Source organism: Seriola aureovittata, chromosome 9, assembly GCF_021018895.1.
Source record: "Seriola aureovittata isolate HTS-2021-v1 ecotype China chromosome 9, ASM2101889v1, whole genome shotgun sequence".
In the NCBI taxonomy this organism is placed as follows: Eukaryota; Metazoa; Chordata; class Actinopteri; order Carangiformes; family Carangidae; genus Seriola; species Seriola aureovittata.
Window position 1 is genome coordinate 6,483,079 of NC_079372.1, and position 288,358 is coordinate 6,771,436.

General features: G+C 39.3%; 13 protein-coding genes, 1 long non-coding RNA gene and 3 other non-coding genes across 36 annotated transcripts in view; 7 read left to right on the forward strand and 10 right to left on the reverse strand.

Moving 5' to 3' along the window:
* Positions 1-2,076: 2,076 nt before the first annotated feature.
* Positions 2,077-82,803, reverse strand: LOC130174195 (chemokine-like protein TAFA-2). Its single transcript, XM_056383802.1, has 5 exons — positions 82,261-82,803; positions 43,886-43,986; positions 13,412-13,561; positions 8,651-8,775; positions 2,077-3,030 (listed from the first exon to the last, which is right to left on the reverse strand). The coding sequence occupies exons 2-5, from the start codon at positions 43,983-43,985 to the stop codon at positions 3,019-3,021; spliced, it is 387 nt and encodes a 128-aa protein (XP_056239777.1). The 5' UTR covers position 43,986; positions 82,261-82,803; the 3' UTR covers positions 2,077-3,018.
* A 15,098-nt stretch (positions 82,804-97,901) lies between these two features.
* On the forward strand, positions 97,902-118,581 carry LOC130174456 (rho-related GTP-binding protein RhoA-D-like). Its single transcript, XM_056384281.1, has 5 exons — positions 97,902-98,032; positions 112,860-113,015; positions 114,782-114,902; positions 116,387-116,517; positions 116,637-118,581. The coding sequence occupies exons 2-5, from the start codon at positions 112,860-112,862 to the stop codon at positions 116,808-116,810; spliced, it is 582 nt and encodes a 193-aa protein (XP_056240256.1). The 5' UTR covers positions 97,902-98,032; the 3' UTR covers positions 116,811-118,581.
* Positions 118,582-119,684: 1,103 nt separating this feature from the next.
* LOC130174421 (putative helicase mov-10-B.2) lies at positions 119,685-134,438 on the reverse strand. Its single transcript, XM_056384228.1, has 23 exons — positions 134,177-134,438; positions 133,972-134,074; positions 129,898-130,079; positions 128,859-128,955; positions 128,616-128,757; positions 128,218-128,470; positions 127,980-128,093; positions 126,827-127,004; positions 125,939-126,081; positions 125,649-125,822; positions 124,818-124,930; positions 124,525-124,721; positions 124,149-124,246; positions 123,890-123,987; positions 123,215-123,313; positions 122,993-123,095; positions 122,774-122,891; positions 121,710-121,901; positions 121,512-121,583; positions 121,306-121,431; positions 121,136-121,224; positions 120,904-121,016; positions 119,685-120,799 (listed from the first exon to the last, which is right to left on the reverse strand). The coding sequence occupies exons 1-23, from the start codon at positions 134,308-134,310 to the stop codon at positions 120,738-120,740; spliced, it is 3,000 nt and encodes a 999-aa protein (XP_056240203.1). The 5' UTR covers positions 134,311-134,438; the 3' UTR covers positions 119,685-120,737.
* A 917-nt stretch (positions 134,439-135,355) lies between these two features.
* Positions 135,356-147,176, reverse strand: LOC130174425 (putative helicase mov-10-B.2). 3 transcript variants are annotated; one of them, XM_056384230.1, is made up of 22 exons: positions 147,071-147,174; positions 145,660-145,868; positions 144,592-144,685; positions 143,957-144,104; positions 143,052-143,274; positions 142,711-142,797; positions 142,058-142,232; positions 141,814-141,965; positions 139,977-140,144; positions 139,639-139,745; positions 139,350-139,549; positions 138,846-138,949; positions 138,019-138,116; positions 137,797-137,895; positions 137,456-137,561; positions 137,250-137,367; positions 136,968-137,159; positions 136,410-136,478; positions 136,191-136,316; positions 135,926-136,014; positions 135,710-135,814; positions 135,357-135,575 (listed from the first exon to the last, which is right to left on the reverse strand). In XM_056384230.1, exons 2-22 carry the CDS (start codon positions 145,851-145,853, stop codon positions 135,566-135,568), a joined length of 2,664 nt encoding a protein of 887 aa, XP_056240205.1. In that variant the 5' UTR covers positions 145,854-145,868; positions 147,071-147,174; the 3' UTR covers positions 135,357-135,565. The 3 variants fall into 3 exon arrangements, with proteins under 3 accessions (XP_056240207.1, XP_056240205.1, XP_056240206.1); XM_056384231.1 differs by lacking the exon at positions 147,071-147,174 and adding an exon at positions 146,419-146,506; XM_056384232.1 differs by lacking the exon at positions 136,191-136,316 and having other exon boundaries at positions 135,356-135,575; positions 147,071-147,176.
* A 757-nt stretch (positions 147,177-147,933) lies between these two features.
* On the forward strand, positions 147,934-207,680 carry LOC130174462 (uncharacterized). 2 transcript variants are annotated; one of them, XR_008828596.1, is made up of 4 exons: positions 147,934-148,004; positions 152,811-153,038; positions 153,268-153,350; positions 207,592-207,680. It is a non-coding gene; the product is annotated as an uncharacterized LOC130174462 (long non-coding RNA). The 2 variants fall into 2 exon arrangements; XR_008828597.1 differs by lacking the exon at positions 207,592-207,680 and adding an exon at positions 154,952-155,570.
* On the reverse strand, positions 161,068-176,207 carry LOC130174438 (protein Wnt-2b-A). 2 transcript variants are annotated; one of them, XM_056384258.1, is made up of 6 exons: positions 176,086-176,207; positions 174,246-174,931; positions 171,017-171,237; positions 167,449-167,726; positions 164,928-165,192; positions 161,068-162,966 (listed from the first exon to the last, which is right to left on the reverse strand). In XM_056384258.1, exons 2-6 carry the CDS (start codon positions 174,425-174,427, stop codon positions 162,737-162,739), a joined length of 1,176 nt encoding a protein of 391 aa, XP_056240233.1. In that variant the 5' UTR covers positions 174,428-174,931; positions 176,086-176,207; the 3' UTR covers positions 161,068-162,736. The 2 variants fall into 2 exon arrangements, with proteins under 2 accessions (XP_056240233.1, XP_056240234.1); XM_056384259.1 differs by lacking the exon at positions 176,086-176,207 and having other exon boundaries at positions 174,246-175,324.
* Positions 200,531-204,325, forward strand: fkbpl (FKBP prolyl isomerase like). The gene is made up of 4 exons (XM_056384264.1): positions 200,531-200,772; positions 201,840-202,007; positions 202,128-202,426; positions 203,453-204,325. Exons 2-4 carry the CDS (start codon positions 201,842-201,844, stop codon positions 204,107-204,109), a joined length of 1,122 nt encoding a protein of 373 aa, XP_056240239.1. The 5' UTR covers positions 200,531-200,772; positions 201,840-201,841; the 3' UTR covers positions 204,110-204,325.
* Positions 205,182-205,254, reverse strand: trnaf-gaa (transfer RNA phenylalanine (anticodon GAA)). Its single transcript has one exon. It is a non-coding gene; the product is annotated as a tRNA-Phe (tRNA).
* On the reverse strand, positions 206,441-208,249 carry ebp (EBP cholestenol delta-isomerase). Its single transcript, XM_056384274.1, has 5 exons — positions 208,090-208,249; positions 207,590-207,902; positions 207,426-207,462; positions 207,197-207,327; positions 206,441-206,995 (listed from the first exon to the last, which is right to left on the reverse strand). The coding sequence occupies exons 2-5, from the start codon at positions 207,897-207,899 to the stop codon at positions 206,775-206,777; spliced, it is 699 nt and encodes a 232-aa protein (XP_056240249.1). The 5' UTR covers positions 207,900-207,902; positions 208,090-208,249; the 3' UTR covers positions 206,441-206,774.
* Positions 208,250-209,020: 771 nt separating this feature from the next.
* On the reverse strand, positions 209,021-209,092 carry trnah-gug (transfer RNA histidin (anticodon GUG)). The gene has a single exon. It is a non-coding gene; the product is annotated as a tRNA-His (tRNA).
* A 699-nt stretch (positions 209,093-209,791) lies between these two features.
* Positions 209,792-209,863, forward strand: trnae-uuc (transfer RNA glutamic acid (anticodon UUC)). Its single transcript has one exon. It is a non-coding gene; the product is annotated as a tRNA-Glu (tRNA).
* A 319-nt stretch (positions 209,864-210,182) lies between these two features.
* On the forward strand, positions 210,183-215,214 carry ccdc115 (coiled-coil domain containing 115). Its single transcript, XM_056384275.1, has 5 exons — positions 210,183-210,426; positions 212,019-212,122; positions 212,224-212,330; positions 212,434-212,625; positions 214,200-215,214. Exons 1-5 carry the CDS (start codon positions 210,307-210,309, stop codon positions 214,337-214,339), a joined length of 663 nt encoding a protein of 220 aa, XP_056240250.1. The 5' UTR covers positions 210,183-210,306; the 3' UTR covers positions 214,340-215,214.
* Positions 215,215-215,341: 127 nt separating this feature from the next.
* On the forward strand, positions 215,342-221,169 carry si:dkey-109j17.5 (zinc finger BED domain-containing protein 4). Its single transcript, XM_056384238.1, has 5 exons — positions 215,342-216,037; positions 216,365-216,628; positions 216,781-217,040; positions 217,127-217,727; positions 218,553-221,169. The coding sequence occupies exons 1-5, from the start codon at positions 215,888-215,890 to the stop codon at positions 219,393-219,395; spliced, it is 2,118 nt and encodes a 705-aa protein (XP_056240213.1). The 5' UTR covers positions 215,342-215,887; the 3' UTR covers positions 219,396-221,169.
* A 1,096-nt stretch (positions 221,170-222,265) lies between these two features.
* apobec2b (apolipoprotein B mRNA editing enzyme, catalytic polypeptide-like 2b) lies at positions 222,266-224,564 on the forward strand. 2 transcript variants are annotated; one of them, XM_056384273.1, is made up of 4 exons: positions 222,266-222,590; positions 223,541-223,721; positions 223,863-224,214; positions 224,321-224,564. In XM_056384273.1, exons 1-3 carry the CDS (start codon positions 222,307-222,309, stop codon positions 224,202-224,204), a joined length of 807 nt encoding a protein of 268 aa, XP_056240248.1. In that variant the 5' UTR covers positions 222,266-222,306; the 3' UTR covers positions 224,205-224,214; positions 224,321-224,564. The 2 variants fall into 2 exon arrangements, with proteins under 2 accessions (XP_056240248.1, XP_056240247.1); XM_056384272.1 differs by having other exon boundaries at positions 222,269-222,590; positions 223,863-224,206.
* LOC130174419 (carcinoembryonic antigen-related cell adhesion molecule 5) lies at positions 224,421-235,193 on the reverse strand. 2 transcript variants are annotated; one of them, XM_056384224.1, is made up of 19 exons: positions 235,085-235,193; positions 234,919-234,957; positions 233,979-234,050; positions 232,992-233,279; positions 232,618-232,887; positions 232,094-232,387; positions 230,772-231,041; positions 229,420-229,710; positions 228,943-229,215; positions 228,568-228,834; positions 228,122-228,412; positions 227,205-227,477; positions 227,002-227,116; positions 226,713-226,873; positions 226,511-226,612; positions 226,126-226,194; positions 225,878-225,937; positions 225,502-225,570; positions 224,421-225,398 (listed from the first exon to the last, which is right to left on the reverse strand). In XM_056384224.1, exons 1-19 carry the CDS (start codon positions 235,161-235,163, stop codon positions 225,340-225,342), a joined length of 3,342 nt encoding a protein of 1,113 aa, XP_056240199.1. In that variant the 5' UTR covers positions 235,164-235,193; the 3' UTR covers positions 224,421-225,339. The 2 variants fall into 2 exon arrangements, with proteins under 2 accessions (XP_056240199.1, XP_056240200.1); XM_056384225.1 differs by lacking the exons at positions 224,421-225,398; positions 225,502-225,570; positions 225,878-225,937; positions 226,126-226,194; positions 226,511-226,612 and having other exon boundaries at positions 226,731-226,900.
* A 29,096-nt stretch (positions 235,194-264,289) lies between these two features.
* mybpha (myosin binding protein Ha) lies at positions 264,290-285,547 on the reverse strand. Of its 5 annotated transcripts, XM_056384240.1 has the most exons (15): positions 285,260-285,547; positions 284,347-284,361; positions 283,397-283,441; positions 282,465-282,530; positions 281,479-281,613; positions 280,869-281,036; positions 276,675-276,763; positions 276,388-276,583; positions 275,822-275,961; positions 274,697-274,856; positions 272,877-273,013; positions 268,212-268,398; positions 267,561-267,623; positions 264,749-264,791; positions 264,290-264,645 (listed from the first exon to the last, which is right to left on the reverse strand). In XM_056384240.1, exons 1-13 carry the CDS (start codon positions 285,513-285,515, stop codon positions 267,583-267,585), a joined length of 1,635 nt encoding a protein of 544 aa, XP_056240215.1. In that variant the 5' UTR covers positions 285,516-285,547; the 3' UTR covers positions 264,290-264,645; positions 264,749-264,791; positions 267,561-267,582. The 5 variants fall into 5 exon arrangements, with proteins under 5 accessions (XP_056240215.1, XP_056240217.1, XP_056240218.1 ...); XM_056384242.1 differs by lacking the exon at positions 284,347-284,361; XM_056384243.1 differs by lacking the exon at positions 282,465-282,530.
* A 355-nt stretch (positions 285,548-285,902) lies between these two features.
* LOC130174418 (neuron navigator 1-like) overlaps positions 285,903-288,358 on the reverse strand; it is a 98,395-nt gene continuing 95,939 nt past the window's right edge. For all 10 annotated transcript variants that reach the window (XM_056384214.1, XM_056384218.1, XM_056384221.1 and 7 more), the window contains one exon: positions 285,903-288,358. This exon is cut by the window's right edge and continues 255 nt beyond it. The gene's annotated coding sequence lies outside the window, so the exon portion shown is untranslated.

A 288,358-nucleotide genomic window follows, 5' to 3' on the forward strand; every position in this document is an offset into this window, starting at 1 on the left:
ATAACCATGTCAGGGCACAACAGAATAACAATTATAGGTGACATGAGGTTGCTGTGGAAACGAGGGAACCGTGACATACGCAATCCCACAGTCGTAAACTGTGAATGTGTGGCAGATGAGCTTTGAACAATCCAAACTGTGAATACAGCAGAACAGTCTTGCCGTGTCAAACTATCTAAACGTAAAGTTTGTTTGTGCTGACAGAGTATCAGTACACCCGAGATATTAGACCGGCTTTTGTGTCAAATTTTCAACAAAACAACGCCATGAATGGTACAACAAGGTCTGTATTTCACTGTGTGTGTTTGAGGCAGAGGGAGGAAGCGGGATTTGTTAACTTAGAGATGCCAAGGGCTTTAACATAAGCACGACAGCTGTATAGAGATAGACTTCAATTGCATTTTTTCTAAGATGAATCCACCTCAGTTTAATCCAATATTTTTATCAAATCCGAATCCTTTCTAATCCCATATTGAATCTTTATAACTATTAGTCAGTGAAGTGCTGTTGGTATTTCACTCAGGGCAGTAACAAACAAATTTCAGCTTCTAAGATATAACTTGATATTTGAGAATCTAGCTTCTTTTTAATTGCGATTTGGGGACCAATTACCAGACAAGCATGACACTGACAATAATAGCAACTGCAGTAATTATCTATCAAAACTAAACCATGGACTTTGCGCTGTGTTGAATCATTGCTTGGCTTTCACCTCATATTTAGTCATTGCTCTGTGATAATCATTAACCCTGTCTTCACTCATTTTGCTCCTCAGTGGGAGTTGTGCTGCAGCTGCACAAACCATAGAAACTAAAGCAAAAATTAATTCTACTTTATCATTCAGTGAGTATAAGTTGAATAAATCGCTGAAGTTTTGTATGCACGATGTGCTTAATGTTACCAGAAGGCAAACGTCTTGCACTAATACAAGTCACAGATTATGGTGTAACACTGGCGGTGGCTGAGGTCAAGCACTCGTCTTTCAAAAGTTCTTACTTTAACATTTAAACAACAGATATTTGAACAAAGGAATTGCCACCCCCCACTCTGTCATGAGTACCCTCTTGCATTGTGCAGGAAAGTTTAAGGAGGTCAGCCGTGTTTGTTATGAGTTATCACGCATTTGTATACATCATCAGTCGTTTTTTTCAGATGCCTATAGTGTCAGAGAAAGACACAAAAGAGTCTAAAAAGATAACGTGATCTTTTGCCCATGTGCCTTAACAAATCCAGGTATTTTACCAACTTGAAACCACATCCAAGATGGAACAGGCTATTAGAACCCATCTCCCCAATTGTATCGGCTTTGCCGATTCACAATCATTGTGGAAACACTCACCTGTTGATCGAGCCCAACAAAATGCCAGACATAGAGCCACAGCATCCTGCAATCAATCTTGTTTACCAGCCCAGTTTGTTTTGTGAGTCCTGGCTGAAATGTGTGGCATACAAATATCCCTCTTCTTCCTCATATGCTTGGAATTTCTGATGAAAATCCAGCCACATGTGCAGGTTTCTCCTGTAATACTGCTCGCATTGTTCAGCACTACACAGAGGTCAGTAAATGTTGTTCTCTGAGCTCTAACCAGCTGATTAATGACACCTCACCCATCACGGAAGAGCAGTATTTCATCTTTGAAGAATGTTGTAATCAATGACAAAACAGTGGGTAATGCTGAGAGCTGCTGTCTAAAGCAGGAAACATAGATGATAAAATTAGAGTCAAGATTTCATAAATAACAGGAAAGAAATGAACAGTTATTGATGACATTTCTTGCAGCCAACAAAATTAACACCAGTAGTTACAAATTCATTATTTTGAGTTTCCTGTCGCTTCGAGGTTTCTTGGGAAATTGATTCATACCGTTATCAACAATGCCTACAGCCCCATACACTCTTTGTGAAACAGTACAGTCCTTTAGTTTTATTAATTACAATTTTATGCACAGCATGTGTGTGGTATACTGTGAGTCCTGACGTGGAGCATTTGAAAAACTCCCCTGAAAGACCTTTAATTTAATTTGAATCTTCACAAAGATCACTTTGTAGGGCTGCAACAAAATGCGGAGATGTGCCTTTTCTTTTGAAAGGTTTTATTCATTTCATATAATACTGACACATGTACTCAATAGCGGTTAACAGGCGTTTAAAAACACAGATATTAAAACCATTAGAGCATCAATTTATTTTTAGCCCCGTTGATTCCATGGACCATTTTTTACACGTATACATGTTTCAATATACCATAACATCTACTTGGTATTAGTCTAACCTCACCCTGAAAGGATTTTTTCCTTTGTCAAAAAACAAAAGAAACAAGAAGACTGACAAACTGTCTCCCCATTTTAAAAAATGGCATGTGGTAAGCCACAAACTATTCAAGGTAAAGTATTATTATGGAGGTGAAATCTGAAAAAAGAAAAAGAAAAAAAAAAAGAAAGAATAAGGTTCAGTTTCAAATCTGAGAAATGTTTTGACACCATCAAGTGTGTCATATGTGGCACGGTTAAATTTAAATGTGTCATCCAGAGGCAGCCATTCTGGAGCCACTCCCTTTTTTTATAGTGATGTTTGTAATACAGGATAGCTGTCTAAAATCCAGATCCCCCTTTTTTCCCCAATATGCATATGGAACACAACTAAGCCATAGAAGAGAGATGAAGAATACAGATTGTTGTAAAGAAAGTTGTTTTTTTTTTTTTTTGTCAACTAATCCAGTGCTGTTTAGGTCATAGTTCATTTTGTTGAAGTTTATAGTAGCAGTAAAGGATTGTGGGTGATGCAGTCCTCTGCATTAAAGGACCAAGGTCACTCAGTTGTCTTTAAAGGTGATGGCAGGCAGTGTTAGAGTCCTGTCTCTTCGGCCGCCATTTCTTGGATATCGTCACAAAAATGAAACAATTACTGGTTCCTCATCGAAGTCCATCTGAGTGCATTTCTTCACCGCTGATAAGGTCCATTGTGCTGTGTAAGTACCTCCACCACCATCTTCTCGTTCTCTTTTTGAGACGGACTGGACTATCGGGTCACCTGAAACAGGGAGAAAAGAAGTAGGTCACTGAAAATAGTTCCCCTGAAAAAGTGAGGATGTAGCCTTAAACCGTAAAGGTCACAGAGCAGAGTACAAAGCCACTGCTGGTAGTACATGTCAAGTGAAGGTTTAAATAATGCAGGGTGCTGCACCATAGCCCACTGTTTGGAAATAATCGGAAGTGATTCTTGTTGGTGGAGCACCAACAACATGGCTAGCGCGGTCTCTGTCTCCTCTGGCTAGACACTAAACAAGACACAGCTTGAATCGAGGCAGTCAGCCCACAATGCCTCACTCTCAGCGTCTGGCCCACTGCCATGTCATTTTGTCTGTTTGTCAAGACGGCTGCTCTAATCACATGGTCTCTTTATCTCCTCTGTCCATCTTTCCATTTTCTTTGCTCATGCACTCACTTTTGGTTTATATCAAGCTATTAGGAGACTTTGTCTACCAGCCAACAACCAAACAGACACAAATTGCTGTATAACTGCCAGTGCTTGGGCATGTAATAGGCCAGACTCTCCAAGACAGTTTTTCTGTTTTCCTGCATGCCTTTTCTCTCTCATTGTGTTTCCCAGTGGCTTCCCCTCTCAGCCCCCAAAACATGCTGTCCTGCCTGTATTTCCTCTTGAGGGAGTCGGTCTTTTGTCCGACCCAGGTGCCAGCTAACAAAGTGTGAAGGCCAGCCATCACTGAAAGAGCTCAGAGGAGCCTTTCCTCCAAGCTGGCAGCTGAGACTGTTCTACTGTATCTGCTCTCGATGGCTCCAGGCCACCTTTCCTGGGCCTGCTCCCGTTGCCTTCAGGCATCTACTCCTGAGCTTGATCAAAGAGTCTGCAGGCGTTTGTTGTCATGCCAGTTCACTATGCACGCACACCGCTTCACACCACATCTCTTCACTTTAAGGTGCAAACTCGATGTCCCTTTAGGTGTTCATCTCCTAGCCAGTTTAAATATGCCTGTAGGTGACAGTTTCCGTGCCGAATTAGAAAGCGGATTTAGGTAGTTAGATATCAATTTACAAAGCACACAGGCAGTGTTTGAGTGTCATCTCTACGGACCCATGGGTGCCACCTTTTCTATTGCTTATTCCACAAGTTTTGACTACCTACACTAGTGGCTACACATACGGCCACAAGGCAGATGTCCCCTTCACTCCTACATTACACACACTCTTTATGACTCACTTAGTCACACAAGAGTAAATTATGGAAAGTCATTACTTAAATTGTTTGATCTTGATTCTTTTTTTCTCATTCTATCCATCTAGAAACAAAATGTTTGTATTGTTTTTATCAAGCAGAGAGGTGCTTGAAGAATATCTTGCCTAAAGAGGTTTATGGCACTTCCAGACTGCCACATCTGTTTAATGTGGATGTAAGCTGGCTATATAGGGATGGAATATACATGCGCTGATGAGACCTTCTTGTCATTTGTTTCTTAATATTTGTGTATGACTGCAAGCGTGTCAACGCAAATGCACACACTTGCTTTGCAGTGTATGACAGCTCAGTGGCTTGGGAGCCCAGCCGTGTCTGTCTGTTCATCCATATGATATTATTTGGCATTGATCGAGCTGTCTTCTATCTCCTCCCTCTCTCCTCCTTTTGCCCTCCTCCTTTCCTTTGCTCCCAGCCAGGGATAGAAGAAGGGAGGGAGAGTGCCAAGCCCTCTTTTGTGTTTTGCCTGCTCTGTGTAACATAAGCCTCTTGTCAGCTGACCACTTCCAATATTCCTGTTTTCAAGTGTTTTCCTTATTCTTTTATCACCTCTGACTTCAGCCTTTCCTCTCCACTTTCTTCTTGTTACTTGTTTCCTTTCTCGTCCATCTCCACCTGCCTCTCTCTTGCTTTTTGCTGCTCCTCGTGTGTGTGTGTGTGTGTGTGTGTGTGTGTGTGTGCGTGTCTCTCTCATCCTCCCATCCTCTCTCACTCCGTCGTCAATTTCAATTTACGAGCTGGTCTTAATGGGACTATAAGAGGACGTTCGATGCTATTGATCTGGATGCCTGCGCATCTTGACCTCAGCGTACCACATCAGACGAGGAAAAAAACATCACTCTTTTCATCATCAGGCAAACACGTCTGCTAACACGCTCAAATAGTGTACGCACACAACAGACACGCACAAGCACACACAGATCATTGATCAAAGACCTGAATGCAAGAGACTGCAAATATTTGTGCTCTTTTAAACTACGACAGAGTCAATGATAAAGCGATGCCTGGCTGAAACTGGTTTACTTTGATGTTGTTGAGGAAAATATAGATGCACACTTTGGGGTTGATTGAGCTAAATGCATGAGATCAGATATATGAAGCACCTTCCTAACAGCATTCACATATTCAGAAATTACATCATCCTCATATTTGATCACCTCTCATGTGTCTCCCTCTCCAGTTATGCCCATTACATACTCTTAGACCACTCTGTCATTTTCTGCTTGTATCTCCTTCTAGCTTTATCTCTCTGTGATAAAATAAATTGGGAAAAGTTCAGTTACACCTATGAGCAGCCTAACACGATTTGAGCTGGGCCCAGCGCAGCAGAAAACTGTTTTGGGGTGAGAAGAAGGGAGGGGCTGTTGAGGAGGAAAGAGTGTAATTTGAGGGGGGTGAGATCCACTTTGCTAGGTGAGAGGTGAGCAGACGAAAAAGTAGGGGAGGAATTTTTAATCAGCCTGGCACATCGGCGACTGTGTCTGAGTGTTTTAGAGAAAGAGAGAGTGGGAAAGAGAAAAGACGTGTGTCTTAAGCTTTTCTTATCCCTCTCTTTTACCCAAGGAGAGATGCACTCTCCCTCCTCCGACCACGCCTTCAATCAATTATTTAGGCAGAAAACAAAGGTCTGCACCCAGCCATGAATAATGGAAGGTGAGAAGGCAGAGAGAAGGATGGAGGTTAGAAACAGAAGCGTACAGTGACAAGAGGTGAGTCTCTCACAAATCCTCCAATGACAGACAGCTAAGAGTCTGCTCAGGTCAATACGATGCAGGGAAGCCAACAGGTGCCGATGGAGGCTGAGCATAAAGATATATAATGTACATCCCCACACACACACACACACACACACACACACACACACACACACACGCATAAAGTCAAAGACTAATGGAGAGTGCAGAAAAATTGAGGAAAATATAGGGGAAAAAAAGGACCCATGCAGAAACTGCACATACTGTGTTACGGGCGAATAGGAGCATAAAAACTATCTAAGGACAATTACCACTCTAGTGTATCTGATGTGGCGAGTTGTTTTTGCATCGAGTCAGATGGCATGCCAGTCAGACGCAGGGAAGCAGGGCAAGTGGGAGTGAAGGGAATTGTGGTGTTCTCTCTCTCTCTCTCTCTCTCTCTCTCTCTCTCTCTCTCTCTCTCTCTCTCTCTCTCTCTCTCTTTCTCTCTCTCTCTCTCTCTCTCTCTGTGTGTGTGAGTGTGTGTGTGTTATTTGCCTTGTTCCTGTTGGCCTTGTTTTTCTTCAGAGACTGTTTGATGTTAGATCCAAGATGGGGCGGGAGGAGAAAGTAAGGAGAGAAATTGGGTGAGAAAAAGAATGATATGGGGTGAAAAGGAGAAAGAAACGGGGATAGGAACTAATAAAACAGAGAGGAGAAGGAGAGAAGACAGATCTAACACGATGGAGGTAGAAGTGGGTCACTCGGTGGTGTCTGACCGTGTATGTGCATGCATGTGTGTATAAGAGGGATGGGAAGATTGTGTGTGTGTGTGTGTGCGTGTCTCTCTCATCCTCCCATCCTCTCTCACTCCGTCGTCAATTTCAATTTACGAGCTGGTCTTAATGGGACTATAAGAGGACGTTCGATGCTATTGATCTGGATGCCTGCGCATCTTGACCTCAGCGTACCACATCAGACGAGGAAAAAAACATCACTCTTTTCATCATCAGGCAAACACGTCTGCTAACACGCTCAAATAGTGTACGCACACAACAGACACGCACAAGCACACACAGATCATTGATCAAAGACCTGAATGCAAGAGACTGCAAATATTTGTGCTCTTTTAAACTACGACAGAGTCAATGATAAAGCGATGCCTGGCTGAAACTGGTTTACTTTGATGTTGTTGAGGAAAATATAGATGCACACTTTGGGGTTGATTGAGCTAAATGCATGAGATCAGATATATGAAGCACCTTCCTAACAGCATTCACATATTCAGAAATTACATCATCCTCATATTTGATCACCTCTCATGTGTCTCCCTCTCCAGTTATGCCCATTACATACTCTTAGACCACTCTGTCATTTTCTGCTTGTATCTCCTTCTAGCTTTATCTCTCTGTGATAAAATAAATTGGGAAAAGTTCAGTTACACCTATGAGCAGCCTAACACGATTTGAGCTGGGCCCAGCGCAGCAGAAAACTGTTTTGGGGTGAGAAGAAGGGGAGGGGCTGTTGAGGAGGAAAGAGTGTAATTTGAGGGGGGTGAGATCCACTTTGCTAGGTGAGAGGTGAGCAGACGAAAAAGTAGGGGAGGAATTTTTAATCAGCCTGGCACATCGGCGACTGTGTCTGAGTGTTTTAGAGAAAGAGAGAGTGGGAAAGAGAAAAGACGTGTGTCTTAAGCTTTTCTTATCCCTCTCTTTTACCCAAGGAGAGATGCACTCTCCCTCCTCCGACCACGCCTTCAATCAATTATTTAGGCAGAAAACAAAGGTCTGCACCCAGCCATGAATAATGGAAGGTGAGAAGGCAGAGAGAAGGATGGAGGTTAGAAACAGAAGCGTACAGTGACAAGAGGTGAGTCTCTCACAAATCCTCCAATGACAGACAGCTAAGAGTCTGCTCAGGTCAATACGATGCAGGGAAGCCAACAGGTGCCGATGGAGGCTGAGCATAAAGATATATAATGTACATCCCCACACACACACACACACACACACACACACACACACACACACACGCATAAAGTCAAAGACTAATGGAGAGTGCAGAAAAATTGAGGAAATATAGGGGAAAAAAAGGACCCATGCAGAAACTGCACATACTGTGTTACGGGCGAATAGGAGCATAAAAACTATCTAAGGACAATTACCACTCTAGTGTATCTGATGTGGCGAGTTGTTTTTGCATCGAGTCAGATGGCATGCCAGTCAGACGCAGGGAAGCAGGGCAAGTGGGAGTGAAGGGAATTGTGGTGTTCTCTCTCTCTCTCTCTCTCTCTCTCTCTCTCTCTCTCTCTCTCTCTCTCTCTCTCTCTCTCTCTCTCTCTCTCTCTTTCTCTCTCTCTCTCTCTCTCTCTGTGTGTGTGAGTGTGTGTGTGTTATTTGCCTTGTTCCTGTTGGCCTTGTTTTTCTTCAGAGACTGTTTGATGTTAGATCCAAGATGGGGCGGGAGGAGAAAGTAAGGAGAGAAATTGGGTGAGAAAAAGAATGATATGGGGTGAAAAGGAGAAAGAAACGGGGATAGGAACTAATAAAACAGAGAGGAGAAGGAGAGAAGACAGATCTAACACGATGGAGGTAGAAGTGGGTCACTCGGTGGTGTCTGACCGTGTATGTGCATGCATGTGTGTATAAGAGGGATGGGAAGATTGTGTGTGTGTGTGAGAGGGAAACAGAAATATAAAAGAGAGAGAGATTTATGTGCACCCCAACCTTTGTGGTCTTGACTTTGTTGCCTGTGCTGCAGCTCCATCCTGTGAGGTCTGGGAGAACCTTACACTCCTCACCTTCCATACATGGCTGCATCTGACACCACCACTTCTGGGCTACAATGGATGCTGGAGGAAGAGAGAGAGAGAGAGGGAGAGGGCAGCAGATATTTAGTATGGTAAAGACATGCCCCAGTGTTTATAGGCATGTTTTCATTCAGTGCCTTCATGGGTTTGCACACTGTATATCTGTGAATTTCAACATCAAGCTTTCCCTGGCCAAATTTCCATCCAAATGTAGTGCAAGTTTTAAATTAATTTCCAGAAATTCAGAAAGAGAAAATGTGGTTTACTGTGTGTTTCTATCTACCAACATTATGCTAATATTAGCAGTTGGACGCATTGAGATAAACAGTTGGTGGCCTTAATTTTCCAGTTGAGCGCCCATTAAATCACAGCAGAAGAAGAGGATGCAAAGAGATAATGTAATTTAAAAAAGCACCAGTCAAATCTCAAATGAACAAAAATGATGTGGTAAACTATGACATTTCAGTTTGTGTCATGTATTAATCTGAGGAACGTTACAGTCTCCTCATCAGTTCACACAGCTCTGACATTCAAGTCCCATGCTTCATCTGTGTCATTATTAATTCTGTTTCCGTTGCACTTTGCTGCACTTTGTTTGCTTTTATCAGTACACCAACTTTTCCACAGCAATGAAACGTAAAAACCTTTTTTTTTTTTTTTCATCAACACAAACAGCATGATTATGATGACCTTAAAAGATCCTCGGAGAAACCAAAAATGATTTCTAACTTTGAGAACACGCACACAGGGAGGTGCAAACGACTGTGAGCTTCAATTCGAGTCCATCAAAAGTAAAACACGTCGGAAAACTCTTCCCAAATACGCCATGCTGTGTTCACCACACAGCTTAGCTGCCTTTCTTTGAATCCAGTTTCCTTGGATTCAGTCCATTGATCAGTCATGTGACTGAAAGATCACCAAAGATACTAAACAGACAAACTAAGACCACCAACATGTATCTAAACATACAATATTACAACCTTCTTTTCAAAATATTTTTAAGTGTATATGATCTGTTGGACTAAAAATGCTCAAATCAGAAATCCAGGATGCCTCCATGTGGGACAAACATGAGGTTTATTATATAAAATTATACCATATGATTTTGAATTCTTTGAACATTGTTACACATCAATATCAAGATAATTATCGAGATATTGTCCACATGTCCCACCCCCATTAACCATCAGGGGAAAATGAAACTGAATTTTTCCCCTAAAGAAAATATTTTGAAAACATTTCAACAATAAAGAAAAAATTGTTATGTTCTGTATGTAGAGCATTTACTAACTGTAGATTATTACTGTATGTGTGGGTTTCATGGGCACTAGAGTCATGTGAATTTAATTAGTGCATTTACATTTTCAATTCACGTAGACAGAAAACAAAAAAAAAAGATCAACCTGGAGGTAGAATATACATGAGACAGCTGGGAAATGTTGTGATCTTTTAGGGTTTCGAGTTGATTTGTTCGCAAACACATCAAATCAGATAAAAATGAATTGATGAAGTGCGTTTGGCAGACATCACAGAGAAAAAGGCTTATAAAGACCAGATATATCAAAATCAAGAAGATGATTAAGTATCGCCACAAAGACAAAAGAAAATAAAAGAACACTCAACGTAAAAGCTGAGTGTGTGAATATATGAAAAATATCCTTTCTTCATCAGTCACTCTAAAGACTGGGTATTTGCCACAGTGAGTTACCAGGTAATTAAATGTTTAGCATGTAAGTATTGAAGTAATTGTCTCTCCAACTTAGTAACCAAATACTAAATCAATAGAGTCTGTATTCATTGACGCAATTCCCAGGAGATTAGCGACTCTTTCTGGGAGCGACGGTTTGTGTGAACAGACAAACTTTGCACTAATGTCTGAGAACTTTTCAAAGGATTTCTTAATAATCGGACGTTGCGTACATGTTAGCCGTTTTGAACAGAGAAATCCCAGTGTACAAAGCTTACATAGACTTTCATCAAGTCATCATCATGTGGTCTGTCAGAATTTGTGTCAGTTCAGTGTTGACGTAATGCCAGCAAACAATTCACGAGTTTCATTGTTAAGAAACCCTTTCATAGGGCCATGAACATTTAGAGACTATTGCCGCTTACCGCTACTACTGTAATACATGCTAAATAAACCCCTTTATAAACAACAAACTTTTAGACGATTGACACATACTGTTACTGTGTTCATTGAACTTTTACATCTGTGGCAGTTCAGTAATTCAACCGTGATTTCTAATTACCTACTTCGATAAAGTTGTACTTCTTGATTCTTTCCTTTCTTTGGGGTCATGTGAAGTCTCATTAAGTTTTAATGAAGACCAATCTGAGCCTGATTTCACTCAAAAGCAAGAAACAGCAGGGCTGCAGATGCTGCAGGCTGTGATTTCATCAAGTGCCGCTCGTCATAGCTGCAAGTGGTGTGCACGTTACTGATTGTGTGGACACAGGAACAGTAGCCAGGGAGATTTTCCAGGTAAATCTAGGGTAAATTTTGTAGCTTCAAATTGTCAGCGCTACTGTGAAACAAAGCTCATCTATGTGTAAAAGCCTATATAAACGTTTGGGTGTACAGAATCAACCTTTCATTCGTTATCAACGAAACAGCTCCAGACAGATAACACTTTCTGCAGATTATAATATTTGTTATTAGGATTCATGTTGGCAGAGCTTTATCTTCACATAACATTGACTGAAGTGCTAAATATAATAGCAGGAACACCTATTATTTCCCTATTCTGCCTCTCAGTTAAGAAACCATTATATTATATTAGAATTTGTTATATTCAATTTTTACGTGTATAATTGGAATTATTTGCTTGGCTGTGAAACAAAGATTACTTTTACTGTCTGGGATTCTGTTTCTTATACCTTTACATTTTTATTTGGTTAATAGCCAGAGTAGGCATTTCATTATTTTTAAATTGCTTGTGGGTGCAATGTAACCCTATTCATCGTCTTTGTAATTCCTCTGAATTCATCACAAAAGTATAATGGACAGAGGCTGTGTTTATAATTTATCAGGCTCCTGAAGTCACCGGCAGGAAATAGCGTCGGACAGACGGAGTACAGCCTCAGTTCGTCTGCTTCTGTTTCATGCATTTCTGTTCAGTGGCTACGAGAACACCCACAGTATGTTGGCCTCCACTGCACAGAAATACTGCCAGGAGAGTATCGACGTCCATGCACTGTCAAATCAAAGCTGACTTTAGTCATATATCAATTTTTATATCAATTTTCAATAGAGAGCAGCACGCACCAGAACACATGTTTAAAATGGAAAGATGTTTGCAGTAAAGTTCAATGATATATTTCACGTAGGGACTCTGGGTCAGATAACACTGAGCTATGATTTCTAAATTCCACATTTGTAAGGACTACTGCGTCAGGACTGACGAGAGAGAATCACTTATATTTCAGTCAGAGATACTTAGGTGAGTGAATTGACCATTTAGAGCAAATGGCTCTGCTCTTTGAGGGAACTCTCAAAGAATTTGAGCAGCAGTGAGGCCTGTGCTGGGAGAACTAATCCCCCGCCCCCTTAAAAATACATACAGTTAAATCAGGAATCACAAAAATTGTAGCATGCAAGAGGGAGGCTGGGGTGGTGGAGGGAGCATGTCAGCAGAGTAAGAGTGAAAAGAATTATAGCTGCGTTGTGCCTCAGCTGGAATATGATTGGCTGTAACTAGTCACCTGGTAGCCAAACAGATTGACTGATACAGTGATTAAAGCATGATTAAGGCAGTGGACAGGGGGTGTCTATCTCTCTTCCAGAGTCCATGAGCCGATGGAAAAATTATGAGATGACAAATTTAAGAATTAACAATACGATACACAATGCTGTGTGATCACAGCCACAACCAGTTTAAAACAGTTTGATTTTGTCAACGAGGAAGGGATAATTTTACTTTTTGTAATAAGTGATAAAACAAATTATTTCCTCAATTTTTGTATTCCAAATACTGATCAGAGACCCCCCACATAATTAGGATACCTCTACTACCACACCAACACTGTGGGCTCCCATGTCCCTATAAATACAACAGCTCATCACGGCTTTGGTGACTGGGAGGACTTGGGGCCGAGTTGGAAGCAGCGTTGGGTGCTAACTCGAGCATTTCTCATCTAGTCCTAGTGTTGCCTGCTGTCAGTAACTTTATTCAGCACATGTGGTCTACATAAACTAGTATTGAGGCGTGTGGTACCATTATATTTTATGAGACCTCTGATGATTTATGATGCCGCTGTGCATTTTGAAGACAGCAGTGTAACTGTCGGGCAGCGTTGTACGTGGTAGTCTAACAGTGTGTGAATGTTGTGGATAGCTGGAAGCAGGCAGCTGTATGATTGGGGAATTTGGCAAGCTGAATTTGCATACACAATTTGGTTTGCATATCGTTTTCATATCAGCAAAGCTGAATCTCTTTTTTTATATTGTAAAGGTATATCTAAAGGTTAATCTTTACACCCCTAGTAGACACTACTGGGCTAATGCATGTGAGACTTCAGTGCTCTCCCTGAACTCACACTACAGTATTCACAGAAAATGACTGATCAGCAAGGAAACATTTAAAACCATGAGAGGTACACTTCTAAAAACAATGTGTGGTTCTGAGGGTAGGAGTGTGCAGATGCATACTAAATGCACACATTTAGAATAAATGCATACCATCAACACAGGAGGGCATGGCCCGAGTGGTGCCAGCAACCTGTCCAGGGAAGCAGGAACATTTGACAGTCTGAGATCTCTCCTCAATCTTGTTCTTGTTGCAGCAGCGATGGGCAGCGATCACCTCACACGTCCCTGCCTTCACATGCACTGTTGAAAGAGAGAGACACACGCACGGTTCAATATACCAGGCTAGCAACGGTGCTGCTCTTTTAACACTTTGCATTCGTTTTCAATCCAACATGTGATCTAATTTTGAATAGAAAGGAGTACGCCAGCAGACGGACAGACATGTCAGATAAGCTTTGTCGTGAACCTCTAAATCACTGCCCTCAGATCTTTTTTGAGCGATTCAGAGAGGCTTGATGTTGCGCTAATTGACAGCAGTTCACACAATTTAAAAAAGAATAAGCGAAACAATCAGAACTTTGTTGGTAGGATTGAGAAAAAAGAAATACACTTTGATGGAACAGATGTGCCAGGCACCGTTGTAGTCTAGTGCAAAATAACACAACCTTCTCCGAACACAGAAACATGAACATGATCGCTGAATAATGAAGCGACCTCAGGCTATGATCAGATAGACATGAGCCATAAAAAGACATATTTTAAAATCAGAAATATCATAATTTTAAGCATTGGATGTATTCTCTTGCTTTATTTATGCTGTGATGTGTGCACAAACACGAACAAACTATGTGCTAATGAAAAAATACATATTCAGACACTCACACACAGACCCATTTTTTATTACATGGCTGCTGCTACTCCTTCACTAAGATGTTAAATTTATAGAAAAATCATGTTTCTTGCTGCCCTTCTGCAAAACACGGAATAAAATAGTAACTTGGTAATTGAAAGACAGAAAAACAACCAGTGTTTAAATTAAGATATACTGATCTGTTTGTACTGTATAGAATTATAAGTGGTAATTAGCTGCAATACTGGTGAAAAATATAGATGTGGGAAGCTCCCTTCACGTCTTCTATAGCTACCACTCTGTATGCACTTCTATATACACAGACTTCAATCAGACAGCCATGTGGTTAATTAACAACAAGTCCACCCCGAGCACAGAAGTCCCTTGAGTCAGCTAAGAGCGAAGGAACAAAGAAATCACTCTACTTTTGAAGATTTGTGATGTCAACACATGGCCCTTTCATACCAGCCTTTCTTCAAATACATGAAAATGTCAAGGACAAACAATAAGCCTTGTCACGAGCACTGCGTGCAAGAATATAGTGTGTGTGTGTGTGTGTGTGTGTGTGTGTGTGTGTGTGTTTGTGTGTGTGTGTGTGCGCCAATGTACATGTATTATCTAGACTGCGTGTTTGTTCAGATATGCCTGACTTTGCCTTTAGTGCATGTTTGTGAGTGTACGTACAGTACTATGTTTAGTCTTAGGTTTGTGAAAGTCAAAGTCTGATTTGTGTCTTTTCGCTTTTCACACAGTTGTTGGAAGTTACTGCTATTTCCATTACAAAAGAGTCCACCCACAATACAACAAAGGGTGCACACTGCATGGCAATGAAAACTAAAGCAGCAAACAATGACTCTGCTCTGTCTTAAGAGTATTTAAAAGTGAGGCAAGCCAAACTGAAAGAGCCAGTATGAATATGTTAAACAGACTAACAGAGATTTGAAAAGTTCTTAAGTTGCTCCATTAATGAGAAAAAGACAAAGCAACAATCCAGCAAAGCCCAGTCCAATTAATATCTCAGTGAAAGGCACATTGTAATATCTCACCCACTGTGTGTCTGTTTCTCATCGTTCTTTCATGTCTTTTGATTTCCCTTTTGGCTGCGTTAGCAGTGGGGCCAGAGGACAGTGATGTTGGCTGACTGATCCGTCCACACGCCAATCCATCAATCCAACAAAAGATATCTCAACAACTACCGGACAGATTGCCATGACATTTGGTAAAAATCACCTAATCTTTTGTTCAGCGTCACAATCAGCACATAGTCCCATTTGTATACTAGAAAAAAATCCACAAGTATTGAACAGATTGTTGTGAAATGTATCGTGTAAATGTATTGTTACCACGAGATAAGAACTCCACATTTTGGACTCTCCAGGAGCTGTCCTTTGGGACCAGCCCCAGGTCTACTTGTGACCCACTCATAGTACTGTATTTACTGGCTAGAATGCTGTGAAATTAGTTGTGGACATTAATAGTCTCGGGAGGATGAGCCTTACTGACCGCAGTGACCTTTTCTCTATTGACACACTCAGGATGCATTTATATGATCCCCAAAGGGTCTGTGTCCATTTTGATTGTTACATGACCTTTACTCAAGCGCCAACTTCAGACCAAATGATCAAGTTTGTACACAAGACAATTATGGGTCAGTTAGCCATGAAATTTTCTCTATTTTTTCATCAACCCCGGAGGATGAAACTTCATTGATTTTGCTGACCCTGTAGCCAAAGCTGGACCGTCAACCAGGCAAAGGAACTGCTCGGGGGCCCCAGACCCTAAGGGGCCCCAAAATTTACTCCATTTCATTTGGGTCTACATAATTTTTTGGTTTAATTTTTAATTTTAGGACCTTTATTGTTTTCATCATTTGTAGTAATTTTTTTACATTTCTACATTTAACAATTACTTTCATTATCCATACGTCTGAGAATTATTATGTTTAATATTTTGCTAGATTTTTTGTGTGTAAAATATTAGAAATGCCATTATGATGCCCTGAACATACTCAAATGTCTTTTGTTCTCTGACCGCCACACCTCTCCGCCCTTTTTTCAATATAAACTGTCTTTGATCACCTAGCAGACTAATTGTTTCACCTGTACACCAAACCATTTATAAATGCATAATGATTTGTAAACAGTGACAAAATGTGAATAAATGGTCAAAGGACCATCATCAGCAAAACTCTTACTCCGGCTCAAAGTACACATTCCAGCCTAAAGCAGCTGCTAATGGCCTTCAGAGCTTTACCTTTGTTTGATAATAATAGGCTACCTCTCGTTTTGCCTCTTGGCCTCACGCTGTCTTTGCACCACCCTAATTGACTTGCTTTTTTTCATATTGGCTTGACAACCCTGTTGGCAGATACACAGCTCAGGAAAATCCACAAACAGAGTAAATACCTTAACCCAAACCCCCACTGACATTACACACACCCCCTGGCCCGTTCTTAGGCTCAGCACCTGCAGTCGTAATTGACTCAGCATTAGTAACAGCGGCAGTGCACTGAGCTGAGCAGGAGCCGAGGGCTAATGAGGAGGTGGGGGTGAGATTTTTACTGGGGGAATGTAAAATTTCATTGAAGCTTGATTACACATATTAATGTTAACAGGTGGCAGTAGTTCTTCAGTATGGAGCACATGGTAAAATAAATATGAGCCGGAGCCATATGACAGGATGGTTGAGTGATTATTTTGGCACTGCTTGATATGTAGATATCTATAACAGACTGTCTTGCTTTATTTTACCCCGACTCTAATTTGCAGCCGAATTGTTGCCTGTTTAAGCTGTTTCCCTGAGAAGTTCATTTGACATCTTTAAAGCCAGTCCTGCTGCCAGGCCGTAGTTATGGTTTGAAAATCACTCTCTGTGTACTGTAGTTGCTCAGACAGCAGAAATGAAGACATGGGAAACTGAGAGCTGAAGCCCCACTAACCAAAGTGTTCTAATTATCATAATTATTTTGATTGCTGCTATTCATGTTTTTTTTTTTTTTTACAAAACTCAAAGCTTTATTATTCATCCTGCCCGAGGTCTGGCTGTGGTTTTAATCAACCAAATGGACCTTTAAGTGTTAAACAAATTAAAATTGTAAAAACACATTGGACACTTTTTAAAAAGAGACTCTGTTCAAAGTGGCTTTGTTAACAATACTGATTTCACATTTCATAAAATGGGAACTGGCAGTATTTACTCTCCTCAGGCTCATACTGTGAAGTCCTCTCATATGTTGACTCTCCCTCAACATCAACCTCAATACGTTCCATTTTTCAACACCCAAAACGATACAGTTTGAGGTGGGTTTGTGTTGAATGTATTGGATATATTTAAGAAGCATTTGGAGTATTTCTGGGATATTTTTTGCGGCAGACCTCTGTGGTTGTCAGTGACAAAATGGAAAGCATTATGGAAGGCTCCTGGAGAAAGCACATAATTTCAAACTGTAATTTTTTTTCTATGGTTTGACATGTTCCCACAAGAGGATGTTGGAGTGCGACTTCACATCAGGAGTGGTTTGATTTCAAATTTAAATACAAAGCAGGGAAAAAACAGAAAACATGCACCCAGATGTTTGCTTTTGACTCTTGTAGACGATCGCCTCCTCCATCATTCTCATGTGGAGAGGAAGTGGAAAAAGAGTAAGGACTTGTTTTTACTGGCGTCATGCGATAGTCAGGATGTGTTGCTGCCGATGTTGGAATCGTTGTTGTAAACGGACCCTAAAATACACATCAGGGGCGTCTAACATAGAGCAAGATTAGTGTGTTATCCAGCTTCCATCTTTGGTCTTAACTCAGGTTTTCCTGTATCGCGAAGCTGGCTCACTGTTACCTGGAGTAGATCACCATGGTAACAGGTATAGATCACCATGGGGACCCATGCTGCACGGCTGACATGCGTCATAACAGATCACTCGAAAAAGCTCGAAAAAATCCTGACATGGGCAAAGAAGTTTACAATAAAGTGACATAATAAAAAAAGATGGTTTTATAAATACGCTGAATCATTTCCACTCTAGTTTAGAAACAGAGCTTCTAACAAACAAATGGAGAGTTTACAACTCTTAATAACTAGGTTAAATAAATGCTGTTTCCCAGCAGGAGTCCTGACGGTGTGACGCTTTTACACCATTACTCCATCACTGCAGCTCAGAATAACGAGGAGACTTTGTTATGATAACTGGAAACAAAACCTACACTCTCTGTCTTTTATTAGAAAAAATAATCCACACCCTCTTAGATATTTACCATGATTATAAACGCACCATTTCAGTCGAATAGATCTCATCAGACATTAACAGCATTTCTCCTGATCTCTTCTCTTCTCCCCCCTCCTCTCCACTTTGGCAGGAGAAACAGTCTGACATTACTTTAAACTTTTTTCTATGTGCATCACATTCTTATAATAGTTTGTTCATCATCAGGGAGAGAAGCAAAAGAAGCCATAGCTTTTAATATTTTGGAATTATTTCTATTGTTTCTACAGCTTTTTTTCTGTTCTACTTAAGTGACTGTACTAAAGTCCTACTTTCGACAGATTGCGTCTCCTATAATAATATTATATTGTCATATTTTACACTGTTACGCTGATGTTACTCAGCTGGATGTGCCTATAATGGGAAATTTTCGAAGTAATTACGAAGTTGGAGGTCTGTTTGTCTGCTGTGAAAAGCGGGATGTCTTGAAATTTTTGAGAGTTAAAAAGTCGTCTGCTGGCTGCAGAGCCTTTTCCTATTTCCATTCTCTGGAACAACCTCCCTGCTGACATCAGACTGTCTGACTCTGTCGAGGCCTTCAAATCCAAACTTAAAACTCACCTTCACACCTTAACTTTCAGTTAGCTCCTTATTCTTTCACCATGTCAGGGATTGTACCTGTTGCCATTGTACCACCAGCGGGTTGGCCTCGGTCTCAATAAATCACTTAAACCCAGTATATACAGTAGAGTCCAGGTTGTCCTGCCGACGAGATTACTGTTAACTTTCTGAAAACCATTGCATCATTCTGTTTGTTTATTCCCTCAAGCACCTGAGCATCCAGGCTGTGTGCCTCTCTCTGTTTCTTCTCCCTGTCTTTTCTCTCCTTGTCCTTCCTGTCCCCTCCCTCCCTCTGTCCCTTTCTCTCTCTCTCTCTCTCTCTCTTTCTCTCTCTCACAATTTTGTGCTTTCTCCCCTTTCTTCTCCTGTTGCTTTCTGAAGGTCTTTCTGCCTCTACAGCTGCAGTCTGAATCTGCGACTGAAAAACACCTGCTACAACTACTATTATGATTATTATTATTACTATCATTCTTCTTCTTATTATTATTATTATTATAATTCTCATCTTCTCATCTCTTTCTCTCTCAACCCTGCCGGCTGAGGCAGATGGCAGCCAACCCTGAGGCTGGTTCTGCTCGTGATTTCTGCCTCTTAAAAGGAAGTTTTTCCATGCCACCGTCGTGAAGTGCTTGCTCATGGTGAGGATTGTTGGGTCTGTTATCAATATTATAAAGAGTACGGTCTGAAAAGTGCCTTGAGATAACTTCTGTTGTTATTTAGCGCTATATAAAATAATTTAATTATACTCATTGCATTTCACCTTGTTGAATGTCACTTCACGCTGTCAGTATAATGAAATTTACCTGCAGATATCACCGCTTTATCTCATATTATCTCATAATATCATGTCACTTGTCTTTCTCATGAGCTGGTTTCACATGAGCTGGATAGAAAAACCCAGTTAACTGAGCCAGTTGACAGCCAGTAGACATCTAGGATCACTTTTTACTAGATCTGTAATACAGCCACAGATATAAGAATATAATAATACAACGGTGTCAACAGATTGAGGCTGTGTGAGATGTTAATAATTATCTGCCAAATAGTGAGTCAAGCAAGGGGCTACAGACTCCAATAAACTCTGATAAACACTGTGCTAAATTGAGCATTACTCGCACAGAAGGACACACACACACAAATATAAACATATAGAAAATGTACACAAAGAATTTATTTTATCTGTCTGTGTGCATTTGTGTAAATATAAAACCTCACAATGGACCACCTCACAGTGTGTGTGAAGACTAATAATGCTGAGCCACACTTAAAAAAGAGTGTCCTGTTCAGTTTTACTTGGTGAGACTGCAGCTCTTGCTGTTTCATCTCTGCTTTACTTTTTTCCACTCATCCATTCATTTCTGCTCTCCTCCCTTCTCCTCGTCTCTCTCCTCCTCCTCATCTTCTTCATCTATCTCACCTCGTCCTACCGCTGTTTCAGAAATGACCCCTCCTTTTCTCAATCCCTCTTAGCCACTCCAGCCCATCATTTTTCTTCTGCTCTCTCTTGCTCTTAGCACTGCACAGCAAACTCAGCAGGGTAGCAGACCATTATCCTCAATCACAGGCCCTAAATCAGAGAATTTTTACACTTTCTATAATGTGTTCTCCCTCTCTCACCCTGTCTCTCCTTGTCAATGTGTCTCTCCCTCTCGGAAACCCCTCCCATGTCTCTTGATGGCATGAGGACTTGTTACCCCTGCCTCTCTTAACACAGCAGTTACTGTTAACCCCATTTACTAAGGATGACGTGCCACTAACAGACTAACACATGGACAGATTGCCCCGACGCTGAACAACCAGGAGCTGTGTGTGTGTGTGTGTGTGTGTGTGTGTGTGTGTGTGTGTGTGTGTGTGTGTGTGTGTGTGTGTGTGTGTGTGTGTGTGTGTGTGTGTGTGTGTGTGTGTGTGTGTGTGTGTGTGTGTGTGGACTCGCTGATGCACACGGAACACTGAGATAGCTCTCTTGGTCCCAGCGGGGTACTTCTTTCAAATGTCATTCCTACCACTGGGGACCTCTTTCTCTCTCTCTCTCTCTCTCTCTCTCTCACTCTCACACACACACACACACACACACACACACACACACACACAAATATAAATAAAGTATATATAGTATTGGGAACCTGCAGAAATGCAAAAGTAATGCAACAAAAACAAATGTATTTTCCGTCACCACTGTAAATATGTGAATGGTTCAGTCCATGGTGTTTCAGTCAAATGTTAGCATGGTCCATATAAAACAGTAGCAAGAGAAAGCTGATTCCCTATTCCTAAGCCATTGCATCAACATTTATAGTAGCAAAATTTCATATCAAAACCTGTGAATATAATGGAACAAACATGCCGCAATAACTGTCTGAGCCATAACAAGTCCTTGCAGTGCTTTTGCATAGAGATAACTTTGACTGTTGACCACCTCTTTGCAATGCTGACCTTTGAGGAAGTGGAGAGAAGCGGAGAATGTAAAGTAGAGCAAGCATATAGTTATGTTGCACCATCCACTTTTACAGTATATAACTGTTCTTTGGCCAGCGGGAAGCATCACTAGACACACAAACAAAAGTGGCCACTGGACAGCCTGCGACTAGGTGCTATGTCACCAAGCTTCATGCCTTTCTCCCACCAGTTAGATGAGACATCCAAAAACAGTATGTTTATAAGCTTTGTCTTCATGACAAAAGAGTTTTTGCCACGCACATTCATTAAATAGGAAACAGCTGTAAAACGAAGAATTTACACAATTACCAATTATTTTTTGAAGAATCTCAATCTGTCGATCCACTACATCCAGTATACCTTAAAAACTACAAAGACTCATACTGACACATCGCCTCTGTGTGATTCATGTCACCGGGCAGTAAGCCAGGTGGAGCCATCGCCAAATGCCACTGTGAACGTGTGTGGGCACACATTCACATTAGGAGGGTGGATAATCGTTTTCGTCATATATGTTATGTGAGCCTCTTTCATTAAAATAAATGAGCCGCCATGTGTGGATTCTTCATCATTTTGACGCATCCCTGAGTTATGCTGAGCCAATCAAGCTGCCAGTACCTAAGATTACTGCTATGGAAGCAGAAGCAGCTATTGTAGCAGTGACAGTGTCATGGATTGTAGACAATGAAATTAATTCTGTACTCATTTTACAAAAGTACTCAATATGTTGACAGTTTTCAAGCAGTGCAGTTCAAGTTTCTTTTTTTTATATAAAAAGACAATCACTGTAGCTGCGTTGCCAATGCCAGAGGAATATTTTGGCAAAGCAGCTACAGGAGCTGACAATCCCTCGTCAGGTCGGATTAATGTACTGCCATGATATATGAATGCTGAGATGTACCAGTGAGATAAACACGCCCTCTGGCTTTTGTTCATTTTTGCAGGTGCTGGTTACACACAATGTTCTGATTTCAAGAAAAAGCTCCATTCATACATAAACTTGAGAAATACATGGAATGTTTTCGATTACATTTCAAATTAATGTAGTAAATTATTTGTTTAAGTTATTGTTTGTTTTCATGCATTTTTAATTTAAATTAAAAAAAAACAGTTTTGCCTGTTGGGCAGGTGGAAAGACACAATATAGAAATACAAACAGCGACCTGACCTTCTGGCCCAGCTCTAGATAACAGACACACTGTAAATTAAGCTTCAGATTACTGAGTGTATCCATGGCGCATATAGATGCACTATATAAATCACATATTTAGTTTGTATAAATATTTAGGTATTGTCCCAAGGCCTTTAGGCCTTTAGGAAAATGAGTTCAGAATGCTTGCCAAGTTAATTAGATTACAATATATGTTTCTCAGTGCATATGTGTGCCCATCAGTGCATGTACGTCCGTGCATTTGTGTTAATAATTAGATTACATTGGCCTCTGAGATGGCACTATTCGTTATGAATCGTAAACACAGAGCAAATTAAAATTCTGTTTAAGAGGCTGCCAAGAAAATTAGCATGGAGAGAAAGGGAGGCACACACACTCGACCACTTCTGTCTTCTCTTTCCTCAACCCTGTTTTCTATTCTCTACCATGTCTGAATGCTTTCTGCTTGTCTACAACTCCTTCGCACTCTCTTCTCATCTACTGCCACACACCATTTTTTTTTTAATGGTTATTACTAGATGGTTAACAGGGTTTTCCCTGGCTCCAAATGAGGCCGAGGTAGTGCCATCCTGATCATGTGCACACACGTGTGTATGTGTACCGCACCTGAAACTTGCTCAAGCAAACTATTTTTTACAAGCAACATATTAGGAGTTCTAGTGAATCCTGAGGAATTTCCTAAAGGAAAATATTAAAGTAGTTTATAACAATTTAAGAGATGTCAGCTTGTGCATTTTTCACAATTTCATGACACTTTAAAGACTAAATTAAATGATTAATTGAAAAAAAAATCAATCAACCAACAACTAACACATCAATCAAGAATGAAAATTGATAGACCTGAAAAATTTACTGCATCTCGTCAGGAACATGAATTATTACTTTTAAACTGCCTGTAATAATCATGTGATGTCTGCACTGTTTCAGCTGACCTTGTGATTCTCCGCCTCGCAAACTCACCTTAAAGTAATTGCTGATTAGGGTGTAATGTGAATTTAGGTGACCTTTTTAAAAAATTGGACATGCTTCGATGCAGAAGAGACAGTTTTCACCCGTTTGAACAGCCACTAAATATCAGACCACCGCCTGAAGCAGTCCTGATGTAGGGAATAAACACAACCTATCTGGAGGAAATTCCTTGAGGAAAATTGCTCTTTTCTTCCTCGGCAGCGCATATTCCAGTGCACTGTGCTGATAACCATACAGCTCCACCTAATCAGCGCAATTACAGTTACAAATGACAGAAATCCACCAAGTGCATCGCTTGTTAGAAAATAACCCGTTTGAGTTTAGAGCCAAATTTGACGGAGGGGACTGCCTCGTACTTCTCTAATGCAGGAAAACCAGGGTTAAAAGTGGTACATGACAACTAGAGGAGGCAAATATAGTACTTTTAGTAAAATAGGTATGGACTTAGTTCAGTGCTGCCCTCCCTGTGCCGTGGCTCTGTTTGTGTTGATGAACCCACTGAGGAGCCTGAATCCTGTCACACACTAATGTCCCTCTCTGTTTTTATAACCCTTGAGACCAGCAGATGAAAAACATGAGAGGAAGAAGGAAGAGAAGAGAAACAAGCATGACCAGCTTGTGTGCAGTAGGGCTGAGCATTATGTCTGAAAAATAGTACCTTTTTAAGCTCTCAGAAGATGTACATCTGTACTATGCTTTTTCTGTGAAACTGTATTACAAAAGTATCTTCTAATCTTCCTCTAACCGGCCTCTCAGTAAATATTTTTTAGGTAAAATGCTTTCTTCTTGGGCGAGAAGTCTTGACATCAAGTAAATTAATGACCCTAAAACATAATAAAGAAATAATTGCATTATTGATCAAACTGATTCCTGATTAGTATCTCCAGCTAGACAATCACAAATAAAGGAAGTGGTCTTGCATTAAACCGAGAGCTGGACTGACTAAATGCTGTGATATTCAATGAAAACATCAGCCAACAAAATGTGCCACTTCTCACAAAATAGCAGGTTAAGTGCAGACTGCAGACTCAACCCTCTCTACACAGCATTCACGCACACTCTGTCCTATCACACACTGTCCCTCAGCTCAGTGTCCCTGAGTGACTGAATGAGTGAGTGACCACAATTGGAAAGTGTTTTCGCAGTGGCAGTTCCTGTTCACGATGTGACAAGAATAAAGAGTGAAAGAGAGAGGAAGAAACACTGGGAACTGGCTCATGAGAATTGAGATTTGAAAGGAAAAACAAAATACCGTGGGTGTGCACACAGAGGGGATCATCCTTGTCAGAAAATATGCCTTGCCAAAAATCACCCAACCCATTTAGATACACTTAGTCAGCCTGCGCCAAAAACAAAAACAGCCTCAACCTCATTAAACACTCATAACGACTCTTCCTGATTGCATTCACTTCTCCCTTCAGTTCTGTCATGCAACTGGCTCCCTTTGGCCTTAACAAAGTGACAATTTTGTCGGTGAGGCTGTGATGAGCCGCCATCCGTAACACCCTCCCTCCACCACCACCTAACCACCCATCCACCCAGCCCTGTACTAATCTTCCTTAAAGTAGCTTGTGCTAGATCGTCTCCCAGTCCCGCAAACCATGCCTCTGGTTCTCCATCACGGGTCTTCATTGCAGTTCTAATGCAGCACGGACAAGGGAATTATCTCGCCACACCACCATCATACAAGATATTGGCTCATGCGACAGGGTGGGCCTGGTGACACATGGTGTGTCCTGACATATTAGTAACCCCGCCACTACCATTGCTCCCACCCCACAGAGGACAATTTGTACTAATTTGTGCTGCAGGCGTGATATTAGGGCAGTGAATTGGGTATAAATTGTTAATATGCTCAGATGTATTAACACAGCATTACCACTCAACCATTAACCCGTGGCAGCATGCATGTGTGAGTGCAAGAGGCCCTCTTGTTTTAAACCTGCGTTAACCGCTGACTGGAGGTGACTTTTCGCGAGCCCTCGGGAGATGTCTGTGTCTCCTTTCCTCATCTGTGTTTCTGCCTCCCCCCTTTCGCCCCCTCCTTCCCCTCCCACTCTCTCTTTCTGAAGTCAGACGCCTGCCCAGAGCTCAGGAGCATTTGCATCTTCTTTCCCCTCCTACAGGGGTTTCTAATGTGCATTGTTGTTGGGGGCAGCTCAGAGCCACGCCGGCCTCTTTTTCATTTCTGTTGTCAGTCTCTGTCTTTCTTTGCCTCTCTCCGTGTCTCTTTCTCATTCTCTGTCATTCTGGCAAACCAGTACAGAGACAGAAACACAATGATTGTGTTCAGTCCAAACACCCCCACCACGAGTCTTCGCTTTGTCAGTCAGTGAACTGAGAGGAGAGATCTATAGCACAGCAGCCACGTTGATGAGGATTTCATTCTGTCTGAATTCTCTCGCTGTCAAAGGAATAAGGACGGACACTCGTAAACGTCAAGCTCTGCGTATTTCACTTTAACAGCTTGCTGTGTGTTTCTGTGCCCACATACGTGAGTGCATGTCTGTGTGTGTGTGTGAGAGTTATGGTTGTTGTTTATGTCACAGTGTTGTAGAGGTGTCGTTTCACAGATCTAGATAAATGGCCTGCCATCACCCTGTTTACTCTCTGTGAAAGACTGGACAGTCCCATATGTTACACCATACACTACCAGTCAACTCACAGCTGCTGTCATCTGCAAACCTTGTAAGTCTCAACGTAGCGATGCTCAAGGCTTTTTTTCTTTGGAGCTGGTTTACTCTGAGATGGGTGAAACATTTACTGACAGCATTTTCATTTGGAAAAGTTTTAATTGAACAAATTTTAGGCACGCTGTTTTAAACTGTAGTTAATGAGCTAAACAATGCATAATGTGTGGCGCTGAAACAACAGATTTAATTTCTTTGTCTATAAGCATCGACGGAAAGGACGATGATACTCTGGTGAGGATTTGAAACGGCTGAAGACTTTTTAGGGTAATCCACCAACACGCAGACACAACTGGACACATGCTTGTCGGCCTACAGATAAAAAAAGATAAATGATGAATAATAAATAATAAAATGGGCTGCCTCAGTCTCCTGACGACAGATTTAAGTCTTACTGATCATGACTCAGTCCTACACACTATGTCTGATTACTGAGAGGGCTCCCTGTCAAAGCTGTGACATTTTGGAGCAAAATAACTCATTTCAGTTGTATCGCTGTGATCAATGGGTTTACGAGTTGAGCAGAAATAAATTTGCATGCTGCTTTCGTATTCAACTGTGGTGAACTCGCAAACTGGAACCATTCACCGACTATAAACCTTTAGCTAACAGTTTTAGCTAACAAAGAATCAGGAGCTTCAATGAAGACGTTAGATGAAGATCTACAAATCCTTGGGAGCTGTGTTTGATGACGGATGGAGATTCAGTGAAATACTCTGTTGAATGAAAACATCAGTGTAATTTTACCATGAACAAAACTGGTCATAATCACAAATAGTCACTTTGTCACCAAGCTCCCAGCGCACTGTAACGTGTTTCATCGTGATACAGGAAAGATTTTTGCAGTGCGACTCCCTGGTGAGATGGGACACTTGATACATACGGATAAAGATCTGGCAGATCAGTTTTGCTGGGGGATGATATTGAAAAATGGGAATAGGAAAAGAATCAGGAGCTTCAATGAAGACGTTAGATGAAGATCTACAAATCCTTGGGAGCTGTGTTTCATGGCAGATGGAGATTTAGTGAAATACAGATGTGATTGGGAAAAAAGGCTTAGCAGTGTCCGCAGTGCCTACATCAACTGAACTCTTTTAATGTAGATCAGAGAATATTGACAGTGTTTTATTACTTTTACTGAAATAATTTTAAGATTTTCAGTTATTTGCTGGTTTACTTCCCTTTGACAAAAGGACAAGAATTGATTTCAACGTGTTGTTGACCTCAGCTATAAAATTGTTGGCAAAACACAGAGATCCCTCACACATATTAATATTGAACAAGTTGTCAAAGAGACATAAGATAATTAACAACTCTGCACATGTCCTCTGTGAATACTTTAAGCTAATGTTTTAGATAGCCTGCATGTAAAACAAATAACAGGAAGTTTGGTTTTATTCCAGTAGCCATTAGAGTTAGTCAGTTCACCTTGTGGATACACTGACCACTGTTCATTGTAATCCTTCAACTCTTTTTAATATTTGTATTTTGGTTTTGAAGATGATGATGGTGTAAATGAATTGTCACTGTCTACTTTTAGTTTGCAAACTCACTTTCACACCAACAACACACAACACAGTACTGTTGCAGCAACTTTGCCTGTCATCAAGTACTATCCCTTTGTTTGATCTTATTCTTAACGGAACTCACAACTTACAGTGTATTTTGAACATGTCCTCTTCTGATGTTTGGAAGTTGCCTACAACCTTTTACCATACTTTCACTTACTGTACTTCTCTCCTACATTAAAAATATATAGTTGCAAACAAACTTAATATGTACTACAAAATAATTGCAGTGCAAATTAGATCAGCACCTTAAGAACCGATAAACTGTATTTTATCAGGCAGTTCCTGCCAATTTCTGTCCTTAATATTTACACAGTCTTGTTTAGATTGAGCACATTTAATGAGAATAAGTTTAATTTTCTTTTCTTCATACCTAACCTGACAGGGTTAGGGTTAACTGCAAGCAACGAACTGTTGATCCTAAATGATGGAACATAATTACTCAATGTATTTATTTGATAAAGATGCTCAATTCATATTTCAAACGCATTTATTGGCCATTGAACATTGACAAGTGATCTGATGAGCTCTATGATTGGTGCATTAAGCTCATCTCTTCTTTAAGCCTCTCTTCCATTGTGTCAGCACTTTCTCTCCAACTGCATTCATCAGGACAGATCATTACACCCCTCCACTCCTCTCCTCTCTTGCCTCTCTCTGTCTCTCATCCCATTCCTCACTACCAAATGAAAGGGAAACCCTGGTGTGTCTGAGGCTGGCTGGCAGCAGAGCCAGAGGTGAAAAGATGAGAAGAGAGAGGGAGGGGAGATGAAGGCAAAGAGAGGGAAAGAGAAAAGAGGGGGAGAGGAGAAAAGGCGCAGCCTGTTCTGACTGTAAATGGTGTGAGAGAAGAGGAGAGTTTGTGCTGGAGGGATGATTAGTCTCTGTTAGGACTCTGTGGGATGGAAAATGAAGAACCACCATAGTTGGGCTATTACTACACAGCAGGATAAAACTTAAGCTCCGAGTCTTTCTGCTGCAACTTTTAAAAACACAATGAAAACAATGAGTCTAAAGAACCGCCTGCTGTATGCTGTGTGCCAATGCTCTCGCCAGCTTATTTGGGCATCATCAAATTGTTTGATTTAAAAAAATCTTTGCTCTGCTGAAAGTCATTTGTGACATTTAACAATATATGATTACTATGACATAGGATGTTTTTTTTATTTATTTTCCTATTAGGGTGTCATTGTCTCCAAAGTAAAAACATTTAGTCCTCATAATTTCACCGTTCTCTTATTTTGAATGTTGAAAAACTTTTTAGTAATCACTGTCCGAAAGCATGTGCCCTGAATTACACCCGCACACATGTTTCTATTTTAATTTGCCTGATTAGACCTCCTCTTAAGATCTGGTCACACCAGATTTCACTCCCCATTCATTTCTATGAACAACAGGACAAGATGCATTCGCTTCAGGTCGCATGTTGACCCCTGACTCATTCACTTCACTTCAATCTGATTGAACTTTGACATGTGCAGATCAGCCAATTTGGGAGAGGCCTTTGTATGTTCCTTGCAGTTGTATATCATACAACTTCAATGCAAAATAACACAGGCACCAGAGACAGAGGGATGCTGGCTGGCTGCAGTGAATGCAAGGACAAAGATAGAGGTTAATGGCAGTAAAATGTCTGATAGGAAGCTGCTTTCGTTAACCTGCTAGCCATGCTAGGTCTTGGTGTGTATCATTACAATCCTTCCCTTGCTATTTCCTGTCCCACTTGCTTTTCACCACACATTGCAAGTTCATTTCACCAGCTGAAATCTGGTTTGACCACAATTTTTTATTGGTTTTAGTCCATCAGTTATTATGTTGTAAACACCATCAAAAAGTATGTGCCTTGTATTTGAGAGACTGGTTTTCTGTCAATTACAGAGCACATCTTCTACTGCCCTTAAAGCCCCTTACAGTCCACATACACTGGTGTTTTCACTTATTCACTTATGCTGCCTGATCAGACTTCTTCTTTGTAATGTCTGTTCAAATCGCTCTGTACTTACATCTCCTTTACTCTCAGCTTGTTGCACCTGACGGTGCAAATTACACCTTTATCATTCTTTTTAGTACATAGAGTCTGTAGGGCTAATTAGGCCCAGGCCCCACCGTTAACCTCATCTGTGCGTGACAGTGGTGGCAACCATTTAAACAATTTAGAGCAGCCATGGAGCCTTGCGCGTGTCTGAGGCGCCGCTTGAGCCTCGCTGCCGCAGCACATCATCTTTACAGTTTCAGCATGGAGTCAGTTCTCAACTCAAATAAACTGGGAAAAGATCTGCTCACAGTCATATTGACAACATACTAGCAACTCACTGGACAAAGACAGGGCTTCACTGGCAGTAGCAGCCCCGCAGCAGCAATGCCGGCGGTGTGGACACACGCTTGTGTGAAAACCGCAGCAGTTCAGCGAGGTAGCTGTCATGCACAGGTGAGGTAAGCGGCATAGCCCGGGTCTTATAACCAGGGTACTTAAAAACAACCTTGTTGGTGTAAAGGGGCCTTTAAAGGCCACTGCACACAGTGGGACGATTCCGTATTTCTAACACAGCATTGCCCGGCACCAATATGACCAGAAGTCGTATCAGCAGAAAACACCTGAAAACACCTGTGTGGGTGAGCACAGCCTTTTGAAAGGCAGGGCAGTGACCAAATGGCTTTCCTTTTTTGCATATCCCTTTGGCTCTCAAAGCCCCACGTTTCGGAAACATTTTGTTTTGTTAAAGGAAATCTCAACAAAGTTGTAGCAGCACAGCAATATTTGCCTCAAGCGGGCTTGTATAATTCACTTCAGACCCACCACAGGAGATATTTAAGAACGCAGTGGCAGTTTCATTTTGAGAAAAAAACAAAACCAGAACACTTATTTATGTGACGCACATTTCACAGTTTCTTCAGTGTTTTTTAACAACAGAAGTTGTATTATCAGTCAGGTGTAGTCAGGAGCTTCAGGGAAAGCTGTTGGCTACATTACGTACATATTGATCTGCCTGTATGTGAGCAACTGTATATTTATCCTCAATCCTGTTCCCCCAGGTCACGTTATTCACACATACACGTAAGTCAGTGTTGTGGAATCTCAAGATTTCTAGTTATTTGTGAGCAGCACATGAAAGTATCTGTAATTTAAATTCCACAAAAGCAATTAGTTGATTAAAATATTGAAGAGGCAACTTTTTTCTTAATTATCAAGCAGGCATCTCCTGATTAATAAGGTTACCTTGTTACTTCACATGTCCTTGTAATTACATTTTCGAACATAGTTGGCGCTCAACATGAACCTAAATGTGGCTGAGTCGAGGACAAATTCACCCTGCCTTGAAATTTTCAGTACAGTGATGGTGTGTAATTGTGGGGATATGAAGAACAGATGGAGACCAAATGCCATGCTCGCTCTGGTAGAAATGCAAACATGAATCATTATCATCTTCCTGGATGATACATCGTACAATTTAGAGCAGCCAACATATTCTTAAAATAAATGGCATCTACAGTATCATGACCACTGTGCAAAGAAGTAACCGTAGATAGGTAGCTTCAGATCCACTTCTTTGACTGTTTGTCTCTCTCAAGCAAGCGCGTCTTGTATTGATTCTCACACTGAGTACTGTGTGTGCTGGTGCTGGTGCACTTACCTACAAAGATACTTTAAAAATACACACACGCGTACACACACACACACACACATACGCCTCCCGGAAAATATGAAAAGTCCAAGAGGAAGCCCAGTTATTTCCAGGACATCTCTCTTGTAGATGAAAAATAGAAGAATTTCTATTAATCTGACCCAAAATAAGCATAAAACACTCAGTGAGGGATTGAGTGATTTGTGCTTTAATGCAGCCCACAGAGTATTTACAGTGGTGTTCTGCTAGGATTAGTTGTGTGAGAGGATTAGTGAAGCTGCATTACTGCTGTTTTATTTAACTCACAACAGTAAAAGACTAAAAATAAAAGCCTCTTAACCACATTTAGGCAACATGAGAGGCCAGGCTGGACAGTTACACAAACATGATGTTTGTGTCCTCTTCAAGGACCTGTGCCAGAAAGGGATGTGAATGAACACGCACACACATGCACACACACACACACACACACACACACACACACACACACAACTTTCTGTACTTAATCTATAATCTAGTAATCTGCTGAAAGTTGCCCCGTGCAGCATATGCTCCACATGGAAACACTGTGTCATATTAGTTAAGGCAATGATGCTGGTGAGAGTGCAGCATATGCAGATACTGGCAGGATCAAGAGAGTGGGAAACTCACCGTGAGAGGAGAGGATTAATGCAAAAAGACTGGGGGAGAGAGGCAGACGGTGAAAGAGAGAGAATGAGAGAGAGAGATTTGCAGAGGTAGCACATTACCCCTCTCTCTCTCTCTCGCTCTCTCTCTCCCTCTCTCCCTCTCCCATACTCTCTTTCCTTGCATCAGCATTGATCACAGTACATCAGTAAAGTAAAGAGCACCTCATCCATCAGTGCATGTCTCTGGAGCTGCTGTTACGAATACTAAAGCTGCTCTCTCGAGCGTGCGCACACGTGCACGCAAAGGCACAATCATATGCGCGCTGTTTACTGTATCAACATTAGCATTAAACCGACCAAAATACAGGCACTGTAAATTCTAGTACATTAGAGACTGCACGTACATGCTGCACCTATGCCTCACAGCAGTCACAGCTATGGCCAATTTTATGTCTTTTGGTCCAACTTTCGGTTCTACTAATGTTTTCATTTTATTACTTTAATATATTTTCAGCACACATTCAAACAACGACTGGTTTGTCCAGGATGAACCTTTTCTGTTGCACAAATTTCTCCCACATCAGTGGATATTTCCTAACAGTGTTGTTCCATTATCTCTGCATGAACCTAATGGAGGCACCAGTGAAGGTCTGCTTCTAATGGATTATTTTGGGAATTGACAGTGTGAATTTGTATGGCTACATTTTTTTCTGTGCCCACACATGTGATGGTAACAGCACATATGAAGCTCCTATATAAGTATGTTGCATTCATTATTCACGTAGCTTTAAGCGTGCCAGCTCTACTGGGAAAAGCACTGGAAAGAGGCTAATCCACTTTAGATCCAGCTAAGAGAAGACAGGGAACACTTAGGAACCACAGACACGTAACTAAAGAAGCTATAGGAAACGAAGGTTGTTTCTTTTTTTTTTTCTTTTTTACACAATATCAAAGCGTGAATCTGTTCGAGTCACTCACAGTGCACATGGCAGAGGAAACGGAAGCTTTGGATGGATCTCTGCTTCTTCTGAAAGCCTAAATGGTTCAGAAAAGTAACATCTAACCAATTGTTTCCTTTCCAAACATCTGGTCATTTGCAGAATCTCCTGAGACTGTAAATCAGAAGCTGTGTACATGGAGAAGGAAAGGGGAGGGGAAACGGGGGCAAATGGACCCCAAGGAGGCAGAGCAAAACGCTTTGATGTGCTTCGAGCTCGACTGTTTGCAAATTATACAATAACATTCAGGGAGTCGTGTTTGTCAGCGTTAATGCTTAACTATACAAATAAGAATACAGCTCTGCTAATACTCTGTTCAAAGTGTTCTGTGGTGCTACTGTAAGCACTGTAAGCAGGTTTAAGTTAAGACATCAGTATCTGTTTATAACTATTCCATACTTAGTTTTCTTTTTTTCTTCTTCTTCTTTTGCATCAAGACTACAACTGTCCTCGTTGCTGATAATGTCTGCGCATTCAAAGAGAGCTCAGATATTTGAAATAATAGTTATTTCATCATAAGAGGTTATTTATTTTAATAAAAACGTGTTGGGATATTAGAGATAGACCGATAACTTAGCTGATACGATCTTATTGCAGATACTGTATACTGGGTTTTGTCTATATGTTGGCTGATAAGTAACAAGAAATTACTTTACAGACACTCCACAGTAGGTTTGAAGTAATTTAGAAACACTGCCTCCATTCCCATCAGGGACCAGTGCAGTTATTTGTTCATGTTAAAAACAAAAAATGTTACTGGCCTATATTATCAGTCAGTCAGGCTGCAGATGATACAATAGGAAAGCAGGCTGTCTGAGATCATGAATATGAAACAAAAGACCTCTCACTATTTTTATTATACTAGTAATGGCAAAAGAACATCCCACACGCAGGAGAAAAACAGTAGCAACCACAGCGAGCTGACACACTGTGGAGAACGATGACAGGAAATTTGAAAGCAAGCATTGTGTTCTCATTTCACAAAATGATTAACACTCAGAAATGTAGGTAATGAGTAATCCCGATAGTTAGGAGATGATATAGCTCACAGTTTTGGTGAAATATGGGGCAAACTTTATGTTTATATTAATTATATTTATTGATCATATCTTTTATTTTATCATATTTATAATTACTATTAGAATCACTTATTTTTGGGATTTTCATTTCCTCCCGTGAGGCTTTAAACTGCTTGTATTTTACACCCTGCAGCTAAAAATGGACTGTATTTCTTGGAAGAATTAGCAGAACACTGTTGCTGCACTGTATAGTTTTCTGTCTGAGAGCGTGAGATGAACCAACAACCTTCAAGTCCCAAAGTAAGCTCCTCTGGTCATCCTTGACTCTAATAAAAGGAAATGGTATGTATTGGTTATACATATTTCAGCACATCTCTCCCCGCTTGCCGAGAGCTTACTTGAAAGGGCGATTCCCATCTCAGTGTGACTTTCATGTAAAATAAAGCCAAAAGAATTGCAGACGCAGAATTGGAAATTCAAATGCATGTATCCGTAAGACTGTGTTCCTATGAATACCAAAGGCGAGTATTGTACAAACACATAAGAACAAAACCGCTGCGCCACCCACCAGGCAAATACCTCTGGAGGACAAATTGGAAATTGAATCATAAACTATAAAGAGCCAAGGTTGAGTTCAGCTGCGGAAGAAAAGAGAGACGAGATGGAGGTGGAGTGGAGAAAAGAAAGAACGGCTGCATTAAATAAAAGTTCACTCTTTCTCTCCTGCCCCTGCAGAAATTCACGCTGTGCTACCTGATTGAAATTTCCTGGTTTAATAGCTGTGAAATAAAGTAAAAGTTGGGACGAGGAGGAAAGGGAGAATATGAAACAGAGGGCAAAAGAGAGGAATGGAGTGGTAGCGGAACGACAAAAGAGAGAGAGGGAGACTTAGGAACTCAAAGACCAACAGATAGACGGATTTAATGGAAATGGAATTACTTCATGACTTGTAAAAACTGCAATCAACGCTAATTAGTCATTACTGTTTCAATAATATCTCCCTGTAGCTCTCTTGCCAGAATGTTAATCCACACTACTGTTGCTACCATCCTACTTCCAGTATAGTGGCTTAACCAAAGGCAGAGAGTCAATAGAGGCTTTAGTTTTGCTTAAGAAACCATACAGATGTACCAGGCTGGGTCTTTGCGGGGTTGTGCTGGCAAGCTAACAGGTAACGATTAGCACTAATGAATGCAATGAGAGGGCCCCGGTGAGGTAATCTCACTGTGCAGCCAGAGGAAACTCTCCATTTACACCAATTAGTTCAAACACATAATCAGACAGTGACCATGGCACCCCCCAACACATACTGTCAATGTTTTTTTTTTTTGGTTTGTTATACCTCGAGGGTTCAACTGTTTGTGTGGGTGAATGGTGTAATGTTGCACACTGTAGGTTATCATATCTGTACACTTGAGTAAAATTGAAGGATCAAAGTGTTTGTCAATAAAATGCTGCAGAAGCAGGTCTTGAGAGGAATACGTTCTGTTTCTGTGGTTATACTGAAATACATGTGCCTCAAGACTTTAACACAGACACGCAGAAGACTATCTCTAGGTTACCATCTATCTGGAGAAAATATTGTTTATTTATTGTTGCTTTTTTATTTTTTTTAGCCACATTAGTGTTGTGGTATTAGGGATAGCAACATCATTAGGTCCATGACTTGCCTTGAAAATTTGCAATTGCATTGCATTCAGAGTCCTCAGAGGATGAATCCTACAGACTGATCATCTGACTTGTCCTCCGCCTCCACCATGAGATTGATGTTTTTGGTTTTTAGTGAAATGTCTGACAGACTGAATTGTAATAATTTTGATAATTCTTCAACTTTTCCTCAAGCACCAACATCAAGTCAAAATTTTAATCTTTATAATACTTTGTTTTAGGACTAAATAATTAATCGGAATTTAAGCAAAATATGGCCAAGTTCAACATCCAAATCACAGGAGCTGCAATGGTTATGATAAAGGTTTAAATGTGCCACAACATACCGTAAATGATGCATTGTGGTGCTACAGAGATGCCCAGGCAAACTGATATTCTCCAGATGTTTGGTACAGGCCCCCATAAAAATTACATCATCATCATTCTTATATTTTATTTTTATAGTGAAAGTGAAATGCAAAAATGAACATTCCAACTGAAATCATGACTCATCACAATTGCAATATCTGCCAAAGTAATCACAATATGATTAAAAACTAATAGCATTCCCATCAGCCTTAGCTGTAGTTGTAATTAGCAATGTCAACATGCTCACTAAATTAAAAGCAACATTATACTTACTAAACATCTAGTGCTGTAGAGCATCATCTTTAATGGAATCAATGAGAACATCTTTTATATGATAATGTATTCATAAACAATACGATACTTCACATTTTAGAATATTGAAAGACTTTGAGGTGTAGGGGATGTAAATCAACATGAACATGAACCCACCTCTCATCCAGAATCACTGCTTTAAACAGTGAGACACACACTTAATAAGCAGCTGTAGAATACATAGATATATGCACAGCACATGGCCAGTCCTTAATAACCCAATCACACCCGCACAGTCCGCGTTTGTTTATCTGTCGACCTGGTTCTTCAGGCGCAGGCCGTGAATCATGCTGCCTCCTTGCATAGGGCTTCTTGCTGTTTTGCGTCACCTTTCTACTTTCCTTTTCCTAGATATTCATTTTCTTCACTCTGTGGAAAATAACAGCTATAAACACACTTCCCTCTGGTAGAAAAGCCCATTTGGGCTGCTTTGAAACAAGCAGTCGGCCTGACAGATATTAGATAATATCACACACATTTCTTGAATATGCAATGGAATCATGTCGGAGTAGGAATAAACAGAAGATTATCCTGTGATAGACTACAAAAGGCCAGAGTGCCTGTAGCCAGTTATCAAATACACTCCTGGCACCTTAATAACCGAATACATCATGGTTAAAACAACATGTGCGTTACCAAGGACACACTGATTGGTGAAGGTGAGTATATGCAAATTTAGTTCCTTGGAATTTGTCAACAGCACCAATTGAAGGGGAGCAAGGGAGAAAAAAGAGAGAGAGCCACAACATCCATAATGATGAACAAATGGACAGATCATAATTAACAGGTATCTTGGTTGCTGTAAGGCAACGGGGCAAATTCCGTCTCCAGTGGAAACAAGTGTGACAAAATGTGATGAATTTATAATATGACGATGAGCGGAATGGTAATTTACACACCTGCCATGACCTGCTCAGACTAAAAAAAAAACAAAGTTGCAACTACCTTAGTGTGTCACACACACACACACACACACACACACACACACACACACACACACACACACACACACACACACCCATGCCATACCATGACATATCTGTGGCATATCTGCGGTTTTGTTGAGAATTATTGTCAAAATTTACCTTTAAGTGTGCGATACATCAGTGCTACCCAAGCCTCTTTAAACCACGGAGAGGAGATGCTGTGGTTTGCATATTTAAATGGCTTTAAATGGTGCATCATGAACATAATTCCTGGTTTATACGTAACGTATTGCATGAGACTGATTGACAATAAATTGCCATCATAATTATCTGTCCCACTCCTAATAATTTGCTCAATTTGCTTTTGCTAATTATTTCATAAATTTCCTCTCCCTCTCTCCCCCCCCCTCTCTCTCACTCTCTCTCTCCCTCTCTCTCTCCCACTCTCACTCTCTCACTCTCCCTCTCTCTCTCACATACATGAACATAAACACCCTCTCTCCATCTCATAACGGGTGAATTAAAAGTTCGGGGGAATTCTATGATGTCTCTCAGGAAAGCAAAAAAAAAAAAAAAAAAATCAACATTTGTAATTTTCACCTTGAATTTTTCACAAGCCATATGGAGCCCTGTTGTAGACCAAGTATGGAGTGCAGCTTTACTGTGGAGCAGCCTCTAAGGAGGGCAGACAGCCTGTCTCCGCACATCACATTAGAGAGCCTCTTTGTGTGTGCACGCATGTAAGTGTGTGCGCGCGTGTGTTTGTGCGTGTCTTCCCGTGTGCATTTACTGCCGGCATGTCTGCGTGCCTGACTGAATGCACATGTCCCTCTGAGCTTGTGTGAGAGTGGTTAGCACATGCATCCTAGCATCCCTATTCGTCTTTGTCCTTACATCTCTATTTCGCCTTCTTGGCAGACAGGATGCCTTTCAGACTAAGTTAAGTTCTTAGTAGCTTCTAATCAGTGGCGATGTATGGAGATTGCAGCGTATAGACTGAGAATCAATGACTCGACAGTGTGTGCTGAAGTGATCAGCATAATCGCTGTTCCGCTTAACTTCAAAATCCAAGCCAAGCTGTTTCTCCAAGACTATTGGCAAAGCCACTGAGACATTTCACCAAGGCCTAGACTTTGTCTGCAAATCAGATCTCTTCATGGTAGAAGATCTGCAGTCCACTAAGAGTGTTAGAGCTCTGTGGTCCGAGTTCAAAGCCTGTAATTTTCACAGACTTCTGTCGTGAGGTGTATAATAAAGCATGTGAATAAGAGAAAAAGACAGGCAGATGGATGGTTTAACAGACGGAGAGGCACCGACAGCAAAGGAGAGGCAACTTTTTCTCTTCTGGCCTGAGAGATAAAAATCTGGGGAATAAAAGGTGAACAGACGCCAGGAAGGCACGCACACACACATTCACATTCTCACACACACACACTCTCACACATGCTGACACTTCTTTTGCCACCTCTCAGCACCCTCGAATTTCCTCCTTAGGTCTCCACAGTTGTTTTGTCAGCGCATGCCTCCTGAGCTGGTGGCACTGTGGCCAAAAAGTGGGACGTGCCACAATTTTAATCCGTTTTTTTTTTTTTTTCCTCTGCAGGATTCAGGGAAACTAAAACATGTTTCAAGCGTCATATCTTTTAAGGACCTCTTTCCCATACAGCTATGTCAGTACCACATGTTTCAACTTTCTCTTTACTTATCAGTTTCAGCACAGGCAGAGAATACAAGTCTGAACGCTAATTCCTTTGCTCCTACTGTTTGTGTCTCTTGACATGACCCCAGGCTGATATCTGCAGACAGCTGCCTGGCTTGCATTAGCTAAAGTACTGTAGTTCTGTTGTTCACTTGACTACCATGGCTTCACCTCTTAAGAAGAGATAACACCTGGTCAGAAAAAACACAAACTAAGCTCAGATCAGTGTCTTTCTTTTTTTTTTTCCGTCTCTTCCTGTTGGTGATGATGTTGAATTCACGACAAGATAACTACAGACAGCTCGACCTGGACTCAGGACAGTCCCCTAAACCTCAGCAGGTCCACATTTAGTGTAACTATTCATGTCACAGTTTACAGGACTGTGCTCATGCAAGACATTAGTCTTGCTAATAATAAACTTTTTATAACACACAGACTCATTATCTGTGGTATAACAAAGAGTTCAGTTTAACTCTGGTACCTTATTCATGAGAGCTGAACCGAATGACTTCAGTCAGCCCAGTAACATTTAGTTACCTGCAAGTGTGTGCCTCTGTGAATGTATGTGTGCAAGAGAAAGAGGCAGTGTGTGTGTGTGTGTGTGTGTGTGTGTGTGTGTGTGTGTGTGTGTGTGTGTGTGTGTGTGTGTTTAATGTGTGAGAGCGTCAACCTTGAAGTGACCTAAGGGATTGTATTCAGTAATTATCTGATTACTCTTCTGTTTTTCCCCACTCAGACAACCTGCAACTGGATAACGCTGTAACTCCCTGATTACAACTTACTCTACAATCAATGACCCATTAACAGGAGCATGCAGTCACTACACATGTCTTCACACACACGCACACGCACACACACACACAACGGTGTCACCAAAAATATTAACACCACCATTACAGCCACTGCTTCTGTGGCACAATCTACTAGAAATTATGCTCATTTCCCTCTAAACTGTTTTCCCAATTACATTGTGGTGGCAACGTAATCGCTGCCTTGATTATATTCAGAGACAAGTCTTCTTTTTTTTTCGAATGAATGAATGAATGAATCCCTACATTTATTAACAGCAGCAGATTTGCAAGGAGCAGGTCGGGGTGGTTAGCAGGAGTACAAAAAGCACAGCTGCGTCCAGCGTGCTGTCTGAGGTCAGGTTTGGTTGAGGTTAGTGAAAGATCGTGGTTTTAGTGAAGTCACTGTGAATGTTTTCTGTATTGAACCAGACCACGATTTTCATGTAACCTTAACCAAGTGCTGAAACATAACCATTACAAAGTAATAATGCTACAAGTGGATATTGTGCGACATGATCAGATATTTTGGTAGAAAACAGATGCATCGTCTGTGAACTTTTTACTGATAGGTTCAGTATCAACGTATTTTTGCGACTTATCACACGCGTAAATTAACAACATACCCTCATTATGTTGAAAACATAATCCGGTCTCAATACAACTCGAATTTGCTAATTAGTTCTGCATAATCATAATTTCATGGAGAGTTGGCTTGAGAGGATAGTATGATGAAATGAATAATACAGCAGAATCTTCAGTGACACAAAACCGCAACTGCTAAACTTTTCTTATCTTGTGACTTTGCTATTCATCTCTCTCACCCGATGTTTTCAGTGTTTTCAGTGCTTTTTGCAGACATCAGCGCTTCATTGAAAGCCTGGTGATGCACCACAAGAAAAGAGCGTTGCCTTCCTCTTTCCATGTCTTTTCAACATGCTTCCATTTATGGAAATGTTTGCCCTTGCCTTGTCAAGAATCTCTCTGTGAGAGGAGGAGATAATGCCTGGCAGCCAGAGAACAGCAGAGTCAATCTTACACACAAACAGACACAGCACGAACAAAGCCGTGGTTATGGGTACACGCATCCCAACAAGGACACACACATTTACTGTACACACACAAACATTAACTCACACATAAAAACCCTTGTAGTCTCTATGAAGTGACAACATAATGGGAGATTTCCAGGTTTTACTCAGATGGCTGTCTAAGATGCTGCATTGTTTTAAAAAAAAAAAAAAAAAAAAGTCAAGACTCATCAATCAGTTTCCCTTTCAGTCATTTGCTAATGAAACAGCCGTATGAGGCAGATGTTGAGACACACAATACTCTGCAGTATAACTTAAACGTCAGTGACGTGAGACACACGGTAACAACAACGACAAACAAAGACAACCAGTTTCGGATGAAGGGCAGCTGGTGCACACCACTATCACGACATGAACGCCAAAGGCAGAGCTTAACATTTTAAAGCCATCACTGCCTATCATATTTAGTCAAACAAAACACAAAACCCACTATCATCACTTCTTGGTTTTATCCTTAGGTGTTTCTTGTCATTGCCAATTACTTATTTTGGTCAGATACGTTTTTTAAGATGTTAGTCACATCCCTGCTTTGGTCCTGTCTTTGCTCCACTAGTCTGGAGCAGCAGTCTTGAAATAACATTTTCTAGCTAAATGATCTTGTCTGTAACACAGGCCTTGCAACTTAATTGTGAAACCCCTGGAGCACCAAGAGATCTGCAGCTTTGGTGCCAGACTCCGGTCCACACTCAAGGGACGACTGCCTTTTGGGGCCTGTGTAGTCAACACTTGAGTTTCTGTTTTAATTAATCAAAACATGATGATTTGACATGATCTGGATGAACAGTATATCTGAAATATCATCTTTTTTTTTTTAGTCCGCTGGTTCCGTGTCCCACAACATACTCAGATCAAAACTAAAAAGTCCCCTCCTACCTCATCAACTCTCATTCGGGGAACAATCACTGAAACAAAACTGCAACTGCTCCAAAATCGCCCCGTTCAAGACGCCTCTTAAAACTCACTTTTTCTGCCAGCGTGGAGGCATCATGTTTTCGCATGTTTGAACGCGATATCTCAGTAACGCCTTTAGAGAATTTCTTCAAATGGGCACATTCCTTTACTTGGACTCAAGGATGAACTGATTATTATTTGGTGGTCAAAGGTCAAGGTCACGGTGACCTTAGAAAAACAAGTTTAAATCATACACTCGATTGATACACTAATTATGACACAATCTAACACAAATGTCTAATAGGATAAAATGATGAAACAATGATATTATATATCCAAGGGTCAAAGGTCAACTTCACTGTGTTAACATCACAAGGTTCTGCAAAAACACTTTCTGGCCATTATTCAGCGGTGTAACTGAGATTATGACCATATTTGCTGCATCAAGAAAAGAAAATAAAGGTGTCAGAGAGCATCAGAAATGCTTTTATCAGAAAAACATAATGATTTCAAAGGCAACAGGGCAATAGTCAAAGACCTTGAAATCCCTGTTTCAACAGTTTGCTATCTTATCGTGAAGTTTCACAGTCATAAAACTGTTAAAAAGCCTCCAGGATGTGCTGCTAAGAGGAAACTCAAAGAGACAAGTTTGCAAAGGTTGGTGTAGATTGTGTAAAAAAAGAAAAAACACCACACAAGACATCCAAAGAGCTTCAGGCTGACCTGGAGCAATCTGTAATGGTGGTTTCAGCCCGTATCATACACCGCATACTAAACCAAGAAGGGCACCATGGGTAAAGGCCAACGAGGACACCACTACTGGAAGAAAGGCACAAAAAGGCAAAAACTTTCATAGACAAGCCACAACCTTTCTGGGATAGTTTTTTATGGACAGATGAAACCAGAGCAGAGCTCTTTGGGAATGCACTGCATCGGTTTGTTAATAGGAGACTACAAAGTACAGTGAAACATGGTGGAGGTTCTGTTTTACTGTGGGGCAGTGCTGCCTTTGGTACTAGAGACACTGAATTTATTAAGGGAATGATGAAATCAGAAGGCCATCATTGTTGCCAATGGTTCTGCAACCAAATATTGGTTAAAGGTGCCAGTAACTGTGTCCGGGTTACATTTTGTATTTGTATTATTTCACTATTGTGCAGGTTTTGTATTTTTATTTTCTTGTCTTCAATAACATTTTATTAAAATATTCTGATTATGCAAAGTTATATTCTGAATTCTGTACTTAAAATTCAGTGGTGCCAATAATTTCAAACAGGTCTGCATATTCATAAACACATACAGTGATGGAAAATTGTTCAGAACATTTCACATTGTGACGCAATCTAGTACAAAACCGCCTCAACAAAATCTAAACATTTACAGCGTCACATTCACGGTTCCACATCGTGTACGTTCATAACTAGAAAGCATGACCAAAACAGCAATAATTCATATACAATTAGCAGGTACAATGCGCTCTCCATTAAAGCTATTTTTTTTTGCTCCCAGAGGTTGGCAGTTTTCAGTGTCACACACAGGTAATCATTGTTAAAGGGAGAGGCAAAGATACTCAACCCTCACACGAGAAATGAACCGGAAAGTAGAAAGAAGCCTCTGGGCTCAATCATTCTAGTGACTCAGCCACTTGGCCCATATGGGAGGGGTATCATGCAACCAGGGATTTCTAATCCATGAGGCTCACGGCTCGCTGTCTGTGCTGTGAAGTACAGGCATTTTCAAGAGTTGCCCCACCCTGATGGAGCTGCAAAGGCGTAAAAGCCTCTGAACTAAGAAGACCTTTCTTTGTTGGATTACTCTTATTCCTCTTCCTTTTATTAAAGAACTTTTTGTGTGTTCTTCCTGGCAACCTGCCGCTGTGGTCTCGTATTTCACTGTGAATCCGACCTCTGCATTCCCTCGGGCAGTGCACAGCCTATTCACTCCGACTTTACAACATGTGAAAAGAAATTGGCTGCAGAGGCTGCCTGCAGTGGTAATCTATGATAGATCCAATACTGTGAATGCTGTACACAGACACCGGCAGACTCAAAGGAGTACGTGCTGTACACACACACACACACACACACACACACACACCAGAACGGACGTAAACGCATATATCTACCTACCTGTGTGGCTCCTGTGTGCATGTGTCAGGGAGGCCAGACAGAGGGACAGCAGTAGACTCCACACACCTACTCCACAAATGCAAGGACCCCGTTCCCGCATTCTGCCAGGAAGAAACAAAAACACACACATACTCTGTTAGAGAACAAACATGAACAAAATGATTAGAATATACTGTGCACTGTACGACTTTTTTCAACTGTTAGTGCCCCCCCCCCCTTACTGCCTTTATCGTCTTCTAGCAATATGGCTCTTGGGATGACAATGTCAGCCTTTCTGTCTGCTTTGGTCCAGGCTGAAATGTCCTTCTCAATAAATGTATGAGAGAAAGGTCAACAACTACAGGACGGACTGCCATGAAATTTTGTACAGGCATTCATAGTCCCCAGTGGATTCATCTAATCTTTGGCGTTCCTCTCACTTTTCCTCTAGCACCACTCTGGGGTTCATATTTGTGGCTTTTGAGTGAAATATCTCAACAACTATTGGCTGGATTACTATGTAATTTTGTGCAGACATTCATGTTCCCCTCAGGATGAATTATAATAATTTAAACTTAATCTAGCAGCATGATTAGGTCAAAATGTAGAATCCTCCATACTTACTTTTGGTTTACGACCAAATACAAAAGTAATGACTTTTGCACCAGCTTTGTGCTAAGGGCCAATTAGCAAATGTTAGCATGCTAACACACGGAACTGAGCATGGTACAGGAAACATTACGTCTTTCTTCATAAAGCACACAAACACAAACCTTAGACCACTTTCTAAGATAACTGTAAAACATATAGACACAACCTGCATTCACAGACTCCTTTCACTTCCTCTCTGCTTTGCCAAAGTAAAAATATATTTACACAGGCAAAATTATTGTCTGCCGCAAACACATTCAAAACGAAGGAGAGATAGAGAGATACACACACAGAGGGAGAGAAGTAACGGCACGGAGGAAGAAGCAAAGGGATGACAGCATGAAGCACAGAGGAAGAATCAGAAGACGAACGTTGCTTGTAAATGTGGAAACTTGTGTTTAATTCTCTGTCTTGGCAGCCAACAGTAAAACAGCATCAAAAACAGAACTGATCCAAGTTCTGCTAATAGCCTAAATTCTACACCATCGCCAGTCCAGTGATTAACTACTGTGTTTGTATTTTTGATGGCTGCAAATAGATGGCATCTGTTAAGTGAAGAGGATTGTAATCCGAAGCAAAGCAGTGCAAAGCTTTTACAGCCTACCCAGGTCTGACAAATGTCTGCTGAGGACACAAACGTACACAAACTCACAAACAAGGCAATAAGCCCTGTAATAAAAACAATAATGAAAAGTTTCTAATAAAAAACAAATCAAGAGTTATGTTTTATTAATAGTGAGCTGTACGGTTTTAAAAATGGATTCTATTTGATTATTATATTATTAAAGTACTTTATATTCTGACAGGCAAACTATGACTCCACCAGTGAAACTGTGTTTTGTAAGTAAACTAACTTACTCACTGTGTGTGGGTGCGTGCATGCGTGTGTGTGTGTGTGTGTGTGTGTGTGTGTGTGTGTCTGTGTCTGTGTATATATATGTGTACTGTATGTGTAAATGTGTGAATAGATAATCGCAGGAGGCTGGCAAAACAACAAATGTGACACTGAGATAGAACATGAAAAGAAAGTAGCAGTCCATTTTGGTTTCAACACGCCCAGTTTATATATATATATATATATATATATATATATATTAAAAAAAAAGAACAGGGTATATCCTTCTGATTATTTGGGAGGATGCAGATTTGACCCCAAACACTTCACTTTGTAAACCACTGCTACTACTCGTGGTCTCTTTGCAACTCCGACTCTCCTGCGAACACCTGCAAGAGCTGAAGTCTTCATGTGGTTCTGCCATGTGAGGTTTTGTTCAGATTGGAGTGAACATGATGTTGCCTTCCACCTCACAGCGCAGTTTTACAGCGTTACTCAAGCTACTTTGGAAGCTGTCACTGCAGCGAACGCTTTAGAGCGGGACCACAATCACCTGACAGTAAAATAAAGTGACACTAAACTCAAAACATGGATTTAGTGTTAAGTCGCTCTTTAAATAATTATGATAGTGACTGATTTAGTTTTCTAGCAGGCCAGCAAAGGTGAAGAAAGAAAGAAAAAAAGAAAAATATTCTTGTGAAATACTTTTTTGAGCAGATATGTGATGATGTACATAAAACAAACCAAACTTTCCAGGTTTGTGTGAGAGTCTGTGCAGATTAGCTCAGAGCAGACGAGATTATACACAAACCTGCTTTGGTCTGAGTATGTGCTGATTTGTTTACTTGTGCACACGTATTCGGGCATATACAGTATATCTGCGTGCCTGCTTGTGTGTGTGAGCACTTTTGCCATGAGGACGTTTGTGTGTGTTAAGCCCTGGCTTGAGTTCTGAGCTGGGTGTGTGAGTCATTTGGCCATGTAACCTAGCATTTCTAGAGCTTGGAGAAGCTGCAAAGCCAGACAGACTGAGCCAAGGCTTTCTCTGGTTAGAGGGCATCTCACTCACACACACACACACAAACATACACAAGCACACACACGCAGAGAATCATACACATATACGCTTTATTGTCGCTTTTCGTCTTTTCTCCCATTCATCTCTTCTCGTCTCCTTTAGTCTTCCTATATCCTCTCCCCTCTCCCTCCTCCTCTTACCCTCTTCCCTCTGTCCTCACCTATGCTCTGCTTGTAGTAAATAATTAGGAAACAAAGCAGAGATGCTGCCTGCTTCCTCTCCAGCTCATTTAGACACACAGCAGTGTTTGTGATGATGCAGTGCCACTTCATTATGGCTGGTTGTTTGGTCTGTCTGCCGCAGAACGAGTGGGTGTGTGATACAGAAATGGATTCAGAAAGGAGCCGAAAAAGAGAGGGAGAACGAGAGAAAAGAGGGGAGGCAGTGCGTGTGTGTGTGTGTGTGTGTGTGTGTGTGTGTGTGTGTGTGTGTGTGTGTGTGTGTTTGGCTGCTCAGGAACACGGGGTTCTGATCAATAGCATCTAAACAGCTTGGCTCTCCATCAGTATCAAACTCAGCAGCTGATGGTGACTCATGCGTGTGCACACACACACACACACACACACAAATTAGCACAAACGACAGCAGTTTTTATGCATGGATAAACTAAAACGCTCAATGATGTGAGCTAGGAAGTTTGTGAATTTTAAGATCTGATTGTGTGCTAACAGTTTGTAAACACTTGTGTTTACACTTGTTTACATCTGTGAACTGTGAATTGTTCCACGCACGTGTGTGCAGCCGCTTGAGGTACTGTACACATCAGATAGAAATTCCTGAACACCTTTGATCATATCCGCCGGCATGAATAGTGGTAAGACGGCAGCATTGCATCCTCTAACCCTGGATGATGTAGCTTTCATTAACCGAACACAGAGGAGCAAAAGGGAAAGGAAGAGCGAGAGGAGAAAGAGATGGAGTCAGAGAAAGAGTGGTGGTCTCCGATGAGTTCTGCAGTCTGTTCCATCCCTTTAATTAGTCCCATTGGAGTGCCCTCCCCGCTCCACATGGCTGATCAGCTTCCCCTCTATATCTCCAGTCTGTATTTGTGTGTGTGTGTGTGTGTGTGAGCGGATGGGCTTGCATGTGTTTGTATGCATCTTAGCTAAAGCTGGACAGACATCTCACGGGCATATGAGCTCTGGTTGAGCTACCAACGGTCGTGGAGAAAAATGTAGTGGAAATACATTAATATTCAAGGAGTTTCCATTCCCTGAGATATCCGCCATTTAGAAAATGGGATGCCTGTACACTCTACATCAGTCACTGCGGCAATTAACATGAAGTGATTTTGCTGCCAGAAGATATTGCTGTGTATTGTCACCACATTATCCCTTGTCCAGAAAAACTGAAGTGGGTTTTTTAATAGTGACAAATTATTTTATTCTGTGTCTGGGAAATAATTTGGGAGAATAAATAGTTTTGAGGCAGCAGGTCGAGTCGCTAAAGTATAAGCCATCTTTAAGGAGTCTTCACACATAACCTGTTTGCTTCAGGTAACACGAACTCTGGTGTGTTTGCTCATTTAATGTTGTTCATTCAGGATGACCGAACAATCAAATCAGGACCAGCTGAAGATGAGGGTTTGTGAAAGTACACGGATCAACCGCAGTATTTTTTGATAGTAGACTCTTAAATCTATTAAGTCTGTTTAACTTAAAACCCTAAGTTCCCCTGCCGCCTTTCAAATGCACGTTAACTGAACGGAAGTTAGTTAATTAGTTCAAAGTCATCTCATGAGTTGTGAAAATGAAAAACTAGTTAAGTTAAAAGACAAGTTCAGTGAACGTAAGTAGTCACACCGTGGATTTTCTTCCCTTCTTCATTTCACAGCTCAAAGAATCAGTTCCTCATTTGACACAAATCATTTTATACTTTTATACTTGAGTTAATACAAAGACAACATATGAACCTGCTCTCGGTAACCTTGATTATATATTAAAAAGTGCACTGGTGTGGAGACTGGATTCGACACTAACCTTCATCGCGGTTTCCATTGTTTTTATTTTCATGAGAAGAGACAAACATGAGTTAATTCAACGTGTTTGCAATGTGAATATTTATGTGTTGCTGAATCTGTTGAATCCATTTGTTAATTGAAGCAATCTTAAGTAACATGTATGACCACTATACTGTATACTATATATTTATTTAACCGTGGTAACATGTATGTGCATCAGCACATGGGCGCATGGATTTTTCCCAGATCAACACTCGAAACCAGTTAAAGCTGCACTGTGTTGTGCTTTTATCCTACTCTGAGTAATTTGACAGTTCATTAAGTCCATTAAAAAGTATGTGATGTAGCGACCCCACAGCAGCCCCAGTAATTCCTTCCTCTTTTTCATCCTACTTCTGCCTGTTTAGCATTATTCATAACATGCAGTTTAATTGCAGTCTAATAATACTACTAATGCTCATCATCCGTTATTTCTTCTTGAGCTCTTTGTGACACCAAAGAATATAAATATACGCATAAGAAGAATTAAAGTGCTGTGTGAATTGCTGTCCTAATGATGCAGGATGACAGTTGCCAAATTGTCCAATCAGTCCTTCTGTAGGACTCCATGTTTATAGCTCTTGGTTTCTAAAAAGCCAGTTGAACATGAATCATATTTAAAATGCAACAATCAGTAATTTTTTCCTTCAGCCTTGACCAAATGTACTGAACTACATGCGTGAAAGCGCATTAAAATGTCCCCAGTGCAATATTGTGTCATATTAGGCTCGGTGTAATTTTATCATTAAATGTGAGAAAAGGCTTCTGCACCAATTAGTGGTGAAATCGGTGATCCCCGCAAGCTGTTATCTTGTACACTACCCGTCAGAAGTTTTCTAATCTTCATAGAAATTTCAGCAGTTCAAGTCCAGTAAATAATCCTAAGTAGTACAAAGGTAAGCAGTAAACTGCACGAGGTAGAAAAAATGTTGTGGGGAATTTAATAGAAAACAGGCCTTTTTCAGGGATTAAGAAATCAGCTTTCCTGTAGCACTGAAAGTAAATGAAGCCTTGAAAATTAATGCAAACAATTCCTACTTGTGCCCAACTTTTGTGGATGACTTATAAACCCTCTGTCTGCACAATGTTAGTGTTGGAACACACTGCGGTACTACACACTCTGATGCATTATTAGGACAATACTGTACTGCAGGAAGAAGGATTGCATAATGCTACCAGAATGGTGAGAAAAAGGCAAGTAACAGAGGACAGACTGGTTGGTCAGCGGTTCATCCTACAGCAGGATAATGAGTCAAAACATTAGAAGAGAAGAAGATGGTGGCTTCTACCCCATGGAGCTGGTTTGGGATGAACAGAACAGAAGATGATAAGTCGAAGATTCTGATTAAATTTATGACTTGAGATTCCATGGTTCTTTTTGTATCTATTATTTATTTCATCTATGCTTTAAAAGTACACTGTGACAATACACTATATAAATTTCAGTAACAACAGTGAATGTTTGGTGCATGAGGTGTGTGTCCAAAACAAATCGACTGTACAAAAGAAAACTGTACAAATTAGAAACAGTAAAAATGAATTCTTATTCATTGTTAGAATTCAACAGAGCAATGATAGTCTCCTATGGAGTGGTACTGTGCCTAAGGTCATCAGGATACTCACAGGAGCATGCTGTGCTATTCAAAGTCACAGTATCAAAAGAAACTGGAAGATATTGTCTGATATTGTCAAGAGGCAACAAAGAGGAACGGATATGACACAGAGATGATTGAAAGGAAAGATGAAAGGTAAGGAGAGGAGTGCATAGAAGGGAAGTGAAGAACAAAAAGAGAACGGGACAAGGATGAAGAAGGAGAAGGAAACAAAGGGAGAGTATTTGAACAGCATGTCAGTATCATGAGTTTCCGACTTATTTCTCTGGTTATTACATTAAATATTTTGACAGTAAAATACATTTGTCTTCGGTGTAGTACCAGTAAAAATTACTTTTCAAATTGATGGAAAAGTTTGTTACTCTCTTAAGCTTACAATGTGTTAGTTTTTCCTCATCAATCAGATTAAACTGTATTTATTTTAAGACCTGAATGTGCTGGAGCTGGAGAAAACTCTGCCAACTGGGTGGTTTCATCCAAAGAGAAATACTCTGCTGACTTATGCTGATTTGTTTTTAGCCGCACTGTGTCAGCGTGGCTCGAGGGATGGGGATGTCTGTCGGTCCACCACTTTGGCCCAGGCTGAATATTTCAACATATTTGTACAAAAATTCACGGTCATCAGTCAAGATATTCTGTTGACTTTGATGTCATTCATCATGAGGCTCACTTTTACAGTTTTAAGTGAAATGTCCAGACAGCTGTTAGACAGAGCGTCATCGAATTTGGTGCAGTTGTTCATGTCTGATGCTTTGGTCCGTGACCAGATATCTTGACATATAGATTTACCAGAGCAGTACTTTGTGTTTAGTCATTAATACCAAATGTTAGCATGTTAGCACTCTCAACTAAGACGGCGAACATGGTTAAAACCAACTGGTAAGCATCAGCATCTTAGTTTTGTCATTGTGAACTTGTTAGCATGTCAACGTTAGCATTTAGCTCAAAGCACAGCCGCTCCCAAAGCAAGCCTCACAGAGCTACGAGCATGGCTGACGTCTCCTGGGGGCATATGCATAAATGATGCGCGCGCACAAAAACCATGCGTATGCCATTCCCACACATAGATTAGTATTTATAAACACAGAATGTGCCGTGAGATTGCGCGCACCGCACGCATTCTTTTGAACATGCGTACACATGGTTTTCCAAAGCCATCCAAGTTTGTTACAGTGAAGTGTAAATACTAAGTCAAGATACATAATTTAACATGAAATAACAAACTTGACGGAGTTTGCATTCATTATCATCATTATAAGTTTTGCTGTTTACACAGCAATTTCACAATTCATGAAACAGAAATATATGTATTTGTGTGCTCAATGATTCCTTTAGCATCGTTTAATATCATTATTTGTTGTGATTCATTCTGTGAACGGTTTCATACTATTTTAATATTTATTTCAATTTTATATTCCTGTCTGGTAGCCTTACTAAGACATCTCTAGTCCCAAAACAATGAAGTTTAGAGTAAAACAGAACTTTACATTTGTTGTGATTGTACTAAAGTATACCGATGCACGTTTTTGTCTTCCATTTGTAAGCGCCTCAGTTTCTACAATCGGTGAAATTACAATTCTTTATCGTCTTTCTTCTCTAGTTTTATGCATCTGGCCCCTGGTCCTGTTAAAATGCTCTTTCTGATGTATCTTATTTCAAAACGTGAAAGTTTTTAAGTTGAATTTGTCTATCCATACTCTTTTATCCTTTGCAAGGTCACATAGGACCGGATCTTATCCCTGCTCTCATTGGGCAAGATAAACACACACACACACACACACACACACACACATTGCTAGTTGCACAAAAAAGGTTCTTAAGGTCTGATCCTAAGTTCAGTAAGACAGAAAGACACCATGCAATACCTGAAGAAAATAAGCTATGAAAAGTTGCAGGTGTGTGTGTGTTTGTCTGCACACAGCAGAAGATGAATGCAAACGGACAGAACACAACAGTTGATGACTTGTTAGAGGAAATCTGTGTATTCTTTCCACTTAATGGAAGGGTTTGTTTTGTAGCCAGAATCAGGACTGTGGCTCTCCAAAACTAATTGCAACCTCGGGATATTTCAGCTTGATTAGGCCTCCCTGATCCTGCCAGGAGGGTGTGTGTGTATATATATACATGAGTGTGTGTTTCATGTGTGTTTCATTAATGAAATCCACAGTTTGGCCTTTGTGGATAAATTTGCTCCATGTGACCTGTGGACAAAGCCAGTGGCTCCAAATTAAGCCTCCAATTTAACAAGCATTGTGGAAACTCAACACCCTGTGTGTGTGTGTGTGTGTGTGTGTGTGTGTGTGTGTGTGTGTGTGTGTGTGTGTGTGTGTGTGTGTGTGTGTGTGTGTGTGTGTGTGTGTGTGTGTGTGTGTGTGTGTGTGTGTGTGTGTGTGTGTGTGTGTGTGTCAGGAGGGGGAAAAAGGGAGGAAGAGGGAGAAAATGAGGAGTGGGAAGCTTTTGGCCCTTTCCTCCTCCATTCCTCAGCTTCTTATCAGTCCCTCACCATTTAACAGTACGATTTGACTTCAGCGAAGTGCACATCACAGACTTGACATCCCCATCTTTCAAATCAGCTTTTGCCTGCTGCTGCTACATGTGTGTCCCCAACACATCCCTAAAGCTTGATTCGACCCAAGGGTGTCACAATCCATCTATCTCCCTCCTCTCTCTCTCTCTTGCTTTGTCTCTGTCTGCCGCTCGCTGTGTTAACCTGGAGAACCCGTTACACCGCGAGGTACAATCCTGATGTCACTACACATCCATCGTCCACACATGACATAGCCACCCCTAAAACACCCCGAGGTCAAACACACACACACACACAAACACACACACACGTACGGAAGCAACACGCCGCTGCAGAGTGTGTTTGCTGACAGTGCAGATCCAGGTGGTAGACACAGTTATGTTGTCTGAGCCTTTCTATCACCCACAAGTCCAACAGCATCAGACAATAAAAGAAAAAGGGAATAGCTAGCCCTCACCTACAGGCGCAAGCTACACCATAGCTATAAGCTGGCTTAACACTGCAAAAATAACATCAAAGTCCTTCTCTCCATAGAATACACAGCGCACCACTTTCATATTTATCTATCACATTTTGACTACACTTCAATTTTCTGCAAGGTTCTTGGGCAATAACAGAAAAAAAACACTTTGAACTAAATAAACAAATGCAAAGTAGGGATCTCTTGAAGCTTTGGAATTTAGGAAATATATTAAAGCAAAATGCAAATGGTTTCCACTGTGTGGTCCCTGACGCAGAGAGAGAGGATGGCGTCAGGCATGGGAGAGCACAGACGAAAAAATAATCCAGGGGGAAGAAATGGCTTCTTTAATTCAATTTCAGTCCAGGTTTTTTGACTTTTGTAGCCTCTTGGCTGGGATTATTACAGCGCTAGATGAGCAAAGTGGAAATCCATCCAATGCTATAAGCCTTTGTTGACAAATGTCGTGGTTGTTCTGCAGAGTAAGAACAAGAGTTAAAAGTAAAACGCAGTTTTATTCCAGAGAATGGACAATGTTGCTGAACAAGCAATAAGAGTATATAAAACAATAAGGAACCACTTTAGGATAACTACCTCCAGGACTGTGGAGGAACAGGAGGCTGAGAAAGGATGCAGTTATTCCCTTGTTTCTGGACCCACTGCAGGTTCTTACTTCTCCAGCTTTCTTTAATAGGAGTCTGATTTCATCCGTCCATCTCACAGACCGACAGGTGAAAGTGACCGGCAATAAAAGCACTTTCTTGCTCTCCCTTCCACTTCTCCCCCTCTCTCTCTCTCTCTTTCTCTCTCTCTCTCTCTCTCTCTCTATTGCTCTCTCAATCTCTCTCTCTCACTCTTTGCTCTCCTCTCAACTGTGCCTCCCATCTTAATTTTTCATCACACTGTGGTTTTCAGAGGAGCGGAGCTTTTTCTCCTCTTCACCGCCCTCAGCTGGTATATTTAGATTGTGTCTCTTCTCCCCTTCCATTTCTGTGTCTCTCTCTCTCTCTCTCTCTCTCTCTCTCTCTCTCTCTCTCTCTCTCTCTCTCTCGCTCTCTCTCTCTCTCTCTCTCCCCCCTCTGCTTCCATACCACTCATTCATTTCCTAATGGCTGACACGAATGCTTTGCCGGCCACTTCCCCAATATGTTCTGTTTCTGTTTCCTTACTGTATGTGCAACCGTTGGTTACAGTAAGAAGACATGAGAAGACGTTACCTTGGACTACCCATCTACTATACAGCGATGGGTATTTCTATTTTTTCACAATTTTCTGATAATTTTTAGACCAAACAATTACTCGATTAATTGAGTAGTCATTAGTCAATAGTCATAATGAAAACCATTCTACAATTGTTGTAACATCAGATGGCAAAATGCATTTACTACATATTTGGTTAAAACTGAGTTGTATTTGCTGAACTGACATTTTGGGTTTTCAGTTTGTTATTCCACATCTTTAAATAAGGCAGCAGTGAAATCAATTCATGATGGAAGAGAAAAAAAAAACTGCTAAAGATAGCTACAAGATCTGCCATCTCATCTTATGACTCCAGTGAATTTCATGTGATTTGGTGGTTAAGCTATGTTTATATCACATACTTAAATGTATTAAATGGCAAATTTGTTATATTGATTTCAATATAAATATTACTGGGACAGATAGAAACAATTGATTCCTGCAAACTATGGACTGTAAACAATCAAACTAAAGGTAATGTTCTCAAACAACCTTGTTAAAATGTATCCAATTGTATGTGGGCAGTATGTAAGTGCTGTTGTTTATCGTGTGGTTTCTTTTGGGTTTATTTTGTAATCAGCTTAAAACAAAACCTTTCCATCTTTTACAGTTTGCAGTCCAGCCTGAAAAATGTAAACTCTTTCAATCCTTCGAAGGGCAGTGTGTGTTCCCAAATCACAAATCACAAAAAGTAACTTTCATGTTTTAAAATATGGCAGTGCTATGGTTACCATGTGGTTAGCTTTAGGCACTGAAATGATTTGGTGTGTATGAATGAAAGATAATGGTTTTGATTAAGATAAGCACATAATTAAGCTTAGGGAAATATAAGAATGACCTCTTTGTTGTCGTCATGGTTACAATTATAACCATGTGATTAGGATAAGGGAATTATTGGGGTCATTGATAAAAGAAACCGGTGTTGACTGTCAGTAGGAAAAGAGGGAAAGGGAAGCAAACAGTGGTCACTTGCCATCCATCCCCCTCCTCTCTGTGTGGACTTTGTTGCTCGATGACAACATGACATCTTTCTTCCTTTGAAGTATGACAAGAGTCATAGTTCTTATGGCCTTTAAACGGGTTTGTCACTGGTTGTTTTGTGGCATTTTCTGAAAATAAAAGCTGTTGTTTTCCTTGGTACTTTACTCTCTCATATACAGGTAGTCTGTGACATGCAAAAGACACAGTTTTATGCATTTAAACACTCACAAAACACACTGGCTGCTGAACCACTTTTATGGCCAGCTAGAGGAAAGCTCTCATGTTTCTCACTGGAGATTCAGATTTCGTATAGGGACCACACACTAAGAGGTCGTCCCTACAGGACAACACTCAGACACTCTGAAACCAATACCTAGCCACAGAGGAAAACACACGCACACACACACATACACACTAAAACGTGCATAGTACACACAATATTATGTTTAAAACCCATCATGTTGGGTTAAAAGACAAGATGCTGCCAGTTGGGAACCTCTAGAATGTTCAGTCTGAGCGTGAAAAACTTCATCCATTTGTGTGAGTGGAGGACTGCCAGCGCTGGCCGAGAGACAGAGTGAGGGCGATGGAGCAGGATAAAAGTATATTAGGGGAGTCAACAATCCATATTCCCTGTTGTTGTTTTTTCCATTTTAGAGAGAAAATGTGGGCAGGAGGGAGAGAGAAAGAGTCTGATCATCAGTGATGTGTGTAGATGAGACAGGAGGTAATGATTAGTGTCCAAGCTGCCCTTAGAAACTTCTGAAAGGAAAAGAGCCTGAGAGACGGTAAAAGGGTATTGGTGCATCTTCCCTCCCTGCTTTTCTTTTTTCCTGTCTTTGTCTCGCCGTCTCTGACGGATTAACACACGGGGCAGAAGTTTCTAAAGAACAATACAGAGATCACAATGGGGCGTCTCACTGATGGCTTCAATCCTCATTGGTCTCATTCTGTAACTCTCCTAAACTCCCCCGGTTCAGACCTATTTCTCTGCCCTAAATGCATAATTTTGTAAATGAAGCATCTGCTTGGGTGGTCCCAGTAGGGCCATGTGTATCAGGCTGAGGCTGACACACACACACACACAGGAACACACACCATCACTCAAAAATAGTTTTGCTAACAGTCCCCAAAAATATGTATAGCACGTAGGAAGCATCTTTGAGGGAAATGACAGCTACGTTTTTGAAATTGATGTTGAATTGAAGTTGATATTTCAGTGTGTACCAGTGTGGTAAATGTTACTGAAGCAGTGACAAGAAGCAGAGGGATATTTGCAAAGAACGTTAGATGAACTGTGATAACAGATGCTGGAAACTGTGCAGACGATGAATCATGGCGCTGAAGAGGTGGGCCGCTGTGTGTGAACTGAAACAAAGTCTGTTTTTAGGTTTTCCTAAATTAGGGCAGGCCCTCATCAAGAGCATTGTTCTGTACAAGTGTGATACTGGAGCTGTTCAGACAAACATCACGGATAAATAATAACCTGAAAACACGGCAGACAAAAGGAGTAGTTGTCGATAATCATCTGCACAAAATTGCTGTTCACATGAAGTCAGTGTCTCTATAGTAACATAGCTCATGGTGTATTGACATGACAGAAATGTAATGTAATGACAATAGAGAATTACAGTGAAAACGTATCAATACAAATCTGCTCCTGTAGCAGTAAAAACTGAGGCTAAAGCAGGTCCGTTTAATTGCACAACACTGCACACTGACGTGAAGCAGTTCCTTTCATTCGCTGTATTCAAACAGAAAAATATAAATACAGAATTGGTAAAATTATCTCCAAAAATAGTTGTCACTGAGAGATGGTATCAGCAGTTCAGGCTGGTGGCTTCTTGTTCGTGTGTGTGTCTGTGTGCACAGATGTGTGTACTACCTAATCTATTCAGGTCTAGTGGTGGATTATAATTGATTCTTACATGGATTTTCACTACATTTCCTGATGACACAAAGCAACAAAGAAAATAAAAGCGAGTTGTTGCACGTATTACACAAACTTGGACTCGTTTCCTTCCCCAGATCTCTCCTCATATCTTTCATATATTTCACCTCACAGTCTGGTGCACATAACTTATGCATGCTGTTTTCATACAGGTTGCCATGATTCGGTGTGTGCCTTTGTGTGTGTTCATTGTGCGTATGTGTGTACTTGTGTGTGTTGTGTTTGCAACCAGTAGCTGTAGATAGCAGCAGCAGGGCAGTAATAGTGTATAACTCATTCTAATGATGCACCAGTGAAACAGCAGGTAAGGTCAACACAAGAGACTGTGGTGGAAGGTGAACTACCTGGACACATAACATACAAACACACACGCGCGCGCGCGCGCGCACACACACACATGAATGAATCAGTCCCCGCAGACACACCTCCAAGCCCATAAACATGCACCCTGTCAATCTCTATATCACTCCCCATCTACTTTTTCTCCATATTTACCTGCAACCCATTAATTTGTTCGCCTCTATTCATCCCTCCATGCCTGCTCCTCTCCTCCGCCCACCCTTCATCTCCCCTCCTCAACGTCCCTCCCTCCATTTCATGGTGATATTGTTGGAGGTCAGTCGACGCCCTGAGGAAGAGGGCTGATGAATGGATCCACGATCACTGGCTTTAATTACAGTGTCAAATGAACTGTTAGCTGTCCAGTATGTGTAGGTTCAGTGTGTGTGTGTGTGCGCGCACACGTGCGTGGGTGTGTCGGTGTGTGTGTGTGGGTGTGTGTGTGTGTTCTTTCCTTATGTGCTTGTCAGATCCCCACAGATGCAGTTGCCATATCAGCATGCACAACAACAGATGGGCTCTGGTTACACACACACACACACACACACACACACAACCACGCAAAACCACTGTCTCACATACCATTTTTCATGGGCTGAAGAAAAAAAAAAGGTAAAAGTAGCACAGCACATGTTATTACAATATTTATAACTGCAGGTGTGTGTGTGTGTGTGTGTGTGTGTGTGTGTGTGTGTGTGTGTGTTTGTGTGTGAATGGGGAGGGGCATGGTGCTTTCTTTTGTCCTCACCCTAATTATGCCATTTCTGTACAGGTTCATAAGGGAACAGACAGGTTAGTGTCTAAACATTTAACCACAGTACATCCTGTGATAGCAAATGCAAGTCAGCAGGAATCTCTTTACACTGCCAGCAAGTCTGGCGGATGTGGGGTTTTGTCACACACACACAAACATGCACATGCACACCGACACACCAAAACTCTGATCACAAGTTATTGCCAACAGATCAGGGTGAGCTATTGACTTCTACACACATCCCTTCACCAGACATGAGATGGAGAACTGAAGCCACTGGGGCAGGCAGATCAGCAGCTGGGCTGGCAAGAATCAGAGGCAGACAGACGGCCAAACACAGAGTGTAGTTTTTCTGGTGGGTGAAAATTATGTCTCTTCTTGTACTGTCTCACTCATGGAGAGAGGAAGAAGAAAGAAAACAGTCAAAGAAGATGCTCTTGAAACTGGTCCAATCTGCTGTTAAGCATTGTCACTATAATGAAGGCCAAAGCTAAGCTGTCAGACTAATGTTTTATCTACTGAGAGAGGCTTTATATTTTGGTGGTGGGGTGGCCTTGGGGCTAATGGGAACAAGTTGTGAACACAACATTAAAACTATCATCACCTTTTAAGTTGATACAGCGAACTTGTTAACAAACTTTCATTTGCACAGGATATGTAGCCACATTATCATTCATTTCCTGTCCTGTTTGGTGCTGAGCAGGTACAATGGGTTATTACAATGTTTCTTGCTGACAACAGCTGCCTGCTGTGGGCTGAAAACAACACAGTGAAAGCGGTGAAAGCGAACCACAACAGTAAAGCTGTTAACCGGACAGCTAAACAATGAGCTGGAACTCAATATAAAGCTCAATAGGGGGGGGGGGGGGGGGCTGCAGAGTTAGGTGCTAATGCTCTTTGTAGGTTCATCATTACGGGCAACTCCTTTCACACTGTCGCATTGTTTTCACATTGTCATTTGATGCATCGTTTTATACATATATTGATTATAGCTGCTTTAAACTTTGCTCTCTGCCAGTGAGTGTGCGGTGGACGCTGAAAATAAGCCACAGTGGCAAGAGTTCGAGCGATTAGGTTTTCTACATCCTGTTAATCTGGGCGGACATTTTCCTCCACTGTCGCTGTAAGTTGAGTAAATCATTTATACTGCTTAGCCTCATTCACCCTTGTGCTTGCAATGCATATACACACGCACGCACGCACACTCACATCCACATGCATGCCTCTGTTTCCATGGATTTGTTGTGTTCACAACAAGAAAACATTTACATGACCAAGGCAAAGCACCTAATCATATTCAGAGCTACATCTAGAAGAAGTGTGAACATGCATGCACATTCCTGTCACGTGTGTGTACGCGTGCATGTATGTGTGGTGTGCCTTTTGTCTGAGTGTGTATGCATCTCTGTGTGTGTCAGAGAGAAAGACAGCCGGAAGAGCGCGTGCACTTCTAGTTGGTATTCCAGGGTGGCTTGTTGTGAGTGTGGTTTCCCACAATTCTTATCAGAGTTGTGATCACAGAAAACTGGTCTCCGCAAATGGAACACATTCCTCCCTCACACTATCAGGGATGCACACACACACACAGAGTCACTCCTATGGGTCTCTGTGAATCGCTTCCTTGAGTCTAATTCAATCATCAACTTATAACACAACACCGAAAAACATGCACCCAAGAACATGAATGCAATTTGGAAGAAGCTGAGGTGAGCGTGTGTCTGTCTTATGAATGTATGAGAGTTTTGTTTTGGAAGTCCTGCTCAGAACCAGCAGAGGAAATCTGCCTGGGGATGGATGAAACAATTGTTGGCTCAGAAAAATTGAAAACAAAAAAAGGGGAAAAAAAAAGGCAACAAATACAAAATAAAGAGGTCGACATTTTGAGGGTTGGTGGTGGTTGTATAAAGTGGGTTAAAAAAAAGAAAAAAGAAAATGGCTGCCAGGTTGTATTTGAATTAGCCTCTTTCACCCCACAGTTTCATTCCTGAGATGGAAACACTCATGTGTCCTCGCTTTTATCAAGAAATGGCCTAATTGACAAGCCAGTGATGTAGTGTGGTAACTCAAAGTACATAAGCTGTGTACCCACATTAAAGCAACGCAGCACTTCAATAGCAGTGAGGCAGATCTGCATGCTGATATGCTGAGGAATGCATCACACAGAGCAGTTCGTGCAGAGGTAAAAAAAAAAAAAAAAAGTGACGAGAAAAATACTTAGATAAGAAGAATCTTGTTCAAAATCTGGCTTTGCTTCATTCTGGGAAATGTGTCCTAGTTAGCACCCTGCTGCTCAGTGTACACATACACATATGCATGCACACACACACACAGACACACACATGGCATGCACTCTCCCACACACACACACGCACACACACACACACACACACACACACACATTCCTATGCTGCTAATGAACAGGCTTCTTTTTCACTTGGGATTTCTCTCCATATATGTTTCTTTCTCTCTACCTTTACCACATCCCTCCAACCCTCCTCCCCTCCTTCCTTCTGCATTCCCATGACAACTTCTCCTCTCCAGGGTTTAGATATTTGACGTGTGTCACTCAGACACACTCAGACTGGCAACTTGTGAACCCAAGCATACGCACATTTGTATGCAAATAGTACACAAAATGACAAAGCACCCCCCCAAAAGAAAACACAAACATAATGAAATACACTTTGCTCTCTCTCTTTCTCTCACACACACACACACACACACACACACACACACACACACATCCGTGATCTGAGGTGGTCCTCAGTGAGTGAATACATTAGCACGAGTCAGTATGACACCTTATAAGTGACTGTGCTGTATCTGCATCTGCAAATTGGATGAACAAATGAATCTGTAATTCTCAAACATCACAGGCGATTTGAAATGCGTCAATCCCCCGATCTATAATGTATTCATGTTATTCATCTTCACGCTTGCCATACACAGCCCTTCTTATTCAAATACTTGTTTTCACATCCTTTTAATCATATTTGCATGGATTAATTTTCAGAATGTTTAAAGCATTGGGAGTCTCTTGCCTATAGTTAGCTCGATGAGACTGCGAGATACACTTGCATCATAGTTTAACATTTCATCGTGTGATATGTGTGGTAATTGAAGCAACTAGTTATTTCTCATCTTTTGTTGCAGGTCACAGTTATGTTTCATCAAAGACTTACAGCTGTGAGCCTCAGTGTCAAACAGCCTTAATTTTCAGGCAGACTTCAAACAGTTCATTTTCAGTCAGTCATCTGAGCTGGCGGAAGACGAGGGTTTGCTCAAGCCAGGTCGAAAACCTTTGAAAATTATCTAGTGCATGCAGATGTGTGTTGCAGAAATGGAGTAAAGAGAGGAAAGGAAAATGAAAAAGAGAGAATAGCTCATCATCGCTGATGTCAGTTAAGCAAACACAAAGTGAAAACGGTTGCCAACTTGGTGGTTTGAAATCTCATTTTCAGTTCAGTGGATCCCTAAAACGGGGAATCCTGGGATGTGTAACAGAGAGAATGAATTTAAACTTTTACCACCCACTGTTCAGTCTGCAGTATGCTAGCAGTGTGTAGAATTCTGACTGAGTACTAGCACAATAGAAGACTACACACCAGTTACATCAGTACGTTAAACTATGATCTATGATAGAAAGGCCATGTCGTAAAAATAATCCAGATACAGTGCACAGCATATACATCGAAAACCTTAAAAATGTGGTGCCTCTCTGCCTTCAAAGCAGCCTCACAGTCCATTGGTGGAATAAATCCCTGAAAACTTTATGTCCAAATTCACTGCAGGTAGTGTCAGAGTGTTTGCTTCAGTTTATACTGAAGTCTAGACCTTTTCAATTGCATTGATTTTTTCTTGGTTTTTGACCATTAGGCATCGTGCACCTTTAAGACCACAAAAGTGCAAAGCAAGCTCACGGGATGTGCTGCTATCGAGTGAGGTAAATCAGTTTATACTTGAGTCGAAGCTGATCATTTGAGTCTTTTACTTTAATTATGTGACAATTGTCTGGATTGTACTTATGTATTATTAATAAATATTATAAATAAACATAATAAATAAACTAAATCCACCATCACCCATTATTTGAGTGAGTTTGTGATACTGTTCATGGTTATAATGCTTCCATTTCCATTGCTGGCAGTTAGTTTGGCAATGTACAAAAGCCAGGATAAGCAGGAGAAGTTGGGAGCGTTTGTCAACGTCACAGGCTGTGGCTATTTCCTGGACAGTGTTAGCAGCTATTTTCAATAGAAAGTAGCTTGGAAAGTCACTAGATGTGATCTGTGACATCTTAACGTAACTATGTTTACAAAAAATTTAAAAAAAGACAAATTAAACTTAACTGTAACTAGCTATATGTCATTAGCTATAACTATTTATCAAATTGCTATATTATTTCATTAATGTGCACCTAAATCTATCTTTGATTTCAAATTGTTGTGTTCAAAAGCAGTGTCATGAGACAAGAACAAACTCACACTTGTAAACTTGTAAAAATAAATAAATAAATCAAAACTTGAATAGCCAAACTAAATCATTTTGACAAAAACAAAGGAGAATTATCATTAATCAATGGAGATCAATGATTTGCTGTCAGGTACGCACATTCACAAGCTCGTTCCCTCTGATTTCTGGCTGATGATTGGTTGAGTCAATGTGCTGCTGAAAACAGTCAGTTGCTAGAGCCACGGTCACGTCATTCACTGAGAACAAAGTTCATACCAGTGCGTCTCCTTCTGTATCGTGTTCTTAAAAGATTTGCTCAGTCACTGAGCAGAGTGACTCTGTAAGTTTCTGATGATCAAAACATAGTCAATTTGTTTTTCGTTTAGGCAGAGCCTTCCCCCGAAGAGATGCTGGCTGTTAAAGGTGTTTTTTTTCAGCACCATATGTGTTTGTGCTTTTGTGCCAAAGGACCTAAAGAAGACACCAGACACCTAAAGGAATTTCCTGCGGTGTCAATAAAAGACAGTGTTGCATTTCCCCCTCACTGGTTTTACTATCTAGCAGCTGTAGTTAGTTGTAGGGCACTATCTCACAGACAAGGCTACATCAGAAACAACAGCGGGCAAACAATTAACTGATTCTGGAGATTTAAGAATTACAGAAGCAGCAGTCTGTTTTTCAGCCTAAAAAAAAATGTTGCCACTGATTTTTACCAAGCTGTATGGAGAGTTTGTGGTCTTGTATGTTCGTGTGTGTGTGTGTGTGTGTGTGTGTGTGTGTGTGTGTGTGTGTGTGTGTGTGTGTGAGAGAGAGACAGAGAGAGAGAGCGAGAGGATGGAGGGAGGGGGCAGGGCCATAATTAAACCTGATTCCTCTTGAACACACATACACAATGCATCCATGCACACCCATTCACACCACCTGATTATGCCTGATTACAGACTGCTGTCTTCAGGGTGTGACAGCAATTCAGTACGTATAACTCAGAGCACACACCATCCCGCTGCAGCACAACCCCTCCTACACACAAACACACACACACACACACACACACACACACACACACACACACACACACACACACACACACATACAGCCAGTATCCCAATGCCCCTGACAGCATATTGCCAAAATAAACAGCATCAGCCTTGTCAACACAGAGATCGCTCACACACTCAGACACACACCTTGTTGTCACACACACCAAACACACACACAAATCCACACACACTCTCTATAAACACATCTGGCAATCAGAGATGTGCAGATACACACACACACACACAGCGGGGAGATGAGGATCAGCGGGGTATTGATATTACAAACACACATGGATACACCTGCTCTCTCTCTCTCTCTCTCTCTCTCACTGTCTCTCACACACAGACACACACTCACACACGCTCTCCACCCCTGACAGAGATGCAGACTGTTACTGACAGACTGGAGGACAAGTGATTTCCTGGCAGCCATCGTCTCTTGCCTCTTAATCCAAGCAGTGGGAGGCGGGCGGTTCTGGCATCTGAGACCGGTGTACGGGATCCTCTCATATCTGACCTTTAACACAGCCAGACCAAAGCAGGTAAAGGTCTACAGCTCTCCAGTGACTTGCATAGATTTGATCCAGCGCACAAGAGCAATAGCAAGACATGGAGCGAGAGGGAAAGAGATACAGCACTGGGACAAAAGGAGAGTCCTTGAATAAAAACCTATTAGCTACACAGAAAAGTAAGTTTCTCTTCTTTCGTTTCAAGATCACTCATTCAGATTTCTGTTTTTCTCAATAGAGCTTTGTGCCCATGAGATGATATTAGGAAAAGCTTCAAATGGTTTGACACTCTCTGAGTATCAGCATATTCACTGGACTATTCTGTGTGTCCCATGTTTGAGTGAATATACAATACATAAACACAGAATAAGGTTCTTGGTGGGCTGAATAGGTTGCCTTACTCTATGAACCATTTAAAACACATTCACGACACATAATGTGTTGCGTCATTGAGAAAATAAATGTCTCAGTACCCCTATGAAATAGGTTTATTTTGGACGATTCTGCAGTGCTGTGTGCAATTTACATCCATCGTTTGGGTAGCTACATTGAATGTGGCCTGTTACAATGAAACTATTTCACAGTGAAAAACATCAATGTTGTTGAATAATGTACAATAATGAGCAAATACTCTTTCCTGTAATTACAAGCCAATATTAAAGGAATACTCCAACCTAAATACAGGTGTCATAACTCCCTGTAAAAACAACTTGGTTTTCAGTTTTTCTACAAAAACAACAATATGTAGCATGTAAGCAAGTGAGTTTTAAAGGCGCTGGTAGATTTTGTCATGGTAGGACAGTCAAGCTGTTGTTTCCCAAATCTTCCTGCCTTTATGCTCCACTAATCAGCTACTGGCTGTAGCTATATATCCAACATACAGATATGAGAGTGGTATCTTCTAACCTAATGTATCCCTTATAGTGTCACTGCAAGAAATAGGGGTGTAGAAGTCTGGGTGGGGTATGGGCTCGTATCACATCCCACTTTCAGACCAGAGTTTGCATCCTATTGCATCTTATTATTCCAGGAAAGTTGCACTGACGTGACATGGTATTTTGGCAAATGTTAATCATCAGGCAAGAACCTCCCACATCCACAGCGCTCTCCAGCCAGGAAAAAGGAGATAAGGGCAAGCTTTGACCTGCCACCCGTACCCCTGACACCTGCCACATGGGTCAATCAGCCAGGGGTGCCACGTCTGTCAGGGCCAGGTTGAGCCGGGTAGCTGGTCACCAAGCAGTTTAATCTCCAACAGATTCCCACCACCTGGCTCTACTGGCATTGCACCAAGCCCTGCAGCCCTCCATTCTGGCAACTCCCAATGTAGCAGAGGGTTCAACAGGAACTGTACTGGAAATGGTTGGATGGATGGATAGATGGATGGATGGATGGATGGATGGATGGATGGATAGATGGATAGATGGAGCACATAAGTGCATGTGTGCCATGCATTCTTCTGTTGAACCTCCATCTCTTAGAGAAAAACTGTTTGAGCACATTATCTTTTGTATTCACCTGATTAGTCCTGCTGCATGCTGGGTACAGTTGGAGCCACGGGTGGCCCACAGGCTATACTGCTGCATAAGTGTATGTGAATACATGAATGTTTGCCTCAGGGGAGGATTTGCTCTCGGGTCTTTGATTACCAGTTTGCAGTCAGGCTTTTCAAAATGACACAATTCTTCGAGTCCCCTTCAGCAATATAGCATGTACTGTAGCTTGTAGCTAAATCCCCCATCTGTTGGATGAGGACTTAGCGTTTTGGCTTGGCTGTCCACTTCTTTGTTGTGAATGTGTGTGCTGCAGAATTGTTTTATGTCTCTGAATGGATTGTGAGGTTAACCATTTATGGCATAGCTTCAAAGAGAAGCTGATGTAAAGAGCATAAATGTTTCTCTTAGTTTTGTAGAATAGTACAGAAAATCACATTTTGTACTGGCTGTAATTTGCAGAGGTGTAACTGGCTGCACTGGATTGCATAACCAACCGGAATCTCTGATAAAAATTTGGACACAGCAGCTTCATTTCCCTATCCTACAAATCCTCCACTCAGCACATTATCAGCCTTTGTACACACAAAAAAAACAAAGATATGCACACGGACCCACACTCTGTCCCTATTGCACAACACCCCCACACACAGATGTCATTTTGCAAAAGGTTTAACTAAAGGATGCGTTTGTCTTCTGTAAAAACTTGCAGTTCCTGTGTGTATGTACAGACGGTGACAAATTATAGGAAAAAACAACATAAAGTGTTTTAAGTAAGGTGTTGGGCCACCACGTGCCGTCAGAGCATCTTCAGTCTCTGGAGCTCGACTGGAGGGATGAACACCATTCTACCCAAAGATATTCCCTCATTTGGTTTTTGGATGAAGGTGGAGGAGAGAGATGTCTAATACCTTGGTCCAAAATCTCCCATAGCAATAAGCATATGATTCATTTTCATAATCATGAAACCATTCAGTGACCCTTCATGCTCTGTGGATGGGGGCGTTTTAATCCTGTTTCTCCACACATGTTTTCCTTTTAATTCCTCACCTATCTGTATGCAGTATGCGTCTGTATGTAAACCCCTTTACATCTCTTCTAGTCAATAGGAAATAACGCTGCGTGTAGTCGAGCAAACAGATAACATAGGAACAACATCTGTTGGTTTGCTGTAAAAACAAAGAGAAATCAAATCAAATTCAGATCATCCACTGCGAACACACTGACACACACACATGCACAAGGGGGAAGAATCTATTTAACTAAGGCTCCAACTAATGACTCATTTCATGATTTATTAACTATTTGCTTTTTTGATTACTCAAATATTTTTTTCACAGTAAAACATTAAACAACACAACAAATTTCCCACAACAGTAAACAACAATCAGACTTTACCAAACAAAAAAATGAAATGAGAAAACAAACAAATTACTAAGACAAAATACAAAAAAAATTGTTGGGGGGAGGCTCATTAGAAATAAGCATCCACTTTATGCAGTTTTGCATAGATGCATCAACATATGAAAATGAAAAAATAGTTATAATAGTAAAAAGTATAAAAGGAAAAAAAAATACCAATAAAAGTTTAAATAATTGTATTTTTTCATTTGTAGTGTATGATAAAAGTGTTCTTGCATAGTCGCAGTTTAACTGTATGTTCATATTACACATTGTCATGTAGTAACTGGAAAACGCTCAAATGCAAATATTACAAGTTACTGAAGCCCAAACTGATCACTTAAAATCTCGTTGTTCTGATCAATAAACATGATCCAAATAGTATTGAGTTCATGATAAGAAGCAGAGAAAAGCAAGTCTTCACATTTCAGAAGCCAAAACCTGCAAATATTTTGTATTTTTACATGGAAACTGATTCAAAAGATTAATAAATGATCTAACATGGCTATGGTGCAGTGTTCTAAATGTAATATTCACTACATACCCTCTATAGCTGTGATCTTATTTTGAAGCTAACCCTAACACCCTCCATTAACATTCATGCCAATAAATCACACTGCATTGAATTAAACTAAATTAAGTTGTTTAAATTGAGACTCAGTGCACGTGTGGTGCAGAAATAGAAGAGACATACATGCCTTTCAACATCGCAAACCTGAAGGAATAACATAAACCTCGCCATCTGATCCAGTCACATTAAATGTTTTGTGACTATGTTCGGTTTCCCTCATTTGTGGGGCTTATAAAAGTCCACACCGTTCCATGAATCATGGTTATTAAGCGCAGTAAGAGAAAATATCTTCACCTAAGCCTCCTGGTTACTTATTTTTCACAGCCTCATTGAGCAGAGAAAGTAAAGAGGCGCCGGCACTGGGCACTCACTCACGATAACAACAAAACAGCACACAACTTCACGACTTCAACGTTATTACACAGTGGGGCTAATGGAGAGCTCATATTTGCAATGTAGTCATCCACCACTTGAAGGGCATAGTCGGAGAAATGGAGAACCCAGACTGAAATGGATAAGTGTAAGACAAGAAAAGAAGCAGAGAGGCAGAGAGCCACAGAGAGAGGGAGACAGACAGAGAGAGAGGGAGAAATAGAGGAATGGTTAGTAGGTGTGGACCTTGAAGAGCTTTTGTTCTCTGAACACGGAGGGTTAGAGAGGCAGCACTTGGCAGTTGGTTCAAAGCAACAAACTCTAAATCAATCTTTGACAGCTTGTCCAAACAGAGTCATACACACACACACACACACACACACACACACACACATATACACATATACAGACACAAAACGGATGTACACACAACAGAAAGCACAAACAAGCAGATAATACCGGACACTTTGTAGCAGACCTGTGTTGTGAAAAAGAACAAAAGGTTTTCAAGCATACCATGCTATGCTATGCATGGTAAACTTGAAATAGGAGAGAGTGTGGTTTGATACTGAGACTATGTGTGTGTGTGTGTGTGTGTGTGTGTGTGTGTGTGTGTGTGTGTGTGTGTGTGTGTGTGTGTGTGTGTGTGTGTGTGTGTGTGTGTGTATGAAAGTGTGTGGTGCTGTGTGGCCAATGCTGTGTTTCTTTAATGAGCTCGGTTTACACACTTCGTTAATTGGCTGGCACAGCAAAGGACTGTCCAAGATCTACAGACCATTCTACACACACACATACACACACACACACACACACACACACACACACACAACACACACACACACACACACACATACATACACACGAACATCTCCATTTCACTGTGCTTATTTATTCATGTATTAGTTAGTTTGTTCCACTAGGTTCACTTGCAGGCTGCTGTGGTAATTGCCACTATATTCTCTGCATTGATTTCCACTCCTACTGCAACGCTCTGTAGCCTGCATGTGCATACACACACACACAACACACACACACACACACACACATACTCACACATACAGTAGAAGTGCCTTTTCTTTCCAAACCTGCCTTCGCAAGAAACAAAGTGAGTGCAAATTGTGTTCTCAGTCATTTTATCTATCCATTTATCCATTTACCTGTATTTCCCTAACACACATTCATTCATGCAACAAAGAGACAGGTGAGACAGCAAGAAGTGCAAGCATTCTAATTAAAGTATCTGGGAGGGAAGAGAGCTGAACTTTCTTTCAGCACACCGCTCATCACACTTGCTGTAAAAATAGCATCAACCCCACAATCCCGGGCAACGTTCTGTCTGCTTGCAGCTCAGGGCTTGTGAGCAATAGGAGGTACAGTGGAGCGATTTTGCTGTTACTGCACAACCAATACAGAGCAGCCAGACTCAGTCCACATAGGCATTCTGTTCTAGCTGGATGTGATAGTCCATTCAGACTGGACTGTATATGTGTGTGAGAGAGAGCCATGCTAAATATGATTACAGATGGGAATGGTGTACGTGTGTGTGTGGTGTGTGTATGTGTGTGTGTGTGTGTGTTTGTGGATATGTGGGCAGGCAGGACAGGAGGTCTGCAGGGAGAGATAACTGCTCAAATCTGTCCTCTCCTTCTCACTCACACCCTTCTGCTCAGACCTCTAAAAGCTTACCCCTAGGCTTACCCTGCACGCACACACAAGTACACACCCATACACCCACACTCGTACGTACACACAGGATCCTCACATCAACCCTATCCCCAACTCCCATTTCAGTCTCCACAGTTGCGTCTAAAGCAGTTGGGGGGGGAAATGAGAGAGAGACGGAAATGGAGAGACAACAAAAAGAGGGATGGACAACAAGTGCATTAGCACAGCTCTGTCCAGTCAGGATTATAATCTATTAATGAGGTGTAAGTTCACACATGCATGCGCGTATATGCACATATGCATTCACTTGCACTTGCAAATACATACACATTCAGGGAATGAGAGGGCAAGTTGGAGAGGGGTCGTTTAATATTTAAACAGGATGCTTTAAAGTTGATATTGAATTGGGATGACAAAGTAAGACGGTGAGTTCCCCTAAAATGAAAGAAAAAAAAAAAGAGGACGATTCAAATCTCATGCGCTCTGCATGTTGCGTGTTCTCACTTTTAAGAATTCCTTTTTGTTTTATCAAGCAGCTGTTCTTCCTTTGCTGTGACCCGCTGCCCTGACCTCCCCTCTCCCCCCTCTCTCCCCCCATGAACAAACAACTCCTCGTCAGATGGATTTTCTCTACACCATGCCTCATTGCATTATCCCCTCTTTTCCAAACACCTTTGGGGGTGAGGAGGACCATGTTATGTCAAGGAGATTCAACCATCAACCATCTCCCCATGCTGGGAAGTCTCAACTGTGAACAAATCTGTCGGCTGACCCCCCCACACATGCACACACACACACAAACACACCCCACCCATCCTCCAACCTCCACCTCTGCCTCAGACAGGCAAGCAGAGGGCAGCATTCTCATCATCATGTGGGTGCCCAGAAACCATAATTTCTGTGTTCATTGTACAATTGTAGCCTGAATTGTGAAGCACATGGTAAAGTCTGTTTAAATATGAGCTCTATAAGTTAATCATTTAACATCTCTCTGACTTTTAATACTGACGACTAAAAAATGATGGTTTATAGTTACATGTAATTAACTGGTGGTATGGGCGCTATAAATAGCAACAGCAGTGCGTAACAGTTGTGCATAACAGTTGTGCGTAACAGCAGCTCTTCTGTGCTGTTCGAGACCTTTTCAGATGTAACATAGTCGGTGAAATTGCACTTTGCCAGTGTTCCAATTGAAAAGTCCAAGGAGTGGTGTCACAGTAACAAGTATCAATATGAAAACAGATGTTTAAGGCCATTGGTGCATCTATTTATAGGTAACTGTAGGAGTGGAAATGAGGCTTGTACACAGAGTTTCTGTTGTGAATCACAAAGTTTAAACTGGTGTTTGTACCTAGCTGCACATTATCCCTGCAGCACCACGGACAGCGCCGACTGTGACTGCTGAGGCTGGTGTGCTGGTCAGCACCACGGACAGCTCCCCAATTCTCAAAGAGGGGCCTGAGGGCCTTTAGGGGCCTCATTAGTGCAGTCTAGGGTATGCAGATTCTACAAAGTATTCCCACTTCTAAGCAGACTATATAAAGAATACCCTCAGCTCACACTGACACTAATACCTCCAGCGTACTACACAGAAACTGTCACTTCTTTCCTTACCACCTTTCCACTTTCAAAAAATTCAAGAAAGATTGATGACTGTCTCTCTAACACAGTTAAAGTATGTAACAGGTACTGTATAGATGTTACATTGCATGTAACAAATCCCCTGCTGTTTTATGTAAAATGCATGTAGTCATACACATTTGTTGCTCATTAAAAAAAGACGTAAGTAACTAAGTAGATTTATGCAAGAATTTTGTCCACTACACGCCACTATGTTACAGAGGGAACTACTATACTTTTTAGTCCACTACATTTATCTGACAGCTATTGTTACTAGTTACTTTACAGATTAATGTTTTATATTAAAATATGTGCAATAATCTTATAAAACACAACAGATTGTCAATTGAAACAAGTGATTCCCTATCATTTGACTTGTTACCCTTTACTACAGCATAAAGCAATGTATAATTACAACCCTTTGCCATATTTCACGTCTATGAGTTGTTAGTTTAATCAGAAACATTTTCCCTCTCAACTTCGCAGATGGTTTCATTTAAATAACAGTTTGACGCCCAAAGAACTAAAAGTATCCAGTATTTTCACAAAAAAAAGAAAAGATTATAGAAGAGTCCAAAAATGAGGCAGGCTGGTGTAGTTTAACTGTGATTTTTCTTATCTCCTCTGCAATTCATCATCTCACAAAGCTTCAGATTTATCCTGTGATGCTTTGGAGGGACCTGACCATTAGGGAACCATTTGGCAAAACTCAATCAGTATAATGTTGTTAAAACTAGCTCCAAATCAACCAAATACAGCAGTAAAATGCTGCTTACACATTGTTGCATCAGTATTAACAATCTATTAAAGTCATGTATAATAATATATCAGTCACAGAACAAGTTCTTTTACTTTTGATTATTTAAGTGTTGACTGAGTTTTTCTTCCGCCACTTCCTTTCATAGAAAATGAACACTTGAAATAAAATCTGAATTTTGCTGCTTGTTTACGACGGACATGTTACGTCTAAAGCATTTCTATGCGAGATAAGAGAAGAAAATGTGTAAAAGACATATTGACAAAAATAATTGACAATGTAATTCCCTGTGACCGAAAGCCCTAAAGCCATCAGCATCACAAATTAAGCTCCTCTTTGTGCTCTTCTCTGCCACAGCTGCAGCCTGGGAGAGGACACAAGGCCGGCTCAGCCTCATCACATAAAGGCAGGCGGAATGCTAATAAAGTTGGATTCAATCAAATTGAAAGCAGTCTTTTGGTAATTCATGGCTTTAAAATTAGAATTCTTGTTCTGCATTCAGAGCCTCTCTCTGTCTCCTCCACACAGCCTGAGTTTTATCCTTACTGGTGCTGAAAGAATGATGTGTTATCTACAAACATGTAAGGTTTTTTTTGTTTTTTTTACTTTAATTCTCCAAGAACATAAATACTTAAAAATACTACAATTTTAATTAATCTCAAAGTGGTTATTTTTTAATGTGACATCATCATAACATGTAATGTAACATCATCCTCACCATTTGTTGATTAGGTCTTGTTTTGTGGGCACTGACACATATCTTTGTTTCCTCTGCCTCAGGGGCTAACACTAAGTCTGAGCTGAGCAACAAGTTCCTGTAATGAACAACTGCGGTTGCTGGTGGAAATATAAAGGGCATTGTTATCTATCCACCAAATGGGTTTCTCCAGAAATCACCAATCCAGCGCTGGGTGTTTAGGATGACTAATAGCAAATGTAAAAGCTAGATCACTGTGTGTTAGATCAGTCAGAAACAGAGCACTCAAATGTGTTAATTTATGTGGAAATGTTGCAGATTAATACTTAAAACCCACCCAAACGGCACATGTGCATGGCTATAGTTTTCTCCCTGTGTGTGCCCTCACAGTGCTGTGGCTAATGGCAGTGTCATAATATTAGTCATATTAGGAAGGGATTAGTAAGAGAAACCGTCTTAAGGATGTGATCCCTGGGAGGGGGTGCCAGATGCTGCTTGTATTACTGTCAGCCCTGTCTCGCACACACACTGGGAGCCTAGCAGCCTCGCCTGCTTTCTTCAATAGGATCTGTTGAGAAACATGACACACTGAAGCGCACCACCTACTGTAGCTCATTCCCCTCTTCCACTGTGGTTTTTTTATCTCATCTATTGAAGTGCTGGTGTGAAGCATTTCTCGTAAAAAAAAAAACAAAATTGCTCCGGCTGTGTTGGAGGGTGAAGCGTACGGATTAGGAGAAACAGTCCTTCACTCTCAAGCTTCTTAATAAGGTGTACCCTCTTAACCGGGCAGACTGTGTCATTTATCGTTGAAGCCAAAGTGACAAACTTCTCAGAGAGTAGTTTCTGAAAATGCAGCGTTGGCCAGTGGCGGGCACATGTGTGGCACCTCACCAGCTGCAAAGCATAATAGCCAGAATGCTTAATAAATTATTTGCCTTAAATCATTGAACTTAGATTTATTTTTTTACATACATTTAGCCTTTATGTTGAATTGAGATGTTTAAATTTAAATGTTTTTTCCAAGGTGTGTTTTCTATATGATCCTTCTGTGTGGTGAGAAATGAGACAGTTAGATGAAGTAGCTAAGAGTGCATTTAGTATTTTTGATTCAGTAGCTGAGTAAATGTAACAGTGTATTCTACAGTTGGAATCAAAGGTTGGTGACCAGGCAACAGAATCTGTATTACTTCCACACGCGGCTTCTCGGATGTTCTGGTGTCATGACTGTCCAGTTAGCAAAGCTTTGCTTGTGTCCATTTTCACTGCTTCGTTCACTGGTCGGTCAGTAGGTCAAATTGACTGTGAATTTTAAAAGCAGAAGCTGCTGGACCACAAGGCAAACTTCCTCAAATGGTCTGATGTGGTTATTACGGTTTGAATATTTCTTCTTTCCCCACGTGCAGACAAATTTGAATGAAAATCCCAACAGCATTTTTAGTGTGAAGCCTCATCCACTCGCTATTGGTGGACATGTTGACATTGAGTATTAAAATGTGTGTGTGTTCGTGCATGTGTATTTCTCCATCATCTTCGTTATCACTGCCATTAGTGAGCTTCGCCACAACCACCCACAAAACGACACTAATTACTGCTGTGTATGTGCTCCAGCTCAAACGTACCAATCTACAGTATATAAAGCTTCATACTGAATATATAATTGCATAATTAGATATAATTGCATGTGCTGTGGGCTTGCCTGACAACCTAATGAGGCAGCCATAAAATAGCTAGTGGTTCCACTTATGAGAACGTAATAAAAGACTACAAGATAAAAGGACGTACAAAGACAAACACAGGCAGCCGGTAGGACAGGCCCAGAGCTACACACAGGTGAAAAAAGGAGTAGAAATTATTAAAGGAAAGAAAAGACAGAGTGAGTGAATGAGTTTACTATCATTATACTCTGTCAACAGTGGCTCAGTTCATCTGTGTCTCTGCGTTTCCCATGTCACAGCCTTTGGGAGATTTTTGCTCCCCACCTTTCCTTACTCGTCACCTTTGCCGAAGGAATGACGAAGGCAAGATTCGCACAAACATGCCTCAGGAGAGCAGCAAGAGGACAAACGCACAAGGCCAGGCCTAATTATGCTGGCCTAATGACCACAGTGATGCCTGTCTGGTTGTTGTTGATGAAGAAAGCTGGAGCCGCAGGGTTGTGTGTGTGCGGTGTAGCTCTGACTTGTGGCTAACAGCTCCTCTTTGCCGTCAGCCATAATGAGTGCGCTCTGATGCCACCAAAGCTACAGCGTGAGTGTTTATAATGTTTATAACTGCTGCTGAAAGCGATACCACTCATTAGCAGAAGCTATAGCCGCGCCGCGCCAAAAGCTGTTGCAACATGTCAACAATAGTTCACCTACTACAGCATCCACCACGATCTGATGTTTCTGAATTTGGCTCCTGTGGGTGTTAGAGTTCTGCATCACAAAACTAATAGCAACCAAATAACTGCTCACAGAACAAATGATCAAATCAAAGTAAAACATGGCTGCACTTTGTAACTCTATGTGAGTTATTGATATATAGGGCGGTTTTCAAATGTTCGGAGCTTCATAATGGTAGAAAAGCACAAGTCTCTGGGCAGCTCTTAGCCCATGGAGACGTTTTCTAACATCTTGCTTGTTTTGATCGACGGTCTAAAACCCGAAGATATTCAATGTTCTACAAAGTTAAGAAGAGGAAAAGAAAAAAATCCAAATCAGTTGTTGCAGCTCCAACTGCCAGTCTCTGTCAAGTCAAATAAACCTTATTGGCATGAAAGTTAAAGTTACATTATTGCCAAAGCTATATTATATATTATTATTATATAATAGTTTCTGTTTGGAGTATGTCTAGAAATAAGATGCCGGCTTTGCAAAGGTATTCTTCTTTAGTTTCATAATAAAAGTTGAGTGTATAGGCGCGCTTTAGGGCCAATTAACTTTAGAGCTTGTGTTGTGACATCTTCTTGTCTTAGCTGTATGTGTATAAAAGAACAGTACAGTGTACTTTATGGTTTTCACTACTACCATTACTTTAAATTAATTAATTGTACACTCCATTCTTTTACTTATCTTTCAGTTTTTAATGACCTGGTTTCATTTATTAGTTTCTCTTTTATTAAAGCACACTCTGTAGCAATGTGCAAATGATACTTAATATTGTACTTAACATTGTAAACCTTTCACAGCCTGCTTTGACAATAGTGTTCTTGATTACCATCATGGCAATAAAGCAAATTTGACATCAGTACTTATCTAATCGCCAAACACTGAATCTTCTAACTGAACTGACTGAATCACAGTTGCCACTGAATGACTCAGCAGCCTTCAGCAGTAGAGCTCACCGGCAGTGTTTGGGAAGTTACTCGAGGACTGTAATCAATTACTAATTATACATTACTCTTTGGAAAAGTAATGCCTTACTAATTACTCAGCAGTATAAGTAATGCATTACTTGGCCTTTAATCAACTGGAAATCCTCCACACCTACAAGTTGCATCATTTGCATTTAACACATGTTGATACAGAAAACAAGTTGTTTAAACTGTGTTTAACAAGCATGCAGCTCTACAATGTACTAGTACTGAAGACAGAGACACTAACTGATATCAATCCTCCACGTAACAAAGCATTATTGTAGTTAGTAACTGTGATGTGATTACTGAATTTCAAATTGTAATCCCTGACACTACTTGTTCCTGAAAAAGAAATCACATTACTGTAACGCATTGCAGTTAAAAGCTTATTAAAAGATATCAAAAACCACAGCAACACTCATTATGTGATCACTCAAATAGATGGCTGTGAAGAGAGTTTGTATAGAGCTACTTTTGTACTAAACTGAATATAACAGCTTGAACTAGCAGCAGAATGAACGAACTCCTACACTGAAGACTGTGCGGCAGTGCTCTCCTTGGACTAATGAGGGGATGTGATAGGGCAACGGTGAATGATGCTGTGTTTGTGTGTGTGTGTGTGTGTGTGTGTGTTTTCCAAGTCTATGTAGGAGATTGCAGTGCCCGCAGTACTATTCTGAAAAACGGTGCAAAACAGCACAAGTGGATGTGCAGAAGGTTAATAAGGGAGAGAATGAGTAAGAGTATGAGTGAATGTGTGATTCTGTGTGTGTATGAAAATGCATCATAAGAGAGAGAGAGAGTGTGTGTGTGTGTGTGTGTGTGTGTGTGTGTGTGTGTTTATGTCTAAGGTGAGTGATGAACTGCCATGTATTTGAGTTAAAAGCCATCCATCACCCTCATCAGTGACTCTGGGGTCTTGCCGTTACATGTTTCCCTTCATTTACACTGTTAATGGCCATCTCTCTCTGCCAAACTCTGTTGTGCTGTCTCACTGTTGTGGCTCTCTCTCTCTCTCTCTCTCTCTCTCTCTTCTCTCTCTCTCTCTCTTTCTCTGTCTCTCTCTGAATTTCAAATTTACTTTTTCCCTAAGCTAAGCAATCACATCGTTATTTGTCATTACTCTTGACATTTGTGTACTACATAATTAATCGATTTACTGAAAATAATAAGCGATAGGTAATAGATAATGATAATCGCTGAGTGCAGACAGAGAAGACACTGTTCACACAATGTGACGTCCAAAAAGAAATCATAGACACAGTATGGCTTTAACTGGCAGAAGTTTTTCTATGACATAAATAATTAATTTAGGGTTTCAACACAGAATTTTTTTTTTATCATTGATTAATCTCTTGATTATTTTTATTCTATTTTGACTTGGTAAATCGTTTAAAATGTCTTACAACTCCTTGTTTTGTCCAGCAAATGGTCAGAAACCCAAAGACACTTGGTTTACAGTGATATAAAACAATAAAATTAAATAAAATGAATCCCCACATTTAATAAGCAGGAACCAGAAAATATTCAGCTTTTAAGTTTGAAATGTGACCTAACCAATTACTGTGAGGTCGTGAAATGTTTTATTTTGTCTGACCAACAGTCCAAAAAAAATACAGATAAATTCAAATTGATATAATATGCCAGGAACTGGTTATTTCTGATTATTTACTCATTTTTTATCATTTTTTTAGATTAAAATTTGACCAAAATGACTGAGTTATCAAAATTGACATTCATCGTTTGACAATCTCTGACTAATTGATCGATAGTTAATTTTCTCTCATTTGACTAATGAATGAATTGTTTCCACACTGAGACAAAGATAGGTATTGACAGATACTGTAGACTTCGCGTTTTGCCCGTGCAACTCTCTCTTCTCTCCTCTCCGTCTGGTCTTCACCCCTTTCTTGCTCTGTAGTCAAGGGAAACAGTGTGTGGGGCACAGAGGTGCTGGGTAAACAGCGGTTCTGCAAAGTGCTTTTTCCCGGGCTGTGTATACCTGGGTAATAGAGGCAGTAATGGAGTTTGTTCAGGCTAAGGTAATCCTGGAGCTGTGAGCGCAGCATCTGCTGCTGTTTCCCTCTGCCGTTGTTCTGTTCCACAGCAGCTACCAATGTTTTTGTAGCTGTCACCGTTACTGTCCCGCATAAGTCATTTGGGAGCAAAGCCATGTTTGTATGTGTTTGTGTGAATGTGTCTTTTCTGCCAAAAAAAACTGTGTGTCAAAAAAAAAAAAAACTGTGTGTATGTGCCTGTGTATCGTGGGCAAATAAAGTAAGGTTTTGAGAGATGTGTGTCTGTATGTGTGCATGTTTGGTGGAAATGTCTGGGTCTGTGTGGGTGTGTGGGTGTGTGGGTGTGTGTGTGTGTGTGTGTGTGTGTGTGTGTGTGTGTGTGTGTGTGTAAAAAGAGAGAGAATCTAAAAAATATATGTGTTTGGATGTTATAGCTCACCTTTGGGAGGTGGGATAAGAACAGGGCTGGCGGCTAGGAATGAATTTACGGGGCCCGATCTCCCAGAAACAATTTCTTTATGTGGGTTACACACATTTAGAGTGGCTACTCGTCCCCCCTGGGCCTCAGCACACCACACACAGCTACTGGAGATGGCCAATGAAATACAGAACACCTTTTATAGGACACATGCTTTTTATTTATTTTTATTTATTCCCTGTAGCCTCCTGTCCCCCCCCCCCCCCCGTCCAGATCTCTGTCTCTCATTCTTGTTCTTTCTTTTTTCATTCTCTCCTGTTCTCCTCTCATCACGCAAAGCTACAGGAGGTGACAAATGAAAAAGAGATCACCTTTTATAGGACACATACTGTACTTTTTATTTGTGCTGGTTCTCTTTGTCTCTCTTTCTCTCCCTCGCTCTCTCTCTCTCTCTCTCTCTGGACAGGAGCTTTGACATTATTCCTAGGGCCCAGGAGGCTTATTGGTAGACGAGAAGGATAAAGGAAGTGAGTGAGAGAAACGCAGGAAAGGGGAGAAAGACGAGAGTGTGTGTTAAAGGTGCTAAGGGAGACATAAAGAAGTTGTGGGATATGGAAACATGAAAGCTTTCTGCATTTTTAAGTATGAATATGTTATGTGTGTGTGTGTGTGTGTGTGTGTGTGGTGTGTGTGTGTGTGTGTGTGTGTGTGTTTAATCAAATTAAGTAATTCTTCAAGCAGAAATGCCAAACAGTTGCTATTTCAGGTTCTGCAATCTGAGCTTTTGTTGCTTTTTTAGACTTTACATTATAATATAGTCAATATTATTGTTTTTTGGTCTGTTGTTTGGACGAAACAAAACATTTGATGAAGTTGCCTTCGGCTCTAGGATATTGTAATGGGCAATTTTCACACTTCTCAACAATTAATTGATCAGTTTGAGAAAATAATTGGCAGATTAAGAGATAAGAAAAATAATTGTTAACTGCAGTTGGAAAAAGGTAACTTGAATGCACTGCTGGTGCACAAAGCAGTGAATTGTCCTCTACATTGCTCTACATGTGCGACCATGTTACATCAATGTGGTATAGGCATCATGACAATGACCATGATCTTTGTGGCTTCTCTCTCCCCCTTGTTTCCTGTCGTCTTCTCACCGCTACAATGAAGGAATAAAACATCAGAGAAAATAACTGTAAAAAAAAAAAAGCAAACACACATTTATCTCCACACACATGATACAAGACCACCCTCCTGTAAAAACACCACCCAATAAATCACCTGCACAAGCAGCTTATTACGACTCTTACTTACGTTTTCTTGTTGGACAACTAGTGGCCGCAATAATTGTAACAGGAGACTCCTTTTCATTTCCTTTGTGAAACCAATATTCAGCATTATTTCTTTTAATTGTGACCGTTCCACATATGTTTATTATTGTAACCAGTGAGAACGAAGGTCTGATGTGCCTGCCGCTGGTATGCTCCCATGGTTGGTATCAGAGGGTCTAGGGATAAATGACTTGCTTGGTCGTTTAGGTGAATGGTTATCCTTGTTGGGACCACACACAATCCCTTGTACTTTTATACCCATGAAGACACTCATTTACAAAATGTAACTTATAGCCATAAACCCTTAAACTCAACTTAATCTCAAGTCCTCAAGTCTAAAACCTCACAGACAGAAACACACACAAATCCTTCTTCTTCACCAGGTCATCCTCTCTATCTCTCATGTTATTGCACTTAAACTGTTTGCCTTGTTTTTTTTTTTTATAATTGGATTCAGCCAACATCACAATTCATATTTAAGAAATATCACATGAGGACAAGAACTGTGCTGTGGTCTTTTATTCACTGGAGCACTTGTGCAGCCTGTCGCAGGAGGGAGGCTGCAAATGTTTCCTAAATGACATGGCACTCGATTTGTAATGATATACTTCCATAAATGAATAAGCTTCATTAAAAAATAAAAACCTAAACATTAATACTTCCTGCTGCACATGAACTCCCCACCTCTGTCCTCCACTTTTCTATCTTCCCTCTCGTTCTCTCCATTTCTATACCGTCCATCTCCTCTCTCTGTCACATCTGTGTATCTGCGATTAGTGATGTGAGCAGAGAACTGAAAGCATTTATTGCATTAACTGGTGATGTAACATTTCATGATGGTATTCATCAGCCTGCGGCCACATTAAAAATGCATTTAAGAACCATTCTAGGAGCAACTAATCACTGACCACACATTTGTTTCTTTTAATGTGTTCCTGTATCTCCCCATAAACCCTGATATCCAATCATCCTCGCTGCCCTTCTTGCCACCTCCCTGCTTCTTTCTCTCCTGTCAATCATGCCTCACTGTCAGTCCTCTTTCTCCTTATTTTGTAACTTCCTCCCTCCACTTCTCTGCCAGGCCTCCTCCATGTTCTTCAGGCTGGTGACAGCAGAGGGAGAGTAAGAGACAAATGACAGATGGAGCGGGAGCATGTCATGAACATATTCACAGTTGAGATGGCCATCTTTGTTTAAATCAAACCAACTTGTGTTTATAAACAGCTCCCGGTAATGAAAAGACCCCAAACAGCCATGAAGTAATGTTACCTTGTTACTTCTAATACTAAATGTTAACATATACAGAGCTAAAAGGAAGTCACTATGACACCCTCAACACCCCCACAGCCTCCTCTCTGATGCACAATTTTCCCACAGTCACCAATAAAGGATCATTTAAATGAATCACCGTCTACAGAAGATCAGGTGATCCATGGCGCTGCGCAGAGGACGCCCAGCAAATGCTTTCAGGGTGATGAGTTTCCCTACATGCTCCACACACATCTTCTCATTTTCACTGCGCGGAAACAGTGCTCATCATGTTCCTGTCATGTAAAGGCAATGCAAACCTCTGTCGAGCGCAACTGTTTTTAAATGGGCTGACAAGTACGCGTAATAGTGCGTCACGTCAAAGGGAAGCACAAAGGTTCCTCATCTAATTCTTTCAACGTGGAACAAGGCGGCAACCCAACTTGTCATTTAGCACCAAATACCACAGCTCATAGAATCAATTAACACGAAGTAAGACAGCTGTTTTCCACCGCTAAACACCAGCTCTGCTTAAAATAGCGCACTGAACCAGGCGCCATATGCCCGTATAAGCACAGCTAAGACCTGTGTGCCCCGGTGTGTGTGTGTGTGTGTGTGTCCGTGTATCAGACAGATAGAAAGAGAGAGAGAGAGAGAGGCAACCATATATAGGCTGTGCAACACCTGAAACAACCGCAATCATTTGTCTTTGCTATAAAATCACAACCGTGATAATAAAACTCATACCACGCCAGAGCAGGCTGATTTTTTTTTTTTTTTTTGCATGACTCTAATGCCATCATAAAAAAAAATCCTTGTCTCTTTTCCTCAAATGAAACACATGAAGTGTATTAATTTATTCCGTGCGTAAATGGTTTTCAGCAGACTGTTATTAACATTCATGCGTGACAGGTGTGCCGCTAATTTACTTTTTATCACGCACACTTTTCATTCAGTTCACAAAAAAAAGCGCGTTAAGACCACGGGATGCACCAGAGTGTTTTGCCCAGGTAAAATGGCTATCCAGTGATCCATACCTGTTGGTGCGGTGTGGTCTTGTTCTGTTAGCCCAGCAGGTAGACCTCTCTCCTCATAGCCGCTCCGCTATCCGAGACGGAGGAGAGGCTCGCATCCCCTCTCCAGTACCATAAAACGGCTCCTCTCTCACACCGGCCGCTCAGGTTCGACTGGAGCGGGAAAAGTTACACCATACCATCCACCTCCGCAGCCGGGCTAGAGAGAGAGAGGGAGCCGGTGGCAGATATGATCTCCTGGGGTAAAACCAGCCGCACTGCCCCCGCTGCTACTCCGGTGCAAGAAAAGGTCCTCTGAAAGTTCCGCTCCTCTCCTCCTCCTCTGCACAGCGGATGAGACAGGAAACTTACTTACTGAGCTTACTTACATACCGTCACAGAGGAAACATCCAATTTGAAACCCCTCAACCAGGCTTTTTGTTTTGCACCGATAATCTCCTCTTTATCCTCTTCAAGGGAAATGATGAGAAAGTAGCCCAGTGTGGCGGGACAGAGGTGCGATGCGGTCGGGGAGTCGGGCAGACTGTTGTTGCGCTCCTGTCTGTCCGTCTGGAAGCTAGAGAGCGCCACTGGCCTGTGAGCTCTGAAGTGGAGCAGCGCTCCCTAGCGGCTTGATGAGGAAACAACTGCCCAGAAAGGCGCATGCAATAAACGTAAATGATACTGTACACTAATGTGAAGAGGACCATATGGGCTGCGCCAAGACCTGCTGGATACATGATATTAGTCGTCTCTAAGTCAGCGTAGGTTGGCAAACAAACAGAAAGAGGCATGGTCTAATACCTGTACCAGTACAAAATACACAAACACACAAGCGAACACACATACACATACACACACACAGTCACACAGCTCCGGATGCGTCATCAGCGCCTCTCAGGGGCCAGATGCTGGACATGCGGAAAGTCTGAAATGTTTGTGTCACTTCATGAAGGACAAAACAATATTGCCCCCCCCCCCCCCCCCGTCTCCTTCCATCTCTCTCTCTCTCTCTCTCTCTCTCTCTCCGGACTGTGTGTGAAGTTCAAATTAAATTGAACTCACTTTAGCTGAGCTATGGGCATTTCCCAGTAGACTACACCAACAGGAGCAGAGGGGTGATCGACACCATGCCCAACCAAACTGACCTATGTGTGTGTGTGTGTGTGTGTGTGTGTGTGTGTGTGTGTGTGTGTGTGTGTGTGTGTGTGTATGTGTGTGTGTGTGTGTGTGTGTGCGTGTATGTGTTTGTGTGTGTGTGTGTGTGTATGTGTTTGTGTGTGCGTGTATGTGTGTGTGTGTGTGTGTGCGTGCGTGCGTGCGTGTTGTACGTGTATGTGTGTGCGTGTTTGTGTGTGTGTGTGTTTGTGTGTGTATGTGTATGTGTGTGTGTGTGTGTGTGTGTGTGTGTGTGTGTGTGTGTGTGTGTGGTGTCTCGGTTTCTTCCGCTGCCTGAAATGACCTAAACTGCCCAAAGAAGTTTACTCACAAATAACTTTGTCCACTTTGTCCAGACTCAGTCACTCTGGCCACTGCGGTTCATTTGAGGAAGCAGCCCCACTGGCTCTGGGGTGCAACTGTGTGTGTGACTGTGCATTTATGTGTGTGTGTGGTGTGCAGTTTTTCCTCTGGCTGCAAGGGAAACATATGGACAGTAATAGGAATTAAGACAGTAGAGGAACTTGGTCGTAAAACACTCGACGCACACGCACGGTCAATGAAACAAAGTACAGCTGAAGTTCCAGTTGTGTGTGTATTGTATATATAGGAGTCAGCATACAAGTGGCACTGTGTGTGTGAGTGTGAGATGTAATCGAGTGGATGATGTATGGTTGCACACATGGATGACAGGGTAATTGATCCATAGTGGGGGTGTGATTGTGCGCGTGTGCATGTGCATGTGAGGAGGCTTGGTGCCAGTCATATATCATTTTACCCAGTGAGCTAATCTGTTACTCTGACAAAGAGTTCAGATTTCTGATCTCTCCTCTCCTTCTCGAGCCTTCAACTACCCTCTCTCCTCTCCTCTCTGTGCCTTTTTTTTTTACCTTATGCTAACCTCTGTGTTTTTATTTCTAATTCTCTGATCCCTCCATATTATCTTCTTAATGTACCAAAGCGTTCCCCTTCTCTCTCCCTGTCTCCTCATCCCTCTCTCTCTCTCTCTCTCTCTCTCTCTCAGGTAACACGGGTGAATCATGGATAACCCAGCCATGGGATTTGTCTTCTGCGCCATTCACTGGCAGCACAGTTAAACTCAGCATGTGGACCGTAAGATAACAAACAGAGACACACATGCATGCAAGATCCCAGGGCTGCTTGGAAGCCATCAAAAATCAACCTAATTCCTTTGGGATCTGTGGCATTTACACACATACATCCTCACCCACACATCTACACATTTGCACACACACACACAAACACACACACACACACACACACACATCTACACATCTACACATTTGCACACACACACACACACACACACACACACTCCGGTTGGTGGCTTCCCAGTGACACAGAGAGGGATTTAACATGTGCCTATCAGAGACCTTGGTGAATTTCTGTCACAGAATAGATAGTCAATTCCCAGAGAGAGATGCTTTACAGACCACATGACAGCCTTATGGAGAAGCACATGCTAGCACGCACATATGCCTGTGCACACACACGCATACAAAGCCACGTGGGCATATTAATAGAGCGGCTCAAAATAGTCTAATCACATTTATTGTCATACACTTCCTTCAATCACTGAAGTGAATGGTAAATCAGCTCAGTAAGAAACAGCTGGAATGGAGACAAATGCTGCTGGACCATGAGATAATCCTCACAGACATGAGGAGTGAGCCACATGGCTCTGTATAATCAGAGAAATTAATGACTGTAGACAGTGTACCATGCGGCAGCTGTGACATACAAACCTCATAGTGGATTTGTGTTTTGTTTTTTTTTGTTTGTTTTATTATGTCCAACCCCCTTTCCAAGCAGTTACTTACTGATTTGGGAACAGTTGTACCCTCACTCAGCCTTAACAAATCACACTGGTCGAAAGTACAAACCCCTGTGACTGTGATCTGTGTTTAAGGTCCCAAAAACCTATTGTAACAGGAGTGCAGGAGAGCATGCAGCACACAACAGTAAGAAAATATACAAAACAGCAACAAAACAGTGACATTTTTCCTCCTTTTTTTATTCAAATGATTTCTAGAAGCTAGAAAAGGTCAAATTAACCAGTTATTTACAAGCCAAAAAGCAAAAAAAAAAAAAAGCTAAATCTTATGTATAGTAAATGTTATTTTTCTGCTTTCCTATCCTGTTGATCATCTTGCAACCCCTCAGGTTTTTCCCCTTTGAAAAGAGATCAGGATCAGGACTGGGATCAAAAGAACTGAAAAGCAGGAACTGTTTTATTTTGGGTTTGTCTTTTGGGCTTGTGCACAAAAAACGGGGAGCTTGTTGATGGGTTAAAGGATAAGGCTGTTAATATTCCGTATATTTGTTACTATCAACAAATCCTATGGAAAGATCAAAACCAACCGTGTTAGTCTATCTTTCAATACTTTAGAGCTCCCTCAGCCTGTCTGTGGCTCTCAGGCTGAGCCCACTGGTTCTTACTGGAACTGTAAATCTTAAAAAGAAAAACAAGTCACAGACACAGTATATACTTTCATTTCTTTTTAAATGATAGTTGAGTTAATAACACTGCTGGGCACTGTAGTTTTTAGCAAACATCACTCATACAGGAGTGAGTAATGTGTTTGTTGAGGACTATTTTCTGCTGTGGATTTGGTACACTGCTGAGTATTTATGGTAACAGGACAGTGTATGTGGGATTGACTCAAAATAAACTGCATTGCCCATCTTCAGTGTTATGAAGGTACATGTCGTCCAGTGCAACTCTATGGCTCATGCAGTTTTTTTTAAACAGTTAATGGACAACAGTAGAGGTATAAATACAAAGGAATAAGCTATAGTATATCAGGCTTTAGCTCCATAGGCTATTCTCATTATTAGGATCAGTTAATCGTTGCCTTTGGTCTTTTTATGGAATTTTTTTTTTTTGCCAGAAAGAAAAATAAATAAAATCATCAGATTCCTCCATTCAGAAAAAGCTTAATTTCCCTTGGCCACCACCTGTTACAATATATTCTAACTGGCACCACAAAACTTGCTGTGTTACATTTAATTTCATGTAAAAACATCAAAGTGAAGATGAAAGCTTTTTACACTATATTAAGTGTGCACATGTGCATGTGTTTCAAAGCCCTGCCAGATGATTCTTATTACCAATACCATGTGGCACAGAGTGCTGAGCGCATCACTTCATTTGGAATAAACACAAAAAAAACACGCAAACACACACGGACACGCATATTGTCTTCTGTGTTGCATTGGCAGGCAGTAATACCGACATTAGCATATGAAAGACAGCAGCTGGAAGGTGTAGCTGTCACTGTTGTTGTTCCTTCTTGTGTTATTCATTTGGATGGCACTTCCTCTGTTCTTGCTATCCTTCGCTTTACTAATGTTCACTGTCACACTCCTTCCTGTCTTTCTGTGTGTCTCCATCTCTCTGTCAGTCATGCTGTTTTTCTTCCACACTGTCATCACATTGCTCAAGCAATGTAAGGGACATGCAGTACATGTGTGAAGAGTGGACACAGACGGCTCTGACAAATATGGCGTATTCATGCATTTTATTTTATGATTTTTCTTTGTGAAAATAACAAACATATGCTGCCTTTCAGGAACTCTTAAAAGTTATGTCCTGAAAGTTCCCCTAATCTAGAAATCTCTGCTTTCATTTATAAAATTTGAAAGTGTTGAAGAAGCCAGTTTTTCTTTTTTCTTTTTTCTTTTTTCTTTACTGGAGTCATGCTTCTTAGAACTCAGAATAATGTGAGTTATGGTGTAAAAGTTACAGTAGATCACTTATCACAGGCTGTAAGTTGAGTTGAAAGACTGAGCTGCCCTCGGCAAAGAACACTTTATCTCAGATAGCAGCAGGGTGCAACCTACCAACTCAACTCTCTCTCCTCTCGTCCGTGTCTGTCTCTCTCTCTTTCACTCAAAGATGTAAACGTTCAAACGGACTAATTCCTTCAAAGCTACGATGAGCATGAAAGACCAGACTCCGCCCTCATTGTTAATTGATGTTCTTGTATTGCAGCATGAAAGCTGGATTAGCCTCGCTTGAGACTCTCATTATCGGTAACTACACTTACAGTTAGCTCCATTAAAGTTACACTACAGATATCCTGGACACACCTTGTACTAATCTCCTTTAGTGTAATTACTTCACTTCATATGTCATTTACAGCACATGGAGTGAGCTGAAGGGTAATATTATATCTTTTTTATATGGACAGACTCATTTTATATTTACACAATACAGGACACGCTCTTATAAAAAGAAAAACATACTTTTCCGTATTTTGTCTTTATAGATGGAAATTAGATTTTATCAGAGAAATCAGATCTGATCATGGGGAGGGAAATTGAAATTTAAAAAATGCTCATCAGTGTGAAATAAGCCTGAGATATTCAAACTTCATTATCACCTCTGGCTCTTTTCCACACCAGCCTTTTGTCCACTAGGCATCTGCAATAAGCTGCAGGTGGCCAGTAGATGCTGGCATGTGACCGTAGACAGTTGCTGAAATTCAGGCTCAAGAGCAACATGACAGAGTGACTGACAACATTTCCCAGCTGGCATGGCAGCACCTGGAGATTCTCCAGGGATAGCTGCAGGATGTTGCTTTACAAAAGGACATCTGTGATGCTCTGCTTGTCCTGTTGCTACTGCTCCCGTAACCTGGAGGATCTGCTGTAAAATGGGGGATGAAAAAAAAGCTGAAGGTAAAGCTGCATTTTAGTTGCATATTAGTTTTAGTGAAGTGACTTTCATTTAAAGGGCCAATGTGGGGGGGGGGGGGGGGGGGGGGGGGGGGTTTAGGGGGAGCTAGTGGTAGAAATGGAATATAATATTCATAATTATTGTTATAGTTTTCTTGGGTGCATAATCACCTGAAAGTAAGAATCGTTGTGTTGTTGCTAGCTCAGAATGAGCTCTTTATGTCGACATAGGGAGCAGGCCCTCTTCCATGCCATGTTGCACCGCCATGTTTGTTTCTACGAAGGACAAACCAAACCCTGGCTCTAGAGAGGGCCTTTCAAGTTTCTACCAAGCGGCAACCTCCAAGGCTGAAAAATGAAGCCAATGTAGAAGTAGCAAAAACTGCCCCTGGCCATCCAGGGAATGCAAGTCCAAAATTCACTTTCTTTTAGTTCTGCTTTGGTCTCAACCATCACCTGAGGAAAATATCTGGTTTTTTTTTTAGATGTTAAATGCTTCACTATGTTCACCAGCTCACCTTCTGTTTGCTGTTTAATGCTGGACAGGTAGTATAGAGTGAGATTTTAGAGCTGTTCCACTCAAAACCAGGAACACGGCTGATGACAGCGGTGAATGTGAACTAAAACAGCAAAGTTGTTGGACTTTATAAACAACGCAGTGAGTTGAAGAGGCACTAAAAGAGCTGAGGGGAATTCTCCATGAGTTTGTCAGTACAAGCAACCCTGCTCACATTACACATTACACATAGTCATTTGATCCATTGTTCTGCTAACAATATTGATTAGTGCAGCTTTAACGACACCTTGGATCTCTGTGTCTCTGTTGTGGCCCTGGAGTTAGTCCATTAAAAGTCATAAAGTGCTTTAGAGTGTTAAATTAATTATACTTAACAATACAATGCATGTGATGATATTTGTGGTGATGTAATTAGCTTCATTATCAACCCTAATTTCCTATAGTGATGTCAAAGGAATATATGATCTTAATGCACGATACAAATCCTCATTTCAGATAAAAACTCAGCGGTGTAATGCTCGCACATGTAGCCCCCGAGGACATTCAGGACAGCAGCTCCCTCCCATCGGGTTGACTTTGATATCCACAGCAAATGTGCCACTCATTGTATCTCGCAGGAGGAAATGAAGAGAATTGCGTCACTACGTCAGAAAGTCATTTCCTAACGCCACCTTCCTACTTGTCAGGCTTTTCACTCACGTTGGCACAACAGGACTGCAACAAGGACAGCTCTGCAGGGACAGTCTGTCCTCTGCAGAAATAAAACAACTCTGGTTTCCGCAGGGGCCGCTCTGGAACAAGAAGAGGATCCAGAGTGATGATCCTTGAACTTATCAGATATTCATGCGTGGATGGGAGTCAGTTATCCCATACATGGAGGATGATATGCACACCAGCTGGAAAGCTCGCGCGGTGCAACGAGAGAGGGTGCAACAAGACTTTTTTTTTTTTTTTTTAATATTCAGTGGTGAAGGTGAAGATAATGGCACAGGTGTGCGAAACATTTTGGCTTTAATAGCGCAAATAAAAGCTGTTTCTTTGTATTGCAAGATTGCTTTTACATGCACTGTGGACTAATAAAGTCCCTGTATAAAAGAGAAAAATGGAGATAGAGATAGACAGAGAATTTTCTTTTTTTCTCCTCCCTCATTCTTCCTCTCTTGCCTTGTGTCTTGACCTCTCAGCCTCATCAATTCATCTGAGCAGCAGGGCCATGGGGTCATGTTTATAATCGCCTGAGCACAATGAGATACAGGCGTTATAATGCAACAGCCACTCATAATCCAAAAGCTTTTCAGGAAAAACAACGCCCATAAAAATCTGGGATTATGTTGTTCCACGCTACCGGTTCAGGGACAGGAATATCTCTCACTCCTTCTGTCTTTCTTTTTTTAATCCTCTCTAACTCGCGGTTTTTCTGCCTTTCCCTCTCGCAGCCTTAGTCTCTCTCTTTCCTTCTCTAAATCTCGTAAACAGCTTTCGTTCTTATCAGGATGGGATCAGACAGAAAAGGCTCTATTTGGAGGCTGCAGAGAAAAGTTTTCAACAAATGCATTTGTCTGGTTTATACTGCACTATAGCACAGTTAGGAGAGGAAGAGCGGAAACTCAGAGAGACAGAGAGAGAGAGAGAATACAGTTTCTTACGGTTTAGAGACTGTTCTTCCACTTGCATTGAAAAGTCTTAGCAGATACTGTGTCCTTAACCCATCCCTGTATCCAGCACCCTGCTACACTGTGGCTCAGTGTACATAAGCTGGATTAGAAGGCCTGACACAAACACAAGCACGGATGCACGCCTTTAGCTTTGCATATTTGAGCGGCACAGCTGGATATCGGGCCCATGTGAAATGGGATAAAACTTTTACTGTCTCCTCATTTCCTGGTTTTTATGTTCGCATGGCTCGCTCATCCCCGTAAAGCCTTACAAGAAGGGGGCAATTGTTTTTAAACTCCTTGTGAACATGGTCTGCTAAACACAAAGTCTGTCCAGCCTGGATTCACATCCATACAGGTTTAAATTGCCTGATAGGGAGACATCATCCCATCCATACAGATGTGTGTCTATAACCCCCACAGAGGCATCACTGTGCAAAGCACGGACACTGAAAGCAATTCAGTCCATTTGTATACGCTGCCAGTGCGACTACAGTGCATTCATTCACCCGTCTCACCCCTCCTTCACTCCTCCCTTCCCACCTGCTTCCCCCCTTTCCTCTCCCTTCTTTCCTCTGACCTCCTCATTTTCACCTGATGGTAACACCTACACACGATTAATGATAATCCACGCTGGCCATTGGCTGCGATTTGGGAGCATTTTATGTGAGAGGCAGCAGGGGAATTTTCGCTCACTCTTTCTCTGTTCCCAGTAGTGTCTTTTACTCAACTGACTCCAGCTTACTGAGGAAAAAGACACCAGAGGGAGCCGAGATAAAAGACACTTTGGAGAGGAGAGAACCAGTGAGCCCACATTCCCTGCTACTAATAGCACTATTTTGAAGAAAAACCAGCTCCAAGCAAGAGTAGGAGGAGGCAGACGAGGTTGCTGGTTATAAATGTCATCTTGGGGAGAAATATGATTCTTTTTATTCGGTTTTGGCCTAGTTTAAAAATCCTTAACTTATCTTCTATAGGAGTGAATGAGCATGAACAGTAGGCAGGGATGGTTCATGGGATGTCAATGCTGGTAAAAATGAGTCCTCATAAAACACTTCATATAAAGAAAATGAATTATTATGCTATCACAAAGAAAGAAAAGCATACAGAGTGACGTTAAATGACTGGTTGGTGTGATTTTAGGGCCCTCTAGTGGTTAGACCTGCATGCACTTTGACTTTTATCAAGGGCTGAAGTATGTTTAAAAAAAATTAAAAAGTTATCTTCTAAAAAAGCTGCTTAGTTTATATTCTCACAGATGGATTACGTATTTGTAGAAGTAAGTGTTATCTAAAACACACTTGGTAATCAGGGTGTAAGAACAGACGGATGTCGGGCGTGAAATATGAAACAACACATCTCTGTACTGAAGCCACAGGCTGTGTTAGACAATCAAAATGCGAGCAAGATCTCTAACACCTGAGACACATCAATAACTCATTTTTTTCGTATGTTTTGTATTTTGAAATATAATTTTAAAAAAAAGGCTGTTTACTTAATATTTCCTGAAACATCTTTACGGTTGTCAATATGTTTTCTTCAAAAACATATTGGCCACACATTGTGTAATATTCAACTATTTGCTGTTACTATTCACTTAAAGTTTTTAAAGTTTAACTTGATATTTAGTAGATCGAACACCTCATATTTACTTAATAGCAATTGATTTTAAAGGTCATGTCTTCATTAACACACTTTGTTTTGACTATGGAACAGACTTCTATTAATCTATTAATTACATCCTTCATTAACTGATTCATTGCTTGATCTTTAAAATGCCAGCAAACTGAAAGATGGCAATCTCAAGCTCTGTTTTGATCAACAGTCAAAAACCCAAAGATGCAAGAGCAAAAAAAAAAAAACCCAGGAAATATTTACATTATGAATTTGATGCATGATGAAGGTCCATGGTCAAAATATTGTGTCTCTAAAGAACTCAGTGCTGACAATGTTTGAACCCTTTTCTTTTTAAGTATTTGTTATGATTAAGAGTCTTGATGTTACTTCTCTTATTTTAACTTCTTTTTAAATGGACTGTGTCAGATGGTTGTGTAATGACTTCATCCGCAGCAAACCAAACAATGAGATCAGCACCAAACTGAGGGTGATGAGGTGGATTTCGTTCTATTTCTGAAGATTACCTTGTACAGATGCGTGTGTGTAGGTTGTACTTTGTGTGGCACACCACTAGATGTCACTGTGTCCTCACATTTTAGCTGTGGGGTGACGTGAGGACATGGAGACCCACTCCTCTCATGAGTTAACTTCCCAGAGGACATAATGGGTGGCTCGGTGGTTCACTGAGGCCTTGAGCTTGTTTCTCGTGTTTTCTGTGTCCACTGATCCATAATGACCAGCGTGGGAAAAAGATGAGAAATGCCTGTCTGGGCTTTACAGAGATTGTATTGATATTTTGATGTTGTGTCCTCAGGGTGAAGGTTCTGTATGACCACAATACTCAATTACAAAGCTTTGATGAATCAATAAAAGTTTAGGTCATTGTAAGTGCAACTTTTGTTGCACTTCCAGGCCTCCTAAAGTTATACTGACAAAATGTCAAAGTTAAGTTATTGAATTTACCTTTAGGGTTTTGGAAATCTCTCAGCTCGTGGGAAGTTGTTCTTACACTCATAGCACAAAGATGTTTATCTCAATCCTTTCTGAAAGACTTAGATGCAATGTGCCAGGTTTTCATGGTGGTTTGTTGAGCAAGAGTTTATCCTTTCTAAAGTTTTATATACCACACTGGACACTGTGAGGAAATAGCAGCATGATCAGTCACACTGTCTGGACCCCAATTTAGTTAGTTTTAGTGACAAAAAAGAAACAAGTAATAGGCAACAGGGTTCTCCTCTTAATTCTTAACCCAGTCTGTAGTGGTTTAAGAATAAATCCACATCCTTTTAAATCCAGCAATACAATTCTTCTTTGACTGTTCATGCAAAAATGGCATGCCACAATGCTCCTGGCTTGTTAACAATTTGTCAAACCTCTCTACAGTTTCATATTTCTTTTGCACAGTTTAATGTTCCCCTTTAGCAATCCATCTAAAGAGTTACACGTGATCTTTTTATTACTTGACATTTAAACTTTCAGTAAACATTACAAATTTTGATTGATTCATCTTTACATCTTTAACTTTTCAATACTTGCACCCTTGAAAGGAAATTGGGGGATTGTTCATGGTCTAGTTCATTCATCCTGCCTCTTTGACAGCAGTTTCAGTTCCACCTTTCTTGTTTACCATTGTTGATTGTATCTTGTAGCTTGTTGTGTTTTGCTTCCAGCATCCCTCTTTAAATCACAGCTTTTCTTTCCGTCCTCCTGACTGTCTTCTTTACAAGCTCACTCTATGGGTTCAACTCCTGCCTGGCACTCGTACTGTATTTCATCAACCCCATGAAAACCACTGACTTGCTTTATACTGTCTAAATTACAGTGCAGTGTGGGAGTTGACAGGTTGTCCCCTTGAGGCTTATTGTACAAACTCGTGCCGTTCTGAGCTGAGACTGTTCAGTATAGTGCTGAGCCCACTGACTTACGTAATGAAGCTCATTTCAGGGCTTGTTGTTGTTATTGAATGATTCAAAATAACTGTCTCTTGACTGTTTATTACTAGTTACCCATTTCAGATTATGTTGGGTTTTTTTTCAGCAAAGCTTAGTTTAGTAACATTGTCTCTGTGTTGTGTATCCAGCAGTTGTACTTCTCTACTTCTCTTCCATTCGGGGCTCCTGGACTCTGCTCTACTCTCAGTATTGCCACTTAACTCCTGAAGTGAAATTTAGTCAGGCTTGGCAGTGGTGCTAAATGTTGGAAATACTGCTCATCTTGGTCCATGCTGCTGTTCGGCAGTTAGTACAGCCTCTGCCACACACACTCGGGACTCATCTCAAGTCAGCCTGCAAATACTGCTGGCCGAGCCTGGTTTTTTTATAGACGTGTTGATAATGTTGACATGTTTTGCATATTGGTGAAAATAACACATTAATTAACCTTTATTTTTATTTCTTCTGCTCTCATGACAAAAACACACATAGCCTAAGTTTTTCTAGATTCAGAAAATACATAGCACATTGAAATTCATTCACACCTCCCCGTGAAATATGTGGTGCCAGAAGTTTGTAAATGAAGATGCAGTGATTTCTTTAGCTCTACAAACCATGCCAGGTCTCTTTTGTTGAGCAATGTATTCTCCAGAGAGCAGGGTATTTTAAATCAGTTGGGGCAACACAGCTGACATTATTATAGCTGCAACGATTACTTGATCGATTAGACTGATGGAAAATGAATCGCCAACTATTTTGATAATCAATTAACATTTGGAAGCAAAGATAAAACAATCTCTGGCTCCAGCTTCTCAATTAGCGTGGCCCCTTTCATTTCATAGACTGGACTGCCAGATTAAACAATAATGGAAATAATCAGTAATTGCAGCCTTAAATATGATGGCTTTGTCTGCATTTTGGACTCATCCTTTCCTTCAAAGGCCCACATTGTAAAGATGAATAACCGTTGGTAACAGTATAAATTTACATGTCAAAGTTTAACCCTGTGCAAAAGCAACATGCAAACCTGCCTCACCACCACAGACAAATCCAATGAGTTTCACTGAAATGAACTGATTTCAGTTTGAAATATCACATACCATAAATAATGGTATGACTGGACTTTAAGACTGAAATACCTGAGAAACTCAAAAGTTTATTTTATTTAGGCTCAAAATTCACTCTGTGTGCACGGATTCAAGTAAATATTTGAAGTTCCCAGCGGTATTGAAGCCTCCAAACAATCCTTGCCCAAACAACCATTGAAGTGTACAGAATTGGCTGATGCAACACATAGCATAGTGTCAAAGCAGCAGTTTATACAGGGACAGAGAGAGAATGATAGGATGTTGTAAATCCATATGCAAGGTTATTTTCTCTCTGAAGTGTGGCTCCACTTCAAACACTCATCTTTCTCCAGTCAGTGCACATCAGCCAGCGGCCCCCACCCTTCCAGACTGCTTGCAGAAATAGCATCACTTTTGTATGGGACTGGAGGGTGTCACTGCGCAGTGTTTTTTCTGAAACTACAGTATGTGGGTATTACCATGGAAACTGCAGAGAACTGTCCAAATTACTGTCAAGGAGCCAGGATGCAGAGAAGTCAAATACATTCATTTGAAGATTGTGGCTTCAGCCTTTAGACAACTAAGTCTTTGTTGACAATTTTTCCCCATAAGAAACAAAATCAACACACAAGAATTTTGCCCGTTAGGTGTTTTTCTTTGGGTGCAATAAAACTTCCTGGCTTGACTATGAAAGGATTGTGTCTTGATATGATCGTGAGTGCCTAATAATATGTCTACTGAAGGGCATGAAATGTTCTCCTTAGCCTGGAGCTGTTGTGTGTTTTTGCACAGTGAGAGCCTTCTAGGATGAATGAACTCATGACCTCACTGAGAGAATGGCATGTTAAAAAGTTCAAATCCCTGTTGTGTGATTTCCTGTTGCACTGTGGGAGAGAGGCACTTTGGTCAAAGTCCATTTCCTTACACAATAACAACAACAAAATCTTGACAATAATACTACTACTACTACTGCTAATAATAATAATAATAATGGTAATGATAACGGTAATAGCAATAATAATAAAAAATAATAATAATATTAATAATATTAATATTGATATTATTAATATTAATAATATTATAAAGCATTACTTGTAAACTTGGAAAATAACAGAAAACCCAACTAAAGCTGACCATTTAAATGACTGACCACCTCGTTATATAAATGATGTCATTATTTTCTAACCGTAAAGGGGCGGGGACGTTGTAACGGTTGAATCATTTCGGCCAATAGTGTGCAGGCACTGGAATTGCAAATGGCCAAGACATCGTGGTGCATTCAGGTGCAATCGGATATTTTCTTACCACAAACTCAGTGCTCAGACGGAAGCGTGTGGTGGGCAAATGCTCTTAGTTCAAATTAAACCTCGCCATTTATTAATGTTATATTAATAATATATATGTTATATAATATTATTATTAATATTATTAATGACTGTTTTTTAGGAAACTGAATTTAGTTTTAAGACTTTTCAAGCCCAGCTGATAACCTGAAAGCGGGATGTAACCAGTAAAATCCTCCTTCATAGGACATTCAGTGAGTGAATGGTTTACATAACTACAACGTGAAGCATATTTCAGGCTCTTTTGAAAACATACTGGAACTGAAGTATGAAGCTTTGACTTTGATATTTTAGAATTGTCTGGATGTAAGACAGAGGTGGAAAGCTATCGAACTCTGACCCATACACTGAGAAAGGATTACTGTAATACTGCATTTCATAGTAAAATCAAACATGACCTCACTGGAATCATGTTTTCTTTGTGGAATTAAGGTGAAATAGATTCCAACAAATACTCGCCCAGTCTTTTGCAACATCAAGTAGCATAATAACACATTAGAATATGATATGATCCAAACATAGGCCTATACAAAAAAGGCTAACCTTGGTAACTGAAAACACAGGTTTGGAAGCAGCTATCACACTCAAACTGATGACTGGGAGGGAGTAATGCTAAATAATAACTCACTATAAATCAATAAACTTCTCTGATGCTGCGTAAAGTTTATTACATCAGTAAAGTTTGTGAACACACTGGTAAAACTGATCAAAATACTTCAGTAAACCAATCATACTTAAGAAGATAGAACATATTTTGGCAGTTATTGTTTACACATCCATTGCTGACATTCTTTGCACTTTCCCACAAATAGTGGGGTAGGCTATATTTATCTTGGTTTGTGTGTGACTTGTGAACAACTAGGCACTTTTTGCAATAAACTCAATTGAATGGAATTTTTTGCAGATATGTGACTTTTTTATCTTATATTTTGTTACAATTTCGTATCTCATGTACATTAGCAATTTCATAACTTTTTGAAAAAGTTGTTTGAACTACTTTTTAAAAGTGTATTTAGTTAACTAAATTAGATTTCTCCCTTGGGTAGTTTTACTGTTGTTTAACTTCTCCCACTTGTAAACTAATTGGCAGCTTGCCAAGCTATGCTTTCAAAGAAGCTATCCCAACACTGCTTTTACAAGAGTATTCAGCCAACAGTAATACTGTAGTTTACTTTCAATACTAACATAAAATTTCAATGTTGCAGATAGGAACAAACTTTCAATTGCAGGATTTTTTAAAGCCCTTTCCATGTTGGAGTTCTTTGGACTTGTGTTTCTCCTTAGTAAGTAAACTGGGTTCCTTGGACTGAGTCCAGCCCACATACAGAATGACTGTGCTACCACATCTGGATCAATTCTTGCTCACACACAGATAATCTCAAAAGCTGTCAGCCAACACAGGAGGTTAACAGCCCACATGGTGGAGGACCCAGGCATATGTTTGGCCAGAAGTCAGTATATGCTCCTGCACATATAATATGAAAGTGGATATGTTTGGTTTTGGAAGTGTGGTTTCGCATAAACAAGCCATTTAAACAGGTCATGTTCGTTATTTTACAGAAAAAACGATTAATCGATCGATTAATCGATAATTAAAGTGGCAGCTGCGACAGCCGTACTACAGAGCACCCAAGCAGAAAGATTGGGAAATGGGAAAGTTAAGTAGCCGAGGGACCGTGAACGCAGCAGTCTGGGAGGGTCTTGTGAGCATCGGTTCAGCTCCTCGGACGCTCACTCTGATCACAGCTGCTTCTAGGGAGGAGGAATCGCGGAGGTCCTCGGTATTTGAAAGCACAGTCTGGGAAAGGTGAGAAAAAAATTTGTTTCAGCTTTTATTAGTTTTGTCAAACATATTGAGTTGATTAAATGAGTTCGAGGTTTTAAAGGAAAAGTAGTTAAACGGCCACCGCTGTCAGTTGACACGTTTATGAGCCGAGATGGCAGCAGCAGCAGCAGCAGCTCGGCGACTTGAAACCTGTTACTTGTTTAGAAGTTTTCCGGCGAAATGGCTCAAGTGTTTCGAGGTTTGTTTGATAAAATTTCGAAGGAAAAGTCCCCGAAACTGTGGACACACCTGTTTGTTCTGCCCAGCCACATCCTGTTGAAGATATGGATCATATCGGCATTCCTACCACACAGACCCAGCCCCTGTGTCTACCCACAATATACTTTATTATGTAATTAAATGACATGGACTTCAGCTGTGGAGGCAGGCAGAGGCGATCTTTACTGCCTGTAAAAAAGTTGATCCTCTCTTCCTCTTTGGAAACCTGACTGGCCTGTAAACGGGAATCCGTAGTATCGGATGTTTTCCCTTTGAATAGGAATTATTGGAAAGCAAAAAAAAAAAAAAAAAAAAAATATCAAAACAAATTCTAGGCAAACTAACGAGTGGCTTTCTTCATTTGGTTATGCTGTCAGGAAGTATTTCCTCCTTGTCTGCGCTAAATAACTGTGAAAACACTTGTTTGTCCCGAGGAAATTCCTCTCTCCGAGCCACCACACCCTTGTTGTGCAGCTCGGCTACTGAGGCACAGACCCTCATATCTCAGAGCGGCGTGTTCCCTTGTCTTGGCATGTCCCTCCATAACAAAAAAAATGCCCAGTGAATCAACGTGAAACAAAACTATGTCATGCGTCGACATGACTTCTCCCATTTGTGTTTGTACACTGAAACACACACACACACATACACACACACACACACACGTACACACACACATACAGGGTGTTTCAGGACAGACACATGTACAGGAGAAGAATGCATAAAATATGATCCTACATCCTCCTGGCTTGTCTGTCTGTGCGTGCATGCTTGCAGGACAATATGTTTTTGTTTGTGTGGCTACTACAGGAGAAGCTATGATGTCATTGTAGCTGAACAGCTGAGTGCTGACCAAGCTGTTTGCAGGTAGTGGACAGAAGTGACTGTGTTACCCAGTGGTACACAAATCAGTGCCAGTGCAGTTGAAGGAAATATTGTGGAAATCCCCAATCCAGTTAGAATAAAAGTCCTGTCTGCTGTTGTCATCACAGTGGGATTTTAACAGTCATTGACTGTACCCAGTGATGTAATCCAGAGCTGCTCAGTGGGAAGTGGGCTGCATTAAGGTTGTAAAAGTAATATTAGACATATTATCTGCACGTATAAATACTGTATATGGATGGTTGGCTATTTTGGTATGCAGAAAGGAAAAAGGTGACACACAGAGGAATGCTTGCAAAAATCTAATTAGCAAAATGATGAAGTTGAATATCTCTGATCAAAACATAGCCATTAATTGTTCTGCAACGTTTCCTGAGCATGTAGTGCATAAACGAGAAAGGTGGAATTAAAATGATCTCTGTTAGTAATGGGACAATATTGTATAAGTAATTAAACACAACAAAATATGTAGAAAAAAAATCATAATGTGAATATGATGACCAACCAGGTCAAACCAACCACAGTAGGGGATTAGTGGTATTTTCAGTGTTGAATAACCAGACAGTTATTTTCTCTATCAATATTTTGGTCTATAAAATGTTAGAAAATGGTGTCTTGTTTCGCCGACCTACTGTCCAAAACCCAAATATGTTCAGTTTGCAATGATTATAGAACAGAGAAAAGCAGCACGCAGTGCTGAACATAATGTTTAGAGGATAGGTTCACATTTTTTCAGCTCTATCCCAATAGAACATTCACATATGCAGTTGCACATTGGAAGAGTTATCGGTTGCTGTAGTTGTTTTTCTTGGCCATACTGGCTGCTAAGAGATAGCTTCATCAAACAAGTTCAATGCAAGTGATCGTCACTCTTTGTAAAAATTGAATTCTTATGTTCAGCTAATGTTAATATGAGGCTTCAGCAGTCTGAGTTAGACATGTCAAAGTCATATCCTACAGAACTATGTCCACACTGCTACGTTTTTGTTTTAAAACGCGTCTCTCTTACTACGTCTTCGCCTCCTGTCCGCACTAATCCGGAGTTTTCCGAGCCCTGAAAATGGAGACTTTTGGAAACGCTGCTGGACCCGTTTTAGTTTGAAAACCGGGGTTGTGTTGTAGTGTGGACGGGCCAAAATGGAGACCTTTGAAAACTATGACGTAGACACCCACAGTCACTCCCCGATTGGGTCTCATCAGCCTCGACTACCAGTGGTGAATACAACAGGGATAATGAAATACAAGCATTACTGACCTTGTTGTCTTTGGTTGCAGCTGTTGAGAAGTTAAATTCTGCATTTTAATGCTACAGCTGTCTTTGCTGTTCCTTGTTCGTAGTATCTTTTGCAACTCATCAACTGCGAAGTAGACGATCTGCTTTCTGTTTACCCCGGCGCACGGATGCCCAGTGTACATGATTGCTCAGTTATATATGCGTTTTCAGGTGTGGTAGTCTGGACGAAAATTGTCTCTGATACGGAGCTAAAACGGTCATCTGGACGGTTTTCGTTTGAAACTGCTGTTTTAAAAGTAGTAGTGTTGACGTAGTTTTACTGTGACATTTCCTTGTTATGTTTCCATGGACAGTGTTTGTGTGGTGAAATGTAGCGGAGGGATTTTAACACAAAGCGGGAACCAAAAGGCGCAAAAGAGTAACTTTGACAGTTGCTTTAAAAAGGGATTTCTTTGCAGCCAGTAAGGACGAGAACAATTAGCAACCAATGATTATACCAATGTATATATGGGCATGTGAGTATTCTATTAAGATAGCCCTTAAAAAATAAATATATTCCGACAATTAATCAGTTACTTAAATAAACAAATCTTTAAATTGAAGTAAGAAGACACGGTGTCTCATATTCACAGTATTGATAGTATGACAGTGTGTTCCATCTCTAGCATGTGAGCTCTTATTCTTCCCTTCTTGCTGTATTGAGGTCACCTCAGAAGCTGAATAGCTCAGTACAAAAGCCCTCATGGAAAAATGTTATGGATCAGAAGCCCCCATATATACCAGGTTTGCCAGAGGCCATTTCCCCCCAATGATGTGCCTCATTTTGTTCCTTTCAACATGCTCTCTACCACTGACCTACTATAAGTGTTTTTACTTTCGGCCTGTTGTATGTGCCCGCCTGAGATTCAGAGATGGCGAACGTAGGAAGTTAGATTCAACACACAAACCTACAAGCAAATGTTCAGGAGGTCCTACATAGACAGAAGGGGGGGTGTCGTTCAGTTTTTCCATCTTTCCAGCTCCTATTCAATGTTCTATGGCAAGCTGCTGGGTTGTGCATTGTTAAGCTATAGGAGCTTATCAACTGAGGTGTTCAAACACAATGCTCCACAGCATCCTGTCTCAGATTAGTCTTCCCATCAGCGGTCATTTCCAAGGGAGGCCAGTGTCATACTGAGAACAAACACAGAGAACACAGGAATTGGCTGAGTTTAGACTCTTTTTCTGTTTCTGTTTCTGTTTTCATTTGATGGTGACCGATTAACATGTCTGCGTGGAAAACTGTGTCTGCAGTCTGTGGGGTGTATCACGCACAGGCAGCATGTAGGCAAGACAATCCTCTGGGGAATAAAAATAATCTCTGGGAGAGTTTCCTGTTTGGATCTCAGTGCTTGCAGTCTCAGGAAGTCCCTAAAAGGACAATTTAGAAAGCTAAACAAATCTTCTGAGTTACATTAGCAGTTGAGCCTTTAGGGATGGGATGTGATAGCTGGTTCCATTTAGGATCCAGGTCACTTAACACTTGCATTTGTTAAGTTCAGACATTAACGAATGTCTATCAAGCCTTTTATCTCTCCTTATTCTTTTTTTTAAATGTATCACTCTGTAGCACAAGTGGACTGTGTGTTAAGTGTTAATGTAGCTGATCACCTCAAGTCCATTTAAGATTCACGTTGAACTGCAAAGATGAATTGATTTCTTGGTTGACAGAAAATTACAACTACTATTTTGATAATTGGTTAATAATTTATTTTTTTTATTTTTTTTTATTTTTCAAGCAAAAAGACCCAAAATTCACAAGTTCCAGCTTCTCAATGTTGCTGCTTTTCTTTGTCTTACGTGATCGTAAACTGAACCTCTGGGTTTTTGGGTTTTTTTTATTTTTTGAAAATTTGTCTGGCAAACAAAAGCTATTTCAAGAAGTCACACGTGGAAGCTGTGATTGGTATTTTTCCACTATTTTTTTTAAATTAAACTTCAATCATCTGACCTTTTATAGAAAAAATGACTGTTTGATCCATGTATAAAATAAGAAACATTAAAAGTGTTCAATAAATGTTCGATATAATTAATGTCCATGCTTATAGCACGCCCACAAATGAATTTGGTCAGACAAAATATCGCTTTAAGATGTGCGCTTGGTTTCATAGAAAAAACAATTACTTGATTAATTGATAATGGAAATAATTGTTGCTGCCCTATATACATATATATAACAAAGAAAAGCAGGAAATGCTCTCATTTGAGAGGCTGGAATCAGAGAACATTTGGCATCATTTCACCACTTTCCCTTGAAAAATAACCAGATTAATCGATAATGAAAATAGTAATTGCTTATTTTTCTGTTGACCCACTAATCAATTAATTGTCTGATCATTTCAGTTCTAAAGTAAAGGCTAAAATAACAGGTACACTTAAAAAGATTTCGATAAAATGCTGTTGAGCCCATCCCTAACATAGCTGTGAGGCACAGATGGACTGGACCATTGAGAGGAACAGTGTTGGTGACTCCATCCAGGCTGCATACATGTGTGTGTCAGCGCTGGCTTTCATTTGTGCTGCGTATGTGAGTTGGTAAAGAGGAATGCAGCACCCTAAGGATACGCAACATTAGCTCCCTGATGGTGACATCACACTGCAACACAGGAGACAGAGAGAGAGAGAGACTGGAGGAGGATGGGTAGAAGAGAGGGAGCCATAGGAGCAAATAGAGTAAGAGAGTACAATCAAGTCAGTTGAGTCACCATGTCCAGCTAAGGTGGTGTGTGTCCATGTATAACCACTTTATAATGTAACAGCAAACTCTGCTCGAGACTTGGAAAGCAGAAATACATTCATGATTTCTAACCAAATCCTGATTAACTTCGTTCCCAACTCTCACCCCATGACTAATTCATCCATTTATTTATTTCATACTCATGGAATATTAATCAAAGACTTACTTGCTACACTTAAGGATTTTTAAGTTTCTTCATATTTGTGCTACAGCATGCTCATGTTCTACTTTTGACCACCACGCCTCTCTTTCCTTCCTTTCCCTCCATCTGTCCGACTTCTCTGTCTGTTTGTACTGCAAGCGCAGGCTCAGGGGCGGATGAAGGGATAATTCTCTGTGATATTTCTCTCTTTCGTCCTCTCTCTCTCTCTCTCTCGCTCTCTGAGTTGAGCTGTATGCACTGTGATAAATTGGGCTGGTGGAGTCTCAATGGCTCTGTCCTATTTTGGGCTCCAGCTAGGTTCTCTGACTTTAGCCGCTTCCCTGGCCTGGATCCTGAGCAGCCGATTCTGGTCTCAAGTTTGATTCAACCTTGAAAATTTGAGTTTGGCTTCAACTTCTTTGTTCAAACATCAGGCAATATGTTGTTATGTTTTGTAAGGAGAAGAAGAAACAGTACGACACAAAACAGTAGAGTTGTTTTAGGTATGTCCTAATCAGTTTTTTCGGCCTCCAGTTCCAACCAGTGTTTGATCCAGTGTGTTTTGTTTTCTGCTACACTATACAGCTCCATAGTACGCACTTAGTTTTAAGTAGGTGTACATTAAAATTAATAAAGTAGCCTAAGTATGTTTATTGACTAAATTACTTTGCATTAAGTATAGCCTGCACCTCTCTAAACGGTTTCCTCTAAAGGGGAACTCCTCCGACTTTACACATCCAGGTCTTTGGGAATACTGCTGCATCTTTGTTTGAAATCTGATAAAATTGCCTCAAGTTCAGTCTGGGTTGAAGACTGCGAGTTTGAATATGAAAAAAAAAAATGTGTGTGTGGTATTAGAAAGAAGTAAGCTTACCAGACCTCTGTAGCCCGACCCTCATCTCTGCCTGAGGGTAGCTACTCGAGGCTACATTAGCTACTTCTAGCATAAAACACCCGAATGTCTGACTGAACTGTTGGCAGATGTGTTTTTTGACAACGAAGTAGATTGTGTGGATTAAAAAGAAGATGATCTCTCTGGCTCTGTGCAGACCTGGCATTACCCTCTATCTTGGGTGATCTGATCACAAGTGGACAGCTCTAAGTTCAGGTGTGAACACACCCAAGATGCATTGAGGGCTACATTTCAGATCTGATCTGAAACTGACATTGACAACTGCCCCGTCGGACTGGCCGAAAACAGCACCGCATACATGTCTATAAGTATATGGACTGAGATCTGACCATAAGTGGTCACTCGAAACACATGGACACGCATTCTAAAGCCACGTCTGAACAGGGCCACTGCCATAAATCTGACAGTGTTGTAGGGAGAATGCAGTAGTCTTTTAATGGTTTGTAGGGCTGCAACTAACAATTATTTCCATTTTTTATTAATCTGCTGATTATTTCATACATTAATGTTGAAGATGATGCATTAAAATTACATATTTTATCTGACTGTCAAAAACATATTTGGTTAAATATAATAAAAAACGAAGAAAATCAGCAAATATTTACAGCCCCGAAGCTCAAACAAGTGAATATTTAAGGGGATTCTGCTTTAAAAATGACTAGTGATTAATCAATTGCTATAATAGTTGACATTGACAGATAATTTTCTGTTGATCAAATAGTTGTTTGAGCTGTAATGTTTTGAACCTTTTTCCGTTGTCCGTGTGGATCTGTTGTGGCTGGAAAGTTTGGACAGGATTCACACTGAAGCTGATCAGCAGTTTTCAACCAACAGCAGCACTTAACACGGGTAGATGCAAGTAGATGCAAAGCCACCTTTCTGTAACCCTAAGCTGCTCCAGCCATTACAGTGTTAGTTGAAACTGTTTTGCCTTGTGTGTCACCAGTGCAGTTTCTGAAGTTGGACTCACCTCTCCAAAATATGTTCTAACCTGCCAACGTTTGAATCTGAGGTCTGTAACTAAAATAATGCTTGTGTGTACTGTAACATGTCAACAGAACCGCCACAACTTTTTGGCATTAGGGATCAGTCGGCTAAATGTGTACATAAGCTTAAATCATAAGTATATTTACACGTGCTGTATCTTTATAAACTTCGTGTATAATCCTGTCCTCGGCATTTCAACCAGGAGAGAGGGAGAGAGACTCTGGTGGGGGGAGAGATGTTGTGTGTTAAGTGGAAAAGGAGGGTTGAAAGTGGGTGAGACATTCCTCACAGCTTATGTCCTCCCACATTTTTACACAGTCAGACAGGGTTGTGTATGAGCATTCATTGACCTGTTGTTAATCACCATGTGGAATGCATTTTTCAGCTTTGAACAATCAGTGTGTCAATACCTCTTCTGCTAACACTCAGCCGGTATTCGTCCATGACACCTTCTTGCTCATATGTCACCTGTGAGTGCACAGTTAGTTTATATTTAACAGGTGGTATCCTGGCAGAGCTGATCATGCCTTTTCTTTTTTTTTTCGTGTTAGACTTTAATCTGCAAATTTAAGGAGACTTTACCTATTATATGTATCCAGACCCTTTATTCGGTACAAAACAGAAGCACAACTTGCACAGTTTCGACTCTTCTTTCACATCTATATTAGGACAGTTTCTTCTAATCTTCCTTGATACTCTGTCAGACTTGATGAAGAAGCATCTTTGATTAAAAGGGGGCACCTTAAGGTCTCCCTGACCAGACCACTCAAGTATTCAGACTGTTTCTGAAGGCATCCCAGTTTTGGATGGTGGTCTTTCAGGTTTGTTGCAGTCTGAGGTCCTCATCCCAGTCTTACACCTTGTCACAGGAGGCGGGGCTGAAAAGCTGATCGGTGCCGTCTCCAGCTTCCCAATTCTCTGTGACATGAGACATTAAATACAGTCCAGGAAGTGTGGTGAACAAATCCACAAGTTTGAAGTTTTATCTGATGCCAAAACACTGCACAGTGGTTTATAATACTCTGGTGCTGCATCTAATGTTTAATCTCAGAATCGATGAATCTGTCTGTTATCGCTATTTAAATATTGAATCATTCAGACTATGTAGCGTCAGAACATAATGAAAGAATGCTTGTCATAAATTCCCAGAGTCCAATGTGACATCTTTTTTTATAGCTTGATTTGTCTGACCAGCAGTTCATTAGTGATTAACTGATTATCAAATGTACTGCAGATTAATTGTGACTTATCATTTCTGATCTGTAATACTAAGGAAAGTTCTCACAGTGGCAACAATATCATCTTTTGTTATAAACAGTGACGGATATAACATTTAGGTCAAGTGTTTTCCTGTAATATTGTGTATATTGTCTTGGACTGTTTTGTATAATAGGGCAGCCTGTAATTGTTGGTGGCAGGAAGGTCGGACAGCTTCTCACGCATGACCAAAATACTGAAATATAAATGCAGCTGTCAGCAATCAGCAACATTTCAGAGGTGTGGTTCACCTGCCGTTTGTAACTGAAACAGAAGCAAAGTGCTTTTTTTAAAAAATGTCAAACATGTCATTAATTGAAACAGCTGTCTGTTTATAAAAAATAAACAGCAGCTCCACGCTTGATTCACACACTCGCATCACGGTGCAGTTCCACTGTTGTAACCGAGCACAGTGGGTGTTTTTAACAGCCGGCGCACTCGGAATAAAACAGAAAAGATTTGAAATGCATTGGGCCTTAAAATAACCAGCATGGATCCGTAGATAAAAAGCTTGGATCAGCTCGAGGAATCTTCAGATGTGGTTGTCAGAATGCCTAATATCATGACAATGTAATGAGGGAAAGACGTACAGTAACTCTGTGGATGCCTGTTTGTTTTGATCTTTTGAACTCTTCTGTGCATTCAGCATTTAGATAAGTCTAATATCATAAAGTAATTATTGGACTTTGGGCTCCAACTGGCAAGTTGGATCTTATTCTGACAGCATCCTGGTATATTGTGTTTCTGTTACTAAGGTAAAAACACACAAGTGCCCCCTTCAGTGTACTTTGACGAATCTGCTAGAATTGGTCTGATGCAAGCCTACATGACATTTAATAATAGAAGTTTTATGGCTTGTACATACTTGTAAACAAACCGGTCACTAAGTGCAGGGATGGTGTTATTACCTTGAGTTTGCTGATCCATGTGATTCGAATCAGGTTGATGTTTCCAGAAGAGAAAGAAGTTTCTGTCTCTATCTGACTTCCTGGAGGTCACTGAGTGGTTTTGTGCTTTTGTTACCCCCTACCATGTCTAATGAACAAGACTGGCTAATGTGTTACTTCTAAAGGTGTGACTCAGACCCTGCCGGGGAGAGATCAGCGTCTGTGCTGCATGTGCTAGGAATGAGAACTTTGTCCTTTCCTACCTCACACAGGGGGAAACATTACGCAAGACAGGATCATTCATCCAGAGACACGTGTGAACATGCACTGTCTTGCTAAGTTACACGACCTGTTCCTTTGAGGTGTGTGTGCGTGTGTGTGTCCAGGTACTGTATATCTCTGCATGTATACTGTGGCTGATCACTCAGTATATGACTTAAATGTGTTTTTGGATCCCCTTTGTTCTTTGTAACAACACTGTGATCTATGCAGCTGTACTGTCATGTGACTGTTGTGGTGGCATTCATTGCTGGAGCTATTTCAATACCACACACACTTAGCTATCTTCATTTCAATTATTTATGAGTGTTTTCCACAGTTTACTCTCTTTATGATTATTTATCTCCAACATCGACAGAAGCCTACTTACCACGCCATAAAATGCAGTGCACACTTAATTATTGATTGTTGAATATGAATGAACATAGAGTGTCACAATACCACAGCAAACGGCAAAGCGATAAATGCAGGCACTGTAAGATTATATTATTAATAAGCTTACTGTATTAGTTTTAATGTAATTTTACATTTAAGTATGATCTTTGGCTGCAGTTAAACTCACTAGAAGACCTAGGATGAAAGTGTCCTCAGTAGCATTGACTTCATATCAATGATATTCACATGAAATAGTAGAACCTCAGCCCTGTTGAATGTGCGTCTGCTCTGATGAATTCTCAGACACACTCCAACTGTCCTTTAGCAGACATTCTTGTGAGAACAAACAAGGATATCCCACACAGAGTCTCGAGCTGTCTGACTTGAAGAAAACGAAGAGGAGGGACTGGTTGTGTTCGACTCCTCCTTGTGCTAATAAAGCTTATTTGAAATGATCTGAGGGGAGAAACTCAAGGAGAAAGAATGACAAAATGGGTGAATTCCAGTTGTCTTTCCTGTCGCTCATTTTCTCTCATCTCTCGGCCACTGCCATTTATGTCCCACCAGGAAGTCACGTAAAGGACATGGGGAAAATCCACAAAACACATTAAGTGACTCCAGATCGTCACCGCCAACGTCTTTACCGGATAACATAGAGACAGGAACCGATAACGATAAAACTAAGATAAAAGTTATTACAGCTGAGGACTTCCTGCAGTTTTGTATAAGGAAAGTCTTGGCTCTGTTCTCTTTGCTGAAAAGCTTTGAGTCTGAGCCACCTACAGGAAGTGTTGTGTACTGCACAGTTAGAGCAAACAAATTAGTAGTAGTAGGTAATGATAAGTAAAGTGAAATCCTAACACAAGTGGTTTCATTGGGCTACAGCTGCCTGCCAAATAGCCAGCTACTCTCCTCTACGCTGCCTAGTGCAGTTTTCTTACACCTAAATGTCAAGAGTGAGTCTAGAGGCGCCGGCATGTTTCTTTGGATGTGCTTGTGTGAAACACCCCCCCCACCCCCCACCCCCTTCTGATGTCGAAATCCAGGGAGCCATGTCAGACATTTTCTGTAACTATCCAAAGCTGATGATTTGATATTCACATCTACTTCACACCATGATTGACCAGCGGTGTGAAGGTGAAAGACAAATCAGAGTTTGAACTCTTGAACTTTCCATTCTTGACAATTTCTGTCACTATTCATGTCAACAAACAAGTTTAACACCAAGAGTCTTCCAGGGAAGTGTGTCTGAAAATGTGCGCCATTATCCCCGTGTTTAAACGATTATTGTATCTTGTCCCTCTCTGTAAAGGCCAGCTTTTCACTCCCCCGCCCTTGAGTGTGGCTGTTTGGAACAACTATAAACTCTTTTGCTTTTTAAACATGAACGGGCTACAGTTATTATTTCCCTAGTCCTAACAAGGCTTTTGTCCAACTGATGTGATGAACAGAATGTTAATTTGTGCAATCACAAACGTCACTGTCAATTTATTTTAAATTAGATATATATTATGTAGCATTGATTGCCTGAAAATGTTTTGGTTTTTTTTGAAAAATTATTTTAACAGTGAAAATGTATAGATTAGTTGACCAAATGTTTCAACTCTACTTGTTTTACCTCCTTAAACATCTCTCAGCTCAGCTGCTCTTCTCTTCTGGCCGACTCCTCAAAGATTTGAGGGCACCCTCTTGTCCAAGTCATAAACAGAGTTTGGTCACTGTAACAGAAAACTTCCCAAGATTTTACTTTTGTTCAATTTATAAATGAAACAGTGGTTAAACTTTGATATTACTTTGCAGCTTTACTTCAAATGCTCATGGTACTATAAGTTTTTCGTTGAGTGAATATTATAAAACCACATACCGTCTGAATTTCTTATCAGACGAGGTTCCAGTCCAACCTGTCGCCTGCATGCCATGCCATTCCCTCTCCCTGACTTTCCTGCGTCTTTCACTGTAGCAATCCGAATAAAAGCAAAAATGTCCAAAAAAAAGGTTTTCAAAATCAGTGATTCACCAACACTTTTCAGCGGACACATGATGTCTCTGAGTAGCTGGAAACTGAGACTGCTTACCTTTTGATTCTTCAGACATTCAGCAGGTTTTTACGGGCAAACAAATAGAGCAGTTTCATTTTTAAAATCAGTGATTTGCCAACGCTCTTTGGCAGACACAGGACAGGACGTCTCCAGCGGCTGGGAGCTGAGCTGCCTAACATTCGCCTGTCTTTTCCCTCTGATAACTTAAGATCCAGACGTCCGATGACTAAAATCCTTCATCCGGTTAAAATATATAATCACTTATTTCTCTGGGTTTGAGAATTACTGGAAACATTTGGGATAATATAAATACACAATTCCAAAAAATATATAACATAGGTCAAATTGTTTTTAGACATTTTAATGTGGAAAAGTTACATATTACAACTTAAAGGGCAGCAGAACACATCACATGCTGTCTTATTTAGGAAGAAGTCCTTGGAGTCCTTGTTCTCGTCCTTGTACTGGCACAGTATGTGTGTACACACACACACACACACACACACACACAGGCACATTAATGCAAAGGAAAAGGGGCCATTATCCCCACTAAGCGCCATGTGCTGCCATTGTCACAGCAGGCAGCATGCTGTGAGAGAGATTGTCGTCAGTAAGCTGCATTATTTCATCACAGTACAAGATCTGCAGGACTAGCCCCATTTTCCGAAGCTTTCTAGGGCTGCATTGTAGCTTACAGAGTGTGTGTGCCTGTGTGTGCATGCATGCTTGTGCGTGCGTGTATCTTCCCTCTGGCAGTGACAGTATGATGTATGGAGTAGCAGCAGCCTGCTATCACAGAGAGCAGGTGGCTCTCTCCAGAGACAAACTGACAACACACTGGCCTGATTTAATGTGTGGGGGAAAAAAAAAAAAAACGCAAACTGAACAATTGTCTTTTTATTGTTGTGGTGAAAATGGTAGCTGTTGTTACAGTGAGTGAAGGTAAATCACAGAGGCTCGCGCAAACTGAGATTATCAAATGGAGATACACATTACATTCTTTAACATACATCAACACCTGGGTCTTGTGAGTTATCTTTAGGGCTCGATGTTGTTTTTAACAAAAAAAAAAAAAAATACTGTATAATGTCTCCTTCAGCCTCCTCCTAAATAGAATACTTTGTTTTGGCCACAATAAATAAGCCACCATGCAGCCTGTAAGAATTGAATTGCGTTTAGACTCTATGAAGATTTCGTATCAACTGGGCCTCTCCAGTCCACACACCGACTTTCTGAGGAAACAACTGTTTATACAAATGCAGTTTATCATGGCTTAACACAAAAATACTGTGACTGATATCACAGTTACTAATACTTTTGTGAGTGTTTGATAGTTTGTTTATCTGTATTTATTACTCAACAAGTACTTTTATATGTGCGCAGATCTGTTTCTTTCTAAGGTCACTTCTGCATATTACTCAACAGGAAATGTCATATTTCTTAATAACTCCTTAACACTGCAGTAACTGGCTTTGTGGCCACTGACATACAATATGATCACCTTTAAGTTGATACGGTGGACTTCTTCTCTTACAGTTGCACATTAACACATCCAGAAGACACGGAGCAACATTAGCATTCATTTGCAATTGTGGTTCTGTCCCATTAGTAAATGCAAGTCCAGTATTCACTTCACTTCACTTTTTGGTCTCCACCTCCTGAGGGAAATATCCGACTCTTGCAGCAGCTAAATGCACGACTGTGTTCACCAGCTAGTTGCTGACTTTATCTGCTGTTTGGTGCTGAGCAGGTAGTTAGTATACTGTGGGTGTTCAGAGCCTTTTTTTTTTTTTTTTGCTGACTACCACCTTCCTGCTGCTGCTGAAAATGATGTTACGTGAGCGACGAGAATGAAACAAAACAGTGAAGTTGTGGGCCCAGAAACCAAAACGATGGTTTGAAAGATGCTACGAAGCTCAATGAAACTGTGGGGAGTGGCAGAGTTGTGTCACATGTTGTGGGTTCATCACTAGAAGCGACACCTTTTGTGTGAAAGTAGTCAGATAATCCATTCTTTAGCCGCTTTAAATAATAACGCGGTATTTCTGCATCATTCATCAGCTGTGGTTTGGACTGTGTGTGTGCGTGCGTGTGTGTGTGTGTGTGTGTGTGAGAGAAGATGTTTAGATCTTTGGGGATAAAAGTCCTGTGTTAGTCCAGGTAGTCTGAGATCTGTGGAGGCTGATGCTGATGGCAGGCGGCCAGGACATTGTCTCATCACCTACTGCCTTCTCTCCATTATTGTCAGCTTGTGGGAGATGGCTATTGATCCGTGTGTGTTTGTGTGTGGGGCCATATCTCTCTGGCAAGCCACGTTTCCACCACATATACACACCTTTCAGGATTACAAGCCAAAAGAAAGGGAGACAAATGTGCACAATACAGAGGAGTGAGACAAACCCAGGTGGAGCTGTAAATCACATCGCCACATGGGTGTAGAAGAGACACCTTACGGATTGTTTTTAATGCGATTGTGTGACTGAGGCCATGCATGTGCAGCAGCGTGTTGAGCACTGAGCCTCTCCTCCTGTTCTCTTCCCTCCCACTGCTGTTCCAGACCAGCGCTGAGCCCTCCACCCAACTCTGTTTTTCACCTCACACACAGGACGCTGCCCAGGAAAGGGAAGAGGGTGCGGCTCTAAAACAGAGTTGGATCATCTTTTTTTCCCCTCGTTTTCACTCTATTTCTGGTCGCATTTTTTCACCTCCTCTGCTCTGTTTGAAAAGACTTGATTCCCACCACTTTACTGACTGTTTGTTCATTCTCAGTCATCTCCAACTTGAACATATAGACTAATCAAAGTGTATTTTGTTTGTAGATGGCAGCCATCAGGAAGAAGTTGGTGATAGTTGGGGATGGTGCGTGTGGGAAAACCTGTCTGCTCATCGTCTTCAGCAAGGACCAGTTCCCTGAGGTCTACGTCCCCACTGTGTTTGAGAACTACATCGCTGACATTGAAGTTGATGGCAAACAGGTACTTCATATTTTAAATTTCTGCTTTTATGTTTTGGTGAGATGACTGTGAAATAATTGGTTGGAGAGTAGTTAAGTAAATTTACTCAAATACCGTATTTGAGTACACCATTACTACACAGAACATTGTTTTTTTGTTCTTCACTCTACCATTATTCATTTCATGACCCTTCAGATTTATATTGTGACCCTTTGGAAGAAGCCTGAGCCTTATGTTGGAAACTAGTATAGTAACAAGTCTTTTTACATTGTTGTACTTTTACTTAGGCAAAGGATCTATCTTCTTCCACCTCCACTAATCCCAAATATCCCTCAGAACAGGCAGGTTTATGTGACACATGAAAACTGCTGCTGTAGTGTTACAAATGTGACCCTGTTGGCTCTGGTGTTTGAGAACCACGTGCCGTCAAGACTGATGGGGATAAGTGCGCATTGTTAGCAAATCTGTGGGTCTTTTCATTGTGACAAGGCTGCAGACCTCCAGCCAACAACAGGAAAAGGATCCTGTACAGGGTTGGACCCCCCCCCCCCTCCTCATACATCGTGACTAATGTCCCATTTCCTGTTCCTGTTTCCTGTGCTGCAAAATCTGGTATCAGCCAGCTGGACTTTAGGTTGTATAAAACAAAACTTAACGGTATTCAAGCCTCTCAGCTGTGGCATACCCATTTCCAAAAAAAAAAAAAAGAATGCACTTGTGTAGTGAAATATTTCATAACAAGTCACTGTTGAACTCACAGCTAACTCCTACTTATCATCTAGGATTATACTCGATTGTAGCTGGAAAGAAAACAGGGCTGAAAAGTTGATACAGGCAGCTTGGTGGTAGACTACAGAAGAGGTCAACTCCTGAGAGACACCTAGTGGTGAAAGAATTGAAAAGCAGCATAAATGGACACTGAAGTTTGTCAAGGCGTGGTGTTGCTCACTTTCCCAGACAGAAGATACAGCCTCAGCTCACCGTCTCATATACTATGGAAAATGCCCACAATGTGCTATAAGTCAGAAGGTGCTGTGGATAGCCAGTCTTGCCAAGGTAAGTAACTTGTCAGCCAACAAGCAAGACTTGGCAAAACATGAGAGTAGAGAGACGTCAGAAAAGCCCAGAACTGCAAACATACTGTAGTTGCCCTCTGGGGCACGATTAAGACTGTTTTTTTTGTTGTTTTTTTCACTCAATTCTCGGCAGTAGCAGGCACATTTTTCCAGCTGTGATTGTAATGGTGGTGGAAGGTACTGGAGAATTAAATCAGCAGGACGCATGAGGATGAGACAGTTAAGGATTACTGGTAAAGCTAAGAGACCACAGTCAATTTGTTTTACTGTAAAAAAGGCCACATGATGTATGCATGAAATAACTTGCTGATACTGTACATGAGACATTCCTCGATGGTGCTTTGTGGTTGCATCGAGCAAACGTTTTTTTTTGTTGGGCATTTGTTTCATCTAGAGCAGGTCAGGCACCGTGGGACTGCTAACACTTTGATTAACAACCTAAGAGAAGCCTGTGGGAGCCATTTCCTCCTCTGGGGAGTTGCTTTGTAGGCCTGATAGCAGAGGAAATAATTGTTTTAAATCCCTTTTTTTCTTTTCTGTTTCCAGTCATTCTGCATCTTTTCTTATTGTCCATATTCTGTGTTTCTGTTGTCTTTCTCCCTCTTCATCCTGCTGTCAGTGAAGTGTGAGCACAATGCCTCATTTTAACAAAGTAACTGGATTTACCAGCCACTGCTTGCATCACTTGTTGTGGTTTTTCCTCTCTCTCAGGTGGAGTTGGCATTGTGGGATACAGCAGGTCAGGAAGACTACGACAGACTGAGGCCTCTCTCCTACCCTGACACAGATGTTATTCTCATGTGCTTCTCCATAGACAGCCCTGACAGTTTAGGTAAGTTAGACACACTTGCAGCTCATTACTGTGTCCCAAATAAGTGTTTTTTTTCTTTCCTGGAATTTAGAAGCAAAATCCAGATACTTCATGAGATGTTCATGCATTGTTGATATCACATAGCAGGGTTTTAGTGAGCCTGGTATCATTAGACTTAAAGAAAGAAGTATATAAACCCAATTAAAATAGTAATACATTTTTTTTTTTTTAAATCTTTGTTTTTTCCTTTTGTTGTGGTGCATCAGTGAGTCATGGCAACTGGTTATATTTCCTCACAGTTTAGGCAGAGCTGCATTTGATTCCAGCATTTAATAAGTAGAGTTAGACGAGGCCCATGTATGGATTCAGTCCACAAAATGCAGAGCATGCACGCAGCACTTATGCAGACTATCAGAAATCCAATGAGGCATGCTTGGAAGTTCATTCTGACTGTAGAAATCTATTTATAATGAAATGTTTGTGATAATTTATTTTTGTACAGGGGGGCAACTTTAGTTTTACCAAATGCTCTATTAAATGCCACACCACAAGGAGAGATGATCTGCCAGTGAAATATAATTAGTAATGGGCCTCTAAAGCTTTTTCCCTTTTTTGGTATTTTTTTTTCATTACAATTCCCTGTTTTTCAGGGACTTCATAAAAGCAATGATCCACATTATGAAAATGCTTATTTAAATAGTGTTTCCTCATGTGTATGATTAAATTATTGGTTTTGTAATTAACCCAGCTGCTTCCATCCAGACAAACATTACAGTTACCTGCTTGTAGGCTGTCGTGTTCTAGGTTAGTAATTCAAGTCACATACAGGACTGTTATCCAGCTACAGCATTAGAATAGATTTTAAGTTTAATACTGTAAAAAGTAAGTGTGAAGCTGATTGACCAACCTGTAGAGAGCACACTCATCAAGATTAACCTACTGTAGATAGATCTGATAAATTCATCCTTAAGAGAGTGTTTTTTAATTCAGATGTTTCCACACTCAGGAGGAACAAGATGGAACAGATTTCCAGAATACAACGTGACTGCTGCTATTGCTGGAATTTTCTGGAAGTTAACACAGAATATCTTGCATGTATTTCAGGCTTGGATCTGAGTGTTCTTGGCCCTCAAAAACCAAATAAAACAGATGAATAAATAGGTCTTGTTGGATAAAACTTCAGCCCCAGGGTTTTCTCCCACAGCCTTTTGTTATGGGCAATGCCACAGATGGTATGCCTACACTATCACAACATGACAACTCCTTCCAGAGAAAACCGCTTATTTTGGCGAGCAGACTCGGACCATGTATCAGCCAGGGGTCGATGACCTCTCAATGTTTATGTCTGTATAGTCACAAGGGAAATGACACGACTCTCCCAACTGTGTCCTTGTAAGGAATGAAGTCTGGAATTTACTTTGCAGCAACTTGGGTTTTTTTTTGTTTTTAGAAAAACAAAACCAAAAAAAAAACAATTTTTTTTTTTTTTTTTTTTTTCATGGTAGAGAATATTCCCGAGAAATGGACACCTGAAGTGAAACACTTTTGTCCCAACGTCCCGATCATCCTTGTGGGCAACAAGAAGGATCTTAGGAATGATGAACACACACGCAGGGAGCTGGCCAAGATGAAACAGGTGTGTGTGTTTCCGTGTTGCTACTGGTAACACATTATCCCAAAACCGATGAGTGTCTCTGCTAAATGTCGACACACTCGGTCAAATCTTTACCCACTGTCTGTACATTAAACCTCCAGGAGCCAGTGAAGTCTGAGGAGGGAAGAGACATGGCCAACCGCATCAGTGCCTTTGGCTACCTGGAGTGCTCCGCCAAGACCAAGGACGGCGTGCGGGAGGTGTTTGAGATGGCCACCCGAGCAGCGCTGCAGGTCCGCAAGCGTAAGAAGAGGGGTGCCTGCCAGCTACTGTGAAGAGGTGGAGTTTTTTGGCCAATCAGCACCTGAGGGAGGACTCCCCGCAACACACAGAGCAAAGTTAGAGAAACCTAAAATCGATGGCTTCCGTGGACTATACTTACTTCACAGATGCAGATATGCCACGGGCGAATATGAAAGACTGACACACCTGTTTAAAAGCAAAACACATCAGCCTTTTTTTTCTTTTTCTTTTTTTTAAAACTATATTTCCTTTGCTACTCACACACTGTCAGTTTTTGTTTGTGTTTGCTGTTTAGTTTTCCTCCACCACCATACAGGGCTGTTTGTGTGAAGGACCTGCCCCCCTCCTCCTGTGTGTATGAATGTATGTTTGTATTTATATGTGCATATACTTTACAAATATATCATGCGTCTGCCTCTGTGTTATGATTGTTTACAGAGATGGGTCTTGTAGCTCACATGCTCACTGACTCTCGCGCTCTCTTTCAGCTCACGCCTGCAAATTGCAGACCTTTTTAGATTTGCTTTAATACAATGGAAACACCCCCCCCCCCCCCCCCCCCAGCTTCTCTTGAACCTGCACATACCACTCCATCTCTTTTTATATCGGCTTCAGTCCTGATCTTTCCATCTATTTATCGTACCACTATTAATTTTACACCCTTAAAGTCATATTTCACCAAGTACTGTGTCAGCAGAGCTCCGTTTTCTCCAGTTTCTGTCAAAGGACTAAATTTAGAGCCTGTTCACACTGCACGAATCCACTGAAACCTACATAAACTGAAGCAGCAGCGACAATTTGTGCAGAGAGGTGTTGGACTGCACCTTGGTCTGCCTCTCTTCCACGGCGATAGAGACAGTGGTCTGTTTCAAATTCATTATACAGTCGTGATGTATCACTGTATACTGGATTAACTGAGGACAAATGCACACTGTACACAGCCATATTAATATAAAGACAGATTATAGGTCTATTCTATGTATAAAAGTTTTAATAAAATACCCAACTGACAACTTGATTGACAGCTCAGAAGGCGTCATTCCCAATGTGCTATCTCCTCAGTTTAGTTCACCAGATCAGTAACTTGACATTTTGAAATTGGGGATTTGCTTGTGTTTAATAGCCCTTTATTTGACAGTACAGGGACATTCCTTAAAATGTGATTGAATAAACAAGGAAATCTTAGTGTGTGTGTTTGTGTGTGTGTGTGTGCGCGCGCTCCAAGCAAATGTTAAATCAAAGTTTAACATCTTTACACCAATCCTTTTGATCAGGAGATTTGAACAAGAAATGGCACCAGAATTAGGATGAAAGCCTGAGTGCCAACTATCTCAGTGACTAAAATTACAATTTAAAATACAGAAGATTTCTCCATTAAGTGACAGAATCATTAAACCACCTCATCTCCTTACAGTCAGCCCTCTTGATGCAGTTACAGTGAACCTATTCCAGACAATGTGATGGGACTTTGTGCTGTACTGGAAACTCCATATCTAGTCCTGCCCAGACAAAAGCCCTGAACACACTGTACACACAGGTGTATGAGATGGTCCCTACATCGATCTTACCACCATCATAAGCTACAGCTATGATGATCTTTCTTTCATCCACTACATTCAGATCCATAGAGATCAGAATGTTGCAGGATCTGGCTAATTCCTGGACAGTGCCTCTATGTGAATGTCAAACATAATTCAAGAGAAAATGTTGATTGTGATGATGCTTTACTAACAGGAGTAGGATGTGTTTGAATGTCTGGATGAGACAAACGTGTTAATAAAGTATTTTTGAAATACTACATAATCTTAACAGGTTTTGTTTTGTTTTGCAATCCTGAAATTAAAAGTCTTACATATGCTTTTAGCACTTTTAAATTCATATTTTCATACTTTTATCAAACATTTACACCAGCAAAATGTAATGTTAAGATAAGTAAGATAAGCTTGTATATGCAAGGTAGTGTGCATTTTATGACATGCACACAAGCATGAAACTTTCTCAAGTGGTTCAACGAACCATAAAGATTATTTTCAGATGTGGAGGCATTTCAGATGTGACCTCTGGGACAGGGCAGAGCTGCCTGACTGTACAATGAAGTTTTTGTGCCTTACCATAAGGTGACGTTTTTATACCTTACCATACCAGTTTTTTTTTATCCCTTACTGCACCATAACATTTTTTTAAGCCCCACTATACTATGATGTTTTTATTACTAAGTGTACTATGGCGTTTTTATGCCTTACTATATTGTGATGTTTTTGGCTTATTATACTATGTCCTTTATATGACTTACTATACTGTCATTTTTTATGCCTTACTATACTATGACGTTTTTATACCTTACTATACTATGTTTTTTGTATGACTTACTATACTACGAGGTTTTTATGCCTTATTATAATATGACATCTATTTGCCTTACTATACTTTGACGTTTTCATGCCTTACTTTACTGTCCTTTTTTATGCCTTGCTTTACTATGTGTAACGGCTGAACACAGAGTGGAATCAAAGCAGAACCTGACGCCCAGCAGGTAAAGCAACAGCCTTAGTGCCTTACTATAATATGACTTCTTTTTTGACTTACTATACTATGATGTTTTTGTGCCTTACTATACTGATGTTTTTTATGCCTAAATATACTATGACATTTTTATGCCTTAGTACTCAATGACATTTTTTAAACCTTATTATACTGTCATTTTTATGACTTACTATACTATGATGTTTTTATGCCTTGCTATACTATTTCATTTTTTATGTTTTTTGCTTACTATACTATGTTTTTTGTATGACTTACTATTCTACAGGATTTTTATGCCTTATTATAATATGATGTTTTTTATGCCTTCCTTTACTATGTGTAACGGCTGAACACAGAGTGGACTCAAAAGCAGAACTCAACGCTCAGCAGGTAAAGTAACAGTCTTTACTTAAAAATATATTTTCAACCAAACACATAGAGGAAAGGCAAGAACAATGATACAAATTACATATATTTAAAATCACTGTTATCTCCATTACAGTATCTTACATTTGTGTTCTTCCTTTCTTCCAGACAGGAATTAGTTGATACTCATATCCATTTGTTATTAAAATCCAAGTGTGTATTTTTTTGCCATTTAACAGAACCAAAACCCCACTTCCACTGAAAACTAAAACCAGAAGTGCTAAATCATCGAAACTACTTATAGTTTGGTTTGAATGACCTGATAGAAGAGAAGTTTTTACATTGAGTCCACCTTGACCTTAGATTTTTTAATTCAGAACAAAGCAAATACAAAATGGGCCATACACATTTTTCATTTGGTTAAAATGAATAAAAATGGCTGTACTTAGAAATTGTGATTCAAAAATAGATATTTAATTCAAATGTATCACAATCCATTGTGGAAACATCAACATGTAAAAAAGTCTCAAAGATGATCAAGAGAAATAGGCACATTTCAAGTGCCGTAGCAAAGGGTCTGAATACTAATGTCAATGTGATATTTCAGATCACATCAACAAAGAAACATAAAACTACATGACTGTAAAAGACCAGGGATGATTGAGACAAGTTAAAAACTACGAGTTAAATAACAAACACACAGACATTGATCCTTCTTTTTTTGATTATAGCAGTGTTTGCAGCTGCTTCAAGGGAATGTGGTGCCAACTGAAGTAGTCAAAGACAAACTGTCTGCTTTAAACATGAATCACGTCCCTTTCTTTCATTGTCATTGGTCAAGCTTCTATAGTAAACATTAAAAGTGCAATAACCTGATATTCAAGATATATTTTGGAATGTTATTTTACATACCTTTAATGTGGAAAGGTTACAATGAGGCCTTTCCAGAGATTGTGATTTAATACAATGTAGAACTTTTATTTCAGGTTTCTGGTGAAGAGATATACCGAGCTAAAAGCAAAATGAATCCCATCAAGTGACAAGGAGGGAAGTTTGTGCTCTCCTTTTGTTCACAGGTCGTGCCTCCACTCGGGGTCCAGGATCTGCTGAACAACGCTCTCTTCAGTCTCCACTGACGAGAAAAGAGTCACAGAAAGAAAGATGGACAATTTTAACATCAATTCAAAATGTTGCTTTTGAAGGGGATACTAATGAAAATAAAGATATGCGTGTCACCTTGAGCTTCAATCGTGATGTAGAGAGCAGAGAGTCTCATCACCACGTCTTCATCTTCCTCCGCACGAACAAAGCCAGTGTAGCCTCCTCCCTCGCTACAGTACCTGATGAAGCTGCAAAGAGGAGAGAAGCGTCACAAATTACCAGGGACTGCTCTCTTGGATTTAAAATTAAATTTTAACCTTATGTGTGCTGCGACAGGAGAAAGCAGAAGTGACCACGTGACACGTACCGATCCCAAGTAGTATCTTTACTCAGCACTCTGGGGTTTCCCACAACAATCAGCAGGGCTTTGGCTCGAGTCACAGCCACATTGAATCTCTGGAGAAGTGAAGTCAGAGTGTCAGAATAATGTTTTGCATGTACCTACACAGAGTATGTGCATGTGTGTGCGGCAGACACCTTGTCATTCTTGACAAAGCCCAGGTGGAACTTTTTGTCTATCTCTGTGTAATTGGGGCTGCTCCGAACTGTAGACACCAGGATGACTCTCCTCTCCTGACCTTGGAACTCCTCCACCGAACCAACCTGCCACAGATATGTACATAAACTTAAGACAAAGCTCCACTGTGTGTTTCACTTTGTTTTAGTCTGAAATATTCTGTTACCTTAAGCGCATTCATGTCCTTAAATTTGAATTCTTTCCCAACTTTTTCCAGGGCCTTGCGGATTTTCTGCACCTATAGGACACCCAGAAATTGGAAAAAAAAACATCCCCAGCTTTTAATCTACATAAAATCAAAATTTTCCACTTCAGTGTGATAGAACTCGGACTGCAGTGTGTGTTTGATTGAATTCATTCTGACCTGTTTCCTGTAGGGGGCGATGATGCCTATGTCTTTGGGTGAGATCATAGCCAGGCCCTTCTTGCCCTGCGTCTGCAGCAGTTTCTTCACATAGTCCATCAGCACCTCCACCTCTGCTACGTTGAAGAATGAAGGACTGTTGGCCTCACGCTCGTCAACACCGGTGACCCCATGGAAGATCAGTGGGAAGTCCTGAAAGATACATTTTAAGGAAAAATGTTTTTGCGTTCTTATGCTGTATTCTTTAGAGAAATTATTTTGAATACTTTTGTGCTGCTGGGAGGTGGAATAAACTTCAAGGTGGAATAAAAAAAAACAAAGATCACAATGTTAAACCAAAAGTAATACAGTAAGTGCTGTATGCCTATTTGTGTTCTTTAATAACATTAGGTTTATCTGTATTGAAGCACAAGTGTGCATTTTTTTGTTTTTGTTTTGTAGATTTAACTATTCTAACAAATCAAATTTCTTCCCTACTTTAACTTGGAGTAAATTGAAATAAATCAAACTTATCAGTCACATTCACACAGTATGAACACAATGTTTCATTGTCAGAAAATGTTAATTTTGTATTTCCCTTTTTAAAGTTATTCACCAGATAAAAAAATTAAATCAATCAAGATGCTAAATATATTGTCCTTAGTTGATTGAATCTTAAAGGTACACGTGAATGAACTAGGGCTGCTACTAACAATTGTCTTCATCATCAATGAGTCTTATTTTTTACACTACTTATTTAGTCTATGACATGTAAAAAAAAAAAAAAGGGGGAAAATGCCCATCACAATTTCTAAGAACCAAATGTTTTGGCATTTTTGGCAAAAAAAAGAAAGAAAAAAAATAACTGATTAATAGAATGTTAAAATAGTTGGCAATTAATTTTCTGTTGATCAACTTGCCGATTAATCAATTAATTGTTTCAGCCAAAAAAAAAAGAAGCTACATTGTAATTTGAATAATGAAGACATAGTAAAGCCATATAGGTTGTCGCTTTTCATGCAATCGATTCTATATGATCAGTTTCTGTTTGCACATGCACTGTCCAGTATGTTGTGAATCATTACCCTCTGTGGGAGATATTCCCATCCGCAGTAGGAGTTGCGCAAAATTTCATCTGCATGACACAGCAGCTCTCCATCATAGAACATCTCGTTGGGAATCTTCAGAATGGCAGGATGGGACCTGAAAAGGACCAACAGAAATAGAAACAGATTAGAAGAGGCATTCTGGAAAATCAAATACAAAATTTCAGCAGTGACCTATAACCGTTTCTTCTATCACACCTGTAGTTGTGCAGCAGTTTGGTGACAAAGCGATTGTTGTACACGCCCTCTTCTTTTTGGTACAGAGGGAAATTGTTCATCATGCGCTCCAAGAGGGAAATTCCTGCAGACAGCAGAGCCTTTTAACTCCAGAAACATATCAAATGTGTGAAAACAAAAACTGAATTGGAGATTTATATATACCATATCCTCATTTATCTGTGTGAGTGTGTCTGTACTTACCCATGCCATATTTCAGCGCAAAAGGGGATCTGAGAATGGGTCCGAGCTGCTTGGGGTCTCCAGCCAAAACAACCTGACCAGTCTCTGGATGGAGCAGCCCTTTGTAGCACAGAAAACATATAAACAAGATCAGCACAATTACAGACTAGAATTACGACCTTGTGGTTGCAATACTTTCTCCAAATTGAGTCACAAAGCATTGAACAAGTGCGTCCAAGCCAGGTTCATCACTTTTTTGTGTCCCCTGGAGACACTTTCATTATGTTGTGTGTAATTGCAGCATGTTTGTGTCTTTGGTTGTGTCGTGAGCGTTTGCAGCGGACGTTTTGTCAAATTGATGGAGAATTGAATTTTCTTGTGTTTTGTCTATTTGCATGTGTTTTCTGAAGTTGCAGAGCGTTGAGCTCTCAGGGCCACCATGGTTATGGTCAAAAGATATGTTTTGTGAGGTCACAGTGTACTTTGACCTTTGGCCACCAAATTCCTATCAGTTCATCCTTGAGTCCATGTGGACGTTTGTGTCTGATGTAATGAAATTCCCTTCTGTCATTCCTGAGATATTGTGATCACAAGAATCGGACAAACGGATGGACGACCCGAAAAACATAATGCCTCCAGCCATGGCTTTCACCGGCATGGAGGCATAAAAACACAGTGCTCTTTTTTTCCCTTTACCTGCCAATGGGATTAAACATTCAGTCTCCACAGCATGCCCTGCCTCGTCCACAAACATGTGAGTGTAATGTCCTTCAGGAATGCCTCCTGTGACCAACCTGCAGAGATCAGAGACATGGTATATGATGGCAAACCTACTCCCACACAAGTGACATGTTAGTATTTTGAGCAACAGAGGATAAAAACTGGATGTAAACACTGTCGCATGCAACAGTGAAGTGAACTTCTTTAGTGTTATGCTGAGTGAGTCATTCATTACCTTCCAGCTGTCATCAGGGTGGTGACCATGATCGTATACTCCATCAGCTCCTCTTTTGGAGGAAAAACATAACACTCTCCTTCCAGGTTAGAGCATGCCTGTGAAAAGAACACAGTGTCAGTGTAGGCAAACCTCAGCATCAAACACGTAAAGGCCCAAGAAGTGCAGCAGTGCTGCAGCAAGAAAGTGTTATTCATTGTGTTATCCAACTGTCTAACATCAAACTGTGGCCAAGAGAATGGGTGTGTGAGAATGAATGGCGAAAGAGTTACTTTATGGATGAAAGAAATGCTTCACATCTGAAACAAACATAAGTAAAGCATCAATCAATCAATCAATCACAATCACTTGGAGTAAAAAAGCACCCGGTACTGACCTTTAGCTCTTCAGGGACACATTTTGGGTCCCGGCTGCTCGCGTACATGCGGTACACTTTATGTTCATCCACGTGCTCCAGAATCTTCTTGCAGAGCAGATCAGCAGCGCTGTTGGAAGGAGCGCAAGCCAGGATGTGGCAGGAGGTCTGGGTCTTCTCTATCTGTTTGATGGCCTCAACCAGAGTCACAGTTTTGCCTGAACATACAAAGCATCACCAGAATAAACTCAAGTGCAATACATTTCTGGCTTTGTGAGAACTTGGTAGGTTAGCAATAGATTAACTTTCTGTACCTGTTCCAGGTGGGCCAAACACCAGGTAAGGGGCAGGTTTGCATGAGCCAGCTACAATGTGCTGTACTGCTTGATACTGCTCCAGGTTTTTCTCCAGCTGGCAGTCAAACAGCCTATGAACATGCATCCCAAGAAAAAAGAGATGAATGTTTAATTAATATACTGCTGGTGACTGGGAAGAAGACTAAACAGAAAATGATCATCACAGGAGAGCTCAAATTTAAATACTGACTGACTTGACTCAGTCAGTGAGTTTCACACACGGGGGAGAGATGAGTCGCATAAAAATAAGTTGGGAAAGTGGGACATAAAGAAATGGACGTGTTAAAACTGTTCAATTTTTAAGATGTGTTGAGATTGTTTATTATAAAAATGGTTAAGACTGTTGGTTAACTGTTGGGAATTAACCAGTTAGAAAATCTTGTTTAACTGGACCTCTTTGACTTTTAATTGAATACATCCGCTATATTTAACGTGTTTTTTCTTTTTCATTTTAAATCCACCTCCCTAGATGAGTTACATCAGCCAGTCAAGTTGCTTGATGCTCAGGTTCACATGAGGTGTTTTTGACATTTTGGATCTCTGGACTTTGAGTCTGCAATCTACAGTTACCCATAACACTGTTCTCTGTCTAGTACTCTTGTGTGTATCTTCAGAACAAAGATAATTCCAGCACTCGTTGAGAAGTGTGGTCATGTGTGCAGATAAATCATTGTCTTACATTATTTATGCAGTCATATAGAGGGACAGACATCTGTGCTGTAAAATAGCCAGCTAAAAAAATGTACCACGTATAGAGATACATACAGTCTATATATAAGCATGCCTAACCTGAGTTTGGGAAGCGTTAGTTGAGAGGGACAGGTAGGTGCAGCAGGGAACAACACGTCTCTCAGTCCGCATGTAGTTGCCAGTTCTGCTGCTCTGTGCTGAAGACGCAGAGTCAGGCGGTTGACAGTGAACTCAATACAGAACTTCATGTTGTCTACAAAGCGATCCAGCAATCTGCAAAGTAATTCAAAGACAAACCGTTTGAAAAAAATTATTATTTTTTTTAAATATCAGTCAAAGAAATCCATATGTTTTAATTATTGTATGTTACTGTTTTGTCTTGATCTTACTTTGAGCTGAAGCCCAGTTTGACGCTGTCCAGCTGCACACAGTGGACATAGCCGCGGTACTTCACCCCTGTCTCTCCTTTGGGATACGCCAGCAGCTGATCTCCTCGTAGCACAGACGGGCGGTTCTCAGACACACCAGGTACCTGGCAGGTGAACAGGGAAAAGTGTGAATTATTTTGTGTGAAGTGAATTCTTTTTTTTTTTTGGGCGGGGGAATTTTTGCCTTTATTCCGATAGTATAGTGAGAGAGAGACAGGAAAGTCAGGGAAATAGAGAGGGGATGACATGCACCAAAGGGCCGCTGGTCAGACTTGAACCCGTGGTTGCTGCAGTTAGGACTAAGCCCATGTGGTACGCGCTCTAGCAGGTGAGCCACCGAGGCGCCCAAAAAGTGTGAATTAGTTTTATTCCAGTGAACATGCAGGTGAATATATTGTCCCATTGTGTTTATCTAAAGAATATCAATGTTCTTTTTTTTCATCATACTCGATCAGGGTCCTGTCACAGGAATGTATGATTACACTTCACACCGGCTTTGTACTGGCTATGTAAAAAGGTTTATTAAGCTACACGGGAACAATGTAATTTTCTGAAAATAATAATCTATTAACTAAAACAACTGTCTGTTTTATTCAGATTCATATCTGATGCACTTTGCAACCTCCTTTAAAATGATTCCTGAAACTAGTTTAAAGGAGACCAGAACCAGTTATGGATGTCAGCATGGCTGTTAAATTGAACCTATAGCACTGGTATAAATCTTGAAACTGCATTCTGGCACAAGAAAAGTTAAATGTGAACTAGTGATTCTCAGAGTGAGAGTATCCAATGGACAAGTTAGAGAAGGACTGATTATCTGGGAAGTGAATGAGTGGATGACATATTTACCTCCAGAACAAGAAGTTTCTTGTTGACCGTGTCTTTGTACATGACAGTCTCTTTTCTATCATCGTTGGGGATGTTGTATTTCTTGATGTCCACCTCCATCTGAAGCTCCTCTAGATACAGCAGCAGCTGCAACTTCTCAGTGTAGTTCTCCCAGCTCAAGGGACTTTCCAGCAAGGTCCTTATAAACAGAACAAGGCAAAAGAAACAAATTGCATGGCAGTGTATACACTGTAAAACAGAAGCTGACTTCAATTATTTCTTTAATGTATATTTTTGGCATGTGTTCAAACTCAGAACAACCTTGTCTCCAGGACATTTTTTTTTACAACAATCAACAGAATCACTTTGGGTAAGATTAGGGAAAACATTGTGTTCTGTGTGCAATGACGGATATTTCATGTTTGAGATTTTGTTCTCACTTTGAGTTTTGTCATTTCCTGTTTCATTTTGTAGTTACTTTCCTTGAGTCTCAATGTTTTTACTTCCTGTCCTGTTTCCTTCCTTGTTGACTGTCTGCCCCGCCCTAATGTGTTTCACCTGTGTTCAATCACCCTTGCCTCCCTTGTGTCTATTTAGTCTCTGTGCTCCCCTTTGTCCTGGTCAGTTCGGCTTTTCGAGTCCCCCATGCTTCTGGTTCCTGTTCATGTTCCTTGTGTTTTTTTGTTAGTAAATTATATCTTTCCACCTACTCCTACTTTTTTTTCGTGGGTCCAGCCTTACCTTAAACGTGACACATGTTGTGTCTACATAACCATAACCACTTCAATAATGCTGGTGTCACTACAAGTGGACCATGTACTGCAAGATATATGTCAGAAAACAAATAAAAACTATTATCTATCAACATTTTCCTGTTACGTTGAGTATCAATATTTTTGTAACTTGCCACATACGTTAATTAACAAGATTCCCTCATCATGTTGACAGAAAAACTTCACCTGGGTGGCATTACATTTCCCTCAAAACATATTTGCAAGTTCAAACTTGTACATAAACACAATGTGTACTGGCTACAATTTGATATATAAAACACATTAGCATCACATAAAAACAGTGAGGGTGAGGTTAGGCTTTTCACAGTCATCACACCACTTTGATACTTTAACTACTGAACTACAGCTGCAAATGACATAAAAAACTGAACTGCATTTACCTTTTATCGCAGAAGTACGTAGACTGCTTCAGAGTCTGAATGAGCTGGTTCATATACGGTGGTACTGGATACCTCTGTAGCTGAGCCACATTTTGAAGCCGCATCACTGACAACCTGGTTAGATCAGACAAAATGCAAAAAGTAGGATATATAACTACAATGCAACATATGAGACATACAGCCTTTCAATTTTTATATTTGCTGTATATTTAACAGTATATTGAGTGAACAGTGATACCCCTCAGGTTGCTGCCCATCCACAATCGTGCAATGAACTTCAGGTGTCCTGGCAGGGAGGGACTGAGGTTTGTAGGGTGCTATTGGTGCCAACTCCAGTCCCAAGGAAGTTATACACTTAGCCTCAATAAAGCGCACAATGTGGAAAGCAACGGAGGAGGGCTGCAGGTCTGGTTTGAATTCAAAGGCCAGTGTAGATGGATAGAAACCAACCATAGTGCAGCAGAAGAAAACCTTGATTTCATAGCTGTCACCTGAGATCAGAAAATAACAGACAATAATATTTTATGGAGGTGATTCATTGTGGTTTATTGTGCCCATAATTCTCTGTCAGCAGAGAAATTCAAATGGATTCATGAATTCAAATAAAAGTAAACTAGTTTGTGACTGTTGTGTTACCCGGTTTGAGTGTCAGGGGGTTTGTTTTGGTCACTTTGTGTTCATCCGTCAGAGTTAAGTGTTTGAGCCAGTGCAGTGGGGTGTAGTAGGTGAAATACACAGGCTCTGTTCCAGTGTTTTTCACATTCAGATTTATCGTGTACTGTTTAAAAAAGAAAAAAAAAACAGATCTATGCAGTAGAGCTGCACATTTGTACAATGACCAACAATGGAAATAACACTGCAATTTCACAACATAAATACCTCATATGTGTTTTCCAAACACAAGCAAAGTTTCCCATTCTCAATCTGATGGTCAGAGGTGATGCTGACGCCATGTTTGTCAGAAATGAACTGAGCCCTGTGGGTGCAAAAACAGCAAAGGTTATGTATTACAGGCAAGAAGGGTGGAATGTGAATTTGAAAATCACGATTAAATCAGAACCAAGATTCAAGTGTGTTCTTTCATGTGTTTTGTAGGTGCATGGAGAAATAATACAGGTGGCAGTGAAGGACATCTACAGTGAGTACAAGGCCAGTGACAGGCTACAGGGTAATAACAGTTGTACAGTTGGAACAGTAATAGCAAGCTCTATAATTCACAACTTTGTGGACTGCTGTTTTGAGCGTGCAAACTATGCTGGCTCCTGCAGTATACGCTTACAACCCTACCCACACGACTTCCTGTCCTGTCTGCTTTTTGTCACAGCACACAAGTAAAGTAAGCCTGTTGTTGTGGGCCTTGAATCCAAAGAAGACATTTGTTTGAGTGTCACTTTTCAAATTTTCTTTACTTATTGTCTGATGAAAAAAGAAACACACTCTTGTCAGTTACACTGTCTTATATTAATATATTTATTCTGATATCAGGAAACAGACTCCACGAATCAGATACAGCATATAATCTGCATAACCATCCCTTCCCCCACCAGTCCATTCTATCAAAACTGCAGGGAGGACAAGGTCATAATGAGGGCGGGTAGAGGGTTCTTCTTAGTTATTTTATCTTTCTCTCTGAATAACAAATTCCACTAAAAAACTGTTTCCAACAAACCTATCTCAGACATTTAAGACACCACAACCTCTAACCTTCATAACTAGACGGTCTGAATCATCTCTAACATCAAAGGTTGCAATGCCCCTTACAACTTACACACCAGATGATTTAACAGTGATTCAGCAACTTTAAACACCAAAAAAATAATAAAATGTGTTGAGACTGCAGTGAAAGAAAAAGTAGAAAAACCTTTTTGTCAAAATATTAAAAAACTGAAAAAAGCTTTTGGGGAGCATGATGTGTTACCTTTGTGTCGTCAGTTTGTCCATTAGCAGACCGGCCAGTTTCCTGCGGGCTCGAACTCCCGTATCCGCTTCATCTGGAGAGGTGAAGGTCTGTACTGGCCCGGGACTGGCCGCTCCATTCTGCACGGCCTGTGGCTGATGGCTCCTGGGTGTTTGCCACTGGTCCACATAAAGAGCTCTGATCTGTACAGAGGATCACTTGAATAAACTTGGATGAAAAATTACTCTTGGGATTTTTTTTTATTGGCAGTAGCAGACATAAAGGTGTCCTCGCCTGTTTGTATAAGTACTTATCTGCATCCACCTAATTGTTTAATACCCTTGTAAATGCATATAAATACAGTAACATGCAAAAGGCTTTTTTTTTTTTCAGACCTGAGGTTTCGTTTCTGAGAAAAAGACACCACCCAGATCCTGGTGATCTTGGCTTGAGTCGAAACCCTTCACGGAATGACACATTGCTGGTGCTTGTTTAAAAAAATTTAATCTAACAGCAGAACAAAAGTGAAAATAAATGTGTGTGTGTTTTTTTTTTTACCTGATAACATGTTTAAGAACATGTCTGGCACTTTAGTCTGACTGAGTTGAATAATTTTTAACATGTCCTTTCAAAACACACACACACACACACACACACACACGCACACACACACACACACACACAAAAACCCTGCAGTTAGCATTTCTTCTCCTATGAATGACAGTAAAGTTAAAGTCAGCAACAATCTGCAATCTCCTTTATATTGTCTATCTTAAGCATATGTATAAAAGTTGATGACATGGCAGATCATTTGTTTTAAGAGTGATGATACTTTGGACAGGGTGTGGAAATCTTGCTATTACTGCAAACTAGTAACTGAAAACTTTTTTTAACATTGGCTAAAAGGAAGAAGTACCAATTCCTTGTATCACAAAACCATAATGACCATAAATAGGTGCACACACACAATATGGTTTACATACAAAAAAATTAAGAAAAAACAGTTATTAATGGTTTTTAGAACATTTTGATGACCTTTATCTTTTTACCTGTACATTTGCATTCATGAATATGAAATTTTGCCAATAAAATAGTGATAGATAGATAGATTAGTAATATACAGATAAAAATTCCATTTTGTGTTATCTTCTAGCTTGCCAAACAGCACGCTTCCAAAATAATATTCAAATTTGATCAATATGGCTGTTTATAAAAATACAAAAGTTGTTCCAAAAAAAAAAAGGGAAGTAACAAATAAATGAACAGCAATCTTAGTGGAACTACAAAAGTCTGAACAATTGATACCAATATATTTTCTGAATTTTCAAAAGGATATCTCAGCTGGGTTGAGTCTTTGAATAAGCTTGAAAGAAACCTCCTTCATTTTGTTAGTTATCAGATACTGACTGTGAAGGGATTTTTCCTTCATTAGGTCTATAGCTAGTATTATGTAGTGTTTTTACAGGTCATTTACAAGCAGGGCCTAAAAGCAATAGCTCAATTAACTATTGCTTTTATTGTCTCAAGGACAGCTGTGAAGACGCAGATAGAGCCAAACTGGCCTAGTCCCCAATGGCTGTTGTCATCACAACCAAGGTCGTAAAGATATCACCAACTGAGCCTGCCTCCAGTGGAGGGAGTGAACAGTCAAAACACAGGGGCCCTTCATCCCAGAGAAAGATTGTCTTCCCTTGGGAAAGTATTGCACAAAAATATACAATGTGACTTAGGTAACCATGATTTATTGTTAAGGATTTGGTACCTAGTAGAATATTCACACATGTATGGATAGGTGCTGTGGTCCAATGAATGCATCCTTATTTGGACATGTAAGTTTTGAATGAGTTTGAATGAGCTTAAATAAGATCTGCAGGGATGATAAGATTCAGAATTGGGAGGCAATACACAGTGTTAACTTGTATTGCTCATCTCTAATCTCCTTGGCAAAGCTTCAGTGAATGCTTCTGCTTAAGACATCTGGGTTTCCTGAAACTTCTTCCATCACATATTAACAGCTCCCAAGATTTCCATCACACTGATTAGGTAAGAGTCAGTGGAAGAAGTACTCAGACTTTTACTTCAGTAAAAGTAACAATCATCAATGTAAAAATGCTCTTAATGCAAGTAAAACTCCTACAGTCAAAATACGGCTTAAGTAAAAGTACAGACTTGTTATCAGCTAAATGTCCTTAAGTACTAAAAGTAAAAATACTCATTATGCAGTAAAATGATCCCTATGATTGATATATTATCAAATATATTTAAGATTCTTAATATTAGTGCAACAATGTGTGAGCTGAATTTTACTGTTGCAGGTGGTTGTGGTGTATCTGATGTGTACTTTATATACAGTTAGGTTTAGTTTAATGGTGTCCTGCCTAGGGGTCAGGCCTACAGTTCACAAGATCAGTCTGAGGGGTTGTGAGATGATTTTTTGTGGGAATAATTGATCATTTTGCCGTGTTGGAGCCTGAAATATTTATTTAAATGAAAACAACTTTAATGTTTCGATGGCAAATGTCTCTTGATAAAACTGAAAACAACTCTGAAACAAACAAATAAATCTGAAACTTGGCAAAGGATCCCGCCTGTCTTGTATGTAAAATCTTAATCTATAAAGTAACTATAGCAGGTACAGATAATGCAATGGATTATAAATTAAAATATTTCCATCTGAAATGTAGTGAAGTAGAAGAATAAAGGCAGAAAAAATGGATATCCTTTAGTAAAGTAGAACTACCTTCTACATAATTCTTCTTAGGTACAGTGCTTTTCACCACTGGTTAGAGCCAGGACTTTTTCCATGACAAATTATCCATAAATAAAACAATACTAGTATGAGATTACATACAAATCATTTTGAAAGCGTCCTAATAAGTTTATTGTTACCATCAGGATATGAGGAAAGTTTTCCTTTTAGGAGAGTGCACTGAAGGAGAGAAGGTAAAAATTGATAATTACCCCTTGGTTGTTGCCTAAATAGCATTACATGTACCAGAAACAATTGCCCTAAAAACCTTTGCATAATCCCCCGGTATTATAGGGATGTTGTATTGTGATAAAAACTCCTCATAAGTAAACAATGTGTCATCTCTGTTAAATAAAAATCCACCAGAATAATGTTGACTTGGAACCACAATAAAAAAAAAAAAATTTTTTAAATGTACTTTACATTGTAGCTCTGCCATATGGTGGATTTTTGTATTGTATATATTTATATATATTTCTATAATATTCTATGATATTTCTTAAAAAAAAATTGTAAATATTTTATCTTATTGTTAAATTGTTCTATTTATATTTAAGATATCTGACCTGCAGTACTTGCTTGTTTCATCTTTGTTTATATGTCTTTACCTCTTACTATGTTTATTGATATGCACCAAAAACTCAAAGCAAATTCATTGTATGTTGAAAAACCTACTTGGCAGTAAAATAGATTCTGATTCAGATTCTGGTGTTGTGTGGTGTTAATGATGCATATGATGACCAACAGGCTCCTGACCATATCCACCAGTTATTTATAGACATCACATGTGTAACAGACTTTGACCTTTGACTTGGAGCAATTCAACTGGTATTAAATATTAATGGTAATAATAGTATTATTATAAATGTCAGTTCTACATTCACTCAGCATCATTTATTTATTTCATTTGATTCACAGGTAATTTAACTTAAAATAAAGTGACTTTAAATTCAATTAAAGTATTGTAAGTTGTATCTTACCACTGTGCCACTACAGCAAATAACTTTAACCACTTTTTGTCAAAACCATAGAATGAACCTGAAAATAACAAACATGCGTCTGTATTTCCACTTCATCAGCAGCGGATAACCACATCTTAAAAAACTGCTACTGCTGGAGTGACGTATCATTGAGTGAAGTTTGTTTGAATTAAAAAAAAAAATTATAACATATAGCCTAACTGTGAAAAGAACACTGACCCAAGCCTGCTTATTAAGTGCGTCAATTTAGAACTGTTGTCTCTACTGACTCATCAGAGAAGCATCGTCTGCATCATCTCCATTCATTCAGCCTTTCACGCATAATCTGGCGTGATTAAACTGTATTGCAGAGGTAGAAGTGCATACCTTGGAGTTAAAGCGAATGGTGTCTCTTCGTCTTGTTATTTTGCCAGTCACTTTCAGGGCATAGAGGATTGAACCAAAGTTTGGGTCTCTGTTTCCTGCATTCCTGAAATAAAAACAAAAACATTTAATTTCGCAAACGTTTATGAAACTTACATAAACATACAAAGCTACAGATAATTCCTGTACATGATGAGGAAGAACTCACCTGGTCCTGAACTCGTTGTTGTAAATGTCTCTTAGTTCAAGTCGGTCTGTGATGGACGCTTGATTACTCTCCTTCAAATACTCAAAGAATTCGAGTCCAATTTGGCTGCGTTCAGTTAACTTCATATTAACCATGATAAAAAAAACTAAACAAAACAATATTATCAGAGTTATCAAACAGGAAAGCGTCCGGGCTTGTGACCTGACGACGGATATATATCGCTCATCAATCCGACGCCTCTAATTCGTCAATTCGACCCAGGGGTGATTTACATCTCAGGAAGTCCCGGTGAAAGCTAATCGCTTTTATATTCCTGGGCAGTCAACATGGGCGGTGTCTCTCTGCCTCTCATGATACGGAGGTGCTCAGCTGACACTCAGCGTGAGCTCGGAGATTTAAAGCGCGTGCACCCACACAGCCAGTCAGTCGGGAGAAACGAAAGTTAAGAGTTGTAACCGTGAAGCCAAGTGAACAAAACGAAACTGTAAACATCTGATCAGAACACAACTATTAAAAATAATTGATTAGGATGAATCAGTCAGCAAACAATCCAGCGATATTAACGTCATGTTTTCCTCTCAGCGACTCGTTTGGCAACATTATAATATGCATATTTTAAACGGATAATATAATGCATGTCCTCTGTTATAACTCTATAGTGCGTTATTATTTCTGACACTGATAATAATAACAATAATAATAATAGTGACAAACTTAATTGTGGTCTTTAAATTATGAATCAATGTTAAATTCTCATTATAATAATTATGAATGTGTGTGTGCACACTTCACCACTAGTACCACTAGTTAAAGAAAATTAAAGGTCAAAATATTTTCAACATCACATCACATCACATCACATCACATCATAAGTGATTGAAATGGAACATAACATTCCAGGAACTTTGTTCCTGGAGTTAAAATGTGAAGTTGGAGCAACACAAACATCAAAAAATGAACCCCATTACTAAACCTACGATGTGCATAAGGTCCATTACCGTTAAAACTTAAATGATTCTCAGTATTTAACATTTATAGAAACAACACTTTATGAATGTTACATATTTTGACTTATCCAAAACATGAACATATGGCTATATGGAAGTTAGTTTACAAAGCATTCTTCTAAACTAAACTAAACAGTGTAAAAGGAAACATGAGTCTAATCCTATCTAAAATGTTAAATTTAAATTAAACATAATTGATATAACATAATATGCTTTTAAACAGGCAGTGTTGTCTTGTGTCTGTGTCCTGAGTGAAAAAGATATTTGTGAGTGCACACTTAGTTGTCAGTTTGTCATCCAGCTCTTTATTTTTAGTCTATTTTTTTATGTTGATTAGCTCAAGATCTGTGAGCAAGGTCTTCCAATAGGGATCCACCTGTTGTCACTCTTCACTATGGGGTTTAGTACAAAGGTGGACATAAGAGGAGGAAAGAGAAACCAAACATTCCTTAGTCTTCAAGACAATTTCCAGACAATAGAAAGACATGCAGTGCAAAGTGTGCGAGTATGTGACTGTGCTTATTACCAGAGTGCCCAAGAGTGTATTGTAGTCAGTGCTTTTTCCTCTTCCTCGACATCAGAGACTGTAATGCCACGGTAAGCCCCGTTTCTGAAGCAGTAATAGATAAACCTAAAAAGAGAGGTCAGCATATGTAAGATGTTAATAGTTAAGCTATGTATTTGTGCAACCCATTCATCTCCACTAAAACAGTATTAGACTGATGAGCACTTGTAGCCATACTTGTTCCAGATATTGTCAGTTTTCAAGGCTCTCGGGTCTCCCACCACAATCAGCAGAGCTTGGGCTCGGGTCATGGCCACATTGAACCTCTGAGGAGACAATTTCAGTTAAATAGTTTCAGAGAATTAAATTTCCCCTGATTATTATGCAAATGTTTACAAAGGGTTGCTTAAAATTCTAAAAAGGAGTATCTGATTTATAGTGGGTATCCACACAAATATCATATATTGTTACTGAGTTATTGTGCTTGTGTAATGTTTATCACCTTCTCATTAGAAACAAAGCCTAAAGTGAACCGTTCCTTCTGTGCAGACAGTTTGGGATTGCTACGCACTGTAGACACCAGAATCACATTGAACTCTTTGCCCTGAAACTGCTCCACTGAACCAACCTATGAAAACATAAATGCAAGGACTGTTAAGTGCAGTTCCAACATCTCTCTCAAACATGTTCCACAACAAACAGCCACTCTCTATCTTCATACCTCGATGTTTTCCAAGTCTTCCTTCCTGAGATCTTTGTCCATCTGAAGGGCAGTCTGGATTTTCTCCACCTATCAACATACAAAAAAAACCCCCCCAAAAAAAACAGGACAATGTGAATGGGTCATTACAGTGTTTGAACACCCATGAAACTCTTAGAAGCAATCACTTAAGCAATATTGTATTGTATCGATGCAGATGATACCCATTCAATCGTGTTACTCGCCCAGCTTATTACAAAAGTATCTCTTCAATATCTTTTTCCCTGATCCCACCTGATCCCAGCTTTATTAGGTTCTGGAAAAGTCTTACAAATACTCACCAAAATGTTTTATAATGCCAAAGTAATAATTGACTTTCTTTGCCATTTAAGGTGTCCTGTCACTGGTTTTATAGATGTTTTTATAATGGCCATCTATGGGAAACCGTATTTTAGGGACACAGGAATTATTTTTTGTTGTGTGGTTTTCAGCCACTGGGAAAAAGGCAGAAAAACTGAGTCGCAGTGCCATATCCAGGTCTATTAATATATCCATGGATTACTGTAATAATATACTCACTTGTTTTCTGTACGGGGTAATGATGCCAATTTCTCCTGATTGAATTTTGGTCACACCCTTTTTGTGAAGATGGTCAAAGATGGATTTTAAGTATTCCTTTAACACCTCCACCTCTGCTACGTTGTAAAGGGAGGGATTGTTGGCATCACGTTCATTAATACCTGCCACTCCATGGAAGATCAAAGGGAAACCCTGAGACAGAGAAAGAGAAATAAGAACATGGTTGGAGAGAGAGAATTGATTATGCCTCTTTGTATGCGTGTGTGTGTCTGTCTATATTACTTCCTTGGGCAGCCGGTTCCATTTGCAGTATGAATTACATTTCTTTTTTGGAGCATGTGGTAGAAGTTCTCCTTTATAAAAGAGCTCATTGGGAATTGTCAGAATTGCACGATGGGACCTGAGAGAGCGAGGAAGAAAAGAAGTGAACTTAACAGTGACACTTTGTGAAAACAAGGCAACAAAGTTAGGTATCAAAAATACCACACCTGTAGTTCCTCAGTAATTTGGTGACAAAGCGGCTGTTGAACCCGTACTCCTCGTGTGACTTGTACAGGTCAATGTCCCTCATCAGACGCTCCAACAAGGACACACCTACACATAGTAAATGGCCTTAAAACTTCTTTACATACAGGCAATAATAAACATCTGATGAGTTATTGGTTCAACAATTCTTTCACTAATATTTTCAGATTTTGCATTAAATAAATGTTTGATTCATCAAGCACTTGATATATTCCTGAAACTAGAAACTCTTATTTAATGTTTAGAAACTTCACACACCCTACTCGTGTTTCCGTACTGTATACACCGTATACATAGTGCTCACCCATGCCATGTTTCTTTGCCATTCTGGATGTGATGATGGGCCCTAACTGTTTAGGGTCTCCAGCCAGCACTAACTGGCATGTATCTGGTTTTAGTAAACCTATGGAGCGATCAAAAAATAACAAAGCATAGTTCAAGACAAAACTCCTGAATATCAAACATTAAGGGCACAACTTATACAGAACATCTCACACTGTGTGTTAAAGCTTGACTAGATTGTCACCTGCTATAGGGATGATACACTCTGTTTCTGCAGCCTGGCCTGCCTCATCCACAAAGATATAAGTGTAATGACCTGGAGGTATCCCTCCTGTCACTAGTCTGAAGAGAGAGAGAGAGGTAAAGGAAATTGAAGACAGCTAATTTTCCACCATTGTGGCACATTTTGATATGCGTAAGACATGGTATTACTGTGGCTGATATTTTTATTTAGGGTACAGCAAAGGGTTTAAACTGCAACTTGTGTTTGTTGTACTTATTGTAACAGATTGTATGAATGTAATGTAAAAACAGAAGCACTCTGATAGCAACTGCACAAGTGAGAGATTCTGAGTGGAAGTGCTGTGAATCATCCAGAAATGAATGTCTGTACAGTAACTGTGTGAGTGTAAAAAATAGGGAATCACAGACTCATAGATAGTTGCATTGACTTGACAATCTGAAGATGTGATTCAGAACACATTTTGCATATAAAGATTACACTCAACATAATGCTAAAATTAAGATGTTCTGCCATTGGCTGTAGCTCAGTATCTGCTTGTGTTAGCTGGGAAGAACACTGTGTATGTCATTTCTTGAATCATAGCTGATCTCAATATGCCAGAATACACAATGCCACAATAACTGCAACTGGCACACTGAAATGGGATTTTAATGTTATTGATTACATCTGTACTTCTCCTGCTGTGACATGTCAAAATAAGCATCTATTGTGAACGATCCTTATCAGCTGTCTAAAGAGCATTACACCTAATGAAAAACACATTTTTTCTGTGAATGTATTAGTATTATGGATATTCAATAAATATTTAATTGCATTAGCCACCGTACCTTCCTGCATTTAGCAGGGTGGTGACAATGATCTTATACTTCACCAGCTCCTCTTTGGGAGGAACTATAAGCATGTTTGTGAGTGGGTCCAGGTTGCAGCAAAACTACAGAAAACAACCAAGCACATACAGACACACATCTAATTATCATATAGTACAGTACATATAGACACCCAGACACCAAAATGGAGTTTGATAGCACTAAAGTAGACTGAATAATACTACATTCACAATGACATATCTTGCTTCTCTAATTGGATTAATTTCCTGCTGAGACATAGATGATGGAGAAGAACACAACTTTGTCAGGATTTACCTAAAAAGTTAAACTATAAGATATCAGAAAGCAGAATGCTTAGCAAATCAATTATATACTGGTATGTTTTTGAGGATCTTCATAAACAACCCTTGTTAGAAACTGTGTATGTCACTTCTTAACAAATGTGCTAATTTTTCATCTTTGTTTATATTTGAGGATCTGAGTGAGAACAAGAAGAATGCAGACCTTTACATTTGTGGGAATATTTTTCACAGAGCAGTGGACGGCATACAAACGATACAACTTGTGGTTGTCTATCTTTCCTGCCAGAATCTTCTCGCAGAGGTGATCAGTTGCACTGTTGGAGGGAGCACAGGCTAGAATGGTGCTTGAGGGCTGGGTCTTTACTATCTGCCTGATGGCTTCCACCAAAGCCTCTGTTTTGCCTGACAAATACATGTAAAAAATATGTCATTCTTAATGTAATTGTAAAGAAAAGAAATTATATTTAAGCACACACATGCATGTGCAGTACCTGTGCCAGGTGGACCAAATAACAGGTAAGGGGCAGGTTTCGCAGTACCAGCTACAATGTGTTGAATGGCCTTGCACTGCTCAGGGTTGCTCTCAAGCCCTACCAGCCTAATGACAGTGAGACATAGGTGCAAAGGAAAGATATCAGAACTGAGTCACAGTTAAGAGAGTCATTGTTTACATGCGGATGTATTTACATGTATGGGAAAAATGTTATTTATTTAGGTACAGATGAGATAAAAGGCACACAGAGAAGATGTACATAAGTATGACCTTGTCTGTATGTCTATAATGTCTATGAATGTTTCCCCTGGATTTGTGACTTGAAGGTAATCTGACCTCTGTAGATGTGAATGGTGGGAAGAAAGTTGTCCAGTAGGGAACAGCACCTCCCTCAATCTGTGTTTGTACACCAGTGCTGCTGCTCTATGCTGCATGCACAGTGGCATACGGTTGATCACGAAGGTAATGCTAAACCTCGTGCCGTTCTTGAACTGACTCAGGAACCTGCATGCAAAGTCAAATAGTCAGAGACAAATAGTCAGAAAAACACTGCAAGCTTAAAACAACCTTTAAACCAAGAACCCTAACCCTTTTAATGCAATGTCTAGACATTATTAGAAATAATATACACTGCTCAAAAAACTAAGGGAAAACTTAATCATCACAGTATAACACCAAGTCAGTTAAACTTCAGGGATATAAGTGATTGTGAATCAATTTCACCTGCTTTGCTGCAAATGAAAGTGACAACAGGTGCAATGGAGAGGTGAGGCAAGACAAGACACCCACAAAAGAGAAGAGTTTTGCATGTGGTGGACACAATTGCTCTCTCTTTACCCTTTCGGCCTGATTCTCCTCTAGTTTTGTGTTTTGCTAGTGTCCTTGTCACTACTGTTAGCATGAGGTGGTACCTGCAGACCAATCAGGTTGCACAGGTATTCCAGTTCCTCCAGGATGGCACATCCATATGTGCAGTTGCTATGTTTGCTGTGTCTCCCAGCACAGTCTCAAGAGCATGGAGGAGATACCAAGACAGGACAGGGACGTAGAAGGGCACCCAGCAGCAGGTTTGGGACCTGCTCCTCTGTGTAAATAGGAACAGGAGGAGCACTGCCAGAGCCCTACAAAATGACCTCCAGCAGGCTACTGGTGTGCATGTTTCTGACCAAACTGTCAGAAACAGACTACATGAGGGTGGCATGAGGGCCAAACGTCCTATAGTGGGACCTGTGCTCACAGCCCAGCACCGTGCAGCTCGATTGCCATTCGCCAGAGAACACCAGAATTGGCAGGTCTGCCATTGGCGCCCTGTTCTCTTCACAGATGAAAGCAGGTTCACATTGAGCACATGTGACAGGCGTGAAAGAGTCTGGAGGCCTTGCGGTGATCGTTATGATGCTTGTAACATCATCCAGCATGAACAGGTTGGCAGTGGGTCAGTGATGGTCTAGGGGGGCATATCCTTGGAGGGTCGCACAGACCGACAGTACCCTGACTGCTGTTAGGTACCGGGATGAAATCCTCAAAGCGATTGTCAGACCTTACGCTGGTGCAGTGGGCTCTGTGTTATGTATCGGTCCATCCAACACCACCAGGTACCGCCACTGACTGTCCTGGAGCTCACTGATGCCCTGATCCAGGTCTGGGAGGAGATCCCCCAGGACACCATCCGCAAACTCATCAGGAGCAGGCCCAGACGTTGTCAGGAGTGCATACAGGCACACGGGGGCCATACACACTACTGAATCACATTATGAGTTGCCATGATGAAATTAACGCAAGTTGGATTTTTACTTTGATTTTCAGTATGTTTGTGAATCCAGCCCTCAATGGGTTGATGATTTTGGTTTCCATTGACCGTTGTTACGTAATTTTGTTCTCAACAAGTTATACAATGTACATCTGTAAAGATTTTCAACTTGAATAATTCATTCATCAGGATCCGATGTGTGATAAAAGTGTTCCATTAATTTTTTGAGCAGTGTATTTTCCGCTTATTTCTTATGATAGAACTATGATCTTTCCTTGAGCAATAGTGGTAGGTTAGGTTTTCAGACAACTGACTGTGGAATATTTGGTATCCCTTCTTCTTTTATGCTGGATTTCTGTATCTACTGTATTTTATATAATTGAAAATTAAACTGTGCTAAAAATATCTTAATCTTGCTCTTACTCGTCATTGAATTTTAGGTAGATCTGCTCCACATCCGCATGTTGGATCCAGCCTTTGTAAACTTTATTTCTGAAAACTCGTTGCTCTAAAGGAGTCACCAGCACCTGGTTCCCAGACAGCTTCGCCGGCGAGTTGTAAGAGACACCTGCAATCTGATGACACAAAACGTTTTAGAGGTGAAAGTTGCAGCCAAAGTAACAACAGTTGTCAGTTTTTAGGTTTTATTGTGTGCGAGACGTATCACCGGGAAAACGATAAGGTCTGCGTTGTTTTTGTGTCTGAACATGACCACATCATCCTGGTTGTATTTCTCTATATCTGTCCTCAGCTGGAGCTCCTCGAGATGCAGTAGCAAGTGGAACCTCTGGGAGTAGTTCGTCCAGTTCAGAGATCTCATCTCCAGGTCCATAAATAGATTCCTGTGGCATAAAAAGGCAGGGAAAAGTGCATCACTTCTACAAGCCCAGCAGGCATGTGTTATAACATCAGAGCATTGTGCTTCCTGCCCTGAAAGAATATGGCATATTGTGGCTTTTTTTTTTGCATTTTACTTATTACAGATCAGCTAAGGCACCTCGACTTTACTTCACACGATAGTCAGGATTGCCTGTCTATTTAGCTTGAGATATTAACCGCGCCTTACTCAGGGTGGACTAAGGCTATTTTAAAGGTGAGTCATTCTTTAATGAGTCATTTTTTTCATGAGTCATTCTCTTTTACTTCAAATATTCTCCTGACATTTGTTTGGTTGTTAATGAAGCTCAATATACACAATATGCCACAATTCTGGGTCCAAACTTGAATTGGTTTACCTTAACAGACTAGGTGAGAAATTGAAATCTGGTACAAATTAACTTCGCCTTCTCAATGAGAGCCTGTGCAGTTGAAAATACATACGTGTCTGATTTACTGAGGTATTTTATATTGTCGGCCATCGGATATTTCTTCAAAGGAACCTCAGTCTTCAGCCACATCAATACAACACTGGTGTGAAAAAACAAAGAAAAAAAAAAAGAGGACAGTAATAAAATAGAAGACTCATAATACCAGTGACCAATACATGTTGCAATGTAAATTTGGATGAGTGACACAGTCATTTCTACAGTGTCTGAAAAAAGCCATGACAGAAGGCATTAACAGACAGCAAAAAAAATTATCACAAAAATAATATTGGTGTACAACATAATAACGACACTAACATAAATTACATATAATAACATGATATTAATGTGTTATACCCTGCAGGAGGTACCTGCTCCACAGTTTGGAGGGTACGCAGGGAGTTTGTGACTGTCGGGAGAACCTCTTCATTAAAAGATGTCTGATGCATGACTTCTAAGAGGCGCATAATCTCAAACATATCTGAGGACAGCGGATCTGTTTTAAACTTAAAGACCAGTAACTGCTCATAGAAGCCTGGATGTTCAGCATTGAAATGGACCCTGATCTTATAGGCCTCTCCTAGAAACAGTGTGGGACAAAAAAGAAATTAGTTATACATGCAGTAATTTTACATTGTGAAATATTAATTAAAAAGGTAGATTATTCAAAGTTGGAAACACTACTTTTGTCATTGATTAAACAGCGTACATTTATTATACACCACATGAAATCACAGTCATAATTTCTGTCTTGTTGGATTCGGCATCCAGCACAGTCAAACCACCAAATGTGTTGTACATTAGTCCAAAGCCTAACTTAACACATGAACATCTAGAAGAATTTGCAAAAGGATTACAATTTATCTTAACTGGATATGAAATAACGCATACTTCAAAATGGCAAGAAGTACTTCACTGTGACTAGTCAATGAATCCTCATGTTTCTGTTGTGACTGCAGACTTCAGGTTGTTGAAATCCCTTTTTGTTCTTTTTTAAATTTTGATGTATTATTGGTCGAGCCTTTGTTTTGGTTTCACTTAATCCTCATGATAATGACTGTGCAGTCACTCCCCGTGCTGTTTGTGTTCTTACTCATTGTGACACAATGATGTATGGCCTATGGCATAGTGAATGGCCTGCATGATATGAATCATTGCTGGAAACTGCTCATCTGTCACTAGTATAAGTATCAATTAACCACTGACAACTGTATAAACCCTTCTGCAGGTGCAGCATATGAGTGTGTGTGTCTTCTTCATACCTGGTTGAAGAGTGTGTTGCTTGATAGTCTTGTTAAAGTATCCATGACAGTCACTGACAGTGAAAATCTTTTTTACAAGGTCAGATACCCAAAGAGTTAAATAAACTGGATTGGCACCAGAGTTCTTCACAGTGAGTGGCACAACTTTCTGTAAGGCAGGAAACATGTTACATGCAAACTGTCAGTTTTATCAGCCATGGGCAAACACTTGTCCACACATAGACAAAAAGCAATCTTACTTCCCACAATCACATGGATGCATGTATTTAGAATCTTTAGAAAACTCTGCTTTGTGTTTACTTTAATTTACTTAGACTAGAATTAAGACCATAAAATGTGTGTACATGCATCATAGTAAATTTATATTAGAACACTGGGCCTGTGTAGGATGACAAAGGTGTGAGAACTCATACTATACTGTCAGTAATGACATTAAGTCAGTAAGATATTGTGTTTGTAATGGTGAGACCTAAATGTTAAGAAACAAAAATTTATTAATCTTCACTATCTGCTTCTACTTAGACTTAATGTAAATGTTTGAAATTATGTAATTATTAGTATTATTATTTAATAACTTCACAGGTTCCTCAGATTAATCATTAAAAAGCATGACAAGTCCTCATAGTCTGTCTCACCTTGTTTTCATACACAGTGAGGCAAATCTTCTCTTCCACAGACGCAGGGTCTGAGGTTACAGTGATATAATTTCTTCTGGAAATTAGCCGAGCCCTGTGTTGTTGGACGACAACATGCACACAGCACAAAACGCTGTTTTAAATAATAAAAATGCATTGAAATAATAAATAACTGAAAAACACACACTTCTGTTCATGTTTTGCTTTGATTACACTGAATTGAGGGTGTCCTGCCACCCCTGTCTTGGGTGCTAAACCAAGGTGAGCTGCAGAAATACAGGCTGCTAAGGTAGAATCAGTGTAAACACCAGCTAGCCCAGAAGACAAGCAGACAAACAATGAAGGTTGCGACTACAACCATTCAGGATGGCACCTGTCTTCTCAGTCATTAACCACATCATGCAAAGGTTGGTTAGGCTGGTTGGGTGCGTAGGCTTTGCAATATTTGTATTGTATGTGTGTCCCAATTGTTATGAAAATCCCAGGTTGTAAGCAGTTACTTAGAGCAGTTACTAAGTTTTTATTAGACACTGTGAATTTGAACAAAAATGGTAAAATGATATAAGTAATAATATTATTTCATGTGGAAAATAACTAATGCTTTATAAAAAGCAGTAAAGGTAGATTCAGAAAGGGATGAAGTTATAAAGAAAAGAAGGGAGAAATGAGTGAACATGCCACCTGTCTAACTGAATCTTTGATATGTATATTATATTTACTTGGTACTGCAGAGCTAAAAAAAAAAAAACCTATTTCTTTTTGATAATCAACATTATCCATCATCAGGAGTCATAAACAGATTAGCTTAGGATAGAGCTAATAAGGTTTAAACCAACCACATTCCAATCATGTTCCAGTGAAATGATGGTCTTCCTGTGACCACTCAGATTTATTTAGTAAAAGATCATTTGGTCTGAACTATTTTTATTTACTTACTATATACTTATACTTATCAGACGCCATCAGTGTTTTAATGTCATGATAATCATAATAGGAAGGTACCTTTGATTATAAGTGATTATACATTCAAGTCTGTCTAAGCTTTAATGATCAAATTAGAGGTATTACCTGTATTGCTGAAATAATGTTGCCACGGTCAGTCGGGCTTGAATCTTTTGGCGGGCCTCCTGAGCCATCTGTGCTTCGATGGCGAATGTATTCTGTGGGTCATTCATATAACCAGATGTTCCTGGTCCTGTCTTCTGGACAGACCATTCCACAGGAATCATCTGTGATTTCCTTTGCTGCTGAAGACGACTCATTTTGTCCTGATATAACTTAAAGAAAGAACCGGAAAGGATCATAAACCCACAGTAGGAGTACACTGGGTCTGCCTGGATAGACAATAAAGTAAGTATCACATAGTTAGCATTTCATCAGTAATTAGAAGGTTCTGACTTTTTAAAGATTTATATTTGATGCAATATCAAACCTTCCATCAAAACATCCAAAGTTTCTAACCTAAAACACCCCCGATAAGGTTTGAGCTCACAAATTAACAACTGCAAGCATCAAGCAAACTTGACCCTGCTATCAGTACACTTAACCCAAGAACAAGTAACACAAAATTATGAAACATAATATTACATAGGTAACAGCTATAGACACATTCATCCGTTGTTATTTTATAATACACTGTCCACGTTAATGTCAAAAGAGTTATAGAATTATTGCTAGTTGTGGTATCTCTAATGTAATACATAATATATAGTAATATCGTTACTGTGCCATCATGGCGTCAGTCTGGGATAACATGAAGAGACAGAAGACAACGTGAATACACAGAAGAGCTTTGGCAAGTTCTCCAAGATGCTTGAAATAACCTACCTGCCAAGTACCTTCAAAAACTGTAGGTGTGCAAGAGAACTGATGCTGTTTTAAAGGCAAAGAGTAGTCGCATCAAATATTGATCCAATTTATGCTTTTTCCATTTACTGCAATTTATATGAAGTTAATTGATAAACAAAAACTATTTGCGGCATTATTTCGAAAAGCATCAGCACTCTAATTATAGCACCTCAAATATTTGCACGGTATTTTAGGTATAGGCCTAATGGTAAACATAATATCTCGTATTATTATTATTTTGGGCATAGCTGACAGAAATAAATCGATACTTCACTAACAGAAGTCAATGCACCAAATTTTCTGTGGTAAGCCGATTGTTGCTACATTTATCCGCTAGGTGGCAGTGAAAGCGCTAGTTAGCTAGTTTAAATAAGGCAGCATTTGAACGTGAATTGAGGCAGCAAGAGTTAAAAAGACTTAAACGTTAGTAATTGAACATTTAATAGCTGCGTTTAGCAGTAAGTATAAACCTATAGGTGAACATTTGGTTGGTATATATAAATTGCTAGCAAGTTAACTTTACTAACTAACCCTGAAATACCCCTAGCTAACAACCGTACCAGGTAGAGGCTAAGACTTTGCATACATAAATAGTAACATAGCTATTTAACAAACATATACAGTAACTTACTTTATATGCGGACAACAGGGGATTAGCGGTATAAGAAACTTGTCTAACTAAATGAATTTAACGTTTAGTTTTGATTTGAAGATAAACATGATTGTACTTATTGTATGATTGTATCCTAGTAACCGCAGGTCAACACACTATTAGGAACTAATAAGCAGCTCTTTTCCCGCACCGCTGGCCTTCGTGGTTAGAGTAAGGAATTGTCTTGGCTTGTGGTTAGGTTAGAAGTTGGGTCTGGGTTAGTTTGGTGAGGAAAAACTAATCAATGAGGAAATGACCTTCAACTCAACTGGAGTATTGTGCAAATTAGCATTGTGGCTAAATTGTTCTGCAATCGCAATTAACGATTTTTCGTTGTTCTGTGAAATGTCAGAAAATAGGCCAAAATGTCTGTTATGATATATCCAGTATATAATTAGTTCAAGATGATGTGACCTGTTTGAGCATCAGTCCAAGACTCAAAGAAATTCAGTGAGTTTCATATTCAGTGAATTTCTTTGGGCCGTTTCTTGCTGTGTGCGGATTATGCAGATGCATAGGCCCCCTGCAGCCAATAGGGGCCCCCAAGCTGCAATTTCAGCCTCAATACATTTGGGGAGAATTAAAATTACCTGTCTTTATTTGTAGCCAGCAAAGCCTCCTCATGTGTTTAGTGAAGCACTTATATGCTCCAAAATTAAATGTAGGATGTAAACAAAAATAATCTGCAATGGCAGGGAAGCTGTGGCTTGTGTTTCTGGGGATTCATCATTAGGCTGTCACGCAATGAGTGACGTCTGCCGACAGGTATGATGAGATGACTGACAGCCGCACGTCACGTCAGTGAGCAGAGTAACGCTAGCGTTAGAAACAGTATCATGGCATCAAAAAGGACATATTCCTCTGGTGCAGAAAAAGAAGAAAACTGGAGAAGAAAAACGCTCACAGGGAAAAGGTAAGGCATTTGTTAATGATGTAGATCCACTTGTGGGGTGGAGGGGGTAGCTCTAATGATGCCAACTTTTGAGCAAGTTTGCTACTTTTGTCCTGCTGGCTAGCTCAGCTAGCCTCAGCTAAACTGATAAGTTAGCTAGCTCAGCTTTATACAGTGTGTGCTTTACGAAAGGGCTAAAATAAAATTGTCATTTGAATGGACTGTGCTGTTGGACTCATTGACTGAAGTGAGCAGTGTGCAAAGCATTTTGTTGCAGCTGCTCGGTAACATTACATTTTGGGTGTGTTGTTGGGCAAATGTCTGCAATGTCTGAGATAACGTCGTCCAGTGCTGTTAAATATTTGCCACAGTAACATTACTTTAGGATTGTTTTTATGATTATTGTGTTAAGTTTAGTGTGTTGTCATTTTATAGGCCTATGATGTGAATTTTGCTTTATAAATAAAACGTATTATTATTATTATGCCTATTATTATTATTATTAGTAGTAGTAGTAGTAAAGCAGTGGATTATTCATATAGCACTATGAATTTTGAATGATCACTGTGTTAAGAAAGATTGTCCTATTCTCGCTCCTATTGTATTTTGTATATGTATTTTGTGGTTAGTTGACAACTCTGCTGACTTAGTTGCAGTCTTTGCCACATTTATTAACAATATTTATTGTGACAATGTAGTTTGCTGATTTGAACAAACCTCCCTGTATTCCTACAATAGAGTTAGGTTTTTGATGTAGTGTATATTTTTTTCATACAACAATACCATAATAACACAAATTAAAGTAAATTTAATTTCTACTGTAATGTTTGTGACCGCTAGTTCTGCCCTCAGTAATAATACAAGGTAAGACCATATCATCAGTTAGATACAAGTTGTCCACTTTGTAATGCCCTGCAACATATAGGTAAAAATACTCCCTCTATATCATATAGTGCTTATCACTAATTTACCATTGTTTTAATTACTTTAAAGAGTACAATGTGCAGATGAAAGCAGAAAAATCCTGAAAAGGACAACTTTGAAATTGGATGCATGCTTTAAATGGACACTGTATATTGCAATGTGTGTGTGTATATATATATATATGTACAAAAAAACGGATTGTGAATTTCTGTATAAGTGCAACATAACTGAAATCACACTATAGTAATATTTTCTTATGATCAATTTCTCTTGGTAACTTAAGGAGCTTTGTCTTTGCAGGTGCAATTCTGAAATACTTTGGAGTTTTGAGGAAGATAATGAAAACATAAGACTGATAATACAGATCATGATCACAAAGTAGTGTAATCATGTTATACAGTTAAAATGGTCCTGAAGGGGTTGTAGTGTTACACGTGAAAAGCTCCTTACTACCTGCAAAATTAGTATTATTCTTACTAGTATTTTGTTTCTATTGTTTGCACATTATTATGGATGCTGGTTCATTGTATTTTTATTCTAAGTAATAGCATAACTTATTTTCTGTTCATCTGGGCAATGGCCTAATGTACTTATTTTCTTATTGTTTTAAGTGGAAGGGGAGATAATTTTTATGTTATGTTTCATGTTTAAGAACATTGTCCTCAAAATTTTAAATAAACATTCTTGAGGAAAATGCTGCATCTGTTGCAGTTCTTGACATAGAGGAGCCTCATGTTTACCATTTATTATCATTTTCTGTAGTTGTAAATTGCTTGGATCAACTTGAGATGTTAATTTTGAATTTGAGAGTTTTTCAAGAATCTAGCATTTTTTCCTCTTAAGGTGTAACAGATTGATGCATCTCCACGGATCATCTTAAAGGGTTTGGAATCCCCCCATCGTAGTTTGACAAAGTAGGGGCCCCCAAACAGCATCTTGCATAGGGCACCCAAAAAGCTAGAAACAGCCCTGATCATAGAAGATTAGTAGAAATGTAGGTAATATTCATATTTGAGAAGCTGGAACTCTTGAATTTGTTACCATTTTTGTTTGAAAAAAACATGATTGTTTAATTAACTAAATAGTTTCTGATTATTTTTCTTGTAAGTGTTCAAAGTATCAAAAGTAAAATGTGACTGACATATTATTATATGTGGTCAGGGTCAGACCCTTACAAAGAGAAAAAATTAGGTATTGATACGTTATTTAAGAAAAGATCTAAATATGTCTTCCACCACTGGAGCACATATTTTTGAATGTGCATGTATATAAATTTCTTGGAAACTAAAAACTTTCTAGTACAGTGTAAAAATTGTTCTATTTGAAATACTGTGTCTTGCACTGTATAAATGAGAAATGTAGAATGATGAGAAGGAGAGGAGACAGCAACTTTTACACTTAATATCCTTTGAAACCACAAGAAAGCTCATCTGAACACTGCTCCTGAACAGAGAGCTATGATGGGGAATGACTCTAGTGGTGGCTGACTCATGTTTCAGTTTTCTTTTTTTTTTTTTTTTACATTTGAACTCTGGCCACTAGGGGGCAACACAGACTAATATTTACTCAGTATGTTTAAGCAGACACTGATCGCTGTCTTGGCCGTCCTTTTGTTATTTCTGATAGATATTAGTAGGCCTACAATTTTAGCAAGCTGTACATTTTACTAGTCTGTATCATCTCTTTTGTGGCAGGCTTGAGTGGCAGGTTTTTATGGAAACCTAATAATATTTCTGTAAGTATTTAAATTTGTATTTGTGTGATATATTTGTTATATTTGTCAAGTTTTGCGTGTTTGTTAAGAGATCATAAGGTGCTTATATAACTATTGAACAGTCAGTTGTAAAATCATTAACAGATGAATTGAAAAAAAAAAATCAGATTAATCGATAATGAAAATAATTGTTAGTTGCTGCCCTACACTATAGCTTTAGCTAATATTTCAGTTTTTCAAGGTCCAAGATTTCTTTACTTTACTGTACGAAGTATAATGAAACTGACTGTCCAGAAATCAAATAAAAATGTGTTGTATGATAACCTCAATAGTTTCTGAGGAGCAGCACTAGAGGGTTTGGTAAGTCTTCATGCTGGTTGTGATTTTCGTGATTAGAAAGGGTTAGTTAGTGGGTGTGTGTATCTGAGCGTAGGAGGTGTCTACTGATGATTCTGAAGAAAGTTTGGAAGTGGCCAAATTGTGGATTAGAGGGACATGTGGTCGGACAAGGTCGGGTTTGTTTGACACAAAATCTTCAGAACAACCAGAGGTGTTTGTTTATCCTGACCGGTGTTAGTGTTGTGCATGTGTCTGTTTGTGTGTGTGTGTGTGTGTCTGTGTGTGTTTATGTCAGCTTCCTATCTGTCTGCCTATCCATGTTTGTGTTTGAAGCTGAATTCTGTCAGACTGGCATTATGACTCAGCCGTCCAGATTGCCTTACTGTACCATCTGTCAGCTCTGCAGCCGACAGTGACTCAGTGATCATCTCGCTGTCCAGGCGGCCATGACCCCACATGAGCCAGAGTCGGACCCAGACAGCAAAGTTAGATTGTTTCTGCATATGTTTGTGTGAATGAGTGAGTGAGTAAGTGAGTGCCCCTGATAGCAGTGTGCATATGTAACTGTTTATCAGACATGTCGATGCATTGTGTGTGTGTGTGTGTGTGTGTGTGTGTGTGTCAATGACCCAGAGAGACAGCAGGGCCAAGAAATGACTTAAACGGCCGCAGCTGCATTTCCATGGCAACAGGGTGTTTTAATGGAGGGACATTATGGGCTAGAGAGCAGGGTAATGACCGCTCTGGCCGTCGGAATGCCTTGATCTTATCACCATGGCGAGAGGGGATGCTCCCACTTTCTGATGGTCTAATAGCCCCTGCTCTAATAGACAGGCAGCCTGGGCCACTGAGGTCACCCGGAAACACAGGACCACCCCTCCCACGCACCCTCAAACACAAACCCATAACACTGCTTTGTCACAGGAGCTCACCTTAAGTGTGTCCAGTTTTCTGCTGATGTTCTGTGTATCTGGTTAAAGGGTCTGTCCTATTGTAACATTGCCTCTCTGACCATAAGGCTGCCTGTAGAAAGTGTATTTGTGATGGAAATGTAATCAAAGAGCAGTTCTTCCAGGAGAGGAGAGGAAGAAACAAGGGAATGGATGAGGAGAGAGCAGAGGAGAGATAAGAGCTTGTTGAAAACCTGTTTGTAGAAGAATGGCCTGTCACTGTTTTTGGCACCGTCACACACTCTCATACTCACATACCCTCCTGAATCTCACACAGCACGGCGGAGTGTATACACGGACAAATCCTATAAGTCCATTTGAATATCACAACAGTCTTCTTCTAATCTGTTTGTTTGAAATTTGTGATAAATCTGCAGTTTTCTGCAAGACCCAACGCAGGCCTTATCCACACCTATTTGTCCATGTTAAGGGTTGAGTTATTTCTCAACACGAATGGTTGAATGCCAGTGGAGGAGTGTGTGTCTGTGTGTGAATCTTGCTTTTTATCTCACTCAATGAGTGAGTGGAGGTTGGCTGTAAGGCTATCTGTCCCTCTCAGACACCCAATCTGTCTCTGTCACTGTGCTTGCAGCCTGTGCACACACACACACACACACACACACACACACACACACACACACACACACATACACACACACACACACACACACACACATACACACATGCTCACACGCACATACATTGATGAACTGGCGTCCTCAGCAGTAACATTGCCCTCGTTAGTTACCTAGTCACTATGTATTTGGTACTACCGAGATGTAAAATGACAATAATAAGTCATTTAGGCGACTTGTTTTTCAGTTGTAATCAAACTAAGAATCCTGATCCATCTTCCTGTTATTAAAGTTTCTGTTTCCCTATCCCTCTCTGTTATGACAGGCAGACAGACAGTGCTCAGGGTGAGAGCTGCGTCTGTACTGAAGTGTCCCATTGAGTTTGGTGAAGTGGACTTATCTCCTACCATCCCTTCTCACATCTCACTCTCTCCGGGATCCAGACAGGGCTGAGCGCCACACTCATCCTGCCCTCCTCACACCAGAGAGGCCTCTCTCCTTAGGGACCACAAAGTCCTCCTTACAGTTGGCAGAGTGCTGCATGATGCTCAAGGTAATGATCATGTGCGTGAGGCCAGGACAGTTGATGGTGATGGTGATGATGGCTAAAGAAAAGTGTATTGCGCTGCTAAAGATCCCGCTACTTATAAGTTGACAGTAAAGACATGTTGCCAGGAAAACGAGGCATATATCCTGAATGTTTGAAGCCAAACTTTGCAGACTGTACACATCTATAATAGATAGCATAGTGTATCAGACAATCTGCACATGTTCTTTCCCAGGACTCCCAGCAAGGGCTACCTGTATTTCTGGATTCACTGCTGTTGTTGCCAGGGGGTGAATCGAGACTGTGACTGCAACTCAGGTAATATGAAAAAGTAGAAATTATGATTTGGCTAAAAAAAAAAAAAAACATACATACATGTACATATTTACATGTATTTGTTTAGACGGCAAACACATGCACAATTAGGATTACACATTGGTGTGATGCTGATCTTTAAAATACTTATTTTCACATTTACCTATAAACAATTTTTTATCCCTTAAAATTGGGACTGTACCTTCCATTTTTGGTGCTGTTTGTTCAGCTGGAGTATCCAGTTGGTTGAGTCATTTCCATCTATGCCAGCAAATGCCTTTTAACTGGTGAACAGTGAAAAGTTAAAGTGAAAATACTTGTTCAGTAAATAGGATTTACTATTACTTAAATCACGAAATACACTGATCACCAACAAAAGGCTGTTTGTGTCATCCATTGTGTCCAACTGTCCAGCTCCACAATGCCACTAAGCACACACACACAAAACTACTTACAAACACTAAACCTATGAATTCTTAAAATACAAATAAGAGATCAATTAAAGTAATCATGTACTTTAAATTGCATTACAGTGAAAACAATATTAAAAAATATATCTGCAAGCAGCAATGGCCAAACAAAAATTGATATTTGAAATACTGCAATTGACCAGCTCCACTATGCACACACATACCTATTATATACAGACACTAAAACTGGTATATCCAATAAAACAAACAGGATTAAATAACTAATCACATGCTTTTTAATCCGTTTTTTTTAATCTGTGCAAAAACTATGCACATACAACAACATGTGTTTTACGGAGGGTCTTGTTGTCACCACAAGGTTACCAGGCAACCAGCGAAGACACCAGGAAGGTATTGCACCAAGCGAAGAAATAGTCCGTCACATAACCCCCTGTAAAACCACACTGTTGTTTTCATTAGTGAGTTTTAGAGGTGCAGCTAGGCTCACTTTGTTACCTTTTTGCAGAGGCTAGCCGTTTCCCTCTGTGTTCAGTGTGCATGCTAAGCTTAGGTAACAGGCTGATGGTGCTAGCTTCATATTTACCATACAAACATGCCCAGGATATTGATCTTTTCATCTAACGCTCTGGAAGAAAGCAAATAAGGCTAAATGACAAAGCTTTAAAAATCTTGTATTTTTAATTATTTTCAGATCTTGAGCTGGTGAATAAAGGAATGTGAAAACAAAGATGCATAAAGTAAGAATTAATGTTCTGTTCCAGAGAATTTTGATACACATAAACATTTGGTCAAGACACACAAACAAAGTTGACAGTGAAGATGTACAAACCTAAATACTTAATGCTAGAACCATCCAATGTAGCATACAAAGTGCGTCAGACCATGTTTAGTGATGCCTCTTGCTGTTTCTGTATTAGGACAAATGGGCAAATTGCAGTATTTCATTTATTTGTGTTTGGGCAAGGACCCCACGCGTAGCTGTTTGCACTGATATTTTTTATGTTGTTTTCATCCTAATGTAAAGTATAATCCTTGCAGTTGATCTCTTATTTTATATTTAACATTGGTTTTAGAAAACAGTTTCTTTCTTAACCTCACTTTTTTAAAGAGATAGAGCACACATTTTTCACCATGTAAGTGACTGTAGGACTCGTTTGCCATGTCTAATTCCAGGGTTGGAGGCTGTGACTCTGATGGACAGTCCTGGTGATGACATATCTGTCTGTGTATTTTGTATGTAAAGTATCCTTCGATGTGTATTTATGAAAGTTAATTGTTTCTATAGCTTTTCCTGCGTGTATATCTGTTTGTAGTTTTGTCAGGCATGGTGTATTGTTGTGAAGTGGAATCATGTTTATTGATTTGTTTACCAGGAGTAGGAGGCTTTTCAAGCATAAACAGCTCTCTCTCTGTCTCCCTCACTCTCCCTTCCTGAGTTTAAACTGTAGGGTTAGAGTGTACTTTGCAGCAGCAGGATATTTACATGCAGGGTGGCCATATTCTCAGATCCCCTGAACCAGTCCAAGACACAAACCCCCTTCAACATCACCTTCCCTTACATCATGTAAATCCATTAGATTACATGTTCCTCGTGCTGTTGTTGTTGTATGTGACTTGGGTCTCTGTGAGGTAAACAGCTGTTGGTGTGTGCTCTAGTGTCTGATAAACACATTAGACTGTTGTTTACTCTCCCCTAAACTATCCCAGTTCAAACACTTGATAGAGATGGAGCTCCAAGCCAATAATGAAGATGTGAGCATCGTTATAATACTGTGACTTGTGAGAATAAAATCTTAACACACTCATGCACACATGTCCAAATATGCCTTTAAAGGAGCTATATGTAAGCTTTTTGCTATTGCTACCTATCCGACGTTGGCATTAACAGATGCTCACGTACCAGTCGAGAAAAAATGTAAGTTCAGCATCAAACTTAATTTCTTTACTCACCAAGCCTCCAGTGGTGGAAGGTAACGCCACTGTTGATTCTTGTTTTGCTTCTATTCCTGTCAATTCTTTATAACACTGAAGCTAGCATGCTAACCAGCTAGCCCGACTCCCAACATCTTGTCTCTTTCCGATAGCAAGTCACTGTAGCGTCCAGTCCTCCAAGTAGCGCTGCTAAGGGGGCGGATTATGACCTCTTGTACTGTAAACGCAACAATGGCTGAAATCTCTTGGTAAGCGACAATCACTACCACCTGCTCCCAGGAAGAAACCACATTTGGCAGCGGAGAAAGCTCACATATAGGCTTTTTAACTAGTCTTTAACTACTCTAGTAACAAGGATGAAAACCATGTTCCATGTGTTTTAGATAATTTCCACCCTTCCTTTCACTCCTATACCTATATATTAAGGCATCTATCACAAAGAGCCTTAAATAGAATTTCATGGGCTAGTTTTAGTGTTTGTATATGGTATATGTATTTGAATAGCGGAGCTGGTCAGTCAGTAACTCTAAACATGCTTTTCCCTGCACAGGGAGTTTCGTGAGACCATGCACCATATAAGAGTAATATATGTTTTTACACCATTTACGTGTTTGCATGTACAGTGTACATGTGTGTGTGTAACCTTTCATACATATTGATGTGATCTTTGTGTGATCTATAATCTACATGTTCAGGGAAGTTGTTGTTGCTGCATGCCCCCGCGCTCTGCAGGAGAGTGCGAGAATCACAACACTGTCTGTAGGAGGGTGTGTACACAAAACAAGGTGTGGTGGGTCCGAGCCTTTATGGCAGACAGTTGGTATGATTGAAATAGCACAGTTCCTTCAAGCATTGCGGCACCATTGCCTGATGTGTTGCTCTTTTCTCTGTAATCAGGCATTTGCTTGATAATAAGTTATTGTCTTACATATGAGTGATATTAGTGTTTATTCTCATTGTGTCGTCTGTTCTAACATTTTGGAGGGTCTTAACAGCCTGTTACACTACATTCATTATGATTTCATATAAAAAAATTGAAATGGTAACTTTTAATATCGAAAAAATTCAAATTTGTTTGTTGCATTTAGTAGCTGGTAGATATTTACCTCAGATAACATAATGAAAGGTCAAATCTGTGATAAAAAAGTCCAGACATTAACAGTCTCAGTAAAACATCTCATTTATTGACATGGATTAGAATAAAATACTAGATATATGAGGTCAGTCTCCAGATTTGGCTCATGTAGTATTAGTATTAACGCTGGGTTAAGCTTGTGTGAAAGCTCTATTATACTTGATTGAATTATCTCCTTACACAGAGTGGGAGGCCGAAGCATAAACAAGTCCCGCTGACCGGGGAGAGGGACAGATGAGTTTCCTTCTGTTGTTTTTGTTACACCAGCACTTTATTGTAAAACTGAAATGATATTGTTCCCGTGGCAGCTCTGTGTAAATGTTTTGTGAGCGGTATTCCTCCATTTCATGCCGAGCGCTTGCTCTGTTTACCACTGTTTACTGAGCGACTGAAGCTACTGTACTGTGTCCTTGCTCTCGATCAGCTGTCTCAGTGCTGGTAGATGGTGAAGCCCAGTCAGGAGAAGTGTCTAGGCTTGTTACTGCTGCACTGGGTTGCAGGCATCAGAAGGCAGATTGTGAAAAAGACACATATGAAGTTGAAGATAATCCCGAATTTTCTATAATTATATGTGTCAGGGCCAATCTAAGTGCCAGTGAGAATATACATGCAAATGCCAGACGATGAGGACCTCAAAACACAAGCAAAACAGTCTCCAGCATTCCACATGGAAAGTGTTTGTTTGTGTGGTGTGAGTTTGGGATTCGTTGTACAAGTGCATTTATGTGTATCTTTAGTGGTTTGTGTTTTTAAAGGTGAGGAGTCTAGGAGACTGGGAGTGGGACGTAGGCTCCAGTGGTGTGGTAAACACATCTACACCACTCACAGCAACAATAAACACACAGTTGTGAACATGTTTGAGTCCAGGTAGATGCTCTAGTAGATGCATTCACCTTTCACCCACTTGATGTTATTTTTTGCTCAATGTTTAGACTCTGACACTGACATTAGAATATTTTTTTCCCAGTTATCCTCATCTCTGATTAAAAGTCATAGGGATGAGCTGAATGTGTGGTTTGATCATGTGTGCACGCTGGGATGGCTCAGCGCTATCTATCAATGTCACTCAGGTAGCCATGGTATCACTGTTAGTGTTAGCATCAGTGTGTGTCAGCTGGTATCACTCACTGGTATCTATGTCTGTGAGGCCTACACAGTTTGACCCTGACCCTGTATCTCTCCTGTTTCCCACACCTCTTTCTCCCGTTGTCTGTGTATGTGTGTGTCAGTGTGTATTGTCAGCCCAAACCCCTAGATTCCCTGGTATGTTGGTGGAATTTGGACTATTTTTCCAGGTCACTGTTGTTTGTGCCTTGCGAGGTGTGTCTGTAAATTCCCACACAGGGAGGGAGATAAACACACTCACACTGTCACACGCATATACAAACCTCGTCACAGTGCAGCCAACACCTTGTACGGCGAAGAATTCACCGACTCTAAATTTCCAACTCAGGCTCAGCACCAACTCTCTTTGTCCTTTAACCCTCATGGTGGCTGTCTGTGAGCCGAACCTGCTGAATGCTCAGCCAGCCAACACTGAGCTTGACTCCTGCCCTCGCAAGTGAGTGAGTTATATGAAGGATAAATTATGGATGACAAATTGGAGCTGTGTCGGGTCACACAGGCTTTCTGCTCACGGAAAATTCATTGAGGTCAACCTGCATGCGGTTGTATGTGTCAGTAGTTGAAGCAATTATAGACGCATCGGAAATGTTTTACATGCAACGGTGAGTGGGTGCTGAAATATTGTTCCACTAATGGAGTGGAATTGTTCCAGTTTTGTTCTTTTTGTCAGCAACTTGCCAGATCAAAGAATTGATTTGGAAACCCATTACCAGATGGACCAATATTCTGAGAAAATACAGCAGTGGTTGCTGTGATATTACAGGGGTCCAACAAGGTTGATTATCAAAATGTGTTGCACCATAGGAACAAAAGGGGCAAAGGGGGCAGTTAGTGAAGGCGGAGAGACTGGGGGCAAAGGGGTTGGCGGTGGTGATGGGTGGATATTTTTTGTTGTAGGTTTCAGCGCAGACGCTGCAATTCATACCCGCATTTTCTCTCCCTTTCTGTCTGTACACCCCTCGGGTCCTGACAGGTCACGTAAATATTAGTCTGAGCTCCCTAATAAATCTGCACCTCCCACTGCTCCCCTGTAGTCTCCCAATCCGAACCTGTTCCCAACAAAGCTGCATCACCTAATACCTAGTGGCTGACACCCGTCCCATCAGACAGAGGCAGAGCAAAAGGATGAAAGATGAATGGAAGAGTTGACTCTGTCGGCAGCTACACTGTAGGCCAGGTTTTAATCTGGCAGAGCAGGTGTTCTTCTGAGTTCATGCCAGAGAAGGGCTTAGCTACATGAGCAAGTTGTTCATGGTTAGGAGGTGTCAATAGGAGACACATCAGTGGTTGTGGTTCCTGAACTTTATGACCCCTGACCTCACCAGACTCCCCTTCCAACCTCTGGGAAAAAATGACCCAGGTTTCTACTGGCCCTGAGGTCTAAACTCATCCTACCACACACACACACACACACACACACACACACAACACACACACACACACACACACACACACACACACACACTTACTTGTATGTTTGCATGCACTCTGGTCATGAACAGTGAGTGACAGAGTAGAAAGGCTTGCTAACATACTGAGGGGCTTACCAGACAGGTGATAGGTGGGCTCAGGGGGGTACTGAGGGGGTCCTATCCCAGCCTGCAGGTATGTACATGTGAATATGTGTGCGAAACAGATCGTATGGCTGACGCCCGGACCACCCCAAGGTGAATGTTGCCGGGGAACTGTTGTTGGGGGAGACTCTATCAGAAGCATGGCGCAGGAGGGAGGTGGAGGGAAGGCAGTCAGGGAGGTGTGGCAGGTGGGGCGAGTAATGATGATGAATTGTGGGGAACGCAGTTCTTTCTGCTCAGATTAAGATCTGCTGATAAACATGCCTGCCAGGTCACCGAGTAACCCTGTGCATTTCTCACTCTCCTTCATCTATCCGTTTGACTCGTTGTCTTCCTTCTCACTGTCTCGCACCTCCTTTTTTTTTTCTGTCTCTCAGTAGAAGCTGGATTTTCAAGGTAGATGTTGGAGTCAAGGTGGTGGGTCCTGTCCTGTCAGTCTACCTCCACGGCGTTTTGTGTGTGTGTGTCTAAGTGGAGTGAAGTTCATCCTCAACCCATTCTCAGGGTTGTTGTCATTTGGCAACCAGACTGACATGCATTACGGCCTGGACATAACGTTGATAAATCTACATAACTGTCAGTACTGAGACACAAGGGAGAGACGCAGAGAGAGAAGATAGAACAAGTATTAAAAAAAAAAAGGGTGACACTGTTGAGCATAACGGATGTTGAAAAATTGATCGGACCGTGTGTCCTGTGTGCGTGGCTTATACTCTAAAGATACTGCAGCAATGTGTGTGTCAGTGTGCCAGTTTGTACAGAACCAGTGTTATACAACTGGGCCACCTTTGCCTTTCAACAGAAAATTCAGGTGGACACCAGTTTGATCTTAATGACTTGTGTGTGTGATTTGGTCCCAGTCAGATTACCTTTAGGTCTTATTTTAGTTTAGTTCTGACCATTGTTTCTATTGGTTATGATAACAGTGTACCCAGTTCATTTCCTAGATCTCCTCTTCCTCGCCCGCAGAGCTGCCTGCCAGCTGTGAAGACTAATGGTTTGCCTGTGATACTTTGCAACAGGAATGCTCTCAGCCTGGCATCCAGGACACAGATAGACTCTGCCACAGGACGCTGGCACTAGAATAGTCTCAATGACTGGAATGACTTGATAATATTACCCTGAGGGTCAATAAAGCTTATCTTATCTAACAATATGGGCCTCCTGTGGCTATTAAAAGACCACTCCTAGGATGTGGAGACTTTTTGGGGCAGATGCGGTTGGTAAACTGAAAAAGCGAATCATGAGTGGCCTAATATTAGTCCACTAAAAAACTTGACTATAAAGCAGTATCACAGGAATGCACCAGTACTGATTGAGAAAACTGAGGAGAGCAGTTCTCCTTTTTCATCTCAGCTGCTGCATCAGAGGTTGAGTCTCCCTCCTGCTTTGTGTTTAGCCACTCCTTTTGTGTTAATCTTATTCTGGTGTGCACTGTCCTTTTGAATTTGTGTTATCAGGAGTTTCTTGGCTCTAATATAACAGAGACTGAACAGGACTGAGAGTCTGGGAAGCAGAGAGGGTTGAGGCAGAGAAGATTGCTGGAAAGTATTCCCTTTGATAAGCCGGCCAAGAAGCCTTTGATTAAATGTGGTCCCAGCAGGAGCCCACACTAGGTCCTCTGTGGCACGACCATGTCCAATCACCAGCTATCAACAGCCCCGGGTAATTACGGCCATCTAGTCATTAGCCTGGGACCCACCTGGAATTCCACATAGCGAGGGGTGGGATGAGGCCAGCAGGGGTTGGGGTTTAGGTTGGGCCTTTAATCAAACACTTCCCTCCCCTTGACTGATATAACACACCCCACCCTGATCCGCACAGAATCAGCCTTTGTTACAGACATAGATTGTATTATTACTGCCCCAGTGTCTCTCAACCCATGCTGGTGAGGAGATGTGATAAAGTGTGTGTGTGTGTGTGTGTGTGTGTGTTTATCTGCGTGTATCTCTGTGGGAATAACACGCCAGGTTATGACAGCGGTACAACAGAAATGACTCACTGTCCTGCTCGGTCACACTGATTAGTTCTGCTCTGTCGGTGCTATCTATTCTCTTTCTTGCCTTCAACCTTTATGTTTGTCTGTCTGAACAAAAAACAAAGATTCCAGTGTCATACTAATGCACCATATATTTCATATGAACATCTGTTTAGATAAGGCAATATACACAATGTTATACAAGCAAGCTGGAGAGCAGAGAAGTGAAATCTGTCTGATGTTGTGGTTATGTGTGACTGAATGACCATCCAGGCTTTCTTCTTCTTCTTCTTCTTCTTCTTCTTCTTCTTCTTCTCAGCGGCAGTTTGTCGTCTAACAGACTGGAAACTAAAAGTACGCTGTATAATCACAATAATGGGAGTGCTCCTCTCTCTCCTCGTATCAGCCAATGTAGTGCAGTCTCATCCGCAGATGAGAAATGAAACAACACTTAACAATTTAAATAAATCACTTTTAAACAGCTTTCTTTTGTTTGTTTGTTTTTTTGCTTTTTTTTTTTTTTACAGTTGCATTCAAAGTTCTAATGATGCATCCATCCATTTATTTATCTGGTGCCCATCTCCATGTCCTCTGGTAGTCCTCTGCCTGGACTTCAGTTTGGCCACACAAAGCCAAACTTATGCTTAGATGTCCACTTCTCAAAGTGCACTTGTCAAGCTACTTCCCAAAGTCCAACCAAGTATTCTTTTTGGTAGATAAAAGTGTTTTTCCCCAGAAAAAGAAAGAAAATTATGTGAGTATATGATGTTGTTGTAATAATACTGGATACGTTTGAAGGCTCAGTTAATGTAAAAATGTGTCTTTAAAGCATCATGAAAGCAGCAAACCATTTTTAACTCACACACTAGAGAGAAAGGCCGTCTGGACTGAATCTTTGATAAAAGCCCAATCCACCCGAACCCCAAAGTGTTTACTGGTTTCACTGTTCATCATCTGATCCCAGCAGTTCAGTCACAAGGCCATTCACAAACAGGGGTAATGGGTATTAATTCATATTGATGGGTACTGAATTCTAGTGCTTTCACAGAGACAAGTAGAAAAGCCATGCAATGATGAACCGAAGTGGGGGCAGGGGAGGGCGGAAAACGCAGAGCACTTTCAGACAAACTTTCCCAGAATGCCATGTTCCACAGGATGTCCTGCAAAGGGGAAAGGGGTGGGGTCGCATTACAGGGGGCAGAGGGGGCGTGCCCTCAGGTCTGGTCCAACCATTCGGCTCGTTTTGGGGCCTTGCATGTGTGTATGTCCACGGCCTCCTCACAGTCCTTACACTCCACAGCACAGCACCATTTGAATTTGCACTCGCACTTGGTGATTTGCTTGACTCGCGTGGTGTCGTAGCCCCGTCCACAGCACATGACCTCGCAGCCGTCTGTGCCACGTGATGTCTTATTGCAGACCCGCCCAGCCGTGCCCAGGGAACCTGCACAGAGTACAAAAGAGTTAACTAATGAAAGCTAAAAGTTAACTAAATCTAGTTTCTCTTAACTGGTCTGTCATGCTTCACTTCTACTGAAAGAAAAGCAACTGGTCGATCATTTCTGTGGAGAGCCAAACTCAACGACTACTTGATTAATCGATGAAAGACAAATTAATCAGCTCTTTTTGAATAATCGTTTAAGTCTTTTTAAAACGAAAAGGCAAGACATGATCTAGTTTTAGCTTCTCAGTTGTGCGGAGTTCCTGTTTTTCTTTGTTGTAGAAGTACTGTATGTCATAGCAAACTGAAGATCTTTGGGTTTTGGCCTGCTGGCTGGACAAAACAATGGACCAAACAATTAACTGAGAAAATAATTGGCAGGTTAATCATCCTAAGTTTTAACGTCACATCTGGGCTTTCTGTTGTTCCACTAGCCTCTGTGTTTCAATGCAGTCTCTAATCGAGGCTTACATTTCTGTAAAAGCGAAAGAATTCTGGGTTCCTGTTACATTCTAAGATAAATGAGCATCTACTGCACTTCCTATTAGCAATTAATTTGTAAGCATTACAGTACACTTAATATGTGTTATTGTAACTTTACCCCTCCTAAAATCCATTCACGCTCCTGCGCTCACACACCATTTAAATAGCTTAAATTAGCCACTTTTTCTGTGTTACTTATGTGCAGCACTTTGTTAATAAATGAAACCAGATACAAAGAAACTGTATTGACCCTTTTAAATTAGCTGACTTTATTCTTTTAGTGTTAATATTGGATTTTATTTAGATGTAACTGCCAGTTAGCCTTTTTTTTTTTTTTGAATCTCAGCTATTCATAATTTCTGTTTGAACGTTATGATGTGAGTGTGGCTTTAGCTTCAGTTGGTTCAATGAAGTATGCTCTCTACCGGTATTGAACATATCATCGTGTGTAGCAGTCTGGCTATTGCCTAATGCAATTGCATATTGTGTGTGTCTTATGTGAATGTCATCCCCACAGAGATTAGTGCTGGTGTTTGGTGTGAGAAGCTCCCTGTTTGAACGGCTACCTATCACAACAAGCTGCCCATAGAACAACAGACCCACACACACAACTATGCAGTGTTGGTAGAGTGGCCTATAGTTACACTGCCTTTCCCAAGCCACTGCTCCCTTTGAAGCCACTGTGTGTGTGTGTGTGTGTGTGTGTGTGTGTGTGTGTGTGTGTGTGTGTGTGTGTGTGTGTGTGTGTGTGTGTGTGTTAAATGGACAGTGGAGCGTGACAGACAGACAGGCTCTCACACTCTGAGGCCCACTCTGCCCTCCAGCTACGCTTAGTTCAGACAGACAGAGAGTGAGAGAGGCTGTGACAGACAGAAAGAAGTGATTTTTTTTTTTTTTTTTTTAAATTAGCTGCTCGTGTCCCTAGGCTGTGGATTCCTCTGGGAAGGTGAGAAAGAGGGGGAGGATGGACGAAGGGATGAAGGGACACAGGGATGAAGGGAGAGGCAGATAAAAGCAGTGAGGAAGAGGGAGAAGTGGACAAAGCCTCTTAGTGATGGAGGCACTAATGTCAAATATCCCAAAAGTTTTAAGTGATTAGGTGCATCAAAGGTTGATCAACACATCCTCTCATGATGGGGCTGTGTATATATATGTGTATATATATGTGTGTGTGTGTGTGTTGACAGAAACTGACAGAGGTCAGGTGGTCACAGAGCGACTATGCCCTCAGGGCACAAGGATATTAGCTTCCACAGACATCACACGGGAGGCATGCTGTGTTATCTGACTACCATTACACACACACACACACACACACTGACATTTACACACACAAACACACTATTCATGCATGAACATACACACAACATACACATAACACAGTCGGGGCAATCCATCAACATCCATGAGAAACTGCCTCTCTGCGTCTCTCAGTCCAGTCTACCTTCTCCTTCTTCCTCTCTCTCTCTTCGATGTCTTACCTGCTGCTTTGTCTTGCAGGCAATAATCCGGAGAGTTCTCAAAGTAGACCAGGTCATTCTTGGTGGCCTTCCTGAAGGCTTTGTTGGCTACAGCGAAGCCTGTCCCATCCTGATTCATTGTCACCTCGATGGCCCCGTTGTATTTCCTCCTCAGGTAGTCACCAGTCTTCCTAAAGTCTGACATGGCCATCCAACATGTCCGCAGCGTGCAAGAGCCACTCACTCCATGACATTTACACTCCAGCTTCATGAATCGCTTCACTGCCTAAATACATGGAGAGAAGTGGAGATTGTTTGTATTTTGTTGCCATCTTGAAATTTGCTATTACCTGCCCTAAAAATGCAGCACTAAGGCAAGAAAGTTTCTTAAAGGTTGTTTTTAACTAAAGAAGATAAAAACATATTTTTTTTCACAGTGATATCTAGTCTTACAGATACTTTTGGATTTTATATGCCCAGGTTTTGAGATGCCCACCTGTTACATTTGTACTTTCGTTCTAATACGGTGGAGATAGGTGGATTTTTGTTTAGAGTGCCCAAAGCCTTGTAAAACTACATTCTATCAATGAATTAGTCCCTACTGACACAGAGGTCTATGAATTATCCAGAAATATGAGGATGCTATTTCTGGGAAGAGATGTAGCTGTTTGAAATTAAAAATTTCCCCTCAAATTAAATTCGATTCACCTTAATTTCATTAGGGTAGCAGCAGAAATTCCAAACCCAATGTACACTTAATATTAACATGTGATCTATATATAAATATATATTATCTGTATGAAGAAAAATAAATTTTAATGCAAGATGTAGATGCACTAAGACTCAAAAAAATCTAGTTCAAAAGAATTTGAAGACAGCCCAAATAGCTTCTCCTAACTTATGTAGCTGCAGTCACACTGGATTTTGCTCCCTATACAATATAGTGAGGAATGGGGTGAGACATAATTGTTGCTGGACGCAGACTGAATGAGATCATTTGCTTTGCACTGAATTCAATCAGGTGAAATTCATAAACAAAATAACAAAGCAAAGTATTCAACTTCTTGTTAGCCTGCTAGCAATGCCAGTAGCCATAGTTTGTTCTTACAACTCTACCCTGACTACGTTCTGCCTCAGCATGTGAGTATATTTCTTTTATTTCGTAATGCCTCCGCTGCCACGCTTGAGGGAAGAGTTAACAATTCAAGTCAGTTGTGTTTTACAAAGTCATTAAACAAAAGCACAGTGCATTTTTGGAACACCCCCTACTGGAGTACAAGACAGGGCCTGTTGGCGATTATACGCTGATCATTGTGAAGCTGAAGAGATGATTACATGTTCAAACTGTTTGTTTTTCAAATAAAAAGTGACAACCCTAAAATTCACTCAGGATGCATTGCAATTGGCAATGCTTTTGGATTGGTCAGATTTCATCTGGAGGTGCTCTGGCTTGCATTGAGACTGGATCCCAGCAGGGTGTGAATGCAGCCTGTACAGTTTGGCTATGTTGTTTGGAAAATATCCTCCAACAAGTTGATAGGTCTAACTAACCAAACATTTCGTCTTCCATTATTTGCCCTGATCCACATACCTGATTTGTATATAGAGATGTGGTGAATGCATGAAAGGAGTGACTACCAACAGTCGAGTTATGCCCTGGACTTGTCCGCTGGAGCACACAGGCAGCACTCTCTCATGCACACCCTGAATGACAGGCTGAGAGGACCAGTGAAGAGACTGACAGGGATGGTAAAAAGGTTTATGCAGGCGCCCACTGGGATTTGTCCAAATAGTCCCTATGAACATTATTGACTGGCATCATGTTGATAAATGAGGTAACTAAACTTGCACTATTATCATAGATTGACTTTAAACTACATTTTAGATTATATTTGACTTTTGAGTGCTGGTACAGCACTTAAATGAAGTGAAGAAATAGGTCTAGCTATGTGAGACTATAGTAACATTATGTTACTAACTAATGTGTTTTTTGAAAGAGGATGTATAAAGTGTAATATCGTTATTAGCCGATGCTGACCCTAGTTTTCCCCTCAACATTGAGACGGGCTTCAATAGATGGTTACAAGAGGGTTTGTGTTGTGTTGGGAGCTGGCCGTTTGTTGACGTTTGCTGAATCCATTTCTAAGCTAACCTTAACTTGTAATGCATACTGTTGTCACTGGAGGGGAGCGGAAAAGAGGCATTGAGGCAAGGGACTCAGGAATGAGCATAAATGTCAAATCCTTTGGATTTTCCCAGAAAATTAGGCTTGAGTTTTTCACATAGAAATCAGTGCATTGGCTGTTATTAACTGGGGAAAACAGAATATCTAATTAAAGTTAAATTTTAATTATTTTCCAATCCATTCACACATTTGCCTTTAAAACCAGCTGTAAAGTGTGTCCAAGATGCAGATATATCAAAGCTTGTGCAAATAAAACAAAAATCTGAATAGCTAGGTATACCACTAGATGTATGGTTTAATATATTTTATTAATTTTTATATTTGGGTGAATTGATGGCGATGTAATCACACACTTACTGTTCTGCCACAGCGATTGTTGTGTAGGTTCATGAGTGCCCGTGCATCTCGGACAGTCCTCTCTTTGGCATCTATGAAGGCTTTGGCAAACTTTATCCCGTAGTTGATATTATCGCTACAGCCACCCCAGTCAAACTCTCCTCTCTCATCACTAGCCCGCCCACGCTTGTGTGGGTCGCAGTTACATGTCTTCAGTTCCCCCTGGCTGCAGGCGCGAGTAAGCGCATATACCACTCCTGCTGAGGAGATAGCATAGACGAATGCTGCTTCACGACTACCTGAGAGAGAGATACACAGAAGGCACAAAAGACAAAAGAAACAGCGAGGTTAAACATATCACGTAACACATTAAATTGTAAGAGACCTTATGTCTTAGAGCTTTGTAGTTCACATGTTAACATTCATATACAGATACATGCAGTATAATGCAATGACCGAGCCTGGGTGTGAGCCATCAGGATGTGAAGGTGCAGCTGACGGGCACATATCAGGCCTGATGTAGAGTATAGGACAGCTCTGTTTAAATATTATCATGGAAATAATTCTAGCTGCGGGGCTCTCCTCTGCTCACATAAATTGTTTAAAGACAGACACAGTGATACCCCATTAATCAGCGACAGGGTGATGTCATGACAGCATTATCTACCATTGCTCTGCTCATCTGTTCTTTCCTGGTCTTTTTAGTTCCTTAGAATATGACTCATCTATTGTGTGGCCAAAGACACATTGAGAATTAGACATAGTGTTTGGTCACAGTTCCCTTTTCCACAGTTGCTTTTTGTGAGAATCACTGCTCCAAAAAGCAACAAGAACTTGTCCATCTTAGGTCACATGATCGACCAAACATAACATAAGTGGTTTTCACTTGGTGCCTCTGTAATCAAAGTAAAAAAAAAGACTACTTTATTATAAACATTATGCTCGTATGGCGCAAGTCAGTCAAGTGGTCTGTCAGTCAAACACTTGTCCAGGCACTATTCCCACTACTCCCTGTCCAGAGCCAGATATTTTAACAGCTATTGGCCATGGACGTTGGTGAAGATTTAATGGCCCCTAATGATTCTGGTCACTCTGGCTCCTCCCTGACCAACCATCTGGAAACAATGTTTTGATCAATGACAAGTTACTTCAAAAAGTAATGGCTTAATTTTTTGCTGTGGAAATTCATGGTTCCCAGAGGATGATGTTTCTAGTGATCATGGAGGAAAGGTTCCTCCAGCTAGATTAGTATCTGACATCTGAAAGTCATTTTTTTTTTACCACAAAAAACATCTAAACCTAGTCTCGAATAAATAACTTTAATCTTGCAATTACTTGCCATGCAATGTACTAAGCGCATTCATGATCCCCACATGATGAACTCTTTCTATTTTGGACCCACCCTCAGGCTGAAATGTCAACTCTGCATACACAGTATCTAATATTCTAATGGGCAGATTGCTGTCAAATTTTTATTCAGCTCCCGAGTGGATAAACCACTTTGCTGTAGCACCACCCTCTTTGGAGAGTTTACACTGCCATTAAGTCTCCGGGAAAATCAAAATTGGCAGTATGTTGTTTATTCTGACCCTCGCTGTCATATCGCAGGCTGTAATTAACTTTGCAGTCTCTAGGGTGTTGCTAGTGTGCCTTTAAACACTGTCCACACAGAATGCCTTTCAGCTGCGCTTTTCAGTCATCTGTCTCCCATCTGATGGAACAGATATACTTTTATTTTAATCAGTACAGCTGTCTACGCAGACCTGTGTCTTCTTATGTGGAACTGCGACCTGAGGCGCCTCTTTGAGCGTTGCCAAAATGTGGGTGGCAACATAGCACCACTGTGGCTGAAGGCATCCTAGCTTCGAGCCTCCACGGACACTGATGGACGACTGAAGCTGCTGCACTGCTGCTTTCACCACACAGCCCGTGTAAACAGAGTTTTAGACTTAATCTCATGGTTAAATCAGCTTGGCTTGCAGTTGCATGTTAACAAAGGGTGCATAGTACATTTGTTTCTCAGATCTATTGAACTGTCTCTGTTTCTAACCATATTCACACGGATATTTACTTTTGTTTGATCACCTGAATTTGAAGAAGTATTTAAATGCTGCAGGATTGTTGTAGCAAACACTGCTCTGTTAAGTAACTAATAACTATATAAGTAAAGCAAATGTACAGTTGAAGGATAAAGATTCATGAAATGGAAATACTCAATTACCAGCACTTCAAAATAACATTACAAAGCATTTTTGACATATTACTGATTGTGAGGTGGGGCACTTATAGATTTATATCTGAAAATAAGGTACACACTCACTCTTCAAACCTATCTAGACCAGTCCTGGACCAGAAGAGTTTGTGTGATCCACCCTGCTTGTTCTGTATTCACTGTAACGTCCTGTTTCATCCGCGGGGTGAGGAGAAGGGGGCAGTGGGTGTTGAGGGGGCGTATGTGGAGGAGGATGGAGGAGGGCATTGCTGTTCATCGTTCAAACCTGCGCTGTTTGTCTGACAGTGAGAATATCTCTCTAAATATTTACATCTACATTACTGTTTATTCCTCTCCACCACAGACACACACATACACACACACTCACACACACACGCACACACACACACACACACACACACACACACACACACACACACACACACACAAGACACACACTCACACACAGCCTGTATCTCCATATCTGCTACTTTTTTCCATGCATCGTTAGCCCCCACACATGCTTCGGATGGCTGGAAGAGGGACAATAACAAGCCAAAGACAGTCAGTGCTCTCAGATACTAAGTTTGTAGAGACAACCATCTTAAATTGTGCAACCTGCATCCAGATACGCTACAGTGAACTCCTGAAATCCTCGCTCAGATGCAACAATTTAGAAAAAACTTAATCCAAGAGGTAGGATCATAGAGTGCATGTCTTTACATGTTACACTGCATGCCGCAGGTAAAATGCTACATTCAAAATGAAATGCAGCAGTAATAATCAACACCAGCTACTGCAGATCATTGCAAATACAGGCATCATGAGTAATTTATCATTTATTCCTCCATGCAAATTACCACTTGAGTTCAAGACACCAATGTGGTGTAGCTGAGCTATGCAGCGTTTTTTACTGGAGAGTATCTGTCCCTCCTAATAAATGTTCATGATTCAGACTGCCGAGTGCAATCACGACACCTTTCATAAGGAGGAACTATACATGCACCAGCTACAAAGACGAGGAATGTATGTATGTTAACATGCATCTGAGGTCTGGCAGGAGTGGAAAAACAAAATGACGACAAGCCCACCTCTCAAAGTCCGTGTGTTTATTGACGAGGCGTAAGGCATTACAACGGTCCATTAGTGACTATAAACACGGAGCACCGGCATATGTGAGTACGAGAAGGAAAGATCGCAGAAAGAATAGAGTGAGGGGAGGACAGAACGGAGAAGGGAGAGATAAGGCAGTGAAAGTGAAGAAGAGCGGTGAGAATGAGGAGTGAGGCAACAGCGGACTCAGCTCAGCATCCATGCTCTTTGGCCACACAATCAGCAGTCAGACAGACACACACACACACACACACACAGACTTACTCCGTAGCAGGACACGTCCAAACACAGTGTGGTCGCGGTCCAGTGTGCTGCAGTTCCAGCGATGGTGTCTGAACTGGTGTTGGCATTCTCTGATCCACTCCTTGGTGCCCTCACCGATGGCCTGCATGATGTCTGGGTGGCGCTGGCAGAGTTGCCGCTGCTTGTTCACCAAGCCTGGGATGTTGTCACAGATCACACGGGCCCCCAGCGCACCAATGTACCTGAGGATGCAAAAAAAAAGAAAAAACACAAGGAAATTCAAGGTGGCTTTGAACTGAATCGGCACTAATATACACAAGCATTATCTGAACCGGGCTGGAATACAATACAATAGTATAGTGCAATGGATGAGCACATATAGGTGTCCTCATATGGTAGGTGTATACACATGTGGACACACACTCAGTGATGAGTGGCATGGAGGAGAGCTGCGGTAACAGTCCTTTATGAGTCAGAGTTCACTACACTTAACAGTTTAAGGTTTGCGAGTAGGAGGGGAGTGGAAACCATTTACTCCGCTCTCCAAATAAATAAGCACTTAACCTCTCCCCACACGACCTGCATGTGTATGTGTGTTTAAATGTTTCCCAATAGGATAGTTGAATTCATGTCGTCACAAATCAGAGCAAGAAGTCCGGGGGCCTCCAATAACTGTCAAACTAAGACCCCATTTACTCACTTTACTCCTCTCTGTCTTCTGCCTGATCGCTCTCATCTTACTCACAGTTCTCCCGTGTGCTTCTTCCAATCTTCCTCCGTGTCCTAATAAAACTGATTTTTACAGTATCCTATCGAGATAAGTGCTGCTTGCCCAAAATAAACTCTAAACCTAATCATGACTTGTGTGTGTGTGTGTGTGTGTGTGTGTGTGTGTGTGTGTGTGAGAGAGAGAGAGAGTGAGAGAGAGAGAGAGAGAGAGAGAGAGAGAGAGAGAGAGAGAGAGAGAGAGAGAGAGAGAGAGAGAGACCTCTTGCAGGTCGGTGGCTGTATGGCTTTGGCGGGTCAGCGAGGGGAGGTCAGGGGAGCGTGTAGCTGTGTGGTCGTGTTTTATGAGGCCGGGCGATAGGATTGAGACTGGAGGCTCTCTACTCCCCAGAGTGCGATTAGAGAAGAGGAATAAGAACAGAGTGCTCATCAAAGGGAAGAAGCAGAGCAGCAATTCACGCTTAATTTTCGCTCTCTCTCTCTTTCTCTCTGAAAGTCAGGAGCACTTGTGGATTTTATAGGATAGTAAATCACTATCCATAGGTCTAAAATAACATGCTGTAAAGCCCTGCGACTATACTGTGGATCATAGGAAAAAGACAAGTGGGGACGCTGACGGCTTCAACTGACTTCTGTTGATGTAATCACAACTCCTGCAGTACATATTACATTTTTCCTCTTGCTGCCCTGTCATCTTTTCAAGCCCACCTGGACCATATAAGGGAAAAAAAAATGATACTAATAATCTGATGGTTTCCTGCAGCATTTTCAGTAGGAAATCGTTTCACTCTATAGTTGTAGGTTTCCTGCCAAATTAGCTAAGGATGCATAGAAAAAGTGAATGAATGGTCATCAAAAACAAGTTATATTATATATTATATTTTATGGATGAAGGAGAACTTGGCACCAAACATAAGTCCGGTACATACATGCACACACAAGATGATGAACATCAGCATTACACGCAGATATCTTACCCCTTGAGGAATAGTTTGAGGTTGTAAGTGGTCATTATTTCACATTTATCACAATTAAAAACAATATTATGAACATAATGTATTTATATTCAATTACACTGTCATTTTTGTGACCCCCCTGGGGGTGTCAAAGCTCCAGATCTGTCCATATCATCACATACTGTACCCCCACAGAAATGTGATAAACAGTTAAATAGTGTATCTCCTCCACTAAATTCCCCTTAAAGCCAATAATGCCCAGCCAAAGCCTTTACACACACTCTTCCCACTACTCCCTATAACTGTTTTTAATCTACACAAACTATTAGGCATTCCATCACCACCATACCCGCCCACACACAGACACTTCTCCTATAAACACACTCACACACATGGACATTTTCACGTATGTTATTACGCAGGCAATGAGATATTTTTTCACCCCTCACCTATGCTCTAGATGGCTGGTTTTGGGGTATTTTAGTGAAGTCATTTGTGTGTGTGTTTGTGTGTGAGAGAGTGTGTGTGTGTGTGTGTGTGTGGTACCTGGTGAATTAATGACTGCTCTGCCTTGTCTAATGCAGGCTCCAGCTGAGCTGAACACGCGCTCAGCCAACAGTGCCGACATAAATTACATTTATCGCTCTATTATTATTGCTCAATATGGCAGGCCAACAAACTGACACGGAGAAAATGCGTCTTAGAAACAAAATCCTAAAGAAGCTTGAATCTGATTCACAAACTCATAATTTAGGTTATTCTCGCTGTTAAAACATCCATCGTGTTTCTCTTCTCTTTTTTTTTCAGGAGCAAGTCAATTGGAATTAAATTAAATGATGACAGAAAAACACATTAAGAGTTTTTCTTAGCAGTCATTACCCCATAAAAATTACAAGGCAGTGCACTCATTCATGACAAATTATAGCCTATGAAACCCCATGCGTTTAAAGTATTTGCAGGAGAAAAAAATAAGCAGGAGAATAATAAAGTTAAAAATGTTGCCGGCAACATTGCACAGCAACATTGATGAGAACAGCACCGTCGGCTATACAGTAGAGGCCTATGTCCCGGATAATAAATTAACTGATACAAACCCTCAACCCTCATAATGGCCTTGTGTGTCTGCTGTTGGAAAATAGCTGCCCCGAATTAATTGGAATGGGTTTTGCTTTTGCTTTTGGAAAAGGGGGTTATTAAAACAGTCATCATAAGTTAAATTCGTTGGCAGTTTGAATCCTCAAAGATTTTAAAGACAGACTCAAAGCTAGGCAGCAGTCCCAGCTCCGTTTCAAATGATTAAGATCAATGAATGTTCAAATCCTGTTGCGTTTTCTTACCTTCCTGTTACAGTTAGTCTTGATTTAATATGAGTTTTTATAGATAATATTAATAATTATAATAATTATTATTAATAATAATAATAATTATTATTATTATTGCTATTATTATTAATAACATTATTTACATATTTACATACATTTACTTTCAAAAGAAAGTGTGCAAATTCAGCCTCTATACATCTTGTTGACGGGCAGGCAGGCCTATAGGTGTGATGGATGCAGACTCACCACCATGAAGAGTCCACCCGAGGCGTCACCAGCAGCAACAGCAACAGACACGCGCAGTAAATCCTCGAACTGGCACCGGAGTTTTGGCATGAAGAAGACCGGGATGAGAGTCTCACTCCCGGCGAACCACAGCTCCGAATCCGCTCTGCCCGGAGGCTCAGAATCCTGTTTAAACCCAGCATGGCTCTGCGCTTTTTCTTTTCTTTCTTAACCACCAAAAGTTCCACCCACCCCCCCCAAAAAAAATCAGATTTCAGAAGAAAATGCCAAATTTGAATAAGTGTGATGTAAAATAGGCGAAGCACCCATTCAGTAGGTTAGGTAGGCCTCTTATCCAGTGTGTGGCTCCATGTTGCGCGGCTGTCAGGAGTGTGAGGAGCGCGTTTTCGGTGCCATGTGCGCACCAGACTCTCCACTGAGCACTTCTGGCAGCCGACAGGAGGTTTACCTGATGAGGCGAGCAACAAGTGTCGGCTGTTTCACTTCTCCAGTCAGTCAGCTCCCCAAACACATATCCTTGGTTTGCGCTCAGTTCAGAGGCAGAAAAACAGGTCCGAATGAAAGCTGGAGCCAGAGGTCGGATGATGCGTGACTGGCTGCGGTTCTGTTGGCTGTGTGACTCTGCGCTGGGTCGGATGCTCGCACCGGACCTCTCCTTTATTAGTGCGCGGTGGACAGAGTCAGAGCTGAGAGAGAGAGAGAGAGAGAGAGAGAGAGCGAGGGAGCGAGAGAGAGAGAGATGAGGGAGGGCTCGCTGCTGATAGCTCCTCTCGCCCATTGGGCAGATGTAGGGGTTACAGAGTTTGACTAGGAAGGAGATATTAAAGAGGGATGGATGGAGAGACTTGCGTGTGTTGGTGCTGGGATGAATCGTGATGATGATGAGGGGACGGTACAAATAAAAGGGGTTCATCTGTTACCAAAGACAGAAATTAGCCCATAATTAATGACGGCGCCTTCATTTTACAACCCAGGAAAAATGGAAAATTAAATCAGCAGAAAAACCGTATGTCTTTTTCTAAAGGCATTTTTCAAAATAACGCTTTCTTGTCTTATTATAGCCCCCTTAATATTCTTTTTTTTTTTTTTCAAACGTGAACTGCTGCAGAATACAAACATTTATATGCAGAAATAGGTGATGAGAGAGCTGCACGGACAAATATGGTGAGAATGCAGTCGTTAATAGCAGTGGTTGTAGTTGTTTGTATGATATGATATTCACAGATATTGTTTTATCTAAATCTGTTGTTATTGTCAGTTATTAATAATCATAATTAACTAGCATGTTGACTGGGTATTTTTTATGGTTGCACTACTTCTACTCCTCATGTTCTTCCTCACACTCGCACACATCTTTTAAATATTTATTTCTTTACAAAGACCTTGTGTAACATCGATCTGCCCAGGGACTGTGGGTAAAAAAAATTACCTTTTCACTAAATCCGGCACACATAGATCAGATTAATATTAAATAATGTGTGCTGTCCCACATGAAAGTATATATAAAGTAAAGTAAGTAAACCTGTGACATTGTTTAAGTTATTATCATGAACAAATACGTGTCATGTCTGCAGTCATGCACCACCTAAAGCTGAGTACAAGTGAAAGTCAGAGAAAAAAGCAGGGAATGTGGGACTGGGAGAACAGAGCCAAATCGTCCAGTGGAACAGCACTATGGCTTAAATATGAACCACATGTGTAAGAGAGAGAGAGTGCTGAGACAGCGCTGGAATAAAGCATGCACACACACACACACACACACACACACACACACACACACGTACACACACACACACATGTACACAATGTACATTGTCCCTGGAGAGCGACCCATCCTTACCTTTGTTCCCATGCTTGCTGTGTCTTCAGGTTGTCTCCAGGCTTGGCGCCGTGTTGACATTCGTCATCAAATCTCTGATGTTTCTGTTTGTCCTTGAATGGCTCCTGACAGATTAAAAACTACTTTTGAGTATCCAAAAGACCCATAAACCACTTCGTGAGTTGTTTACAGACACCAATTCATACGCTTTTTATCAGCGTAGACTTGAACTCCTCTGGGGAGTTTGTGATATTGGATTGAAAATACCACAGTTGATTCAGCTGACCCAGTAATACTAACAAACAAGTAAACAAATCAGCAAAATCCCTGTCGGAATTGAAACTATTAGAATTAGCTATAGCTGTTGCAAACTGCTATTTCATCAAAAGCTTGAGAAAACAGTCCTAGTGTTTATGCCAAAGCTGCTGTTAAACTTAAGCTCCTTTTAGAGACATTTGTATTTCTGCTTAGAGCTCGGCAGGCAGGCTGCTGTCAGAGTGAGGCACACACACGCACACACTTCTCAGAGACATGCACAAACACACAGAGCCGAGTGGGCACAGGTTTGTGAGAGGCCGCGAGGTGAGGCAAAGACGCTAAGCTCTGGTGAATATTTGTGCGCTGCAGCTCAGCTCACAATTTTCTGCTAAATCAAAAGGAATTAGGGAAGCACAAACACGGCTGAGTTATGCTCTCTCTCATGGGGCTGGAGCTGGAACAGACTTTCTCTCTCTCTCTTTCTCTCTCCCAGCCTGTGAACTTGACCCCAGCTTTCTCTTCATAAACAATAACAGAGTCAAGTGCCTTCTTGTCAGTTGGAGGAAAAGTTTGCCCTGATGTACGGGGTCCAATCTGGCAACCATCTCCTCAGAGGAAAATTACTGACGGGGGTTGCTATGTTTAAATGCTGCACTGGGGGTGAAGGAGGGATAAATGTGAGATTTACAGAGGCAGGGGTTTTGGACTAATCCAATTGATTTCTGTGTTGATACATTATAATCACTCAGGATTATTTCTGAAAGGGAAGTTGCGGTTAGAAAAGGGAACGGGCTGAATGAACCAAGGGCACGCCAGACACATGCACTATAGGTGGAAGAGTTGGACTAAAGGCCCAGTACTGTGTCCCCTGTGGAGATTATGCTGTGGCCTGTCACCAGTCAGGCAGTCCAGGGATGAGTTCAGCATGTATTCCCATCCCATGGCAGGCTGGAGCAGGGAGGACAGCATGTCGTCGGGCCCGGACCGAGTTCCAATACGTACGGGACGCGAAGGGGCAAACTCAACACTGGGCAGGTCCATGAAGGGAGCAAGAGCAAGGGACAGGTGGAGGGAGGGGAGGCTCGAAGACAAACAAGAGGCGAACTGAAATGAATTAGGGAAAGATGTGAGAGTGTTGCTGTATCCACCATCATTTCCCTACATCTCAAAAAGTGCTGCAGCCTAACCAACAAAATAACTTGATTGCAACAAGTCCAAAAAAGCCCATATTAAACAGAACAGAATGGGTAGGTTTAGGGGAAGACAATAGTTTGAATAAGTACTTTGTTAAGGTTCAGGAAGCTTTGTCCCCAAGTTTACAGCAATAAAGACTTAGGTTACGTCAGGGAGTGATCGTGATTCAAAAATAACAACTTTGACTGTTTGAAATGGGAAACAAACAGCAATCTTTTGTGTTAAAGTCCAATGTTTTGTTGACCCACTCTTCCACTTCAAGTTATACATGGACTTGACATCGTCACTTGAAAGTAAACATGTGTCATTTAGCTGCAGTGGCTGAAACGACTGGTGCTGTCATTCTTCTTGGGATGGCAGTTTTCTCGTCGCTGATTTCAGATTTCCAAAACAAACAGATTTTCAGTGATACAACATATTTCTTCAATGCTTCCCAAAACGCTTGGCTCGGCTGACAACTGTCATTAATTGCATGGCCACAAGAGGTCACTTGTGAGGACACATAAACACATTGTTTTAAAGGGATAGCTCAGGGTTTTTGACGTGGGGTTGTGTGAGTTAGTCATATAATCAGTACATTACCTGCAGCAGATTAGGGCTGTGGCACCGGTAGAGTGGCAGATCATTGTGTTGCAGTGCACGGGGCCACCAGAAAAAAACGTGTTTTATACACTTAAAAACGCCCACTGAAACAATCCAACATCTGTTTAAATGTAAGCTTGGTGTGGAATATTTTCTGTGGTTTATCTTCCCATGAAAACAGCACTTTCATTTAGCAGTACATTTTTCAACTGCTGAACAACTGTATTCCTACGCACAAGCACACCTACGGAGCGAACTGTATTATGCCGCGGCCGCAGGTCAACTGAGTGAATCAGAAAGTGGAGTAATACAGTGCGCTCCATAGGTGCGCTTGTTTCATCTTTTGTTTTCATGGGGAGATAAACTGTTGAAAATATTCTACATGAAGCGTACATTTAAATGGATATTTCCTAACTGGGAGCACGCTGATCAGAATCTGCTGCAGGTAATGTACTGACTATATATGACTATACTTCACACAACCCCACGTCAAAAAACCTGAACTATCCCTTTAAATGTTTGCACGTAATGACTAATGCCATCATTTTCCTGATGAGGACAATCTCCGTTCTAAATGTTTTAATTCCTGCAAGATGACTTATTGGAGATGGATTTAATAGTGTAATAATTTCTGCATGTTAAGTAGTCGTGAGGATAAAAGGACCAGGCCCGAGTGGCTGTTTAGATAATAATCAGCTGAAAATCCAGTAGCATTATCCATAAAGCTAATGAAAGGTCAGAATACATCACAGACCCTAAAAATACACCGTCCTTCAGGGACAGCCAAGCCACATTGTGCGTGTGCATGCTTGCAAGCCAGAGAACCAGATCTGTGATAATTTATTGTCTTGTAAATTTAGATCTGCCGACAGAGATGGACTACCTTGAACAAACACAGCGGCGTTGGAACTCCAGAAGCCTCTAAAACGTTTGGCTAGCTCTCACAGAAGGTGTCAGAGCCTGTTGTCAGCCACTTTCCCCCGGTGCAAAGGGTGCAACGGAAGGCATTTACATTGAGAGAAAGTTTGTACTTGCACAGATGCAAAAATTGCTCAGACACACATCCATAACTGCTGCTACGCTATGTACCCTTACGTTACATCACGGTTGGCCTCTATAGGGCTAAGCTCTGCATACTTGTGACCCTTTCTTTCTGTATCCCCAGGAAACCCTGTCATTAATAGATTTTATAGCTCCTGTGAAGTGAAGCGTAGATGTAATGGTGATAACTCTTTAATAGACTGTTTACTAAGTTGCAGGAGGATGGCGTCATCCTGGACAAATTCGGAGCATGCACACACACACACAAACGCACACATGCACACTCACAGACACACACCCAGACTGTGAGTGTAGAGCAGGTGATACAGATGACATCAAAGGAATATCTGGGACAGCATGGCCTCTTTGACGTCCAACAGATCTCAGACACTTGTTAGTCAAAAACAGGCATGCCCCCCTGGCAGTAGATAGACTGGGACAATGATACACACAGACAAACAGTCACACAAACAAAAATAATCAGGCATACGTCGACTCTATTAAAGGGGATCGACTGGGATAAACTTTAAGCCGACTACTTTCATTCCAATTTCCAATTAAAACATTTAAATTTTACGGAGAAAATGTTTTTAGATAATCCAAATTGAAATTTACCTTTAAGGATGCTGGTCATTTTTACAGCACAGTGACTCCTTGCTCCCTCTCAGTGGAACTGAGTTTGTGCTGAGTAGTTTCCTGTTTTAGTAGGGAACTGTCTGTGTGACGTACACTGCAGGTCATGGGCAGCTGGTCACATGGTGGCTAGCTGAGGTTGCACAGTGAATCAGTGAATCAGTGAAATTGAACCTTGTCAAAGTAAATCCGTCTTTTCTGTCTCTCTGGGAATGAGTCAACCTGTAAACCAAGACTGAAACCATAAAGGTAAAACAGCAATCATGTCTATAGGTGTGAGCTTGTGTTTTCCATCATTTATTTATTCAGGAGCTGAGTGAGAAAGTGAAAAGAAAACATTAGAATTTTTCCATGCCAGGTATGTTTCACATGCTGGAGGCAGCACCAGGACATGGACTGCAATCAAAATAGAAAAATGAAATTTAAACACAGACCTCCATTCTGGGGTCAAAAAGCTGATCTCCACAAGGAGGATCGTGTGTGTGCGCACGAATATGTTTATTAGTGTGTGCATATGCAAATGATAGTAAAAATGGTATTATTTTTGTCAGGGTGTCTGCCTGTAATCATCACAGCCTGTTAGCTAAATATTTTCACAATGCCACAGTCAAAATCTGTCACCTTGAGAATACAATTTGCGACTCGGCTAGTGTGAATTTGATGTTTCTCTTGCCATTTCCTAATATTAACCTCTTACCACTCCCAATTTCTCTGACTCAAGGACAAGACAGATGGGAAAGTAAGGTGCTGAAAATTCCTTTAGTTTCGCAACATTAAAGCTGCTCTTATCAATATTTTTGTATTAACAATGGATGAAATGATCATGAGTAATGTGAAAGGGGTCGCTTGATAGATGAAAAATCTGACTCTGCACTTCCCTGCATCTGTACACGGCGTTATAGCATCTTCAAGCTAATTGTTTTGGTTTTATGGCCCACAGCTTTACTATCTTGGTTTAGTCCTGCTCTCCGCTTTCATCAACCTGTTTCCAACAACAGCAGTCAGCAAAAAAGCTGATAAACCCGCTGAACACCAACAAACAAAATTAGCAAATACGTGATGAACATATTTTCTGCCAAAGAGCAAGATATTTCCCTCAAAGACTAAAAACAGAGGGAATATTAGACTTACAGAAGAGAACAAGATGAGAGAGAAAGGTTTAAAATATAATAATAATATAAAAATATAACATAGCTGGTTACATCATATAACATTAAGTTATATTTTTATTGATCATGAGGTTACAATTGGCTAATTCATGTTCATATCAAAGAGGGCAGGACTCAGGGGCTGATAGTGGTTTTGTCTGCATGTGCATCATGTTTGTGCTTTAATTATTATTGTATGTAGCACATACAAGGAACTCTGGTCCGGATTAGGTCCTAAGCCTCTTTGGTGTTTGTTTAGTCTGCTAAACCCCACCATACGTTCGTATTTCTCTCCTTTATGGTGTATTAAAACGGGCGGAGTGGGGTGCAGTGTTTGCTACATGACCAGAGGTCCTTGAGGTAGTTTCAGTGGATCCAAAGTAAAATTAAGAACAGTTTTCTCCGTCAGGTCCTGTTCAGTCAGATGGAGACATTTAAATCCTTCTTGGTTAATGTTATCAGAACTAGACAGATGAGAATACAGATATGACTGCATCCAAGATGAAGTGAGAATCCAATCCCCACATTTAAAAAAAATAATGCCATGAATAGGTTTTATTCAATTAACTATTAACTTAATATAATGTGCAGTAAACAGAAAAAACAAATCAATAAATATATCTGATCACCCTTTTTCTTTAGAGAAGCTAATTGTAAGTTTTGCTATCACTACATAGCCAATGTTAGCATTAACAGCTTCTATCACAAGAAATGATAGAAGCAAAACAAGGGTCAACATTGGCGTTGCTTTCCACCGCTGGAGACAGCGCTTGCTGAGTAAAGGAATCAAGTTTGATGCTGAACCCTAGTTTTTAAATTTAACTTGCATAATGTTAAATTTGAGTCTGTGTGTAATCTTCCAATACACCACAATCTATTTTGCATGGCCGTACTTTCGCTGTTGCTTTTCAGGATTCATCAGCTGTTTTTCATATATAACCCATGGATGACGCCAACACTTGATCATAAAACACTTGATCATCGAAAGTCACATACCTAACCAAAAACTGGTAAATAAACAGCTATTGGCTAACATGGTAACAGTGGCTATATGGCGATAGCAAAACTGAGAAAATACCTCTTTTAAAACAGCACTGGTTCTCCACGGTACACTTGTGCAGAGTTTCAAAGTTACTTGGCAGGTAGGTTGTTCCAAGCATTTTGGAGAACTTAGGCTCTCAGTTGCATCTGTCTCTTTATGTAATCCCAGACTGATTTGATGATGTTGAGATCAGTTCTCTGTGGGGGCCAAACCATCTGCTGCAGAACTCCTTGTTCTTCTTGTCTCTGACGATAGTCCTTCATGACTGTGGCTGTGAGTTTGGGGTCGTTCTCGTGCTGCAGAATGAATCAGGACTGATCTGTTGCCTCCCTGATGACAGTGCTGATGATTATGTTTTTTATTATCCTGTCCTAAACCTTTTATTTTAATGATGCTCACTTTGGATTTTTCTTAGTCTATTTAGTTTTTAGTTTTTCTTTTTTTGTACATTATTAAGAAAGGTTTTATATAAATTAAGTTATTATTATCATTTTTATTATTATTATTATTATTATTGTGTGATGGATAAGAATCTAAGCATCTAAAGTGCATCTAACTTTTGCACAGCACTGTATATTACGGCATATCATCTTGAGTGAACCACCTTACGGGATCCAAATTATTGTGAAAGTTTTGAGCTGGCTGGAAGTCTTATGAAAGTGATGCATGTTCTTTGAATATTTAGAGGGAAGCAAATTGTTAGTCAAATGTTTATTCCAGGTGAAAACTAAATCAGTAATAATATGTATATGTCTGGATTCAGAGATGATTCTGTTTAAATTTCCTATGTGTTTACATATATTAATTGATATCTTACACATAAATTTCCCCTTAAAAAAAACTTTCTATAAATATTGATGTTATATTTCTACAAATTAGTAACTAAACATAACACAAGAAAAGAACAAAGACGCTTGTTTAATGACTCTCTCTATGAGCAACCTGTATATATTTGGAGGTCCATGAAACCATCAGTCTGGACCACATTGTGATGGTTATACGAGTCCTGTGTGACCTGTGATTGAGGTGGCATAGACCCTGTGGTTGAGGCTGCAGGACCCCTACTGTGGATAGTGTGTGATCACTCACACCGTGTGATTGACGCTCAGTTCTGCAATGAAAGTTGTATGGGCTACCTGGTGTGTTAGGTTGAATTCTTGAGTGTGGGCCATTATGGTCCTTTGGCTAAAGGCTGTGTGGTGAGGGCTCTAGGTTGTAGGAGAGGTTCCTCCACTCCCTGAGTGATGAGAGCAGGGTTTAACCGGCTGCAGGTGCGCCCGAGACAGGCGGGTAGGGCCTTTGAAGTGGAGGCCAACTGGGACCTGGGCCCATCTCTGACCAGCAGCCAGCACAGACACATTCGCTTTCAATTAACACTCTCCCTTCTCTCTAAATCGCTTCTCTTTTTCTCTGTACTCTCTTTTTCAATACTCATCTATGTATATATTCAGAAGAGAACCATTCAGCCTGAAAAGTATGGTGCAATAATTTTAGTATCCCATTTGTCATTATTAGTGAATGGCTATCATTAATGAGCTGATGAATGCCCTGCAGTCACCATGCCAGGATTATTCTACAGAAGGATTTTGACCATCTAACTGCGTTTTGTGTGTGGGTGTGTGCTCATTTCTTCACCCCTCACTCAGGCTTCATGAATCTTCTTGTGTCTCAGGGCCAGGTTAAGCATCCAGAGAACTGTGAGTCCTAGGAGCTCTGACACTCTGATCTATTGTTTCTCATTTATCTCTATGTGATGAAATCGTGGATCTCCTCACTCTCATGCTCTGTCATCTGCACAAGACACATTCTGTCTTCGGCGCTGCTAAACAAGCAAAGTCATCCTATTTCTTTTACCCGATAAAGAAATAATGCAAATGCTGTTGTGTCTTAGTGGCTGTTTTTACTCAAACATACATACACATACAAGTATGTATGCACACATCTCATTAAAGAGAGTGAAAAGGAGAAATAAATGGTTGTTTCGCTGGTAAGCTCCCTGGAGGCAGCTACATCTGGCTCCTGTTAGCCACAAGCGTATAAAAATCAAATGCGGTTTAGTCCCAGGCATTCTGTACTACAGACACGCACGCACACACACACACACACACACACACACACACACACACACACATACACACACACACACACACACTGGGAGGTAGGATAGGACTCCAGCATGGTGGTCACCCCCACCACCAGTCCCAGTCTCTCCTGTACAAACCCTAGTGAACTCAGCAGACATCAAGGGGCTCAGACAGGGACTAGTATTCCTGGCACAAACAGTAGCAACGACCAATATACAGCCTCTATACAATTATTAAACCCTTAAAACCCTGTGGATACTTGTCTGCCAAGCGTCTGCTAATACATCTGAGTGGGGGGTATCAGTAATAATAAGAGTAAAAAAAAAAAAAACTTACAACTCATAGCTCTGTCTGCAGTAACAAACTGCATTTGGACAATAACGACGTCAAAATATTTTGCATGCAAATGCGAATTATCATTTTTTTTTTTTTTTTTTTTTTTATGTTCTTTTATTACCTGTATTCACATGTACAGTATACACTGTATGAATTAGGAAAGGTTGATTATAAGGCGATTATAATAATTACACTAAAGCTGAAATAATTATTCGATTTACTGAATGAGAACTATTTTTGATAATTCATAAATGATTTCAGTCCATTTTGAAGCATCAAAACTGACAGTTTACAACCATGTTAGCAGCACCGTGAGCCTGTGGTATAAACAGCCAAAGCTTATGGGAATGTCATTAGCTTTCAAAATATTTGGTCATAAACCAAAGAATTAGATAAGTTTAAATTTTGCACCAGAGGAAAAATGAGAGTATTACCAATCATTAGTATTTACCCTCTTTACAAACATTCATGGCAATCCATCAAATAGTTGTTGACATGTTTTTGTCACATCATTGTCATAAATTAACCTGAATTTGCTCCCTTGGGCTATAGGAAAATTATTAATATAATAATTGAGAATATAACTGCAAGTTGCAGCCCTAAATGACACATATCTCTCTGAAAATTAGAAAAGTAACGATTAACAGACTAGATTAAAGTCTGTCCTTATTGTGCGTGAAGTTATGTATTTCCCTCAGTGACCTCCTCTATACTATACTGTACGTTGAGTCACAAGTCCAAGACATAAAATGAAATGAGGTAGAGGCATGCTACTGCACCAAACAAGGATGCTGTGATGAGTTCATCAACAGGATGTAAGAGATAGTTTATGCAACATAAACAGACACTCACGGACAAGCAAGTGAACTCAGACCAGCCTACTGCTACATCCCAGACGTCCAAACAAATCTGTGTACACTCACTGACACATGGCTGTGCGATGCTTCTCTAAAATCGTGACTCATTGATCAAACAGTCATCATCACTGTTACTTGTGATAGAGAAATCATTGCCACACTCCACAAATATGTGCCCTGGTGTGGTGTGTGTAATCGGTGTGTAATTGGCGTGTGTCGAGCGCAGCGATTGATAACATAGTTAGGAAAAACCTTTAAGAACTCAGGCTCAGAAGCAACACGCGGGCAAGCAAGTAAATTCATGATTGAGGCTGTCACATCTTGTCATTTCTACAATTTTCTGGTGTTCTGGTTGTGTTTAGATGTCACTGAGGTCAAAGCCAGCTCATCCTGTGTGTTCCCCCGAGCCCAGCAGGCATGTCTGAAAGACTCTGAGGCCCTGCAAGTCTGTCTCTGGCTTTCAATTTCCTGCCATGGTAAATCCTGGACAAAAAAGCTGTCTTGACTTCAGCCTGGGTGGGATGGAAAGCACTTCAATAACTTTTGTATTATTGATATTAGCATGTAATGTCAGAGCAATATCACCAGTACGCAAACATATTGGTTCAAAGATTCGACAAGATTGAGATTGCACTCAGATGTGTCCTCCTCACAGGCAAGTGTATGTGCATTTGTCTATAATGTTTGAGCTCTGGCATTATCTAAAGCCTTTGTTGCGCACTCTGCCCTCTGTGAACTGGTGACACCAGTTAACGTGCTCCATATATAAGCCTCTGTATCTGCCAGGCTGATGTCTAAAACCTGCGAGAGACTGTTGGCATCAGAATGAAAACATTTTCTTGGTGAAGAACAACAGCTTTCATGCCATATTTTAACAATAGTTGTGTTGTGGCTGGCTGAAGCCGTCCAGTAAAAGCTGGCATATCTTTGGCAGCTGGCTGGCACTTGTCCTGGACTGTCAGAGTGAAATGTTGCTCTTATGTCAGCTCTCAGTAAACTCTACTATCTATGAATGTGATGGACGGGCCCTCTCATCGTCTCTGGAGATCTAACACACAGTGAGATACACCGAAGCTTAGATCAGCCTCTGGACTGCTTCAAGGGCCTGGAAGCATCTCCTGGCTTGTTGCTGCCAGGTCTCAGTAGATGGTGAGGATGAGAGAGCTTGCAGACTGGTTTTTCTCCTTGTTGGGGTGTACTGAAGGCAGCGGTGCTCAGATTCCGTACATAAGTAAACGAAGCAATACAACAATGTTGAAATATTTAAATACAAACAAATGTACTGCATTCAAACTCCTAAATGTATCAGAAAAATGTATTCAAAGTATCAAAAGTAAAACTACAGTAACAGTACTGCAAAATTGACCATGTGACTGATTTTAAATTGTTAATACTGATGCATGTCTCAGAAGCACATTACTGTTGTAGCTGGTCAAGCTGGAGTTTTTAACTTTTATACTGTTTGGTAGTTCAGTCTTGTGGTTTCCAACTTAGGGGTTGGCACCCTCTAAAGGTTCACATGTTAAATCTAGGGGCTTATTGGAGGATTAATGGGTTAGGAAAGAAGAAAAAACAAAGTTCTGGTGCACAGATTTGTTTTAATTTTTTGAGACTTTTATGTTAAATTTTACTTCTTTTTTTTTTTTTAATATTAGATGATTTTATGTCATTGGGTCTGGGACAGTGAGGGGAATCTTTGCTTGAACTACTAAAAACTCTGTCTCTATCAACTGTGCCAAGGACCCCAAGTAAACACTGCTTTAGTGTAAAGGGTCATGAACCCAAAGGGTTCAGAATCATTGGTTTGATGCATAATAATGCCATATATTTTCTCAGCTTATCATATGCTCTTTATGTCAAATTTTAATGTGAACAATAACCTGCGACTCTAGCTTTTAAAATAAATGTAGTGGAATAACGATATTTCCCATTGAAATGTAGTGAAGTTGAAATAAAGGAACATAAAATTGAAATGCTCATGTAAAGTACAAGTACCTCAAAATTCAACTTAAGACAATATTGAACAGATGCATCGTCCACCATTGACATAGGTTTCAGGTGTGTTTGTTTCATTCATACCTGGCTTGCTCGCCTTTTTGAATTAGCCATTTGTGAATGGCTATATGCAGATATCTAAGCCGCGCCCCCCCCCTTAGAGTCCCCTGATGTACAGCTGACTGGCTCTATACTTGCCCCGATCCTCACACACAAACAGTGCAGAGCCTGGACGTCTCACCATGTGCTCCTAATCCAACCCCAAGGTCTTCCTTGGTGGTCTTCTGTCTCTTCATTCTCGTACAGTGAACACTCTCACTCAGGCATCATCTTGCCTGCTTCACTTCACCCCCCACTTTTGTCTCAGATCACACTTGGTGATCCAGCTCTAATTGTAGCTGCTAACGATGCACCTCTTTCCTCAACACCCTTCACCCACATACACACTGCTGAGGGATGATCTATTTGATTATGGTTCAGTTTTAAACAAAACAAGCTTAATTTATATCATTCTGTGTTTCTTATTATAAAAAATATTTATTTGAAGAAATTATTTTAATTTATGATGATTGAAAAACAGCAGCAAAGGAAAGATTTCATGCTTGTTTAAAAGAATAGTTGATATTTTTGGAAATATGTTTATTCTTGTGAAGAGATAAGAAGATTGATACAACGCTCATGTTTGTGCGTTCAGTAAGAAACTGCAACCAGCAGCCAGTTAACCTGCAGCTGAGTTATTTTCATTATCGATTAATCTGCTTATTATTTCCTCTATTAATTGATGAATTGTTTTATCACTAAAATATCATAGAACAATGAAAGAGCATGTTATCTCCTTTGTTTAATGTACAAACATGTTGTGATTTTAGGACTGGTTATGTACCAGAGTATTTATTGGCCAAAAATCACAGAGCCCAGGCTAGCTCTTTCCAGTTTTTATGCTTAGCTATTCTGTCTCCTGGCTCCAGCTTCATATTTAACAGACAGATATCGAGTGATATCAATCTTCTCATCTAATTTTCAGAAACAAAGTTATTTTTTTCCCAGAACGTTAAAGTATTTCTTTAACTCTTGCTCATAGTATATCTGAAAGTGAACTGACGTGGAATTAAAAGTCGAATACTCTTTTAGTTGGAAACATCTGACTCAACAAGTGATTCTCGTATCATAACTTCTGAAATTACCAGTAAGCTAAATGAGTCTTGAGTTTTTGCACTACGAGAGGCAGACTACAACATGTTTACATGGCATAGCATGAGCGACAAATTAAAGGTCTTGTAAATCCCACAGACTACCTTATCAGCCTGCTCTCTGTGGGATTTGAAACAGACGCTGTCTTCCTCCTTCAGTGTGTATGTGTGCATTTGTGCCCTGTAGCAGACTGTTAGCAGGGGGAAACACATGTCCACATTAAGCCATTTCACTGATCAGGCTGATATGACTGGAGATGAAAGAACAGAGCGGGAACTCGTCCCCCCCAAGTGCTGCTGCTGCGAGCTGTCAGCAACAATACTCACGGAGTCTGCTCATGTTTTCATTAAAACTAGATGTCAATTTAACACTGCAGCTTACAAGGCAGAATAAAATACAAGAGAAGATGATCAGAGTACAGATCATTGATTTGGACCTAGGTGTTTTTTGAAGCATATGATATTAATTTTTTTTGTGGCAAAAACGCAAGGAACTTCGCAAGGTTTTGTAAAAGTCTCCAGAATGAGAACAATGAACAGGAAAGAAAGGGAAAGAGGAGAGCAGAGGAGTGACTGATTGCAGGGCATCGGACCAAATGGGAACCAGAGACTGTGAGATGTCAGAACGGCTATAGATTTATACATTACCTGCTCCCCTGAGATCTGCCACACATACACCCGCCCCGAGCAGAACAAAAGAGGGGGGGGGAGACGTGAAAAAGTATAGGCACCGAGTCATAGGTCAAACGGTGCGAGAGGATTAGCAAAAGAGGCCTACGAAGATGAGTGAGAGATGGAGGACTGGAGAGCGAGAGGGCTGGGTCTGACGAGAAAACAGCAACATCAGCTGGGTCTTATTTAGATAAACCTTTTGTACTTTGGAAGGAGCCCTGTACGCCTGCCTGTACATCTGCCCTCCGCATGTTGGACTGCAATGGGTGGGCTGCCCTTTTATGCCTTTGCCCTCTCCTCACACTGCCCTTTATATTTCCCCAGGGTACAGCACTGGTCAGACCACTGTATGTACTGAAACTGAACTTGCAGGGAAGGGTCTGATACTTATGAAACAACATTTAAGGATTATTTCCTTCAAATTTTTATAATGAAACTGCAACATAAGGCACAAAAATGACCCAGTGAAGGTCATACTAATGACATTGTTTGTTGCCTTGGGGGTAGGGCAACCCACATTTCCAATTAAGAAGACAATCTTCAGTATCCTTGATGCATCTTCCCAAGCATTTATCGGCCCCAGGGACCGGTCCTGATCATCAGGAAGACACAAGTCCTCCTTCAGCCGCCACCGGATGGCACCACTTCTCCACCAGTAACACCCTGACATCACCAGTTTCCAAAACATGGAAATATGGACATCAATAACTTGCACAGCTGAAGAGGAGAGGAGTGTTTTAGAACAGATATACAAGTGAGAAGCAAACTGCTCATTTACAATGCAGTTGTTTTTCCCATTCTACTGTATGGAGAGACCTGGACCACCTATGGTACACACATCAGAGCCCTGTACTATCACCAGAGAATTCAAATGCTCAACCATCAGCGTGTCAGAGGAAATAAACACCAACTGCATAGTGACCACCACTATTAAACACCAACTCAGATGAACTGGGCATGTACAGTAGTAAGGATACTTGACTCGCACCTTCCTAAACAGATCCTGTCCTCCCAACTACAAGCAGGCCAGGAGGTCAGAAGAAGAGGTACAAGGACAACATCAAGATCAACCTCAAAAAAAAGTTCCACATAGACACAACTAACTGGGAGGGCAATGATCAAAACAGAAGGACATGTGGGAACTGCAGCTCGTGAAGAGGATCTCTGACTGGCTGCAGAAGACAAGTGGCAACAAAGAAAGGCGAGCCCGTTAACTTCCAGCCACCAGCAGCACCATGCATTCATACCTGCACTGCAATAATGTTGGTGGTTCTAGGATCCACATCATTCATAAAGTCAAGACTCACATGTAGGACACCACAGGGGTGCAATTAACCTAGACCCCCAGTGATCATTGATTAAAAGACAGGGGACACACACTGAGTAGGTCGAGGTAAACTCTGCAAAACAAGCGTCACAAAAAAATCTGTGTAAATGAATAAAAGGTGCATAAAACTCACTGTGTTTGCATTTCTTTTCTTATTTGTATGTATTTCTAGGCTTTGCTCAATAGCTCATCCATCATATTGTGTTGGACAACATTTGTGGCTAATATCCATTATATAATAAAAGCCAGTATCTATACTTTAAATATTGGCTTACTATATCCAAGACATTCCAGTGCTGGTATGCTATTTCCTTGAGCCATTGGCCTGTGGGCAACCTACCACCACCCTCCAAGTAGAAGACAAAAATACGGCCCCTGTCCGATTGACCGGGTTTGTCCCACCACAGACAGTTTGTTGAGAGCACTGCATGAAACCACCAAGTGTAACTGACAGGCACACATGACAAGACATGCCCCGGTCGGCCAGCTAACAGACCGTGGAGCTGCTAACTGTTACTTTGACTGGAGGCTGGTCTGAATTAGAGCCTTTCACCCCCTCTGCAGACGTCAGACCCTGATCCAAACCTAACTCCTGTATAAATCACAGCTGGCCAGGTGATTTCTGAATCCTGACATGTGTTTCTTTTCAAAGGCCAACTTAGGCTATCTCTGGCTCTTCCTCTCTAGCTCTGCCTCTCCCGCTCTCTCTCAACCCACGATGAATTTATTCACTTTTTAACGGAGAGATGCAAGTGGGTGTGCCCCGCTTGTGCAGAGCTAACTCTGAGCAGCTGATACATCACTAACTTAACACTCCAGGCCTCACAGTCGAGGTCTCACCTAAACACAGCTGTAAAATCTTTATGGATATGTCGACCAAACTTTCAACATCAAACCCAGTCATACTGTAGGCTGCATCATCAGAGATAGACACTGCTTCAGCTGATTGCTCTGTTGACAGCTGAGAATATATTGGCTATACAAAGGCGATTTGCTCCTTATCCTCCAAGAAATAATCTGACATCATTGTGCACCTAAATTTATCATCTACAGGAAATCGTAACAGCGTGCAAGAACTGTGACATGACATGAGCAGGTGTGTGTGTGTGTGTGTGTGTGTGTGTGTGTGTGTACAGATATGTAAGCGATGGTGGTATATACTTGCTGAGAGGTCTAACTGGCTTCATCTAAAAAGTCCTTAGATAGTATTAAAAGGTCACATGGACTGCCAGACTGTATGTAGGTATGACTGTTTGAGGAGAAGCATATCCAGATGTGTGCTAGTATGCATGCGTGCAGAGGCCTAATGGCCCACAGTGACTTTCTCCGATCACACAACACACACAACAGAAAAAGAACACATGAAAGCTCTGTCAAAAGAAACTCCTCAGGCTCCCTCACAGGAAGACCCCATTACAGCGTGTGCATCGATAAAAACGGTCCCCCCATCTGCCCTATGGCTCCCGATAGCCATCTCCTCCCCTCAGTGGGTCTCTACTCAGGCTGCGCAGGTCCGACTGTATAACTGGCCCCCAGAGAAACAACATAATGGAGTTAAGGACCCTGTTTATGCTCCAGATAAAACAAATTTACCCTTACTTAATGCCAGATTCCCCATATTGCTATGGGCACATACATATTAGCATGCTATGTTTTAAATGTGTTCAGTAATGGCAAAATAGTGGCACACTGTGTGTGTGTGTGTGTGTGTGTGTGTGTGTGTGTGTGTGTGTGTGTGTGTGTGTGTGTGTGTGTGTGTGTGTGTGTGTGTGTGTGTGTGTGTGTGTGTGTGTGTGTGTGCATGTGCATGTTTGTGTGTCTGTGGGTGGGAGCATATTTAATCATTTCACTAAAGAACCACAGGCGAGGGAGTCTGGTTTGTGTGTCTCAAACACAGCATCAGATATTAAACTATTCTCCTCTGACACTTTGATGTGATTCTGATACTGATTTGCTCTGACTTGACACAGGAGCACTCAGGCATAAAAACAGACCAAAATTTCTTTTGTACCAATTCTACTCTTGCATTTAATATCAAGGGCTCATGCCATTTATGTTTTGCATTGCAAAAATGTATGTTTTATCAGTAAAGTTAAATAAGGCTTGACTGTTTTTTTCTTACAACCATGCGATTTGTGATTAAAAACAGCAGGTACGAGAGATGAGATAAGATCAAATCTTTTTCTTTTTTTTTTAAATTTTTTGTGCCCAAGGAGTAATAAAGGCTAAAATATATACAGCACATATATAGACATACATAGAAACATGCAGAATAAAGTGAGGTGCGGAGCACACATGAAAATGTATGAATAAAAGTGTAGGGCATCAGTTTCTGTCTTAAACAAGACTAGGTCAAAACCTAGCGTATGGCTGGACCACTTATGGTCAAATCCTGTCTCGTCCTGACGTTGTCTGACAAAATCACCAAAAACATAAATTAAAGACAAAGACTGTGGTTTGATTTCGGTTATATTTACTAAAATGATTACTCAGAAAGGAAGTTAGCAGAGACAGAATATATTTCTTTCTTTTTTTTTTAAATTTTTTGTGCCCAAGGAGTAATAAAGGCTAAAATATATACAGCACATATATAGACATACATAGAAACATGCAGAATAAAGTGAGGTGCGGAGCACACATGAAAATGTATGAATAAAAGTGTAGGGCATCAGTTTCTGTCTTAAACAAGACTAGGTCAAAACCTAGCGTATGGCTGGACCACTTATGGTCAAATCCTGTCTCGTCCTGACGTTGTCTGACAAAATCACCAAAAACATAAATTAAAGACAAAGACTGTGGTTTGATTTCGGTTATATTTACTAAAATGATTACTCAGAAAGGAAGTTAGCAGAGACAGAATATATTTCTTTCTTTTTTTTAAAAAGTTTGTTTTTCAGGCTTTTTCCTTTATTACAGTCATAGTGAGAGTGAGGGATGGGAAACTTGGGGAGAGAGCAGATAACACGCAGCATGGGGCCACAGCTTGGACTCGAACCCTGGCCGCTGGGGTGCCCAGACACAGACTATCCTTCTTATTTTGTCTCTGACACAGCTCACAGCCTCTGTCTGAGATCCACAATAGTTTTATTTACTTTCAACTCCATAACGTAACAGACTTTTATTAGAGGAATGGTCTTTATGTCTGACTCCCTCTGTTTGATATGTAGAGTTGGTCATAGTGGTTAGTACGAAGCCTTGTTACAGATGACTTCTCTCTATCCCTCCCTCTCTCCTGCTCTCTCTGCTGAGTGTGTCTGATGTTTAGTTATTCCTCTGCCTCATTTAGTAATAATCACACATGTAATGAAAGTAGCTTATTTGCCTGGTGGAGGCGAGGCTCAGTGTATCGGAAGCACTCCTCCACTTCCCTGCGGTTCCTGAGCAGCCGGGAAACCAGAGCAGCTCAGTAGTCTGCGGCTCAGCACTCCTCTGACCAGTGGTGGAAATATCATCACTCAGTCAGTCAGTCATTCAGTCGGTCAGTGACATTCGAGATTATAGGGCTGATTAATACATTGTCAAAGTACTGTAGTTGGCCATTCATTTTCTGCCAGTCAGCTAATCAATTGATAGACTAATAGTTACAGCTTTAATAATAATCCTTGTCAGTTTCCAGCAAGGAGTTACACAGTCCGATGGCCACTGAGAGGAAATGTATATTATATATACATTATATGCAGTGGTTGCAAGGTTTTGACTGGCTGCAGTGGTGGTATCAGTCAGTTTTTGAAAGTGAACCATTATGAATGTGAAAGACATTGATGATGCTCTGTAGCTTGAGCATTGATGTGTCCCCTCTCTGTCCAAGGAAAAACATGCATCAATCATACAGTTTTTAATGGCAGTTGATACACATTTCATAGTAATCAGACTCCACATATTCAGAAGAACATCACTTAAATGCACAGCTCATGTGCATGTAACACCACATCTGCCACATACGGATGCAATACTATGATGTCTTGTTACCCTGGGAGTTGAACTGAGATTCTGTTTTTTCCTTGCAGTTGGAGCAATCTCATCATGACATTATAATGTAGACGAATGGCCCTGACCTGGCAGATGCTAATAGAAGAGAAAAGTCATATTTCACTTCTTGTGCAACTCTGCTGGCAATCAGTCTGAATTACAAGGCCGTGCACCAAGACAGGCTTTGTTTTTTTTTTTATTGATCGGTCTAAAAGCAATACTCATCTGACAGTGAAAGAAACAAAAGGCCATGTAGGTGTCACATGTGGTAGAGTGATAGCTTTCACTCTACTTAGATCTGTCTCTCTTGACTCTATCGTTTCAGTGCCTCTAATCAGCCTCAGGATCAGCCTTGATCCCCACTTGACCTAGAAACCTCAGTAAATTAAACTCCTTTGGACTGGCAGCACATTGGTACAGAATGACATTTGCCCAAAGACCTCAAAATAAAATGGACTCATTTAGAAGTCTGTAGTTACCAGTTTTCAACAAGATTGTAATGCTGTTGTTTTGGGGTTTGGTTTGATCGTCATCTGCTCAAATTTGACATCTAATTTTAAACTTAGTCCAGTGGAGAAGTCTTAATGAAGTAAGATGATCCTTTAGTTTATCCAGTTTGTCTAATGTATTAATGCTGAGTGTGGGAACCACTTAGAATAAAGTTTCTCCCTACACACTGCGTTTACATAGTGCAGTCTGAGCTTGTTGTCAGTGTCTCTCACTATAAACAACAAACAGCCTCGAGGGAGTAAAACTAGCTACAGTTAAAGTGCTCAACACGCTCACCAACACATGCACAGACAACATTATGTGCAGCGGTCCCTCTCACTGTGAGGGATAAACACTCTGTGGTGTGGCCCGATCTGTTTACGAGTTAGCCTCTGGCCTGGCCAGGGTCGTGGAGGTTGTGTGTGTATATATGTGTGCGTTAGTGTCTGAGAGTGTAAGGGAATGTGTGATAGAGGGATTACAGGCGAGCTGGCCGCCGCTTTCATGAGGAAAAAACAAACATAAATGTTAGACAAGCTCAGTGTTTAGACTTTTTGGTAGGGAGAATAACTTTGTTTTCAATTTATTCCTGCTGTCTATTTCTATTAAGAAGAGAGTGACCATATCAAAGATAAAAAGGAAATTCTCTCAGTTTATCACCTTCTCTCTCGTTCGCGCTCTCAGCCAGTAACTTGTGTTGATATTCTCTGTGGTGTGATTGACATTCTCGGTTAGTTACGCTGTGTGATCCTGCTGGTGGTCGGTCCATCTTTATCCTCGTGAGAAAAATCTCCACCCAAATTCACATCTATCTATCTATCTATCTATCTATCTATCTATCTATCTATCTATCTATCTATCTATCTATCTATCTATCTATCTATCTATCTATCTATCTATCTCTAGAACACAGTTTCCTCTGTTCTGATTTCCCCTTTTATCTTCTCTTCTTCTATCTGGCACACGTCTCTTCTTTGTTCACCTGTCATACTCCACCTTTTCCCAGAATGACGCATGTTGAACCCCTCAGAGAGGCTAGCAGAGGTCGTACCAACCCTCCTAGCAGCGCTAAGCCCTGGCTGCTGAGGTTGCAGCTGTTCCCTGGACCCAACTACTGGCAGGTTGCAACGCCCTTCTGGCGAACATAGAGAGGTCCACGAGCCCTGGGATACATGCTTCTGAATTTACCCACTGGGATATTTCACAAGAGGCCAGCTGGGAAGTCAGTGGGAGCCAAGAGGAAGGTGAGGGGGTTGAAGGAGAGGGTAGATAGGAGAAGCAGGGGAGAAAGAGATGATATGGGTAACACATGGAGACGGATTAAAGAAGTGAAGGTTCTGGCGTGTGTGTGAGAAAGAGGGAAAGACAGAGTTATAGAAAGAGGTGGTGGGACAGTGCGGGTAGACTGCAAGGAGAAGGATGGGATTCATACAGACACATTTTTTGTTTCCCTTTGTTCTCATGAATATATAATGGCAGCCAAAAATATTTCAAATTATTCCTGCGTAAGGTGGTTGAAAATTAAATGGAAATGCACTATAATTATTATGTAATATAATACAGCTAATCAATCGACTAAAAGAGTGGGCAGGTATTAATGGAACGACCCTGGATTGTTTCTTACCCTCATCCAAACAGGAAATGGATGTTTCACTTGAGTCATTCACTTTTTCAGCTTCAGACAGCAGGTGGTGTACCTCAAAGATCAATTACTGGACCAGTTCTGTTCTCACTGCATTATGCTGCAATTAGGGAGCACGATTTGTGACATTTTATTTCACTGTTATGTAGATGACACACAGTTAAATCTCTCTGTCAAGTTCTCTGATTTTAACAAGCTGGCCACACTTCAGAGTTGGTTAGCTGATGTGAGAAAAATGGAAGTCACAAAAGTTTTTGCAGTAAAACACTGACAAAACAGAGGTCTTTATCTTTGGCCCTGAGCACCTCTGTAAACAAATCCACCGCCCGACCTCTTTACTCGAGATCTACTGGATACTCAAGGGTACTGCTAAGAGCTTTGGTGCTAACACACAAAAAATTGTCCAATCACATTTTTACCAACTCAGGGTTATTTCCAAGATCCAAGCAATGTTGTTTTTTCATTGTAGCGAAAAAATTATTCACACTTTTATATCTTCACACCTGGATTATTGTAATGTTTGTTTGCCTTCATGTTCAAGCTGTATCTTAGAGCCTTAGACTGTGCAGAACATAGTAGCCAGGCTCCAAACAAAGACCAAACACACTTCCCACATCACCCCAGTCATTTCCCCACTGTCTCCTGGGTGAGGCCTGGTAGACCAGGTTCAAGTCAGCCTGATTCAGCCTTCCAGTTAATATTCGGTCTACTGACATGGTCTCAGTTTCTGAATCCTGTCTTAAAAAACATTTTTACATACTCACGTTCCTGTCTGACAGCTAGACTTACTTGTCAGTACAGCTTGGTACTCTGTAGACAATTTTTTCAACCTTTTCCTCAATCTTTTAACCTATACAGTACTTAATTTTCAGTACACCCACAAATGATAAAACGCTAGTTAAGAGTGTCATTAGAATGTAAAAGCTTGATGATAAACAGGTCCAAAACCACCTTTCAAACAAAGACTTGGGTCTTTGTTGGAACACCATAACCTCATTAACAGGAGACAAAAGCACTCAGCTGAAAATGGTCAATGTTGTGTTATCTCACAGAGGAAAACACAACAGAATGTTTTTCAGAACTGTGGGTTATATTAACTAAAGGCGACTAGAAAACAACAAATATTTGGTCAGAAAAAAACACAGACATGGATTGAAGTACAAAAGTACTAATTGGCCAGAAAAATACTCCCTCCAATGGAATAAAAACAACACTGTAAACACTGCAGACTTATCTTAGTGGCAAGAGTGCTCTCTCATTTAAATGCATAAGCATAATATAAACAAACATTTAAACTTGACTAAGTGGCTTAGATAGTTTCCATAAACAAAGTCAGAAGTAATATTTTGTTAATTAACAGTTTTTGTGTTCTTCTCAAATCTTTTCAAGTTTTTGATGACAAAGATTTAGTAATTACACTTGCCTATGTTTTAGCCAAAAATATTAAGATGTCAGGTGTTAAAAAAGGTTAATCATCAGTGTTACCTCTAAAAGATCATTTATTCCAGAGCAATAAAAAGCAGCATTGTATTCTCACTTAATCTCTCTAAATAAAACATTTAGTTTTTGTCCATATTTGATTTCTAGCTGAGTGAATGTGTGAACGGTGCATTTTGGAGGAACTGTTTGCTACAAGAATTATGGCAGAGATGCTGCAAAGCTGTAGTCAATATCACCCAGCTGGTGATATTGACTGCACTGCACATGCTGTGTGCAATGTGGTCAGTGCTGAGCCTGTCTGAGTTATGACATATTGCTGGGAAAAGAGAGACCCCTACTGGAAAATTAATCAAACATCTAAATTTCTTGACATAAACCTTTAATTGGAAAAAGTAGCAACATCTGTCATAATGTCTCAGCTGTAAAATAAATTCTAGGCTTGTGTTTAAATCTGGTTTGTAATTGCATAATTTTTCTTTTATTTAGTCACCTTCCCATCACACAGCAATCACTGTCTCCACACAGAGTAAAGTTTGAATGAGGTTTAGCACTATCAATCTTTCCCATGGATATTTAGTTTGTGAGTCCTGTTTTCACCATCTTTCTGATCCTTTTTATTCAAACTTGTGAGTGATTATGTTCATATCTCTTCACATTTCAGGTTGATCACTGCAGCAGTTGATCTTGGTGATTTCTCTCTAAGTAGCTTGTCCTTACTGTAAGATTAATAATAATAAATGGTGATGGTGACTGAGAAGGCCTATAACTATATCCAGATGTTTTCAATTCGGTTCGGTTCATATCTACTGTATTGTTTTTCATTTCATTGTCATAATTTGTGTTTGACCCCAACGATTAAGATGTTTTGAAACAAGTTATGAAAAGGCATCATTTCTAAGGGGTTAATAGGCTGTTAATTAATAGATGTATCAATTGTAGAAACATGACTTTCTAATACTTTACAGATCACGTATAAGAATAACTTTTGGGTTGCCAGATTATGGGAAATCCTCCTCCCGCATTGCACTTTGCTTGTCTTTTTAGCTCTTTAATTCATTATGGAGACCCATCTAATGCACTGTTTGCCTAGTTAATAAATGGATTTTGGTTGCAAATGTCCTGCAGTCCTTCTCCAGAGGATAAGTGGTCAAACTGTCCATCAGAGGGGTCTCACTAATGAATTAAAGAACTTGCTGGAAAGACAAGCAATGTGTTCTGCATACTGGAGGAGGATTTTGCACAAAGTGGCAAAAGTAAATGAGTAAATGATTTATTAACCATTAATAAAGCCATTAATTGCAGCTTATAAAAGGTTTGTAAATGTATAGGGCCTTATCAGAAAGTGGTATTGAAGTTCTGATTTAGTCCAGACTGCTTATCTTCACTGTGGGAAAATTCTTATACTGCTCTGTTCTCACTAAATAATAGAAAAATTCTAGTGTTAGTGACTTGAACTGGAGCATGAACCTTTCCATGAACTCCTAACACATGTGAAACCTTCATCTCAGGAGTCCTAAAAGCAAAATCTGTATGGCTCTCCTTATCCAGTGGTGCAATCTCATTAGTGTAGCAAGTTTATTACCTCGTCTCATCCTCATCAAGGGTCATAGAGGCCCCATATAAGAGGATAGATTGCATCTAAGGCGACCTTTTTCCTCTCTGTTTCTCTCACTGTCACACACACACACACACACACACACACACACACACACACACACACATAAGTTGTGGTATTCCTCTGTTGGACCTAATGGTCTTCTAGTGTTCAAAAGATAGAGCCCTAACTCATACTGACAGGACAGATTAACACACAGGACTTAAACATGAGTGGTGCAAGTCAAAGGTCAATACACAGACAGAGATGTAAACTGCTTGTGTGTGTGTGTGTGTGTGTGTGTGTGTGTGTGTGTGTGTGTGTGTGTGTTGTGTGTGTGTGTGTGTGTGTGTGTGTGTGTGTGTGTGTGTGTGTGTGTGTGTGTGTGTGAGGAGAGTGCATGTCAATGACCCTGGCCTGGGTGTAGCCCAGCCTGGCCTAGCCACAGCCAGCTCACACTCCAAAGGGGGAGTTACTAAGTTCATGAAATAAAACGTAGTCATTTGCTCAGAGGTGCACAAACATTTCCATGCAACTGTACTTTAGACACATTGTGGTGAGCTGAAGATCACGTCTAGCAAGACCTCTCTTCTTTTTTAATCAGCACTTTTTTATTGGTAGTGATTACCAAAGCATCACTCTGGTAACACAGCAGCCTGTCTTCAGCACAAAGGAGAATTTCATTCATTGTCTATGTAACGACACTCATGGTCTAACATTGCTTCTTATACTCAGAATAACTGAGTAACATGAAGTATAAAGGGAGCTTTTGAAGAGAAGACAGAACACACTACAACAAATTAACATACAAAGAATGAGATAACATATAACAATAACCAGTAGAAAATAATGTGAGTTTAAACTCTAGAGGATGGATACACAGGAATCAGGTGGCTGAAATGGATAAGTTTTATAATAAGAGGATAAAGTGCAGGTAAGGGTGTATATGATTTTTTATTAATTTGTTTGTTTATTCATTTATTTTCGTGGGAAATCAGATTTCAAGTCTATTCCACACTCCGGAGCAGAAGGTGGCGGTAATGCACCAATAAGCTGGATGCCAACCGCCGTAAAACAAAGTGAAGAAGAAGAAGAAGAAATTGGAGAAGAAGAAGAAGAAGGCACGAAGTATCCACCGTTTGTTCTGTTCTTTGACAGTTTAGTTGTTCGTTATCGATGGGATAAATAATTCTTCATATTATAATTGCATATGAGGTAAGAGAGACGCCTTTAAATGACGCGTAGCACTTAACCGCTGCCAGTGTTATGTGGAGTAATGAAATCCAGGAGCTTTGACTTGACTCGATAGCTGCATGATGCTACCTAACGCTACTTTGTGTTGTTAGTAAACGGCGGGTCATCGTTAATGCGCACGTTAGTATAAATCAGAACATGACTGAGACACACGGCCCCAGGTTTCACTGTTGCTAACTTTCTCTGCCTTAGCGAAACAGTCATAGAAAATAATAACTAATGTTAGCTCGGAATTTATAAATAGTTACATGGTTGTAACTAGTGCTGCAACTACCCATGAACTTTTCCATCGTCGATTAATCTGTTCAAATGAAAAAGAAATGCATGTTGTACTTTTAGGCAGCCCAGGCGATGTATTTAAATTGCTCGTTTTATTCGACTGACAGTTTACTACGAGTTGTGATTCAGCAGTGTGATCATTATTGAGGATGTAGTCCGTGGTGCTGTTGAACTGGGTTGTGTTAAACAAAGAGGTGCCTGTTATTTAGCTTAACTTCAGTGATATAAACGGGATGGACAAACTAATACCCCTCTTTAAAACAGATTCAACAAAAACTGAAGATTATAACCTTCGTTCATGAAGCTAGGATTTAATGCAGGGCTCTTTTATTTAATTTTAGCTATAGTATAACTGATAAACTGCTAACTGAGTGTACGAAAATGTAAGCATTGAGAGGAAATACCTCATCAAGGTATTTAAGTCTTTGTTTCAAAGCACATGTTATGTTTACAGGTGTAAGATTCTGCATTTCTACAGGCCACTACTTCACTGTAGCTTTTTTCTGAAGTCTGATATTGAGTTTTTTTTAGGTTTGACTATCCCACAGGAGATCACAACCCTTCATTTAACTTAGTTGCAAACACAAAACGGGGTTGTATGGTGTCTCAGGAAACACAGGCTTGTTTGCAGCTCTAATGTTTAGTCACTACATCTCATTGAAAAAATGTCTATTGTCAAATGCACAATGATGGATGTCTATACTGAGGATATGATTATTAATGTTGTAACTTTTTTTTTTTTAAACCAGTGATGGATCCAGTTCACCCTCTGGAAATACTGCATAGTCATGGTGATCATGACAGTGTCGATGTCACCTCCTGGGTGTCAGTGTGTCCCAGAGGACTCTGGAAAGTCCAGAAAAAGCAAACACACAAGGAGAGTCAACAAACTGTGTCTAAATCTGGATATGTTACACGTATGTAGCTCTCCTAACATTACTTCTTACCTCAATATATGATCCATTTTCATATTTTTAGAATAGAAATGTGTTTAGTATCCAGTAATTTAGCTCACATAATGTCTCTGTCTTTTCTAGCACGTTCAGCTGGTTACTGTCCAAGGCTGGGTTCACTGTGTCAAGTCCGAGTGCGGCTCAAAGCTAACATGGATGAGACCGAGAATTCAGTATCTGACAAGGGAAATGAGAAGCTGGCAATCCAATCTGACCAGTCAGTCACTGAAGTCACAGAAGCAGTGGAAACAGCCTTCCCAAGGTGTCAGGACTCTGTACTGCAGGTCCCACTGGGTGACTGGACGACACTGAGGCTGGGGGAGGGTCAGTGCGATATCACAGAGGCATGTCTGGAGGGAATGAGAGCAGGAGAGAAATGTGAGGTAAGAGTGAGGAGAGTGTGGAGAAATCATTTAGTGTTATTTCCCTCAGGGGTGCCCAAACTCAAACTTTTGGTGATAATATTGTTTTTACAAAACTCTTTGCAAACTGTAAGTAAAAACTGACAAAATCACTCATTAGGATTTTTGTTTTGCATATTTAAAGAGTATGTGATATTTGCAATATCGTGATATATACTGATATTATAAAGCATTCTCATCAATGTTCTGAAATACATTTTTAGGCTTATTGCCCAGTCTTAAAATCCTTTCCCCATACTTCTCTCTTTCTTAATCAAGCTGTGGAAACATATTTATATACATTTATGGACATACAACATATTCTGAATATTGCTTTAGGTAAACAGTGTAATATATAAAGATGGATGGGCTTAAAGTAGTCATTTTTATAACATAGTCATACCAGATGATGCTATCAGGTCCCCTCAATACATGAAAATTAAAAATTGGAATGCAAATATTTTGCTGTCACACAAAAGATATTTTAGATCAGATTGTATATGCCACTTGATGTATAACATTTTCCCACTTTTATGGAATCACATTGACAGTAAGCTGTTTTGTTTTAATATCAAGGCTGTCCAGCGGCACTCAAGACTGATCAGTCTCTTTAAAAAAAAACAAACTTGTGTTAATTGTTATACTTGTTAAAATTTGGCAGAGAAGAGCAAAAGTGACAATGTGGAGCAGATGCCTGAAAAGAAGCCTTTAGTTAGGAGAGTGTCACAGAGAAGGGTGATCCCAAAATAGAAAATAAGCATTTTGCCAATCCTGATTAAGTACAAATTTTCCCATGCTCCCTGACAAAAAGCTCACTGGGTAACTGGTAAGCAATAGAACGTTCTTTCTATTGTTGCTTTCCTTTCTAATGTTCTTGATTAAAGCTAAAAGGCTAAATGCACAAACTGTGGCATTATCCATTACATTATTTTCTTATGGTTTCTTCTTTTCTAAGAATGTAACAATTAAAGTATGCAGGAGGTCTAATGATTGTGTTTTTCTACCCAGATGCTACTTTCTCCAGCTGGAAATGTCTCTGTTCCTGCAGAGGAACACCTACCTTTATGTGCCACAGTTGAACTCCAAGCTTTCACGCCAGGCAAGGAATCCTGGGAGATGTCTCCTGGTGAAAAATGGGAATGGGTGAAGTCCCACAAGGAGAGGGGTGGAGTAAGATTCAGGAGTGGGGATGTGTGGGGAGCCGCAGACAGCTACAGCCGAGCCCTTAAACTCCTCATCACTCTCTATGGCCATGTCAGAGAGCTGGAGAAAAAAGGAAAAGAGCAAGAAGCAAAGGAGCAGAGAGACACAAGCAGTGGTGATGAAACACAGCACCTTCCTTCAGCTCATGAATTCAAAACCATCAAAGCAGAGCTCCACTCAAACCTGTCTTTGTGCCAGCTAAAACTGAATCAACCAGAGCAGGCTAAGGCCAGTGCGGCTAAAGCCACTGAGCTGGAACCTTGTGGGGCTAAAGCCTGGTACCGGTTGGGCCAGGCCTGCCAGAAGGTGAATGAGCTGGAGGAGGCCAAGCAGGCATTTAGAAAGCTACTGGAGCTGCAGCCAGAATCACCTGCTGCTTTGAAGGCACTTAAGGACATAGCAAGTAGGGAGAGAGAGACAAACATACAGTTGGGGCTGAGACTCAGCAAAATGTTCAGCTGAAGATTAAATATTATAATTTTGTCATCAGATATTATCAGCAGAACGGTATGGGATTTCTCATTATTCACAATTAACTGGAAGTGCATCTGTAGCCACTGCTTCAGCTCAAATGTAAAGCCATTAATCTGTAGATGCATGTTTTTCTCCCAACTTTTTGCTGATTGTGTGAATTCCCTGAATGTAACTTCAAAGTAAAAACCATGTGTCAACAATTTATTTTGAAGCAATGAATGTGCTCATCTGGGAGTGTGGTGTTTGAGATCATGGTGGTATTCACTTGTGAAATGTGTCGAAGCACATTTACTCAAGTACAGTGCTTAAGTACAAATATGCGGTACCTGTGCTTTACTAGTGCATTGTCTTTTCATGACTTATTATACTTATCCTTCACCACTTTCCTGAAGGAAATACTCCACTGTAATTATTTGACAGCTGTAATTATTAGGTACTTAACAAATTCAAATTTTACATACAAAACCTTAGTTGATTCATGTTTAATAAGTCAGTCGATTGTCAGAAAAGTTTTTTTTTTTTTCATGCAAAAATTACAAACATTTCATGGTTCCAGCTTCTCAAATGTGAGGATTTGCTGCCTTTTCCTTTTAATTATTTTAATAATTTTTTTTTAGACAAGGAGTGTGAATGCACCATTGTTATGGTCATTTATCATTATTTTCAAACATCATTAGTTGCAGTCTTTCATTGAAGTAAAAATTCTACTGCCATCTTTCTGCAATACAGAGTACCTTCACCTAATGCTTTACATGCATTTTCCTGATTATGTTTACAATTACTTACATAAGATTTTCAACACAGGCATTTTACTTGAAATGGAGTTGACTATGTCTAGAGTGTAGTATTGATCATTTTAGTTAAGTAAAGGATTTGAATACTTCCTCCACGGCTGGTAGTATTCAGTGTGCAGTACATGAAATGAGGGCCGAAAAAATGCAAATGTTGTAGGTGTTGTATTTAGCCACAGGGTGGCAGGCTTCATCTGTCGATTGCATAGTAGGTTGTCTGACTGGTCTCCTCTGTGCACGCGGCTACGCTCTGCTGTGTTGACTCAAAATGCCGAAACCCGGGATCGAACCAGGGACCTTTAGATCTTCAGTCTAACGCTCTCCCAACTGAGCTATTTCGGCGTGTAGTATCGCTCTAATACCGATATTTGAAAATCTTAACACACTGTACATACAAGTGGTTATGTCATAAGGAGAGAAAAGAGATTGGTGTCTCATGTCTCAAACGTACTAATGTAATGTTTTCATAATCTATGGTTTGAATACAATGAAAGCCGTATTATCAATATATTTCTGGTGTGTGATATTGTGTTAGATCGATTGTATGTAAATTTTTCCTCACTTATTAAGAGGACCTTAAAGGACCGTATGTGCTATCTGCCCTTTTTCCACCAAAATTACCGGGTGTAAGCGGGTTTTCAAACGCCAGTAAACTCTAATAAAAGCCAATTCACCCCCTTCCCACTTTCAGTCGAGCCTCTCTGTTCGGACCCAGTTTCGGACTGAGGACACACACAACTGAAAGGAGCCAAGTCATCACATGCAGTTACAGAGCACATGCACGGAGGTAGGAGAGAGAGAGAGTGGGCTGTTAGCTGCCGTGCAAACTGGTCAAACGGATCTGTCTCATGCCCGGTTTACTTCTACTGTAAAAGTGTAGGAGTCTCCATGTGATATGGTTCGTTTGGTGATTGACTGGTTTAACATGTGGTGACATGTCTGTTTACAGTGTCTGTCTCTGAAAGACGTTGCAGCAGAAAAAGGGGTGACAAATTTGCAGGTTCAACCGGGTGTTGTGTTTACGTCAATGCCGATAGGAGCCAGAGCCGATAAATACCCGTATCTACTGCAGTTATTTGACTCGGGTGTAAATGTCGGTTGTACCCCTTTCCTTTGCTGACAAAAGCCCAATAATAGCGGGTTTTTAGTGTTTTTTATGACCAGTGGAAAATGGGCTTCAAATGTTGCAGGCGTTGGGTTGAAGCCATAGGTTGAAGGCTCCCTGAAAGGTAGATTACACATGTGCACACAATGTAAAATATTGTGGCGTAGTGGACACGGTCACAACTGTGTGAAGTGCTGTTGATAGTAAATGGTGTAAGGCACATTACCAGTGGTGATGAATCTTATTTGGATTTAACATACTCAGATTACCCACTGAAGTGAATCTTCACAGTCTTTTGTTAGCAAAAAACTAATACTAATATACTTTAATATTGGTTCTGTGTGAAGATGTACTTAATGTCACCTAAAGCAGTTTTCAGTTCATTCATGAAGTTATGCAGCTTAAAGGAAGATGAAGATGATGTTGAGAAAAAAATATTTATTTTGCTCTTCTCCCTAAGGCTCCACCAATCCAGAATAAAATCCAAAACTTTATTATCATAGGCACAAACAACAAGTAGCAGTCTAAATTCAACTTCTATTATTTGCCAACAGTTGTTATCAAATTCAAAATGCAGTGCAACAGGTACAGCATGACAAACCTTAGATGAGATTTGTCCAACTCCAACAAAGTGAACATTTCTTTTGCTTCATATTGTTTTTTTTGTTTTTTTATCAATACAAATTGTATGCTCTTCTCTGTCTTCTTTCCCTTTGTAGTGTCCCACAGTCCTACAGTCAGTTTTGCCTGTTGCCGCTCACTTCCTCTTCGCCTTGTGTGACTTTGTGTTATCCATGTGTGTCTGGGCTGCTGACATCTGTGTCCATGCATCCACAATGAGCACCAGTGGTATGACGACCCACAACACATTCATAAACACAAAGTAGAACCAGAAGTAGATTGGATGTCCCAACTCACTGTGAGCATAGCCATCTCTGTGCTCTGTGAAGAAGTAAAGCACCGCTCCGTACAGCTGACCTGGAATCAGATTGTATGTCAAGACCCAACATATACATATTATAGACATTCACTGGATTCTGATAACTTGTAAGAGAGGCCCACTTTTTCCCCAAAGGCTCACTTTGGGTCACGGACACTGACATTCAGTTTATATGTGAGTATAGAGATGCTTTAACAACCTAATCAACCCACAGTTTAAGTGTTGTAGCACGTTCTTACCTAATGAAATGATGAGCTGCAGTACAAATCGGTAGGGCTTGTTTGTTAAGAAGGCAAACACAGCCCAAAAGCTGAATGGTCCCCATAACCAAGCAGTGACGGTCTCCATACAGACAGTAAAGTTATCAGCTCTAGGGAGAAAAGAAATATGCAGGGTGCAATTACTTATAGCATTGTTCCTTCTTTTTAAGCAAACATTTAAAATTATTTTGTGCAAAGATGAACTCACATTACATATCGACTGTCTCCTTTGGAGTACTCTTTCCCTGTGAGAGAGATATTAAACATACTGTGTTAACCAAAAAATCACTTCCAATACGCAACATATGATACTAATGCACTTTATTTTAAAGCTTTTTGTTTGTTTGTTTGTTTGTTTGTTTGTATACTCACAGAGCTGTGAAAGGAAGCTCTGGTCTCCTGGAATAATATCATAATACAGTGAGAACCAGCCCTCGATGACACCATGGATGAAACCACAGACGGCAAACCAGCACACAGCCAGACGCCTCCACGTCCCCAGCCTGCCAGTGGCCCCTTTCTGGCCGGAGATCAGCCAGGTCACAAGCAGAAACACTCCGGACACAGAAAACAGAAACACCAGGATCTCTGACATAGATCGGTCATTGGCAACATAGGTGGGAATCAAAAGGTCCCTTGGCCAGTAGGGATGAAGAACTCCAGTTGCTGAAGAGGCATCCATGATCTGTTTAAAGAAATTATTTAAAAAAAAACATCCACAAAAGGCTCAAAACTGATTGATTTCAACAATTCCATGGATAACTTGAACTGAGACTTTTACATTTTTGTCATTTATCTTTATTTAGTTATTAGAGGTAAGATTTTATTCAAGGAGCCCAACAACACAAAAGCAATAGTCAGTGTTTTCTTACCAGTGATGATATTAAAATGGGTTTACTGCAGTGCAGAGTTTCACCTATGTATTGAATACAGAGTATTATTTAAAAAAAAAAATACTGCAATAGATGCAATAGTCCGTTACGGTTTTAACTACATGCCATACTAGTGCCGATGAAGTCAAAAGCGGAACTCACTTGAGTAGGGGGCGGCTACTGGTGTTTACAATCACCAATCAGAAGATCGTATGCATAGACCTACCGGCACATGCGATCTACCGGCACGTTCAGTGGCTCTTCATCTCGGAACATTGACGTTGTCGTTGGCAACCACCAATGAAAGAGCGCCTCTTACTCCGACTGACTGTCCCCTCTTTTCATGTACAGAGCCGTGTTTCCACAGTGGGTGAAGGGTAAATTACTGCACTTTATGTAACGATATTGCATTTAAAGTATAATGATTTTACAAAATGACACAATATTTCTAGTGGTGGGACGTGACTTAGTGGATTGTACTTAGTACTTGAATGCAATTTTTAGGGACTTGTACTTTGCTTGAATATTTCAATTTATACTTTCTTTTTATCAACTCTACTCCACTAAAATCCAGAGGCAAATAAAGCAGTTACTTAGTAGATTCTGTTTATGTACACAGAATATAATTGATAACCAAATAAATGATGATAGATAGATGGATAGATAGATAGATCATATTAACGAAAGACATGACACTGAAATAGTTCAAAGAGCATGAACATAAAAGCTGAAATACACGAGAAGCACATTAAACTGTTAGCAACTGTTTTCAACTGTTAGCATTGGCTTTAGGGAAGATTTAAGATACTATATACATTTCTTAGCTGACATATGCTTTATTTTACGGCAAGCGGTTGCAATATTTTAGACCCAGTGTTTTCGCGTGAGGAGGAAAAAGTTGTCCTCCCAAGCCGTGTCAGGGATTTATCCCTGCCGTGACCCGGATTCGAACCGGGGTTGCTGCGGCCACAACGCAGAGTACTAACCACTATACGATCACGGCGAGCTACTGGGAGTCATGCTACGGCAAGGCACAGAGGGCTTTATGAAACTGTTTGAATTAGGCAGTCATCCTTACCATTTATGGGTAAGTCTGTCTCGGTGAAAATAATCTGCCGTCAGCCTGTGCCGACATTTCTTTTGCTACATCTCCACGCTACTCTAATCGTTGGTGGACTAAGCTCCATATGATACACTAATGGTAACGGTGATATTTTTTTAAATAAAAACACTTAAACACTTCACCGCTGTTGTTATCGTTAAGGCTACAGATATCTGCCATTATCTGTAATATCCGTGCGACATAAACGTATCCTTAAACGTTCCTGGCAATTTATCAAATAAAAAAGTAAAACAGCATATCTTTCACTATAACGTTGTGGTGCACAGTCCTTGTTTCACTAATTGCACATTGAGGGTTGTACCGTGTACCTTAATGTTAGCTTTAGACAGCCTTCATTTTAAAGTAATTTTGAAGTTTCCTTCAGGTTGAATTGTGAAATGCAACTAGGTACATTAGCTGACGAAGTGTACTAACTTTGATGTAAGTTTGTACTTTATCTGAGTATTTGCATTTTATGCTACTTTATAATTGTACTACATGTGAAAGGGACACTGGTATTGGTTCTTCAAGTCAAGGCTGTGAGTACATGCACCGTATATTTCAAGTTCAATTTGGTAGATATTGAGAAGTGAGTACCGGTCCCATATGGTCTAGCGGTTAGGATTCCTGGTTTTCACCCAGGCGGCCCGGGTTCGACTCCCGGTATGGGAACTACCTTTTTGATCATTTTGGATTACGTTTTAAAAGATCCTACCTATTATTAAGACTTTTTTTTTTCACGAGCATGGTTTTGCCATATCATTTCAAACAAGAGCTAAAATATAACAGTTAATGACAGTATGAACAGTTCGTCATGTACATTATTAACAAATATACAGATGGCTTTTTCGGTATTGGCTGCTATGAACCTACCTAGAAGTTAACCTCAAATTATCTATTATACTTTCAGAGTTGTAATACCGATAGCGTGATCTTAAAATGTCATTGTTTTACTGCAATGGGGATTGTGTCTGCACGTGATCTAAATCATGTGACACATGCTATACGGAAGTAGTGGAGTGCAATTTTTTCTAACCTTGGACGGCTGATTTATAGTGAAAACGACGGTGGTAAAGGCTGTATGAAAAAGGATTTGAGCTAGTAGAAAAGCCGACATGGGTATCTCAGAACTGGAGGAATCTTCTCTGTCACTGGACGGAAAGCTGCTCCGTTTCATGGACCAGCTGGAGTTACTGGAGGAAAAACGAGCCACTCTCAACTCTCTCATAGAGCAGGTAGCGCAGAAAACCGTTCAGACTTTACCTGTAATTTCCTTTAGCGAGCTCGCCAGCCTCATATATCTATATCTTTCCATATTGTGTGTCTAAAAATGTATAAAATGTGCAAAAAAATGTTTTTTGAAGACGCAATCCTTTAAAAATAGAGCTGAAACTGTTCATTTATCAATTTGTTGATTAATTTGGTAGTTAATTGAATGTTTGTCAAAATTCACTGGTTCCACCTTCTCAAATCTGAGTATTTGCTGGTTTTTATGTTCTTCTATGATAGTATCTTTTGGTAATGTACTGATGGTCAGACAAAACAAGTCATTTCAATATGTTGGTTTGGGCAGTATGACATTTTTCAATATTTTCCTCATATTTCATAGACCATTAATAATCAACAGATTCATAGATGATGAAAATAATTAGGTATATCATGGCAAACATATGTATGTACCACAGCTGCAGTGATTAGTTGATTAATCAGTTAGCTGAACGAAAAAGAAATGAGTCAACTATTCATTCAATTAATCGATTAAATCATTTTTCAATCAAAACTGTCAAACATTTGATGGTTCCAGGTTCTCGAATGTGTCAACTTTCAGTTTTTCTTGGTTTTTGCAACATAACGAATTGAATATTTTGGGGGTCTTGTATTTTGATAGGACTATATCTATAAGACTTTTAATGACCTTACAATGAGGTTCAAGATCATGTGAAGGGTATTTTTAGTTTTCTCATGTCTTATAGATCACTTGATTAATAGGGGAAATCATCATCATATTAATCAGTAATGAAAAAAATCATTAGTTGCAGCCGGGGTGTGTACAATATTGTCCAAAAGTTTTAGGCACTAAAAATAAAGTAAGGATGCTTTTAAGTATAATTCTTTGAATAGTTTTATTTATCCACTGAACAGAAGAAAACCCAACTCAAAAGAATATTTGGTGTGACCACCCTTTGCCTTTTAAAACAGCACCAATTCTCCCACATGCATGTGCACAGTTTTTCATGGTGCTTGGTAGGTGGGTTGTTCCAGGCATCTTGGAGAACTGTCTCAGTGTCTTGTCTCTTCATGTAATCTCAGACTCACTCCATGATGCTGAGATCAGGGCCAAAGCATTTGTTGTAGGACTCCTTATATGGGAACAATCAGGCGCCTCTCTGATGCTACGGAGTGATGGAGAAGATTTTAAACATCTAAAGAGCCTAAAATGAATGTAAAGTACTGTATATGTGCAGGCAACCTTAAATATTTGGCAATGTAATGTAATTTAATGTGTGCCTACTATACTAAGTAAATCTATCAATCAGAGTTAGTTTTGATTGATTCTCTGCAGGTTTTGCAGCTGAATATTTTTTTTACCAAGACTGTTGTGAACCCAAAACTGTCCTCCGACCGTCAATCAGAATGAGTCTACTCCCTCAGAAGGATACTCAATTTCCATATCTGCTAGTTTACTGATGGTTCAGGATTATTCCTACACAATCTATTTATCACTCTATCTTTCTTAAGTTTCACGACATCAATTTTACTGTTTATCCTCTTCATCTACTTTAGCACCTATGTGAAATGTAAAGTTGCCGTTATGTGTTCCCCACAGGGATGGTTCACCATGTCCAAGGCACGATATTCCATGGGAAACAAACAAGTCTCTGCACTTCAGTATGCAAGTGAGATTGAGCCACTGGTCTGTGTTCATGCCAGGTGAGAAATTAGACGTGTGGAAATTAATGCTCCAATGTGAATCGATGTGCACTGTGAGTTTTGGAAAGCCTTTTTATGACTGGGACTTGTGTGTGTTACAGAACACTAGAAAATGGGGAGGTGGACTTCTGCACAGAAAGAGTTAAACAAAGTAAAGAGTCTGGAAAAGATGTGACATCCATAGAGGATATTGGACCTCAAGAAGAAGGTGAGTCTACCATGATCTGTGTGATGCTAACAATGTATCTTGTTTACATCCACCGTTTTTTTTTTGTTTTTTTTTTAATTCATTATATTATCTAATTTCACAGGTGTCAGGAGAAGAAACAAACCTCAAAAGGATATCACAGAAAAAGAGGCAAATGATAAAGCAAGGAGTCAGAAAGCTCCTGAAGTAACTCCAGTCAAACGAAGTGACCAGAATCCTCAGCAAGATCCACTGAAATGGTTTGGGATTCTGGTGCCGCAATCGCTTAAACAAGCGCAGTCGTCATTCAAGCAAGGTATCGTGTTACGTGTCCAAACAAGTGTATACTTTATACGATTTGGGTTTAAGGTGAGACCATAGTAAAGGAAATGGTATGTGATTACCTCTGGATGCAGCCAAAGTTACTGCAGGTCATCATATTGAATTGATGTTGTATGCAAATATAGCCATGGATAGATGTAGTTTTCTTTCACAAAAGCAGCACTTTACAGTGTACCAAAAAAAACATGTTTCAACAGTTGTACATATCGGTTTACTTTACTTGAGATTCTTACAGTGATTCAACACAATGCAAATAGACAAAACACAAGCAAATGAAGAAAATAAGAAAATATCTACACCAACATGACAGCACATGCACTGAATTTAGAAGGGAGACGCTGCAAATAAATAAAACTCAAAAATTGAGAACACACAAGCAGCGTAACCAAACCCCTATAATACAGAAGACACAACCAAAAAAAGAAAAAACAAAAAAAACAAGTGTCGTGGAAATTTTCTGCTCTTGGTGAAGAATGCAATAGAGACTTCCGTCGACCAACAAGGTTTTATTTTCTTTGCAAAGAAAAGGTCAATCAACATGCAAGCGGTTCAAAATGAAGAAAAACCCCGAGCATGAGGAACCTTGAACATTTATACCTGAGGGAAAGGCCCACCCCTGTGGTGTGTTTCACGTCCCTTGTCTGCTGTGGGGTCGGCCTCTTACCTATGGTGTGCTTTCACACTCTTTTGTCTTTCGCAGGTATCGGCACAGACCCCCTGAAGTGTGAAGTTAAGAGGTCTAGTCAACACAATTTAAAATACAAAAGGGTTTGAATATTGATGAGAAAGTGAGAGGTTGGGTGTCTCAGGTAGTTGAAATGCAAAGGAATTGAATTTACAATTACAATTAAAAGTCCGATATCTTGGTGGGAGGTTGGGTATCTTACAAGGAAGTTGAAATTACAATTACACAAGCAAAATAGAAAAACATTTTAGCTGACATCCTGTCAGTGTTGTTGGAAAATGAGCCAATGTTTTATTTCAGTTTTAACATTCTGAGAGTTTGTGTTTACAAGACTCAAAATTCAAATACACTGACAAAATACACATAGTCTATGTTTGCCAGGCCAACATAGACACTCATGTCCGAGTGTGCTCACTGGTTTTTAGTATGTCCCGTAAACTGCTCATGTAATGCATCTCGGTTCAGTTTTATTCTGTGCAACTTCAGGGTTTCTGTATTGTGTTTGTTGTGTTGTGTTGTGTTGTATTTTCTCTGTTTGCTTGTGTTTGTTTGTGTTGTCACAGAGTTTGCAGCCCATCTCTGTATTTGGCTGTGTTTTCTATATTTGCACCATGCGATCACATTGGTAAAGATGTTTTCTTCATTTGATTGTTATTTGTTTATTTGCATGTGTTTTCTTTAGCTGCTGTGTGATGAGCTCACATGGCCACATTTGGTTCTAGTGCACAGTATACTGAGCCCACAGGAGTGTGTATACTCCCAACAATAGATGGATATAGATGTGTTTATGTAGATAAATTAACTACCAGTAAATAATTTTCCTCATCTTTCATCTTCTTTCTTTTATTTCTGTCATATTACAGTTATAGAGCTGTCCGCTGAGATTGCAACCCTTCAGACTGCAGTTTTGAACAGCAGACGGGAGCTGAGGAACAGCATGAATGACAAACACGTTCTCCAGAAGACAACCTCAGCTGCTCAGATGGACAAAGTGGCAGACTGAATAAAGGCAAAGAGGCAAAGCTGGAGAGATGATCTGAGAAGAGCCTGTGGCCACAGAGAGCGACTGATGGAGTCAGTATATACGTTTCAGGGCCCAGTGAACTTTAACTGCTGGATTTTTAAGTGAACATCACAAAAGTAGCGGTTCCTTCTTTATGATTAATTGGTATTAGATCCTGTTTTGTGCTGGGTTGACTGATGCTTCTTGTTTGAGATGGATGTGTTTGGGAACGCTGTCTGAGGATTTCTCAGGATCAATTAAGTCTTTGCTTTTGACTTTAATTTATTCAGAAATCTAGAACCTGTTTGAACTTTTTCAATAAACGATTGCCACCACTTTGTGATGAGGCAGCAAAGGGTTTATGATTTGAATCTAGGGGCTTCATTAATTATGAATATTCGTATTATGCATAATAAATTATTAATAAATAATTTACTGATGCTTCATAGCTCAGTTATAAGCTAATAAGAATTGTAGCTTGCCAGGTTTTGGAAAATGCCTTTGTTCAGTGTTTATCGCTTTTATTTTGTATGTGTGCAGTTGTAATGCTAAATAAGTAGATTTTGGTCCAGATCCTCTGCAGCCATTTACCTTCTGTAAAGGTATATGGCTTTGTGTCAGTGTGTTGTATTCTATATTTATTTTTGTTGTCTGGTTTGGTTAAAGCTCTTTGTAGCACTGATTTTTTTTATAAGTACAGAGAAAGTTTATTCAGGTCCAATCAGTGAGGGTATTTTTCACATCCTGGCAACCCAAACGTTGTTATTAATGGTTTATAACTAGTTAGCAAAAAATTAGATTTAATAATTGTTTAATAACCATTAATAAGACAATTACTTCAAACTTCTTAGCTCTTAATAAAGAATTCCTTTTTAGACAGTGGTACCTAATGGTCTTTCATACTGTCTTATTCTATTTTTTTTATTAAGTCCTATGTTTAATTTAAAATAAACATCTGGTGTTACTTTCAAATCGTTTATGAAATGCTACTAAATCAGGAGAAAACTGCCTCCTCTTATTATAACGACATGGGTATAATTGAAAACATCTGACCGAGCGCCACCACCCTCGGATCCAAGCATCTTGACTGGGGACAGCCGAACATTACCGGGAACTGTCGAAATGGGATACGAAACTCCCGTTTATTGTGTGTACTTCCTGGTCCAATTATATTACTGTCTACATACCTCCATGAAACACCGCTCTGCCTCCCCTCCACTTGCGTCCGATCGACGGATGGGAGCGCAGAAACAACGGATGTAGCCTCACTGTTAGATTATTGATGTTTCCAGACATCCGCAGCAGCCCGTTGTAGCCTGATTGTGGCCGATTTCGGACGTGCGAGCGACGCTAACTCCTGCCTGAAATTCAATTTTCTTTTGTCTGCGCAACTGGCAGCAACATTTGTTGATGTGTGATCAGGGGTTGGGAAGTAAACACGCTGGCCTGCGCTCATGATCAGAGCCGAGGTGAGATTGATACCTCACACTCAGATTGCCCTTGATCGCAAGTTGATTTTACTCCGGAGCAGAGGAACTGTTGGCTCCAATGGCGTCAGTTTCGAAGGTGTCTATTCTGGATTACTTTAATATTGTGTTTGAAGGTGAAAATGGCAAAATCGAGTCCAACTGCAAGGCTTGTGGCACCAGAATCCAGGCGAAACGGAGCGTCACGTCCAACTTCGTAACACATCTCAAGGTAATGATTTCAAAATAAAAGGTATTGTCTGCATGTTAACATCAAGGGACGAATCCTCTACACTTATTCTCAGTCTAATATTTCTGTCAGCATCAGCTAAACCAGCTGGCCCTACAGCATCTTTCTTTTATGTATACTACACAGTGTCAGCTGCATAAACCTGACTGTAAAGACAGCCAGGTTTAGCCACACTGTATCTTCTTATAGCTACTGATATTTAGACAAGACAGTATGGTGAAGAGATGTACACACCTAAGCGCTGAATGAAGTGTTCTACCTGTCAACCAGTAACATTGCTGTGTCCCTCTCTATCTCTCTCCCATTCAGCGGAAGCACCAGGCTATGTATGATGACTTTGTGAAAAGGAAGGATATGAAGAGAGAGGGTTACTCCTCTGGTTCCCTGCACAGTTTCACCAGCAATGGAGGGAATACCCGCTACACTCTTCCCATCAGTACTGGAGTGGGAGGAGGAGGAGGAGGAGGAGGAGGAGGAGGAGGTGGTGTTGGAGGAATGGGAATTGTGGAGGGAGGAGTAGGAGGAGGTTCAGGAGGAGGGGTGACCAAGTTTGACAGACATGACCCACGTCAGGTGTGCATTATAGTCCGTCACCACTTGAGATGCAAATAACTGTCCTACTATTTATGTAATCCTATAACAAGTGTTACTTTATTCAATGTGGCAATGCATCAAATCATCTGCTGTAAAATAAGGGTCATTCACACTGGGTTTTGTCACCATAGGTTTTGATCTCTGAGGCCATAGCTAAGATGATTGTGCGTGATCTGCAGCCAGTGTCCATAGTTGAAAATCAAGGCTTCAGAGAGCTGCTGCAGCTCTTGGAGCCACGTTACACTCCGGAGCCTCAGCACTACATCCACAGCCAGCTCCTCCCAGCCTACGCCTACCAAGTCCAGCTGACTACCCGTCAGGCCCTGGCTTCAGCACACGCCCTCAGTCTCAGCCTGGATCTCTGGAGGGGCTTTTCTGGAGCCACCTCAGGGTAAGGATGTAAAATCAACATATAAACAACACGATTCCAACTTGGTTTGAGTGTCTCTCTGCTGAGTCTTCTGTCTCTCTCCGTAGGTACCTCGGTGTCACCTGCCATTTTCTTACATCTGACTGGCAGATGCGTTCAGCTCTGCTGGCGTGCCTTCCCCTGACTGGTGGCAGCTCTGGGAATCGCGTGCTGTCAGATTTTGATGAAGTGTGTCACTCCCATGGGGTTTCGGGGAGAGCATTTCGTGTTGTTGCGGACCCTTTTCTGGCAACAACGACCATAAAGCCATGTTGTCTTCCTGGTTTCCTGATTTCACCTCCTCTTGCTAACCTGCAAGATGACAATGATGAAGAAGAGGTGGGCAATGGTAACGATGTGGAGGAAGGGATCAGGAACGGCCATGGTGATGGGGGAGATGAAGGGGAATGGGAGGACTCGTGGGAGCAGGGTCTCGGTGTTTGTCGGGTGGACTGTTTCTCTCGCTCTCTTGAACAGTGTGTTAGAGAGGGGTTACGCTCTTGTCCACAGCTCTCCTCCACACTGGCCAAGGCAGCCTGTTTCTACAACTACATTACCTCTGCTGTCCCACCTGAGAAACTCAGCCAGGTGTTTGATGGCATTGGGCTGACAGTGGGGGGGCCACGAACTGCCCTTCCTGCAGTAAGAGACTGGGCTGCTCAGCTTAAGGTATGTAATATTATCAAGTCCCTGAGTAGTATACAGAAGAGGGAGGTCATGATATCAGATTAGTGTGGCCAAAAGAATATACCAATAACAATATTATCTGGATAACTATAGAAAATTTGAAAAACAAAAATATCAGTCAAATTCATCTTCACCTTTTGTGTGTGGGTGTGTGTATTTTTCTATTTTTTGGCAAATTAATTAGACTAAAATTTAAGTGTAGGGAGGTGGAGAGAAAGTCTGTAACCATAACTCAACAAAAGCACACAAAAAGAATGAACTGATAAACAAAAACACCCTCAAGGCCTAACATCTGCCATCATGATATTATCATGTGTATTATTAACACAATATAAATATTTCATTTCAACATTGCATGTTATATACAATAATTGTAAGCACATATAAGGACACGTCAACAATTTTAAGAAGACATATTTTGTATGTGTTGCAGCTGTGTTAAAGCTATATTTTTTAGATATTGTCAATCACCAGCTGCATCAGTTAGTGAGGGTTCACAGGAGAAGTTACAGTAACAAATGCGCCAATAAACACTTAAAATGTCCCAATATGTTCTTCCAGCTACATTATAGTGCTTTATAAACCTTTGATTATTTATTGTTTATATGCTGCTTATAAATGCTTAATAGAGATAGTACTATTATACAGTATGTGTCTATAATAATTGTGATTATAATTTTTGACTGTGGCTGTGTTATTAAGGTTTATATTATGAGACTCGCAAATGGCTTTTTAGCAAGAATGAAATCAAGAGTGTGATTCCAAGGTTTTAACATTTTTTTACTTTTTGTTTCATTTTTGATGCAGGTGCTTCGGCGGCTGTTGGACTCAGTGGAGTTCCTGGAGGAGGTGAGTGGTCCAGGGGAGCTGGCGCTGGGTGCTTCTGAGAGAGCTCTCCTGAGGGAGCTCACTGACACTTTGGAGCCCTTCACTGAGGCCTGGGACATGGTGCATGGGGACAGACAGGCAGACATACAGACAGACAGACACGTGTCCATCAGCCTGGGGCTGCCGTGTGTCCTGGGCCTTCGGAAGCATCTCTCTGAGACATCAACCCCCCACTGCCCCTCTCTGCTGGTGGGCCTCAGCCAGGCTGTAGAGCGTCGGCTGGCCCCTATCCTGGAGGACCCCCTCTACATCACCGCCACCGCTCTGGACCCCCAGTTCAAGCTCACTTGGAGCAGCAACCCTGACTGGCACAGACAAGTTCTCATAGAGGAGTTATCCAAACATTCCACAGCCTCCAGCCCCATAAACTCCACCACAGACCTACACCCTCAATCCAAGACTCCCCCTGCTCCGGCTCTATCGCCGGTCTCCTCACTTTCTCGGCCCTGCAAGCTCTTCTCTTTTATCAAGCAGAGACCCACAACACAGGCCAAGAGCCTAGAACAGGAGTTGACCGTGTATCTACGAGAGGAACCAACAGATGAGGAGGCTTTGCATTACTGGCGGCGTAAAGCAATTGACTTTCCTCTGCTTGCCCAGGTGGCCAAGAGGGCATTTACCATACCTGCTTGTGGCACTGTGGTGGGGAGTATTTTCACTACTGCTGGGCGCTGCCTGCGGCCAGAGAGAGGCCGTATCTTACCAAAGAACCTGGAGACGCTACTATACCTCAAAGCCAACTACAGATTACTATGGACTTAGAGGGAAGGGTCAAACTTTTATTTTAACTAAACAGCAACTGATAGCTTTGTACCTGCAGTAATGTTACTTCTTGGATACTAACCTCTGTTCCTCTCTAAGGAAAGTGAGCTAGCAACATAACACAGTACTCATACTACACTGAGATGGAGTGAACTAACCAGAATTTCAGTGCAGTGGTTCAGTTTTAGAAGGGGTTTCCAGACTAAGTGGGTATGGATTGCTGTCTGTTTACCATGTAGCCAGCATACAGACTATCATACCACATGCTGTGGACTGAAGGGACTAGAAGCAGATCAATACTTATGTATTTGCTTTGACATTATTTTTGCCTGATCAGGGTCTCCAGACAGCCACAAGGCCACAAACCCCCAAACTCTCTATCATCCCAACCCAAAAGACAGCTTGTGTCTGTACCAGCCAACATTGATATACCAACAATAACCATACGGTCAGTTATTGCATACTGTAGCATATGATTTATTTTCACTGATATACAATGACCTCAGAGGTTGTGACCAATTCATTGGATGTTGTTTTTGAAGGCGCGTATCAGCAGGTAACCAATAAGTCATCCCCTTATTGTTTTTTTTCTCTATCTCTCTCTGTATGTATGCCTCATCATTGGGACATCATAATAAATGAGTTTCGCTTCCTAACATAGAGGTGTGGGTAGTTTGCAGATGCGAGTGCATGTGTGCATCACACACCATCTCTTTTTGCCAGAGGAGAAAAGATGAAATCTACTTCATATATCTCATTCTTTGACCCTAATTCATTTATATTTTCCACTGTCAGTCCTTTATAACTCCACATGTGCTCTGTCAGAGTGGAGGTCAATTCCATTTCATTTTCATTATCAGCACTTTTTTTCCTTTTTCAATTTCATGTCCAATTCTACTTCTGAACTTTGAGGAATTGAAATGAGTTTGACCCTGCCTCTGCCCCACAAGGCTAGCAGAGAATGAGTGCATGTGGCATAACAGAGACTTTTGCTTTTCCTGACCTGACGGAAATATTTTTGAAACCACTTTGCAGGGCATCGCTTTGAAGGAGAAACTGTGAATGTTCCAGTGTGTGTTCGCCTTTATTCAGGGACTCTGTTACTCTGGGCTGGGCCAGTGGGGAGGCAGGGTAATTGCGAGTAATTCCATTACAGTTAGATTTGAGTCAGCAGGCAGACAGCAGTCACATCCTACACTGCCTTTATCCTCACAGCCAACTAGGCCCACAAAACCTTATTGCTTAAGGACTGAAAGAAATGGCAGAAAAAATATGTGGGTTGCTGTAGCCTTTTTTTCTCTAATGCTACATCAGAAGGCACAAAGTATTTAAATGCATAGATTAAGGTTTTGTGATTAATACAGAACAATAAGACAATAGCCTCTATCACCCTGGAGATGAGTGGCTGTGAAAGAATTGCATTGATGAGATGGTAAGGAATGTCACTAGGATTACGTCTCTTTTTCACCAGCACAGCTTCATCCCAGTGTTACTGTTTTTGTTGTTGATGAAAACTTCAGAGGAAGTGTGCTAATCTGTGTGAGATACAATGAGATTTCCTTCGTAGATCACAATTATCAAAGATTTCTGTGATCTTAATGATTATCACCCGGGATGTCTCTGTGGATTTAGATGTGTCGCCAGATATCTGTGTGTGGATGTGTCAGTGTGGTTATCTCTGAGAAGTGTGTTTTTGCTCATCCCCACGGGTGTGTTGTTGTTTGTGAGTGTATGTGGAGCAGCTTGAAGCGTTCCCGTCCTCCAGCCCCCCCCCCCCCCCCCCACCCCCCTGGCTGTGACAGCTCATCCATTCGAGTTAGACGAGCAGGCTGGGCTGCGGTCCTATTGGTAATTGCCTCTGAAATGAATTACTTGGCATAGAGTGAGGCCGAGGGAGTGGAGGAAATTGTAATTGAACTGCCCCCTCCCTCCCACCCTTTCCCTTATGCCTCAAGTTATTACATCTGCAGTGCAGAAAGCCATTTTCTGTCCGTATAGACACACATAGACACAGAAATACACACACAGTTACAAAACCAATTTTCCCCTCCCCCACACAATGGCCTCAGCAGAGGGCCTTATTGATGCAGGGTGATTTCATAGATTGATTGCTCACGGGCACGTGCACACTGGGCCACACTGCACTCCAAAGACAAATATTCTTCTTGCACATTATGTGTGTTTGCATTTGTTTGTACTGTTCACCTCACCGTCCTTCCCTATTTGGGGTGCCCTTTAGCTGGCCTTGTCATTTGGCTAAGGTGTAATGGGCTGCAGGATGTGAGAGCTGGCACAAACAAAAGTGGTGTTCAGTATCAACAGAGCCCTGGTTACCCCATACACACAGACACACATAACCAAGCATAGTTATTAATAAACTGCCTGTTGCTGGCCTGTTGACAGTTAAAGCCTGATGGATTAAAAAGCTGCCACTGGTTGTGTTTGAGCTAGTACATTTATACATAAATATGGCATTTTCCTCTCTTAATTTGGCATAAAGTGTTGTGTTGGAAGAAATGTAAGTCCTGTCCTGCCCTACTTCCATCATGCAACACACTGGCACTCAATCTTGTGTTTGGCCTTTTAATAGCCGGGGCATGAAAAGAGGGGGAGTGAGTTGACTGAGGCACTTACCCCTGCCCCAGCCAGACATGCACATGTTGTGACTCCACAGCACACAATAGGATCTATTTCTGTAAATCCACTAGGGTTATCACTCCACTTACACTAACTCTCTCTTCTCTCTCTCGCTATCTCTCTCTCTCTCTCTCTTGCTATTTCTCTCTCTCTCTCTCTCTCTCTCTCTCTCTCTCCCTCCCTCCCTCCCTCCCTCTCTCTCTCTCTCTCTCTCTCTCTCTCTCTCCCTCCCTCTCTCTCTTTATCTGACACTGTCACCCACTTACACAAAATCATGGCTGACAGAAACAGCCGGCTCAGTGCTAAGAAGAAAGAGAAGAAGGTAGAAACCAAAACAAATGATGAGAAGGACAAAGAAAAGGATAAGGGGAAGGAGAAAAATGCGAAAAAGCCTGACAAAGTTGTGAAGAAGCCAGAGGAGACCCCCGAGCAGCCCAAGACGGAAGAAGAGAAGAGGAATGGGGAAAGTGGAGGGGCAACAGGAACGGAGGCGGGGAACAGTGAAGAAAATGGAGAGTTTGAGCCCATTGAGCTGCCACCGTTTGAAATTGTGACAGGGTGGGTAAGATTTAATATATACACCACAAGAGTTAGAGTCCTACTTACACACCTGTTTTGCTATTTAAAACATTCACTTTTTTCTGTAGAATAAATAGCTCTTCTTTGTATTCCGTGTTTCTATAGGTCATATTGTTCCCCATGTATTTTCTGTACTTGATTTCATTGAGGAAGGTTACTAATGGCTTGCACCTGCCATCCTTACTAACGCAGCGGTAAGAATAGGGATGAGTCACAGAGCTGACACAGATGCCGGCCCGTGCTGTATCACTCCGCCTAGCATCTGTTCCCCCATTCTTTTACCTATGAGCATTAGCTGTTTGATATCAAAGCTATAAGAGATCTATTTGTGTAATCCATCTGGCTATTCATGTACAATATAAGAATGGCTCACTTAAAGAAAGGCAGGAAAAACACACGTACCCCATGTGTTTTTCCTCCATGTGTTGTTTGGCACATCCAGAGATTATGGGATGATTTAAAAGCCAGTAATATTTATAGAAATATCAGTTTACTCGCGGTAGCATCATTAATAGTCTATTCACTGTGTTACCATATATATCGAGGACTCACCATCATCACCTTTTTACTATCATCAACTGTTTTTGATAGTTGAAAAGTTCATCATTTAATGAGTGACTAATGCTCGCAGCGTCAGGCAAAGAAGTGAATGCCTTTTCCCCCGGAAGGGCATTTCCAGTTATCACATTGAAAGGTGACAAATTTCTTTCAAAGTATTGTTGACAGATGCGTCATGCTGATTGTTTTTTCACTTAGTCTTGGTAATCTAACCTTCATGCACAAAAAATAAAAATAACCCCTATGACAATGACAGTTGAGAGCTGTTAAACAAAGTGTTATGTGAAACCATAGCTTTCATATTCACTGAAAAGGAAACAGACTGCCTTTCATTAGATTTAAGGAAACTCTTCACTTTCACTGCCCACCAGGGAACAGATGAGCCCGTTTTACTTCAAGTTTCAGTTCAGGAACGTGGAGTACTCATCAGGGAGGAACAAAACCCTACTGTGCTTCAGAGTGGATACAGCAGGAGGCAGCACAGAGCCTCTGAAAGGTTATATGGAGGATGAACATGCCACAGCTCATGCTGAAGAGGCCTTCTTTCAACAGGTAAAGAACGCTCACACTCAGCTGTTCTCACTGTTGATCACCATGGAAGATCTGATTTCAATTTCTTTGCAAGCAGTTGCCCGTTTCCATAATGATTTTTCTCCTTAATGCCTCCATAAATCCTCACTCTTTCCTTTCCAGGTGCTCCCTAACTCTTCCCAGGAGCATGAAATCACATGGTATGTATCATCCAGTCCCTGTGTGGCCTGTGCAGCCAAGCTGACCGGCATCCTCCAGCAGCGCAAAAAGCTCCGTCTCTGCATATTCTGCTCCCGTCTCTTTGAGTGGGAGCAGCCGGAGATAGTAGAAGGGCTCCGGGCTCTGGCCAGTGCCGGCTGCAAACTGCGGATGATGAAGCCTTCTGACTTCGTGCATGTTTGGGAGACATATGTGGAGAAGGAGGACCAGAGCTTCTCGCCCTGGGAAGATTGTCAGGAGAACTACGAGTACTATGTTGAGAAACTGGCTGATATCCTCAAGTAGATGTGAGTCAGTAAGTGTGATGTTTGCAGTGCTGTGCCAATAAATAGCTTATTGGGTTTTTTTTTTGGCTGGATAATTACTCTGTTTTCCTTGTGTCTTTTGTCCCGTCTTGTTAGTGTTACAGGTGAACAAGATCTCCCCAATGAATGAACCACAAATCAGCCTACCTGCGAAATCGCCACCGGTTGAACATATATTTTAATGAACACTCATGGCAACATTTTGTATTTTTTATTTTGATAATTTCACATGGAGTCACAAGATACTTGAATTTCTACATAAATATATCGTACAGTATCCAAAGAACAAAGCAATAACTGTTGTTAAAACATTAAATAACATTTGGATAAGCCTAACTTATATCTACTGACATCTGGTGTTTGTTCTAAGAACTGAAACACTATTTGAAGGAGAGCTGATAAATCATCCTGCAGAATATAACATTATGTATAGTGCATGCCATAACTGAAAGCTAACAAAAAGTTAACGATGTATATGATTGATGTTTATCACATAAATAATGTTTCATAGTTTAACAGTACCTTTGACGGTTAGTACATCAATACAATGCTGTCAATTTAAAATGAAAATGTACAATTACCACCAGCAATGTCCAACCAAGTAAAGTCATATATAAAGAACAAATCTATACACAGTTATATTGCAATGATGGGCTGTCCATCGAGCTGGGCTGTAATACTTTGTCAATTATTTGATGAACTTTGGTGCCAACACTGTCCCGAGAGGATGGATCCTACTAAATTTACTCAACTTTTATCTAGCGCTGCTACGAGTCAAAACATCTCTTAAATGGCCTTTAAAACTCATCACTTAAAACATCCCCAATGATCCTCAGGTGTATTTTAAGACTAATACAAACATAGTGAACCTCAGAATGTTAACATTCAGGTGAAAGCAAAACTCAGGTTGAAAGTCTAACTATGCAGAGCTGAGCCAGACAAGCTGATCCTTACATGTCCAATGATGGCCACCATTCAGAGTTTGGCCTCCACTTTGTAATCTCTTAAATTTTTTGCTAGTAATAAGCATCGTACAATAGCTAAACTGTCTCTCCAGTTTCCATATATTCATAAATGATTAACTACTAAACTGACATGGAAACATCCTCAGTGACTCATTGTTTGAAGGAAACTAACCCTCCGTTGTTTTCTTCTGTGCTCTCAGTCGTCACAGCTAGAAAGACATAAAGATGGAGATGAGGAAAGATGGATCGGTAACATTATGTCTCGGCTACAGAGAAACCGGCGCAACACCCTTCATTCATTTGTAATATTACCTTTGTCCTCCTGTGTGGTTATGGGTAGTGGTGTTGTTTCACTGCAACTTGTGCCATTCTCATCCACTTCTGCAGGTCAGATTTGGTTTTAAAAAACCAACCAAGAAAAGCAGAAATGGTTAAGCCAAGAAAAAAAAACCAAAAAATCCCTGCTTACAGCCAATCACGTGTCCCTATTTTCTTGTTTTCTTATGCTTTTGTGATCACCTTAAGTTCTGGAAAACCTTTCACTATTCTCTGATATTTCATAGACCAAACACATAATAGATTCATTGAGAAAATAATCAGCAGATTAATCGAGAATGTAAATAAACATTAGTTACAGCCCTTTTAGGAATAACAGTTTTTAAATTATCGGTTTTAATGGGTCATGTACCTTTACATGGTTCATTCAGTGATGCATCGGTGATGTACTCAACCAACGGACAAGGTGCATCTGCAGGAGAGAGGAAGGAACTTTAACACAAGGCCACCAAAAGCTAAAGGCCAGCTTGAAAATGTTTGTGGGGAGTTTCACTAACAGAAAATTCAAAAATAGCTCAGAAATGAATCATTAGTGGGGCAGTGTCTGCAGCATATGCGGAAAGAGTGACCAAAAACCAAAGAGAGGTGTTGTTAGCATACCAGTACGGTCCTTCATCTGAGCCATCGTGAGAAAAAGGTTTTCCTCTTCTGGCTTGTCATCATCATCAGCTGCATGGTAAGAAAAGATAGAAGAAGGTAACTTAATTGTGGCTTTTGTTTGTTATTCTATGATGAAATATATATTATGAAGAGGTCACGATGTCAGGATGAGCTGAAACTCACTATAAAACTCCATCAACACATTAAGATTCAGGTGATAATTACGTGGTTTCATGTCTACAAGCAACCACATTGTCACATAGTCATTTGATACATTGCTGTTAAAACAACTTTTATTATAGCTTCTTTGATAATTGATATCAACTGATATTTAGATTCCTGCATTCATTCCATGCATTTAAAATGTCGCAAACTAAAGTAATACCTGGTTTACGGAAGACTCTGAGGACAATGCATCCAAGGAAGACAGCAATGAGGCCAAAGAAGAGTAAGCCAGAGATGGCAAGAAGCAGTCTCCTCTTCAAAACTGCAGATTAAAAATAAAAAAGAGAGAATGAGAGAGAGAGAGAGAGAGAATATTTGTAGAATAAAAACACAGAAAACTCCCAGGCTTCACTTTTACTCACGAAGGCTCTTGGTCTTGAAAGAATCGCTGCGTTTTGAATAAGATGGTCTCCCATTGCGAACGCCATAGCAGGTGTACAGGCTCTGGTTAGGGTCATTCTGGGGTGTGACTGTGTGCTTCTCAGGCAGATGAAGCAGATCGATTTGTTTTCCCTCCTTGAACCTGTTTAAATTTTGTATGTTGAATTTTCTGCATTTCAGCAAGGTGAGAATCCAGAGGACATACGGTATATGAATGCATTTAGAAGAATTTCTTCTGTAGTATTAAAGGGTGTTTTTGAGCTGTATTACCATGTGTAGTTCCACATGTCCTTGCTTTCCCGCACCTCACATTTGAGCACCAAGCTGTCAGTTGCAAAGACCTCTGACCAACCAGTTAACAGGATTATGTGAGCCTGTGGGCGCTCTGCAGCAAACACAATAAAAACTGTGATAAACACATTCAACACTTGCGTGCATAGAAAAAAATGAAAGAGGAAGAAAACAAAACCTACCATTGACGTTGAGCCTGACAGCCTGACTCTGGTCTGACTGGAAGACTTCATTTGTTCCTCTTTTAACTTGGCATGAATATGATCCCGTGTTTGCCGTCACAACAGAACTGATGTTATGACTGTTTTCGGATTCGGCGAGTGGAGTCCCATCTTTGTACCACAGGTACTCCCATCCAGAAGAGACATTAATGTGACAGCTGAAGGAGACTGAATCTTCAGTGTGCATCACATCGTGCTCGGGATGCTGCATCAGTGTGACTCTGGGTTTGGTATCTGAGGGGTGAAAATAATACCAATGTTAATAGTAGGCTTATAACAGCAATTAATTGTAAATCATACTGCAGAGTAATGACAGTGAATGTGGCAACCCTTTACCAGAATGATAAATTTGTCTCTCTCTCTCTCAGAAAAAACTCCCTTCCTTGGGAGATAGAGATGAGAAGATCGATACCACTCTCTTCTGTGATAGCTGGCTTAGCTTAGCACCCGGCTATGTACAAAGGTAACAAAATCTGCCTCCAAGCCCCAATAATGCTCACTAATTAACACTAAACATAATTCTGTTTGTTTAATCTCGAAAGAAAAGAAATAACAATTTGTGGTTTTACAGTACAAGGCGTTATGTAGTTAATGTGGCAGGGAGCACTGGCCTCCTGGAGATAGGTGGATTCAAGTCATCAAGTCATCAAGCCAACCGTCGACTGGCTGTAGCTTTATATTGAACATGAGAGATATAAAAGAATCTGATGACAAGAAAGCAAATAAGCATATTTCCCAAAATTTCTAACTGCTGCTTTAAAATGACTGTTTTTGCTTATTATGCTCCCCACTGGCCACCACTTCCAGTGTGACAATGATGAAAATGTTATTCCAAACAACTGTGGTAACAAAAAAGAGGAAGAAAAATAAAATCTCACCATAAACCCTGAGTGTTAGTCCAGAACTGTTGGTGCTGAAGACAGACCGGCTCTTGAGCTTCGCTGAGCAGGTGTATTGTCCACGGTGTGAGGCAGAAGCAGAACTGATGGAAAGAGTTCTTTGATCCGAGTCAAATGACAAAGAATTATCAGAAGGCTGCTTCTGTCCATCTTTGCTCCATATATACGTCCAGTCAGAGCTGCCATCCATCCTACAGCCCAACTTCACACTTTCAGAAGGGAACACATCCAACCACGGGGTCATCATCTTCAAAGATGGAACAGGAATTTCTAAAAACAGACAGACACATTAGCCACTTTTAATATCCTAAGACATATCTTGAGATGTATCTTGACTATAAAAGATTTATAACATAACATGAAAGGTGGCGACAAGCATTATAAATACACAACACATCAATACAAAGTTACTTTCTTTGGCTCACCAACTATTTGTAAGTTCCATGTACCACTATGCTCGGCATAGTACGTTGATTTGTCTCTTTTGGCCTTGCACTCATAAGTCCCACTATCTGATGAACTAGCTTTATGGATTGTAAAGCCACTGTTGTAAGAAAGTTCTTTTCCATTTTTGACCAACTGATATTCCCAACCAGACGAGACTGGAACTTTACATTTGAAGGACACTAACTCTCCAGCATACACCTTGTTAACGTCTGGATCTCGAGTCATCAAGGTCTTCGGCTTTTGTGCTAAAGACAAAAAGCAGAAGAAATGTGTCTGTGTGTATTCTGTCATACCAACGGCCTTTAACTGTTATAAAATAATAAAATATCTGTCAAGAGTCAAGAGAAACTTACCTTGGACTTTAAGGTGTATTTCCTGACTAGAATCACTGACAAAGACTTGATTCCTGCCTCTTTTTGCTTTGCATCTATATGATCCTCCATTTAATGTCTTAACAGAGTTGATTGAATACATTTTTTCAGATACACCAATTTCAGTGGCATCTTTATACCACAGGTACTCCCATCCAGTGGAGACATTGATGTGACAGCTGAAGGAGACTGATTCCTCAGGGAACATCACCTTGTACTCTGGATCCTGTGTCAGTGTGACACTGGGTTTCTTATCTGGGTAGGGGAGATAAACATGTTGCCATCAGTGTGTAAAATTACAAAAGTTATCAGATGTGCCTTTAACACATAATGATCTCACCCAACCCCTTCCCCTAATCCTTGAAAATGTTTAATTATAACTTAAAGAAAACATCCCCTATTATAGAGTATATTAAGTAAGTATTTTTTATTGTTATGTAAATTTAAAAGAAAACTTACCATACACTGTGAGAGTAAGTTCAGAACTTGGGCTGCTGCGGACAGACCTGTCCTGGAGGTGTCCCATACAGGTATATTTTCCTGCATGTTTAACTGAAGCAGCGCTGATGGAAAGAGTTGCTCCATCCGAGTCAAAAGACACAGTATTATCAGCCTGAACCTTTTGTCCGTCTTTGTACCATGTATGTTTCCAGCCAGTGCCTTCAGCCATCCTACAGCTCAACTTCACACTCTCAGTGGGGAACACATCCAACCACTGGGTCAGGTTCTTCAAAGATGGTACAGGAATTTCTAAAAACAAAGGAGACACATTAGCCACTTTACATATCCTAAGAGATATCATCTTTGTGGGGGTTTTTTTAAATTTTATTTTATTATGATAGGGGCAGTGAAAGAGAGACAGGAAAGGTAGGGAAGAGGGTGAGGGTTTTATACCTCAAAATATTAAGTTTACTTTCAGAAAAAGACAAAGAAAAGCAGCTAATTCACTGAGTTGTAATGCTTGGAATATTTTTTGGATTATACTATGGTATTTTTCTGCCAGATTGTCAAAGAAGATAGTGATTAATTTTCTGTTGACTAATTGATTCGTTGTTTCAGCCTCTTTGTATTTGCATTATTTTTTTACCATGCAGTGAATAGGTACAAGCCACAGCATAGTTATTGCACATGCTTGTAGCATACGCAACAAAACTATATCAAAGCACACTACAAGTAAGCTCAGTTAATGAGGTCAAACTAATAAAAAAAGGTTGAATACTCATTGACACATGTTTGAACTGTTTAAAGTAAGAAACCAGCAAAGGAAACAAAATACATAAAACTACCATATTCTTTTAAAGAGTAGCCTGCAATGGCCTTGTTAATCTGAGCATCCAGGATGCAATGATAATGATGTCAAATCAATACACAATAGGCCATTATTCACATGGTTTAGAGAAAAAACAACTGCCTTAATCAAGTACAGTATTAAGATGAAGGAAGCAGGGACCAGTGAAAGAAAATGTGAAACTATGGAATGAGCTCATAGATTGAACAAAACATCCTTTCTCTAACTGATATTCCAGTGCTACATACACACACTGTACTCTTCTGAGCTATCCCTCCCTGCACTATAGCACACCACAACATCCTGTTTCAACAGAAAAGGCATAAAATAACGGAAGCTAGTTGCTTGTTTTACTGAAGTCATAGCCGCTTGAGGTTTTTCGAAGGCGTGCCATAAGCTTGACAACAGAAAATGAGAACGTCATTTACATACAGGATTAGCATATTAGTCATTTAAAGCAAGCAATTTGAGCTTATCTTGAATACCATATTTTAATTAATACTACTTTGCTGTTTTTACCTACCACGAACTTCCTGTGATATTTCAGCACTGACGTTTGTTGATGTTTTTCCACTCCTGGTAGCCTGGCACGAGTATTCCCCCCCATCAGAAAGACTAAGAGGAATGCTGATGGTTTTGCTGGTGGTAGGTGGTGAGAGGTCATTTCCATCTTTGTACCACCAATAGCTCCAGCCAGAGGCCACGGCAACATTGCAGGTGAAGTTCACCGTTTCTCCAACATACATCGGGTTAAAATCAGGGTCCTTGCTCACTGTCGGTTCTGGTGTGTTTTCTGAAGCGGAGACAAATCACACAACATTACTGCTACACTGCACCTCAAAGCTTGTGATGAAGTCATACACAGTAGCCCCTTAAGACATGCCTGTAGAGTCTAATGCAATCCAATACAACTGTTCTGCCATAAAATCTACATTCATGATGTATATAATGTTCTTATGTTTGACAATTCAATTTTATGATTGTTTTTATGATTATCAGGCTGCTTTACAGAAGTGTAATATCTTGTCACCCTTGTGTATGTAAAAAAAATAGAAACACCTCCCAATATAACATAGTCCAATACAGCACCACCTTTAAGTTTGCCCTCAGCAATAGACATACATTTGAAATTACACATTTCTGAAAACATAAACCTCACAAACATTATAAACTTCATAAAGGTAGAATTTATGACAGAGCTGTTGTATTGAATTGTTATAGACTTTGCAGGTGTATCTCATGAAGTGGCCCAGTAACTATATATCTATATCTATATCTTTCACCTATATTAAGTCTTAAGTTAATGAAATTAAATATTGAGAAATAATAACTGTACTTGTAAAACAAAAGTTACTAGCCTGGCTCTGTCAAAAGCTGACATTTTTAACAGTTCGATTGACACATGGTGTAAACAAAACATGGACATACCATCACCTTTTAAATTGATACGGTGAACTTGTTGGCAAACAGTCAGACACAAATCTTGCAGTTTCTAGCCACTTGGCGAGTGTAAGTCCAATGTTCACTCTCTCATAGTTCTGTTTTTGGTCCTTAACAACTCTTGAGGGAAACATTTGGCTGTTTAGCTGATAAATACTCTAATATATTGAGCAGCTAGTTTCTATGTAAGCTAACCTAACCTGCCCTTTGGTGTAGTAGGTTTTTTGCTGTGGCTCAGAACAACACTATGAGAGCAGTGAGAATGAACCAGCATGATAAACAATGAGCTGCAACTCATTTCATTTCATTCATTGCTGTTACAAAAAATATAGATTATAGCTGCTTTAAGATACCTTAATGAATATAAAGTTAATGTAAGTGTTATGTATAGGCATGAAATCTCACCATAAACCATGATGTTAATTCTGTTGCTGAATCCAGAGATGGCTTTCCTGGAATTATGCTGAGCTTTGCAGGCATACTCTCCTTTATCAGCCTGAGTGACCGAAGTGATATTGAGATATAATCCATCTTCATCCGAGTCCTGCTCTCTCAGCGAGTCATGCGAGAGCTGCTGTTCATTTTTGTAAAAGATGTACTTCCAGGTAGAGTCGCCAACCCCACACTTTAACAACACAAGCTCATCTTCGAAAACATCCCTCCAGGTACTCTCCAGTGTCAGAGAAGGTGCAGGCGGGTCTGAAAATATGCACCACAAAGAAATCTTCAAGATAAAGCCTAATTAAATACGCTCATTGCATTAGAAAAGGATAAGAAAAAAGAACATAAACTGAACTATTCAAATTGCCACCTTCTCATATTTAAGTACCATACATGTATCCAAAAGGCTCATGCGATGGATGAAATGGTCGTATGGTTGCAGTGTAGTTTGACCTATAGCTGGTGACACAGTACAAATGTTTGCTTACCAGAGACCTGCAGAGATGTTTTACCCTCCTCTGTGTAGAATGGGTCTTTGCCTCTCTTGGCTTTGCAGTGGTACTGTCCGTTGTTAGAATGATCTATAGTATTTATTACATAAGTAGAAGTACTTTGTGCTTGAATTTCACTGCCATTATGGGACCACAGATATTCCCATCCAGAGGCCTCCTTGACACTGCATGTGAAGGTGACAGACTCTCCGGGGTACATCTTGTCCAAGCTTGGTGTTCGCTCCATAGTCAGCTTGGGGTTGTTTGCTAATCAGAAAGAATTTAAAAAAAAATTGTGAGATTTCAGTTATTCTTATATTCTGTCTTGACATTCAGAAAAAGTATGGGAAATGAAACATAATGAAACCTACCATAAACTTTGACTTCAAGTGAGTTGCTACTTGAATGGGTACCGCCCTTTGTTTTGTGATGAACTTTACAGATGTAACTTCCTGCCATTTGTGTTGCCGCAGTGATTGTGAGGACTGACCCGTCAGCAGATATAGACACGTTTGGATCTGCATCTTGTAGTAGTTCTTGATTTTTGTACCAGGTGATGATCAGGTCAGAGCTGCCACTGACACAGCTGAGCTCCACTTTCTCAGAGGGAAACACTTCCAACCAGGCTGACTGTTGCTGCAGAGATGGTATGGCAGGCTCTAGAAGTTTATCAAAAAATAATATAGATTACATTCATATAAATAGAAAAATAACATTATACTGAAATTAGCATGCACATTTTGGCCCACTGGCATCATAGGAGCTTTAGTGTGAAAATTGTCTTGATTTTTCTTGTGGTAAGTGCAGTTATGAATGTTACTCTAACATTGGATTAAAATAAATACAATTACAGACTACATTCAAAATTATTCAACACATGTTTACCAAGTTTTTTTTAATCAAAATTCCACATTGAAATACAATACAAATACAATAATATGATATACAGTATGATTTATTAGTTTTATTTTGCACATTGCAACAGGTTTCTTCTAAAAGGCAGTGAATCAAACTGCTTTGAAGTCATCTAGATTACTCAGTACAGAGTAAAAATAAAATGATTGCGAAAACCTTTTGACAACGCCCATGATGATCTCACCGGTGCCATTTTTCATTTCCCATCCTTAGTCCAAAATCACTATAATACTATGATGTACACATTGATTTTGAGTGAATTTTGCTCTCTCAAGTCTTTACATAATGTATCACCTATATGCACCTAAATATCATCTAAAGGTGACTGATTGATTTCAGGAAGTAATGCCTTAAATTTAATTTAAAAAATTGAAGGAAGCTGCATAATCACTCTTAGTGTTTTAGATTTATATACAGTAGAATAACAGAGGTTAAAATCTCACTATAAACAGTTGTCGCCGGCATCATTTCTGGCACAACAGTGGTTGGAAAGCTGCTTCTGTACACTTCAGTGGCTGTTGGAAGAGAGGAGATGTATTGAGGAAAGACTTAAGATCAGACAGAACAGCCAACATTTGTGCTTTATCTAAATGTCAAGTGGAGGTTTAAACAGCAACAGCAGAAATAATAAATCCATTTTTCAAGCAAAAATGCCAAATATTTTCTGGTTCCTGCTTCTCAGATGTGAGGATTTGTTATTTTTCTTCGTAATACAGTATATGACAGCAAACTGAACCAGGTTTTGGACTGTAGGTAAAATAGAGTAAGAAATATTATAATCTCCTTGAGTTGTGGGAAATTACGACTGGCATTTTTCACTATTTTCTGCCATTTTATAGACAAAATGATCAATCATTTTAATAGGAACATAATCTGCCAATAAATTGGTAATGAAAATAATTGTTGGATTATACAATATATTATGAGGTGTTATTTTACCCACTACTTGTACTGGATGACACAAGAGCAGGGACAATACAGTTTAGAAAGCATAACTATGTACAAAACATGACATTTGCACGACAGACTACTGAAATATGAACTTGCAGTAATAAGAGTCTTGATTGTAGGAACTGTCAGACTCATGACAACAAAGTACTTTATGTTCCTCATGTTTACGTAACCCATGCTGTACTTCCTAAACATCATTTTGGTCTGATTCCAAGTTAGTACAGACTGTTAAAACATTTTATATCTAAATACGGATTCAGTATTTTCATATACAATCACATAAATGAACTTGGAAACAGAATATATTTAATCATTTATTGCAGATGTGATATATATGTTTTTGTCCAACTGCTTACAGACTAAAAGTTTTTAATGATTAATAAGTGCTGAACCTAGCCTTAATGTTTTGTCAACGTGTCAAACGTGTCTTACCATCTTCAGGATCCTGAGCTGCACAAACAGCAGTGAAATCTATAAAAGAAAAACAATTATGCATTTTCATCATGGAATCGTGGAAATCATATTTGAATGTACATGAAGATATTCTTTAAATACTTTGATTAATCACAAAAATAAATGCAACTGCATAAAAACTTACATATCACACAGAAGACCTTGATAAGATACATTTTCCATTGAGCTGCACCTATAGATGCAGTGTTGCGGAGTTGAGTCATGTATCTGCTTTGAAGTGAAGTTCAGCAAAGGAAATAGACTGCAGACGCGATGGGCGTATGACACATTGGTTTCTAAACTCACCTCAGGACAGCAGCTTTCCTGTCTCTATGACATCTGCTTTTTTTTTTGGTTGAAGCAACAGGAAATGTGTTTCAACCACTATGCATTCTCAAAATGAATTTGAACTGCTGATTTCTGCTGAAAAGTAGCAGAAGGTTTAGGGAATTGAAACAACTTGCAAGCTAAGTTAAGAAGAGTTAATGTGTGATAAGCCTGCTATTCTGTTTTATACCAAACAAATATTGTGTTAATTGTTTACTCTTTGTTTAGGTTAAGTGTGTTTGAAAGGGATTTCTTTCCTTTCCAATTCAAAAGGTTTACAGTATGCAAAGAATTTTTTAAAACTTTATACCATTTAGTTACATTTTATGATACCACTAACCATTATCTGAGTCATTAAACTGATTCTTGACAGAATTAAGTAAGCAAAACTAAAACCAAAGCTCTTGCTAAAACCATAGTTACTATTTTATTTTTGTGCAGTTTCACAGCAGATCTTTTTTAAACATGTAGGTGTGACATTATATTGGAAACCTCGGCGGAAGCTGCAGACTTCTTTTTTTTTTTTTTTACACTTCTGTGAGACCACCATATTAAGAGCAAACATCACAGCCACATCCTTTTGTCTTCAGCTGAAATTCACTCTCTAGACATAAAAATGGAAACAAGTTAAGCCACAATTAATTCCCTCAGAGACATACACATACATATACAGTATATATTTTCATCAAGGTTTATGGATAATGTTACATATTGTCTCCTCACTATTCAATTATTGCTTGAGGAGAAAGCCCTTTGTGATTTGCAGTGTGAGATATGTGTGTCGAGATATGACATATTACTTCTCATCTGTCAGTGGTTTTGTCTCATCATACTCACCATAAGGTGTCAGTATAACACAGAAAATGTATTATCTCTGACAACTCCTCAGACCCTGAGCCAGCAAACTTGCTTTCTCATGCAAATTTATTTTTGAAAAGAATAAATATAAATGTATCTGTTGACTTACTACTCTGTCTAGTGTTACTGAAATCAGTAACAGTAAACATATATAAGATGATGTAGTTTGTAATGGCAGTTATTGTTTTGTAGAAAAAACAATATGCCAAATATTGCTACAAACCTCCTCTTTGCATCTGGTCAACCACAACCTGCACAACATCCTGGGAGTTAACATGCCACAGACTGCCAGAGCTCAGCAATTCATTCTTGTTAAATGACATTTAAGCAGGGTGGATGTTGAAAACAGGTGTTTGTGAATATGAGTCTGTCTGAAAAGCAAGGAATATCCCATCCAAATTTAATTTTTTGTGCATCAATTAGTCATGACCTATGGCTCCTTCGCTGAAGTCAGCAATCGTACAACAGTAATAATGAAAGCCAAAATCTAAAGAGTATTGAACGGCCTCAAGCTGATTATAATGCAGTTGTGCTGCAGGGGAGGCATGAATTAGTGTGGCCAGGTGTAAAAAAGAGAGCTCTAGAGCTCCCAGTGGAACTAAAGTGGTTAAAAATACCTTCCAGACATGTTTTAACACATGTAAAAAGTAAAATCTCAGTGTATGTGCACTTGACTCTATGTTTCCACATCATGAATTATGACCCTAGTAAGTACACACCTTAAACTTGAGTTAAACGTGAGCAGAGAGAAACAGATGAATGTGAGAAACTCATCTTTTCGCCTTAACTTTCAGTTAGAACCTTATTCTTTTACTGTGTCAGGTTTTGTACCTGTTACCATTCTACCATCAGCAGGTCTGCCTCAGTCTCAGTCAGTTGAACCGAGTAAATACAGTATAGTCCACTAGTCCACTGTGTTCTGCTGATGAGATTACTGTAAACCTTTTAAACAAGGCTGGCCAAGGCTTAAGCTAACTAACCGGTTGCTTAGGGCCCCACATGGCCACCAGGGGGCCCATTAGAGTGTGTGTGTGTATACATATATATATATATATATATATACAAACATATAAACACACACACGCCCGCCTTACTATACTATGAGTGTTCATGACTTACTATACTATGACTCTTTTGTGCCTTAATATACTATGACATTTTATGCCTTACTATACACTATGAATTTTTATGCCTTACTATATACCATGAAGTTTGTTTTTCTTTTAAGTTATATTTCTGACTTTATTCGGACAGTACAGTGAGAGAAATACAGGAAATTCAGGGAGAGAGAGAGAGGGGGGATCACATGCAGCAAAGGGCTGCGGGTCAGACTCGAACCAATGGCTGCTGCAGTTAGGACTAAGCCTATGTGGTAAGCGCTTTATAAGGTGAGCAACTGAGGCGCCCTACCATGATGTTTTTATGCCATTTAATGCCTTACTGTAGTATGACGTTTTTATGCCTTATTATAGGATTTTTATGAGGAGTTTTTTGTGACATTTAATGCCTTTTTATTCCTTATTATACTATGACATTTTATGACTTACTATACTATGACTTTTTATGCTTTGCTATACTATGACTTTATGCCTTTCTATACTATGATTTTTTTTGACTTACTATACTATGAATTTTTAATGCCATACATTATTATGACTTTTTGTGCCTTACAAAAATATGACATTTTATGCCTTATGTTACTACCCCAAGTTGTTCTAGGGGAAACAGGAGTAACATAAAACTAGTAACATAGTAACTTACTATACAATGATGTTTTTATGACATATTATGCCATTCTTTATGACATTTATTGCCTTGCTATACCATGAAGTACCTTGAGTTACATCATGCTTCGGCCTGCTGCTGTATTGTCCTCGGTGTCTGTTGCTCTGTTTGTTCCCAGAGTTACCAATTATGTCCTTGTCTTCCTCGTGCTTCTGGTTCCTGTGGTCTCCTGTGTTTCCACGTGCTTCACCAGTGTTTTGTAAATTCTTTTGTTAATAAACATTTGTTAATATGCCTAGGTATATTTTGAAATTTTTGTGACATGTTATGGCTTACTAGAGTATGACCTTTTTATTCCTTACCATACTATGACGTTTTCATAATGTTTTGTGCCTTACTATACTATGATGTTTTTATTACATTTTATGTCTGACTATAGCATGATGTTTTAATGCTTTGCTATTCTATGACGTTTTCATAACGTTTTGGGCCTTACTATACTTTGATGTTTTTATTACATTTGATGTATTACTATACTATGATGTTTTTATGCCTAACTATGCTATGATGTTTTCATAATGTTTTGTGCCTTACTATACTATGATGGTTTTATTCCATACTATACTATGACATTTTTTTTGTCTTACTATAAAATGACTTTTATGCCTTACTATATACTAGGAATTTTTATGCCTTACTATACTATGATTTTTTTTACAACATTTTATGTCATGGTTTGCCATGGCATTTTATGTTTTACTTTGTTTGGATTTTGTCACTTCCTGTTTTATTTTGTAGTGAGTTTCCGTGTGTGTCTCGATGGTTTTACTTCCTGTCTATGTCCTGTTTCCCTCCTTGATGATTATCTGCCTTGCCCTAATGTGTTTCACCTGTGTTCAATCAACATTGCCTCCCTCCTGTCTATTTAGTCTCTGTGTTCCCCTTTGTCTGTGTCAGTTCATCCGTTATTCTCCCCTCTGGTATCTGTTTAGGTACCTTGAGTTACATCGTGCTTCGGCCTGCTGCTGTATTGTCCTCGGTGTCTGTTGCTGTGTTTCTTCCCAGAGTTACCAGTTAAGTCCTTGTTTTCCTTGTGCTTCTGGTTCCTGTGGTCTCCTGTTTCCACTTGCTTCACCAGTTTTTTGTAAATTCTTTTGTTAATAAACATTTTTGCACTCATGACTTGAGTGGTAGCATTTGGTTCCAACTTACCACAAAATGTGACAATTTTATGCCATACTATACCATGAAGTTTTAATGATATTTTATGCCTTGGTTTATTTTGAAATTTTTATGACATGTTATGGCTTACTAGAGTATAGAGTAACACTATGACTTTTTTTGACATTTTTATGCAATATTAAACTATGATATTTTTTGCGCATTTTCAAGACTTATTGTACTGTGTCCTTTTATTCCTTACCATACTATGACATTTATATTACCTTTAATGCCTTAATTAACTTTTTTTTTTTTTTGACGTTTTATGCCATACTATACTATGCCGTTTTTTGACGTTTTTAAGCCTTACTATACTATGTTGATTTATTCCTCACCATACTATGACCTTTTTATGACCTTTTATGCCTTAATATACTATAATGATTTTTTGACATTTTATGCCATACTATACTATGGCGTTTTTTTGATGATATTTCTTGATGATATTTCTTTGCATTTTCAAGTCTTATTTCTTTGCATTTTCAAGTCTTACTAGAGTATGACATTTTTATGCCATACATAACTATGACGTTATTGACATTTTTAAGGCTTACTATACTTTGTCGTTTTATTCCTTACCATGTTATGATGTTGTTTCTTTACGCCATACTATACTATGATGTTTTTTGGCATTTTGAGGCCTTATTATACTATGTCCTTTTATGCCTTAATATACTATGATGTTTTTATGACCTTTTATGCCATACTATACTGTGACATTTTTTGACATTTATGCCATATTATACTATGATATTTCTTTGCATTTTCAAGTCTTATTATACTGTGTCCTTGTATTCCTTACCATACTAGGACCTTTTTATGACCTTTTATGCCTTAATATACTATAATGATTTTTTTTGTCATTTTATGACATACTATACTATGACGTTTTTGACATTTTTAGGCCTTACTATACAATGTTGGTTTATTCCTCACCATACGGTGACCTTTTTATGACCGTTTATGCCTTAATATACTATGATATTTTTTTTATCTTTTATGCCATACTATACTATCTCGCTTTTTACATTTTTATGCCTTACTATACAATATCATTTTATTCCTTACTATACTATGACATTTATATCACCTTTTATGCCTTAATATACAAATCTTTTTTTTGTCGTTTTATGCACTACTATACTATGACTTTTTTTGACATTTTTATGCAATACTATACTATGACATTTTTTTGGCATTTTGAAGTCTTATTATACTGTGTCCTTGTATTCCTTACCATACTATGACCTTTTTATGACCTTTTATGCCTTAATATAGTATAATGATTTTTTGACATTTTATGCCATGCTATACTATGTCGTTTTTCACATTTTTATGCCTTACTATACAATGATGATTTATTCCTCACCATACTATGACCTTTCTATGACGTTTTATACCTTAATACTCTATGACGTTTTTTGACATTTATATGCAATACTATACTATGACATTTTTTGGCAATTTTATGCCTTACTATACCATGTTGTTTTTTGGCAATTTTATGCCTTACTATACCATGTCGTTTTATTCCTCACCATACTATGACCTTTTTATGACGTTTTATGCCTTAATGTACTATGTTGTTTTTTTGACATTTTATGCCATACTATACTATGACTTTTTTTGACATTTTTATGCAATATTAAACTATGATATTTTTTGCGCATTTTCAAGACTTATTGTACTGTGTCCTTTTATTCCTTACCATACTATGACATTTATATTACCTTTAATGCCTTAATTAACTTTTTTTTTTTTTTGACGTTTTATGCCATACTATACTATGCCGTTTTTTGACGTTTTTAAGCCTTACTACACTATGTTGATTTATTCCTCACCATACTATGACCTTTTTATGACCTTTTATGCCTTAATATACTATAATGATTTTTTGACATTTTATGCCATACTATACTATGGCGTTTTTTTGATGATATTTCTTGATGATATTTCTTTGCATTTTCAAGTCTTATTTCTTTGCATTTTCAAGTCTTACTAGAGTATGACATTTTTATGCCATACATAACTATGACGTTATTGACATTTTTAAGGCTTACTATACTGTGTCCTTTTATTCCTTACCATACTATGACCGTTTTATGACCTTTTATGCCTTAATATACTATGACGTTTTTTCACATTTTTATGACATACTATACTATGACGTTTTTTCACATTTTTATGACATACTATACTATGTCGTTTTTTGACATTTTTAAGCCTTACTACACTAAGTTGATTTATTCCTCACCATATTATGACCTTTTTATGACCTTTTATGCCTTAATATACTATAATGATTTTTTGACATTTTATGCCATACTGTACTATGACGTTTTTTCACATTTTTATGACATACTATACTATGTCGTTTTTTGACATTTTTAAGCCTTACTACACTAAGTTGATTTATTCCTCACCATATTATGACCTTTTTATGACCTTTTATGCCTTAATTAACTCTTTTTATTTTTTTGACGTTTTATGCATGCTATACTATGACGTTTTTTAATCATTTTTATGCAATACTATACTATGACATTTTTTTGGCATTTTCAAGTCTTATTATACTGTGTCCTTTTATTCCTTACCATACTATGACCTTTTTATGACCTTTTATGCTTTAATATACTATAATGATTTTTTGACATTTTATGCCATACTATACTATGGCGTTTTTTATCATCTTTATGCAATACTATACTATGAAATTTTTTGGGCATTTTCAAGTCTTATTATACTGTGTCCGTTTATTCCTTACCATACTATGACCTTTTTATGACCTTTTATGCCTTAATATACTATAATGATTTTTTGACATTTTATGCCATACTATACTATGACGTTTTTTCACATTTTTATGACATACTATACTATGTCGTTTTTCACAATTTCATGCCTTACTATGCTGTCATTTTATTCCTTACCATACTATGACATTTATATAACCTTTCATGCCTTAATTAACTTTTTTTTTTATTTTGACGTTTTATGCCATACTATACTATGTCGTTTTTTGACATTTTTAAGCCTTACTACACTATGTTGATTTATTCCTCACCATACTATGACCTTTTTATGACCTTTTATGCTTTAATACTCTATGGAATTTTTTTGACATTTTATGCCATACTATACCATGGCGTTTTTTCACATTTTTATGACATACTATACTATGTCGTTTTTCACAATTTTATGCCTTACTATGCTATGTCATTTTATTCCTTACCATACTATGACCTTTTTATGACCTTTTATGCCTTAATACACTATAATGATTTTTTGACAATTTATGCCATACTATACTATGAGGTTTTTTCACATTTTTATGCAATACTATACTATGACATTTTTTTGGGCATTTTCAAGTCTCATTATACTGTGTCCTTTTATTCCTTACCATACTATGACCTTTTTATGACCTTTTATGCCTTAATATACTACAATGATTTTTTGACAATTTATGCCATACTATACTATGACGTTTTGTGACATTTTATGCCATACTATACTATGACGTATTTTGACATTTTATGCCATACTATACTATGACGTTTATTTACATTTGTATGCCTTACTATGCTATGTCGTTTTATTCCTTACCATATTATGACATTTATATCATCTTTTTGTGCCTTAATTAACTCTTTTTATTTTTTTGACGTTTTATGCCATACTATACTATGCTGTTTTTTGACGTTTTTAAGCCTTACTACACTATGTTGATTTATTCCTCACCATACTATGACCTTTTTATGACCTTTTATGCCTTAAAACTCTATGATATTTTTTTGACATTTTATGCCATACTATACTATGACGTTTTTTAATCATTTTTATGCAATACTATACTATGACATTTTTTTGGCATTTTCAAGTCTTATTATACTGTTTCCTTTTATTCCTTACCATACTATGACCTTTTTATGACCTTTTATGCTTTAATATACTATAATGATTTTTTGACATTTTATGCCATACTGTACTATGACGTTTTTTCACATTTTTATGACATAATATACTATGTCGTTTTTTGACATTTTTAAGCCTTATTACACTATGTTGATTTATTCCTCACCATACTATGACCTTTTTATGATCTTTTATGCCTTAATATACTATAATGATTTTTTGACATTTTATGCCATACTATACTATGACGTTTTTTCACATTTTTATGACATACTATACCATGTCGTTTTTTGACATTTTTAAGCCTTACTACACTATGTTGATTTATTCCTCACCATACTATGACCTTTTTATGACCTTTTATGCATAAATATACTAAAATGATTTTTTGACATTTTATTCCATACTATACTATGATGTTTTTTCACATTTTTATGACATACTATACTATGTCGTTTTTCACAATTTTATGCCTTATTATGCTGTCATTTTATTCCTTACCATACTATGACATTTATATAACCTTTCATGCCTTAATTAACTTTTTTTTTTATTTTGACGTTTTATGCCATTCTATACTATGGAGTTTTTTTGACATTTCTAAGCCTTACTACACTATGTTGATTTATTCCTCACCATACTATGACCTTTTTATGACCTTTTATGCCTTAAAACTCTGATATTTTTTTGACATTTTATGCCATACTATACTATGACGTTTTTTATCATTTTTATGCAATACTATACTATCACATTTTTTTGGCATTTTCAAGTTTTATTATACTGTGTCCTTTTATTCCTTACCATACAATGACCTTTTTATGACCTTTTATGCTTTAATATACTATAATGATTTTTTGACATTTTATGCCATACTATACTATGACGTTTTTTCACATTTTTATGACATACTATACTATGTCATTTTTTGACATTTTTAAGCCTTTCTACACTATGTTGATTTATTCCTCACCATACTATGACCTTTTTATGATGTTTTATGCTTTAATATACTGTAATGATTTTTTGACATTTTATGCCATACTGTACTATGACTTTTTTTCAAATTTTTATGACATACTATACTATGATGTTTTTGATATTTTTAAGCCTTATTACACTATGTTGATTTATTCCTCACCATACTATGACCTTTTTATGATCTTTTATGCCTTAATATACTATAATGATTTTGTGACATTTTATGCCATACTATACTATGACGTTTTTTCACATTTTTATGACATACTATACTATGTCGTTTTTTGACATTTTAAAGCCTTACTACACTATGTTGATTTATTCCTCACCATACTATGACCTTTTTATGACCTTTTATGCCTTAATATACTATAATGATTTTTTGACATTTTATGCCATACTATACTATGACGTTTTTTCACATTTTTATGACATAATATACTATGACATTTTTTGAGCATTTTCAAGTCTTATTATACTGTGTCCTTTTATTCCTTACCATACTATGACCTTTTTATGACCTTTTATGCCTTAATATACTATAATGATTTTTTGACATATTATGCCATACTATACTATGACGTATTTTGACATTTTATGCCATACTATACTATGACGTTTATTTACATTTGTATGCCTTACTATGCTATGTCGTTTTATTCCTTACCATATTATGACATTTATATCATCTTTTTGTGCCTTAATTAACTCTTTTTATTTTTTTGACGTTTTATGCCATACTATACTATGCTGTTTTTTGACGTTTTTAAGCCTTACTACACTATGTTGATTTATTCCTCACCATACTATGACCTTTTTATGACCTTTTATGCCTTAAAACTCTATGATATTTTTTTGACATTTTATGCCATACTATACTATGACGTTTTTTAATCATTTTTATGCAATACTATACTATGACATTTTTTTGGCATTTTCAAGTCTTATTATACTGTTTCTTTTTATTCCTTACCATACTATGACCTTTTTATGACCTTTTATGCTTTAATATACTATAATGATTTTTTGACATTTTATGCCATACTATACTATGACGTTTTTTCACATTTTTATGACATACTATACTATGTCGTTTTTTGACATTTTTAAGCCTTACTACACTATGTTGATTTATTCCTCACCATACTATGACCTTTTTATGACCTTTTATGCCTTAATATACTATAATGATTTTTTGACATTTTATGCCATACTATACTATGACGTTTTTTCACATTTTTATGACATACTATACTATGTCGTTTTTTGACATTTTAAAGCCTTACTACACTATGTTGATTTATTCCTCACAATACTATGACCTTTTTATGACCTTTTATGCATAAATATACTAAAATGATTTTTTGACATTTTATGCCTTACTATGCTATGTCGTTTTATTCCTTACCATACTATGACCTTTTATGCTTTAATACTCTATGGAATTTTTTTGACATTTTATTCCATACTATACTATGATGTTTTTTCACATTTTTATGACATACTATACTATGACGTTTTTTCACATTTTTATGACATACTATACCATGTCGTTTTTTGACATTTTTAAGCCTTACTACACTATGTTGATTTATTCCTCACCATACTATGACCTTTTTATGACCTTTTATGCCTTAATATACTATAATGATTTTTTGACATTTTATGCCATACTATACTATGACGTTTTTTCACATTTTTATGCAATACTATACTATGTCGTTTTTCACAATTTTATGCCTTACTATGCTGTCATTTTATTCCTTACCATACTATGACATTTATATAACCTTTCATGCCTTAATTAACTTTTTTTTTTATTTTGACGTTTTATGCCATACTATACTATGTCGTTTTTTGACATTTTTAAGCCTTACTACACTATGTTGATTTATTCCTCACCATACTATGACCTTTTTATGACCTTTTATGCTTTAATACTCTATGGAATTTTTTTGACATTTTATGCCATACTATACTATGGCGTTTTTTCACATTTTTATGACATACTATACTATGTCGTTTTTCACATTTTTATGCCATACTATACTATGTCGTTTTTTGACCTTTTATGCCTTAATATACTATGTCGTTTTTTGACATTTTATGCCATACTATACTATGCTGTTTTTTGACGTTTTATGCCATTCTATACTATGGAGTTTTTTTGACATTTTATGCCATACTATACTATGACGTTTATTTACATTTGTATGCCTTACTATGCTATGTCGTTTTATTCCTTACCATATTATGACATTTATATCATCTTTTTGTGCCTTAATTAACTTTTTTTTTTTTTTGACGTTTTATGCCATACTATACTATGCTGTTTTTTGACGTTTTTAAGCCTTACTACACTATGTTGATTTATTCCTCACCATACTATGACCTTTTTATGACCTTTTATGCCTTAAAACTCTATGATATTTTTTTGACATTTTATGCCATACTATACTATGACGTTTTTTAATCATTTTTATGCAATACTATACTATGACATTTTTTTGGCATTTTCAAGTCTTATTATACTGTTTCTTTTTATTCCTTACCATACTATGACCTTTTTATGACCTTTTATGCTTTAATATACTATAATGATTTTTTGACATTTTATGCCATACTATACGATGACGTTTTTTCACATTTTTATGACATACTATACTATGTCGTTTTTTGACATTTTTAAGCCTTACTACACTATGTTGATTTATTCCTCACCATACTATGACCTTTTTATGACCTTTTATGCCTTAATATACTATAATGATTTTTTGACATTTTATGCCATACTATACTATGACGTTTTTTCACATTTTTATGACATACTATACCATTTCGTTTTTTGACATGTTAAAGCCTTACTACACTATGTTGATTTATTCCTCACAATACTATGACCTTTTTATGACCTTTTATGCCTTAATATACTATAATGATTTTTTGACATTTTATGCCATACTATACTATGACGTTTTTTCACATTTTTATGACATACTATACTATGTCGTTTTTTGACATTTTAAAGCCTTACTACACTATGTTGATTTATTCCTCACAATACTATGACCTTTTTATGACCTTTTATGCCTTAATATACTATAATGATTTTTTGACATTTTATGCCATACTATACTATGACGTTTTTTCACATTTTTATGACATACTATACCATGTCGTTTTTTGACATTTTTAAGCCTTACTACACTATGTTGATTTATTCCTCACCATACTATGACCTTTTTATGACCTTTTATGCCTGAATATACTAAAATGATTTTTTGACATTTTATGCCATACTATACTATGACGTTTTTTCACATTTTTATGCAATACTATACTATGTCGTTTTTCACAATTTTATGCCTTACTATGCTGTCATTTTATTCCTTACCATACTATGACATTTATATAACCTTTCATGCCTTAATTAACTTTTTTTTTTATTTTGACGTTTTATGCCATACTATACTATGTCGTTTTTTGACATTTTTAAGCCTTACTACACTATGTTGATTTATTCCTCACCATACTATGACCTTTTTATGACCTTTTATGCTTTAATACTCTATGGAATTTTTTTGAAATTTCATGCCATACTATACTATGGCGTTTTTTCACATTTTTATGACATACTATACTATGTCGTTTTTCACAATTTTATGCCTTACTATGCTATGTCATTTTATTCCTTACCATACTATGACCCTTTTATGACCTTTTATGCCTTAATACACTATAATGATTTTTTGACAATTTATGCCATACTATACTATGAGGTTTTTTCACATTTTTATGCAATACTATACTATGACATTTTTTTTGGCATTTTCAAGTCTCATTATACTGTGTCCTTTTATTCCTTACCATACTATGACCTTTTTATGACCTTTTATGCCTTAATATACTACAATGATTTTTTGACAATTTATGCCATACTATACTATGACGTTTTGTGACATTTTATGCCATACTATACTATGACGTTTTTTATCATTTTTATGCAATACTATACTATCACATTTTTTTGGCATTTTCAAGTTTTATTATACTGTGTCCTTTTATTCCTTACCATACAATGACCTTTTTATGACCTTTTATGCTTTAATATACTATAATGATTTTTTGACATTTTATGCCATACTATACTATGACGTTTTTTCACATTTTTATGACATACTATACTATGTCATTTTTTGACATTTTTAAGCCTTTCTACACTATGTTGATTTATTCCTCACCATACTATGACCTTTTTATGATGTTTTATGCTTTAATATACTGTAATGATTTTTTGACATTTTATGCCATACTGTACTATGACGTTTTTTCACATTTTTATGACATAATATACTATGTCGTTTTTTGACATTTTTAAGCCTTATTACACTATGTTGATTTATTCCTCACCATACTATGACCTTTTTATGATGTTTTATGCTTTAATATACTGTAATGATTTTTTGACATTTTATGCCATACTGTACTATGACGTTTTTTCACATTTTTATGACATAATATACTATGTCGTTTTTTGACATTTTTAAGCCTTATTACACTATGTTGATTTATTCCTCACCATACTATGACCTTTTTATGATCTTTTATGCCTTAATATACTATAATGATTTTTTGACATTTTATGCCATACTATACTATGACGTTTTTTCACATTTTTATGACATACTATACTATGTCGTTTTTTGACATTTTAAAGCCTTACTACACTATGTTGATTTATTCCTCACCATACTATGACCTTTTTATGACCTTTTATGCCTTAATATACTATAATGATTTTTTGACATTTTATGCCATACTATACTATGACGTTTTTTCACATTTTTATGACATAATATACTATGACATTTTTTGAGCATTTTCAAGTCTTATTATACTGTGTCCTTTTATTCCTTACCATACTATGACCTTTTTATGACCTTTTATGCCTTAATATACTATAATGATTTTTTGACATATTATGCCATACTATACTATGACGTTTTTTGACATTTTATGCCATACTATACTATGACGTTTATTTACATTTGTATGCCTTACTATGCTATGTCGTTTTATTCCTTACCATATTATGACATTTATATCATCTTTTTGTGCCTTAATTAACTCTTTTTATTTTTTTGACGTTTTATGCCATACTATACTATGCTGTTTTTTGACGTTTTTAAGCCTTACTACACTATGTTGATTTATTCCTCACCATACTATGACCTTTTTATGACCTTTTATGCCTTAAAACTCTATGATATTTTTTTGACATTTTATGCCATACTATACTATGACGTTTTTTAATCATTTTTATGCAATACTATACTATGACATTTTTTTGGCATTTTCAAGTCTTATTATACTGTTTCTTTTTATTCCTTACCATACTATGACCTTTTTATGACCTTTTATGCTTAATATACTATAATGATTTTTTGACATTTTATGCCATACTATACTATGACGTTTTTTCACATTTTTATGACATACTATACTATGTCGTTTTTTGACATTTTTAAGCCTTACTACACTATGTTGATTTATTCCTCACCATACTATGACCTTTTTATGACCTTTTATGCCTTAATATACTATAATGATTTTTTGACATTTTATGCCATACTATACTATGACGTTTTTTCACATTTTTATGACATACTATACTATGTCGTTTTTTGACATTTTAAAGCCTTACTACACTATGTTGATTTATTCCTCACAATACTATGACCTTTTTATGACCTTTTATGCCTTAATATACTATAATGATTTTTTGACATTTTATGCCATACTATACTATGACGTTTTTTCACATTTTTATGACATACTATACTATGTCGTTTTTTGACATTTTTAAGCCTTACTACACTATGTTGATTTATTCCTCACAATACTATGACCTTTTTATGACCTTTTATGCCTTAATATACTATAATGATTTTTTGACATTTTATGCCATACTATACTATGACGTTTTTTCACATTTTTATGACATACTATACCATGTCGTTTTTTGACATTTTTAAGCCTTACTACACTATGTTGATTTATTCCTCACCATACTATGACCTTTTTATGACCTTTTATGCCTGAATATACTAAAATGATTTTTTGACATTTTATGCCATACTATACTATGACGTTTTTTCACATTTTTATGCAATACTATACTATGTCGTTTTTCACAATTTTATGCCTTACTATGCTGTCATTTTATTCCTTACCATACTATGACATTTATATAACCTTTCATGCCTTAATTAACTTTTTTTTTTATTTTGACGTTTTATGCCATACTATACTATGTCGTTTTTTGACATTTTTAAGCCTTACTACACTATGTTGATTTATTCCTCACCATACTATGACCTTTTTATGACCTTTTATGCTTTAATACTCTATGGAATTTTTTTGAAATTTCATGCCATACTATACTATGGCGTTTTTTCACATTTTTATGACATACTATACTATGTCGTTTTTCACAATTTTATGCCTTACTATGCTATGTCATTTTATTCCTTACCATACTATGACCCTTTTATGACCTTTTATGCCTTAATACACTATAATGATTTTTTGACAATTTATGCCATACTATACTATGAGGTTTTTTCACATTTTTATGCAATACTATACTATGACATTTTTTTTGGCATTTTCAAGTCTCATTATACTGTGTCCTTTTATTCCTTACCATACTATGACCTTTTTATGACCTTTTATGCCTTAATATACTACAATGATTTTTTGACAATTTATGCCATACTATACTATGACGTTTTGTGACATTTTATGCCATACTATACTATGACGTTTTTTCACATTTTTATGCCATACTATACTATGATGTTTATTTACATTTGTATGCCTTACTATGCTATGTCATTTTATTCCTTACCATATTATGACATTTATATCACCTTTTATGCCTTAATTAACTTCTTTTTTTTTTGACGTTTTATGCCATTCTATACTATGCAGTTTCTTTGACATTTCTAAGCCTTACTACACTATGTTGATTTATTCCTCACCATACTATGACCTTTTTATGACCTTTTATGCCTTAAAACTCTATGATATTTTTTTGACATTTTATGCCATACTATACTATGACGTTTTTTATCATGTTTATGCAATACTATACTATCACATTTTTTTGGCATTTTCAAGTTTTATTATACTGTGTCCTTTTATTCCTTACCATACAATGACCTTTTTATGACCTTTGATGCTTTAATATACTATAATGATTTTTTGACATTTTATGCCATACTATACTATGACGTTTTTTCACATTTTTATGACATACTATACTATGTCGTTTTTTGACATTTTTAAGCCTTACTACACTATGTTGATTTATTCCTCACCATACTATGACCTTTTTATGACCCTTTATGCCTTAATATACTGTAATGATTTTTTGACATTTTATGCCATACTGTACTATGACTTTTTTTCAAATTTTTATGACATACTATACTATGATGTTTTTGACATTTTTAAGCCTTATTACACTATGTTGATTTATTCCTCACCATACTATGACCTTTTTATGATCTTTTATGCCTTAATATACTATAATGATTTTGTGACATTTTATGCCATACTATACTATGACGTTTTTTCACATTTTTATGACATACTATACTATGTCGTTTTTTGACATTTTAAAGCCTTACTACACTATGTTGATTTATTCCTCACCATACTATGACCTTTTTATGACCTTTTATGCCTTAATATACTATAATGATTTTTTGACATTTTATGCCATACTATACTATGACGTTTTTTCAAATTTTTATGACATACTATACTATGATGTTTTTGACATTTTTAAGCCTTATTACACTATGTTGATTTATTCCTCACCATACTATGACCTTTTTATGACCTTTTGTGCCTGAATATACTAAAATGATTTTTTGACATTTTATTCCATACTATACTATGATGTTTTCCTCATTTTTATGACATACTATACTATGTCGTTTTTCACAATTTTATGCCTTATTATGCTGTCATTTTATTCCTTACCATACTATGACATTTATATAACCTTTCATGCCTTAATTAACTTTTTTTTTTATTTTGACGTTTTATGCCATTCTATACTATGCAGTTTCTTTGACATTTCTAAGCCTTACTACACTATGTTGATTTATTCCTCACCATACTATGACCTTTTTATGACCTTTTATGCCTTAAAACTCTGATATTTTTTTGACATTTTATGCCATACTATACTATGACGTATTTTGACATTTTTATGCAATACTATACTATCACATTTTTTTGGCATTTTCAAGTTTTATTATACCGTGTCCTTTTATTCCTTACCATACAATGACCTTTTTATGACCTTTTATGCTTTAATATACTATAATGATTTTTTGACATTTTATGCCATACTGTACTATGACGTTTTTTCACATTTTTATGACATACTATACTATGTCATTTTTTGACATTTTTAAGCCTTTCTACACTATGTTGATTTATTCCTCACCATACTATGACCTTTTTATGACGTTTTATGCTTTAATATACTGTAATGATTTTTTTACATTTTATGCCATACTGTACTATGACTTTTTTTCAAATTTTTATGACATACTATACTATGATGTTTTTGACATTTTTAAGCCTTATTACACTATGTTGATTTATTCCTCACCATACTATGACCTTTTTATGATCTTTTATGCCTTAATATACTATAATGATTTTGTGACATTTTATGCCATACTATACTATGTCGTTTTTTGACATTTTAAAGCCTTACTACACTATGTTGATTTATTCCTCACAATACTATGACCTTTTTATGACCTTTTATGCCTTAATATACTATAATGATTTTTTGACATTTTATGCCATACTATACTATGACGTTTTTTCACATTTTTATGACATACTATACCATTTCGTTTTTTCACATTTTTAAGCCTTACCACACTATGTTGATTTATTCCTCACCATACTATGACCTTTTTATGACCTTTTATGCCTGAATATACTAAAATGATTTTTTGACATTTTATGCCATACTATACTATGATGTTTTTTCACATTTTTATGCAATACTATACTATGTCGTTTTTCACAATTTTATGCCTTACTATGCTGTCATTTTATTCCTTACCATACTATGACCTTTTTATGACCCTTTATGCCTTAATTAACTTTTTTTTTTATTTTGACGTTTTATGCCATACTATACTATGTCGTTTTTTGACATTTTTAAGCCTTACTACACTATGTTGATTTATTCCTCACCATACTATGACCTTTTTATGACCTTTTATGCTTTAATATACTATAATGATTTTTTGACATTTTATGCCATACTATACTATGACGTTTTTTCACATTTTTATGACATACTATACTATGTCGTTTTTTGACATTTTTAAGCCTTACTACACTATGTTGATTTATTCCTCACCATACTATGACCTTTTTATGACCTTTTATGCCTGAATATACTAAAATGATTTTTTGACATTTTATGCCATACTATACTATGATGTTTTTTCACATTTTTATGCAATACTATACTATGTCGTTTTTCACAATTTTATGCCTTACTATGCTGTCATTTTATTCCTTACCATACTATGACATTTATATAACCTTTCATGCCTTAATTAACTTTTTTTTTTATTTTGACGTTTTATGCCATACTATACTATGTCGTTTTTTGACATTTTTAAGCCTTACTACACTATGTTGATTTATTCCTCACCATACTATGACCTTTTTATGACGTTTTATGCTTTAATACTCCATGAAATTTTTTTGACATTTTATGCCATACTATACTATGGCGTTTTTTCACATTTTTATGAAATAATATACTATGACATTTTTTGAGCATTTTCAAGTCTTATTATACTGTGTCCTTTTATTCCTTACCATACTATGACCTTTTTATGACCTTTTATGCCTTAATATACTATAATGATTTTTTGACATATTATGCCATACTATACTATGACGTATTTTGACATTTTATGCCATACTATACTATGACGTTTATTTACATTTGTATGCCTTACTATGCTATGTCGTTTTATTCCTTACCATATTATGACATTTATATCATCTTTTTGTGCCTTAATTAACTTTTTTTTTTTTTTTTTGACGTTTTATGCCATACTATACTATGCTGTTTTTTGACGTTTTTAAGCCTTACTACACTATGTTGATTTATTCCTCACCATACTATGACCTTTTTATGACCTTTTATGCCTTAAAACTCTATGATATTTTTTTGACATTTTATGCCATACTATACTATGACGTTTTTTAATCATTTTTATGCAATACTATACTATGACATTTTTTTGGCATTTTCAAGTCTTATTATACTGTTTCCTTTTATTCCTTACCATACTATGACCTTTTTATGACCTTTTATGCTTTAATATACTATAATGATTTTTTGACATTTTATGCCATACTATACTATGACGTTTTTTCACATTTTTATGACATACTATACTATGTCGTTTTTTGACATTTTTAAGCCTTACTACACTATGTTGATTTATTCCTCACCATACTATGACCTTTTTATGACCTTTTATGCCTTAATATACTATAATGATTTTTTGACATTTTATGCCATACTATACTATGACGTTTTTTCACATTTTTATGACATACTATACTATGTCGTTTTTTGACAAATTTAAAGCCTTACTACACTATGTTGATTTATTCCTCACAATACTATGACCTTTTTATGACCTTTTATGCCTTAATATACTATAATGATTTTTTGACATTTTATGCCATACTATACTATGACGTTTTTTCACATTTTTATGACATACTATACTATGTCGTTTTTTGACATTTTAAAGCCTTACTACACTATGTTGATTTATTCCTCACAATACTATGACCTTTTTATGACCTTTTATGCCTTAATATACTATAATGATTTTTTTACATTTTATGCCATACTGTACTATGACTTTTTTTCAAATTTTTATGACATACTATACTATGATGTTTTTGACATTTTTAAGCCTTATTACACTATGTTGATTTATTCCTCACCATACTATGACCTTTTTATGATCTTTTATGCCTTAATATACTATAATGATTTTTTGACATTTTATGCCATACTATACTATGTCGTTTTTTGACATTTTAAGCCTTACTACACTATGTTGATTTATTCCTCACAATACTATGACCTTTTTATGACCTTTTATGCCTTAATATACTATAATGATTTTTTGACATTTTATGCCATACTATACTATGACGTTTTTTCACATTTTTATGACATACTATACCATTTCGTTTTTTCACATTTTTAAGCCTTACCACACTATGTTGATTTATTCCTCACCATACTATGACCTTTTTATGACCTTTTATGCCTGAATATACTAAAATGATTTTTTGACATTTTATGCCATACTATACTATGATGTTTTTTCACATTTTTATGCAATACTATACTATGTCGTTTTTCACAATTTTATGCCTTACTATGCTGTCATTTTATTCCTTACCATACTATGACATTTATATAACCTTTCATGCCTTAATTAACTTTTTTTTTTATTTTGACGTTTTATGCCATACTATACTATGTCGTTTTTTGACATTTTTAAGCCTTACTACACTATGTTGATTTATTCCTCACCATACTATGACCGTTTTATGACCTTTTATGCTTTAATATACTATAATGATTTTTTGACATTTTATGCCATACTATACTATGACGTTTTTTCACATTTTTATGACATACTATACTATGCTGTTTTTTGACGTTTTTAAGCCTTACTACACTATGTTGATTTATTCCTCACCATACTATGACCTTTTTATGACCTTTTATGCCTGAATATACTAAAATGATTTTTTGACATTTTATGCCATACTATACTATGATGTTTTTTCACATTTTTATGCAATACTATACTATGTCGTTTTTCACAATTTTATGCCTTACTATGCTGTCATTTTATTCCTTACCATACTATGACATTTATATAACCTTTCATGCCTTAATTAACTTTTTTTTTTATTTTGACGTTTTATGCCATACTATACTATGTCGTTTTTTGACATTTTTAAGCCTTACTACACTATGTTGATTTATTCCTCACCATACTATGACCTTTTTATGACGTTTTATGCTTTAATACTCCATGAAATTTTTTTGACATTTTATGCCATACTATACTATGGCGTTTTTTCACATTTTTATGAAATAATATACTATGACATTTTTTGAGCATTTTCAAGTCTTATTATACTGTGTCCTTTTATTCCTTACCATACTATGACCTTTTTATGACCTTTTATGCCTTAATATACTATAATGATTTTTTGACATATTATGCCATACTATACTATGACGTATTTTGACATTTTATGCCATACTATACTATGACGTTTATTTACATTTGTATGCCTTACTATGCTATGTCGTTTTATTCCTTACCATATTATGACATTTATATCATCTTTTTGTGCCTTAATTAACTCTTTTTATTTTTTTGACGTTTTATGCCATACTATACTATGCTGTTTTTTCACGTTTTTAAGCCTTACTACACTATGTTGATTTATTCCTCACCATACTATGACCTTTTTATGACCTTTTATGCCTTAAAACTCTATGATATTTTTTTGACATTTTATGCCATACTATACTATGACGTTTTTTAATCATTTTTATGCAATACTATACTATGACATTTTTTTGGCATTTTCAAGTCTTATTATACTGTTTCCTTTTATTCCTTACCATACTATGACCTTTTTATGACCTTTTATGCTTTAATATACTATAATGATTTTTTGACATTTTATGCCATACTATACTATGACGTTTTTTCACATTTTTATGACATACTATACTATGTCGTTTTTTGACATTTTTAAGCCTTACTACACTATGTTGATTTATTCCTCACCATACTATGACCTTTTTATGACCTTTTATGCCTTAATATACTATAATGATTTTTTGACATTTTATGCCATACTATACTATGACGTTTTTTCACATTTTTATGACATACTATACTATGTCGTTTTTTGACAAATTTAAAGCCTTACTACACTATGTTGATTTATTCCTCACAATACTATGACCTTTTTATGACCTTTTATGCCTTAATATACTATAATGATTTTTTGACATTTTATGCCATACTATACTATGACGTTTTTTCACATTTTTATGACATACTATACTATGTCGTTTTTTGACATTTTAAAGCCTTACTACACTATGTTGATTTATTCCTCACAATACTATGACCTTTTTATGACCTTTTATGCCTTAATATACTATAATGATTTTTTTACATTTTATGCCATACTATACTATGACGTTTTTTCACATTTTTATGACATACTATACTATGATGTTTTTTGACGTTTTTAAGCCTTACTACACTATGTTGATTTATTCCTCACCATACTATGACCTTTTTATGACCTTTTATGCCTTAATATACTATAATGATTTTTTGACATTTTATGCCATACTATACTATGACGTTTTTTGACATTTTAAAGCCTTACTACACTATGTTGATTTATTCCTCACAATACTATGACCTTTTTATGACCTTTTATGCCTTAATATACTATAATGATTTTTTGACATTTTATGCCATACTATACTATGACGTTTTTTCACATTTTTATGACATACTATACCATGTCGTTTTTCACATTTTTAAGCCTTACTACACTATGTTGATTTATTCCTCACCATACTATGACCTTTTTATGACCTTTTATGCCTTAATATACTAAAATGATTTTTTGACATTTTATGCCATACTATACTATGATGTTTTTTCACATTTTTATGCAATACTATACTATGTCGTTTTTCACAATTTTATGCCTTACTATGCTGTCATTTTATTCCTTACCATACTATGACATTTATATAACCTTTTATGCCTTAATTAACTTTTTTTTTTATTTTGACGTTTTATTGCCATACTATACTATGTCGTTTTTTGACATTTTTAAGCCTTACTACACTATGTTGATTTATTCCTCACCATACTATGACCTTTTTATGACCTTTTATGCTTAATATACTATAATGATTTTTTGACATTTTATGCCATACTATACTATGACGTTTTTTCACATTTTTATGACATACTATACTATGTCGTTTTTTGACATTTTTAAGCCTTACTACACTATGTTGATTTATTCCTCACCATACTATGACCTTTTTATGACCTTTTATGCCTGAATATACTAAAATGATTTTTTGACATTTTATGCCATACTATACTATGATGTTTTTTCACATTTTTATGCATACTATACTATGTCGTTTTTCACATTTTTATGCCTTACTATGCTGTCATTTTATTCCTTACCATACTATGACATTTATATGACCTTTCATGCCTTAATTAACTTTTTTTTTTATTTTGACGTTTTATGCCATACTATACTATGTCGTTTTTTGACATTTTTAAGCCTTACTACACTATGTTGATTTATTCCTCACCATACTATGACCTTTTTATGACGTTTTATGCTTTAATACTCCATGAAATTTTTTTGACATTTTATGCCATACTATACTATGACGTTTTTTCACATTTTTATGCAATACTATACTATGACATTTTTTTTGGCATTTTCAAGTCTCATTATACTGTGTCCTTTTATTCCTTACCATACTATGACCTTTTTATGACCTTTTATGCCTTAATATACTATAATGATTTTTTGACATTTTATGCCATACTATACTATGACGTTTTTTCACATTTTTATGCCATACTATACTATGATGTTTATTTACATTTGTATGCCTTACTATGCTATGTCATTTTATTCCTTACCATATTATGACATTTATATAACCTTTCATGCCTTAATTAACTTTTTTTTTTATTTTGACGTTTTATGCCATACTATACTATGTCGTTTTTTGACATTTTTAAGCCTTACTACACTATGTTGATTTATTCCTCACCATACTATGACCTTTTTATGACCTTTTATGCCTTAATATACTATAATGATTTTTTGACATTTTATGCCATACTATACTATGACGTTTTTTCACATTTTTATGACATACTATACTATGTCGTTTTTTGACATTTTTAAGCCTTACTACACTATGTTGATTTATTCCTCACAATACTATGACCTTTTTATGACCTTTTATGCTTTAATATACTATAATGATTTTTTGACATTTTATGCCATACTATACTATGACGTTTTTTCACATTTTTATGACATACTATACCATGTCGTTTTTTGACATTTTTAAGCCTTACTACACTATGTTGATTTATTCCTCACCATACTATGACCTTTTTATGACCTTTTATGCCTTAATATACTATAATGATTTTTTGACATTTTATGCCATACTATACTATGATGTTTTTTCACATTTTTATGCAATACTATACTATGTCGTTTTTCACAATTTTATGCCTTACTATGCTGTCATTTTATTCCTTACCATACTATGACATTTATATAACCTTTCATGCCTTAATTAACTTTTTTTTTTATTTTGACGTTTTATGCCATACTATACTATGTCGTTTTTTGACATTTTTAAGCCTTACTACACTATGTTGATTTATTCCTCACCATACTATGACCTTTTTATGACCTTTTATGCTTTAATACTCTATGGAATTTTTTTGACATTTTATGCCATACTATACTATGGCGTTTTTTCACATTTTTATGACATACTATACTATGTCGTTTTTCACAATTTTATGCCTTACTATGCTATGTCATTTTATTCCTTACCATACTATGACCCTTTTATGACCTTTTATGCCTTAATACACTATAATGATTTTTTGACAATTTATGCCATACTATACTATGAGGTTTTTTCACATTTTTATGCAATACTATGTCGTTTTTTGACATTTTTAAGCCTTACTACACTATGTTGATTTATTCCTCACCATACTATGACCTTTTTATGACCTTTTATGCCTTAATATACTATAATGATTTTTTGACATTTTATGCCATACTATACTATGACGTTTTTTCACATTTTTATGACATACTATACCATGTCGTTTTTTGACATTTTTAAGCCTTACTACACTATGTTGATTTATTCCTCACCATACTATGACCTTTTTATGACCTTTTATGCCTGAATATACTAAAATGATTTTTTGACATTTTATGCCATACTATACTATGACGTTTTTTCACATTTTTATGCAATACTATACTATGTCGTTTTTCACAATTTTATGCCTTACTATGCTGTCATTTTATTCCTTACCATACTATGACATTTATATAACCTTTCATGCCTTAATTAACTTTTTTTTTTTATTTTGACGTTTTATGCCATACTATACTATGTCGTTTTTTGACATTTTTAAGCCTTACTACACTATGTTGATTTATTCCTCACCATACTATGACCTTTTTATGACGTTTTATGCTTTAATACTCCATGAAATTTTTTTGACATTTTATGCCATACTTTACTATACTATGACGTTTTTTGACTTTTTTATGCAATACTATACTATGACATTTTTTTTGGCATTTTCAAGTCTCATTATACTGTGTCCTTTTATTCCTTACCATACTATGACCTTTTTATGACCTTTTATGCCTTAATATACTACAATGATTTTTTGACAATTTATGCCATACTATACTATGACGTTTTGTGACATTTTATGCCATACTATACTATGACGTTTTTTCACATTTTTATGCCATACTATACTATGATGTTTATTTACATTTGTATGCCTTACTATGCTATGTCATTTTATTCCTTACCATATTATGACATTTATATCACCTTTTATGCCTTAATTAACTTTTTTTTTTTTGACGTTTTATGCCATTCTATACTATGCAGTTTCTTTGACATTTCTAAGCCTTACTACACTATGTTGATTTATTCCTCACAATACTATGACCTTTTTATGACCTTTTATGCCTTAATATACTATAATGATTTTTTGACATTTTATGCCATACTATACTATGACGTTTTTTCACATTTTTATGACATACTATACTATCACATTTTTTTGGCATTTTCAAGTTTTATTATACTGTGTCCTTTTATTCCTTACCATACAATGACCTTTTTATGACCTTTTATGCTTTAATATACTATAATGATTTTTTGACATTTTATGCCATACTATACTATGACGTTTTTTCACATTTTTATGACATACTATACTATGTCGTTTTTTGACATTTTTAAGCCTTACTACACTATGTTGATTTATTCCTCACCATACTATGACCTTTTTATGACGTTTTATGCTTTAATACTCCATGAAATTTTTTTGACATTTTATGCCATACTATACTATGACGTTTTTTCACATTTTTATGAAATAATATACTATGACATTTTTTGAGCATTTTCAAGTCTTATTATACTGTGTCCTTTTATTCCTTACCATACTATGACCTTTTTATGACCTTTTATGCCTTAATATACTATAATGATTTTTTGACATATTATGCCATACTATACTATGACGTATTTTGACATTTTATGCCATACTATACTATGACGTTTATTTACATTTGTATGCCTTACTATGCTATGTCGTTTTATTCCTTACCATATTATGACATTTATATCATCTTTTTGTGCCTTAATTAACTCTTTTTATTTTTTTGACGTTTTATGCCATACTATACTATGCTGTTTTTTGACGTTTTTAAGCCTTACTACACTATGTTGATTTATTCCTCACCATACTATGACCTTTTTATGACCTTTTATGCCTTAAAACTCTATGATATTTTTTTGACATTTTATGCCATACTATACTATGACGTTTTTTAATCATTTTTATGCAATACTATACTATGACATTTTTTTGGCATTTTCAAGTCTTATTATACTGTTTCCTTTTATTCCTTACCATACTATGACCTTTTTATGACCTTTTATGCTTTAATATACTATAATGATTTTTTGACATTTTATGCCATACTATACTATGACGTTTTTTCACATTTTAATGATATACTATACTATGTCGTTTTTTGACATTTTTAAGCCTTACTACACTATGTTGATTTATTCCTCACCATACTATGACCTTTTTATGACCTTTTATGCCTTAATATACTATAATGATTTTTTGACATTTTATGCCGTACTATACTATGACGTTTTTTCACATTTTTATGACATACTATACTATGCCGTTTTTTTGACATTTTAAAGCCTTACTACACTATGTTGATTTATTCCTCACAATACTATGACCTTTTTATGACCTTTTATGCCTTAATATACTATAATGATTTTTTGACATTTTATGCCATACTATACTATGACGTTTTTTCACATTTTTATGACATACTATACTATGTCGTTTTTTGACATTTTTAAGCCTTACTACACTATGTTGATTTTTTCCTCACCATACTATGACCTTTTTATGACCTTTTATGCCTTAATATACTATAATGATTTTTTGACATTTTATGCCATACTATACTATGACGTTTTTTCACATTTTTATGACATACTATACTATATCGTTTTTTGACATTTTAAGCCTTACTACACTATGTTGATTTATTCTTCACTATACTATGACCTTTCTATGACGTTTTATGCTTTAATACTCTATGGAATTTTTTTGACATTTTATGCCATACTATACTATGACGTTTTTTGACATTTTTATGCCTTACTATGCTATGTCGTTTTATTCCTTACCATACTATGACATTTATATCACCTTTTATGCCTTAATTAACTTATTTTTTTCTTCGACGTTTTATGCCATACTATACTTTGCCGTTACTTTGACATTTTTAAGCATTACTATACTATGTTGATTTATTCCTCACCATACTATGACCTTTCTATGACGTTTTATGCCATACTATACTATGCCGTTTCTTTGACATTTTATGCCATACTTTACTATACTATGACGTTTTTTGACTTTTTTATGCAATACTATACTATGACATTTTTTTTGCATTTTCAAGTCTTATTATACTGTGTCCTTTTATTCCTTACCATACTATGACCTTTTTATGACCTTTTATGCCTTAATATACTACAATGATTTTTTGACATTTTATGCCATACTGTACTATGCCGTTTTTTTGACATTATTAAGCCTTACTACACTATGTTGATTTATTCCTCACCATACTGTGACCTTTCTATGACGTTTTATGCTTTAATACTCTATGATGTTTTTATAATTTTGTGCCTTACTCTTCTATGACTTTTTCATGATATTTTTGCCTTACTTTACTATGACAATTTAGTGCTATTTTTTGCCTTACTATACTATGGCGTATTTATGACATTTTACGCCATACTATCTAATGACTGTCATGCCTTACAATACTATTTTATATATATATATATATATTAGCCAGACATATTTCAATGTATGATATTGTTCCAATTTAATGTCATTTTAACATATATAGGCCATACTGTATATTCATATAATTTTTCTAAATGTAAATATATTTCATATATGGAGATTCAACACATGTACATATGTTACCTTTGTATATGGGCATTTCTTAATGTAAATTCAGATTTTATTTTAATAAACCATTTGTTTGTCAGCATTAAAAAAGCCAATCTTTGTTTTAGAGGCGTGGCAGGGTCCCCGCTTTGCCTAATCAGATTCTGCTTAGGGCCTCGTAAAGGTTCGGGCCGGCACTGCTTTTGAAAATCCCTGCATTGCTCTAACTGGTTTTGCTCCATCAAGCACATGAGTATCCAGGCAGTCTCCCTCTCTATCTCTCAACCCCACAGGTTGAGGCAGATGGCCGCTCACCGTAAGCTTGGTTCTGCTTGGGTTTCTGCATGGAAGTTTTTCCATGCTATAGTTGCCAAGTTCTTACTTATTGTGGGAATTGTAGGTTGTCTGTAATTAATATTAGAGTATGGTGTAGACTTGCTCTATATGAAAAGAGCCTTGAGATAACATCCAATATGATTTGGTGCTATATAAATAGAAACTGACTCATTAGAATGTATGAGTGAATGAGATAGTTATCTCAAAACCTCAGCAGATACGTATATCCAAACCTGTCTGCATAGTTGGATTCCACAAACCAATCCTTTACTCACAATACCACCATGTCACCCTTTGAAAGATAGCAGGTCTGTTTCACCATAAAATTACAGTGCTTCAAATGCATTTTAGGTCGTCAAAATCCTATAAACCTCAACATTTTATCAAGCCTAAAACAATGTGAAGCATTTACTTATTTTGAAATATATGTAGAAATCCACATAATATATAATAAAATACATTTTTATTTAGACATCCATACAGGCATTGCAATAGCATGTCTAAGGATTCACTGTTTTATTTAGAAGTACATGTATATACTATGACAAACAGCAAAAGGACACAGGCAGAAAAAAAAACATGGTAAATATAACCTTACATCCATGTCACCAACTAAAACAACATGCAACATTTGGCTAACTGGGATGGGTGGGGTGGTGTGGGTCCTCCCTGCATACTGGAGGGAGTGGGTGAGTCGGGATGTGTTGGTAGAACTCGATATGTTGGTATGTTCTGTCCCTTTCTTCATTATGTACACACTGCTGCACAGCCAGCCATAACTTCTTTCACCTCCTCAAACACTCTGGACAAGATAAGAGATACATATAGAGGAGCTTAGAGGGATTTATTATATGAACGCTAACGCACACGTACATATAGAAACAAACACACACATATGAACTCACCTTAAAACATAAGACCTGGACTTCTGCTGGTCCTTAAAAGGCACTGGTGGAAAGATAATTAAAGCAATAAGAGGGTTAAATGGGGTCACGAGGTGTTAATAATCACTTCAGCCAGGAATGTGCTGGGACAAACTGCGTGAGTGTGTGTGCAGGGCTGTGGATTTGCTTGACGTTGTGTACGTGTGAGAGATCCGCTGTGTATTTTCCACCGAGGATTAAATGGCTCGGTTTTTGTCCCCTTAGCCCATTCTCCCTACTTCTCACAGCGCTCCACTCGGCCTGTTGACTCATGGTAATTGAAGAGTTTGGCTGTGTGTCAGATCATCTGGAGTCATTTTTAGAAGCTGTGGAGTGCCGTGCTGACATCACCCCTAGCCCCCACCCAAAGGCCCTCCCTGTCTAATCCCTCGTTTTCCCCTTGAGGGGCCCTCCCATGTATGGCTGTGCCTTATGGGACCACCGACACCCTGTACTGACTTGCAAGCATGATCACATCATCTATAGGGCACAGTTTGCACTTGACATAAAACTTGCTCCTTTGGTAATCTGATCAAGTGGACAGCTGTAAATACAGGTGTGAACGCATCCAAATACATCCAGGATGCATTAAGATCTGATCACTCGAGCTACACTGGGGGGCGGTCAGGAAGGCATGTGACCCCATTTGCAGTATAGTGTGAACACACATGTGTCCCTGACCATACTGAAGGTCAACTTTGTAGTGTGCATGTTGCATAGCAACTGCATCCAGTTTATTTGCTCACGTCAAACAAGTAAGACATGGAGTGAGACTATGTTCAAGGTGAAGTATCAAAGTGACACTAAATCTCCATCTGAATGTACACCTGAGCGCAAAAAGTGTTTCCGCTTTGGCAGTGGTCATATTTTTCCAAAGACAAAAGCAAATGTGTGCTGGAGGGCAACATTTGATCACAGGTGGTCACTCTGAGATGAATTCTGATGCCAGGTGTGATCTGTAAATGATGTCAACTAGATGTGGACAACATCTGGGTGTGCGGTATCAGCAGGTCTGTATTTAGATGCACTTTAGAATAAAAGTCAAAATTTAAGTAAACATTTTTTTGTCTAAAAATATAATACTGAAAATATTGCCTGTGTAGCCAAAGCCTGATACAGCCAATTGCTCTGTGTCATAAAACACCATTACTGTTTAAAAGCTTTTAAAAACACTGTGGCGCTATTGTGAATTAATCCCATGTACTCCATCCTGCTGCTGTATTAGTATACCGAATCCACATCTGAAAATAGTCCCCAACAAGTGCATTATTTACTTTTGTTTGAGTAACATTTGCTAAAAACTACAGTGCCCAGCTGTTGCAGGTACTTTTTTTTTTTTTTTAAACCTTTTTTTAAACTCCAAAGTAAAAGTACATGCTGATGACCTGTTTTCAAAGATTTACATCTTTTGGTTTTTGTGTTTTCATGGGATTTGCTGATGTAGTTGTATCATTTAAAAATCTGATTATTTCCCACTTTTTGCAGTTGTCTAATTTCTGAAATGTCCAGGTGAACAGCAACGTTTTGTCTTTAATTTTTCCAGTGCATGATTCAAGAATAATATAGTTACAATAGCGAGATTCTGGCTGGAGACGCATGATGATGACCTGGTCATGTTTTTAAAATGATATGTGCATGCAATAAGTGACAGAATGATGTGTGGCTATGCATCATTGGATACAAAATAATTGCAAGATTTTGTCAAATTTAAACAACAAACCACGGCTTTCACTTTATAAACTAAATGGTTAATAATTTAACTGAACAGCAGTTAAAAAAAATGACCAAACTTCCTGCACAAGTAGAGAGAACACAATTAATGAATAAATTAATTTCTTGCCTTAATTTATATGCATTTCAATGTAGTCTAGGTCCAAACAGGCTCTAGTCGAGATCATAGGATAAATGAGGGACTTCTAAAAATATTTAATGTAATTGGCCTCTTGCTCACATGTTCTCCATGTACAGCAGGCATAGAAAGTGATAGTGTTTCACAGTGCTGCAAAAAGAACGAGTGGTATGCCTCTTACAGTTAGATAAAACCATTAACAATATCCATAATCGTTTACAATCTTCAACTATACGGTGCATCTCTTTACCAACATGTTCTAGTTGTCATGTGTTTCCTCATTCTTCTCGGCTCAAATATCTTGCTCTTCTCCCCCCATTTTTCCCCCTTTGTTTCATCTTTCCACCGTCTCTCTCAGCACCTCATGCTTTTTTTTTTAACAATAATTAAATGGGGCTTCTCTTGTCAGCAGTACAAATGACACTGTGAGCAAAGCCCCCTGGCACTCCTTGAAAGGCTACACCCCTCAAGCATTTAAAAAGCTTAAATGCAAGTGCCAATACCAAAACACGAATGCGGCTGCCTCATAGTGAGGGTACAAATAGAAACATGAAAGCTGTAAAAACATGAAATTTGGAATTTCTATTTGACTGACATTAATCTTTGCCACATTACCACATCCAAAAGCAGAGCTTGTAATGTGCAACACGTACATGAGCCGTTACTGGTTTTAATTCAATGCTATGGGTTTAAGAACACTGCAATTCATGGCGGGTCAGCAGACACGGGAGCATTATCAGCCCGCCACAGCGAACTGCATCGCTACCTCCTACACTGGGTTTATATGTAAAAGCAATAATGAGCTGGGTGTTGTCATAGTGATGGTAGTAGGATGTGATTTAAGGACAATTTTGAGGAAATATGCTCCCACAAGTGACGTGTTTAAAACAGTAGACGACTGAACATTGTAATCTGAATGCGTATTTCTTTGTGTGTGTTCCTTACCTCTGGGCATTTAGATGCTAGTTTATTTGCCCTTCCCCTTGTCAGTCTCAGGATTGTAAACCTCTGTTGGGAGAGAAATATAGTTATTTAGTTACAATTAACTAAATTTAGTTAATTTGCTATAATTAGATTGATGATGTTTTTAAATGGGTTTATATACTGGTATATTATAACAGTCACACAGTTTTATGAAAGTCTGGGGTCACGGAAGTGGGACAAATAGCAGGTTCTTCAAATTCAAACATTTAGATTAAAGGAAAGGTCTGGTGATATTATCCCTGCTTTTCTTTACAAATCCCATGAAAAGACCAAAAGCAAGAAAGAGTTTATCTTTCTTACAAGTGTTTGTCTGTGTATTCACAGTCTGATATAACTTATTTTTCTGTGCAAACTGACCTCCATAGTTGTCATATAAATGAGTCAATGTTGTACAGATTGAGATGTTCCTTCATTACCATGAAGGGGGGCACTGCAGTTTATTTTCTGTTAATCATACACCAATAACCTGCTGTAAATACTCACTAGTGCACCAAATCCAGAACTGAGAATAGCACCCAACAAAAGCACAATTTACTACTGTTTTGGTGATTTCATGGGATTTGTGGACACAGAATTTTGTCAGCTTTAACTTGTAACTTTGGAGATACATACGTTTGACCTCCAGCTTGCAGGAGACAGTGGCTTCTCCCTGGGCGTTCTTGGCTCTGCAGGTGTACACACCACCGTCGAAGCTGCAGGGCTTACGGATCTCGAGGGAGCAAATGCCCTGGTTGGAGATCTGACGGAACTTGGGGTCGTCGCCGATGATCATCTGATTTTTCAGCCACTCGATCTTTGGCTGAGAGGAAGAGAGGAGACAGTCACTAACAAACGTGTCTGTACCTCATAGATACATTCCCTGTTTTATTATAGTGCACAAAAATCCCACATTTCCTCTCAGCTCAGGCTGATGTTTTGAAACTGTAGCATCAAATGTGCTGGCATGATGTCATGATGGTGGCACTGCCAGTTGGCCCACCTCTTTGGTCCAGACTTAAATATCTCAACAACTCCTGGATGGACGACCATGAAACTTTGTACAGACAGTCATGGTGGCCAGAAAATCCTGTTGATGCTGGTGATCTCCTGACTTTTCACTGGTGCCATCAGCAGCAGTTTTCACTTATCCAGTCTTATCTCATCATCTACTTGATGGATGCCCATTAAATAACATTTTAATATCATATCAATTTTATTACCGTATCAAATGTGAATTATATTTAAAAAAAATCCTTTTTCTGTTTTAAAGCTCTATAATACAGATTTAAATTAAATGTTTCCACAAAAACATATACTTTTTTCCACTATATCTTAGCTTGTTTCTTCTATTTACCATGTCCACAGTGGCTTTCAGTCTTTCCTGTATTGCATTAGATATCCATATTAGTCAATGTGCTCACTTCCATTCCCACTCAAGAAATTCCTGTAGTACAGAGATTTTTAGTTGACAGGTTTACATGTGTTTTTACACAAACACCTGAGCAGACTGGACATTTACTTTATTGTCAACTTGAGTCTCCCTGGGAGATCAGACAGTCTGTCCTGAGTGTGACAGTTGGGTAGAACGGGAGTAACATAAACCTTTTCCTGACCTCAGATATGTACTGCTCTGGGTTTCAGTGACACTCTCCCTGCATGGATTTCCTCATGGTCTAACTTCTTGCAAGGTGATTCTGGTTATTGAATTACACCTCAGCTGATGCATCTCAGAGCTGCGTCTTCCACTCTTCCTCGCTGATGTCAAAAACATATTTAGTTCTGCTTACGACAACTTTTCAAAATAGATGTTTCTTCTATTTTAAGTAGTCAGGGAACTGACGTATTAGTTTAGAAGATAAATAAGGCCAAATATTTGTATGGGTATGTAGGTTAGTCTGTGGTGAGATAACAGCTGTCCAATGATTCCTGAGATCCACAGGTTATTATGATTGGAACTAACTTATGTAGAAATGTCATTAAAAGTGAATTCATGAGGGTTCAATCGAATGGCTTTGATATTTTCGGATTCTTTTGCAGTTTTTTACCCAAGTACGAAAGTGTAGCGTCAGGATGCAACATCGAGAGGGATTTGATTTGAAAGTTAAACAAAACTGGACAAACATGGTAAAGTGAAAATGAATGCCATCCTCCTCTCAGTCATCATTACCCCTGCTGATGGAGGAGGTGGAGCATGATAAATTGGGGGATATGTTTTCATCCAAGGCTGTCGACCAAGTACTGTATATTTGAGCCTTTGGCAGCGGAGGAGATGCTGCTGCTCATGTTGATGATGCTGTTGCAAACCAACACCTGCTTGTGTGGTCATCTGGGTAGACCTGCAGGTTTCATATGATCACATGAGATCATAGTTTGGATCAGTGCATCAGATGGAGTCAGCAATTAGTCTGCAGATGCTTGATAATTCAAAAAACTGTCAGTAAGGGGAAAAGGGGAGAATTTTGATGTGTGAAACTTTCTAGACATGCAAGCAGTGTGGCTCAACAACTATTAGATGCATCACCAGGACATTTTGTACAGATATTCATGGTGACCAGAGGATGATCTCTGTCCTGGCGACAGCATATTGGTTTGTCCATACATCTGTCCCATTCTTATGGACACGATATCTCAGTAACGCCTTGACAGAACTTCTCCACATTTGGTAGGCATTCACCTGGACTCAAGGACAAACTGATTAGATTTTGGTGGTCAAAGGTTAAGGTCGTGGTGACCTCTCAAAACATGATTTTGGCCTTGTGAACGCAATATCTCTAGAACTTTTCAAGGAAATCCATTCACATTTGGCACAAATGTCCACTGGGACTGAAAGACAAACTGATTAGATTTTGGTGGTCAAAGGTCAAAGATCACGGTCAGTGTGACCTTGTCAGCCATAACCTCAAGACTTCACACAGCAATTATGACAAAAATTTCACACAAATGGTTCATATTTTATATGATTCTGGATAAACAGGGAATGTTAAGGAATGTTATCTGAAACTAGTCTGAGTGGCGACGACCACAAGGCAGTATTCTAGTTTAATTTTAAATTGCACTTCAGCTCAGTTTAGCTTGTATTACATTTTAAAGTTAAACCCCATCATCTATTGGGAATGGGCCTCGCATTTCTCACTGTGGCAAGTTTTGTTTAATTGACATTGAGATAACAAGCTAAACAAAGAAAAGTACATCCTGCCACTTGTCTCTGCTGCTCTTATTATTTATCTTCCTCTGTCCCATCATGTTTCTGTGTTTGGACATCCATGAGTGTGGATGCTACAGGGATAATCGGTCACACTGATAACAGAGCTGCAGCCTGGATAGGTGGCAAAAATAGTACCTTCTGTTTCACTCAGTCACGAGAGGACAGTCAGCTATACCTCTTATCACTGTCTCTTCTTTGTCTTTACCTCTTATCTTTTCCAGCACACTCTCTGCCTCTATATGTGACAGCTCTTTATCAGAGGCAGCAGAGCAACTTATCACACTACATGCCTCTCTGCTGGACCTCCTCAGCAGTTGTCAGTGGACTCTGTAGTCTGAGCCAGCGAAGAGAAAGTGGCTCAATAAACACGCTGTAACACACTTACAGCCCACATATGTGTGAAATTATCTCATTTACAGTAGTTACAAGCAGAGAGGGTAAAAGCGCGCATGGCAAGACCAATTCAGTCTTTGTTGTTTATTTTACGTAATTATGTACTGTGTACAGTTGAGTCTCTGATTGTTGACATTGAATTAACTAGATTAACCTGTCACAGCAGTTTTATATGAATGGGCTGAAACATGGGGTAGGTACACATTCAGAGTATGAACAGGGTATTAAATGCCTCTTTTTCCATGGTCCCCTACAGACAATGTGTGGACATGTTTTCACAAAGCCTCTACGACTCTACGGTTGCTCTCATTGCAGAATCCAAGCTGGTCCACAGCGAGAAACACGGCGGGATTCATTAAGACTTGGTGGGTCTAGGTTTATAGACCATAACTTCAGAACCAGGGCACGGATCTACAGCTGAGTCCTTATTCTCAAACATAGGCATCCACTCCGACACGTCATGAGTCTGTGATGAGCCGTAAACAACTCTACTCTCAATAATAAAGGCACATGCAAAAAAATAAAAATAAATAATATACAGTATACATACTGTATATATGGCATTAAGTTTCCAGGCCTTTTATGTCTTTATTATAGTAGCAGTGAGAGAGAGAGACGGGGGGGGGGGGCAGCAAAGGGCCGTGGGTCGGAAATGAACCCGGACTGCTGTGGTAAGGACTAAACTTTAATAGTATGCACTCTGCCAGGTGAACCACTGAGGTGCACCAGACACCATACAATATTAAAAAAAAAAAAATAACATGCCATCTTTTTTTAGGACCTTCTCAGCTGTGTTTGAAACAACTACCAATGAGCCATCCCAATCCTTTACCCATCAATCCCAAATTGAGTGCAATCCGAGCCAGCACCAGTTCCTCTTTGATTTGTCTCAACTACCCTGGAGTGTGCACACTGTCCAACCGCTGCTGTACTTGATGACAAGCCAAGGACAGCTAGGACGCATAATCAAATGCATGTCCATCACGGCTGGCCACCTAAGCCGTCTGCGTCATCCAGACAACTGTAAAGATATGTTTAACCAGAGCAGTGGCCGCCAAGAACAGTAAGAGACATACTGAAATTTCACATAGACATTCCGGTGCAAGCCCTGCCCCATTTAAGACAGTGGATCTTAATAGCAGTGATATTAATACCTCATTTGAAGCAGTATATCATTCACTCTCTCTAGTGAAAACAAATGGTTTGAATCCAGTATAATAGATGTCGAATCAGCAAAACAAGACTCAAGCTTCATATAATATGAGAAATACCTAAAATCTCAACAGGACATATCCTTCATTTCTCCATATAATCAACAGATGTTTCCCAAGGATCTCGTTACTGTGAGTATGTGCGCCAACAATCAGGTGTAAAAATAGTAACCACTCAACAGCTGGCATCAGCTATCAGTGACACATAACAGGAACACCACAGTGATCCTAGACAAGATACACTGATAAGATGTACTATGGACGAAGGAGTAGGGATTCAATTAACTGTTATTTTAATAATGGTATAATCTGCAAATTATTTTCTTTAAAATGTCTTTAAATTAGATAATATAAGCCCTTTGGTGGAGAAATTGAATACATTTTAAGATGTTTTACCCTGCATGAAACGCTGTACTGATCCATGGGCCTGTACTCAAACTGTAGTGGCACATAGACATATGAGTATCAGTATATGAGTGTGTGTCTGACCTTGGGGGATCCACGAACAGAACACAGCAGCTTGGTGGTGTATCCCACAGTTGCAGCACGGTCACTGAGTGCTGTGGTGAACTTTGGTGCCTCGCTGAAGTCGTGCTCCGGGTACTCTGGAGGGTTGTAGACAATACCTGAGAACACATGAAGCAAGCTGAAGATCTGGCTGGCCATCTACATCTGGGGGTTGCTTGTAAAATTGTTTAAATACCTTTTTTTTTTTTTAAAGTGATAACTTATACAAATTGTTCTTCATTTGAAAACAATCGAAATGATCCTTTGGTTCGTATTTACGAGACAATAATTATTGACAGCACTGGAGAGCTTTTAGAGTGAAGCAGCTGCAGTAATGTGACATATAGGAGTACTGGGTGGCCGCTAGAGGCTAACTTGTGAAGGCTAATGATTATGTAACTTTTGCTGAAGAGCAGCTACAAGTGACAGTACTGCTAAATGAAACAATACTGTTTTGCTTTTAGCTCTACAGTTAACAAATGCAACAATACTGCAGTAAAGCTATAAGCTACTGGTCGTATGAGACAAAGACAGAAGCAGCAAAACTCCTTAGTGTACTGAACTGAAAAACTGTGTGTCTCACTGCTTATGAATTCAACTTTTGTAAGAGGAAGGATATGTTATTTCTTCTTTTAAGTTTTTAAAAATCTATATGTATACAATTCTTGTATTTTTGTTAGTGTGTGTTATCTGTGTCTAACTCTTCTGTGCACTATTGGATTATTTCTTATCACAACAAGATGGTAATTCATTCATCATGTCACTGCTCTTACTTTCCCTTAAAATACATTAATATTTGTGTAAAAATGACACTGGCCAAAAATACTTGGCCTCCTATCTCTGCAGAGTTCAACATTTCAACCTCACGCTTGTGTAGGATTGCTTAACAAAGAACAGAGGATTAAGCCCTGGTGAAACTAAAAGCTTATGGTTCATATTTCCAGGGGGCTGATGACCCATAGACAGCTTGGCATGTAATGAACTTGCAGGAGTAATGTGCAGGACATCCTACAGTAGACCTTTGTTTTCATTTGAAGGAAAATAGTCAATTATCCATGGGGTTACATGGTGGCCTCGAGGGCCAATATGGCTGAAATCATGGCAAAAAAAATAGGCAAATTGAATATAATCAAATCAGTGTTGTGTCTTGTTGCTACTTGGCATCATTTTCGTGATCAATGCCCCAATAGAATGACCAAGTACTACTGACAGGAAAAAGATTGTCACCACCTTTCAGATCTTTAAAGAGAGAAAAGAAAAACATCCAATGATAAGATGGAAAACACACATGTATGCACAGGCATTCCCTCATTCAAACACAAACCACAGAGATTTAGCGTACTGACCTACGTCACTAAATTACATTTCTTACAGGGTGGCAGGCACAGGTGAATATAAACACATCCAAGAACACACACACACACACACACACACACACACACACACACACACACACACACACACGCACACGCACACGCACACACAGACGCACACACAAGAGCAACATTTGCTCTCACAGCTGTCTTAATGTTGTCGGAGCCTCTTTAAGTCTATTTCGGTAGCAGCTGAGCACTGGCCAAGAGAGCTACACACTTATAATTAAAGCAGTGCCAAAACCATTTCCACTCCTCAGGTCTTCTCTTTAAACACACACACACTCACACACGACTCTCAAAGACTTACTGCGGCTCATTAAAGTGTAAAGTACCCACTTGTACTGCAGCCCTGCCACTAAAACTCTTGCTCATATAAACAAACTGACCACAGAAGAATTAAAGTACAGTATGTATCAAGAAGGTCACCTGTCTTCTGGATGGTGGCCACCTCCTTGGTGACAGCACTCTTCTCACTCATGCCCACTTGGTTCACAGAGAACACCCTGAAGGCGTACGAGTTGCCCATGATGAGGTCTGAGACGGTGGCGGTTAACCTGTGGTAGTGCTCCAGCACTGTGAACCATTCCTGCAGGTGGAGACGCAGCAGACACAGGAATATTATTGATATATTAATTTTATTACCAGTGAGCTATCAATCAACCTATCATTAACCTGATATCTTCAGTTACACTTTCATTTTTACAGCTACTGTGATCTACCTTTACCCAGTCCACTCTCTTGACCCCTTCTCTTGTTTTTCTTTTCACTGTCTCCAACAATTTCCACTTTCTCTTTGCACCTTGCACCCTGACTCCTTCTCTTTTCTTTAAACCATCATTCCCACTTTTTCTCCTCTCTCTTTCTGTCCATCCATTTCAGGCATCTGCTGAGGAGTCCCTACATCCATATGAGCTTGTAATGATTAGGATGCCTGTTTTGGTTAATTCTCCCTACAACACCATGCATAACGACACGTCCTTTGCTGAACTAAAGCCTCTTGTGGTTGTTTTGTTGAATAGTGTCAATGCCACCTGGGAGCAGTAAGACAACTTTAAAAATTTATTATAATTTTTATAGACTGCCAAGTAAAAACCACAAATAAATGAGACATTGCAATCTACTCCAAACCCTCTGATCATTTTATTTGATTTTGTTTAAATACTATGTATACCTAAAAAGGCTGTGTAATATGTAAATTACGGTGGCCCTGAGAGCTCAAAGCACTGCAACTTTGGAAAACGCATGCAAATACACAAACACACTGCAAATTCAGAAAACATCTTCCATGCTGGCATCACAAACATGTAGGTGAAAACACAAGCAGCAGCTGGATAGTCACAGGTCTTGCAGCGTCTACATAGTATCTCTTTAGCCCCAGTGTGTAGTAAATAACATTCATCATCATCTAGTGTTGTGGTAATCAGAATCTAAACTATAAATAAAAATCTACTCGGGACTCCAGCTATAAATCCAGCTTATATCTGCAAACTCACACAGTCTGACAACATTGTGGGTCTGGTGCAAGAATGTGCATTTGAACGTCTGCCGTACCCCAGTCTTTCTGTCGGCCTTCTGAACGGTGTATCCAGTGATATCTGTGTTGCCACTGTCCTTGGGAGCAGTCCATTCAAGAGCAGCGTTGAAGCCCCAACTGTCCACCAGCTTCACAGTGGCAGGAGGACCGGGCAGCTCTGAGGAGACAACATCACTGTCAACTATAACATAAAAGATTCAAATTCTAACCAGTGAGTTCCTCAGAGTGTGTCTGCTCCCAACCACGTTAGATCAAAAGTGATTTATGTATCAGTTTGACAATGCCTCTAATGTGCGGCTACACATTTAACAGCAGCAGCTGACAGCAGACTCACACACAGGGTCAAAGAGCATCGTTGTTAAAGGTGTGATGTATGTTGAATGGTGCTTTGAAATTTCTGTTGGAGGAAGTCACAAGTCTCAAAACTAACAGGTCAGCTGCACCGTGAGCTGCACAGATTCATTAGGGAGGTCTGAAATAAGCCAGACATTGACACATGTTGCACGCACACCTGTTTCCATGAGTGCATGTGCGTAAGCTTGTTTATGTTGTGTGCAAATGACACACGCCATGTGCAACTCACCCACAATCTGAATGGTGATGGTGGCTTTGTCTTCAAAGCTGTCCACTTTAACAGTTATCTCGTAAACACCAGAGTCCTCCCTCTGAGATGTGCGGATAAACAGGATGCTGTCCTTGTCACTGTTCCTGATGTTGACCCTCTTTGCATCCGTAGGCTGACCGTCCTTCAGCCAGGACACCACAGGTTTGGGCTTCCCCTGAGGAGAAAGGTCGAGACACAACAAGTCTTCTGTGCCACAAGTTACTTATGGAATATTTAGGATGAAATGTGTGTTTGTGCTGGCTTACAAGGAAGGGGATGACCAGGTTGATCTGCTCTCCAACCTGCCTGACGTAACGGGATCTGAGATGCCGGGGCATGCGGATCTTAGGACGTGCTGAGAAATAAAAATTCAAGTCAAGCATGTTCATCATCCACCACATGTTCTCTACTCTGATTAACTGATCTGTGGCCAGTTGCTGGTAAAATTTTGAACAAACAACATACCCTGGACTACTGAACCAATCACCTAATTGACAGCGTTAGCTTACATTACCAGCTTTCAGTGTACAGAGAAGAAATTATGTCAAGTACACTTCCCAGTGGGGTCATGTTGGTTCAAAAGGACAGGTCAGGTCAACAAGACTTAAATAGGTCCGGCCACAGCGAGGCAAAGCTTCATGGCTGAAGGAGCTATAATTAATCCACACAAGTTATCACAAAAATAAAATCAATTTTTAATAGTTTTTCCAGTAAAGTTGATGGTATGAGATTGCTCAGTCTTTTAAAAGAATAATAACATTAATAAATAAAATTAATTGGCATTGTTATTCATTTTAAAGCAAGAATTCCAAATATTTTCTGGTTTCAGCTTTGAAAATGTGAAGATTTGCTACTTTTTTTTAAATAACAGATTGAAAATCTTTGGGTTTTGGATATTTGTTGTAAATTTTATAGAATAATTTATAAATAATGAAAAATAATTATTAGTTGCAGCCCTAATATGTTTCTAAGATTAAATTTTATTAATAGTGATACTTCATTATACCTACACAAAGACATACACATAAAGAACAGAATTAAAGAAACAAGGTGCAAAAAAAAAAAAATGTTATTCATGTGATTAGACCTTTCTGTGATAAAACCAACATCTGAAATTCAGTCACAAAACAACATCATATTTCGCACTTAAAAGTCAAAATAAATTCACGGCCCACTTTTATTGACGAATATGACAAGTCATAAACAAAAAACGACACAGGAAATCTAGCTGGGCAGAATATTTCTGTGTCTGCGTGTGTGAGGAAAAGCACAGTATCTGGGCAGAGAGAAGCAAAAGAGGAAGACCCCTCCTCATCCAGCAGCTACTAAAATAGCTTCGGTGACGAGATCCCCCCCCCCCCACGTGTTCCCTCATGTCATGCACAAAGAAGCAGCAGGAAGATGTCGTCACTTTCAGCTGACTGGAGTGGCCCAACGTCACATTCGGAGAGGATGATTTACAGTCTGAAAAACTGCGGACACTTAAATCAATTACGATGATTGCTGGTGTGTTTTAGGTGAAATAACTAAAATCATATGGATGAAACTGTATCGTGGATGGGACTTCGTGAGACCAGTCGCTATGCTGGATGGTTTCGTTCAGGCCGGGTGCTAAGTATCAGCAACAGCATCCCTTGCATGTTTCTGCATAAGCAGCAAATGTCTGAAAAGCTCTCTGGTATTACAGGATACATAAAACCGCCAGGCTGCTGCCCTCCATCACCTCTCTAACCCCGCTGCAGCCTCTGTTTCTCCTCATCCACTCCAAATGTCCTCTTATCTCACTGCCCATCAACTGTACCTATCACACTGTCACACTTTCTTCCCTCTGTTGCTCTCCATCTCACTTGGTTTCTCGCCCAGAAATATCTCGTCCACCCTGTCTTAACATTTGTCACCTTAACACTGCTGCACAGGCTGGGATCCGGCTCCTGGAACTATCATTCCACATGAAGATCAGGTCTGCCTCCAGATTTGGCTCAAACACTAATCCCCACTAATGAGCACACTTCCCAGCAATGCCCAGAAGTTCTGCAGGCATTACAGCATCCAGCAGCCAGCAAGCTGTCCTGCAAACAATCTGTAATCTGTCTTTGTCTCTGGATAAAGTGTCTTTGTTGGGGGCTTTCAGCATATGTAGGACAGCGTGTCTTTATCAGAAGCTCGTACATGCAGATGGATGTCTGGTCCGGACAGCGTGTGACTGACACACAGCTGAATTTACCCCCCAACAAGCCGCCCAGAATCCATCAATTAGGCTCATGTTTCGCTCACCCCAGTTGACCAGCAGTTCTGGTTGCATGACCACATTTCTCCACTTGAGTTTCCTGTTTGTTCGCAGCGGTTTGAACCCACATCAGGAAATATGCTCAGAGACAGCAAGCCTCACTTCTGAAAGTCGATAACTGGGGTATGTCAGCTCCGGTCTACACCACGTCAATGTGACTCAGTGTGAGCGCTGGTGGAAATCCAAGTTTGGTTTCAACAAACAAAGATGGGGCTGACAGTGAGGCTGTGTGTGTATTTCGGGGGCATTTTTAGCTTTTACTACAGACAGTAGTAAAGCGCAAGTGACAGCTAAATTAGGGAATACATTAGTTTACATTAAGCAAAGTGTCAAAATGAGCAAAGTGTCCAATTCTGACAGTTTCTAAAAACAAGGCATCAGCCACATGGGAAAAAATTCATTCATATTAGAGTAGGGCTGGCTATTACTCAGTGCTTATTGGAACTGAAAGCTGACATTAAATGCCTGGCCAGATTTGTTGTTGTTGTTCACTGTTATTGTTTGATAAGATATTTCTTGGCTTAAATTCAAATTTTTGCCCATCTTGTACAGCTGCTTGTGTTTGGACAACATCTAACGTGAGAAGAAGAGGTCTTCTTTTCTAAAAGGGTTTCTTTTTTAGGTTTTATAGGGTATTATAAAACATATCATTTTGGTATCTGTACACAAATGCAGTGGTTATGCCAAAAATATTTGAGACTGAAGCGTTAACAAGACAGAGACTCAGTCATGCTAGCAGCTCTGTGAGGCTGTACTTAGACACAGCTGTGCTTTGAGCTAAATGCTAACGTCCGCACACTCACAATAATAGTGCTAATATGCTGATGTTTAGCAGATATAATGTTTACCATGTTAACCATCTTAGTTCAGCATGCTAACAGTTGCTAATTAGCACTAAACACAGTACAGCTGAGGCTGGTGGAAATGCCACGAGCTATCAGAAGATTTAACTGATATGAAAACGCAGATGCCAAGAACATGTTATATAATGGATACATTCGAGTAACTGTGTGTTTGCTGAGTGTTTACCTTGGCCTGGATCCAGTATTTTTCTCTGCTCATGTTTTTATGGATGTGTCTGTCTTAAAATAGGTTGCATCAGTTAATTACTGTCCTTTTTTAAGTGCAATCAGTTCTGCAGTTAAACATTTCAACTATCAGTAATGTTCAAGTTGCATACAAAATACATTTGATGGTTCATGTTTCTGTCAAACCTACAGTGCCAAAACAAAGATAGCAACAGCGTCTTCTCTATATTCATATGTATATTAGTGTATAAATATAAATAGATGCAGATTAGTATTTTATTAGTCTTTTCCCTCAATTTGTTCCTGATATTTGGTCAAATTTTTTTTATAAAGTATGTTGTAATTGTTGATTTTGATAAGCACTAAATGAATACACTTTATTATGATTCATTATTTTAGCTTTCTCTTCTAGAAAACCAAGAGATAAAAGTCCAAAGACTGTGGCTATTAATTTAAAAAGCAAGTTGAAAATTTGTGTACATGACCTTCTTTATTGATGCCAAAGCTGGAGTAACTGCTGAAGATGTGTGTACACACAACTGAAAGCATGATTTACAGCTGATGAAAGCACGTGTCAGCACCTGTGAGATTTATGTGCATGCATCTGTGCAGTCCATCTGAGGCCTCGGCGGGTAACACCACCTCTGCCTCCCTGGTTGCAACATGAGTATTTTAAGGATAGGTCATAAGTTACAACGATCAGAGAGCTCCTGATAAAGAGGTTGGAGACATACAATCTTACAAGTTGTCTTCCTTACCCCGGGGAAAACCACAACTATCAATTGAAGGCAAATCTGTAGAGAGATTGTCGAGAAATCTGACACGATTTTCTGACATTTTGCACACTTATGGACACAGTCACACTAAAGTACTGCTCCACAGATAGAGGATAGATATTCCCATTCTACCACTCAAGACATAGCTGTTACTCCTTTGGTTGTTTCTTTAAATAATAATAATAATAATAATAATAATAATGATAATATCCTAGTGTATAGTTGTAAAGGTTTACACAAACTCAAATATTTGCATCTCAGAAAGCATCAGCTTTCGACTCTTATCTGCATTTTGTTGCAGTTGAATTTTCCTTTTAAGCAGATACTGGTGTGTTGCACAGTTTGAGAAATGACTGGCTGACCACTCACCACCAATCTCGCGGATCGGCACAGGCTCAGCGAGTGTACCAGGCTCACTGCGGCCACCAGGGTTTACAGCCACCACGCGAACATGCAGCAGGTCACCTGCTGTCAGATTCTTGATGCTGTAGCGGTTTGCTGGGGTCAGCTCCACGTTACCAACAACCCAGTCTGTTGCTGCAGAGAAACCCATGTTTGGTGTTAGTATGTAGCTTTCACTACAGTTTTCACTTTGGTTGTGCATAAAGGTAAGCACAGATGTCGTGATTTTAGATTTTTTTTTTTAGATTTTATAGTTTTTTCATTTATCAAAACGTAAAACATCCCTTAATGGGGTGTGTTAAGTGGTTTATCACCTGTCGACACAAGTTTACAAACAACCTGTCCATAAGAAGTACCCTTCGGCCAACATGATGAAATCTCAGACGGCATGCTGTCATCTGAGCAAACGAGTGCTTCTAAAAGTGGTGTCAGGAGATACAGTGACAGCCGGTGAAATGCTGCCTGCCGTATACGGACTGGACCCGGCTATGAGTCTATCTGCCCTCTGACACTCAGGAGACAGGTGCAGGCCTTGCAGCCTCATATACACATTGTACACACACATACACAGACTTACTTCCATCCTTGCAGTACTCGATGGTGTATCCGTCCAGGCCGGAGTCGCCGATGGTCTCTGGTGTCTTCCACTTAATGGTGAGGCTGCAGTCGTTCACATCATCCACGGATACGTCCAGAGGAGCACTGGTGGGGACTGGAGGGGGTTAAAACACAGCAGACTGAATAATGGTTGAGGTGGACAAGAGAAAGATGAGCTGAAATGACACTGAAAACACAAAATGGAATAATTACCCTGATACTTTCAATGGTTACCTGCAGGGCTGCAACGATTATTGTCGATTAATTGATAAATCATTTTTAAAACAATTAAATATTCATCAAAATTTCCAAACGACCAGGGTAACATTTGTTTTGTCCAACCAAATGTCCAACGCCCAATATCGTTCAGGTAATTGTCACATAAGGGAAAGAAACGCAGCAAATCTCTCAGCATGAGAAGCTGGAACAAAAGAATCTTTTGGCATTTTTGCTTGAAAACCAAGTGAAACAAATAGCCAAACGGGTTAAACTTTTAAAACTATATGGATTTTAGTCCATTTTAAAGCAGGAAATGTCAAATATTTGCTGCTTCAAGCTTCTCAAAAGTGAAAATTTGATGCTTTTCTTTTGTTAAACATGATCGTAACAGAACATCTTTGGGCTTTGGGCTGTTGGTCAGATAAAACAAGACATTTGAAGCATAAGCTTGGGCTGTGGAAATCATAATGGGTATTTTTCCACAATTTTCTGACATTCTAGTCATTAGCTGCCCTAACCTGTTATCATTCAATATGTGTGTAAAACTGGTATCATTCTGTCAACCATGGTGTTTAGGTACATGATATTCTTTACAAACTCTCACTAGTTTTCATTTGCTTCAGATGGCGGGCATCTCATTTTAGAACAGATTTTTCTATTTGTCCCTGTCGTAACATTTCACATTGACCTTGACTGGGTGTTCAAAGCAGATCCGAGCTAACAGCAAAGCGTAAATGTTGGCGTTACCTGCGGGAGGTGGGGGCGTGGGGGCCTTGGGTAGCTCTTCAACTACGACAGCTTCTGCTGGAGCAGCTAGCATTAAACAAGCAGGAGGTTAAAGTTATTTTAGAAACAAACGCCAGCAACTAGGACCTGATAAATTCCCAGAGCATCTTTTCCATAGTGAGACTTCAAGCTGTAACCTTTTCAAAATAATAATCAAACATGGAAGTGCTATGGCATGCCAATCACTGTGGAAAGATACCAGGAGGTTGAAAGTTTGTTAAGAATCCAGTCATCCTCACAGCTGGGCAGAGGAATGGTGCGTGGAACTTGATTGATGATATTTCAAATAAAGTCAGCAGTGTTTGCAGTGTATGTTATGGCTGAGCAGTAATGTTGTTGTCCGTGTGGTGGTTTATGTTCACTGTCTGCGGGAGCATCTGCAGCAGGAGCAGCAGCTTGTGTTAAAATGCCATTAGGGAAGACAATTAGTGGCTCACATGATGACATTACTCATGCAGGAAATGAATCGGTTTCAAGCTGATTTGATCAAGATATATTCCAGTGAGACGTGGCGGTGCGGACAAAGCTTTCTGTATTCACAGTGACAAGAACAGGCGGATTTATGACCCAAAAACAGATTCCTGAACACATTTTAGAGTGTGATGTAAGAGATCTGCACACAGCGGAAGAAGATTACATGTCCACACAGAGAACCAGCCTCTCTTTGGCTGGTTAAAAAGACACAGAGCTCAAAGAAGAAACCTTACAAAGGACGAAGTTCACGGACAGAAATACCTATACACATAACGGACCGTGTGCAGGAAACGTACACAGCATGTGTAGTGCACAGTGGGACACAAACAAACACACACACACACACACACACACACACACACAAACACACATCATGCATTACAGCTTGTTTGCGTGGACTGCCTGTGGTGTGTGTTTACCCTCAGCAGGAGTTGTCGAATCAGCTCCTCCCTCTGTGGCCTCAGCTGAAGTTAGGAGGTTACATGTCGAGGTTAGCAGGCAAAAACAAAACCAGTCGCTTTACTACAGCCACCATTTATGTACTTTGCCACCAAGGAACTGCAGCACTCGGGACTTCTAAAATGGATCATTTATTGTGAAAGATTAAAGGTTAATAAATCAAAGCATTAATGATACTGTGATTTACAACTAGCAGCTGGATGTTAGAACTATATTTGCAGCTAATAAAGGAGACATCCTGAATAAGAAAAATGTTCCACCAGATCTTGCTACTGTGTAGAAAGTGTTTTGGGCAGGGTGTGAGGATTTGAGCTATTTTCTGTACAATGTACAAAATGTAGTGTTTCCACAGATGAAAAGTTATATGTCAATAGCTCAGCCCCTTCTGATCCAAGCAGCATGACTGAGATTGATGGGGACCTTGACAGACTTTTATTTGATCATATTACTAATAATTCAAATGTATCGTTACTGTAGCTATTGTCTCAAGTTTGCCTAATTCTACTGATAAAACAGAAAACTTGGATTGACCAACAACTCTTTCCTCAATGAAAATTAAAAACTGGGTTACTTTTGGGCAAGTTGCGGGTTCTGACTCAGCTACTCTTTGTCAGTCCAATCTGGCAACACTTCCCAAGGAACACCAACAGCACAACCACTGATAACCAGCGTCATGGACCAGAGGTGCAGCTCTGTAGTGTTATCATACTTCACTATACTAAACCTCAGGTTGAAAGACATCTGACAATATCACCACATTTTGGAGGAAAAGTTTCAGAAAGTCAAAAAGGTTTGACTTGGAGATGTGGTTTGTGTCTCCTGTGATGCATGTGCAGTGACTAAGAACAGGAGCAAGGGTTAGAGATTGTTGGCATCACAGTGTGTTTGTACACTGGTCAGCTGCACTCACCTACTTTATCAGTTTCTGGAAAAAAATTAGTAGGTGAAGTTATTACTGTAGCATCACTATTCGGACATAGCACACAATCATGCTGCAAAAATTGAATGTTTTTTATACTCTGGTCCGCTACTTTAAAATTAAGATAAAAAAAGGTTTGAAATTGTAGGAGCCATTGTATCTGCAAATGCAGGATAATGTTACTGCTGATCACATACACGCACATAAAGAAAATAGGAAGTGCAGCTAATGTTAAAAGGGACACTTGTAACAAATATTTTTCTCTGATAACGCTCATATACTATCAGTTGCAAGTTTATTAGGCACAATTATCTAAAACTAATACAGTCTTATACAACAGTCCTGTAATAAATCCTCCCTTCATGAAGGTTATAATGTTCAGTTTTTATTGAAGCTGTTTTAGAGAGGTGTTGATTCAACTTTATGGTCATTGTGGAGGCTGTAATGTGTGGTGCTGTTAGAGTGTGTGGTATCATACAGAGAAGTGTTTCTGTTATTTCGATGAAATAATACAGATGCACGTCGGTATCACAATACAGTTCAACAGCATCACAAACTAGAACCTCCAAAATGACCATGAAGTTGACTCAGCACCTCTCTAAAATAGTTTCAATAAAAACTGAATATCATAACCTCTCTGATAAAACTGCAGTAAATCCCCCTTTCATTATGGAGAGAGGATTTACTGCAGGACTAGACTGCATTAGTGTCAGCTAGTTGTACTAAACTGCAGAGAGAGTAGTTACTTCTCTGCTTCCAAATTCTAGTCACAGACGCAGCGGTCCCTGATTTATTGCTCCGTGCTTGTTACTTATCTATTTGAGATGAGTAAAGCTTCCACTCCATTCACGTTTAGGTGGATTTACGCGATTGTTAAGGTGACTTTATCTCCATGGTACAGCACCTGGGGCGCTTCCTTCAGCAGCGGGGGTGCCCTCAGCTGGGGCGGCGGGGGCTGCCTCTCCCTCGGCAGGGGGAGCCGCCACCTCGGCCGGTGCATCAGCGGGAGCACTTTCCACAGGTGCAGGCTCCGCAGGTGTTTCCGCAGGTGGAGCCTCTGCCGGAGCTGGGGAGGGCTCCGGGGCGGGGGAGGGCTCAGGTGCCTTCACAGCAGCCTTCTTGGCCGGGGACTTCTTGATGGGCGCAGGTTTTCCTGGCATCGCGCTGACAGACGGCTAGTCCTCTGGATGAAGGAGTCTGGAGGGTCTTAGGATATATATATATGGGGTGAGGGATGGTGGGGTAGTGCGCAACTCCACCCATTCCCTTACTTTGATGCCCCCCTCCCCACTTCAGTCACATCCTTATCTCTATTAGGACCCATACCCTACACAGACAGGAATATCCTGACTTGTCATTACCTCTATAACATTTCTTTTTGTCACATTTACAAACAAATAAATCTAAAGATAAAACTAAATCCTATGTTATTCCAGTACTATTCCTATACTTTTAAAATCATCACACAGTCTAATACATGGTCAGAACAGTGATAGTGGCGCCCTCCGGTGGATAACATAATGAACGCACAAAACAAAGACAGGTAGTGATGTGAAGAATGGCATGATTTTATTGTGTCCATTGCTCAATGTTAGACATATGGGATTTGATGTGGTTATAGAGACATGCCATACAACCATTATTAGGTCCTCTTTTAAGCCAAGTGCTCCTTCCTATTGGAGGAAGACAATAAAACCACTGAGAACGCCCGTTTTCTGCATACAGGAGCCATGCCTTCTCTTAGACCTCTACTTTTTTCTTTTTTTTTTAGTGATTGTTGTCGCAGATGCACTGACTATTTACAGTGTTTACAATAGTGATGTCATGTACAAAAGAGAAAGAAACCTTTACAAATATTTGCATAAGAAAAAAAACAAAACAACAAATGTCTGCCCTTAAGAACAATGCAAAAAAGGAAGATATCCAGTTATTAAAAATCCCTCCCGTGATAAGGTTTAAGTGTGGTAGGTCCAATGAAGCAAAACTTTGGGAGCACACAAGGGATACATGCATCCACATTACATCTCCAGGCTAATATCTGTTCTTATGCTGCTTCCCACTCGCAGGCAACTGTCTCAAAGATGTCCAGTCTTTCACACTTGAAGTTTATGTAGATGGTGTCAAATCACACACACTCATGATACACATTCTCATCTACTGCAGAGTTAACTGACACACACGTTACCTTAACTACCAGCAATAGGCCCAAATCAATAACCCACTCCCCACCCAAATGCGGGGGCATCAAGGTGACGACATTTAAGTGACATCAGAGTAGGTGAGAGGAAGTGAATCGAGGCCTCCGTGTGGTAGATTAAAGCAGCTCGAAAGCAGCTTTAGGCCAAATTGTGTTTCAGGCACAGATAAGACTTAGGCATCATGTCTCTACTTTCCACCAGCACTCGGCTGCTTGAAAAGTAGAGGAACATCTGGACAGAATATGGCAGTCTGAGGTACTTCAGGGTCAAGGGGCACAGAGCTAAGAGGTTTAAGTGTATCTCTACTACCTACAGCTTCCTCCTTTAACACACCTTTTTTTTTTTTTTTTGCTGATTTCCTTCATATGAACAGTCAGGATGTGAGCAATAAATACTCGTTGTAATCTAGTACTTTCTATCATATATTATGTGCAAAAGAATGAAGGAAAGAAATGAGAGGAAGCCACTTGAAATTGAGATTCAACCAGTTCATACCATTCAAAACCCTTATGAAAAGATATAGAGAGCAAATGCAATGAGGAAGGAAATGGTTTTTGTACATTTTCTTATCGCTCGATGGCAGATTTTTTCACTCATGTTCACCTTCTTCCTCCAGTAAGATTATGAATGAGAAATGAAACAGTGACGACGGAAGTACTCATCTACGCTGTCTGCTCTTGCTGATAATGTTGGGTGCGTATATATATACTATGATAATTGTATGCAGATGCTCAGTGACTCAGTATAAAAACCTACAAAATCAAGATTTTCAAAGCTGTATCTTCAGCAATCACAAGATAGGTTTGTGTTTTAAAACTGATATCTAAATACAGGATAGAAGCAAGCACAGCCAGAAATGGTAGGCCGTTTTGGCAGACTAGATAAACAAGCAGTTTTTGAGTTTTCTCTTGTGTGTTTAAAATACACTATGTTGAGTCTAGGGTCAATGTCTGTGGTTAGGATCAGTGTATTTACTGGAGTAAACCACTTGGCTACTGAGTCAACTAACGATGACATTTTACTGCACAGACTGACCCTGAAACTGATTCATTTTTCAATTCATCATTCACCCATGCATGTTACTCCTACACCTTCACAGGTGTGACACTTGCTCCGCCTATGACTCAACGGCTGCACCGAAAAGAAAAGAAAGAAAACATTCAAGGCAATTTTTGTTGTTGTGTTACTGAGTGTGTGTTATATTTTACCGAGCACCTTTGATAAGACGAAAAGCACACCAGGAGGGCACTGAGGCAGGAGTTACTGGATGCTGCCATCTAGAGGAATTTTTAATGAACTGCTAATGATTTGGCCAAACTGATAGTCCAACCCCCCCATTTGATGCACCGTCACTGACACAGCCGCCTTAAATCCAATTACCACGTGTAGAAAATAAAGTGCATTTTTTGGCTGTTGTTGAGTGATGCTCTGACTTTTGGGGAAATCAGACTCTTTTACTTCTGAGGTGAATTTCATTCGGAAATGAAGCACGTGCCTTCTAAGAAAAACCAGTAAGCACCAATAGTTGTAGTGAAAGTTGTGGCAGTCAAACACAAACAAAAGAAAAGGGAACAAATGGGTCTTGATCAGTAGGATTATAGGTAATATTTTGCATCATACTATTCCGGTTACCATGCACTTGCAGATTCAACAATAACCTATCTGGGACAAACTGGGGGCAGAGAAGAGACAAATCAATATCTTTCCCTGACATGATCATCACAGCTTCCTATGAAAGCAGTTGAATTGTCTTTCCAATGTTGTAATACCAGGGCAGAGCAAACCCTTCGTCCATATTCACTCTC

Coding starts and splice junctions, on each gene's coding strand:
- apobec2b (XM_056384273.1), top strand. CDS start 222,307: ATGGCTGACAGAAACAGCCGGCTCAGTGCTAAGAAGAAAGAGAAGAAG. Junction 222,591..223,540: donor CCGTTTGAAATTGTGACAGG/GTGGGTAAGATT, acceptor ACTGCCCACCAG/GGAACAGATGAGCCCGTTTT. Junction 223,722..223,862: donor AAGAGGCCTTCTTTCAACAG/GTAAAGAACGCT, acceptor TTTCCTTTCCAG/GTGCTCCCTAACTCTTCCCA.
- fkbpl (XM_056384264.1), top strand. CDS start 201,842: ATGGATCCAGTTCACCCTCTGGAAATACTGCATAGTCATGGTGATCAT. Junction 202,008..202,127: donor TAAATCTGGATATGTTACAC/GTATGTAGCTCT, acceptor TGTCTTTTCTAG/CACGTTCAGCTGGTTACTGT. Junction 202,427..203,452: donor GAGCAGGAGAGAAATGTGAG/GTAAGAGTGAGG, acceptor TTTTCTACCCAG/ATGCTACTTTCTCCAGCTGG.
- ccdc115 (XM_056384275.1), top strand. CDS start 210,307: ATGGGTATCTCAGAACTGGAGGAATCTTCTCTGTCACTGGACGGAAAG. Junction 212,123..212,223: donor CTGGTCTGTGTTCATGCCAG/GTGAGAAATTAG, acceptor TGTGTGTTACAG/AACACTAGAAAATGGGGAGG. Junction 212,331..212,433: donor TATTGGACCTCAAGAAGAAG/GTGAGTCTACCA, acceptor CTAATTTCACAG/GTGTCAGGAGAAGAAACAAA.
- LOC130174421 (XM_056384228.1), bottom strand. CDS start 134,310: ATGGTTAATATGAAGTTAACTGAACGCAGCCAAATTGGACTCGAATTC. Junction 124,247..124,524: donor GTGTCCCTGAAGAGCTAAAG/GTCAGTACCGGG, acceptor TTCTTTTCACAG/GCATGCTCTAACCTGGAAGG. Junction 121,584..121,709: donor TCGCCCCCTACAGGAAACAG/GTCAGAATGAAT, acceptor GGTGTCCTATAG/GTGCAGAAAATCCGCAAGGC.
- LOC130174419 (XM_056384224.1), bottom strand. CDS start 235,163: ATGACTCAACTCCGCAACACTGCATCTATAGGTGCAGCTCAATGGAAA. Junction 233,280..233,978: donor GCCGGCGACAACTGTTTATA/GTGAGATTTTAA, acceptor ATAAACTTCTAG/AGCCTGCCATACCATCTCTG. Junction 228,835..228,942: donor AATACACCTTAAAGTCCAAG/GTAAGTTTCTCT, acceptor TTTTGTCTTTAG/CACAAAAGCCGAAGACCTTG.
- mybpha (XM_056384240.1), bottom strand. CDS start 285,515: ATGCCAGGAAAACCTGCGCCCATCAAGAAGTCCCCGGCCAAGAAGGCT. Junction 282,531..283,396: donor TTCGACAACTCCTGCTGAGG/GTAAACACACAC, acceptor GTTTAATGCTAG/CTGCTCCAGCAGAAGCTGTC. Junction 268,399..272,876: donor CTGTTCGTGGATCCCCCAAG/GTCAGACACACA, acceptor TCTTCCTCTCAG/CCAAAGATCGAGTGGCTGAA.
- si:dkey-109j17.5 (XM_056384238.1), top strand. CDS start 215,888: ATGGCGTCAGTTTCGAAGGTGTCTATTCTGGATTACTTTAATATTGTG. Junction 216,629..216,780: donor ACAGACATGACCCACGTCAG/GTGTGCATTATA, acceptor TTGTCACCATAG/GTTTTGATCTCTGAGGCCAT. Junction 217,728..218,552: donor ACTGGGCTGCTCAGCTTAAG/GTATGTAATATT, acceptor TTTTTGATGCAG/GTGCTTCGGCGGCTGTTGGA.
- LOC130174425 (XM_056384230.1), bottom strand. CDS start 145,853: ATGAGTCGTCTTCAGCAGCAAAGGAAATCACAGATGATTCCTGTGGAA. Junction 140,145..141,813: donor TACCTAAAATTCAATGACGA/GTAAGAGCAAGA, acceptor CTTTGCATGCAG/GTTCCTGAGTCAGTTCAAGA. Junction 137,160..137,249: donor GGAACCGGCTGCCCAAGGAA/GTAATATAGACA, acceptor TCTCTGTCTCAG/GGTTTCCCTTTGATCTTCCA.
- LOC130174456 (XM_056384281.1), top strand. CDS start 112,860: ATGGCAGCCATCAGGAAGAAGTTGGTGATAGTTGGGGATGGTGCGTGT. Junction 113,016..114,781: donor TTGAAGTTGATGGCAAACAG/GTACTTCATATT, acceptor CCTCTCTCTCAG/GTGGAGTTGGCATTGTGGGA. Junction 116,518..116,636: donor AGCTGGCCAAGATGAAACAG/GTGTGTGTGTTT, acceptor TTAAACCTCCAG/GAGCCAGTGAAGTCTGAGGA.
- LOC130174438 (XM_056384258.1), bottom strand. CDS start 174,427: ATGCTGGGTTTAAACAGGATTCTGAGCCTCCGGGCAGAGCGGATTCGG. Junction 165,193..167,448: donor ACAATCGCTGTGGCAGAACA/GTAAGTGTGTGA, acceptor CCATGTATTTAG/GCAGTGAAGCGATTCATGAA. Junction 162,967..164,927: donor CCTGCAAGACAAAGCAGCAG/GTAAGACATCGA, acceptor TACTCTGTGCAG/GTTCCCTGGGCACGGCTGGG.
- ebp (XM_056384274.1), bottom strand. CDS start 207,899: ATGGATGCCTCTTCAGCAACTGGAGTTCTTCATCCCTACTGGCCAAGG. Junction 207,328..207,425: donor GGAGACAGTCGATATGTAAT/GTGAGTTCATCT, acceptor TTTTCTCCCTAG/AGCTGATAACTTTACTGTCT. Junction 206,996..207,196: donor GCAGCTCATCATTTCATTAG/GTAAGAACGTGC, acceptor ATCTGATTCCAG/GTCAGCTGTACGGAGCGGTG.
- LOC130174195 (XM_056383802.1), bottom strand. CDS start 43,985: ATGCGGGAACGGGGTCCTTGCATTTGTGGAGTAGGTGTGTGGAGTCTA. Junction 13,562..43,885: donor TGCACACAGGAGCCACACAG/GTAGGTAGATAT, acceptor CTCTTTCAACAG/TGCATGTGAAGGCAGGGACG. Junction 8,776..13,411: donor CATGCCCTCCTGTGTTGATG/GTATGCATTTAT, acceptor CTCTTCCTCCAG/CATCCATTGTAGCCCAGAAG.